At 46.0% G+C, this 288358-nt stretch overlaps 1 protein-coding gene across 2 annotated transcripts; it reads left to right on the top strand.

Moving 5' to 3' along the window:
• Positions 1-75728: 75728 nt before the first annotated feature.
• Positions 75729-284889, top strand: LEMD3 (LEM domain containing 3). Of its 2 annotated transcripts, none has more exons than XM_085653431.1 (13): positions 75729-76156; positions 108963-109000; positions 111527-111590; positions 118346-118410; positions 126323-126402; positions 136373-136518; positions 176386-176487; positions 199492-199594; positions 218870-219048; positions 236388-236469; positions 254276-254381; positions 254455-254533; positions 282866-284889. In XM_085653431.1, the coding sequence occupies exons 1-13, from the start codon at positions 75823-75825 to the stop codon at positions 283027-283029; spliced, it is 1542 nt and encodes a 513-aa protein (XP_085509557.1). In that variant the 5' UTR covers positions 75729-75822; the 3' UTR covers positions 283030-284889. The 2 variants fall into 2 exon arrangements, with proteins under 2 accessions (XP_085509557.1, XP_085509556.1); XM_085653430.1 differs by having other exon boundaries at positions 75730-76156; positions 118343-118410.
• The last annotated feature ends 3469 nt before the right edge of the window (positions 284890-288358 follow it).

The following is a 288358-nucleotide window of genomic DNA, read 5'->3' as shown; positions in this document are numbered from 1 at the left end:
GAGGGTCCGAGCCAAAATGACCGACGACCACAACCAGGCCAACATCACTGGAGGAGGGCCGCCCCGCAGACCCGTACAATACCATCCCTGGGAGGAGAGGGTGATGGCCATACTGCCGGTGGTGTCAGTGGACGGATTAGAAGGACTCCGAGACCCGGGTGAGTACACAAACAACTCCCCTCACATGGGGGGAACGTCATCCACAACCAAACTCACAATCAGGCACGCAACCACCCCAAGCTATCGCATGACTCAACCACACTCCATAAACACGCACATGCCACTAGCGCCACCATGCCCCATGCACCCAGCTGGACAATGCCAAGTCACAGGCCACAGAAAACACCAACACAAGACACGGTAACCCGGATGGCAGGAGTGTGGGCCACCAAAATCACATAGTGCAACTCAGAAGCAGACAACAATGCCCCTTGCCCATATGGCCTAGGTCACAGCCAGACAAACAATGTGTCCCCACACAGGAAAGACTTGCCAGCAAATGGCGGACTCCTTGCATTAACACATGGGGGTGACGGTACGTTTTCGCACATGACAGCAGCTAATGAACAGCCAACACTGTGAAAGAGTGGCAGCACACACCACCACAGCAGCAGTGCAGACACAGACACTACACCCAATGGGTGCCTGGAGATCAGAAACAAACTCACATCAACAAGCCAAGGGCCATTCAAAGATCTGCAAAAAGTGTGTGCCTAGGAAGCTGGGCTGAGGTGACAGAGGGTGACACACAGAGGGAGGGAGAGGGGGAGAGAGAGGGAGGGAGACACAGGGAGACCGGCAGAGGGAGGAGGCTGACACACAGAGGGAGGGAGAGGGGGACAGAGAGGGAGTGAGAAAGGGACACACAGGGAGACCAATTCAGCCTTGGGGGTGTGGGAATGTCTGCTCGTCAGCAGGTGGACTGCGTGCATGTAGACAAGGGTGGCCAGTGCCTGAATCCCCCCTCTTCTCCATGGCAAAACACTGGGCCATGTCTCAACCTGTGCACGAGCACAACGCCAGCTACCTGCATTATCTAAGTGTGTGGAACAACTCCATGTGCCCACGTACTGTGCAAGACGGAAGGCGCCAATGCATGGCTCGCCACACCTGCTCACTCCACTGCTGACTGCAGTCACAATTGACGCAGCAAGTAAGACTGTGCCACACATAGGTAAAGTCGCAAAAGCTGTGGCCAAGGGACATACCCATGCACAAGTGCACTGTGAGTGGAATGCAAGACATATTCAAATTCCCAGAGGAAATGTGCCAACTTAGAAACCAATGAAACATGGATGTTGCATGGAACAAAAATAACATTGTCTCACTCACACACAGGTCAACGTCGTGGATCACCCCCCAACACTGGGGGGGAAGACTCACCGGACCCGGCTCGGCGGGATGACGGAGCCACCGGCAGCGACGACTCTCACCACTCTGTGGACGAACCCGACCCGACCAACCTGGCCCCTCTGGTGTCCAACGACCTGCAGCACCTGCGTCAGGTACAACTGGGCCAACCACCACCCCCACTCCTGCCACATCCCAGGAGACACCCCGGATCCCTGCCCCACCACCACAATGCAGCCAGGCTGGCCAGGAGGGACACGGTGTACCGGGCACCCAGGAGGAGGCAGGCGACAACGCCAATGCCACCCCTCAGGGGTCCCGGAGACCCGATGTGCCCACAAGGGCAGGCCAGGTGCAAGTGGGCAGGGGTGGTGGGATTGGAGGACGGCGGAGGCGCGAGCCTGACCGGTTGGCTGCGGAACCGGTATATTCCCATGTCCGAAACATCCTGGACACATACCGGCAGGACACCACGGGCATGGCCCAGGTTGTGTCCATCCTCGAGGAGATCAAGACCCAGCAGGCCCAGCAACATGCGGAGCAACATGCCTGTCTACTGCGACACCAAGGGCGGATGGAGGACAGACAGGCTGAGCTCGTGACGGTGTTCACGGGAATTCACAGTACACTCCGTCGGATAGCCGACAACATGGGCAACCCTCCCTGTGCTACCAGGCGTAGAACATCACCACCCACAGGGAGGGATCAGGAGGAGGAGGAGTCATCCGACGGAGCATCCCAAACATCGTCACGGCCTGCTTCTGAGGGTCCCCGCAGGAGGGCGGGTCGTCCACGGAAAAGACCGTGAGGGTCAGTGCAACAGCACCATCTCCCAGGACACCTGGCCTGGCACCTGGCCCACTGGACCAACAGCAGCACAGCAGCAAAAGACATTCTCTGCCACATGGACTTGCTGGTCACTGTCTGACCAATGTTGACAAAGACTGTGGCATGGACTCTGAGGATTTTCAATGGCAAGGACACCAACTCCCCTAGTGAACTTTGGATTCCACACATCCGGAAAGCCCCTCATGTCATACCCCCCCCACGTACCCCAACCAAAATAAAAAGTTACACGATAAAGAGATGATGCCTACATTTTGCATTATTACCTTACATGTGTCTTGTAAAGTCTAACCATGCCTGAGTTCTCATTTGACTTCAACCATCCACACCCTGGGGCCTGAGTCTGGCACAGGACACACATGGGTCACAATGTATTAGGCAAGACGGACATGGAGCACCATACACACCCGTGATGGGCTCAACCAGCTGAGGGGGTGGCCGCACAACCGTGCGGACAGACATATTGAGTACAGCGACAGCCATGCGCAGTGGTCAGGGATCATGTGGAGTGTCCTGTGGGGCACCCAGGTATGTGTGGACAGGTGGCAGAACCATGTCCTGCAAGCTTGAGTCAGGTGGATGCAGAGAATGGTGGCCTGGCCAACGTTGGATGCATGGGGATGGCACATATCACAATACCCACACAGTCATGGACATCATGCACAATACACAGCCTAATCCCACACAAACAGCTTGCATCTTGCTACTCGACACATAGACACATAGCCACTATCACGGAAACCATGCCAGACATGCAGTATGCACCGTGGCAACACACCAGCATTGACTGAGACTAGGCACCTTGGAGGCATAGGGACACCTTTATTATTCATGTTTTTGGGAATGCAGAGGCAACTCGGAGTACACATGAACAGGTCATGTGGAGTAACATGTGGGTCCAACACTGGAACCCCCCTTCTGCAGCACAAATGCGTGATAGCCATGGAACTGGCACACAAGTGTCGGCTAACAGCTAAACACCCCCTGCTACTCACGGAGAGGCTGCCATACACCATTGATCCGCAGATGTGGAAGTCCCACACCATGTCAAGCCAATGCAAACCGTATGTGTCCGAGGGCAGTGTAACACACATTGATGCCATCATCACAATCCACAATCCCATCACTGATGACTGTCAACAAGTCTGACCATCTATTCAGGTGTACCCAGCTGCATGTCATGTGTCCCATGGTGATGCGACATGTCTGCAGAGGAACCAAACATCGACAGGGGCAGTGTGCACACATCGTAAACAACTGCCACACCCAATACACCCCTGATGCATCCCTTACCCTAAGGAGACTTCCAAACTTGTCCGTGCGTGTAACGCTGAGTCAGCACACGATGACGTGTCCATGAGGAATAGCAGTGCCACAACAATGCAACCAGCAGACGGCATGCACAAGTACCTGGGGATGAGAGACACACAAGAAGTCAGCCACAAAAAGCACAGCCACTTGCATGTGCATGTACTCGACACATGTAAGGATGACAACATGCTAGGTCACTATTATGACTGTGGAAATACACTCATCACTGGCACCATCACTCCAGTGACACATCCACACACACCTCTGACTCACGTGGCATACATGCAGATGGACACACACATGGCAACACATGCCACACGGGGACCAATGCATGCACACACAGACACTGGTACTCACCACTAAGCGAAGAAGTCGCGTATGAGCCGACTCCGGATGTCCTCTTGCGGAACCACATCCTCCACATCACTAGCCCCATTGCCAAGACCTTGGTCCTCCACGGGTGGATGGTCCTGATCATCTTGATCCAGGATGAGTGGCACAGCTTTCTCAACTGCCATGTTGTGCAGCATGCAGCAGACCATGAAGATTTTGCAGACCTTCGCCGGGGCATATGGGAGGGCGCCGCCGGTCTTGTGGAGGCATCTGAATCGGCTCTTCAGGAGGCCAAATGTCCTCTCTATCACTCGCCTTGTCCGGCCATGGGCAGTGTTGTAGCGGAGCTGGGCAGGCGTGATGGGGTTGCGGAGAGGTGTGATCAGCCATGGCATGTTGGGATAGCCAGCGTCCCCTACATGGAAAGCACATGGACATAAGTAGGACAGGAGAAGCGGTCGTGCTGGAAGTCTACGCAAAATACAGGACAGACAGAGTGTACCCACCAACAACACAAGCTTGTTCGTTGCGCAGCTGCGTCATCATTTCAGGCACCCTGCTACGCCTCATGATGTAGGCATCATGTCCTGATCCTGGAAAACGAGCACAGACATGTGAAATCACCATGTTGGACAGACACACCACAAGGGCATTGATGGAGTGGTAGTGCTTGCGATTCCTGTACGCTACCTCCTGTGCCTGTGGTGGTACCAAAGCCACATGTGTCCCATCTATGGACCCAATGACATGGGGCATCCCTCCCAGGGCATAGAATCCACGCTTGACCCCAGTCAACATTTCAGGGGTTGGGAAATGGATGAACTCATCCAGGTGAAGCAACATGGCCTCTAAGAAATCATGCAGCACACGGCAGAACATGCTCTGGGACATGCCACCAACATGAGCTATGGTATTTTGAAAGGTACCCGTGGCAAGAAAATGTAGGGCTGCCATTACCTTCAGCTTGGGTGTCAGTGCCGTAGGATACCTGTGCAGCGGTTGCAGGTGTGGTGCCAGCCTCGCCGTCAACTCCTCAATCAACGGTTGCGGGAAGCGGTAGCACCGGATACAGTCATTCTCCCGCATGTCAGCCAAGTCCGGAATTGCTCGGGGATGATGCGGCGCTCTGCAGTAATTTGGAAGTGACAAGGAAGAGTGAGTGCACTACAACAACAAATTTTTGGTGCTGAGCACATGTTAATCTGTCAATACACATATGCAACATACGGAGTCAGGTATGTGCCACATGCCCTGGATACATATGGCTGCAACAGCTGATGCTTTTGAGGGAGCTCCAACATCAAGCTAATGGGAACCCCCCACACATACATGACATAGTCACATCGTGCACCGTGGGTAGTCACATGTCTGGTGTGGTAACCCCTGTAGCGGGCATCAGGGGACACTTGCGTGTGTTGTTGACTGTGCCATGCCAGTGACGCTCATCCCAAGTGTGCAGTACGACATGCACACATGTCAAAGGAGTGAAGGGCATGCCTGGCACACATTGCACCGTCACACATAACATCTGTACACATCTCATCATACATCTGGTGCCTTCTCAACTCAGGAGTAATGTGCCACATCACAGCCTTTCACACCTGTGCCCCACACATGTAGTACTGCACAGACAATGCCTTGATGTCCATCCATGGACAAGTATGTCAGCCCTATTCCTTCCTGTGTGCTGCCTGTCACCACTGTGATGTGTGAAAGGCACCGTACTTTCGCTCAGAGGGCCTGTGTACGTTCCCTATCACTATGGGAGTGCTGCCGTATGTGTACCCATAGTGATAGTGAGCGTACAGGCGTGTGTACGGTCCGTACCACTATGAGTACGCATACGCGAGAACACCCACAGTGATAGTGAGCGTACAGGCGGGTGTACGGTCCGTACCACTATGAGTACGCATACGCGAGGACACCCATAGTGATAGTGAGCGTACAGGCGTGTGTACGGTCCGTACCACTATGAGTACGCATACGCGATAACTCCCATAGTGATACGGACCGTACACGCGTGCGTACGCTCACTTTCACTATGGGTGTTCTCGCGTATGCGTACTCATAGTGGTACGGACCGTACACACGCCTGTACGCTCACTATCACTATGGGTGTTCTCGCGTATGTGTACCCATAGTGGTACGGACCGTACACGCGTGCGTACGCTCACTTTCACTATGGGTACGCATACGCAAGCACACCCATAGTGATACGGACCGTACACACGCCTGTACGCTCACTATCACTATGGGTGTTCTCGCGTATGTGTACCCATAGTGGTACGGACCGTACACGCGTGCGTACGCTCACTTTCACTATGGGTACGCATACGCAAGCACACCCATAGTGATACGGACCGTACACACACCTGTACGGGCCGTTGCTATGCATTTGGGGTGCCCTAGGGCCCCGGGACGCACCGTACCTGTGTGTGAAACTCCAAATTACATAGGGGACACATGAGGGACAAGTATAAAGGCCCACATGCATGCTGGTTGTCATGGAGACCAAGTTTAAAGTTTCTATTTTTTTCAGCAGGTGCACAGCAGTAGTCAGTTTGAATGAATCTACTTTGTTGCAATGTGGTTCTGGAGTTGACATCATGCTCAAGAAAAAAACACAATAAGAACCCACTGACTGTGCTAGGTTTGAAGGGATTGGAGGAAACATAGGATGCAAATGTGAGTGACCAATCACTCTGTACTCCTGTGCATGAAACAGGCCAGCAAGGCAGATATAAGGCAGCCAGGTCCCATGAGGGAGCACTTGCCTGCACATCTTTGGATTCGACGACCCAGCTGCTGCTACTGATTCCCTGGAACCATGTCAAGGTCTGTGGAGAGGTCACAGCCTTTCACCCTGGAGGAGAACCTAGCTTTGCTGGATGTGATCCTCCCACAGTACCCCCTGCTGTATGGGCGACCAGGGTATCAGGTGAGTGCAGAGTCTACTAGCACAGACTGTGTCCCTTGTTTGTGACTGTGACTTCTGGCATTGTGTCCAGGTGTGACACACATGCTATGTACTGTAGGGGGGGTGCCAGGGGGGAATGCCTGATGTCTCCCAGCCAGTGCATGCTGTGGTGCATGTCTGCCGTCCTAACTTGCATTGTGTTTACTGTGACAATCACTGCATGGTGCATGCCACATTCTGCCTGTCTTTTCCTCCTGGGAATGTAGCCTCTACAGTCCTCATTTTATTATGCGGTCAGCCCAGTGTGACAGGTGACTGTACCCACAGATGTGTGTTAGTTCTGTGTACCTGTGCTGAGAGTGTCCACATGATGTGTTCGTACCCTGGATATCGGTGTGTGTGTAAGTCCCCTGTCATGTGGGTGGGTGCATATGTGGAGTGTGGCACCCGGGCTGCATGAGGGATGGATATACCCTGCCCATGTGATGTGAGCAGGGAGCAGTGCTGTGTGTCTGACGTGCAGAGCCAGCCCCATACCTGTGAGCCCCCTCCGTCTAGTGGCACATGTGCAGAGTGAGGTTTGTCGCTGCATTTGGCAATGGCAGGTGAATGTCCTGTGCCTGTGTGTGTCTGTGTACTCTGCTGCGGTGGCGTCAGTGGCCTGTGGCATGTGACTGCTTAGAGGTGCTGCACATTATCCTGGTGTACCTTCTGATGCACAGTGTGAGCCTGGATCATTGATTGTGTCGTTGCCCTCATTCCACCTGTGTCCTTTCAATGGCACGTACTGCTTTTGCCCTTCCCCAAAGGATCATGTCCCTATGACAAAGGTGCAATGCGTTGGATGCATACTATGCCTTGTTGTAAACAGCAAATTTGTTCTAATATGTCTCTCTGTGACATGTGCTTGGTGTATTGATGTTCTGTCACTTGTTCATCCTCACAGGTAGGCGCCTCTGCCAAGAAGCAGATATGGATGAACGCCGTCAGTGCCCGTGAGGAGGACGGACGGTCGCAAGCGTCGCCTGGCCCAGGTGAGGAAACGCTGGCAGGATATCCAGTGCTGGACGCAGAGGATCGCACGGGTCCTGCTGGGGGACTCACCTGAGACCCATAAGAACCGCGGGCGCCGCCGTCTGACCCACATCCACAGGCGTGTGCTGGCGGTGGTATTTCCAGACTTGGACAGGCGCTTACAGGAGAAGCAGCAGCAGGAAGGGGGTAGGTACATCTGTGTTTGTTGTGTGTCACCAGCATTTGTAAGTGCAGAGTTGCATGGATACACTGCCAGGGTTTAAAGGTGCTGTGCAGATCCAGTTACCCACAGTATAGCGGTGCTCTCCTGCCTCCCTTCCCCTCCTTGCAATATGTTCCCTGGTCTGTGTGTAGTCACTCCTTCACAAGGTAATGTAGGCTGGCGCTTTCTCCACGTGAACTATGCCTGTAGCATCATGTGTGGGGGTGGTGTGTAACAGGTTTTGGGACCTAGCCTGTGCCCTGTCCAGTTCAGTACATGTGGGTTCCATGTCAGTTGGCACTGATACTGACTCCAGACATGGGAGTTAGTCTCTCAAGTGTCATGCCTTACAGCATGCATGTCCTATGTTGTGGCCTGTGACATGATGTGCATGAGTGTGCGATACGCATAGTGCAGGGATGGTGGCGTGTGTTGCAGTCATTCCCATTCAGGACCATGGAGTTGTGTGGCCACTACTGTCCCCTGGGGCATATTTTCCTAGGTGTCATGTGTGTCATCACAAAACGTGGACACTCTCAGTGTCTACATCATAGGTTGTGCTCTGTGCCATTGTCCCCTGGCACCATGTATATTGACGTAAAATGTAGTGCAAGTGTCCACTGTACAGCCTGACCTGATTTTCCTTGCCCATACTCACGGGGGCCAGTGCCTGTGTGTCTTGTTACAATCATCTGATGATGACCATTTGTACATGATTATTTGGACAGGCGCACCTTGCGTATTTGGCGTCCAATCTTGCATTTATGCAGCCCCTGTGTATTTCACCCAGACTAAGAGATGTAAGTGCTTCCTGTGTCTCAACAAATTGTCTCATGTAGGGGGTGGTTGGTGCGGGCAAAGCCTACATGTCAAAACCTGAAATCTCCTTGCTAGGTCTGGCCAGTGTGTGATGTTTGTCTGGACATACACTCAAGGTGCAGTGAGCCAGTCATGGTGGGCATGTTTTCAGTATTACCTATGCTGCATGTGCCTCAAGTTCATGGATATGGTCCCTGCTCATCCCTATTTTCGGCAACACTGTGTGGTGCAGATGCAGTGCTGGATTGTCCCCAGGGCCTGGCTCCTCTGTCAAACTCCATTTCATGTCATTTGCTATTGTGTCATGCTCTCCATGGTTTTTCAGTGGCATGGTGGGTCAACCAACTGTGTGTTGCATGCCCTACATCTGTACCTTGTTTTGTAGATGTTACTGATCTTTCTTTTCAGGCTATGCACTGTAACCAATGTAGATTGGACTCATGTGACATATGTATACCTTGTTTTGTAGATGTTACTGATCTTTCTTTTCAGGCTATGCACTGTAACCAATGTAGATTGGACTCATGTGACATATGTATACAGGTGTATGATTAATTGCTGTCTCTTCACCTTGCCCACAGCATCGTCGGGGGACACGGAGGGAGACATGAGCACAGACGGAGCGGAGGGACCGAGCACCAGTGCCAGCGTTGACATTGTGGCTGGCACATTGAGTGGAACTGAGGCAGAGGAGAGTGAGGCCGAGGACCTGTCCACTGGCACGACAGAATATGAAGCTGACGGGTCCGAGGATGATCTCTCCGAGTGGGCGGAGGCTGCACCAGCAGCTGACAGCGGCACAACATCTCAGCCCGCCCCCTCCATTGCCATCAGCCGCCTCCCACTTGCTCGTGTCCCTTCCCAGCGTGCCCGGTCACCACATGTCTCCTTCGTGCCAGGCACCGCACCCCCTGCCCCTGTCTCCACTGCTGCCGACAATGCCGAGTCAGTGGACATCCAGCGGCAGTTGCAGGTTGGTCAGGCTGCGATGCTTAATGTCCTAAATGGCCACAGCCAAGTGCTGAACAACATGGAGGCATACTTGGAGGGCATTTTTTCATCGCAGGCTGACCAACGCAACTTGCTGAGGTCCATTGACTCGACACTGACTGCAGCAGTGGGTCTCCTGCAGCGCTACGTCCAACCCCCTACCCCTGACACATCCACACTTCCCACTCCCATGCCTGTCCCACGTACACCCAGACGTCAGCATGCACCCACCACAACAGACACAGGCACCACACCAGCAGGGAAGGTCATACGCACACCTCCTGGCACGCACACACAGGGTGAAGTAGGCACACCCACTGGGTCGGGGGGCAAACGTAAGTCACGCAGCCAGAGTGGGAGTCCGCATTCCACCAAATCCACTCCCTCCAAATCCCCTCCCCTCAGCTCTCCTGGCCACATATCCGGCAAAGACTCCTTCATGGCCGCTCTGTCCCTGAGCCCCACTGTGACACCACCCCGCAAGCGGTCAAGGGAGTCCCCGGTCAGGGTGGTTGAGTCCCCCCCCTGTCCACACCCTCCCCCTGTGGCGCTGCGACCCATCCCACTGCCCCCCCCTCCTTGGGGCCTGTGGTTCCTTCGGGTGCAGGGGAGTCGCTGGAGGACCTTGCAAAGGTGTGCAGCGCCATCCTGGCCTCCGCCTTTGGCCCTGACCCACCCCCTGTGTTGGAGTCCTCCATCCCTGCACCCACGACGCCTACCCTTCGCCCTCATGTCCCTGCGGTGTCTGGTCCTTCCCCCCCACATGATGCCCTCCCCGCTCTGGAAGACGAAGGAGTCTGACTGTGCAGGCAAGCTAGGGGACACGCGTCCCACTGTGTCCCCCACCTGGATTGGAACTTTGGTTTGCCCTATGGGCATTGTACTTTTTGAACTTTCAAGGGACAAACATATTTTTGGATGCTGATTAAAGCAATTTATTTTTCCTTAGTACACTACTGTCTGTCTGGTATTGCTGTTGGTCGACCTGCCCCATTATTTTGGGTGGTGATTATGTGTTGGGTGTGTGGGAATTGTCGTCTTGTGCTGGTCATAGGGTGGATCCTGGTATCTGTGTGCCATCACAAGCTGTTGGCTACATAACTTTGTTCATGTAAGCAGTTACTGCATGGTGACATCGTCCCAAGGTGTGTTCCTTCCTCTGTGTAACCTGACTTCTTCCCTGCAGGGTCTTTCCAATATGTGGGGCTGAGCTGTGTCTACATTGGCTGGGTGTGTGACGGACTCGTTAGACTTGGCCCATGCATGCTGAGCGATGTCTCCACCTGCATCATTCGTGGCATCCTTGGTGGTCACTGTACTTGTGTATGTAGACTGTTGCCATGACTTCATGTGTACATGTATTATTTTAGTCGCTATGCATATGTATACTTCCAGCCTCGCACACATGTGGTACATGTACTGCAGGATCTTTGTGCACCTGACTGACATTTGTGGGCATTGGATCTGTGGGTACTCCACCCTTTTCTTTGCAGGGGCACTGCTGTGAGTGTTAGGCACCCACCCCTCCTGTGTCTGGGCACTGCTGGGAGGACTCTGCACCCACCCCTCCTGTGCCTGGGCACTGCTGGGAGTGATAGGCACACACCCCTCCTGCGTCTGGGCACTGCTGGGAGGACTCTGCACCCACCCCTCCTGTCTCTGGGCACTGCTGGGAGGACTCTGCACCCACACCTCCTGCGTCTGGGCACTGCTGGGAGTCATAGGCACCCACCCCTCCTATGTCTGGGCACTGCTGGGGGGACTCTGCACCCACCCCTCCTGTCTCTGGGCACTGCTGGGAGGACTCTGCACCCACCCCTCCTGTCTCTGGGCACTGCTGGGAGGACTCTGCACCCACCCCTCCTGTGTCTGGGCACTGCTGGGAGTGATAGGCATACACCCCTCCTGCGTCTGGGCACTGCTGGGAGGACTCTGCACCCACCCCTCCTGTCTCTGGGCACTGCTGGGAGGACTCTGCACCCACACCTCCTGCGTCTGGGCACTGCTGGGAGTGATAGACACCCACCCCTCCTATGTCTGGGCACTGCTGGGGGGACTCTGCACCCACCCCTCCTGTGTCTGGGTACTGCTGGGAGTGATAGGCACACACCCCTCCTGCGTCTGGGCACTGCTGGGAGGACTCTGCACCCACCCCTCCTGTCTCTGGGCACTGCTGGGAGGACTCTGCACCCACCCCTCCTGTCTCTGGGCACTGCTGGGAGGACTCTGCACCCACCCCTCCTGTCTCTGGGCACTGCTGTGAGTGTTAGGCACCCACACCTCCGGTCTCTGGGCACTGCTGGGAGGACTCTGCACCCACCCCTCCTGTCTCTGGGCACTGCTGGGAGGACTCTGCACCCACCCCTCCTGTGTCTGGGCACTGCTGGGAGTGATAGGCACACACCCCTCCTGCATCTGGGCACTGCTGGGAGGACTCTGCACCCACCCCTCCTGTCTCTGGGCACTGCTGGGAGGACTCTGCACCCACCCCTCCTGCGTCTGGGCACTGCTGGGAGGACTCTGCACCCACCCCTCCTGTCTCTGGGCACTGCTGGGAGGACTCTGCACCCACCCCTCCTGTGTCTGGGCACTGCTGGGAGTGATAGGCACACACCCCTCCTGCGTCTGGGCACTGCTGGGAGGACTCTGCACCCACCCCTCCTGTCTCTGGGCACTGCTGGGAGGACTCTGCACCCACACCTCCTGCGTCTGGGCACTGCTGGGAGTGATAGGCACCCACCCCTCCTATGTCTGGGCACTGCTGGGGGGACTCTGCACCCACCCCTCCTGTCTCTGGGCACTGCTGGGAGGACTCTGCACCCACCCCTCCTGTCTCTGGGCACTGCTGGGAGGACTCTGCACCCCCCCTCCTGTGTCTGGGCACTGCTGGGAGTGATAGGCACACACCCCTCCTGCGTCTGGGCACTGCTGGGAGGACTCTGCACCCACCCCTCCTGTCTCTGGGCACTGCTGGGAGGACTCTGCACCCACACCCCCTGCGTCTGGGCGCTGCTGGGAGTGATAGGCACCCACCCCTCCTATGTCTGGGCACTGCTAGGGGGACTCTGCACCCACCCCTCCTGTCTCTGGGCACTGCTGGGAGGACTCTGCACCCACCCCTCCTGTCTCTGGGCACTGCTGGGAGGACTCTGCACCCACCCCTCCTGTGTCTGGGCACTGCTGGGAGTGATAGGCACACACCCCTCCTGCGTCTGGGCACTGCTGGGAGGACTCTGCACCCACCCCTCCTGTCTCTGGGCACTGCTGTGAGTGTTAGGCACCCACCCCTCCTGTCTCTGGGCACTGCTGGGAGGACTCTGCACCCACCCCTCCTGTCTCTGGGCACTGCTGGGAGGACTCTGCACCCACCCCTCCTGTGTCTGGGCACTGCTGGGAGTGATAGGCACACACCCCTCCTGCGTCTGGGCACTGCTGGGAGGACTCTGCACTGCTGGGAGGACTCTGCACCCACCCCTCCTGTCTCTGGGCACTGCTGGGAGGACTCTGCACCCACCCCTCCTGTCTCTGGGCACTGCTGGGAGGACTCTACACCCACCCCTCCTGTCTCTGGGCACTGCTGGGAGGACTCTGCACCCACCCCTCCTGTCTCTGGGCACTGCTGTGAGTGTTAGGCACCCACACCTCCTGTCTCTGGGCACTGCTGGGAGGACTCTGCACCCACCCCTCCTGCATCTGGGCACTGCTGGGAGGACTCTGCACCCACCCCTCCTGTGTCTGGGCACTGCTGGGAGTGATAGGCACACACCCCTCCTGCATCTGGGCACTGCTGGGAGGACTCTGCACCCACCCCTCCTGTCTCTGGGCACTGCTGGGAGGACTCTACACCCACCCCTCCTGTCTCTGGGCACTGCTGGGAGGACTCTGCACCCACCCCTCCTGCGTCTGGGCACTGCTGGGAGGACTCTGCACCCACCCCTCCTGTCTCTGGGCACTGCTGGGAGGACTCTGCACCCACCCCTCCTGTGTCTGGGCACTGCTGGAAGTGATAGGCACACACCCCTCCTGCGTCTGGGCACTGCTGGGAGGACTCTGCACCCACCCCTCCTGTCTCTGGGCACTGCTGGGAGGAATCTGCACCCACACCTCCTGCGTCTGGGCACTGCTGGGAGTGATAGGCACCCACCCCTCCTATGTCTGGGCACTGCTGGGGGGACTCTGCACCCACCCCTCCTGTCTCTGGGCGCTGCTGGGAGGACTCTGCACCCACCCCTCCTGTCTCTGGGCACTGCTGGGAGGACTCTGCACCCACCCCTCCTGTCTCTGGGCACTGCTGGGAGGACTCTGCACCCACCCCTCCTGTGTCTGGGCACTGCTGGGAGTGATAGGCACACACCCCTCCTGCGTCTGGGCACTGCTGGGAGGACTCTGCACCCACCCCTCCTGTCTCTGGGCACTGCTGTGAGGACTCTGCACCCACCCCTCCTGCGTCTGGGCACTGCTGGGAGGACTCTGCACCCACCCCTCCTGTGTCTGGGCACTGCTGGGAGTGATAGGCACACACCCCTCCTGTGTCTGGGCACTGCTGGGAGGACTCTGCACCCACCCCTCCTGTCTCTGGGCACTGCTGTGAGTGTTAGGCACCCACCCCTCCTGTCTCTGGGCACTGCTGGGAGGACTCTGCACCCACCCCTCCTGTCTCTGGGCACTGCTGGGAGGACTCTGCACCCACCCCTCCTGTGTCTGGGCACTGCTGGGAGTGATAGGCACACACCCCTCCTGCGTCTGGGCACTGCTGGGAGGGCACTGCACCCACCCCTTCTGTCTCTGGGCACTGCTGGGAGGACTCTGCACCCACCCCTCCTGTCTCTGGGCACTGCTGGGAGGACTCTACACCCACTCCTCCTGTCTCTGGGCACTGCTGGGAGGACTCTGCACCCACCCCTCCTGTCTCTGGGCACTGCTGTGAGTGTTAGGCACCCACCCCTCCTGTCTCTGGGCACTGCTGGGAGGACTCTGCACCCACCCCTCCTGTGTCTGGGCACTGCTGGGAGTGATAGGCACACACCCCTCCTGCGTCTGGGCACTGCTGGGAGGACTCTGCACCCACCCCTCCTGTCTCTGGGCACTGCTGGGAGGACTCTGCACCCACACCTCCTGCGTCTGGGCACTGCTGGGAGTCATAGGCACCCACCCCTCCTATGTCTGGGCACTGCTGGGGGGACTCTGCACCCACCCCTCCTGTCTCTGGGCACTGCTGGGAGGACTCTGCACCCACCCCTCCTGTCTCTGGGCACTGCTGGGAGGACTCTGCACCCACCCCTCCTGTGTCTGGGCACTGCTGGGAGTGATAGGCACACACCCCTCCTGCGTCTGGGCACTGCTGGGAGGACTCTGCACCCACCCCTCCTGTCTCTGGGCACTGCTGGGAGGACTCTGCACCCACACCTCCTGCGTCTGGGCACTGCTGGGAGTGATAGACACCCACCCCTCCTATGTCTGGGCACTGCTGGGGGGACTCTGCACCCACCCCTCCTGTGTCTGGGTACTGCTGGGAGTGATAGGCACACACCCCTCCTGCGTCTGGGCACTGCTGGGAGGACTCTGCACCCACCCCTCCTGTCTCTGGGCACTGCTGGGAGGACTCTGCACCCACCCCTCCTGTCTCTGGGCACTGCTGGGAGGACTCTGCACCCACCCCTCCTGTCTCTGGGCACTGCTGTGAGTGTTAGGCACCCACACCTCCTGTCTCTGGGCACTGCTGGGAGGACTCTGCACCCACCCCTCCTGTCTCTGGGCACTGCTGGGAGGACTCTGCACCCACCCCTCCTGTGTCTGGGCACTGCTGGGAGTGATAGGCACACACCCCTCCTGCATCTGGGCACTGCTGGGAGGACTCTGCACCCACCCCTCCTGTCTCTGGGCACTGCTGGGAGGACTCTGCACCCACCCCTCCTGCGTCTGGGCACTGCTGGGAGGACTCTGCACCCACCCCTCCTGTTTCTGGGCACTGCTGGGAGGACTCTGCACCCACCCCTCCTGTGTCTGGGCACTGCTGGGAGTGATAGGCACACACCCCTCCTGCGTCTGGGCACTGCTGGGAGGACTCTGCACCCACCCCTCCTGTCTCTGGGCACTGCTGGGAGGACTCTGCACCCACACCTCCTGCGTCTGGGCACTGCTGGGAGTGATAGGCACCCACCCCTCCTATGTCTGGGCACTGCTGGGGGGACTCTGCACCCACCCCTCCTGTCTCTGGGCACTGCTGGGAGGACTCTGCACCCACCCCTCCTGTCTCTGGGCACTGCTGGGAGGACTCTGCACCCACCCCTCCTGTCTCTGGGCACTGCTGGGAGGACTCTGCACCCCCCTCCTGTGTCTGGGCACTGCTGGGAGTGATAGGCACACACCCCTCCTGCGTCTGGGCACTGCTGGGAGGACTCTGCACCCACCCCTCCTGTCTCTGGGCACTGCTGGGAGGACTCTGCACCCACACCTCCTGCGTCTGGGCGCTGCTGGGAGTGATAGGCACCCACCCCTCCTATGTCTGGGCACTGCTAGGGGGACTCTGCACCCACCCCTCCTGTCTCTGGGCACTGCTGGGAGGACTCTGCACCCACCCCTCCTGTCTCTGGGCACTGCTGGGAGGACTCTGCACCCACCCCTCCTGTGTCTGGGCACTGCTGGGAGTGATAGGCACACACCCCTCCTGCGTCTGGGCACTGCTGGGAGGACTCTGCACCCACCCCTCCTGTCTCTGGGCACTGCTGTGAGTGTTAGGCACCCACCCCTCCTGTCTCTGGGCACTGCTGGGAGGACTCTGCACCCACCCCTCCTGTCTCTGGGCACTGCTGGGAGGACTCTGCACCCACCCCTCCTGTGTCTGGGCACTGCTGGGAGTGATAGGCACACACCCCTCCTGCGTCTGGGCACTGCTGGGAGGACTCTGCACTGCTGGGAGGACTCTGCACCCACCCCTCCTGTCTCTGGGCACTGCTGGGAGGACTCTGCACCCACCCCTCCTGTCTCTGGGCACTGCTGGGAGGACTCTACACCCACCCCTCCTGTCTCTGGGCACTGCTGGGAGGACTCTGCACCCACCCCTCCTGTCTCTGGGCACTGCTGTGAGTGTTAGGCACCCACACCTCCTGTCTCTGGGCACTGCTGGGAGGACTCTGCACCCACCCCTCCTGTATCTGGGCACTGCTGGGAGGACTCTGCACCCACCCCTCCTGTGTCTGGGCACTGCTGGGAGTGATAGGCACACACCCCTCCTGCATCTGGGCACTGCTGGGAGGACTCTGCACCCACCCCTCCTGTCTCTGGGCACTGCTGGGAGGACTCTACACCCACCCCTCCTGTCTCTGGGCACTGCTGGGAGGACTCTGCACCCACCCCTCCTGCGTCTGGGCACTGCTGGGAGGACTCTGCACCCACCCCTCCTGTCTCTGGGCACTGCTGGGAGGACTCTGCACCCACCCCTCCTGTGTCTGGGCACTGCTGAAAGTGATAGGCACACACCCCTCCTGCGTCTGGGCACTGCTGGGAGGACTCTGCACCCACCCCTCCTGTCTCTGGGCACTGCTGGGAGGAATCTGCACCCACACCTCCTGCGTCTGGGCACTGCTGGGAGTGATAGGCACCCACCCCTCCTATGTCTGGGCACTGCTGGGGGGACTCTGCACCCACCCCTCTTGTCTCTGGGCGCTGCTGGGAGGACTCTGCACCCACCCCTCCTGTCTCTGGGCACTGCTGGGAGGACTCTGCACCCACCCCTCCTGTCTCTGGGCACTGCTGGGAGGACTCTGCACCCACCCCTCCTGTGTCTGGGCACTGCTGGGAGTGATAGGCACACACCCCTCCTGCGTCTGGGCACTGCTGGGAGGACTCTGCACCCACCCCTCCTGTCTCTGGGCACTGCTGTGAGGACTCTGCACCCACCCCTCCTGCGTCTGGGCACTGCTGGGAGGACTCTGCACCCACCCCTCCTGTGTCTGGGCACTGCTGGGAGTGATAGGCACACACCCCTCCTGCGTCTGGGCACTGCTGGGAGGACTCTGCACCCACCCCTCCTGTCTCTGGGCACTGCTGTGAGTGTTAGGCACCCACCCCTCCTGTCTCTGGGCACTGCTGGGAGGACTCTGCACCCACCCCTCCTGTCTCTGGGCACTGCTGGGAGGACTCTGCACCCACCCCTCCTGTGTCTGGGCACTGCTGGGAGTGATAGGCACACACCCCTCCTGCGTCTGGGCACTGCTGGGAGGGCACTGCACCCACCCCTTCTGTCTCTGGGCACTGCTGGGAGGACTCTGCACCCACCCCTCCTGTCTCTGGGCACTGCTGGGAGGACTCTACACCTCCCCCTCCTGTCTCTGGGCACTGCTGTGAGTGTTAGGCACCCACCCCTCCTGTCTCTGGGCACTGCTGGGAGGACTCTGCACCCACCCCTCCTGTGTCTGGGCACTGCTGGGAGTGATAGGCACACACCCCTCCTGCGTCTGGGCACTGCTGGGAAGACTCTGCACCCACCCCTCCTGTCTCTGGGCACTGCTGGGAGGACTCTACACCCACCCCTCCAGTCTCTGGGCACTGCTGGGAGGACTCTGCACCCACCCCTCCTGCGTCTGGGCACTGCTGGGAGGACTCTGCACCCAACCCTCCTGTCTCTGGGCACTGCTGGGAGGACTCTGCACCCAACCCTCCTGTCTCTGGGCACTGCTGGGAGGACTCTACACCCACCCCTCCTGTCTCTGGGCACTGCTGGGAGGACGACTCTGCACCCACCCCTCCTGTCTCTGGGCACTGCTGTGAGTGTTAGGCACCCACCCCTCCTGTCTCTGGGCACTGCTGGGAGGACTCTGCACCCACCCCTACTGTCTCTGGGCACTGCTAGGAGGACTCTGCACCCACCCCTCCTGTGTCTGGGCACTGCTGGAAGTGATAGGCACACACCCCTCCTGCGTCTGGGCACTGCTGGGAGGACTCTGCACCCACCCCTCCTGTCTCTGGGCACTGCTGGGAGGACTCTGCACCCACCCCTCCTGCGTCTGGGCACTGCTGGGAGGACTCTGCACACACCCCTCCTATTTCAGGATATGTACGCTTAGAACATACACGGGTGTGGGTTCGCTACATGCATACGAGGTGGGGGTACGGTCCATACATACACGGTTGGGGTGGGGGTACGCTCCATACGTACGCGGGTGAGGGTACGGGTCGTACTTACACTGTTGGGGTGGGGGTACGCTCCATACGTACGCGGGTGAGGGTACTGGTCGTACTTACACTGTTGGGGTGGGGGTACACTCCATACGTACGCAGGTGAGGGTACGGGTCGTACTTACACTGTTGGGGTGGGGGTACGCTCCATACATACGCGGGTGAGGGTACGGGTCATACTTACACTGTTGGGGTGGGGGTATGCTCCATGCGTACGAGGGTGAGGGTACGGTCCATACATATCCGTCCCCACGCTATGTGATGCATGTGCGGGCCGTACCCAGGCCTTTGCCACGTGGATACAGCCGTCCCGCCATTGTTGGGATGACGTAGGTTTGGGCGTGGTACGACTCGTACCCACGCTCTTAAGGCGTGGGTACGGGACGTACCTGTATTGTTGTGTTGCCGGTTCACGTCGTCAAGCACTTCCGTTGTGGCGGATGCTGGCTTTGCTGGACACGCCCCCACCCCCTCGTAGTGACCAGGGCCTGGAGGTCAGGTATGTCCAGGGCATGTGTGCTGTGTGACTTTGGTGGGGGTTTTGTGGCCTGCCCCTGCCCCCCCCTTTCCCCCCTCCCTTTGTTGTTCTGACCTTCTGCGGCGTCTGCGTCGTAACCTGTAGAGGAGGTCGACTGCTATGAGGGCCGGGATGACACGTAGGTTCGGGTCCATGTCTGTCCGTCGCGTGCAGGTACTCCTTGTTCGCGTCGTCCTGATTTCCCGGCAGTTTTTGGCTGCCGGAAAATATTCACCGTGCGGGATGACGTCGGTGTGAATCGTAATTCTTGGTTCGTGAATGGCAGGCTGCGTGCGTCCCGACGTCACGTCGGCGCTTTCCCGGATCACATTTGTATGTTTATTTTCGTTGGTCGGGGTTTTGTACGATTCGTACGGAAATAGTATTTCCGTGCGAATCGTAATTCCATGTTTGTATATTTTTTCGACCGGGTACGCGTCGGACGGAGAATATACTCCGTCCGACGGTTCGTACCCGGTTTTTACCGGATCGTGATCAGCACCTAAGTCTCACATTTCAAACACATTTAGCTACTAACTTGAAAATAGCAATACTGTTTCTTTCAATCTTTTAAACGCAAAAATAACGCAATGTCATAAGCAATACCAATAGCTCTAACTTTAACAATGCCGAGACCATTGCATTGTAAATGCTTGTTATTACCAGGGTCACATATCCACTGACGTCTGTGGTGAATGCATATGGGGTGAGTGTAAAGCAGCCCTCAGGGAATGGTTGCTGCTAGCATCAACTACAAAAGTAATCATTGGATCACACACAGAGATTCAATAATAAAAGGGTCAATAGTTTGTGCTGCAGTAAGGTAGGGATAGTGGATGTGAAATAATACACACAAGATTCTATCTTAAAAGAACAATAACTTGTGGTATACTGAGATACAGGCAGTAGATCTAAAATAATACACAAAAAGATTGTATCATAAAGGGTCCATCAGTTCTAGTGCACTCAGATAGCCACATCAAAAGCATTCAGCATGTGCACAGCCAGCGATGATCCATGCTGCGGGCGGGCCGTACTAGGAGCAATGTCTGTTGCCTACAGGACTGCATCATCTGCAATAGCAACTCGATCTGAATTGTGAACACTGCTGTCTACAGTGTAGGCCAGAGAGAACGGTTAGCAAGGGCCCACAGCCATGTGGCGTTGACTTGAGCTGTCATGTTTGCAGTACACGAAGCAACAAATTGCGTAAGTGGAGCCTGCGATTATGTGTCTGCGTAGTGCGGACAGAGCGCACTGGAGCAATGTCTTTTGCCTACAGGACTGCGTCATCTACAATAGCAACTCGATCTGACTTGTGAACACTGCTGTCTGCAGTGTAAATTGAAGGCAGTAGTCACCACAGACATCCATAAATACTTTTTTTCACTTCCTCTTCACAAAATACAACAACATAACTTACAAAAAACTCTGCAATAAATAAATCAAAACAATTCGAATTGCGATCTCTGCTGTCCACAGTGTAGACTGTTATTCAGTGTTCTTTACCACTACCAAGAAGAATTTGGTCATTGTACTAAACCTATAACTCATCTAAAAATAAATCTTCAAGCAAGTATACTAAAAGGATATTGTGTATATTTCAATAGACGTGGTAGTTAGTTGCCTACTGGATTCTGTAATTTAACAATCACCACTCGATCTGAATTGTGAGTCCTGCTGACCACAGTGTAGGCCAGAGGCAGTGGTCATTAATGCCTCACAGCCACGTGCCGTTGGATTCGGAAGCACGGAGTAGGTTGCACCTGATCGGAGGGGGTACACAGAAATCATCACAGACTTTAACTTCTGACATCCTCAATCATATAATCAAGACCACGTTTCACTGTTCGGACCTGCTGTACCGCGGTGTATTCCAGCGACTGCAGTCAACCAAGCCCAATAATCATGTGCAACAGTTAGCTACTGAAGCACAGAGTGTGATGCACCTCAACGGAGGGAGTTCTGTGAAAACCAAGCAGCAGGTAATATCGGACATCGTCCATTGTGGGATCAAGACACCGTTCCACTGTTGGGACCTAGAGTTGGTTGCACCTGGTCGAAGGGAGTACCTTCATCTCCACTCTCAGATGCAGTTCTAACATCGTCCATTGTGGGATCAAGACACCGTTCCACTGTTGAGACCTAGAGTTGGTTGCAACTGGTCGAAGGCAGTACCTTCATCTCCACTCTCAGATGCAGTTCTAACATTGTCCATTGTGGGATCAAGACACCGTTCCACTGTTGGGACCTAGAGTTGGTTGCACCTGGTCGAAGGCAGTACCTTCATCTCCACTCTCAGATGCAGTTCTAACATCGTCCATTGTGGGATCAAGACACCGTTCCACTGTTGGTACCTGTTGGACTACTGTGTTAGTAGTATACAGAGCACTCCATGGTGCTGGGCCTCAGGCTTGTTGCTGTGTGCCTGTGTCGCGGTAGCCAGCGTTGATCTCAGAAGCCTTCCCAGCTTGCAGACCTCAGCCCAGGAGCCCAGCACATGGTGGGCCCTCTTTCACATACGAGGGTGTCGAAAGGTGAACTGTGGAGCATATGTGCGTCGCAGCGGCCATGATGGTTTCTGGGTACCAGCAGGCTGAGAGAATCATTCACGCACCCACTTTCGCTCACGGCGTCAGCCTCGTGGCGGAGTAAGCTGCGCAGACCTGGCAGACACGTTCGCCATTTCGGAAGACAACCACACCCAGAGAAACGTGCCTTTTATTCATACCCAGTAGCGGTCCGTGAAGGGAGTTCGGTGGGGCAGTGAGGCGGGGTGGGGAAATGTAAACACCGGAATATGGATAGACGGAGGTAAGTACACATTTAAATAAATAAAACTAATTCCTTTGCGCGCGCTGCATCGCAAAATGCAATGCAGCGCGCGCAACGAAATTCGTTTTATTTAATATGTTTAATATATATAGGGAAAGGCCTATGGAAGAATGAGTGGGTGTCTAAGTGTGTGAATGGATGATTTTGTAGGTGCGTGACTGACTCTATAAGTGGGTCATTAAATGTATCTTACTGCAGATTAGTGACTAAACTGTGTGAATGTCTGTATCTGTCTGTTGGTGTATAAGTGGATGCATGGTTTTGTGAATAGCTATATGAGTGTCTATGTGGGTTATTGATTGGTTGTCTGAGTATCTGTATGGGTGCCTGAGTGTTTGTGTGGGTAGGGTGTGTGTGACTCTGTGCATAGATGTGTGAGTGGGTGATTCTATGGGTGCATGGTTTTAAGAGTGCATCTGTGATGGACTGTATGGTTGGGTGAGTGTATGTATGGGTGTGTTAGTGATTGAATGTATATCTCAGTGGTACATGTGTCAGTAACTACATATGTAAAAGGCAGTATATATGTGTGTAAGGGTATATAACTGGCTATATGTGAGAGTGTGTGATTGTGAGAGTGGATGTATGTATGAGTGTGTGCTTGTATCAGTAATTGTATCAGAGCGTAAGAATGTGGTTATATTTTTATGAGTAAGTGAACTTGTGTGTGTATAACTGTATAGGTGAGTAAATTGGAGTGTGATTAATTATTTGCATGACTGACTAGGTCTATGGATGATTGGCGGTGTCTGAGGGTCTATATAGGTGTATAAATGCATATGATAGTCCTGTACTGAGTGACTGTAAGTATGGGTGACTGTACAGGTGAGTGAGTGTAGGTGTGTGTAGACCTAAGAGTCAATGAGTGGGTATGTAGTTATTGGTATTGGAGTATCTATGGTTTTCAGAATGGCCGTCTGAAATTTTGAGTCGGTGTATCAAAGGTTATATTAGGGTGTGAGAAGATGCACTAATTTATCACATGGATGACGTAATCAGTGATGTCATCAGTGAAGTCATTTGAGATGTCATCAGTGATGTCAGTGACCATATCATGAGTGATGTAATGTGTCACGTCATCAGCAGTGCATTGCGGGGCACGAGTTATAGTTAGCTGAATTAACTATAACGGGGGAATTTCTAGGGTTTTGTACGAGGGAAATGTCCAGCTAACTATAACGCCCCTGAAACCTATGGTTTTTTCAGTGAATTTCTAAGGTTTTTTAAATGCCAATTCCTAACTATAACGTGCATGAAACCTATGGTTTTTTCAGAGAATTTCAAAGGTTTTTTAAGTGCTAATTCCTATCTATAACTTATCTCTAAAAGCTATGATGTTTAATGATTTTCATTGGATTTCTAATTCAGTGTGTCAATTCCTTTAATTATGTTTTTTTTAAATACTTTTTTCTCACCATTTTTTTAACTTATTTTTACAAATAATTCTTTTAAAAATTAAAAAATATTATTTGTTTTTAATGTTTTTTTTTTAACTGTAATTGTTTTGAATTTTTTTTTGTATATTTTGTAAAATATTTTTTAAACTATATTTTCAATACTTTATTAATTTTTTTTTGGATTCGCGCACACTATGGGCACCGTTCACGATCCCTGCGCAAAAGCATCCGCGTACGGTATGCTTTGGGTACGTGTTTGGTGTGCGATTACAATGCGACCGGTACGCGACTCCAAGCCTATACGCGACACGTACGATGCACATTACGCGACGCTTGCGCGCTTCCGCGATACGTCATGTGCGTGTATGACGCGGTGGGTGCGCAAATCCCGTGAAATATTTTACATTTAAAAAAACATATATATATGTATTTCATGTGAATATTAATTGAAGACAAACTCTACACTACTCATAAAAGTAATATACTTTTACTTTTAATCCTATATTTCTTTTAAATTCAATTTCGCGGAGGCGCGCTGGGTGCGTGCTGCATATGCGCTTGGTGCGCGGATTCCATGTGACCTGAAAAAAAGAGATTTGATTGGTTCATTACACTTCCTGTTCTAACTATTGAAAGACCCCACCCATTTCAATCATTCTTCTTTGACCTTCTTTGGAGGAGCATCTCTTTGCAGAGAAGAAGCTTTTTTGGACTAAGTTTACACTTAGCTTAAACTTTTTTTTTACAAACAATGGCTTCAGGGCAGCAGGCATCTCCAGGATCTCCTCATTCATCTGAGGATGATTTTTTGGAAGAGCCACCACGCCCACCACGTTTTTCATCTGTGGTGTGGAAATTTTTAACCTATCCTGAGGTGCAAACGAAAATCAATGCCACCTTAGTGACCTGCAAGATCTGCCAGAGAGTGCTGTCCCATGGGGATCCGAACAAAAAATATTCCTGTGGAACTGCCAGTATGATGAAGCATCTGAGGACCCTTCATCCGGTGAACCTTGCTCGGGAGGAATGCCGCAGAATGAGAGTTGTTCCTGCTCCTTCTGATCCATCGCAGCCAAGCACTTCAAGGGTGGATCCTTCTGTAAAAAATGTGGACATCCGTCCACAGTTTCAATCCCTGAAAGTGCTCTGCATAAAATGCAATGCTGTTTTATGCTATGGAGAGCAGTCAATCGATCTCATCTGCCGAAAGCAAGAAAGTCACCATTGCTAGTTTAAAAAAAAAAAAAAAAATTCCCTGAAGTTCATTGTTTTGTTCCTCCAGTTCTGTTTTTTCCTTTTTTTCAAGAAAAACCAACAAAAAAAAAATTGTTCAAAAAACCAAAAAAAAAAAATATAAAAGAAAAAAGAAGAAAAAAAAAAGTTCTTCTAAGAACTAACTTTCCTGGTTTAAAAGAAGAGCTATATTTGTTTGTTAGTGTGTGAAAGTTTAGATGAATGTATGTGTAGTATGTAATTGACTGAATGAATGCATTAGTAGCGTATGGTGAATGTATAAGTGCAGAACTATGAGGAAGTGCTGCAGCATCACACAGTAACCTCTTTAACTGCAGTGTGCTGTAGTACTTCCGAAGCACAGGGATGCGACATATGTACATAAATATGTTGCAAATCTATGCTTCTCTCTGCACGGCTGCTTAAATTGCAGCCATGTGGTGACACAGGCACCCTTGCACCATGGTGCAAGGATATCTGTGTCATGTGCTGTTTGTTTTTGTGCAGGAAGACACACCTTCTTGCACAAAAACAATCAGAAAACGCATTGTTCTCCTTCAATATATGCTGAACATTTTAGCATGCATTGAAGATTTAAAAATGAGGAGAAATGAAAACAATTCTCCTTGTTGTGCTTTCCTACACCAATTGGAGAATGGTGCAGCATTCACACACATATCGAGATTTATGATTTCTGATAAATCTGGAGATGTGTCTTGTTCTATGAGTAAATATATATCAGAAGGGAACAGTTCCTCTCTTGGGGCCTAAGTAGAGAGTATCAGTGGCTTTCTCCACAATTATAAATGGTATCTGGGGAGATCTGAAATTTAGATCATAATTCCCTCACACACCTGTTAAAGAGAATCAACAAGGTTAGGGCCTATTTTAAATCACTTTCCGCACACATCAGAAGACATTGTTTTTCTAATAGCCCCACACACCTCACTCACAAAACGGCGTTTCTCAGATCAGAAGATCTCCGACAAAGATGCCACCAGGCCCGTTGGACATTGCAGCGCCGGTCCGACGAGGAGCGCCCAATGATGAAGCATGACACCCTAACAGGTGTGTGAGGGCATTATGATCTGAATTTCAGATCTTCCCAGATACCATTTATAATTGTGTAGAAAGCCACTGATACTCTCTACTTAGGCCCCAAGAGAGGAACTGTTCCCTTCTGATATATATTTACACGCCTAGGAGCACAGGAACAGGACCTCGTTAAAGAACCAGCTCTTACGTCCCCCCTTCTGATTATACACTTGTTCTATGAGTATTCAGTGCAATCATGCACAACAACACTTATAGAACACCCTTTCAACGCAAAGTGGTGTGTATGATGAGGTTGTATTTACATGGAGTAGAAAAAGTAGAGTGCCTTTTCCTCTCTTTGTAAATATGAAAGAGTGTCTTGCGCAATAACTATGTTACAAAAAGTGACATATTTCTGTTTTTAAAATTGCTTGCGAATGATAGAAGGTAAGCACAGAGTTTTGTAGGTGGTTAGAGGACTGCATGCGTAGTGAACAAGGGTTTGTAGCAGTGCACGTGTTAAGGCCTGGTTTACTGCATGAGTACTTGGGTACTGACTGAAGGATTTGAGTACTGCAAGGAGAGTGCCTGGGTGAATTTATAAGTGTTTCAGTTTTGGTGCAGTGAATGCATTACTACATGGTGCTGAATAAGTCACTGGAAGAGTGCTAGAAGAGTGACAGGGTGTTTGCTGGAAGAACATGCATACTGACTGGAGAATTCAAGCTGTTAAAGACAAGTGTATAGTAGGTTAGAAGCCTGCATGCATACTGGATAGACCTTTGAAGCAGTCCATGTGGTAATGCACAGTTCACTGCATGAGTACCTACGTACTGACTGAATCATTAAACTACTGCTAGAAGACTGCCAGGATGAAACTTTTAAGTTTTTCGGTTTTGGCGCAGTGAATAGATTAGTACATGGTACTGGATCAGTCTCTGGAGGTGCGCAAGATGAGTTACAGGGTGTTTATTGAAGTATATAGATTCAGACTAGTTAATTAAAGAAGTCAAAGACAAGTGTGTAGGTGACTAGAGGCCTGCATGCAAAGTGGATAGACGTTTAAACAGTCCATGAGCTAAGACCTCAGACACTTCATGACCTGAATCATTACACTACTGCAAGGAGAGTTCCTGGGTCAATCTTTTTAAGTTTTTGTGTTTTGGTGCAGTGACTAGATTATTACATAGTGCCAGATGAGTCAGTAGAGGTGTGGAAGTGGACTGAAAGAGTGTTTACTGGAGTTTCTAGAGCTGACTAGTTAATTGAAAAAGCGAAAGACAAATGTGTAGGTGACTAGAGGCCTGCATGCATACTGGACAGATGTTTGAAGCAGTCCATGGGCTAAGGCATGGGTCACTGCATGAATACCTGGGTACTGACTGAATCATTAAAGTACTGCAAGGAGAGTGCCTGGATAAATCTTTTAAGTTTTTGGGTTTTGGCGCAGTGAGTAGATTAGTACATGCTGCTGAATAAGTGACTGGAGAAGTGTAAGGGGAGTAACAGGGTGTTTGCGGAAACCATATACATACTGACTGGGATATTGAAGGTGTGAAAGACAAGTGTGTAGGTGGTTAGAGACCTGCATGCATACTAGACAGACATTTGAAGCAGTCCACTATCTAAGGCCTGGGTAATTGCATGAGTACCTGAGTACTAACTGAATCATTAGAGTACTGCAAGGAGAGTGCCTGCATGAATCTTTTAAGTTTCTGGATTTTGGTGCAGTGAATAGATTAGTACATGGTGCTGGATGAAACACTGGAGGTATGCAAGGGGAGTGACAGGATGTTTATTAGAGTATATAGATACTGACTGGGCAATTGAAGGTGTGAAAGACAATTGTATAGGTGATTTGATGCAACAATGCATAGTGGAGAGACGTTTCAAGTACTCCATGTGCTAAGTCCGGGTTCACTACATAAGTACCTGGGTACTAACTGAATCATTAGAGTACTACAAGGAGAGTGCCTCGGTGAATTTATAAGTGTTTGGGTTTTGGCACAGTGAATGGATTAGTACATGGTGCTGAATGGGTCACTAGAGGAGTACAAGGGGAGTGACAGGGTGCTTGCTGGAAGTGTATGGATACTGACTGTGGAATTAAAGGTGTGAAAGAGAACTGTGTAGATGGTTAGAGGACTGCATGCATAGTGGATAAGCATTTGAATCAATGCATGTGCTAAGGCCTGCCTCACTCCGTTACTACTTGGATATTAACTGAATGTTTACAGTATTGCAAGGACAGTTCCTGGGTGAATACATAAGCAATGACTGCCTTCTAATTCTACCAAAACTTGAGAACAGGAAAGGTTTTTAAGCAGTTATGCATATGCAAAGATGTCAAGTACTCAAATGCTTCTCTCACAGTGGTTGCCCAAATGCACACAGACTCACAGCGTGATTGTAGACAAGCAACACTATCCCTTGGAGTTTACCAAAACTCATTCACTACTCTGGAAGGGGTAAGGGGACTGCACACAATCTACATATTTCAGTACTGTACTTTACTGTCAATGCCTGACACATTTTATCAATGCATAAGCAAAGACTGGCTTCTAATGCTACTAAAACTTGACAACATGACGGGGTTTAAAACAGTTATCTGCAAACAAATACATGATGTTACCAAATGCTTCTCTCACAATGGTTACCCAAATACACACAGACTCACAGTGTGATTGTAGACAGCCAATTATCCCTTGTACAAAATACATTTACTAGTCTACAAGAACTAAGGTGACTGCACACATTATAGAAAGTTTTCTACTGCACATTAGTACCAAAATGCTTCTCTCAAAATGATTCCTAAATGCACACACACTCACTGTGTGATTCTAGACAAACAACACTATCCCTTGCACTATACCAAAACACATTTCTTAATCTACAAATACTACATTTTAGTGTAGAAACCTGACTCATTTTGCAAATTTATAAACAATGACTGCTTTCTAATTGTACCAAAATATAAAAACAGCACAGTTATCTGTCTGCAAACACATGAAAAACACAAATGCTTATCACAGAATGGTTTCTACATGCACACACACTGACAATAAGATTGTAGACAAAAAAAGTACTTTAGCCGGAGAAACACATTAGTTTGAATGAAATCAAAATAGACCACATACATCCCCTTGCAATTAAATAACTCACTTTTCAAGTTGTTTTGTAGATTAAGAAGTATATCAGTCACACACAAGATTGTCTTATACATAATCTCTGCACTGTGCACCTGTCAGCAAAACCAAAGAATGGCAAAGTTTCCCTCTCATTTTCCACACATATACATGTAAACTTCAAATCACATTCCTTCCCACATAAATTCAAAAGCTAACACACATTTCTATTGGTTAAACATTTCAACCCTTTCAAAATGACATAAATGTGAACCCTACCCCCAATCTGCCTTCTGCCTGTTACCATAGAAACAGGTCATGGAACACTGAACTGAGCACACAGGTCACAAGTTCAGCACAAAATGTTGCTAATCAAAACAGCAAGTGTGCTTGACTTTTCAACATATCAGCTTATCATATATAATGTTCCTTTCAATCAGTTTTTGTTAACCAATAAGAATCATGCGTTTAAAAAACAGAAACATGCACCTTACCTTTCAGTGTAGAAGGTTGTCAAACAACCAATGATTTCTGGTCTTTTTTCAAAACTGCATCTTAGCCACCATTTTAGAAAAATCTTACTTTTCAAACTGCCATTTCATTTACAGAAACCATCTGAGTGCATCCAGACCTCCCTTCAGGATGCTTAGAGTGTGGATTGTGGGACACAGCTATATTTTCTGGAGCCAAAGGTATGCAGAAAACAAAGGCATTCACAAAGACCTAGGTTTGCCAAATGTAGACATTAAATGGATTGGACAGAGAGGGTTAAAGTGGCACCAATTGATGCCATTGGTAAAATCCTTTATGCATATCCAACACCCTGACCTTATAATAGTGCACTATGGTGGCAATGACCTAGGCACTTTGACTGGGGTAGGTCTGGAAATGCCTATGAAGGTCACCTTTGCAGAATTGATTTCACTTTTTCCCAAAACTGCCTTTGTGTATTCTAACATATGCCAAAGGCAGAAATGGAACTGGTCCAATCATTTTTGTCCACAAATTGAGAAAGCTAGGAAACATGTGAATAAATATGTGTCTGCTTTTCTCCGAGACTATAGAATGGGGTCCATTTACAATAACAATCTGCGCTTTCATATGCAAGAGATGTATAGGAGAGATGGAGTACACTTTACTGATGAAGGAAACAGAGTCTTCCTCAACAACTTTAGACTCTGTATAGGTACTTACTTATAAGTACCAAAAACTCTCAATGAACACAACGGCTCTTTTTAGAGCCACTCAAGAACAAAACACTTAAGCTTGATGTCTATCTCCCAAAAATGTCAGTTTTTTTTCCTTGGATCCGCGCACCCAACGCGTTAGGAACCGAGCACCCTACGCGAGAGAAATAGTGCACCCAACGCGTTAGGATGCGCGACTCCTAATTTTACCATAAAAAAAAAAATAGCCCTTATCACTAATTTTTATTATCCCCGGGGACCCCATCCCCCGGGGCTTATAAAAAAATGTTGGGGACCGTGGGGGGAGCCCCAATGCCCCCACGGTCCCTGCCGGGGCTCCCCGCGTCCTTCGGGAGCCGGAATTGCTTTTCCACATGGGCAGCTGCTGACATGCAGCTCCCCGTGTGGAAAAGCAACGAAGTTTGCTATGGGAGGGCGGGAGACTCCCGCCCACTCATAGCAAACAACAGTGTCCTGGGGGTGGGCACCCCGGGACACTGTAGGAGCCAGCCCTGGGGGGTGGCGGTCCCCAGGGCCCTCAAGGGCTCCAGGAGGGGGGTCACGCAGCCCCCCTCCCCCATTAATTTGTAAAGATTTTGTCCCCAGGATTTGGCCCACCCGGGGGCTAATTATTAACGAAGCGCGGAAGCCCACGCTACGGGTTTTTTTTTCCGGCCGGATCCTCGCACCCTGCGCGCATCTCGCCATTTAAATAAAAAACAAAGGGGGCCCCAGGGGGTCCTTCTGGGACCCCCTAAGCAACACTAGAGGGTCAGAGTATTTCTACTCTGCCCCCTTTACATCTTATTTCACTTACTTAATCAGCCTCGCTTCTACCGAGGCACAAAATGGCTGCCAACAGTTCCTGGTTTCGAATGTAGACAGACACTTGACAGCCAATTAGTATTCAGCACGTGACCGTGAGGGTGCGCGCTCGGTTCGCAGAGGGTGCGGGGAGGGCGCGCAGATCCTCCGAGGCCATAGATATATCTATCTTTTTCAGTCTAATTTTCTCAGGAACTACTGAACGGATTTACACCATTTATGAAAAAGGCACGAGTCTGAACTGAGGACTACCTCTTTGCTAAATTTGGTGTAATTCCGTTCAGCAGTTCGGGCTGTAGCTGCGTCAACAGGTCCTATGGGAAATTGCATGGGGAAAACGCGTTTTGGCACCCCCCTTTTTCTCGGCCCCTGCTTGACGAATCACCATGAAACTTTCAGGATAGGAGCGGACCGGAGCTGGCCAAAAGTTTGGAAAATTTCGCAAAGCTTCGTCAACCGGCGCCAGACTTATTGGGAATAGAATGTTGCGGATTTCCTATGGAAAATAAGTCCTAACTATTACTACCTACTGGCGACCGCCAGTAGGTTATATATATATATACACACATATATATATATATACATATATATTCCAAAATGTTCAGATGTATATATATTTTTAAATTTTGCAGTTTGCTATGACATGACGGGAGCACTGGCTATGCCATAGCAAACAGTGTGCCCTTCTTTGAGCAAGTGAGAACATTTTGCTCTCGCTTGCTCAAAGCGGAGCACACTTTACTTTTTACATACTCGGAGCTGTATGTCAGTAGCTCGCTGGGTGTAAAAAGCAATGCCAGCTCCCGCAGGAGGCGGGTGCTGGCCGGAACCGCAGGTGCCTTCATGCTCTCCGTGGCCCCAAAGAGGTGGCCATGCCACGGGGAATGAGGTCCCCGGGGCCCAAAATGGTAAAGGGAAGGGGGGCCACACAGCCACCTTCCTAAAAAAAAAAATGTTTTTTAATGAAACGCCAACTTGACCCTTTCTCCACTACTCTGCAAACGTGACTCCTAGGGGCACTCCTGGTTTGGGGATAAAGTACCCTTGGCTGCTGAGGGCCCATAGAAGCCAAGAGGACCTTCTGTTACCTCCAGTAAGCCCCACAGTAGCATTGCTGAGAGGTGGTTAGAGGCCATGTCCCTTTTCTCCACCACCCTCAAACGCGCCTCTTGGTGCACTGCTGGTGGGGGGACGAGGTCCCCTTGCCTCCTGAAAGTCTCAGGACTAAAGTGGACTTCATCCCCGAAGCAGAAGTGTGCCAGGAGCGTATTTGCAAAATGGTGGAGAAAGAGGGCATGGCCACTGAAAACCTTTCAGCAAACCCACTGTGTGGTACTTACTGGAGGTAACAGGAGGACTTCTTGTCCCCAAATGACCTTCTGGCGCCAAGGGCACTTCATCCCCCAACTAGTAGTGCGCCGAGAGGCATGCCTGCAGAGTGGTGGAGAACGGGGGCATAGCCTCTAGTACCTTCTTAGCAATCCTGTGTGACTGCCTGTATAGATGAGTGAGTGGGTGAGTCAGTGGTTGTATGGGTTAGTGAGTACATGTGTGAGGGGCTCTATAGGTGAGTGAGTGTGTGTATGGCTGTGTCAGTGAGTGAGTGCATGTATCAGTGAGTGAGGACACGTATCAGTGGTATATGGGTGAGAAACTGGGTATATGAAAGGCAGTATAGGTGAGTGATGGGGTATGTGAGTGAATGTATGGGTGAGTGAATGAATGTGAGAGTAGATGTATGGGTGAGTGTGTGCTTGTGTCAGTGACTGTATAGATAAGTATGTGTTAGTATCTGTATGAGTAAGTGAGTGAGTGTGTGTGTAACTGTATGGGTGAGTAAGTGGCTTTGTGATTGACTATATAGGTGAGTGAGGAGGTGTACAAGTACCTCTAAGGGTGACTGACTTAGTGTGTGAGTGGCTATATGGGAGTCTGAGTGGATATGCCAGTGGCAGTATTAGTGAGTGAGTGGGTGGGTGTATGAGTGGCTGTATGGGTGAGTGAGTGGATGTGTGTGTTGAACTATGACTCAATGAGTGGCTATGTAAGTACTGGTATGGGTGTGTGAATGGGTTTGAGAATGGTAGTGTGGAAGTTGGAGTGGGTGTATGAAAGGTTATATGGGGGCATGAGTGGGTGCGTCAGATTTTCTAGATGATGTCATCAGTGATGTCACTGACCATGTCATGAGTGATGTAATATGTGAGGTCATAAGCAGTGCAATGCAGAAGGACAAGTTATAGTTAGCTCACTAACTATAACGGCTGAATTTCACTGGTTTTGCACGAGTGAAACCTGAGCCTAACTATAATGTCTCTGCAACCTTTCTTTTTTTCAATGAGTTTCTAAGGTTTTTTAATTCCATTTCCTAACTATAACATCCCTGTAACCTATGGTTTTTTCAGTGAAGTTCAAAGGTTTTTTAAATGCTAATTCCAAACTATAACGTCCCAGTAATTTTAGTTTTTTTCAGGGAATTTCTATGTTTTTTAAGTAGTATTTTCGAATGCAGAGTGGTGAAGAAAGGGGGTGAGATCTCCGACCAACTCTCAGAAATCCCGCTGTGTAGGACATACAGGAGGTACCAGGAGGTCTTCTTGACAACCAAGGTCCCTCAGGAGCAAAGCTGACTTATCTCCCAACCGGTAGTTCACCAGAACCTGTGTTTGAAAGTGGTGGAGAAAAGGGGCGTGACCTCCAAAGACCTTTTAGCAACCCCGCTGTGGGTACTTACTGGAGGTAACAGGAGTGGTAGTTGCCCCCCAAGGATGTCATTGGGGGCAAACTACCCCTCCTGTTACCTCCAGTAAGTCCCACACAGCAGGATCGCTGAGACGTTGTTGGAAGCCAACGCCCTTTCTCCACCACTCTGCAAATGCACCTCCTGTGATTTTGGCCCTGGGGACCTGGACTTTCTTTCTTTTTTTAAATTATTTTTATTAAAGGGAGGCGTCTGCACGGCCCCACTCCAAGGTGAATTACAGCCCCGGCATCCCATCTCCCAGGACCTGCCCCTCCTTTTTTTTGTTGAAAAAAAAGGGGAGATGGCTGAACAGCCCACCTCCTGGGCCAATTTTGGCCCCGGGGACACCATCCCCCGGGGCCTGGCCTCTATACTGGGTACCCTGGTCCCAACCAGGGCATCCAGTTATTTTTGTTGGGGACCGCGGGGAGCCTGAAGGACCCTGTGGTCCCTACCGACTCCCCGCATCCTGCGGCAGTCCGCATTGCTTTTGAACAAGGAGTTACTGAACATGCAGCTCCATCTGTCCAAAAGCAATTCTGCTTCGCTTGCTGAAAGCAGAGCAGTGTTTGCTAAGGCTTGGCGGGAGCGGTAAGGCTCCCGTCAAGCCATAGCAAACACCAATGTCCAGGGGTTGGGCACCCTGGGACATTGCTAGAGCCGGCCCTGGGGGTGGCAGTCCCCAGAGCCATCTACGGCTCCACGAGGGGGGATGCGTGGCCTACCTCCTTCAAGTATTTAGCCCCAGGGAGGTGGTGGTCCCAGGGGCTGGGGGGGCCGCAACAGACCCCCTAAATATTCCTGTTTGTGCCCCGGGGAGGTGGCAGCCTTCTGGTTACAAGGGGGGCCTCCCTTGCATTCCTTTAAACAAACATGTGTGCCCTGGGGAGGTGGTGGTCCCTGGAGCAGCGGGGGAGCTACGTGGATCCCCTGCCAGTAATTTACATTTACTATCCTGGGGAGGTGGCGGACCCCAGGGCTTAGAATAGCCCTAGGTGGGTGTCCCTTGTGCCGTCCTCCTAAGTTTACACAATGCCCCTGGTACCTGGTCCACCCTGGAGGCTATTTAATGAAGTATCGCGTGAGTCCGCCCTTTGGTTTTTTCAAACGATGGGATTTGCAGATCCAGCGTGGCTCTCGACAAATTTGTTTTTCTATGCTTTTTTGGCCCTACGAGGTCCCTGTGGGACCCCCTCTCCCCAGCCCCCCCAAGAGGCCTATGGGGTCAGGGTGTTACTACCCTGCACTCTTTTCTTTTATTTTAATGTCTTTTCGGTGACTCGGTTCAACCGAGTCACAAGATGGCAGCCAACACTTCCTGCTTTGAAGTGTTGCCAGCTAATCAGATCTCAGCACGAGATCAAGAGGGTTTGTGGATCCTCCGTGTCCCTATATATACAAATTGAAATTCCATTAAATAACTCCACAACTGCTGAACGGATATACACCATTTAACAAAAAGATTGCTTTCTGGACCAACAGCTACTTTTCTGCCTAATTTGGTGTAATTCTGTTCAGCAGTTTGAGATGTAGCCGTATCTAAAATTCTTAGGGACCCTTCCCTTTTTCTCGTCCCCTGCTTGACGGATCCCCCGACATTTTCAAGACAGTAGCTAAAGCTCGTGGCAAACTAGTTTTGAAAATTTCTCAAAGATTCGTCAAACAACGCCAAACGTATTAGTAAATGAAAAAATGCTTCTCCCTATGGAAACTACATCCTAACTATAACTACCTACTGGCGACCGCTAGCAGGTTATATATATATATATATATATATATATATATATATATATATATATATATATATATATATATATATATATATATTCACTGAAAAAACCATAGGTTTCACACACGTTATAGTTAGGAATTAGCATTTAAAAAACCTTGCAAATTCACTTAAAAAACCATAGGTTTCACACATGTTATAGTTAGCTGGGCATTTCCCTCGTAAAAAACCAATGAAATTCCCCGTTATAGTTAGTGCAGGCAACTATAACTCACGCGACCGCAATCCGCTGCTGATGACGTCAGATATTACATCACTGTATTTAGAAACTTATTTACCCATGTCTTCTTCCATTCATCTTTAGCTATACATATATTTCATTTTTTTTTTCAGAAAGACACATATGTCATCAGTGATGTAATATCTAACGTCATCAGCAGCGGATTGCGGTCGCGTGAGTTATAGTTGCCTGCACTAACTATAACGGGGAATTTCATTGGTTTTTTACGAGGGAAATGCCCAGCTAACTATAACATGTGTGAAACCTATGGTTTATTAAGTGAATTTGCAAGGTTTTTTAAATGCTAATTCCTAACTATAACGTGTGTGAAACCTATGGTTTTTTCAGTGAATTTGTACGTTTTTTTAAATGCTAAGTTATGTATTTATTAATATATTTTTTTAAACAAAACTTTTTCTCGGCGCGCGCACGCTGCGCTTCGCGCACCGTGTGCGCGCGGGGGGCACACGGTGCGCTTCGCCCACCGTGCGCCCACTTTACGCAGTTCATGCCGTGCGCACACGGTGCTCTTCGCGCACCGTGCGCACACAGTGGGCTCGCGGTGCGCTTCGCGCACCTCGCGCCCACTTTTTGCAGTTAGTGCCGTGCACGCGCGGTGGGCACGGAGCGCTTCACCCCCAAGGGCCAAATACATTTTTTTTTTTTTTGAAAAATCATGGAGTGCGCGCACGCTGCGCGAACTTCGCAGAATTTTTTCCGTTTGGGTGGTGCGCGCAAGGTGAGCGCACTCGGCGATTTTTCGAAAAAAAAAAAAAATGTTTGCCCTTGGGGGTCCTTCTAGGACCCCCTGACCACGGCTAGGGGGTCAGGAACTGTCCACCCTGCCCCCTTTTCACGTTCTCCACATTTGTTTTTCACCCCCTCAGAGTGCGAGAGACAAAATGGCGGCCGACACTTCCTGGTTTCGACCGATTCGAATGTTTACTAAGATCTAACAACCAATCAGAATTGCGCTCGCGCACGGCAAGGTGCGCGATGCTGCGCGCGTACAGATATATATATTGATTTAAATGCTATTTTCTCTGGAAATACTGAGCAGATTTACACCAAACCTGCAAAAGGCACTTCATGGACCTTATGGCTACCTCTCTGCCAAATTTCACGTAATTCTGTTCAGCCGTTCGGGCTGTAGCTGCGACTAAAGTCCCTATGGAAAAATCCCCCCCTTTTTCTCGGCCCCCGCTTGACGAATCACCCCGAGACTTTCAGGGTAGGAGCGGAGCAGAGCGCCCCATTAGTTTTGAAAAGTTCGCGAGGATTCGTCAATCGCGCCAAAGTTATTCAAAATAGAATTTTGAGATTTCCTATGGAAACTCGGACCTAACTATAACTATCTACTGGCGACCGCCAGTAGATAATATATATATATATATATACATATATAGGGCCTTGATCACATGACGCGTTGCATTGGAAGTGATCGACATTTAAAGTGACAAATGCAGGAAGTAGTTCAGGTGCAAAATGCATAGAGACTGAAGAGTTACTAGACTCATAGCAGCAAGAGGTTCGCTTGAGTGCAAAATTACGCACTGAAATAAATATAACACTAAATATATAAATATATATCAAAATAGTCATAAATGTCACATTAAATGTCACAATAAATACATAAATGTATATAAAAAACATATATGATGTACAATGTGTAAAGAATGTAGGCTAAAATATTAAAACAAGCTCATGTTGGTTTAAGATAACGAGAAAGCGGCATTTAAAATCTATTAAAACATACCACATTTGGTTTTGTGAGAAGCTAAAAATGCCTGCTATACCTCATTAGAAAAATACCAATTACCAGCATGGTATTAGCCCCATTGTGTTTGCTGATATAGATTTAAACGTGTCATGGTGTCACACTCCTTGCTGCTATACACAATCGCAATCAAGCCCAACTGGGCTGAGGTACCGCTTTTCCACATGGTAATCTCATGAATCTAGGTTCAATGAACATACTGCAATGTACACCTGTTGACCAAAAATAAGTGCAAAAATAGTGCAAGATAAAAGTGCTTAAAAAAAGATTTTCTTAAGTTTCATGATTATACGAGGAGACATTCTATTCATTGTTAGTAGTTTAAAAAATTCTATTCTCATATGAAATACAGCTAATTCTGATACCCGAGTAAATTGCATAACAATTCCAAAGATACATCATAGACAGGTGTAAAGATCTTCACTGGCATTCAACCCTGATGGAGTCTTGGTATAAAGTTCCAATACGTATCTTGTTTCCAAGAGGCGCAGTTTGGCCTCTCGGTTTCCTCCCCTTTTTAAAGGTGGGACTGTCTCTATTACAAACTATTGGAGGTGTGCAGGGTTGCTCTCATGTCGTTCCTCAAAATGTCTAGCTACAGGTATATATATTTAAAACACAGTCTCCTCTGTTTCAAGCAGACAAGGGGACACAGTGGGGTTTCAGGAGACAGTTTATTGAGAATTATGGCATGACGCGTTTCGGCCGTGAGCCTTTTTGAAATGCCTTGGGTGCTTGGGGTTTCCGTTTCAATGTCGTTTAATGTGCTCCATCCCTTCATAATGGCGGGAGCACACGTGCACCAAACTAACTCGGAGAGCACTCATGCAGTTCTCTGTGGGAGACTGCAAGTCCCATCATGCAGTTTGTCTGTAGCACGAATACGTGTCTCCTTTAGCCGATTTTCCATAGTATTCGAGGTGAGTCTGGGCTATTTATAGGCTTTCCTGTTTTCAGTTTCTATTTTTGGTAAATTCTGGTGGTATTTTTTCAGTGTTTTCCAGTGATTTCAATATCTCAAAAAAACAGTGCTTTTCAGTGGTTACTCATTTTCGCGCCATAAAAAACAACTGAGACAGTGTTTTACCGGTGTTTATGGATCGCTTTGCTGTTATTATTGCTTGCTTTCTTCGTCAGGCCCCAGCCATGGTAAGGACCACACTGTATGACATTTAAAGTGGATAAGAGGGCGATCATGATGTGTGCTGAAGAGATGAATGCCAGAATGTCACCATCTGACCAGACCAAGCAGTGTATATAGGTACAAACTACAGAGAATCGTTTGTGGCAGCCAGCAACGTCTCACAGTTCGGATCATTTTTCATAATGTACCCTTCAATATCACTGGGAGCTTCGGACGACATGATTTACAAGTGTTCATATGTGCCACCATAGCATAATACAAAGTTACACATTGGATAAGCAGAACAGAAAGTGTATTTAGAAAGTGTATTTTCACCCCGAAGAGCAAGAGCACCACAGTGCTGAATAACTGAAGGTTCCAGTCTTATAAACACAAGATTTTTTTGAGATGCCTTCGGTTCTTTACAAAACCTCTAACCAAACAAATTTGATGAAGAAAAAGCATGAATGTGGCACTTATTTTGTAAACAAGGTCGGCATGAACAGGACTCTACCTGTCCCAGTACTACACAGCCCTCACCTCCAGTTGAGTTGAGAGGAAGTCTAAAACTTGATTTTCAGTATCAAGGAATTTCCTCTATGATAATAGCTGAATTACTATAGGAGGAAAGGGAACAATAGAAGAAAACAAAAAGAAACAAACAGGAATAATATTCTCCCTTGTACTTTACAAGCTAGGTGTAAACTAATCTGTCTACACATGACTTTACTCTAGTGTATCATTAAATGCCCCAAGGATACCATTTGTGCCTCACACATAGTATTCACGTTATCAAAGTACATTAAAAATGGAGGTTCAGTGAATTGAATCAGCTAGTTGGTCTTCTCTAAGTATCAGTACCAGCGTCGCATACATCATGCTATAGTCCAAACAGTCCATACACTACCCAATAAGTGTCCGGCACGTGCCTACTCACCGAGTTACACCCTATTTTGAGTTTGAACTGGCGTGGGCAGAAGAGACCCCCTTTAGTCACACTCTTTATCACGGGAAGAGATATCACAGGGAGAGAGACAATCATGTTATTAATCACCAGATGGCATGATTTAGATACAGTAACACAGTAAGAAGTGGGTATCCAGATGTAAAGCCCCCTCATATATATATCGGCCATAGTTGCCCCCAGCAAGCCCAAAGTGGGCGTAGGGCCAGTATTACAAACATAATCAACCTCTATTTAATGGTAAAAATATGGCTGATCAAGAAAGATTAAAGGTACCGTTGTGTTGCGCAACACGCTTAACTCTCCCCCCCCACACACCACACTGGGAAATAGGCGCCAAGTCAAAGGTTGCTAGCGCCGGCGTGGTCCTGTAATTGGAGGTCGCCTAGCCGGACACTACGATCATGGTGGTCTGCTAATGCCGGCAATGTATAAGTAGGCAGACCGGCGTGGCAAGAAAGTAATATAGCGCTGCCCTCTCGCATAGTGAATCGAGCCTCAAATATAAAGGCTCGTATGTGCCCCCATCGCTCCCCCCACTCCTTACTACTCCAAGGGTGGTGCTCCTCCTTAGGTTGCTCGCCTTCCTCTGCGGTGTAGTATAGTGGCGGTTCATGGCGTGTCCCGTTATATATTATATCCGTTTGTCCAGAGTACAGATAGTTTCGGTCACGTGGGGCACGAGGAACGCGTTGTGACGTGTGAGGGGGCGTGGACCGACACTCTAATGTAGGCATGGAAACCAGCCCTATTTGGAGAAATGGAAATTGACCTTGCGTGCGCATGGTGCTGAGATCGGAGCGAGCTGCGCGTCCGGTTGTCATAGAGACAGCCTTGATTTCGGCTAAAGAAAAAGGAGGAAAGTTAAGATAATAAATGTGGAGGTAAATACCGATACATAGGGGCTACGCTAGATCCCTGCAAGCGCCTTGATGATAAAAGAAACATGTAATATGTAACACTCAAAAAGCGTAGTTCATACCTTCACTGCTCGGATGCTGGATTGTACTGCTTTGGCTCCCTCAAGTGGCCAAAAGGTGCAAATGGCCAAGTGGTGAATCCAATTTGAAAAATTCTGCGATACTCGGTTTAAACCGGGTCAGCTGATTTGCAATCGGTAGGGTATTCTCGGGCAGAGTCGGTTTTAACCGAAATCCGGACAGCCTAGCTATTTACAAACTGGTGGGAACCTTAGCGTTGTTGCTGACTAATAAATAGTCTCAAGTCCCCTACTTCCAGCCCCACTTTTCCATTGGTCGCCTACCTGGAGACGACAGTGCAGTGCCACATCTCTCCATACAGTGATGGACTGTCAAATGACAGCAGTACCTCAGCTTCCTTGGGTCAGGCGGTGGTTCAAGGTGAATTCCGATACCTTGGTTCTCATTCTTGCTAGTTTGCCACTGTATACCAAGAACTCTTGTTGGAAGGGTCACCCTCGTGTGCCAGTGGCTGCATGCTAAATATAGAACACAGTCTCCTCCGTTTCAAGCAGACAAGGGGACAAAGCGGGGTTTCAGGAGACTGTTTATTGAGAATAATGGCATGACGCATTTCGGTGGTGAGCCTTTTTCAAATGCCTCAGGTGCTTGGGGTTTCCGTTTCAATGTCTTTTAATGTGCTCCTCCCTTCATAATGGCGGGAGCACACCTGCACCAAACTAACTCGGAGAGCACTCACGCAGTTTTCTGTGGGAGACTGCAAGTCCCATCATGCAGTTTGTCTGTAGCACAAATATGTGTCTCCTTTAGCCGATTTTCCATAGTACTCGAGGTGAGTCTGGGCTATTTACAAACGTGTTCTGGTGGGAACCTTAGCGTTGTTGCTGGCTATTAAACAGTCTCAAGTCAGCTTCCTTGGGTGGGGCGATGATTCAAGGTAAATTCCAATACCTCGGGTCTCATATGTTATTTTTTCTTTCCATTTGTACTTTCATTTTCAAAGTGTTACTCCACATACAAACTTGGACACAATTGTTTTTATTTTATCATAATTGATCATGGTGCTGCCCAAATTTGGTTGCTTGAGGAAGGTTACTAAATTTAACACTGAGCAATATCACATTTCAGAAAGTACACAACAGCTTATTGAGATTTTATGTTTTTGGGCATTTATCCATTATGTTATTGTAAATCATGCATTGACAACTCATTTGAACAACCCAATGACAACCATAGAACACCTCCATTTTCAGATCCGGACCAACCCCAACACCACCCTCCACGGCACCCTTGTCTACAGAACTCCTGGCTCCCGGCCGACAATCACCGACACCATTGTAGACCTCATCACACCCCAGGCTCTAGCATCCACCGATTATATCCTACTCGGCGACCTCAACTTCCACCTGGACAACCCCAATGACCAGAACACAGTATCACCTCAGGAGAACCTCGTCAACATCGGACTCAAGCAGCTTGTCACGGCCCTGACCCACACAGCCTGAAACACGCTCGACCTTGTCTTCTCCACCAGCGGGAACAGCACCTATAGCCACACCACCGAACTTCTTTGGACCGACCACCACTGCATGCACTTCGCCTTTGCCAACCCAACGTTCACCACCTCACTGCCCACCGTCATAGCTTGAACAAGGCCACCGATGAACATCTCATCGCCTTCCTCAGCACCAACACTCCAACTACATCAACAGATGCCAACACCTCAGCATGCAACCTCCACCAATGGATCTCCAACTGCGCTGACACTGCCCACCTCAAGAAGATGCCAGGCAAGCAACACTCCTAGTAAGCCAGCGGGTTCACTCCCGCCCTCCACGAGTCCAGATGCACCTGCAGATGACTCGAGAAGAGATGGAGGAACAACAAAACCCCGCAAACCCGCGCAACTCTAAAAACTGCCGTCAAAGCACACCACCTCCTCCTCGAAACCACAAAGAAACAGGCCCTCCAAGACAGAACCAACACCAACGCACACCACAAGAAAGAGCTTTTCGACAATGTCAAGGAGTTTGCCAGGCCCAACAATGAGACCACAGACGTCCCACCCTCCCAAGACCTCTGCAACAAATGTGGCACCTTCTTCCACCAGAAGATAAGGCAAATCTACGACAGCTTCAACACCCAAGACCCTGCCACAGCACACGTCATCACTGCACGCAACCTCGCCACACCCCAACATACCCTGCTCAACTGAACTTCGCTTACCAAAGATGACACACTCAAGACCATGAAGAGCATCTACTCTGGAGCCCTGTCAGACCCATGCCCGTATCACATTTTCCACAGAGCAGCCACCCCCATCGCCCCAGAGCTTCGCCACACCATCAACTGTTGCATCAAAAGCTACACCTTTCCTGACGACTGGAAACAGAGCAAGATCAAGCCTCTGCTGAAGAAGCCATCTGCCGACCCAACTGACCTCAAGAACTTCAGAGCCATCTCCCTCCTCCCCAGCTAAGGTCATGGAGAAAGCTATCAATGCCCAACTCTCCGAGTTCATTGAAGAGAACCACGTCCTGGACATCTCTCAATCCGGTTTCTGAAGTAACCACAGCACTGAGTCCTTACTCCACACTGCCACCGACGACATCTGCTCCCTCCTCAACCAGGGAGGAACCGCAGCCCTCATCCTACTGGACCTCTCATCCGCCTTCGATACCATTTCCCATCGCACCCTAATTATGAGACTCCACAACGCCGGCATTTGTGACAAGGCCCTGGACTGGATCCACTCCTTCCTTACCGGCCGAACACAGCGAGCCAGACTACCTCCGTTCCTCTCAAAACCTACAGAGATCAGCTGCGGAGTGCCCCAGGGCTCCTCCCAGAGCCCCGCTCTCTTCAACATCTGCATGGCCCCTCTCGTGGCCATCCTCGGGACCCATGGACTCAACATTGTACCTTGTGCTGACGGCACCCAGCTGATCCTCTCCCACACCAACGAACCCACATCTGCCAGAATCAACTTCTACATCAGGATGATGGCCGTTGCCACCTGAATGAAAGATAGCTGCCTCAACCTCAACTTGGACATGACCGAAGTACTAATCCTGGGACCCACCTCCTCAGCCTGGGGTGACTCCTGGTGGCCCGCCGAACTGGGAACCCCCATCACCCCCGTGGACCATGCTCAAAATGAACCGCCAGATCAACACCGTATCCTCATCCTGCTTCCACGCGTTGCGCCTGTTTCAAAAGACATTCAGATGGATCGCCTCAGAATTCAAAAAGACGGTCACCCACACACTCATCACCAGCAGATTACACTACGGCAACGGACTCTACGGCGCCGTCACCTAGAAACAGCTCAGGAAACTACAGATCGATCAAAGTGCCGCGGCCAGACAGGTCCTCAACATCCCCCCCGCAGCCACATAACTCAACACCTCTGAAAACTCCAGTCTCCCAGCCAACAAGAGAATCACCTTCAAGCTCCTCACCCATGCCTACAAAGCTCTCCACGATGCAGGAACAACATATCTGAACCACCGTCTCTCATTCAATGTATCCGCCAGACAACTCTTCTCCGCCCAACTTGCCCAGGCCACGATCCCACAGATTCACAAGACCAGAATCAGAGGAAGATCCTTCTCCTAACTCACTGCCAAGACCTGGAACACCCTGCCCCTTCACTGCAGGCAAACCCCGCCGCTGACCCAATTCAGGAAGGATCTCAAGACCTGGCTCTCCGACTGAATTTCCGTACCGAGATGGATAAGCAGACTACCCTGAGCGCCTTGGGACCCTCACAGGTGAGTAGCCATGCTTTACAAACTCCTGATTGATTGATTGTGACTGCACCAAACATATTAACTTTCTCACAGGATTCAAATCTGCAGCAATTTATGAAATAATATGTTGGATGTGGGATGTAATGTAAATGTAATATGACTGTTACCCCCTTTTCATTATTATTGTGGGTATTTGAATTTTGTTCGCACAATGTCGATGTTTATTCTTAATTGTTATTAAGCATCATACTGCTGTTGGTTTTTTATTTAAAAAAACATTGATATAACTCCTTCTCATTTATAACGCTCCATTCCAATACGGCAGATTTTGCTGTGCTTTAACTCTGTTACCAAACAAAAAAAAAATGTGATCATAACATTCTTATATCCATGTACATGGTTCGCATATGAAAATAAGCACTGTGTATTGTGGTCGGTGCTACATGAAATGAATAGGTTGCTTATTTATTGTTCTTGACTTAGGACTGGGGGTCTGTGGCCGCATTTCTAGGAGGGCGCAAATGCTGTAATAAGTACTTGTAAATGACTATGGTCTGCAAGGACTGACTTTCTTTATTTGGTGTGTTTCCAGGCAGTCCTCATTTACATACAGCCCTTGAAGTGCTTACCAAAACTATGGAACTGTGATCCTGAGTGCGATGGGGTCAGGGTCAAAAACGTGTATAACAGGAACAAAATATTTTGTAGATGCCTTTTATTTTCACTTTCAATTACCTGCATATGAAATGATAAAAAATCCGTAACCGAAAAATAAATGCAGGTTAAAGTAATCAGTTGGAAAGCCACTATTATATGTTGCAAAATTTCAATTGGTTAATGTGAAGATGTGGGGAATAGTGACTTGTATATTTTTTGTGCTACAAGGTCATAGACTGGAACGTAAAGCACTATGAATATTCAAGTCATTATTTTAAAATTGTATTATACACAACATAAGTTAGGCGGCTACAAACATTTTTAGTGTTTAAGATAAAAACAAGGGCATTCAAAGTCTATATTTTGGTAATAGGTAACTTGTGCAAACATTTCTATAAGTTTCAAATAAAAGTACACTTTCCAGAGCTCAGCCTATAACAGCCTGAAATTACCTATCACCAAGAACACCTCTTTGTCACCTGGAAACTTCAAGTGACTCCATCAATTAAAGCCTAAAGTGACTGGCAAGCAACCTCTACATTAGGAGATTGCACACAATCACATTTCTTTGAGATAACAAGCACCCTGGTGAGGCAACCTGTTTCTTCTATAAGGGTGGTGTGGGTAGGCGTACTTAGATATGCGTTCCTTGGTCTGTCCTGCTTTGGTTATCAGAGAACATCCCAAATGATTCTCCCCACTATGGCACTATCCAAGTGCAACCAGTGTTTATCTGATTCTCTTTGTGACCATTCTGTTATTGCCCTGAGCTGCGCCGCTTTATAATAAAGGGTGAAGTCTGGGAGTGCCACTCCTCCCTCATCTCTGGTCCTTCTAAGAAGTTTGAACGGAAGCCGCGCCCCTCCGTTTTGCAATATATAACGCGTAATCATTGTGCGTAAAATCGCCCAAAAAAAAGTGGTCTAGAGAAATAGGGAGGGCCTGGAATAGAGAGAGTAATTTTGGAAGAATTGTCATCTTAATTGCGTTTATACGGCCCAGCCACAAAATATAAAGCGGTCCCCACTGTTTGAGATCATTTTGTAGTTGTTTCAGGAGAGGTGGAAAATGTGCCCTATATAAACCCCTATGGTAGCAGTAATCCTCACCCCAGGTATGTAATGTTGTGTTTGGCCCATTGAAAAGGGAAATCCCTGTCCAGATAGGTAATCTCTCCCTTGGAGAGTGTAAGGTTTAAAATGTAAATTTAGATAAGTTAACTCGGAATACCGCTATTTGTTCTATCGTTTGAAGTTACTCTTGCAGTGCAGTTAACGTGGTTCATGGATCTGTTAGCGTTAGGAGGACATTGTCTGCGACTAGTGAGATTGTATGATCATCTGTATCAAATTGTATGCCCTTGATCCCCTTTATTGCTCTTATCCTGGCCGCAAAGGGCTCTATACTCAGGGCAAACATTAAGGGCGAGAGGGAACATTCCTGACTTGTCCCTGTACCTAGGCTAAAAGCTGGCGCCATTAACTACTATCTTGGACCATGGTTGCTTATAATTAGCTTTAATCATGTTAACAAACTTCTCGCCAAACCCAAAGTGCTTTAAGTTTGTAAGAGAAAAGGCCATGCCACTCTATCAAATGCTTTTTCAGCATCAAGGCCCAGAAAAATTGCCGGGATTCTACGCTTTGAGGCTTTTCCTATTAAATGGAGGACTTGTCTAATATTGTCGTGGGTTTGATGCCCTTTAAGAAACTCCGATTGGTCGGGGTTTATCAGATCGGGCATCAAGTCCTCCTGTCTGGTCGCTAATACTTTGGAGTATAGTTTGGCATCTAGATTTAGCAGTGCAATCGGCATGTATGAGAAGCACAGCTGTGGGTCTTACCCTACTGTGGGGAAGACCGTTATAAGAACCTCGCTCATTGAGTGTGTTACTGCTGAATTTGCTGCTATATGATTGAATAACGTGGTCAGATGTGGGACCAGCTCTACCGTAAATGTTTTATAGAAGTGAGACTTTGGACCGTCTCGTTCTGGTGACTTGTTTGGTTTTAAAGCTCTAATCGCTAATAACACCTCTTCCTCAGTTATTGGGGTGCTTAAAAGAATTCGTTCTGAGCTGCAGTGATCTGAGGCAGATCAATCGTGTCTATGTTTATCTTTTGGGCCATAGGGTCGGTCTCTTCCGCTGTATATAGAGACTCGTAGTATGCTCTAAAGGTTCGCGCTTTCCCTTTTTCATTGTTTTCTTACGTATCTTGAATATCTCCTATATATTCACGTTCTCTTTTGACTCAAAGTTGTCGCGCCAAAAGGGCCCCAATCTTATTCTCCTGTTTGTTGGAAGTTCTCCGCAAGCACAAGAGAGTCAGTTCTGCTGTACATTGCATTAATTTTGCCCTTCACCGCAATCAATTTACGCTGCAGGGCTTTTGTGGACTCATTTTTATGAGCCTGTTCTAATTCTCAGAGTTCCTCCTCAGGTGTCATCCGCTCTTTGGCCCTATTTGTTCAGCGTGGAGTTAAATTCAATACATTTACCAAGTTGTACTGCTTTAAAAGCATCCCAATTGTTTGATGGGGTGGTTTCTTATGGGAGATTTATCTTGAAGTATTCTTTAATTGCTGTGCGCAACTCATCCTTTAATAATCTGTCTCGTGTGAGAGCTATTGGAAAGAACTATCTCGAGGTGGCAGGGGAATGTGTTGTCCACTCAAGGCATATGGAGATCGGAATGCGATCTGAGATCGTGATGGGGTGAATTTTGGCTGCTCTAAGATCACTCTTTTGCCCTTGGCTCAGAAAGATGTGGTCAAGTCGTGAGTAGGACTGATGTACATGAGAGAAGAACGAGAAATCTTTTACCGTGGGGTGTAGTGTTCTCCACGTGTCTCTCAGCCCTAGATCTGTGATGTTCTGTTTTAGTGTTTTTGAGAACGTATTTGTATGTGCCCGACGTTGGTGGGAGCTGTCTATTTCAGGGTGCCATATGAGATTAAAGTCCCCCATGAGCACAATAGGGCCCTCCCCAATCCCTCCTATTAACATCAAGAGATAAGCTACGAATTTGTGTTGGCCTGTGTTTTGTGTGTACGCTGAGATAAATGTGCATAATCTCCCCTGTAGTCTCCCTGTCACAATCACTATTCTCCCCTCTTCGCCTGTTTTAATTCCCTATTGCTGAAATGTTCTCGTGGAGTGAAACATCAGAGCCACTCCTTTTTGTTTTGTACCCGCAGAGGCTTTATAGCGGGTAGTTTTTGTGCTTCCATCTATAGTGTTCTGATTTCTTAAGGGGTGTTTCCTGAAGTGCTACTACATCATAGTGATGGTCCACCAAATATTTCCCTATATTTTGTCTCTTGAGGGGTAGGTTCAGACCTTGTACATTTCATGAGATTATGTTTATCATCTTGAAGTTATCCCATCGCTTCCTCGTACATTTTTTTTGAGGGCTTATTACCTACCCTCTCCTCCCAGCACCCGGGATACCCTCCCCTTTTTTGACGTGAAGCCTCTCTTTGTACCATTTCTGTGTCACCCTTCCCAGCCACCCATGTAATGTGCAAAGTGTGTCACCAACATTAGGAACAAATCCTCTCAACTGAACTTTATTCGTGTGGTATTAACCATTAACTCGGATGACTTAGACCGTGTCCACCTCTGCAGTTTCACACTTATATTTACATGTCTGGGCTTTATAACCTTTTTGACCCCAGAGGAATCTTTAAGTAATGCCCTAGAGTCTCCCGTTCCTGCCTACAGGCCTTTAGCTATATCCCCTTGACACATTAGTTGGCCAGATCTTCATCTTATTCTGTCCCCCTGGATATACCAGATGCAATGAATAACAAAAGTCCCTTTCCGGTATAAAATGCGGGCTTTGTAATAAGAAATTTATATTTCTTGGGTGTTCGCAGAAAGCTTTGGCTGTGCCACTGATTAGTCTTTCTTTGCTTGTTGGATGAGCCTGGTTGCGAAGCCCCATCTTCTGTATTATCTCGGTGTGGCATCACGAGGAGATCTAGGGCCTCCTCCAAGACCGACATGTGACGTTCTTTATTGTTGTAAGTGAAGGCCAGACCAAAGAGGTATGTCCAACGATATCTAATCTGCTCCTGGCACAGTTTCTCTGTTATCGGCCGCAATTGTTGCTTGTGCCAAGTCTTGGTATACAGTGCATGTGAATTCTTGAAAGGAAATCGCATATTTCCTCTCGGCTGCCTGAAAAATTGCTACCTTCACCTTATATGAATGTAGCTTGACCAAAAACATTGTGTGTTTGTTGTCGCTCTTCCCAGCCTGTGGCATATCTCTACTTTAATGGCCATGGATTCTTTTCCTACAATTTCACAAAACAGGCCCACTACAAAGGCTTCCAAATCTGGACCTTCTGCCCCCTCTTCCATGTCCTGAATACATATATTGTCTCGTCTGGGCCTGTTTTCGAGAGCCTCATTCTTTAATAACGCCGGGTGGGGTTGATTTTGGAGGTCATCTACTGCTTCCGTGGTTTCAGTCGTTTTTTGCTCCAGCTCAAGTGTTTTGGCCTCCAAGTCTAGAGTGCTCGTACCTATAGAGTCCACGTCTTGTTGCAGTGCAGTCATGTGGCCACTCAATTCTGTTTTAGCTGGTCTATGGAGGCTGCCAAGTCCTGCTTGACCTCTGTTCTTAATTCTGTTTTAAACTCTCTGAGAGATGCCAGCAGGTCTTCTTTGGTTAGGGCCATGTCTCTTTGCGTGTCGTCCTGCTTGCGTGTGTCTTTTTTCTCTGAAGGGGTAAAGTATCTTGACACCCTGTTAGCTGTTTTCTTTGGTGGCATATGTGCTGCCCCTGGGCCCCCTGCCATTCCTTGGTGGTGGGGAAACTTGTTTTTGAGCGCTGGGGCAAGTGCTGATGCTTTAGGGACTATTTCCTAGCTCTGTAGCTCATTTACCCATACAGCTTCTGAGTTATGCCTCAGGGTGCCTGGTCCCCCCGTCTTTCTTCAAGGCGTTTCCTATTTATAGCATTTTCCACAGAGATGGCAGTTTTCTTTTCCCTTTTGTATTCTGGTCCCCCTTTTTCCTGTTCTTTTGTTGCGTTTTGTATATTAATCTTTTGTTGGCTTTACTTCAAGCTTTACTTTAACCCCTTGTGTGCCCATGACGAGCTGGACTCGTCATGGGCCGCGGTTGCGCTGTGCCCATGACGAGTCCAGCTCGTCATAAACCCCGCCCGCTAATGTAACGGCCGGCACAGGGCGGGGAAAGGGCGTGGCACACAAGGGGTTAAGCGGACTTACTCCGTGCCCTCCCGCTTTGTCATTGCTATTGTGAACAGGGCCCCGGCCGCCATCCTAAGGTCATGAACCCCTTTGCCTTTACCATTGGGGACCACTGCGCTTTCCTCCGACCGGAGCCCGACTCACCACGCTCGAGTCAGTACCTCGCTAGTGCCTCTCCAGCGCTGTCAGTACCTCACCGCCCCCGGTGCACTTCCTCGTCAGCTCTCTCGCCTGCTCTCTTCTCAGCCGGACATTAACGGTTATATTCTCCATTCTGATGCAGGAATCTCCAGTGGCATGTATTCTTAAAAGATATTGTCTATGGCTTCTGGGCTGGTCGCCTATATGCTGCCTTTAGGAATGGGGCGCTTTGCTGCTTCTTCCTCTGGCGTCAGCCCGGTCCGCCATTTTGCCTGATTGTAGCTCGATCTTCCTTTGCCTCTAATTTTTGTCACAATGCGACCTTCTTGCCATCGACCGGTTCACAGTCGCTCCCTCGGTTCTCCCACGGGCTTTTCGGGTTTTGCCGTGCAGGTCTGCCCCCGATTTCTCAACAATTTAGTCACCGCGGCGGCGGAGCCAGTGTGGATCACATCCACCCGGCCATCTTGCCCAGCCACGCCCCCTTTCCCCCTTTTTCAATGGCCATTTATGCAGCAGGTGCAGCTGCACTGGGGCCAAGGTTCTGAGTTACCCACTAATTTTGGCTGTCTTACTAGCACAATAGGTGTGAAAGCCCTTTTTCCTTGTTAGCATTTGGGCCAAAGCCACCCTTGTGCAGAGGAAACAGAGCCAAGAAACATGAAGTGAGAGTTTAGACTTTCTCCTCTTCTTTTATTTATTTATTTATTTTTTTCTTTCCTTCCTTGTTTGCTTTGCTGTACCTGTGTTGCTTTGGGCCTCAGACCAAAGGCCTATAGCTGGGTATCAGGGAGATGTCAGAAAGGGAAGTGGGGCACGATAGGGGGCCATGTTTTTTGCAAAAAGCAGAGGACACTGCCAGATTTGCAAGGTAGTAGATATCGCTAATGAAGCAGCAGCAGTGGCACTAGATCGCAGGACTGTGAGGGGCCCACAGTACCTCAATTATGGGACCACTGTTTTTGATCAACTTCTGCTTTTATATGGTATTTGCACTTTCATCAGTCTCACCTTTAGTGTGGATTATGAGCTACAAGAAATACCCTTGAAATGATCTTATAAGCTCAGCCTCCTGCGTTCAGCTCTGCCCCTCCTATTCTTGCCATAAATGTTTAGAGAGGGGCTCGAATTCAAAATATTTTGCTTAAGGGGTTTTTCAAAGCAACAACTATTGAAGATCTCTAATTTTTGACGACGGAGTTCTTTCATTACATGGACCATCAAGCATGTAAGGAAGGGCATACTGCTGGGCACGCTAGTCATCTCACCTCCCCTCCTGTGGAACTGCTCATGATCTGGGCACCACCAAAAATGTGGTGAACCAGGTTCCTAAGGAAACGGAGGTACCTGGGTAAAATTTTATAATCAGATAGCCTTGTGGAATACATCAGAAAAATATGAGGGTGATATTACTGTAAGTAATTGTTATTCAAGTGATTATATAAAATGAGCACACAATGTGGTGTAAGTGTGTGAACAAACTTGTACCCCAAAATTTGGACACCACAAAACTTAGACCTCAAAATGCTATCTCATCTGGTTCTCCCGCAGATTAAGTTGGACGCTAAGCATCCCCTGAAGATTAAATCAGAGGAAAAAACACAGGGGGGAAAAAGTGGACTAGTATTCACAATGGAAGACAGCAGAAGGGACCTTGACATGTGCAACAAGTCATGGGAACAATTGAAAAGTTTATCAAAAATATTCTAATGATAATAGTGGAACAAAAACAATACACTTCAGCTTGATAGTGCTCTGCAGAGGAAAACTGAACTATTACTGTTCTCCTCTAAAAGTAACTCTCTACCAATCCAAGAATTGCTGAAGAACCTGAATGCCCTAAATTGCTTTCTCACATTGTCCAATTCTGTAAAGTCTTTCGCATCCACCTGGACAAAAACTTGTCAATGAAGGATCACATCAAAAATGTAGCCTAAGGAGCACTTTACACATTAAAACAACTCTAGAAAATCAAACATTCATTACCCCAGATAATTTTAAGACCGTAGTACAATCTCTAGTCCTCTCTAAACTGGACAAAGGGAACGCCATCTTCACGGGGATGCCAAAAATTCACCTCGCCCCCCCTAAGAACAGTTCTCAAAATGGCAGGTCCTAGCAGGTTTTAAACGGTTTGAGCATATCACATCAGCCTTCAAGATCTTCAACTGCCTTTCCATCAAAGGAAGATGTATTTACAAGACTGCTTGCATCACCCACAAAGCCCTTCGCACACTTAACCCACCTATCTAGACAACAAACTTACAAAAGCAGGAAGAACCAGAACTCTGAGAAGCTCCAACTCTTATACCTCTCAAACTGAAAAGGATATTCACCCAGATTTGCTCTTTTTCTGGAAATGAACCCAGGATATAGAACTAACTTCCGAAAGATCTCCAATGCAGCCCCTCCTTCTCCTGCTTCAAAAGGGACCTGAAACTCCTTCTCCTCAACAAATACTTTAACACACACGCTAACTAAACTGTGTTCCTATAGCTCACTCACTCTATGACCAGATCCTTTGCAAGAGTTGGTTGTATGATTGTTTGAGCTGTCTAATATGTCATTTACGCCTTTAACTCATGCTGTTCTAATTGTCCGCATACTGTAACCACCCTTACTGTGTAACAATTCCCTTTGTCTCTATTTATGCATGTTCTTGAACCTAGGGTCTTGTATAATATGTAAAGCCTTTTCATATAAAGCGCTCTGATACATACGGAACCAGCTAGCGCTATATAAAACCTAAACATAAATAAATACATAAATAAATAACTATCCAGGGAAGGAAGCAGGAGTGAGCAACAGAGATAGCATCCATCTTGTCTAAGATGGTGTCTAACAGCAAAACGTGACATAACTAAAACACATTAAAAAACACACTTCTACACATCAAATGAAATTTATTTAAATTGTAATCATGTTAATTCAGCCTATATACATAGAATCATATGTGAAAAAGCATATTAACTGCCATTATTAATGCATAACATTTAAAACAAAAAACCCCAATTTAACATAAAAAAAGCAAGCTGAAAACGGTGGTACTTATTAACAAGCCCAATTTGCCATTGGAACGTCACTTTTCTTGACATTCCGGCTGTGAACTGGGCTTACCCATATCTATGAATCCATGAAAAGCCACTTTGGATAGGTTTTCATGGCCTCTTATATATGGAGTAAGGCAAAGCAGCACGTCGCTGCCTTGCCTTACTCTGCATCAAAGAGGTGTTCCATGGGTGTTGTGGTGTGTATTGCCCAACAACACCCATGGACTTTGACGCTGCCACAGGTTTACAATATCTTGTACACCTGGGGCAGAGCCAAAACCTTGTGCCTCCCTAGAGCAGGCGTAACGAGTGAGGAGAAATGTTTTAATTTCTCCTCATTTTTAGGTCTCGCCTAGCGTTGCAGCGCATGCGCTGTTCGCTTGGTGAGAAATATTGTTAATGAGGACTTTCAGAAGGGGGTTTGAAGCCCCACCCCTCATTTCCATTGGCTGGCGTCACCGTTTATGCTAAACGGTGGCCTGCCATTGGAAATTAGGGTTTTTTGGTTGACACCCTTTGGCCTCTGATCCGGACTGGGTCACCTGCTTTGCTGCTGTCGCAAAGCACTTTCTTATCTTTATGGGGTCATATGTTTCTAATTAGAAACACATGGCCCCATAAAGCTAAGAGATCGATGCTTGTTTTGAAGACAGCAGTCATGCGTTGCGTTCTGTGAAGCTGCACAGCCGGTGCCTTCGGGTTGGAGTGTGTGTCATGTTTTTGAGAAGTGATGGTTTACGCTTGCACAACAAGGTAAGGGAAGGGTTTTTTATTTTATTTGTATTATATGTGCGTTCCCCTCTTGTCATCCTTCCTCTGTTTCCTTCCTTTCGCCTTTCCTTTCTCTCAGCCTCTTTCTCTCTTTGTGTTCTTTCCTCCGCCGGCCCACATCCCTTCCGCCCTGCCTGCTCTGTCCCTTCTCCAGCTCAGTGTGGTCGGATTGGTGTTTGGGCCTCTCCGTGCTCTATCCGGATCTCCGCTCCGAGCATGCCTCCTCCCCAGAGCCTGGAGAAATGCGGCGCTTAAAGCCCCGTGCAGCAGGCGGAAGCAGTCCGAGCCTTGCCCCCTCCTCGCCCTAGAGAGCTGGGCCCTGGCTGCAGGGGATGCCGGCCGAAAAGGGGCCCTGCCGCCGCCCGCCTTGCAGCCTGTGGATTGGGATTGCCGTTTCCCCCGGAAGGGATTAGGCCTGCTGTGTTTTTTTCGGCCTTTTAACAGAAGTGTTGTTAATGCGTCCGGTGGTACCTTTCTGACACAATGGTAAAGTCGCAACAGATGATGAATCGTATAATGAAACATGCACAGGAGGGCAAGTAATCAGAGACAGAGACATAAAAGTGACTTCATTTAGATTTGCCTTCTTTGCCCTGTATGCATAATACAAACATACATGATTACATGGCAGCGGAGGAGGGGGACCAGGGACTTGGGGGTCCCAAGTTGTGACGCTAAGGTCCCACCTGAGAGGCGGTGGCTGCCGATTTATGAGGTCCATTTAACAGAGCCTTGAGGTATCTGCGGATTTATATGAGTGCTATATAACGGCATCTTGCGATATCTGCTGCTATATTGGAGCGCTATATAATGACGACTTCAGATATCTGCTGATTTATAAGAGCACTATATAACGACGCCTTCAGATATCTGCTGATTTATAAGAGAGCTATATAACAACGCCTTCAGTTGCCTGCTGATTTATAAGAGCGCTATATAACAACGCCTTCAGATATCTGCTGATTTATAAGAGCGCTATATAACGACGCCTTCAGTTAGCTGCTGATTTATAAGAGCGCTATATAACAACGCCTTCAGTCTAGCGGTAAACCATACTGGCAGGTTCCTGGAACGAGGGGGTGGGGGAGCGGAGATTTATTTACTTATTTACTTGTGGCCTTAAGGCCTGAGCTGCCTCCACAATCCTAAAAAAAATCTGACCTTATGTGATGTGATCTGGTGTTCATGTAAAGCTCTCCGATGCCTTTGGCCCAGTTCGTGCTTTATAAAACTGCAAAAAAAATGATCTGGGTGGTGAGGGGTTAGGAGCTGATGAGTGTGCCCTGGGCTCCTGCCAATCAGGTACCCAGGGCCTATGTTCCTTCCCTAAAACTGTGCTGAAACCTAAACCCAATTGACACCTCTGGCCACATGTCAGCCCCTGATAAATGATACACTAGGTACCCAGGGTCTTGTGACCAGGGAAGGCCCCTAAGGGCTGCAGCACTTATTGTGCCACCCTTAGAGGCCCTGTACCCTGACACACACACCCTGCCCTTGCAGGCTGAGTGTCTAGGTACAGAACAAAACAGAGGATCGACATGGCACACATCCCTGTGTGCCATGCCCACAACACACACTGCCCTGGCATACATCAGCCACCCCTCTAGCTGGGTGCCCTATGCCAGTGGTGTGAGTACAGGGGTATGAGCCCTGTGTCCCTACAGTACCCAGGTCCATTCCTGGACACTGTAAGTGCAGTGCTGCCATTTAAGAGTATATGGTTCTGGGAGATTGTCGACACAAACTCCACAGCACCATGATGGCTCCACTGAAGACTGAGAAGTTTGGTATCAAACTTCTCAGCACATTAAATCCGCACTGATGCCAGTGTGGGATTTAAGGTACAATGCACGACAGAGGGCATCTTAGAGATGCCCCCTGAGCCTAACCTGCAATCCACGTCTTGTCTGAGGAGCTGCCTAGGCTGCCACACAGCAGACATGTTGCTGGACCCCTGGGTAGAGAGCCATCCGCTCTCCTGGGCCTGCAACAATGCACAACTTGGGCGAGGTACTAGGTCTCCTCCCCCAGGATGGGTAGGGGAAGCTTCAACGGCATGCCACCTTTGTTAGCTTCTCCAGACCACTTGCTGTACTAAGCAACTGGCCCCTACCGGTTCTGACCCCCTCTCTGACTGGAAACCACAAGAAAGGAAAGGGGGTGTGCCAGCCTCTGCCAACACCACCCCTCAAGTGGGGGAGGCAAGGTGAAGCACATCTCCGGGCTCTTGCATCTTGAAGATGGGAAGCCCTGCCCAATCAGGACTAAGCTACTGCCCCCCTCCCACAGGAGAGTGGCAGGATAGGGGGTGTACCCACCCCAGGGCAGGGACACAGTGGTCCCTACCCTTTACCTACCTGTAACACCCCTTGTTAGACGGACCGGGAGGGTCGGCCGAGGACAAGGGGAGAGGTCTCCGGGGAGAGCCGTCTCCAGCGATCGTACAAATGAATAACTTCCCCCCCACAGATATACACCACACAAGGATAAGATTTAGCGTTCTTTATAGGTGATTTCTTAAGGTACGATGAAATGGTACAAGGAGGTCTGGACTCAGGGGTCCCCTCGATTCGAGTCTCTTGGTTTGGGGAAAGGGGGTAGCGGGACAGTCTGGTTACCAGTCTGGTAGCTGAGATGGTATGGTGGATAGCTCACAATCCTCGAGCTCGGTGTTCTAGCTGGGACGGGCCGCGGCAGCGCCAGCAGGTCCCGGTGAAGATGGTCCTTACACGGTCCGCGGCAGCGCCAGCAGGTCCCGGTGAAGATGGTCGTTACACGGTCCGCGGCAGCGCCAGCAGGTCCCGGTGAAGATGGTCGTTACACGGTCCGCAGCAGCGCCAGCAGGTCCCGATGAAGGTGGCCGTTACAACGGTCCGCGGCAGCGCCAGCAGGTCCCGACGAGGATGGATGTTGCGGAAGGCCGCGGCAGCGCCAGCAGGCAGGACGATAGTTCACAAGGCAGGGCTACGGCAGCGCCAGTAGTCCGTCAAGGATGAGTTCTCTCGGTGTCTCTCGACTCCAGGATACAACTGCCTTCCTGCTCTGGAGCTGCCCTAGTTATAGGTCTGGCGCCCTTTGATGTCCGGACCCTCGCACTTGGAGGTCGGGGGGTCCGGGATGAGGGAGTCCAGACACCCAGCAGGGGGTGGAGCCAGCGCCTGGGGGAGCTGGAGGGTGATCGGCACCTGGCGGGGGAGAGCCCTCGACGCTTCTTTCTCCCATTGACCTGCCAAGTGGTCCGTTCACCTCCTGGGTGGATGGTGGTGCCGGGATGTCGGGGCCGGCCAGGCCCAGGGTTAGGGTCGGGCTGAGGCCGCGCGGCCTCGTGGCGCAGTGTCCAAGATGGCGGCTGATCCGGCCGGGGGAGCCGGTAGTGGTTCGGCCCCATGATACATGGATGTCCGGGGGCAGGAGTTCCGTTGGGAGACGGGGTGCGGGTTGCCCTTGGGGGTAACACCTGGGAGTCCGGGGTTTGGGCCCTGTCGTGCGGGGAGGGAGCAAGCCCTTCATGTGGCCTGTCCAACATGCGTCCCCCCCAGCTGAAGGCGGGGAGAGTCACCCATCCTCTTGGGGACTCTCCTCGTCGAGGCGGAAAAAGCGTGACAGGCCATCTGCGTTGGCGTGGTCTTGGCCCGGTCGATGTTCCACAGTGAAGTCCATTCCCTGCAGGGAGATGGACCAGCGCAATAGTTTTGGGTTTTCCCCCCGCATCTGCATTAGCCACTGCAGGGGTCGATGATCGGTTTGCACCCGGAAGTGGGTACCGAAGAGATAGGGCCGGAGCTTTTTGAGGGCCCACACCACTGCGAAGGCCTCCCTCTCGATTGTGCTCCAGCGCTGTTCTCGGGCCAGGAGGCGTCTGCTGATGAAGGCCACCGGCTGGTCAAGACCCTCGGGGTTCAGCTGGGAAAGAACCGCCCCGATGCCGTGGTCGGAGGCGTCCGTTTGTACAATGAATTCCCGACTGTAATCGGGGGCCTGGAGCACAGGGGCGGTGCACAGGGCGGCCTTCAGCTTCTCGAAGGCCGCTTGACAGTCGGGGGTCCAGTTAATCTTCTTCGGGTGGTTTTTGGACGTGAGACCCGTGAGGGGCCCCACAATGCTGCCATAGTCCCTCACGAACCGCCGGTAGTAGCCGGTGAGTCCCAAGAAGGCTCGGACCTCGGTCTGCGTGACGGGGGGTTGCCAGGACTGGATGGCAGCAATTTTGAGTTGCAGAGGGGCCACCAGACCGCTTCCCACCTGGTGTCCGAGGTAGGTCACGGACCCTTGACCAATTTGGCACTTGCCGGCCTTAATCGTGAGGCCGGCCCGCTGGAGGGCCTGCAGGACCTCTTGGAGGTGGTGGAGGTGGTCGGACCAGTGGCGGCTGTACACAGCGATATCGTCCAGGTAGGCGGCGCTGAACTCTTCGAGCCCCGCCAAGACCTGGTTCACTAGACGTTGAAAAGTAGCTGGGGCATTCTTCATGCCGAAGGGCATGACCTTGAAGTGGTAGTGGCCATCGGGGTTAGAAAAGGCGGACCGTTCCTGGGCCCGGGGTGTGAGACCGATCTGCCAGTAGCCCGCTGTCAGGTCGAAGATGCTGAGGTAGCGGGCGGCCCCCAGGCGGTCGATCAATTCATCCGCTCGGGGGATAGGATGAGCGTCGGTCCGGGTGACAGCGTTCAAGCCCCGATAGTCGACGCAGAATCGGAGTTCAGGAGTGGTGCCGGGGGCAGCGGCTTTGGGGACCAGCACGACCGGGCTGGCCCAGGGGCTGTCCGAGGGTTCGATGACCCCGAGCGTGAGCATCTTGGATACTTCCTCTTGGATGCAGGCCCGCACCCTGTGGAAATATGGATTTTTATGGTCAGTTATGTCCCCTATCTTGGACCCCAACGGTTTCATGTATAAGTCACAAGTACATGTATGTTCCCTCCAGTTCCAGTTATGAAGACGCAAACACATGTGCGTCCACCGTCAACATGTCCTCTTTCAGATCCGCCATGAATGGGCCGGATATTCTATTCCTAAGTATGAAAGGCCACCGGCTTTATATGGTTCATTTATCCCATTTTACAGTCCAGGCGAGTAGGCCCTGATTCTGCCACCAAGCCTTTTCCTGCCTTCTGCCTCTGAAAGCTCCAGTCTGAGCCTGCATCTGTGACCATGAACTTTGTCTTACTCCCTGCGCGGCTAACGGTGCCTGATCCAGCCCGTAGCCTGCCAGAAAACTGTATTTCACCTTCAAGATTATCTCCTTCGCTCCTCATCCGATGCATTCCTGTCTAGCAGTTTAGGTAAACATTCCTCCAGCTACCGTGCAAAGGGGCCAGGCCTCGCTGTCCTCATGCAAGTAATTCATAAACCCTGTTACCATGGAATATTCCTACCCCCTCGCATCTAGTGTAGACACTTAGACGCTTGTACACGCACTAACAGTCAGTATAGTCAGTATAGAATAAGATTCTATCCTAAGAGACCTCTCTTTTGTGATAACACAGTTCTTTAAACATAGGATATTAGATATGATTTGGGATTAGGTTGACATAACCCCAGACTTCTGTCTCCACATGTAGAGCTAAATGTCAAGTCCCATTCTCCCCCTAGTTGCACGTCAAATCACACGTCATGCTGCTGCGCGCGCATCTCTGCCAAGTATTTTTGCTGACATTGCGAAATTCTTTCATGGAACCACCCATTTGTGACATCATACCTAATGACGTTCTTTAGTTACGCCTAGTTACACCCATTTTAGTTACGCATGTATGTCTTTATCTCTGTTATCAACTGTTACGCCTCCTGCATCTGTTTCACTGTAATGCCTCTTCTATAAAAATGATTACCTGTCAATAATGTATGTTCCTTCACTTCCTGAACCTCCGTGGTGATGGAATATGAAGCCCACAATTCGAATTGTTATTGGAATAAAGCCCGTTCCGAATCTCTAATACCACGGATTCTGCCTCTTATTTTACTGAGCTATTCTTATTAATTTTCCGCATCAAATTAAGTACCGGTAATTAAATTATTTACCACATATATGGCGCCCGAACAGGGACACTTTCTCATCTCACGCGCCGGAGGTGCGTTGCAGGCCCGGTCTCCTGCCACAGCTGGACGGACAACAACGCGTACCCACAGGATTTCCTGTATCTCCCTCCTGCCGAGCGGGGGTAACTGAGGCTGCGATCGACACCCAGACGAGGCGGTGAGAAGTGCGAAGTATCCCGACCAGAGCCTAGCTGAGAGAGCAAGATCCGAGGTATACAGAGGCCCACCAGGTTCCGAAGTTCCGAAGTTTCGAGTCGAGTCCAGTCCGGTCCAAGTCCAGTTCAGTTCAGTTCTGAGGCCTTCCGTTCCGAGCTACCCGGTGAGTACCATTGCCGGGGAGGCGTTCAGACGTGCACATAGGTTGTGCCGGTCAAGACGGGTTTGGGTACACAAATCCGGTCTGCACTGTTTCAGCAGTGTATCTGTACTGTTTAGCAGTATATCTAGTATGTCTAGTATATAATTCAGAATTACCTAGTTAGTGCCGAGTATTATGCTTAGTGACTAGTTCCGTAAATGGCCATCATTGTTGTTCATTAAATATTAAATGTTAAATGTTTTAAATACGTTCTGCATATTGTGGTGTGAATGACTGTTCATTATTGTGTTTTGTTGTATTAAACGTGTTCAAAATTAGGTATCAGATCAGTTCTCAATATGCCGCTCTTTTCGAAGTTAAGACAGATCAAAACTAGAAAAGGGGTACTCGAAGAAGCTGTTCCCATTCCTCCTAGGGACACTCCAGGGTACTTCATGTACCATAAACATGGCCTAGACGCCATATTATTTCTTGATTTATGGGTAGACTACACCAAGGAATTACCAGAAAGTCAGAGGTGGCCCGCAGCTGGGACCTGGGATGCAGATTGCATCATGAAAGTAGAGGAAGAATTATGGAAAAAGAAAGCTAGACAATAACAGAAAGATGCCATTGAATTATGGCGTAAAGAATCATATAGACGTACAGAAAAAGCACTCAGACAGGAAGAGAAGAGTAAGGAGAATTCAAATAAAGTCCGAGAGAATCTATTAATTGAAGAAGGTACCCGAGCAAAATCAGAACAAGTAGACAGACAAAGAAATGCCCTTATGAATGGTATGTATCCTCTTCTGGCCGAAGGGTTACCTAAGGCTACTCCGGAGATACCAAAAGACTTGCCACCTCCATTGTTTCCGATAAAAGCACATCCCAAAGGGCATCCCAGAACCGCAGAAGATGTTTTCCTTTCCTCTTATTTAGACGACGCAGCTCCCGAGTATGCTAATACTGCACCACATAGACCGCCTGCCGAGGGGGTTCAACGCCAAGACCCTCCGTCTGTACCTCCGCAACAACAAACTCCGACACAAGTTCCGGCAAGCACATCTGTTTCTACAGCTGTACCCACACCTATGGTTGCTATATCACGTTCAACGAATCCTTTCACATCTAGCACCCCAGGCGGTGCTACAGGAGGTACAACAAACATTTTTTCCACGCCACCCAGAGTAAATAAACTTTCCTTTCAAGAATTAGCCCACCAACGTACGCCCAAACTAGTAACTCCCGACATGCTTAAGGAACTTCTAGTAGATTGTAGATATGACCCTGTGCCCGGCAAAGAGGACGAAATGCTGCTGGCATCATTACGTATCCGACGAGCTGCAATATATTTAGGGAGGCTACCAGGAATGACTACACATTTAGAAAATATATATCACTTTGTCCAGTCAGGGCGAGATTCTGAAAGTATTAATAGAGCCATGGAGTACCAGAAAGTGGAGATACAGGGGGAACTGTTACGTTTCCTCATAAATTGTGTGATCAGAAATCAAGACCGACCAGGGGTAAATCCGGAAGAAATGCGAATTCTTACCACATGGAGTCGGAATATATCAGAGGGGAGACATGATAAACTATTAAGTATAGTAGCTATGTGCCGAAAGATCCGCAAAGAAGTAGAACGAATACACGAAGAAAGATTAGCGGTAGACCAGCCTGAACAAAACGAGGAGGAGGAAGAATTAGAACTGCCCACAGGACAGTTAGAAACCATGGCCTATGTAGGTAGAGGAAGATCTTGTAATAATACTAGATGCTTTACTGATCCGATACGTCCAGATAATAACAGAAATTTCCAAACCCCTATAATAAATATAAGGTCCCCCGAACATTCGTTCCAAGCCGCTGACAAATTACTCCGAGAACGAAGGGGTTATCATATACTCGATTCTATGGACGAACAAGAAGGTCAGCCGTTCACTGGGTTGACAGTCCCGGGAAATATAGTGATGATACACTAGCGCACACGTTTTTGAACCTCACCCCAGATGAACAGCGTTTAGCTGGTATCTACATGATTCAACAACTCCTTATATTATATAAAAGCCAACACTCCGATCCTGGTCCCTTACCTAATATATTGACTGAATTACTCACGAATAAATGGAGAGGTTCAGGTACTGAGTTAATTAGAGAAATACTAGAATCCAGAAAGCAGTACATTCTTTTTGTATGCCCCGAACATGTCTCACTGCCCATCAAGGAAAGAACGACGTATTATATGGATAGACAGAATCCCTTACGCGAAGTGCACCCGATAAAAGGTGATGACAATCAGTTTAAACGTGTGTTTGTATACACACCCATATCTAAAATGGAACTATTAGAAATGAAGAAAGTGGTACCCAGTCATGACAAAGACCCAGCGGGTTTCCACCGTGAAATTAAAGACATGTTGCTCATGGGAGAGAATACCTATCCCGACATTATGAAAATATATTAAAGGTATTAATGCCTGCGGGCATTTACGAAAAACTCAAAGAAAAGGATTGGGAGGTGGGAGACCAAAAGATAGATTGGACAGCATTAGAAAACGAAGAAACAGCTCGAGGTCCAGGTTTAGGGCTTGGGGAAAAGACCAAAATACTACCAGGTTTATTAGTACAGGTACTGCCACGTTTATTAACTACGAAAAAGGAAGACTGGGGTGCAATCTCAGCCTGTAAACAAAAGCAAGATGAAGACACTAGTGATTTCTATGCCCGATTCGAAAAATGTTTTGGTATAAATAGTGGAATAAAAGCAAATAGCGAATCGTATCCACATCTGTTTGTGACAAAATTAGTTGAAAATGCCTTGCCCCAAGTTAAGAATAGAGTATTGAAATTCGAGAGTACCTGGCAACGTAACACTCCGTCACAAATGTTACAAATGCTACAGTACCATCACAATAGAATTAGAGAGGAACAAGAACATGAACAAAGACGCATGAAAGACACGAAAATGAAAATGCTAGTGTCCCAGACAGTTCCAGCTGACGGTCATAAAAAGGGTATGACACAGTCCAGTGTTTCAGCAGGTTCTGTAAAAGGGACATGCAACTATTGTAAACAGCCAGGTCATTATGTACACAATTGTCCAATTTTAAAACATAATATCGCCATAGGTAATACAAAAGAAAGACCACGGCCACTTAGACAGGATCAGAACCAACAAGGAGCCCCGCAGCATGCACAGTCCATGCCAGCTCTGCAACAGTCTATGGCCGCCCCACCACCGCAGCCTATTGCTGCCACACAAACAACGACACGACAGATGTACCAGACCGCACAGTATGACTATCCTGATTATCAACGATACTCATGAAACAGCCTAGAGAGGGAAGTTGGCTTACCCCTTATCGAGGTCCCTGTAGATCAAGAAGGACCTTATGTACACAGTGAACTATTAGGCCAAGATAGAAAATTTTTACTTGATACAGGGGCAAGCCGAACAACCATAAAACGTAGTGAAGTTCCAGGGGCACCCCTCTCAGGCTCACAGAATATTTCCCTTGGTTTTTCAGGAAAACCTATCATTAACGACATATCACAGCCTCTTCCACTTACGATTGGTCCCTTGACACGAACTACAGATTTATTGCTTACTAAATCATGTCCAGAAAACCTGTTAGGTATAAAAACATTGAAAGCTCTAGGAGCTATAATATGTTGTTCTCCGGAAGGAGTAAGATTGTTTTTACGTGATTTCAAAGGGCACTATGTGTCCCGAGACATGGATCACCGACTGCAGACTTTACCCACACATTTATGGGCACAAGGCCCTACAGATGTTGGTTGCATGAACATTACACCATATCGAGTCACACTAAAGACAGGAGTGGTACTACCACGAATGCGACAATACAAGTTACCCCCAGATGCTGTAGTGGCTTTACTACAAATCATTGACGAGCTTATTACCCAAGGAGTGGTTGTGGAAACTGACTCCAATGTATGTAATTCCCCGATAATTCCGATTCTTAAACGAACTGATCCAAAAGCCCCGCCAGTATATCGATTGGTTATTGATCTGCGCGAATTAAATAAATGTATTGTACCACAATACCCCGTAGTCCCAGACATTTCTTCATTACTGACAGCCATTGATTCCGAAGCAACATTCTTTACTGTAATTGATCTCAAAAATGCCTTTTTCTGCGTCCCAATAGATCCGGAAAGCCGATAAGGAACTATACAAACTAAAATTACGGTCTAATAAGTCAGACAATTTGATTGTTTAAGTCCTCTCCAAGGTGAATCGGTCGAATTTGTCTCTGACATGTATCCCCTAGACCTGAATAGAGAAAGAAACCGAAAGATGCAGTTGAAAAAGCATGCGTACTGTAAATCACTGCGTAGTCATTGCACAGTGACGTTATTAATTTTGTTTTTCTTAAGTCTTTCAATAATCGCTGCAAGTATATTGTTGCACATATATTATCCTATTTCTAAACATGTTTACAATGTTACTGCTGAACATTCTTTTAGTGAATTACCCCCGCATGAGTTGTCCTATAGATTTGCGCTGCGCTATAACACTTTCATTAGTATGCTACATCATTCCCATCAAACCAGCAATGCCACAAATTGTTGGATATGTGGCCGACTCCCTCCCTATCAGAACTATAAGGGAGTTTTGCCCCTCTTTCCCTATCCGTTCACACACAATGGCTCCTGTGGAGCATGGTTTAGTTTGATTAATTCCCTAGATTCGAATTCCGCAGTTTTATCAAGACAACTGGGTATGGGGAAACTTGAACTTAGTTTTGCTTAAAGTCTGCTACCCTAACAAGGAGGGACTTCCCAAAAGAACAGGAACTGATCTAGAAAATGAAGTATACGGATTAGGTAATTTTACACTTAACCTCATGATCCTGAACGTTGAATCTGAAGCTACACCAATCTTGCCCGCCATGTCCGTATTCCCAGTAAAAGGGGAACTATGTATAAGAAAGAATGGCTCCATACACATGGGCCATAGTAAATGCACCACTGTGATAAAATTCAGTGATCAAGGCAAGTCTACATTTAGAGCTTCTCGCCATTCCTACTTCGTATGTGGTCAGACTGCATATATACGTTTGCCTCTAGATTGGGATGGTACCTGTTACATCGGATTCCTTTTGCCACCTGTTTTCCTAGCTCCTCCTGATTATCATAGAAATACTCATTTAGTACACAATAGACAGCAGAGAGATCTCCCAATCGTCGATTACACTGAAACAGCATGGGAAAAATACACAGATTTCAATAAAGGTTTCTTCCCCATATAGGTACAGTCACTAATAGTAAGTTGATACGTAGATTAACCAGAACCCTTGAAGCAGTAGTGAACGAAACTATTTCCGCCTTAGGCAATTTAACAGAAGAACAGTCTGCTATGCGGATTGTTGTGCTTCAAAATCGTCTTGTCCTTGACGTCATCCTGGCCGATAGGGGCGGAGCTTGTAGGGTCATCGGATCAAGTTGTTGCATTTTCATACCAGAAAATTCGCCGTCAGTATATAAAGCCATAACCCGCCTTCATAAGATTGTAAGCCAGATACACCAGAGTCCAGGCACCTGGACTTGGTCCGGTTGGTTCTGGGGCGTGTTGTCAGCCTGGGGATGGAGAATGCTCTCCTTCCTAGGTATTGGCTTTCTCATACTATTCAGTTGCTGCTTATGTCTACAATGTGCGCCAGCGATTTGTGGTCTGTGTGCCACCTCGTGTATCCCACATCCAAGTTTTCGTTCGAGATCCCGGAAGAAGAAAGAAGAACAAATGATGTTATATGAACAGATCGATGGATTGATGAAGATTGATATCTCCTAAGGGCCAGTAGGGGACAAGGAGGGAATGTGGAAATATGGATTTTTATGGTCAGTTATGTCCCCTATCTTGGACCCCAACGGTTTCATGTATAAGTCACAAGTACATGTATGTTCCCTCCAGTTCCAGTTATGAAGACGCAAACACATGTGCGTCCACCGTCAACATGTCCTCTTTCAGATCCGCCATGAATGGGCCGGATATTCTATTCCTAAGTATGAAAGGCCACCGGCTTTATATGGTTCATTTATCCCATTTTACAGTCCAGGCGAGTAGGCCCTGATTCTGCCACCAAGCCTTTTCCTGCCTTCTGCCTCTGAAAGCTCCAGTCTGAGCCTGCATCTGTGACCATGAACTTTGTCTTACTCCCTGCGCGGCTAACGGTGCCTGATCCAGCCCGTAGCCTGCCAGAAAACTGTATTTCACCTTCAAGATTATCTCCTTCGCTCCTCATCCGATGCATTCCTGTCTAGCAGTTTAGGTAAACATTCCTCCAGCTACCGTGCAAAGGGGCCAGGCCTCGCTGTCCTCATGCAAGTAATTCATAAACCCTGTTACCATGGAATATTCCTACCCCCTCGCATCTAGTGTAGACACTTAGACGCTTGTACACGCACTAACAGTCAGTATAGTCAGTATAGAATAAGATTCTATCCTAAGAGACCTCTCTTTTGTGATAACACAGTTCTTTAAACATAGGATATTAGATATGATTTGGGATTAGGTTGACATAACCCCAGACTTCTGTCTCCACATGTAGAGCTAAATGTCAAGTCCCATTCTCCCCCTAGTTGCACGTCAAATCACACGTCATGCTGCTGCGCGCGCATCTCTGCCAAGTATTTTTGCTGACATTGCGAAATTCTTTCATGGAACCACCCATTTGTGACATCATACCTAATGACGTTCTTTAGTTACGCCTAGTTACACCCATTTTAGTTACGCATGTATGTCTTTATCTCTGTTATCAACTGTTACGCCTCCTGCATCTGTTTCACTGTAATGCCTCTTCTATAAAAATGATTACCTGTCAATAATGTATGTTCCTTCACTTCCTGAACCTCCGTGGTGATGGAATATGAAGCCCACAATTCGAATTGTTATTGGAATAAAGCCCGTTCCGAATCTCTAATACCACGGATTCTGCCTCTTATTTTACTGAGCTATTCTTATTAATTTTCCGCATCAAATTAAGTACCGGTAATTAAATTATTTACGACAACCCGATCTGGTACGCGGTAGGCCCGGTGCCGGATAGGGGGACTGTCCCCGGTGTCCACGTCGTGCAAGCACCAAGGGGTGATCCCTGGGGTGAGGGAAAACAGTGTAGCAAACTGCAGCAGGAGGTCCCGGCAGCCCTGGCGTTGCTCTGGGGTGAGGGCATCGGAGAGCCGGACCCCGTCCACGGAACCGTCGTTCTCCTGGGTCTTCAGGAGATCAGGGAGGGGCTCGGAGTCTTCTTCCGCCCCACTGTCGGTAGCCATCAGGAGGCTGAGTTCCGAGCGCACAAAGTGGGGTTTGAGTCTGTTGGTGTGGAGGACCCGGAGGGGGTTCCGGGGGGACTCCATGTCGATGAGGTAGGTGACGGGGCTCTTGCGTTCGACCACTTTGAAGGGCCCCGTCCACTTTTCTTGCAAGGCACATGGTTCGGTGGGAGACATCACCCACACTTGTTGACCAGGTTCGAATTCGACGGAGGAGGCATTCTGATCGTACCATTTTTTCATGTCCTCCTGACTGGCCTCGAGGTTCGCTTTTGCCATTTCCCTGAAGCGCCGGGTCTGATTGCGTAGTGCCAGGAGGTACTTGAAGACGTCTGGGGGGGTCTTTAGGGGGGCCATCTCCCAACCTTCTTTGACTAGGCTGAGGGGCCCTCGCACAGGGTGCCCGTACAGGAGTTCGAAAGGGCTAAAGCCGAGGGACTTCTGGGGAACTTCTCGATAGGCGAAGAGGAGGCACGGGAGTAGTACATCCCACTGGCGACGGAGGGGCTCTTCCAATCCCCCAATCATTCCCTTGAGTGTGCGGTTGAATCGCTCAACTAGTCCGTTCCCTTGAGGGTGATAGGGGGTCGTGAATCGGTAGGTGACCCCGCACTGTTGCCTGAGGGACTTCATATATTTCGAGATAAAGTTTGTGCCTCGGTCGCTGACGACTTCTCGGGGGAAGCCCACCCGGGAGAAGATCCCCATTAGGGCCCGGCCGACCACCGGAGCTGTTACAGTTCGCAGGGGCACAGCCTCGGGGTAGCGGGTGGCGTGGTCCACCAGTACCAGGATGAACCGATGTCCTTGTGCTGTGCGGGGGTCCAGGGGCCCCACAATGTCTATTCCTACCCTCTCGAACGGGGTGGTGACCACTGGGAAGGGTTGCAGAGGGGCTTTGAGCTTACGGCCGCTCTTCCCGCTGGCCTGGCACGTGGGGCAGGACCGGCAGTGGTTGAGGACGTCGTTCCGCATGTTCGGCCAGAAAAAGTGGGTCACCAGGCGACTGTAGGTTTTGTCCTGGCCCAGGTGTCCAGCCAGGGGAACATCGTGGGCCAAAGTTAGTAGGAAGTCTCTGAAACGGAGGGGCACCACCAGCACTCGACTGGCCCCTAACTCCGCGATTCTTTGTTCACTGTATAGCAGGTCGTTATCCCAATAGACCCAATGGGTTCCGGTGGAGTCCCCTGCGCTCTGGGCGCTGGCTTGCTGGCGGAGTCCCTCGAGGGAGGGGCAGGTCTTCTGTTCCTGGCGGAACTGTTCCTGGGTGGGCCCCCCTTCTTGACGCCACTGAGCCAGGCCGGGAAGGTCCTGGGGCTGGGCGACCCCTTCGGGCGTTGGCTCTGGGGGGTCGGTATAGCCGTTGTCCTCTACTGGAGCGACCGGGGGAGAAGGTGCTGGCCATTCTGGTTCTTCTGGTCGGGGGACGGCACGGGCGGCCATGGACCGGGTGGTTACGCAGGCCCAGTCCGGGAGGCCCAGCATCCCCAGGTGCTCTCTTCTTTCGACGGCAGCCCACGGGGAACTCTCAAGGTCATTCCCCAGGAGACAGTCCACGGGGGCATCATCCCGGACCGTCACCTTCAACATGCCGGAGACCCCTCCCCATTCGAAGGGGACGCAGGCCATCCGACACAGACTTTCGGAATTGTCGGCTGAGCGGACGGGGCAGAGAATGTTCGGCAGGATCTGCTCTGGTTTCACCAGGTGACAGCGGACGGCCGTCACACTGGCCCCTGTGTCACGTAGGGCTTCGGCCCGGCGCCCATTAATGTTCACCTACTGGCCATATTTCCGGGTGTTGGCGGGTAGGGGAGCCCGCGGGACCATGTCTTTTCCCCCTAGGCACGCTAGAACCATGGCGGCCGGTTCCCACTCTTGTTGTGCCTGCTCATATTCTTCCTGTTCCTCGGAGATTTGTTCTCCCCCCAGGGCGGCGGCAGCTACCTGGCGGGCCTTTGGCGATTGGTTCTGCGGGCAGCTCGGGTCATTGGCGTAGTGGCCGACTCGCTGGCATCGGTGACACGTGACGTTGGCTCGGAAACCCGGGCGCATCGGGGGGTTGCCCCGGCCGGCCGGGGGCGGGGTGCTGGCCGCGGGAGTGGCCGGGATGGTGTCTCTCCCTCGCCCCTGGCCTCCTCCTCCTCCTCGGGGACGGTGCTGACCTTGGTGGTTTCGGTTTTGCTCGTGTGGCCCTCTCCGGCCCACTCGGGTGCTTTCCCACCGGTCAGCTTCGGCGGCGAGTTGCCGTGGGTCAGTCAATTTACTGTCGAGGAGGTGCTGCCTGAGCTCGACGAAGCAGTTGTTAGACAGGTGCTCCCACACCATAAGATTAAAGAGTTGCTCGTAGGTCGTTACGTGGCTTCCCTTGATCCAACCCTCGAAGGCTCGGCTGAAATAGTTGACGTATTCCACCCAAGTTGTACCCGGGATCCGGGTGCAGCCTCGGAACCTCTGGCGGTACATTTCGGGTGTGAGCCCATATCGGGTGAGGAGGGCAGCCTTCATGTGGTCATAGGATGACATCTGATGATCTGGGAGCTGTAGTAGGGCATCGCGGCCTTCGTTGACGAACCTCCCCCATAGGCTGGCTCCCCAGTCACTCCGATCGATCCGGTGGGAGGTCATGGCGATCTCGTAGGCTTTGAACCACTGTTGTATGTCGTCCTCTCGGACATACTCTCGGACAACATCCTTGGGGATGTGGACTTTCTTCTCGGTTGCTCCCGGGGTGTGCGGTCGCTCAGGCACCCCCGGTTCTTTATTCTGTTTCCGAAGTTCTATTTCCGCCAGTTTGCGCTCGTGTTCGAATGTTAGTCTTTTTTCTTCGAGCTCTCTCTGCCTCTGTTTTTCTTCCCGTTCTTCTCGGAGCCGCAGATGTTCTAGATTTAGTTTTTGCTCGGCTAACTTTAGTTCACCGTCCATCTTGAGTCGTGCCATTTCCAACTCATGTAATCTGGTTCTTTCTCTTTCTTGGATCTCTCCCTGCGAGAGGCCCGTTCCTCGCTCCTCGGGAGCTGTGGCGTTCCCCTCTGGTGCTACACCGTTTTGGTCGGGGGATCCGGCGACCCCGGTTTCCGCCCACGACTCAAGGGCGTGCTTCAAATCGTCTTTGGTACTCAGGCCGGTGGTAGCAATGCCTAGTTCCATGCAGAATTGTTTAAGTTCGCGATGGCTATACTCTTCCAATTTATCCATCTGGAATTTCTCGGTGGAACCGCTCTCTTTGGTTGACATCGTGGTTTTGTCGTGGGGTGAGCTACTCTCTGTACGATTACGCGTTGATTCGGATCGCGCCGCTGGCCACCAATGTTAGACGGACCGGGAGGGTCGGCCGAGGACAAGGGGAGAGGTCTCCGGGGAGAGCCGTCTCCAGCGATCGTACAGATGAATAACTTCCCCCCCACAGATATACACCACACAAGGATAAGATTTAGCGTTCTTTATAGGTGATTTCTTAAGGTACGATGAAATGGTACAAGGAGGTCTGGACTCAGGGGTCCCCTCGATTCGAGTCTCTTGGTTTGGGGAAAGGGGGTAGCGGGACAGTCTGGTTACCAGTCTGGTAGCTGAGATGGTATGGTGGATAGCTCACAATCCTCGAGCTCGGTGTTCTAGCTGGGACGGGCCGCGGCAGCGCCAGCAGGTCCCGGTGAAGATGGTCGTTACATGGTCCGCGGCAGCGCCAGCAGGTCCCGGTGAAGATGGTCGTTACACGGTCCGCGGCAGCGCCAGCAGGTCCCGGTGAAGATGGCCGTTACACGGTCCGCGGCAGCGCCAGCAGGTCCCGATGAAGGTGGTCGTTACAACGGTCCGCGGCTGCGCCAGCAGGTCCCGACGAGGATGGATGTTGCGGAAGGCCGCGGCAGCGCCAGCAGGCAGGACGATAGTTCACAAGGCAGGGCTACGGCAGCGCCAGTAGTCCGTCAAGGATGAGTTCTCTCGGTGTCTCTCGACTCCAGGATACAACTGCCTTCCTGCTCTGGAGCTGCCCTAGTTATAGGTCTGGCGCCCTTTGATGTCCGGACCCTCGCACTTGGAGGTCGGGGGGTCCGGGATGAGGGAGTCCAGACACCCAGCAGGGGGTGGAGCCAGCGCCTGGGGGAGCTGGAGGGTGATCGGCACCTGGCGGGGGAGAGCCCTCGACGCTTCTTTCTCCCATTGACCTGCCAAGTGGTCCGTTCACCTCCTGGGTGGATGGTGGTGCCGGGATGTCGGGGCCGGCCAGGCCCAGGGTTAGGGTCGGGCTGAGGCCGCGCGGCCTCGTGGCGCAGTGTCCAAGATGGCGGCTGATCCGGCCGGGGGAGCCGGTAGTGGTTCGGCCCTATGATACATGGATGTCCGGGGGCAGGAGTTCCGTTGGGAGACGGGGTGCGGGTTGCCCTTGGGGGTAACACCTGGGAGTCCGGGGTTTGGGCCCTGTCGTGCGGGGAGGGAGCAAGCCCTTCATGTGGCCTGTCCAACACCCCTACATTTAGTATTTAGGGGCACCCTGAACCTTCCTTCCTCAGATCTCGATCCGAAACCAGCAAGAAGATCAAGAAACAAGAAGACCTGCCATGCAGCTGCTAAGAAGAGGACGACACCAACTGACTTGGCCCCAGCCTTACCGGCCTGTCGACCCTCGAACCTGCTCCTGCTAAACCCCGGCAACTCCAGTGGTCAGCAACCTCAAAAACCCCGGAGGACCTGACTGCCTTGTGACTCTAACTACCTGGGACTCCCACGAGCAGTGGTACTGCTCAAAGCAAGTAACTGACCCCTGGCATCAGCCAGGAACCGCGAACCCTGCACACTCTGCACCCGCCAAGCTTGGCCTGTGCTGGAGTGAACAAAGACCACGAGGACGTCCCCCCGGTGACTGTGACCCCGAATCCAGCACCCAAGGACCCACCTCTACGCTCCTGACGACGCCTGCAGCCTCAGAACCAGGGACCCCCCCCAACCGCGACCAGCAGAGGGTAAGATTTCCCGACACCAAAAGGCACCCCTGCACCCGGCGCCCTGCGGCCACCTGTGCCCAACTCCTGGGTGCCTACCTATGCTCCAACTACCCAACTTACCTCTCGAAGTGGTGGTCGCACCTGAAGGATCTTTGTCCCCGAGCTTGCAGCCTTAGTTCGTTCTTGAGCTTCTCCATTGCAATCCATTTCAGCGCCCGACGGCGCAAAAGCACCCTGCACCCAGCCGCCCGAGTGCCCCTGGCAGTGCAACCTCTACTCTAACCTACTTCCCCATTTGCCCTGAGCACGTGACCAGGATCTCAGCTCCCACAGCCGCGTGGCCTGCTAGCCAGCTGCCACCAACCAAGGGCCCCCTGCCTCCCATAGGATAACATTGGGCCTAACTCACTCTGCACCCAGCTGCCCCTGTGCTGCTGAGGGTGTAACAACTGTACTTACCTGACCCTGGGAGACCCCTGAGTCTATGGCCAGAACCTTAACTCTGCCAGTCGAGTACTTACCCAAAAGCCGATAACTCTCTTTTCTTCCATAGGGTAACATTGACTGGTTTCACTTGGAAATTCTTCTAAGTGTGGAGTTTCTAAACTATAAAATAGTCACCTAAAATCAACCGAGTAACGAAAACGAAAATACTCACCTGCTATCAGGAGAGATCCCAGTGCTTGATCTTGGTGCCCAGCACTGACCCTGAAAAGTAATTACAACCATACTTACTGATAACCCAATTTTCTTCTATAGGAAACCATTGACTATTTTTCTGTGAAATTTCTTCTGTGTTGATTTTTGCAAACTACAAATATTCTTTAAAAATCGCACCAAATGTGAAAACGTAATTGCTTACCTGTTTTATATAGATGTCCCAGTGCTGAACCTAGGAGCCCAACACTGGATTACAAAAGTAACGAGAACATACTTTACCGGTAATTTGAAATTCCTTCCATAGGATAACATAGCCTGTTTTTTGCTGAAAAAGTTTCTAAGTGTCGATTTTGCAAACTTACAAATACTCGTTAAAAATCGTCTATATGACAAAAACTCATTCTTTCAACTGTTTATAGGAGATGCCCCAGTGCTGGATCCAGGATCCAACACTGAGTTAGAAAAAAGTAACAATAACCCCACTTACCTGCTAAGTGAATTTCCTCCCATAGGATAACATTGGTGATTCTATGTGAAAAAGTTTCTAAGTGTCAACTTTTAAAATACAAAAATATTGCTTAAAAATCACAACTATAACCAAAATGCTTTTACTCAATTGTTTACAGGGAATGTCCCAGGACTGAATCCAGGATCCAGTCCTGTGGTTAGAAAAGAAATCCTTAAAGTAACTAATTGCATTTAACTAGAAATTCCCATTGAGCTCAATGTATTATTGTGTTTGAAATTGTGTTTCCTATTGCAACCACTGTAACTGTTATATTCAAAAGTCTAATGCCTATTGAAAAGTATTTATCTAAAGCATCGCATCCTGAGAAAGTATATTTTGATACCCATTGTTGCTTCTAAAATAAAACCATATATTTTTATACAAAAACCATTGGCCTAGAGTTAGTTCAGTTCTTGAGTGTGTGAGACCATTTGCTGACTGAGTGTGTACAACAAATGCTTTACACTGTCCTCTGATACTGCCTTACTGCTCGACCAAGCTACCACTTTAGAGAGTAAGGTTATATCTAACTTTAGCCTCTGCCAAACCTCTGGGGACTGTGGACTCTGTGCACACTGTACCTATTTTGGAACAGTATATACAGAGCCACTTTCTTACAGAAGGGGCGTGAGCCTCCTCTGTGACCCCTACCTCGGGCCCTCCTTCCAAGTCTGGGCCGGGATACTTTGCACAGAGCAGCTGCATGTGCCACTGCTCAGCCTTGGCATCTCCCATCACAAGACTGGCAGGGCGCGCGCCGCCGCGTGCGGATGTGCCATGTATTTATATAGGTGTCAATGCCTGATGTGCAACCGAGCACCCGAGGAAGGGAGCAGCGACGGGGGATGCAGTCGTGGAAGAAGAGCAGTCACCGGTCTGGGAGGGAGGAAAGGGCCAAGTAAAGCCACTGCTTAATTTGCAACAACAAAAACAAGCATTAAAAATGCAATAGGTCTCGCCTTTTATTAAGTTAAAGCCATTTGCTTTGCTATACAATACCATTAGCAAAGCAAATGGCTTTAACTTAATCAAAGGTGAGACCTATTGCATTTTCAATGCTTGTTTCCTCTTTCCACAAGGTGCAGGGATCAGGCCCGGACTGGCCGTAGCGGGCACCCGGTGGGCCGCACGGGTGGGGGACGGTTTTGGGCCCCTGGGGGCCGTTTTTGTTACAGGGCCGTTTTTACAGCATAGGGGGTGGTTGACCGGCCGAGCACTTTGCCAGGGCCGGTTTTGGCTCCCAGTCTGGCACTGGCAGGAATGCCTGCGATGGTGCAGGGCTGCAAATTGTGAGCTGGCTGAAAGGACAGGATTGCACTCTATCTTGTATATACAGTGCATTCCTGCCCAAAATGATTTGCGGCGCTGCCCAATGCTAATTCTTCGTAAATATGCCCCTTAGTCCCGACTCCTTGTTAAGACTTTGCAGACCCAATAAAATGTAATGGTGAAATTAAATGTCCCAAATTGTTTTTCTCTGCAGTTCCACTTTAGCTGTTCTCAAGTTTGCTTGTATAATCCATGTGTACAGCACTGCTCGCAAATTCGTGAAACCCTAGATTGCTGTTTATTTTCGGTGTGCCTTGATCATTGTACCTACTATTTTTTCCCGGCAGTCCATTCGCGCCAAACGACAACCAGTCACATTTCTCAGCATTACTAAAAGGTTGTCGAATAGGAGAGCTAGCTGTTCCGGTGAGGGCGTTGACTAGACGAGGCATACAGTTCAGCCACAATCCAACCAGAAAGCTCTTTCACAGGACGAGAAAGAGCTCGTAGTTCGCGCATGCGGCCAGCGGACGGCTTCGCGCGCACGCGCCGTGTAGCGGCGGGGTACGCGGTTGGACGTCACGCCGGCGCCGCCGCCGCCTGCTCGCTTCCTGTGATGGGACCTAGTCGGTACCGCAACGGCAAGGCCTATGGGCGCCCACCTGACAAGGAAGAAGAGCTGCTACGTCAGTTCGGAAGGGACGGAGCACCTCCCGGCGGGGGCTTTAGCGCGCACCAGCTCTCCATGGTACTGCTCACTGCCGCCTGCCTCTTCTTCCTGCTGCTGGGCCTCACGTACCTGAGAATGCGAGGTAGCGGAGGACCACAGGAGGCTGCAGCGGATCAGGGCGGTGAGTATCCAGGAGGTGACGGTTGTTCGAAGTCTAAGGAGGCTGGGCTTGGGTGGTATTTGGGGGCGGCAGTAGAGTCTGTCGTGCCATACTGCACGTTAAGTATACTTTTAGGAATTATGCCCATGTGATGCTGCTCCTGGTCATTAGCACATAGCAGCGAACGGCACGTTTCTGCCCAGGTGTTTAATCATTTAAGTCAGTTTCTACTTTTTTACTTGAGGTTCTCGTTACGTTTTCAAGGATGTTTTGCTATCGATGTCTTGCCTAGAATTATTAAGTGATGATGATCTTAGCAGACTCTGATAGTTCTGATTGTTTTCAATGGGCAAGCTCGTGATTCCCAGTTTTTTAAACTTGACCCCAAATGTTGTTTTAAGAGGTCTCTTAGCTAGACAATGCTCTTACCTTTTCGGGGTCTCATTATTTTTGAAAGGGTGGTGTTTGAACCGTCTTTGTGTTGTCTATGAATAGCCAGTAAGTTGCTGTCAATATCTCTTTGGGTGCAGCGCATAGCATTGTAATTGGGGGGTGAGGGGGAGTGTGAAAGGTAGACGTGCAAATTATAATGATTAACTGGTGTTTATTATTTACTCCGACGACCCTGTTTCGTGTTTCTGATTTATAGTTTAACTAGGGTCTTCCGCTTTCTGAAGTATTGTGGAAGTGGAGGGAGGAGGAAATGGTAAAGAGGCAGAGAATGATGTTACATGCTCCGTTTCTGTGACTAGGACATGTCTAGCATTGCTTAATGGTGAGAAGGTCCTGCTGGATGAACTATATAGGAGTCCTCAAGTGTGCTAGCTATGTATAGCATCTTTCTTCAGCTATTGACCGCCTGCCTATTTTGGTATTTAGTGGTTGGTGAAGATGAATTAATATCAGATGTACTTATCTTATAGTGTGTTCCTCGTTAAGCCCATGTCTGATATGAGTGCTTGATCAAGCCTTTATGGGTGTATATGTGCCAAGTAGCCTGTACTGAACAAAGTGGGATATGTACCTTCCAGTAATATTGTTTCCATTGTTATTTGCATTACAATTGTCTGACCTACAGAGATTAAAGTCGAACATGAATGGATCATAGTGTTGACTTCCAGTGAAGTATTTCAGATTCTGCAGCTGTCCAAGCTACATTGACTATATCTGTTTTTAGAAAATACTGGTGTCTGTCCAAGCTTTTCACTCATTTGGCAGATCGTGTTGTAACAATTATGACAGATCAGGTTGTAGCGTGCTTTGGATTTTGGTCATTCTGCGTCACAGAATTCTTTGGTGACCAGGGCTTTTATTTGATGTCATTAAATGACCTATTTGTCAAATGTCTTTTTTTTCAGAAGGGACACGTTTTTCAGTTCTACTTGAATTTTAAGTCTTCTTGTCTGTTTCATAGTTTGGCTGGTAGGGAATTCTTCTCTGGCAGAATTTTCAATTTCCCCTTGATTATGTGGTTGGGGTAGTTCCTCAGCTAAAAACGTATTAAAGTTCACCTCACTAGCCTTCCCTGGAGTGTGGCGGTCCCTGTGATAATTGTATTGATTAGCCTGTTCAATTGATGGATAAATGTGCAAAGGAAATGTTTGCAATACTTTTCTTGCTTTGGAGATGACCTCGTTGGAGATAGTGTCACATAACGCTTGTGAGTGTGGAATAATGGAGGTGGAGCTTTTTGGGTTGCAGAATTCTGTGAGCATCATACGTAATTTCTTTGAGGTAACCTCTGCTTTGTGTATGTTCTTTAAGACTGCCTTTTTTGTGCGGTGTTCTGACTTAATACGATTCTTTTGTTATCATCATGAGGTTTCCTCCATTTTCGCTGTCACGTTTTGTTCCCCATTTGTTTGCATTTACATTGATCCAAGGCATCTTTTTAATTATATTTACATCCTGTAGAAGTCTTGTGTGACATCTGTATGAACAACGCATCAACAAATTAGCTATAGAGATTGAGTCACCTCTCTAAGGTGATGGTTGGGTGAGGTGTGAGTGTGGCATTGGGAAGTTTAGTCTTCCATTCCCTATAGCTATTGTTCTGAGTCTTCTCTGTTGGTACTTTCCTTGTCTGGGAGCTTTATATTTAATTTGAAAAGTTTTTTTATATAGTGCGACTGTGACCCTGGTGGGTAAATGAGGCAACAACATACAAATACTTAGGCATAGTAAATGTACATACAGGGTAAGATAACAAAGCTCAAGAAGCAGAGTTCTGATCTATACAAGAAATCTGTTCATAATATTGAAAGAAAGGGTGTAGTGTTTGTTCCATATCATGGGGAAGTTTCTTGAGACCTGATTCATGTTTTGGTCCCTTGACGAGTTGACAGAAGTTGAATGTCTTCAGACTTGTGATGGATCTCAGTGGTTAAATGGTCATGTCTCTTAGGTTTCAAAAGTTGTGATTTGAGGGTGGTCTCTGTTCTAGTGCCTGCAGGAATGAGTGGAGAACAGCTTAACAACAAGGATTCACATTTCGTCATTGGAAAGTCTTCCATACTTGATATCAGTTGCCTTTTTTGTATAACACATTTTAAGTTGACAATTCTAGCCAGCCTTCAAAAGTGTCTCTTTGTTTAAAGAAAATTAGAACCAAAACTGTATATGTGAACCACCCCCTTATTAAGCATCCTAATCCCACCTTTTGGTTGTTTGAGTTTTCTAGGGCCTCCCTCTCTCTTAATCTTCAGTGGAATCGAGCAATTCAAGAGTGCAGAGTCTGGGATGTTTATGCCCTTCTCTGGGCAAGGACAGCGGGTGTTTGATAAATGAAGAACTCTCTTTTTAGGTTTTTCCTGCACAGCACTTGCAAAATCGTTTTTGAAGAAAAATACATCTTAATACATTACACTAGGGCAAGTTCATGTTTGGTTTTTTAGGCACTGGGAGCTCAAGTGATTTGCCCAGAATCACAGGATGGTGAGCCCAGGCTCTAACCCGGTTCCACAATCAGCAGATCTGGCCGTTCCGCTACACTGTCTCACCAGAAAAGGGATTGCTTGCCACCCGAGCCCTCTTGCACTGATTTAAGGCATATTGCACAGCAGCATGGGCTGCTGTGCAACATGTTTTAAAGTGAATAATAACAAAGCACTATGAAGCAGTCAACGCTGGCCTCGACATAGCGCTTTGATTTTGTTTACTTTAAACCATGTTGCACATTAGCATGTGCTGCTGTGCAACATCTTTATAAAAAATTAACAAAGACAAATAGTTCAATGCATGATCCAGTATCTAATCTGTGCATATTGCAACCTATTGTTTGCAGTTGTATTGAAGTCTTTCTTACATCTTGGAGTGATTTTGCCTGCCCTTTGTCAAAATTATTGTTGCACATCAGATACGCCCCTTTTATTCAGTTCACAAATCTTTCTTCCTCCGTTGCCAGGCTGAATACAAAGTTGAGCTGGAGTATAGACATTGTACATTGTGAGTTCTATTGTGTTCGACATCAGCAGTGGTGTCCTAGTTATATCTGACGTATACAATTTGCGGTCTCCTCTCTTTGCAAAGCCAAGTTATAATTCGCAGAGGGTGACCCTTCAAGACTCTTTCCATGAAAAGCCACCTCTTTTCTGTTTCTCAGGATGATCGTTTTTGCTATTACTCAGAGTAGGGTGGCATATGGAGGTTTCAGAAGGTCTTTGGAAGCCACTCACCTTGCTGAAGCAATAAATGGTTTCTAAGTGACTGTCTCTTTCTCCCACCTTCACATACTTAAGCGCCATTTTCTGAAGGGCTTAAATTCGCCGAGATTGCTATCAAACTGTGGGAGTGAAGAGATAGAGTAGGCATGACAAAACCTTCATTTCACTACACTGGTTTTGCTCAGCCACGTCACTTTGAATATTGCGCTGGGCGGTCTTTGCTCTTACCCACTCTGGGAGATGGCGAGGGATAGGGGCAATGGGATTACTCATCCCACAGCATAAAATAGATCTCCAAATGTTCACGCATTCACCGCACTGCTTTCACCTTACTGTATGTTCATGGGCTGAGCTCCTGAGCTGGACCCACGTTTTGCTCGACTCACAGGCATGGCTATGCCATCTCCTAGAACATCGCCTTGTCCCCCCTTCACCCAGGGATTTCTTTTGGGGGGGGGGGGGAGTGGGGGGTGTCGTGAGTACATTTCCCTTTGACTGCTGTAGATTCACTGTCTGGCCGGCACACATTGCTCATTATCTCTCTCCTTGCGTCTGAAAGCTACAGAGAGTCCAACTCTGCCGTCTTGGTGTGTCGAACCTTCCTAAGTGTTTTTTTTTTTAAAACAGCTGAAAGACCACCTCCGCTTTCTCTAATGTGGTTGCAGCAGCTTATATCACATTCGGTGGGTAAGAGTACCTCATGGCATGTTGGAGAAGCAGTGTCACATGGCAAGGTTTCTGTAATGAAGAGGAGATGTGGTAACTTGACTGAGATCAGGTCGATGATGTTTAGTTGGTTCTTAATCATGGAGCAGGTATTGATTAGGAGGCAGCATGGTACTCTAGTATCTGAAGATGGTGTGGCTGACAAATAGGGAGTGGGTGGGAATCTAGGAAGGTGAGATTAGTGTGAGTAGATGATTGATGTAAATGTGGTAAGCTGGTTAGTTGAAGGTGTAGGAAGTGTTGTGCAGCATTTGGTATGTGAAAGGGTGTTGTGGCTCATACAAATCATTATGACTTGTCATCTGTAGTCAGGTGGTTTATCATTTGGAAAATTCAATGTTTACTGGTTTTCTGAATTCTAGACGGCTAATGTTCACTATTTTTAAGAGTATGTTCCACAACTGAGGATTTGTGCCAGTCTGTTTGCGGCATGTCCCATACTGAAGCGTGTTTTAGCTGTGCCGAAATCTCGAGCCGATAGGAAACTACAACCGGGCAGTGGCACACCATATGTAGGAAATATGCTTCTGTAGTTATGCACTCAGGGCAACTCTGATCCCTCGCGGGATATATGGCGTCAAGTTGTTTGAGGAAAGGTAGATCATATGGACAATATTATACTGAATCTGTTTGAACAGAGCAGTCACCGGCACCCTTCGGACAGCCACATGTACCGTAGTCCAATCTTTGGGGAAGATAGGTTTGCGTTAAAGTGCTGCTCTGTGTCCTCTACGCGGAGTGGCATAACCTGAATATCAACATGTAGCGGACAGTAGAGATGGGTTAGAAGCCTGCAACCCCCTGCCATTAATAGCATAGTTGCAAGTGTTTGTGTGGTTTCATGGGGCTCGGGGAGCATCGGCCACAGCTTGCGTGCCATTGCAGCGATTTTAGCATATTGAAGGACTAGACCAGGACCCATGTCAAATGTCTCAAGAGCATTTTGGAGGGTAATGAATCGTCCCTCTGGATATAGATCAGATTGCATATATGCAGCCCCCTTCTTGCCTCTTTACAGTTGACCGTGGTCAGGTTATCTGCTCAAAAGGGCGTATTATCCAGATGTCTAGATCGAGGGCATAGGGTGCCTGTTTTAGGACCTGCTGCACAGCCAATTCCCAAAGCCTACCCATCAGGCAGATGGAACGTGGGAAATCATCGGACAGTCTCCCACCTCGCATCAAGAGAGGTCCAAGCAGATACCCACCATGTCTACCTCCTGGCAGGGACCTCTCCCAGTTGGGTACCCCTTCTAGCCAATGTGCAGCATGTTATAGTTGAGCTGCCAGGTAGTATAGTTCCAGACCACAGACCTCTATTTCCCCCCCCCCCCCCCCACCCCCAATTTCCCATTCCCTCCAAAACCTAGTGTAGTCCTCTTTTACACTGCTTGCCATTCCGGAGTAGCTCTGCCATTAGTGAATCCATACATGAAACACACTCGGGCAATTCATAAAGGGTGTCCTGCATGACATACAAGCACCTTGGTAGTACCACCATTTTAATGAGAGCTGCTTTTACCAACACAGGGAGATGCAACATGTTCCAAAACCCGATTGAGGGGCGCAAGCCATCCAGTTGTCTGCCAGTATTGCGGTCGTATAACTGTTGCCCAAACTGCGTAATGTGGATGCCCCATTAACGGACCCTGTCGACAGTTCCAACTCCGGCAGCCGTTCTATAGGTAATTCTGCAAGTTGACCCAGCGATATGAAGATAGAATGTCATATTAAACCGGAGACCCAAGAATTACCTGAACTCCCTCAAGTACATTCAGCCGTATTAGGACAGATAAGTCTGGTCGCTGTAAATAAACTATGGTATCGTCCACATAGTGATACAATATGGCCAGTGGTCCCCATCCGTACTCCAGCATCTGAGAGTCCGCCGAAGTCTGCAAACCAATGGCTCAATAGCAAAAATCAGTGGGGATAGTGGGTATCCCTGGCGGGTGCACTGCTGTAAGGCTGTCTCCGCCAATGACATATTGTCCTATGCGCACTGTCCTCTGCAGGTTTGCATAGAGCAATTTAGTCTAGGCTATAAATTGGGTCCCCAGTCCCATCCTATATACCACTTGCCATACATGTATCCGACAACACTGTTATGGCTGCGTGCAGCAGACTATGGTATACCAGTATCTCCAGCGCTACTGTTACACCCTGATACCCCCCCATTCCCGTCCTTGAATGCTTACCGACTGTTCTCAAGTCGCAGAGATAGGGCAGGGTTAACCTGTATCCACAGTAAAGAAGAATATGGTGTATCTGACTCCCAACCAGTTTAAGGAAATAAGTTCCCAGTCACAACTGACGCAGCACTTCTCTCAGAAAAAGCCCAATACAGTGCGTCAAATGCCTGTTTAGCGTTCAAAAATATTGCTGCTGCTGGAAGCTTTTGGTCTGCACAACGGCCATTTGCAGGCGGAGATTCAACGCTGTTGATATCTGAAGGATAAACCCCTTGATCGGAAAGAACCAGCCTTTGCATCAGTGGCTGTAGTCTCTGAGTGAGGATTTTAGCAAATATTTTGTCCCTCACATTTAATAAGGACAGTGGCTGAGAGAAGGAACATGGAATAGGATCCTGACCTGCCTCTGGGAGTACTGAAATCACTGCTTCAAGACATTTTTTTATTGTCTGTAGCTTAGTTATAGACATCTTGCAACCGAGGTGGTAGCACATTAGAAAATTCCCTATAAACTTCTATGGGATACCATAATTCCCTAGGGCTTTCTCATTGGGGCTGTATTAACCCCTTATTATAACTGCAATAGTGAGAGGGGAATTAATCAGTCTGAGCTCTTCTACCCATGCTAGTGCAACGTCATCTAAGTATACAGCTATATCCATAGTTGGAGTATTGTGCCCAGAATGAGTGTTGGGCTTCATAATATGCGCGGATGGCAGTTACAATGTTCTCTGTAGATGTCATAACCTTACCGTCCATGTTTTATATATCTACACTCTGCAAATCATCCCTGGCTGCTTCCAGCACCTAGCCTGGAGTTTTGCCTGGATATATCTCCCTCCAAATGCTTGAGGCGAACATGTTTGTCAACGTTTTCTACTTCTTGCTCGCCGTCCTCTCTGAACCCTTTCAACATTTCTTGCAGTCGTGGCAACAGATAGGTTTTTACCAATTTCATAATCCGTTTCTATACATTTATTATCTTGTTCGTCATGCCAGGTTCTTAAGGATTTAAGAATTCACAATTCTTTTGAGATGCAAACGCCATGTATTCAAGCCTTAAATGCTTCCCACGTCATTGCTCCCTCTGCCAGTGATTGCTCATTGAGCTGGAGATTTTCTATGATGCCCGTTTTGAGTTCCATTTTGAACACAGGACCACATAATTCATTCCTCCTCAGCCTTCACCGTTTGATCCTGTTCAGGGACATCAGGATTGTTAGTGTGCTCCACTGGAGAGTGATCGATAGGGTTCTAGGCAGTATCCCCGCATCCTTCCCCATACCTGCCAAGGAATATGGCGTCAACGAGTAATCGATGCTGGAACTACCCGTTATTGTGTCATGTATCACTTTCCACATATGTATTCGCCTATACAAGTCCATATTTTAACTTAATGTCTCACTCGCCACTGTAATTGATCTGTGAGTTGTTGTATGTCTTATTGTGGCAAGAGAGCTCGGTTGAAATCACTTTCCCATAATATTTAAATAATCAGGTAATCTGTACCATTTAGTCATCAGGCCATCAAAACAGTCAGGGGAGTCGACCTTTTCATATACCTGTTGTGTTTTTTTGGTAAACGTTTTACGCTCTTGTTGAAGCAGCTTGCCGCCTTTCTTCAGTGTCAAATGTGTGATGTTTTGAGGGGTTCCACTGTGTAGAAGACCTCTCGTTTATATTAGTTTTGTTTGTATTTATAGAGCGCGTGTACAACATATGTCATGGTGTTAAACCACATGTATGAGTGTTACAAGGTGTTGAGGCAATACAGAAACTTAACAGAGAAAAGCTTGTTGTACAAGCCAGGTTTTGAGCAGTTTTGTAAAGTATGTGATATCAGGTTGTGAGTGGTAATAGGCCGGGACAGAATATCATTCTGATGAGACTATGGCTAAGAAACTCTGACCCTTATACCTGTGTGTGAAATCTAGGTAGTACTAACAAGCTTGCTGAAGGTGAACAAAGTGCCCGTGTTGAAGAGTATTTGGTAATTCGTTTGAATACATATTGAAAGGCCAGACTATGTATGGCTTTGAAAATAGCAGGATTTAAATTGTATTCATTATTTAATTGGCAGGCAATGGAGTTGTTTCAGCGTAGTGTGGTATGAGGGGCTTTAAAGATAAGCTTAACTGCTGAATTTTACACCGTCTGCAGTCTAGTTAATTCACCTTTGGGAAGTCCAAGTTAGGTGGCTTTAGCATAATCTAGCCAGAGCCAATAACCGCTGACCTGTTTTTAAGTGCATCGATGGAGAAGTGGGGGATCATTTCCTGGTGGTTCGCAGAAGAAAGATGCACTTTGATACCACCACTTTAATGTGCAGTCTCTATGATGGCTGATGATGCCAAGGTAGTGAATCGTCTTCATCTAACCACACATGGAATACATGATATCTTTGAAACTTTTGTTGGTAGGTAAAATTATGCTGTAGGTCAAGCAGGATCTGAGTGTCATCCAAACAGTAGTAAAGCCATCATCGTCTCATAGCCAGCTCTTTTATCAAAGTAGGCGTTGAAAAATGTGGTGATGGCACAGAGCCACGTGGTACTTCACATTTCAAGGTGATACTTTATACAAGAAAGGGGGTCACCTTAAGTGCTTGTGATTTGTCCTTTAGGTAGGATTCCACTATAATGCCAGCGCTCTCTGCGATAGTTACTTTAATTGCATTAATTTTATTAATAACGCATTGTTTATCACAGTGTTCTTGTGATGGTATCGGAGGCTGGTTTACCCTGTCAATGGCTCAACGTTAATGCATGATTTTACACATTTCTCTTTGGGGAATTGTGTGCTTTGTAAAACTTAGTATAATAATATCTTTTTGTTTGTGTTACACCTTTTCTATACTTTGTTATGCCTTGTTTAATTTTGGCTTTTCCCAACACATTAATTCCAGAGCAATAAGTCACTCTACACATCTTAAATATAACTTGTCCTCCACTAACCCATTGGTAAACTAGGTGGCAGGTGCCACTCTTTTTCCTATTGGAGCATGCAAGTTGTCAGCTTCATTTAGCCACAGCTTAAACTTTTTTTTGCTTTGTTTGGCGTCTTTCTTAGAAACGGCGTAGTTTCATATAGGGTCAGTAGGAACCTTTACTCTTTAACCTGATGCCTTTTTAGGTCTCGCCTGACCCAGCGCATGCGCTGGTCTGGCGAGACTTATTGAGAGGGCTCCAAAAAGTGCTACCAGGCCAGCCTACAGCGCATGTGCGCGGGTGCGCGCGCTGCGCTATATCGCTTTGATGTTTGATCGCGATCACTTTCGCGGCCGCTTGGCATAGCCAATAGGTCTCGCTTTTGGGACCTTTATAAGTATTTAGTTATGCAACTGTTGCACTGTAAACACTTATAAGGTCCCAAAGGCGAAACCTATTGGCTATGCCAGTGCTTGTTTCAAGTGCCTCTTAGTTCAGAGTAGTTCTTGCTAAATTGGTCATATGCAACTAGGTCAGATTTGATATTGATGTGATAAAACACAAATACACCTTAAGTGATATTAGCAATGTCATAATGAAGGGTCCGTAACAAGTCAAGTATATGACTCTTACAGTGAGTAGCCTTTCTAATGTATTGACTTCGGTGTAAGAAATTCATTACTTCTATGAACTCTCGGCCTTTGGGAGCGGAATGTGGGTCATTAGCCCAATAATTGCCCAGTAACCAACTATCATTGGTTGAATTGCTTTGTAGACCATGCTAGGTTTTACTTCGAAGGAGTTTGGTTTGAAATGTACCCATTATCAATGTACTTGCGTTAGGACATGCTGGTATAATTTAGAGTGAATTGAAATTCATGCTGTGACCAGTTAAGTTTCCTTTTGCCTTTTTGGGATCCAAGCATGATGGTCTTAGCAATATCTAAGATGGCCCTGAAGTACAATTGGATAATTTTGTCTTCATATGGCAATTGACAATCTGCACCTTCTCAGTAAAGACAAGCTAATGATGACACTTAAAACTGCTTCTATCTGTATATGGGTGAGTGAGTGTGTGGAGTTTGCAAGGAAGTTCTCAGGCCTCGTGGGCCTAATTTCCTATAGCTACTGCCATGTTATATGTTCCATTGTATGTCCCTATATTATGCAAATCTGCACATTGATCCCAATCTATACACCTAATACCAAAAGCTGTAAAAACATAACACACTGCTCCAATCGCTCGTCCCATCCTACCACTCAACACACCTTCACATCAACAGTATTGTCACCACCCACACAGCAACCATACCATAAAATGCTATTGCTCTCTGTGCACTGCATTACTCCAAATGCGTACTTGCCACACAACGCTACACCCTCACTGCACCAGACTAGACCACATCGCAACATAACCTCCACATTGTATTATACCTTATTCGTCATATTCTGCATCCAGTGTCATGCACTTCTAAGTTTTCCATGAGCTTTGCTACTCTTTTTGTAACTAGCAGTAGCTCGTCTTCCCCAGCTGCAACATTAGATTGGTTGAGATCAATAGAGGCAGTGGGGGCTTATAGGCTGTTCTTTGTCTAAAATGATATCAGGAGCTTATACATGGCCTTCCCCAGTATGTCAGGCAGATGTTGACCGTTTTTATAATGCATGCCTTTTAATTATGCCAGTTTTCATTCTGTGTTCTGTATTGCTTTGCCATCGACTACTGCTATTTCCCAATCTGAAATGTTGTCATCCAAAATGTTCCTAATTCAGAATCTTTTGTGCCTGTCATTCTACCTGATAACATTGTGGGCAGGTTTTAAAGTTTTAAAAGTGCTACTTGTTTGGAGGTTACACTGCTGGAGACAGATCACTGGAAACTGTAAGTTGGGTCAATACTGCAGGGTTGTCTGTCTGAGACCTTAAACCATTGGGTGTGCAATTTATATGGGAACATAGTTCTCTATCACCTCTCAATATGGGGGCACATCCAGGGGAGGGGAACTAGCATTGTATTCATCTTGGAATACTCTTCAAAATTGATACTGGACACTGTCTTTGCCGGAGGTGGGTTAGATTTGTGACTGTTTGTCAAATTGTAGATCCTCATTCAAAACTGGTGGGTGTCAAACAGAAGGGACATGGAAAAAAGTGCCATGTCTAGCTGTTCTTTGTTACAGACATTGGAATCGGGGAACATGTATTTATTGACAGGAGACACAATTTGATTGGAAAACCAGACTGAAAAAACAGCTGGAAGGGCCCAAACTACTCTGCCTCTTGACATCTCTTTTTTTGTGGGTTTTGCAAAGTACTACATTCTCTTTGGAGCAGTTGTGTTGGGATTTAATTTATTAGCTTTTACCTGCACAGCTTTTGGACTGTGCTTGAGAAATCTCTTGCAAACAAAAAACCTCTTGAAACTGTTTTGTGCCCACCCATTACTTACCATTGGCTGGCCCCTATGTCACACTTGTTTCCTTGCTTCTGATTGGTCAGCGCCTCCTGCTCCTTTTCAGGGCTTTAGCGTGGTCTCTGCCCTGAAGCACGGACCAAGTACAGTTTCTTGTGATCATTGTTCTTCCACTGGACACAGGTACCTGCAGGTACTTTTGAATGTTTCTGAATTGTGTGTCCTGCTGTCTTTCTGCTCCTGTGCTGCTCAACCCACACCATCCAAACTCCTCCCACTGTTGATGCTCTCTCCCAACTACTTCTGGATGAACTGTGGCAGCCATGTATGAAAAAGCATGCTCCTCATGGCAGTCACGTGGCTTTACAGGTCTACTAGAGAAATATCACACCTTGTCTTCCAAAGATGGACGCTCTGTGAATTCCTGTGCTTTTGGTCTGAAGAAGGCTTAGGATGTATAGCTCAGAGAGAGGGTTCATAGCCAAACATGGTTTTATCCTGGAAACAGCCTTTGGTGGGTGTGTGGATAGCTAGAAAGAAGCGACTAGGGTAGCAGTGGGGCCTGCAGGAGCACATGGACTGGTGACTGTTTGCACTTGTCTTTCCTAGGCATCATCCCTTTAAAATGTTGCAGTTGTTCCCCTTAGCTAGAATAGGGCAGTTGTGTAGACCAAAAATTCTGTAAGGATATTGGGTAGACTGAGATTAGTTCTTTATTTTGGCATGTGTTTGGCTCTTTGTCAGCAAGTGAGAGAGTAAGACGCATCTGCAAGTGAACAGTTTGAAAAGGCAGTATTGCCTCTACAATTAAGCATGATCATTTCAGTTATTTTGGATGTTTTTACGTTCTTGTTGAACCAGCCTGAATCCTTTGTTCAGGGTGGCCTGTGACGTGATGTTTTTAGGGGTTCTACTGTGTAGAATACCTCTTGTCGTCATGAGTTAAATTGCTTTGAGGATGTGGACAGTGGTAAAATGGCAGGTCTGCCTCTAGACTTGAGCATATCTAAACCTAAGTGGGGGAGTGAGCGCAATGTGTCTAGAGGGCCAATAGGGGGGAAATAGAATAGGGTGCCACATATATCCGCAGAAGGAGATCATTTTGGTGGATCACTATGCAAGTGGTTCAGTTTCAAATAATGGTAGGACGGAATTTTGCTGAAGTGCTTCACAAGTGACCCTTGCTTAAGTTGAATTGTACTTGCCCATCTCAATTTGTGCCTGAAATATTCAGGGAGGACCTGGCTTGGCAGTTCGGGTGGACTGTTCCATGAGGAACAGGGTCAAGTCTGATTTGCATATGGCCAGGGCTGGCATGGTGATCAAAAGAATGATGGATTTAACCCAGATCTCTTGACTGGGGGTGAATGTTTTGATTTGTTCTGCATTCTGTCCATCAATTGTGTGTCCTTTGCTTTCTCGCCCTATGTGCCCCAGGTATGCCGAGACATGGGTCCTGGGCTCACTGTGCCACTGGAATCAAGCAATCCTGGCTGAAGAGGGGTGAAACCCCCAAACCGGTTCTAGGATGCTTGTTTCCTGTCCGGGGAGGACCTGGCTTGGCAGTTCGGGCTGGACTGTTCCCATGAGGCACAGGGTCAAGTCTGATTTGCATATGGACAGGTCTAAACTGGGGTGGCATGGTGAGCAAAAGAATGATGGATTTAACCCAATCTCTTGACTGGGGGTGAATGTTTTGATTTGTTCTGCATTCCGTCCATCAATTGTGGGTCTTTTGAAATATTAAGTCCGGCTTTATGCAGGTCAGAAATACCTGTTCAGTGTACACCTTGGTGGTGTGTTAACTGTGCCGTATGCTGTCAGCAGGTCTATGAATAGGTGGACTGCATAGTTTTGCTTTGCCCTGTTGATTTTAATAGGCATTCCTTTTGTCTACTTTGGGCCGCAATCTAATTTTATTTAGTGAGTCTCAAGTACGTTGATCACAGACCGCATGTTTTCTGTAGTTCTGTATTGGTACAACACTTTCGCTGAATTAATTTGTTTCTAGCTTGATTATGTTGCCTCTTTCAGTACAGAAATTCTTGTCTAGCTAGCCATGTGTATTAAACTGTAACATCAGTCTTTTCACTAAAGTAATGTTTGCTGTTGCTCCGAGTGACTTGGCAAGTGAAAGGCTGACCAGCCCCATACCCAACAACATCGAAGGTGGTTGCACAACGCTCCTGAGTGCGACTGTTTTGGATTGGCAGTGCAGCCTTCTGTTAGTGTTTATAATATCAGTGCATACGATAGTTAGGAGCTGGAAGAATGTATTTCTGTACCTGGAGGGAAGTGCTACATGAGCAGATGAGTGCCTGGGTCTGAGTAGGCTTTTGGAGGGAAGGTGATAACTGTGTTTTTTTAAAGGCTTTTTTGTGGCTTGTGAATGTTGGCGGCGATGGAAATTGTCAGTAGGTTTGCAGCATATCTGATAGATCCGGATTAGAGAAGCTGCTCTGAGGTCCAGGTTTTACCCTTTAGGGGTGAGTAGATGTAGTGATTTTAAGGTGAGATGGATTGAACTGATGATGTCAAAGAGTCTGTCATAGTGTTAGCTTTGTGGTCTCATGAAAGATAGAACACTTGCATACATAAGTTGCTGGTGTAGGAAATTGAAATGGTGGTGGTAGAGAGATCAGTGATGTTGGTTACTGTGTTTGTTCATGCTAGTAGGACATTGGATGCGATTTGATTGGTTGGGTGTGAAGGCTAGTCTGATAGGTAGTTGTTTGAAAGATAATAGGACGAAGGTGCTAGAAATAGTTGAGTGGCAGTTAGATTCTAGCGATGATGGCTAGAACTTGGTTAATCTTGTTAAATCATTATTGTGTTGCTTTCTGGAATAAGTTCAAAGAAGTCTAGGAGCAAATTCTAGAGTGAGGGATGTCTCAATTGAAAATGTCTAGGTTGTTATGTGATATCCGCGTTGTTTGCTGAATAAGCAGCAATGAATGTATGCAGGCATTGTATGTTGATAGTTCTATGGTGAGGTTCAAAGTTTTAAGTTCATTTGTGTAGATGAAATTGCAAAGGTGCATTTGGAACTTTGGGTAGTCTGTGGTGGAGTGCCTGTGCGGCAGTTGGTTGATGGGATGAGGCATATGGCGGTGGAGCAACATAATACCTTTCCTCAATGTGCACAGTAGGCTCTCAGGTTTCCATTTTCAGACCCGAGATAAATGGAAGGTATCAGTAGGGATGTATGCCTAGACCTGGCAGTCCACATAAATCTCTGCCTGTCTCCAAACCAAGCCGTGTCAGACCACCAATCTTCTGCAAGTAAGAACTCTGACGTGCACCTTGATCTTGGAGGCAGAGGTTTATGCTCTTCTGAGCAATGGAGCCACATGGGAGAGGCCCCACATTTGTACTCTTTTTAGGTCTTACCTACAGACCACTTTATCTCATATTTAGAGAGCTTTGGGTTAGCCCATTGTTTGATAGGTTGCCTTTCTCGTCCTTATTTGCTTCCTCTTCTTGTGTTTGTCCCTCCCCAGGAACATGGAGTTTTTCTTATTCTTTTGATAGTGTGACTTGGATCTTTCCACTTATTATATCCAGGGAACTACTTTTTCTTTTGATTTTAACACTGTGGAAGCATATGTGTTTTCTTGCTGCCCTCCCCATCCTCCAACCATGTGCTGCTTCCCTCCTCACATTCCAACCTCTACGTGTTGCTCTCCCACCATAATTCTACCATCCCCCAACCCCATTACACCCTTTGCTGTTTGCCTGTGTTTGCTTCCTCCCCTAGTCTTGTGCTTCTCCATTGCTCCTTCATCGCTCCCTTTTTTACTTTATAAGAGGTCCCAGCTACTGCAATTTTCACCTGGTCTATTAGTTTCAGTATATGCACTTTCGCATATCTATCTTTTATTTACGTTTAAATATTTAAAAAGTCAAATGAGCTGTTGCTTTATTGTGTGTGCGCACACATCTGTCATCAGGGTAGGGCAATTTGTGTCACTACCTTATTTATTTTCTTTATAGTTAGCTTATTTGCGAATTCTACAGCTTGTGGTTCAGTAAGACGTTTTTGCAAAGGGCTAGGTTTAGTTCTACTTTCATCAGAGCTCCTGCAGCAGCTGAAACGTTCTCCAGTTATGCATCTTTCCTATATTCACATGCCTGAATCATCCCCATAGCCGAGGCGGGAATCTCATGGTATCATTTTATGTAAGCAGTGCAAAGCTGAGTAAGCTCTAATAGCTTAAAGTTACCACTGTATTTTAGTCTATCCACTTTATTAAAAATAAATAAACTTTCAGCTGATCAGGACACTGCAGAACCAACACCACTGCCCTCAGAGTTCACCCCTACCTTACTGCACATCATGTGAAGGGTGTCTCCATTAGTTGCTCAGTGTTTCTCTTTTAAAAGACCTATTTTCATCATTTTGATACCAAATCTGACCTTCATCTGCCACAATAATATTTCTTACCTCTAGGTGACCTTTCCTGGCAGGAATCACGACAGTTGCTCTTATAAAGGTATTTTCAGACCTTGCGGCTCCTGTGGGAAGCTAAGGCTACATTCAGAGGCCCCCACAAGGAGTGCCTTTATTTATTGCTTTTTTTGTCAAAACACTAAAGGACCGAGAAGGTAGGCTGTTTTTATGGCTACAAAAGATTGATGAATCAAACAAAAGTGGGAGAGAGGGGTCCGGTTTTCAGTAGATTCGGCCTCCTTTACATGAACAACTAAAAGGAATCCAACTGTGCTCTTAGTAGCTATCTTCCAAATGACCTTTATAGTATTCATAGAAAACACGTTTTCTTAAAATAACCACCACCCACCAATTCCTAAAGTGGCTTCAGAATTTCATCTTAATGAGCCTGTAGTGCCAAAGTCCTTTTTCAAAAACCCTAAAGATGCAGCAGAAAGACTGCATACACTTGACATATGTTGTTGTCTAAGATTCTACATTGAGCGAGCACAGAATTTCAGAAAATTGAATCTACTTCTAATTGCATACGGACCTCTGAGAAAAAGGTATGCTGTATTCAAACAAACTGGCTTGATGGGTTTCAACAACTATATTCTTTCAGCTGAAGGAAGGCGGCTCCTTGCAAGGAACTATAAGGGCTCATTCTAGAAGTACCATGGTGACTTCTACGTCTTTATTTGCAGGTGTACCTCTGTCACAGATCTGCTATATAGAATAACACGCATACTTTAACTCAACACTACTGTCTTGATTCAACGATTTACGATGGTGCCTGCGGTAGGAGACACAGTTCTTGGCTATCTCTTGACTTTGTGAGGCTATGAAATGCATGTATTTTACCCACTACTCTTGTTTCTCAGACTAAATAGTTTTTATGCCAAGTTTTCACATATTTCAGTATTAAATGTTTATGCAAGTCCTGTTCATTGGTCACTCTTCTGATACAAGCATTTGAGTCTATGAAAGATTAATTACTGGAGGAAATGCAAGTTACATACCTGTGTATTGGGGTCTCCAGTATTGGTATCTTTCATAGATTAACAAGGGAACCACTCTCCTCCCTGATGCACTGCGCCTCTGTCAGGACATTCGCAGTAATACTGAGAAATCTGAGGTATGATGGCTCGTGGTTGTTTGGTTCTTTTTTGATTGATTTAAATTGGCTAATCAAGTGGTCAATACACTATTAATGCTCAGCTCATCTCTGTACTGCTTCCATAAAATTATACTGCGAGACTCCAGCCTGAATGACTGGGATGATTCAAGCATGTGAATCTATGAAATAGACCAATAATGGAGAGCTGCCACATTATAGAGGTCAATAACTTTTCCCCTCATACAGCCATGCAACACATTCCACTAAATTAATCCAGACTTATTGACCTAGCCAATGCTTGTTTTTTTCGCCTCCATGTGCTATCCGCTCCTTTTGTTTGGACCTTATTAAAATAATTCAACATAACCTCCTGATTTAATTTCTCTAAGTTAGCTGAACCCTCTACAGGGAAAAATTAAGTTCATTGGGACACTATATCATCAGTAATGTAAGAAGGGGATCCAGTACCATTTCTTAAAGAGTAATTACGATCACAGTAGTTTTCCACTGCCTTGAAGTAAATGAACCACCTCCTGCCCTGAAGAGACATAATCCATGCCTATGAAGGGCAGGTACTTAAAGGTGAAGACATATGCAACGTAGTAGTGTGCAGACACCGCAGTGTCCAAAGCAAAATTGAGGTTGACAACCAGTTAAAATATAAAGTGCATAACTGGCATACGCTGTGCAGGTGTCCGAACAGGAAACATCACTGGAAAAGGTTGGAAATTTACTCCTGACAAGCAGAGTAAAATGTTTTTCGCTGTAGGAGGAAAAAAGGTGTTGAGGAAATGAATTTGCAATTGCCATACTGATTTTCGCATGAACGGACAAATCCTGTATATGTTCGCTCAAGCAAAAGTGGATTTCACAAAAGTTTGTAGAGAGTATGTTTTCTTGGGCTACTTCTTTAAACTCTTGTTTCTAAAAGCCGTAAATATGCACCTGTGCAAGTATGCATAACTGTGGATGGACTTTTGTGACCTTTATAGAATTGGGCCCCTAATATATTTTCATTTTGCTCATTATTTCACTTTTTTTTTTTAAAGATTTAAAAAAAAAAAAATGTTTTATTATAAATATGGCACGCATGAAACATGTTTTACTAAACAATGCCTCGGAGGTATCTAAAGTTGCAAAATAGTTTAGGAAAACATTTGTTCTCAAATTGCAGTTTTTTTGTTCACTTTTTATAAGGAAATCAAACCACCCCAAATCCCACTTTCAGGCTTCTGTGTTTATTTACAAATCATTGGGCAGAATCCTGGGATCCTTATAAGTAACCTCAAATGTATGCTCAACAATTTTATATTCCTAATTTATACTCCAACCACTGTCAATATTACAAGTTAATTTCATTTCCTTGAAGCCTCACTTGTCACTTATTATACAGGCATTGTATTAGTAAACCGTGAATACAAGTTTAAATATCGAATATATACAGATACAAATATTGCTTTAGTTGCAAATAATACTCTTTCCCAGATCCATAGTGTGTTTTTTTTTTTTAAATTGTTAACCAAAAGCTTAGTGCAGCAGGGGGCTTACTTGTATAGTGGACAGAATGAACAAGACAACATGTTGTCCTTGTTCCAAACAAAATGTCCTTGTTGCTGGATCTAGGAATTTCTCACCCTAAATCTATGAGCTTTGGGTTCTACACAGTCAGAAGTGAAGCCGTACAAATGGTAAAGTGATGTTTGAAACCTTCTTAACACCATAACTGCGTGCCCCCCCCCCCCCCCCCAGTGCTGAGCCCTTTTTAGGTCTTGTGTGGTGTTGCAGCGCAAAGCGCTGCTCGCCTCGGCGAGATTTATTGTTTAACAAGGAGGGCTTGAAGCCCCGCCCCTCATTTCCACTGGCTGGCGTCGCTTTTTGTGCTAAACGGTGGCCTGCCATTGGAAATGAGGGTTTTTGGGTGACGCCCTTTCGCTTCCGAGCCGGACTGAGTCGCCTGCTTTGCTGCTGTCGCAAAGCACTTTCTTATCTTTATGGGGCCATGCATTTCTAATTAGAAACACATGGCAGCATAAAGACAAGAGATCCCCATGCTCAGTCTGCTGCGCGGTCCTCTTTCACTTTCGGGACCGCGCTTCGCGCTCGGTATGTTACGGCGGTCACGTGCCGTAAATTGTGTTCATGAAGTCCACCGTGGAAGAGGAGCAGTTGTCAGCAAAAAGGTTACAGCAGCAGGTTAGGTAAAATGTGGTTATGTCGGCTAATTTCCTCCCGTGGCGTGAGGTGGTGCCCCATGCTATTAACAAAATGGAAGGTTATACGTTTTCATTTTATTAGTTAACTTGTTTTGAACATGCCCTTCACGTGGATTTGTGGGCTGGAGGTACATTAAACTCGTAAACAACGGACTCCTCTGCCGAAGAACATCTTCCCACCTTTAATTCAGGCACAGAGGAACACCTTTCAGTGTCCCGCAGTACTGTATGCATAAGGTAACTGCTTTTGATTTTTTAATTCATTTAAAGCGAAATGAGGGCTGACTGAACGCTGATTTCCTGAAACCAGCCCTCCCCATTTTGTTCTATGCTCTTTTTGCTTAGGATAATCTATATGTCGCACTGTCTCAAGTTACTCATTTACGGTGACCCCGCGCCTGCCTCTGAGTCCGAGATGTTTAATGGCGGTAGCCTCGTGCTGCTTCAGGGAGAGGATGTGGCCTCATGGCCAGAGCTGACGACTTTGGTTCTGGGGAACGAGGTTCGTGCCTCTGCGTGGGTTCAGCATCGTGTGATTCTATGCAAATCGCCTAATCTTCCCCATGTCTAAAAATACTGAAGGTGTCCTTGATTAACGTAACGGGTGGCAATGTAAATCGCTCTAATACCTTCGGGTCGAGTTCGCGCTCTTTAAATCTACAAGAAAACTAAAATCAGATTCTCTCTTCCTTTGCCGTCGGCTATGACAAGCATGTTGTAAAAGTACGACTTTAAGTTTTTTTGCTGCAAGAGAAGAGCAAGCCTTCTGTTTTGAAGTGTCGCCATGGCATTGGTTTCAGGACCTCGTTTAAGAGACGCTGCAGTGTTTTTTATTTTAAGACTCACTCAAATCGATGGAGACGTGTTGTGTCCCTGAGGGGGCAGGAACGCTGTGAAGTAATTAATAGGGGAAAGGCAGCCATCATTCACTTTTAGATGATATCCCACACTAGAACTATTTTATCTGACACCTGAACCTGCCATTGGTAACGCGTGGTTTTCTGTATGTAGAATTCCTGCGCGTTCGGTGGACGGAAACCGCTCGGCTCCTTGTTGGCTACAGAAAGGTCTCAGGTCTCCTCATTGACTCGCATAGGCAGTGGCGACTGGGGACATTTGAAGGTGGTAGGGCGTGAAAGTTGTGGCCAAGTGCTAGTCGCAATACTTTTGAGAAAAAAAAATAAAGGGCAAATGGAGCATTTAAGGCAAAATTGAGAGCAATGTGGTTTATAAAGCAAATGTGAATCTGTAGACTTGAAAGAGTTAAACACATTTCAAAAGACCCCATATCCTTCTGCATTAAATATGTTCCACAGTTAAGTCTTTGTGGTGTGCAAATCATCTTTATTAGCTGTAATGAGCTGTGAGCAAGTGAGTCCTGTGGTTCAGGTGCGGCGGGTAACAGAATGAACATGCACGTTCACGCCATGTCTGCACTAAGCTGGTTTTACGTCTGTCCGTGCATTGACTCAGTGGCTTTTAAGCGCTATAGTTATGCCTCAGTCCAGTGGTAGGGTTCTGATACATTGCTCTAGACTAGAATTGCATTGGCATCTGTAGCAGAGCAACATCCATGGAAAGAGGAGTCCCAACGACTACTACGTTCAGATCTATTCTGACTATAAAAGTGCCAATTTTGAAATGTAGACCGTGTATTGTGAAGAAAACGCATGCACAACCTCGTCCAACTATGATATCTCTTAGTCGTTCGAAAGCTCACTAAATCAGCTTTTTAAACAGTAGTTGAGCATGATGTCGCTACCAAAGACACTCTTCACATGATGTAAGGCCTACCACTACCTACTTAAAACAAGTGTTTACACCCCAGCCTGCCAACAATCCGTAATGCTATGCAGTACATACTTTGAGCCGGTGTCCCTCCTGGATAATAAACGGCCAACAAGAACACGTAGAATACAGCACACCTGCTGCATTCTGATTATCCCCGAAATGAAATCGGAGCTGCATAGACGAACTCTTCCACAGCCCACTCCCCCAGCTTCCAACATCCAATCAGGAGGCTTGAACAGCAGTACAAACATGAAGGGAGTCCTTTAGTTGTTGCCACCCTCTTTACTTCGTGGATGTAGGTCAGTCCTGCCTTGTACCATTTATTTCAATGGTGCTCTGCTGAAAACTCCTGGGCCACAGCATAAGCGCCCCGTTTAAAAGTTAACCATTGCCGCTTCCTCCAGACACTCCCATCATGCTGACATCACTCTACTTGTGTGTGCCTCATGGACGAGCGATAGCCCTCGCCCCGACCAGCACATGCGCATGAGGACTTGTCTTGCTCCTCAAATTGTTCCTTAAAAAACAACAGAATCTGTGTTGCAATTAGCACGAAGCAGTGAGCACTTTATTTAAAGCTGCTCCATGGTGTACATTCTCTCTTTCCTCCCGGATGCTGTTAGGGCAACCCCCCCTTTCGCCCGTTAAAACCAGCCGCCGATGGCATAGTGCCTTGCCTGGGCCTTTAGTTCTAAAATGTCTGGTTGCCCTCCCCACACCAACATTGTTGAAAGTTATGTCCATAGTAATTAGTGCCACTTAGCAAGGTTCTTCCAACTTCTTACATGGCTTAAAAGGGTTAAAACTAGCGTTACCACCGTGCTTGGTTTACTTTAACTATTAATGATGGATCAACAACGCAGCACTAGAACTCTTTAAAGTTTTCCACTAGCATTGGCTGTCTGTCTTAAGTATGTACAGATAAAGGTTAAAAATAATGTTCATGCCATTGGAAAACCAGCTAAGCAGCCATCATAAGGAAAGCTGATTCTTGGATCTTTAAAGGGTGCAGCTGGGGCGGTCTAAGGCTGACTTTAAAGTTGGGTAACCAAGTTCAAGTCTGGCAGGAGCCTCAAACATCCTGCGATTCTGGGCAAATCATTTTGATGCCCTGTGTCTACCACATAAGGTATCCATGTCAAATTTGCGTCCTTTTCTTCCAACATCATGGGGATTCTAAAGGTACCCAGGGTTTGTGGATTCCCCTGGAGGGAACCCAGAAATTAACCAAAATACAGGTAATTTTTGTTTTTTTTGTTGGGATAAATGGGGAAAAAAGGGCTACAGATGACCCCCCCCCCCCCCCCCCTGCAAGTGGTATCAAAATAGGGGTTGTGGTGCTGAAATCGCCAGCTTTCAGGGACAAGCAGACTTTTGTCAGAAAACCAAAACTTTTTTACACAGTTCTGGCATTTTTCTGTGACATAGCCTATTTTTGCTATTTTTTGTGCTTTCAAAGTCTATTCAGTTAATGGTAGAAATGGGTATGAAAGCAATAACGGATCCTGGAAAACTATACATTTGAAAAAAGTAGACACTATTCTGAATTCATCAAGGGGTCATTTGTGTAGATCCTTCAAGGTTTCTTTATAGAAACTAACCTTTAAATATAGGATAAATTGAAATTTAGTTGAAAAAAACAGCCATTTGTGTCAACGTTTTCACCTATAACTTCTACTAATTATGACAGCTGTTTAAAAGCAATATACCGTTACATCCGCTGGACCTTTCTGGTTGTGGGGATATGTAGGACTTGTAGGTTCACCAAGAACCCGACGAACCCAGAGCCAATAACTTAGCAGCGTCTTGCAATGTTTTTTTTAATTATGTACCGGGTATATAGCAATTAATTTGGGAAAATATATAAATGGAAAAATCGGTATGAAAGACACCTATGTATTTCTAAAATTGGAACAAAATATAGAGTTTAGAAACAGTAGATATTTACACATTTCTGAAATTGTAAGTACCCATAACAGCATGAGAATTATAGGTCATTTTTCAAAAGGACTTCTTTTTTAAACAGTCTTTCATTTGGGAGGCAGAATTGCATCGAAAGTTAATAACAGTTGCTCTACAAGTCTGTGTTATCCTAAGTCTCCCGATAAAAATGGTACCTCACTGGGGTAGGCCTAATGCAACGTGGGCACATTTTATTTTAACAGTGAAAACTGACCCTTTTTTTGTAAAGTGCCTAGCTGTAGATTTAGAACCCTAGCTCTGCCAGCACCTAGGGAAACCTATCAAACCTATACATTTTTTAAACTAGACACCCAGGGGAATCCAGGATGGGGTGACTTGGCTTGCTCTCACCAGGTTCGGTTACCCAGTATCTCTTGCAAACCTAAAAAATTGTCCAAAAAACCCACATTTTCCTCACATTTCTGTGGTGGAAAGTTCTGGAACCTGCGTGGATCCACAAAATTCCACCCACCCCGCGTTCCCCAGTCTTCCGAGAAAAATGGCACCTCACTTTTGTGGGTAGGCCTAGTGGCTGTGACAGGAAACATCCCAAAACGCAACGTGGACACACCACATTTTCACAATGACAACACCCGTTTTTTGCAAAGTGCGTAGCTGGAGATATTGAACCCTAGCTCTGCCGGCACCCAGGGAAACCTATCAAACCTATACATTTTTGAAAACTAGACATGATTGAGATCTGTGGGCTCCCAAACATTGAGCATGCACATTCGAGGTTCTGGGGGTACCTCAAATCCACACACTTAGGTGACTGTCGTCATAACCGCCTTCCAGTATTGTGTAATGAGGGGACACTCATATCGTGTGGTAGAAAGTACCTGTGAGCCCGCAACCTCTCGGGCAAAGTGGCGTGTCTGCCCTCTCTATTTTATATAGGGTAGATCGTGTGAAATACGTTCTATGTAGTATTTTAAGTTGCACTAGTTTTAATCTGGAAGGGGTCACCACTTCCCGCGGGGACGCCAGCGCCTCCTGCCACAGTAAAGCCTACCTTGAATTCAAGCATTGACTGCTGGGACATCAATATGGGAAACCGTGAAATGTTGAATGTTTTAGCATTTTTAAATAAGCACCTATGGTATTTCAGTGGCATGGTTAATCAACTGTGGGCACCATGCTGCTTCTTGAGTGCTTGTTCTTATGTGTTGGAGGAGATGGAGCGATGGACTCTTAATACAACTACAAAATTCCTGCTTTGGGTTGAAATAACCTCGCTTGTGTAGTGCTGCCCGCTCTTTGCTGTTCTCTTCAGTGTGTTTAATTAAGAACACATTGATTAACGTTACAGCTGGCTGCCGCTCTGTTTGGTCTTTTGGTGTTGTGCCCCCCTCTTCCAGCCCCCTCGGTACTGCCACCGTTGCAGGGATGAGACGTGGGACCTTTCATCATCTGGGGCGCAAAGTGGCTCGAGGAGTTGATTATTTCATTGCTCCTCTGTCCTTTTCGGTGTCTTAACTCAAGCTCACTTCCATATTACTTCCCTGCTTCTGGCTGCCACAGTTAAAGGCAATGCTTTTGCTGGTGACAACATAGGTTTGCACGATTGGCTGGCTAGATTAACCCTCTACAGAGAGTGCGAAGATTGGATATTTTTAGGCAGCAAGTTTCCGTCATTACTTGTTTTTAATGTATCAAAAGTTGTCTTTTTCACTTTGTTAGCTTTTTTAGATGTTTTTTGTTTTGGGCACAGTTTGTCCGAACTCTTCGTCAGGGCTGGAGTTCTAACAATGTATTTATGTTCATGGATTAGAAACAAAATGCTGAAACCACTTTAAAAAATGTCTCCGGAAACAGCATCAATAAAATGTGAAAAATTTAAGATGGGGCATTTTTTTTCTAAAGACAGCTTCTCAAACGTTTGCACTGTAGCAAAAACCATCGGCAGCTAAACCCTGCAGAGTAATATGTTTGTTAAGATCAGGAGTGCACAGACTTTTATAATACCAGTAACGTTTTGAGTAGTTATTTGGGTACCCATAGTTCGTGGTCCTTTCTACTCTCGCAAATGTGAGACCTATTGCATTGCAAATGCTTGTTTTGTAAAGTGCCTAGCAGAGGATTTTGAAACCCTAGCTCTGCCGGCACCTAGGGAAACCTATCAAACGTATACATCTCTGAACTAGACACCCAGGAGAATCCAGGATGGGGTGACTTGGCTGGTTCTCACCAGGTACTGTTATAGAGAATCCCTTGCAAACCTAAAAAATTGTCCAAAAAAACAAATTTTCCTTGCATTTCTGTGGTGGAAAGTTCTGTAATCTACGTGGATCCACAAAATTCCACCCACCCCGCGTTCCCCAAAGTCTTTCTAGAAACTCACTTGTGTTGGAGGCCCAAGTACCTGCGACAGGCAAGGGCCCAAAACGTATTGAGGAAACATCAAAATTGCCTATCACCAAACGCCCTTGTTTTGCAAGAGGGGGTCACCTGGATTTTTGGCCCGTGCTCGGCGGCCAGCTAGGGAAACCTAACAAACCCACACATTACTGAAAACTAGACACCCTGGGGGATTCCAGGGGGTATTGGTTGCGTGGATCCCCCAACGTTTTCTTACCCAGAATCCCCCTGCAAACCTCAAATTTAGCTGAAAAAATCACTCAGCCGCGACAGGCAAGGGCCCAAAACGTATTGAGGAGACATCAAAATTGCCTATCACAAAACGTTTTGGGCCCTCGCCTGTTGCGGGTACTTGGTCCTCCCACACGAGGCGCCATTTTTATTGGGAGGCCTGGGGGAATGCTGGGTGGTAGGAAATTTGTGTCAGCCCGGTGATCCCACAACGTTACCATAAAAAAATGTGTGGAACAAGTGATTTTTTTTTCCAGCTAAATTTGAGGTTTGTAGGGGATTCTGAAAATGTTGGGGGATCCATGCAACCAATACCTCCCTGGAATACCCCCCCCCCCCCCCCCCCCCGGGTGTCTAGTTTTCAGAAATGTGTGGGATTGGTAGGTTTCCATAACTGGCCGCCGAGCACGGGCCAAAAACCCAGGTGACCCCCCCCTTGCAAAGCCAGGTTGAGTTTTGATGTCCCCTCAATACATTTTGGGCCCTTGCCTGTCGCGGGTACTTGGGCCTCCCACACGAGTGAGGCACCATTTTTATCGGGAGACCTGGGGGAACGCTGGGTTGTAGGAAATTTGTGTCAGCCTGGTGATGCCATAACTTTCCCACACACAAATGTGTTGAAAAAGTTTTTTTCATCGAAATTTGAGCTTTACAGTTAAACACACTCAAGTTCACTTACTCATAAAAATACTAACAAATTCTGTGTCTTCCTGCAGAAAAACAAACGGCACATGACACAGATATCCTTGCACTATGGCGCATACAGCCACTCCCAAAATCACACACCCTCACATATAGATAGTTAAATACTCTTACACACATATACACTGCGTTTCACATATGTAGTTACTGACACATGTACAACTGAGAGATACATTCAATCACTAACACACCCACACATACTCACCCAACCATACAGTCCATCACAGATGCACTCTTAAAACCATGCACCCACTGAATCACCCACTCACACATCTAGTCACAGAGTCACACACACCCTACCCACACAAACACTCAGGCACCCATACAGATACTCAGACAACCAATCAATAACCCATATAGACACTCATATAGCTATTCACAAAACCATGCAGCCACTTATACACCAACACACAGACACATACAGACATTCACACAGTTTAGTCTGCAGTAAGATACATTTAATGACTCACTTATAGACTCAGTTCCGCACCTAAAAATCATCCATTCACACACTTGTACACCCACTTATTTTTCAAAAGGCCTTTCCCTATATATATATTAAACATATTAAAACTGTTCAGAAACACATACTCAATGGATGATGTCATCAGAGATGTCATCAGTGATGTCACTGACCATGTCATGAGTGATGTAATATGTGACGTCATCAGCAGTGCATTGCGGGGGCGCGAGTTATAGTTAGCTGAACTAACTATGACAGGGGAATTTCTAGGGTTTTGTACGAGGGAAATGTCCAGCTAACTATAACACCCCTGAAACCTATGTTTTTTTCAGTAAATATATATATATGTGTGTGTGTGTGTGTGTGTATAGATGTGTGTGTGTGTGTGTGTGTTTGTGTATATACATGTGTTTCTGTATATATACATGTGTTTCTGTATATATGTGTGTGTGTGTGTGTGTGTGTATATATATATATATATGTGTGTGTATAGAGCGAAAGGGGGAGAGAGACATATCATCTATAGAAAGAGAGACTCTCCCTCTTTTTTTTTTTTTTTTGTAATTTCTTTTTTTTATAGCTATGGCTTCCCTGGGGGCAGATTGTGCCCACGGAAAGCACATGGCTATAAAAATTTTGCAGCTTATCCAAGGTGGTTAGGAATTGTGTGTTCTACGTAGTAATAATCTAGCACACAATACAAAATCAATTGTTTCCTGGCTATATGAATATATACTTGATTGGACATCAGTTTTATTTCATTGAGGAAACGGTGCCCTGTGTATTCCACATCAATAAACAAGCATTGGCAAAGTCATTGGGACCTATTAGCTATGCCAATGCTTTTTGCCGGTGATGTGCATTATCTGCAAAGAAAAATCATGAGGATACGATGCATGCATAGTGCATACACCTCATAATGCTGATGCCCCGTGTGCCATTCTGCAGATACACCATGCATTATGACTTACACACGCTCTTGTCACCACGCTTGGCGGGTGCATGTCCCAGCTTCCTTTTTAGAAATGTAACCGCCTATGGCCTATTGGTGTCTGTTACGCGCAGTAGCGGCATCTGGTTTTAATTATAAATGTGTTTATAATTAGCGCGCGTTTGCTTTGCTGCCACGCTCCCTCGCTCCTCTGTCGCGCACCACTGGTTTCTATTCCGTGCTTGTTAATCATAGTAATTCAACCTCATCCCAGCAAAAAAAATCTTCCTCCAAAAATAATGTTCACAAATATCCTGCAAGTAACTTCTAAAACTATTCCTCTTCCGCCTCCGTATCCACGAAAGATAATCTTCTTGTCCTTCCCTAATATCTTGTCAAACTTAGTTGGCCAGCCAATCACGACTCCGGATTAACCCTCCTGAAATGCGTTTCCTCTCTGGTCCTCCCAGTCCAGGACCAAACACAACCCCTCAATTCTTATCTTCAAAAACATCACAATTTGCTATTTTAAAAGCCACTTCGCATAAATAGGGCTTTATATCTCGTCGATCCACCCTATATCTTTCTAATCTACGACTGACACTCCCCGTCTGTTCCCACAGACTAACGCCAACACAATCGAATTCTCATATTCCCCATTACTGAACTTCCGGTTTTATTAGCCAATCCCTAATAGGACGGACCGCTGGGGAAGCTACAATTTTTACATTCTTAAAACATTTCCGCCAATGACATGCAACTTAGCTTCCCAACGCGGACTAGATAACAATGTTCTGTGTGAACTCTGTCTTTCTGTAGAATACGTTATCCTTCTTATCCTCCCGCTATGCCTATCAGAGCTCAGGGGATTAGGAACCCTGTGCTCACTGTTAACGCTCCTCTCTTGACCACGTGCCCGAATTAGCGGCGCAGTTTGAGGATCAGTGTGGTTATCCATATCCAGGTGAAAATCTGATGGATTGGCCACTGCACGTGGAACTATAGGTCCATCTGTTACAGCCCTCCCGCTCTTGGGAGCACTAAGGGTAACATTTTCTCCCCTCATTACCGGGCCTTTACCCAAAGGACAGCTTTCCTTGTACCTACTTAGCTCTGCCAAACTCCCTGAAAACAGCAATAATTGGCGAAGCTGCTCCTCCTATGTGAGCCAGCTGGGACAAAATAGGCTCTAGCGAGTTCAACATTATTTTCCCAAAGCGGGCTGACACCATGTCCACATCAGACAGTCTTTGCAGGCCCACCTCCCCCACGGGGTCTTCCCACAGATCCAGGGGGATTTTGCTTTGTCCTCTTGACCTTTTGGCAACTGTTCCAAAACTCACTGACCAGTCCCAATCGGGTCCATGTGCTTCCTTTTCCCACCGGACGCATTTTGGTCCTCTGTGGAGCCCGCAAGTCAATTTGAAGCGCCTCCAGGCGCTTACCGGTGATGTTGGTGGGTCCGCGTCGGAGGCTGGGGCTGATCCTAATGCCCCTCTATAGATGATAAAGGGACAGGCTATGCAGAGCGCATATTCATGTCTACAGGTGGTGGTAGTGGAGCCAACGAAAGCCTGCGTTCAGCCAGTTCGATTTCTTTATTAATCGGCCCCATGGCCTTCTGTAGGTAGCCATCTAATGTGGCATCTGTGCATTTAGGAGCAGGTGTAGGTTTCTTTTTTCCCCATCTCAGGGAAATGCGTGAATCCTCAATGAGCCAAGTATAACAACAAGGTAGGGGTTATTTCCTTTACATACCATTCCCTCTCCTTACTTGGCTTTTTTCTGGTATCTCCGTTGATGGAACCAAGAGATGTGGCCCGGGCGCAGACTGGCCCGCCCTTGGCTTCGCCTGCGCGCGTACCAGGCACACCCTCGTCGCGCGCTGCGGGAGCCAGTGAGTGAATTTTAAGCGCTTTCCGGTGACGACAGTGGGTCCGGGTCCGACTTTATTTCGGCTGAAGTCTCCGTACACTGTTTATGAGCTGCAAGTTTAAAAGGCGAATACCTGATTGCTTTTCGTTCACATATGATTACGACTGATGAGCAGGTCTGTGCAAATAAGATGTTGACCCAAGTACCGGTTGGGTCAAAATAGTAATTCTACTTGTAATAAAGTGCATTTACAGCAAATGGAGGAGCCCAGCAGCAATTGGAACCTTTTAGTCCCTATACGAAATCTAAGATGTATGCATTGAAAAGACCGCAAGGTTTATTGCTATTAATGTATATGGCCCTAATTCCGCTAACGCGCAAACCTAGGGACTTGCTGGTACACCTGAGACGTTGGGCATCGTTCCCATTAGTTTGGGGAGGAGATTTCAATTGCAACCTCAATCCTCCTCTGGACCGCTCTGGGGGTCCGGCGCGTAGGCAGTCCATGCCTGCTAAAACTGTCGCGGATGCCATAGCAGAGCTGAACATGATAAATGCTTGGCGCTCCAGAAATAGTGGCCCGGGGGGGGGGGGGGGGGGTGGGATTCACGCACTACTCATCCCGCATAACCTGTATACCAGGATCGATTACTGTTTTTTCTCCTGTCTACTGGCCGCTGCTATCTGCGGCTGTGAAGTTCACCCATGCTCAGACTCTGACCATTCCCCGGTTCAATTATGATTTAACACACTATCGAAAAGACCAGCCCCTTTTACCTGGCGGTTTCCACCTTACACCCTGCTTGATAACGTGTTCAAGGCGGAAATGGCAGAAGCCATTGAGGTCGTCTTCGACACTAATATAGGCTTGGTTCCTCTATTCACAACGATATGGAAAGCCTTTTAAGTTTACATAAGAGGGATTGCTAAGTCCAAACACTCAGGAGTACTCCGCTCTATCTGGGATCACCGGACAGTCCTGGAAAGGAAACTTGCTGCCCTTGAACAGGAGGCCCTGGAGGTGGGAGCCGAACAGGTGGTTGCGGAATTAAGATATACACTGGAAGAATATCCCAAGACTGCTGACAAAGAAGTTACTTTTCTTGGCAAGTACGCCGTCGCCAAATCATATGGTGAGGGTGAGCACCCGGGTGCCACACTAGCGGCGATCCTGAAGCATAGATTGGAAATGACTGGAGTTACAGTACTCCGTGCAGCCACCAGCAAGGTCCTACGTGACACTGACGCCATTGCTGACAGGTTTAGGCCGGAAGTTGCCCCCTTCTCCCTCTTACTGTGGGCAGAATCCCCTCGGAAGGTTGTCTCAAACAATTAATCTCTTACCCAAGATTATCGGAAATATCACTTCACTAAAGCCAGGCTCGACTGGCAAATTGATCTAGAAAGGGCATTAGACGATGATACATGGCGCTGTTGCTGCGAGGCTACACTGCACGACTCCCTGAACGAGCGGCACCGTATTGTACGTTTCAAATTTATCAGTAGAGTATATTAAACGCCGTTCCGCCTACACAAATGTGGTCTCTGAGACGCCGCAAGATTTGAAAGGTGTGGTATTGACCCCGCAGGGTTTATCCACATGGCTTGGCTATGCCCTGAAGTAGCCAACTACTGGATGGCCATTTTCCAAAAACGTAGTGATATTACTGGAGAGTCTCTGAACCCTGACCCATTGTTAGCTCTGCTTGGCTTCTCCAAACATATCTGCAAATGCATTAGGCGCTTGGTCGACATGGGACTACTGATAGCTAAGCGTGTGGTTGCAGTACATTGTGACAGAGGTCCCCCTCCCCTCCCACTATAGCGCAATGGTCGCGAGATAAGTTAGATTGTAACACACAAACTGAACTCTATAGCGAATTACTCTGCTCACCCCCCTACCCCTCCCCCACCCCCAAAGAGTCATCCTAAGAATATTTGGAGCCTATATCAAGATTACCTGGCAGATAAGGTGTAAACAAGATAACTGTGGACTCTTTTCCTCACTCCCTGCAGGAGTCTGGCAGGGGCAGTGGTAGGATATTACTGTTTTCCCCCTTGGGAATTGTTCTTGTGTGGCTCTTTGATGTATTCTTGTAGGCCGCTTTTGAGGTTCTTCCTTGGGATCTCTCGCCACACATTGTTCCTCTATAATGTCATTATAGTTTCCCACTGATGTTTGTAATTGTCTACTTGTAGTGCTCGCCATCCCCTACTGTAAAGCCTTGTGAAATCGTGTACTAAGAATGGGAATGTTCCTGGAACTATTATATATACATACTGTGATTGTTTTTTTTTTTTAAATTGTTTCTCCCCTTAGTTATAATTGATATTATTTATCCTGTCTTTCTTGGTTGTAAAATTCAATTAAAATAAATAAAAAAAGACCACGAGGGGTGGGCGATCAATGGAAGTGTTGATGGGGGTGGTTGAAGGAATGGGGAATTAAATAAAAATAAAGGCAGGTGAGGGGAAGAAGGAACACAAGAATCCTTTCAAAATGTTTCTTACCTAAATTTCTGTTCTGTGGTCCTTTTCAAGTTAACACAATTGAAGTGCAATATGTGCTAGATAGTTCATTGTTTCTGGGCTCTATTTTGTTTAAAAAAAAAAAAAAAAAAATCTAAGAAAGGAGCCAGATTTTTTTTCAAAGTTTCCATGTCAACTTTTGTGCTTTTATTATCTGTCAATGAAAGAGGTTTCTTAGGCATCGCTTAACCTTTTATTTGCTAGTTATTTTAAGTGTGTGTGGAAAAGGCCTTTTGGGGCATACAAATAAGTTTTACTGCTGTGCTAAAATAAGTTTTTTGTTTTTTTTCTCCACCCCCATTTTCAGTGAGAAGTGCCATTTCTGAGGAAGTTGGAGCAATACAAGTGAGTCCAACACACATCTTATTGATCTTACTATGTGTGTTGTTTATTGGATATAGGTTTGTTAAACATGTTAGCATTGTGCAAGATTTCTTCTTTACAAATCTGCAGCTATTTTTGAAGCAAGGGTAAGAATAAAACTCTGCCAAAAAAAAAACGTTTTTGGTAGCCTGCCTTTTATGGTTCTATCAACAGAATATCATGAACCATCTTACCTGTCAACCAGTTGATACTGCTACTCAAGAAATATGAACATAGCATTAATCGCGTATGTGTAAATTAAATCTTCACCCATAATGTTTTGGAGCATTATAATCTGCTTAGTGTAGTCTCGTTTTTCATCTGTCGGCCCATGTGTCCTATTTAAGTTAGACATCATATAATCATCTGTAGCTCGCGAATCACCTTCCTCTTAATTGTCAATTGTAAATGGGTGTCAAGCATGACACGTTGCCCCCATGTCATTTGTGGAAAAAATATGGAAGTACATACATTTGTGTAGACTTGGCCAGACCCAGCCCCAACCCAAAGAAATGCATTTTGTTTGTGAAGATTGTATGCACTTCAACCTTTCTCTGACATTCCTATGATTCTCAAAGCTCAAATGGACCTTATGAGCTGGCTTTTGTCTGTGTACCTCTACCCGATATGGTGTTTCACAGGCTAACCGATATTATCAACAGTGATCTTGCTCCCAGGTCGGAACACACCATCTCTTAGCTTCAATTTAATTCTGTCACAACAAATACTAATTTTTGGGGACCCCCAACGCTCGGGTGAAAGGAAAGACACAGGCCTAGTGTTATCTACATTCCTGTTGTAAGTCCCAGGTTTTAAAGGATAAAAGCCCTCACGCACCCTTGGGTGAAATGCTTAATTTTAGGGCCCAATTGTGTTGCTTTCTGCTCCCATTCTCCTTTCCCATGTTGTATTGCTTCCAGCCCTCCCGTCGTTTCTGCCAGTGCTTGTTCATTTTAACTAGGGGAAGCTTACGATGTAGTTGTGGTGAGGGCATCACCAGATGCATGGCTTCTGTATGCGGAGTCTGAGCCAAGACGCAGTGTCACAGCCTAGAGCTAGCCCATGGCATCTCTGTGTAGCCACAAATCTTACAGAGCTTTCTGCCTTGTTACATGAAATTGCTCTTAAAACCTATGATTTGCAGGTCTCATGGGGTGAAGGGGCCAGGGTGGCCCTCTTTTAAGATGGAGAGGAAGGGGGGTGATGCTCAGAATGTGGTGCTCTGTGGCCACCTGCTTTTGCCACTTATGTAAATTGGCCCTCCTCCCTGGATTTACAGTACTGCCTGTGATGTCTTGAGTTGTGTCTGATACTGCTTTGCTTTATTGGTTGTGCCTCAGCTTTCCAGTTGATCTGGTTTTCAGCTGTCAGATTCCTGTGAGTCTTTGAGAATTGCACTCCCTAAATTGTTTATCTGGCAAAAGCCTTATGTTCAACAAGCACTCAAGTTCAAAGGAGTTAGAGTTTACAGGTCTAGAGTGTCTTGCTACTTTTTTATTGCCAACTGTTGGTCATCTTGTAAATAATGCCTGGCGAGATCTGGGTGGCTTTGTGTGACATATTCACAACATCCATGTAAATCTGCGAATGGCTATAATCAAATGCAAAGGAAGTTGAGGAAACGTCAGAGTAATTGCTCTGTAGCTGTTGGTATTTACTGCTGTGACAGGTGCATTATAGCAGGAAGAATATCCTGCACACAGTATCAAATGATGCTAATAGATAAGTGAAGTGGTCACTGTGTTTAGAAATGTGTTCCGATTCACACCCTTTTACTTGAGACTCATGTAATTTAGATCATAGTTAATTTGAAAAAACTGGCAAAATGTGTCTCTGAATTTCCAGTTCTTTGGATATTCTGTTTGGGGGAAGAAAGCACTAGTATTTAGCTGTAGAATCTTCTGGTTTTTGTACAAGAAAATGCACCATGCAATTCTGTCATTAAAGTTTGTTTTAAGTGAAGCTTGCAGTAGAGCCAGATGAGGCAAATTTTAAAGGTGTATTTATGCTGGTCTTATGTGAGCAAATGTTCAAAGTGACTAAAAGGAACCATAGATGTTTTTGATAGGTTAAAGGGTTTGCTCGGTTATTTAGGATCTCTTTCCACATCTCCAGATGGTGTACATGCAAGCTTCCTCTCTGCTGCACACAACACAGTTCGGGGGAAAAGGCTACTATGTCGTTTTCTTCTAAACTCTACTGTGCCAACTATTTTCGGTTATTTCTGTCAGATGAGTCACAAAATGCTCCTGCATATTGTGGGTAGCTTCAGAATCACTGCATGTTATTTTTGTTTTTGTAATGGCTATAGTTCTGTGACCTGTTAATTAGATCAATACTCTTTCAAGCGTTTAAAAGTTACAACAGTTAAAAACAATTTTCAAAGTGACTCTACTTGACAAATTCCTTTTAGTAATCCTTCAGTGTATTATCAACAAGCATTTTTTATTCTATTTAAAACTTTCAGGATTTGTTTTGCAATTAAGTTTTTATTCACTTAATTTTCAGACAAAGAAAAAAAATGTAATGAGCACCCTTCATATATTGCACGACAAGTTGGCCAAAATTGCAGGTAATGTCACTTCTTTCTACATTTACTTCCGAGTTTAAAAAAAAAAAGTAGCAGTTTTGTTACATTCCTGAATGGCTTTTTTTTCCAGTTTGAGTGCTAATGATTGTCAAAATAGGCTACAGGTTGCATGTCCTAGGACCAAGATGTACCTTGTATTCACCGGGAACAGCTGTGGCATTGGTGGAACATCTATTTACTGCACTTGTTGGGGAAATCTCAAAGGAAACCCCCCTGATCAGCTATTGCATTCTAGTATGACATACTTGAAATTGACCGATTCCCTGATTCGCGGGCTCCCTTCACTAGCGATTCAGCTCGTCTTGAACATCATGACTATACGGCTACACTTGTGATCGGCAAGAGCACCTACACCGCCACGGATGCCCAATTGGTATTACTCAACCACCGGCGCCGCAACTTCAGTAATTTTCGGAACCCACCCGCTTAGTGAGCCTCTTGTCTAAAAACGCTCAGCTAGCATAGGTCTCAAACCCCCGGACCGACTCCTTCTCCGTTTTTCCCCCCGCACACTCATAATTCCGGCAGTGTGCTCTCAGGCTTGTCATTACTTTGTCCTGATGATGCTCTATGTATCTTGTTATAGATAGAAACCTCGTCGACTTGTTGAACAGCATGCACGTTAAACTCATGTGTTAAAAGTAGTGCATTACGGTTTACTTTCTAAAAAGCTAGCCCCTATTATCTGGATCGGCGTTAAGCTTGGTTGTTTCGCCTGGAAAATGTCTAAATATATGTGATTGTCTCTTATGTTTTGTTTGTCGAAGGATACAGGACTGTGTCCCACTCTATTACGCTCTTTGTAATTTCGATTAATCACGGTTAATATATTAAATCTATTTGTCCGGCTGGACATTTTCACTTCATATAGCACTGATTCTGGTCTATACTCATTGTTCTTACACTTATGTATGTTTGAAGGACCAATTGTTTTTCATAATAGTAAGTACCCAAGGTCCTTCCTACCTTACGGGTTCCCTTGTTTAGAATAAACATACTTGAAATTGACAGCATGGTTCTCAAATCCAGTATGGGCTTTTGAACGTATCCAAAGATGGCCCATGCATCATTAAAAAGGCTAAGAATTTTTGCACCAGAGAAGCGCATGCCTTTAAATGTGTTCCTTTTTAGATGTCGTGCCTAGCGTTGCAGTGCGAGACCTCTTGTACGGGGTTTAGACAGCTACTCACACGCTCGTGCGTGTGGTTTCGCTTTCCCTGTCTGGCATTGGCTTGCGCGTGCTTTAAAAAACAAACAAAAAAAAACTGCACGCTATTGGGCAAAGGCGGGACAATGTCCCCTCTTTGAAATGCCCATTCCCGACGGTGGCTAGCATGCGCAGCAGCGCGCATTCGCCTCGCTGCCGCGCTCCCTCCCCCCGTTCCTTTGTGGTGTGCGCGCACCACTAGTTATGTGCGCTGCTACTCCTGGGTTCCTGCACCTCGTTTTCATCTGGGGGTGTTAGCTGGCCTGGAACCAAATCTTGTGGAAGCTTTAAAATCGCAGCAAGAAAACTTGCAATTGCAATGTTCAGCACAAGACGCGGCGCATCAGAGATAGAAGCGTAGGATCGTGCTACATGGAGTAGGCGCTCAGTAACAAGCGGGCTCCGCTTTCATACGGGGAAACGCATTACACGATGTGTCCCCAATGCCATCAGCAGACGGCTCGGCCATTCTCGATCAGACCTAAATCTCATTGAAATTAAACAGATTCAACCAGGGCTCCTCAAACGACCATTTAAATTATACAGCTCAGCTTTACAACAAAAAAATGGCCTCTTGGGGCATGCATGTTGTAATCAGGAAGAAAAAAAAAAGCATATATTTAATCGATGGGAGATGACATTGCCTAGGAGGAAGTGCATTGAACAAAGCTGTGACGCCCCAATCAGTCGCCTGTTTGCGTCACACCACTTTAGCTTTGTAAGAACTGGGGCCCCTTCATAAATTTACGCTGGTTTTGATTCGGTCATCTCCTTTTGATAATCATGTGCTTATTCTACGGATTTGTCTTGATGCATATATTACTTTGTTTCTTTATTCTTTTGTCTGAATACACATTTTTAACTTTTGTTATACTATTCACTTTTTGTCAATATTTGAAATGGCGATTATGATATTGAATCTTAATTTTGTGCTTTGGTATCCTCTTCTTTCTTTTCTCTACCTTCTTATTTCATTCTCTTCCTTTTCTTCTTATTCCTATTGCATATTTTTTCTGTATGACAACATGCCTCTCCGTTTTTTGACTGCTCTATGATAGTTATTCACTGTTTTTGTACTTTGGAGGATAACATTTTAAGAAAGAAATGTGAACAAAAACAAAAAGTTGCAGACTTATTGTTACTTTTAACACACGTGGCCAGCACATCTGTTTGATGTGGGTCGTATGCTTCACGTTCCAGGCCTCCAGCTCTCCCTACCGGCAAGCTGCTGCCTTCTGAATCCCTCCCTTGAAGATTGTTCACTGACCCCAAGCTCTGCAACACCGCCGCAACGTGCTCTGCTGCAGTTTCACCTTGACATTGGCAATGACAGCTTCCTCTGGGCTCCAGAAAAAGCACTAAACAAACCGCCGCTAACTCTGAATGCACCCCTAAAGTCTTCTAAGAAAGGCTGTTCACATCTCAGGGCCACAAGGCAGTTCCACCGGTCGCCAGGTGATCTTTAAAGCATTAACAATAATGCAAAGATATTACCCGGTGCTGCACTCCGCTTCCTCGTTGCAAAATTTGGAATATACCCCCCACACTAGCTTTACATTCTGCTCATATGATATTGCTGGTCGTATTCCGATTTAGACGTATACAGTATCAATTGACACCCCAAATTCCGCCCAAAACAGGGTTACAAAGTGGACGCAAATCAGCACATCAGAACGGGAGATTGCCATGCACTGTTGGAACATATGCCCCATTCAAACACCGAATTTGGAATGGGGTGTCGTGTGCGCACCTCCCATTAACTCCAATTAGTGGGGGCGCAATTTTACAGCATCGTCGCCATCAGGGACTTAATACAGTAAACATGCTTTGAAGCCTGGGGATTTGCAGGCAGCTGAAATAATATGACGTAACTGCACTTCCGACGACAGTGCTTCTAGCAACGCGATCAGAGGCTGCCGTGTGTTGGGAGTGCGTTACAACACACACATTTTACATAGAGACAATCACTCATATAAAAGTGAGAGTCAATGTATAGGAAATGTTGCTTAAGATAATGGGGCTTACAATGTGTAATCGTACTTTCATCCATCATTCAGTCTTTCACAATTCATTCTGCCCTTCCATCTGTGTGCCCATCCATGTCCATATTCATCCATTTACAAACCTATCCATCATGTATCCTTCCATCACTTCACTCATCCATCCCTCAATCCTCCCTTTTACTCATCCATCATCCATCCACCCTTTCACCCTATCCATCTGTACACTCATCCATCCCCTCTTCCACCCATCCATCCCCTCTTCCACCCATCCATCCCCTCTTCCACCCATCCATCCCCTCTTCCACCCATCCATCCCCTCTTCCACCCATCCATCCCCTCTTCCACCCATCCATCCCCTCTTCCACCCATCCATCCCCTCTTCCACCCATCCATCCCCTCTTCCACCCATCCATTCACCCGTTCAGTCCTCCATTTACTCATCCCCCCCCTTTCTCTTTCAATTCCCCTTTCACTTAGCCATCCATCCACCCACCCACCCATCTACTCATATACTCATTAATCCATCCATTGAACCTATCATTCATCCATCCTTTCACTGATCCATCCACCTTTTCACTCCTCCACCCATCCTTTTGTCCATCTACCCGCCCTTTCACACATCCAGCCTTACATCCACCCTTTCACTCATCAGTCATTCCATTCACCCTTTCACTTATCAATTCATCAATCCATCCTTTCACTTATCAATTCATCAATCCATCCTTTCACTTATCAATTCATCAATCCATCCATCATTTCACTCATCCATCCACCCATTCACTTGCCCATCCTCCACCCTTTCACTTGCCCATCCTCCACCCTTTCACTTGCCCATCCATCATTTCACTCATCTACCCAGCCATCCATCCCTTCACTTACTTACTCACCTTTTCACATTAAAAACTCCACCCTCGCTGTAGTTCCTAAAGCAAGGGGTGGGGTGGGGCAGGGTTCACTATGCCCCTGCACATAGGCAATCTGGAAAAGTGGAAGGCATGAGTCAAGCATTCTGCACAGTGCCTGGACGTGGGGCGTCTGTGACATGGTGTTGTTTCCAGAGCTTTAAGTGGGATGAAAGAACTAGGGGGGGGGGGTGTCTTCAAAAGGGTGTTTCATGTAATAAAATGCATGGCTTAAAACACATAAGCTAAAAATCTGTGCTTAATATAATGTGCCGCCCGACTGGTATTTTTGTTGCTTCTGTCATTGCATCCAGATATATAATACAACAAGTAACGTTACACTTAGAACAAGTAACATTACACCTACAACAAGCCAGAACTATTGACTAGGTCAATGGTTGTTAGTTGCATAAAATAAACAAGCATTGGCATAGCCAATAGGTCTCGCCTTTGGGACCTTATAAGTATTTAATTATGCAGCACAATATCCTTGGTGCAACATCAACAGTTGCATGGCTAAACACATAAGGTCCCAAAGGTGAGACCTATTGGCTATGCCAATGCTTGTTATCTATGGTGTCCAAAGAAGAGCATTGATCCCGTTGCCTTCCTGCTTCAGCTGACCAAGACTGGATTCAATTTCTCCTCCGTTAAGAGGCAATTGGCTGCTATTACAGCTTAATTGGGTTACATTTAGTTAAGGTAGCAATAAGGGCTCACCTTTCATTCCTCCTGAAAGTGGTGTATGAGTTTCATGTGCATGAATTCTTCTCATTGCCATTGGATTTTAAGAATCCCTCACCACCAGCGGCAGAAAGATCTTTGCACACTTGAGTGATTTTGAAGAGTTCCAGAGTTCTGTCTAGACAAAACAAAAGACAGCATGAAATCGTTCAGTTGTTTAAAACTGTTCCTTTAAGTATGGGATACTACCTGGCCAAACAGTCTATTTCTAGATGGATTGTTCTATGCATCATGCTAGCCAACTGGCTAACTGAACCTTGCAAGTAGGAGCTCTTTCAACAAGCGAAAAAGCATCAGTGGCATGATGACATTGCAGGGCCACAACTTGTAGGTCTGTTCACTTTCAATAAATCCTAATGCTTGGAATCAGATGCCAAAGTAAACAAGCACTTATTCAGACTTTCTTGAGAAATTTATTTGAATAGATTGCATACTGCAAATTTTGTCTCATTCTTACTGTCAGTCCATGGTCTTTCAAGCAGCAGTGAGATTTTGGGATGAGCTTGTTATTCCATTGTAATGTCATCAGTGAAGTTCCTAGGATGCAGAAGTGAACACTGCTTTCTTGTAATCCTAGGTGTGCTTTGTAGTAATCTTCATTGAAGTCAAAACGAACACCCACCTACCCCGGGTTAAATCTCCTTGGTTCTCAGCAGTGAACCTTTCAAAGGTGTCATTCAGTGTACTGTCAAAAGAACCGGTTCTCTGAAGCAAGTTGCATTACAAGGCCAGATGAAATAAGGAAGCTGCTGGCTCCTTTTAAAAGAGTTATGTCCTTGTTTTCAGTTTTCTGTGATTGCTGCCTATCTGGCTGCATTTTTATTCATGATTTACTTGATTAGGGTAGATAAATTAGGGTAATGATACAAGGTTGTTTTTGGTAAGTTACTGTTAATTAGGCATTATATTTTAACCCCTTGTGTGCCACGCCCTTTCCCCGCCCTGTGCCGGCCGTTACATTAGCGGGCGGGGTTTATGACGAGCTGGACTCGTCATGGGCACAGCGCAACCGCGGCCCATGACGAGTCCAGCTCGTCATGGGCACACAAGGGGTTAAAAAAGGCAATCGAAATTTGGTAGCTCTAGCCTTGGTTAGGCAGCATTTAAAATGCTTTTGATTACCCATTTAAGTTTATGGTTACTGTAAATGGTAAAATGCAATACTAAGTGAATTTTTCATTATGCCGGCTTAATCTCTCCCAATCTCCATCATTTCACATTACACTTATTACGCAAAATTCCTGAAATTATTCAATTTCGCTTGGTCACATAATTAAAGACTGTGCAGAGTTCCTATTGTGGGTGCCTGGGACCAGCGCAAATGACCGAAACGTGAGCAACTGATTGCAGTACCTATGTGTTCTTGTGTGCTGGTTTTAGTGAGAAATGCATCTTCTCACCAATGTGGGCGTGAGGCATATTTCACACTAAAGCATTTTAATTTTGCGTTCTCCTGTGAAATTTTTATGAAATCTGGTGTAGTTGTGCAAATATGAAATTATTCAAATTTCACCCACTACTAGGAAAAAGATTTTAAGGTCCTGCACCATGATGCAACAGTTATGTTTGACATCTGTAAAAATTGTTATGATGCGGCAACTTTTTTATTTTAGGTTTTACTTTGTAGCCGTCTGTCAATGTCAGTTTTGTATAAATGTGCAGTCAATGTCAGTCTTATTTAAATGTGCATTTGCGTAAGATTTGACTGAGGTAATGGCCATTTTGCCACTTTATAGATATGTCTCTCTCTCGCCCTCTCTCTCATATATATATACACACACACATCCAATGTGTCCAATGTTTGTTTGAAGTATCAAAGTATTTTGTTTTGCATGTAACTGATGCTGAACTTTATAACTAAGAATGTAATTCTACCAGGAGATCATGATTGTGGTGACTCTGTCAACCGAAGTCTTTCCGTCCAGGAGGCAGCGGCATATTTAATAGTAAGTAATAAAGGGTAGAAACAGATGAGGTGGGAGGTGATTTCTATGATTTTTTTTTTCTGTTAACTGATTTGCATTTTCATAAAAAGGCTTTTCATTTTGTGTGTTTTAACTGTTTCCTCTGATTGTACACCTCAGATTAGTATACATATTGTTTGTTATTGATACACATGGAAGGTAAAAATGTGTCTTTAATACTTTTGGAAACCTAAGGAAGATTGTATGGATTTATAAATGTGTGTTTTTGTTGATGGGTCAGAGGATATACTGAGAAGGTTTTCATGTTGGCTTGCAGCAGAATGTCTTTGCCCAAAACATATGAGTAAGAACATAACACAAAACCTTCAGTGTGTGTCAACAATGTCCCTTACAAATCTCAACTTAGCGTTGTTTGACTCTTTCATATAGTACAGTCACCTGACCAGGAAGACACATTTGTCATAGTCAATTAACATATGTCATACACAACTATTGGTTCTTTCAGCGTGAAAAGCACAAAAGAAATTGCACATGACCAACGTATATTTAAATATGTAGCAATCATGTATTTCTGTACTAGTCAAATGATTGAATTATTTAGGTATAAAGTTATCAGATATGATCAGTGATGACACGTGAAAAAGGTGTTTCGAAGGGACGATACACTGAAGATTAAAAGGAAATAATGCAAGTGAGTTGGTACAATAATTTAATTGCCCTTTGAATGGATAGTTTGTGATTACTGTCTCCTCAGATGAGCGATGATGATTTGTCCTTTATGGTATTTGTGAGTCATCAGGACTGTCTAAGGTTTTGGAGTAACCTAGCAGACCCATCTAGAAAACAAAATATAGTCAATTAAGAAAAACTGCTACCAAATTAACATACTGCGGTTGCTAAATATGTGCTGTAAAAAGCTACTTGCATATTACCAATGTAAAAGCGAAAAGGTGATCTGTTGCGGAGTGAATCATGAGCCACAAAGAGGGGAGAGTGGGGAAAAGGGATCAAATTGGTCCCACTGAATCTTTCCCTGAATTGTGTTGATGGTTCTGTGACATACAAGCATACACCAGGTAGGTGTAGAACTTCAGATTGATAGTGTGGAGGTTTAGTAAGAACTTAGTAGGAAAAAGCTGTGGCAGTGCTGTCACATCCACGAAGAAGGAAATTATGCCCACTTATGAGGATTTTACTTCTCTGAAAGGCGAGGATTAGGCTGAGTAGATCAGTGTGTAAATAAATCACCAAATAAGTTATTAACAGTTAATCTGCACTGTGTAAAAAGACAGTGCAGATTAAGTTAGAAAGGGATGGTGCATAATCACAGGTCAGTCCTGGAAAAAATGCGATGGGTGTCTGCATATGGGAGAACCGTCACTATCCGCTGCATCTTTAATGCAGGTGGCTGCTATCAAATAGTGCAAAGAGGACTGCTGATGAAGTGAATGGGACCCCAAAATTCATTCCAGAAATAACATAAACAATTTCACCAGAGTATAAATAATACACCTCCCCACTTAAAATAAAGATATGCTTGCGAAAAAAACTGTTGCAGGAACATTTGACTTATATATATATATATATATATATATATATATATATATATATATAGTTTTTTTTATCTCCTACTGGCGGTCGCCAGTAGGTAGTTATAGTTAGGACCACGTTTCCATAGGAAATCCGCAACATTCTATTTTGAAGAACTTTGGCGCCGGTCGATGAATCCTCGCGAATTTTTCAAAATAGGTGGGGCGCTACGCTCCGCTCCTACCCTGAAAGTCTCGGGGGGATTCGTCAAGCGGGGGCTGAGATAAAAGGGGGGTCCCAAAACGCGTTTTTCCCATGCATTTTTCCATAGGACCTTTAGACACAGCTACAGCCCGAACGGCTGAACAGAATTACTAGAAATTTGGCAGAGAGGTAGTCCTCAGGTCAAGGAAGTGCCTTTTGTAGGTTTGGTGTGAATCTGTTCAGTAGATTCTGAGAAAATAGCCTTTAAATCAATATATATATCTGAGCCAGCTTACGGTGCGCTTACGGTATGCTTACCGTACGCGAGCGCAATTCTGATTGGCTCTTAGATCTTAGTAAACATTCGAATCGGCCGAAACCACGAAGCGGCGGCCGCCATTTTCTCTCTCGCACTGAGAGTGTGGATTAAAATACAAAGCACAAAAACTGTTTGGACAGCTCCAAAACACCTAGCCATGTTGAGGGAGTCCCCAAAGATCCCCCAAGGCCAAAAACGGAATTTTTATTTTTTCGCTAATTTCGACGATTACGCTTACCGTACGAGTACGGTAAAAAATATTAAAAAAAAATTATCCACACTCTCCCCACCCCGTGTGCAAATGCTGCCCGAAGGGCACCATTTGTGCATGGCTTATCAGAGGTGTGAAAAATTTAAATATTACCTTTCAAAACGAAGTGCATCATATGTCCTCCATGTGCGCACGGTGCGCGAAGCGCATCGTGCGTACATGGCCCATCTAGCGTAACGTGGGCACGCGGTGCGCATAGCGCACCGCGTGCCCACCGTGCGCGCACGAAACGAACTGCGTTAAGTGGGCGCGCACGCCACGAATGGCGTAAAGTAACTTGGCATTTAAAAAAACGTACAAATTCACTGAAAAAACCATAGGTTTCACACACGTTATAGTTAGGAATTAGCATTTAAAAAACCTTGCAAATTCACTGAAAAAACCATAGGTTTCACACATGTTATAGTTAGCGGAAATTTTACTGATAAAAAACCAATGAAATTCCCCCGTTATAGTTAGTGCAGGCAACTATAACTCACGCGACCGCAATCTTCTGCTGATGACATATGTGTCTTTATGAAAAAAAAATATTTGTAATATATGTATAGCTAAAAATTTATGGAAGAAGACATGGCCAAATAAGTGTCTAAATACAGTATTAGCATCAGCAGAAGATTGCGGTCGCGTGAGTTATAGTTGCCTGCACTAACTATAACGGGGGAATTTCATTGGTTTTTTATCAGTAAAATTTCCGCTAACTATAACATGTGTGAAACCTATGGTTTTTTCAGTGAATTTGCAAGGTTTTTTAAATGCTAATTCCTAACTATAACGTGTGTGAAACCTATGGTTTTTTCAGTGAATGTATATATATATATATGTATATGTGTGTATATATATATATATATATATATATATATATATTTATATTGCTTTGCAGTTGAGATGTAGGTACCAAATGCATGAAATGCTGATGCATTATAAATGCACATACACCATATGTAAGGAGTATATACAAAACAGTACGTCATATATACAAAACAGTGCATCAGTGGTATCCGGAACAAACCTTTAGCCATTCAATTAAAATGGAGGTACCAAATGCATAAAGAGCAGAGACCACATAAAAGATTCTCTTCTCTTGTTTATTTTATTTCGCACAATCGAAAATCAATAAAGATAACGGGAGATTTAAATTTTTAAAGATTTAAGTGAAAATAGTACCAAAAAGCACCAATCTTAGTTTATAGACCACGGCTTGGGCGCAATTTGAGGCTGACCGTGATAGAGCGTTGGTTGGATGCACCAAGTGAGGTGATCCTGGTGAAAGTTTGGAAACTAAAAAGTTTCAAACTCCGAATCCAAAAAAGGATGTTGTAATTTTTTTAAAGAAAAATTTGTCTCCCCTTTGGACGAATCTTATATTTTAGCTGCTGCCGTGGAACTGCTAGTCAGATACCTGCCACAGGTTTGTCCATTTGTCCAGCTAAGGCTCTGGAGATTGAGGTTTTTTTCTTGAACGTTTTTACGTCTCAAAACAGAAGGAACCTTTCAAGGGGACAAATCTGAAATTCAATCCGAATCCGTGGAACTACCAGTTGGGTAATTTTTCGCTGTAAGTTTTCTTGTCTCGGGAGCGTTGTAGCAAAAGATTCCAAACTTTTTCGTGGTGCCAAAGCAACCACAGAAGTACACTTCTTTGTGCCACAGGACCTTGAGACTCTCAGGGTGTAGGCCCGGGGCCACTGCCAAAATACATTCCAAGTTCAAGTTGCCTCTGTTCAGTTGGGAATTGTAGGGCAAATGCGATTTGCAGTTTTTTGTGTTGCTCTAGCCACACAGGTGTTTACCAGACTGACCCTTGAGTCAACTTCTTTGTCTCAAGTATAAGGGAAAGGGGATTTCTGTCCTTCAGAGCTCTTTCCAGGTCGCAGACAGCAGATCCTATCCTGTTCTTCTGCAGGTCCAGAAAGTGTTCTGAGAAAGGCGGAGTGAGGCTCCAGCCTTGTAGGGTCCATCTTGTTGTTGGGGGTGACTCCTGGCCACCTCTAACGATTGTGTAAAAGTTCCTGGGGCCAACCTGCTAACTTTTCCTCTGTGGTCACTCAGAAGTGGGTCTGGGGGAGTGGGTGGTTTGGGGTGGGGGTGGATGGGTCTTTGGGGGGGCAGGGATGGGGGGTGGGGAAGGGGATTTGGGGCGGTGGGGGTGCAGGTTTAGACGGTGGGGGGCAGTGTTTGCTGGTCCAGGGGGGTGCTTGGGGAGGGGGGGGCGGAAGGGTGTTTGGGGGGTAGCCTTCCTTCACACTCAACTTGGTACCAATCTGACTAAGGAAACAGCTTAGCCTCTCAAAATGTATCTAACATTTGCTGGTGAGAGGGCAAGCCCTTTCAAGTGAATTCAGTTCCTGGGACCACCCTAATTGGTCTTCTGCCAGGGGAAGAACATACCTCCCCCTCTCCCAGACCACTGTATCTGCTCTGGGAGCAGTTTTCTCACCTTTCACATCTAATTACCTCCAATGACATGGTGGGCAGTTCCTGGCGACCTAATGCAAATGAACTGCCGGAAGCTCTAGGTAGGGTCTGAGTTCAGAGATGTGGGGTGATATGGGTGTGGCGAGGTAGGTTGAGGATAAGTCCTGCAGTGGCATTTTGGATGTTTTGGAGCCTGTTCAGGAGCTTTATAGAAATTCTTTTGTAGAGTGTTTTGCTTTAGTCCTCTGGGCCGATACCAGTGAGACCTTGACAACCGTTCCATATTTCCTCCAGGCATCCTTTACCTGGACCATCCAAGATGGGCAGGATGTATCCGAGCACTTCTTAAAAGCTATGTGGGTCGTGACGCGGGCACCAGTGTAGTGCTCTGTCCGCACGCTTGAATGCATGCAATTGGATTTTCTTGGGCTATCCAAGCGTCCATGATGGACATGCTCTTTCTACTTCCTCCTCCCCAGGTGCAGCTGTCCCCAAGGTGCTTTGATTTGGCTTTTCAGGACCACGCCCATCCAGAAAGTGGGTGGGGCAGATTTTCCTTCCCTGGAATGGAAACCGGTCACCTCAGATTGATGGCTTTTACAGATCGTACAAAAAGGCTATGCGCTTAACTTTCATTTCCTCATCCCCACACATTGACCCTGGACCAGACAAAGTTTTGACAGACCCCGCAGGATCCAAATCTAGTCCAGACCATGGGTGCCATTAAGCAAGTACTGGAGTCGCACGCTATTTCCTCGTACCCAAAAAGGATGGCAGACTATTTCTCCCATCCCCCCCGCCCAAGTCTCTACGTGCCTTCTCATGGAATGACAGGTTTAAAATGCTTACTCTGTCTTTGGTTCTTTGTGATCTGGACCCAGGAGACTGGATGGGGACCTAGGACTTGTTGGATGCCTACTTTCCATTACTCGTCCTGTAGTCCCAACAGAACACTTTGTTTGCCTTCCTACACTTTGACCTTACCTGGGCCCCTCAAGTGTTCACAAAGGTGATGAGGGTGGTTGTAGGCCGTCTTTGCAGGTTAGTGGTGCATGTATTTCTGTACAATGTCAACTGGCTTCTTATGGTGGGCTCGTCCGTTAGTCGCGGACCACCTCCAAATGGCAGTTGCACTTCTGACATTCTTGGGCTTTTCTATGAGTATGCTAAAGTCATCAAACTCACAAAAGGTTGTTAGATGAATACTTGTAATTTGTCTAACCACTGGCAATCTCTTGGGATAGCTCATCAGACAGGTTTAGCTTGGTTCCAGTGGCACTCCGAGCACGAGGAGTAAGGAAATGGCAGTACAATAGCGTAATCCTAGTGCTAATGGTTGAACCTACCCCAGTAAAGCCATCAGTGGGTTGGGAGCAAGGGACTGCTCAAGCATGAGAGACAAAGTAGAATAGATATCCCCCAAATCAGATGCTGTCACCCCGCATGTCCATGATCAATGTGGGAAATCTGCCTGATTCGCCTGGCATTTGGGGTAACAGTGGGGTCTAGAGGGATAACATTTTGCCAGAGCCTTGGGGTAGTATAAGCCCTGTGCAGATACTTTTAATGTAACAGTTTGTCAGTGGCTACCAGAAACTACTTTAGTCTGCGTGCAGCAATAGTACCTAGTGTTATCTGGTATAGAGATACCCAGGTCGCGTTCTCATGCAGCCCTGGCCTTCTCCACACTAGCACACTTCAGTTGGAAGGAAGTGTGATATATTTTGTAAACAATATGGCTGCTATCTGGGAAAGCGATCATCAGCGTGAGGGCTGGGAAGTCATGAGGTTCAGTTGGATAGGTGGGTATTGCCTCGCTCAATGTGCTATGTAAACGATGGAAGGTGAATCCTTCCAGAAGTGTCGAATGACCTCCCTTAGCCATAGTAGAGCTGGGTTTGAGCACACCATTTGTAAACGGGTCACCCAAGGGCCGTAATTCGTTTGAGCGAAGGGAACGCTGCACCAGGCGTTCAAGAGTAAGCAGGAGCCATGGGTTGTTTAGTAGCGGAATATGTGAGAAATTGAGTGTCTCCTCCTGGGTGACGCAGGAGTTTAAACCATGCCCAGCTAGTAGTAGCAAGTGTTTGTATGGTATTGGGGTCACGGGGAAGACCTGTGGTAGTATGGTGGACAATAGAAAATGTGGTAGTTGCACCCCTTTAGGTTTTAGGAACGGCAAACGGGCATCTGATTTATATCAATAGTAAGCATAATGTCCCTGGGCTATATAATAATAAAGTTGGAGGTCTCGGACACCAAAGCCGCTGCGCTCATAAGGAAGTGTGAGGGCCTCCCAACGAATACAAGGTCGAAGGCCAGTCCATATGAGTCGGATGACATGACATGTCTTGATCTTTTAAGACTAGCATAAGATATCCACTGCATTTTGATAGAGGCTTCCCAATCCCTGTGTAACTAGATTTGCCATACCTAGGTGGCTTAGTGAGTGCAAAGATGGTGGCTAAGGAAGTATGTAAGAAGGGTCCTGGAACATACTTAAAAATTGATTGGCCTGTGCTGGACCTGGAGTTTCATTCATGTGCAAAAAAAACACCCAGTGTTTTTCCCTGCTGAGTGGCTTGCAGAGAACCAGAAGAGAAAGTGGTGCCATACTTCTGGATAGGAAAACGTTCCTGTGCTGGTTAGGAAAACATCCCTGTGATGAAGTAAAGTGGCATTGTTGCAGAAGACCGAGAGTGATATTTCACCTTGCTGTTGAGATTGGCTGGTTGTTGCCTTTTTCACGTTTCTGTCCTGGATTCTATGAACTATATTTCAATTGACACAACATAGGGAAAATTATTCATTAGGAAACCGTGCCTAGTCTACTGGGACACTACCTTCGTGTCAGCCAGGTTGTGCTCTTTTCATTTAATTATAACAGCATGTAGGAATTGGCAACCCTAGTGTCACTTGCTTTATTTGTTGTTCAAACTTCTTCCTCTATAAATGTTACCTGGCATTGTGGCAGCATTACGTTTTAGCCACTAGTGGTGAATATTGCTAAAGCTCATCACTCTAAATGGACCCTACAAACGGGTATTTATTCGGTAAGTCTAGCCCATCTTTGAATTGAAATGTTGCTGCAGCTCGGCAAGTTTGAATAATGCGCTTATAATGGGGAAACTTTTGTTATTGCCGGAATCTTAGTAGCATCACTTTTTAATTAATTTTTCTCTTTGTTTTGTTAGACCTTGGATCCAGACTTTGAAGACTCATTCAACTCCTCACTGCAGTGGATTTTAAACTCTAATGATGATACAGGCATAAAGTAAGTTACCATGTTATCACTCACAACTAAATGCAAATCTGTCATGTGTCTCCAAAGTATAATGCACATTTTGTCTTTCAGAGAGCATATGTGGACCCTTTGTGATTCATTTTCACTTTTTTTAGGCTATGGTTGCTTGACATCACAGTCCAGTTTTATGGAGAAATACTTTAACTGCTGTGCATTATGGAGGCAGCCCAATTGGGGACTCCCATTCTCCTCCCATTTTTAAAAAAATATCTGTTAGAAGTGCCCTTTTCCTGTGATTAAATGTTTGAAATCAACATTGAGATTTTTTGCTCATTTACCATGCATAGATTCACAATCTGGAAGTAAAACAGCATCTTGACGTGCAATGTTAACAGCATTTCTCACAATGAAGGTATACTTCTGACCATCTGGCGGCATCTTATTGCCCAATCAGGAATTTGAATATGCGTAGTGGCCTGATAATACTGTGTCTGGTTTGTAATCAATGGTCTGTTTAGTGTAGTGAATAATGTTGGGCGTTGGTACAGCAAGATCACCAAATGTATACGACTAGATTTAAAAAATTGTTTTTTTTACTGTACGTTGTTGGGTGAGTGAGTTCAGTTATTTTACATGCATTAGAAAGGGTGTTCAAGGGCTTCATATCTCAATGATGTAAAAGTGAGCAAAGTGATAGTTGACAATCATACATTCTTCTGCTGTTCACTAAACGGAGACGGAGAAATCTGCACGGACTCTGAGATGCCACAAAATCAAATGTTCCCTTGGAAGCTCCACCCAGTTCTGCGCCTGTCATTGTGGAAACTCTCCATACTCTATGGCTTGTCTCAGCCTATAAATCTCCTGATACCAGGAGTGCTGGAGATCATGGAGAAAAGTTTATTTCACTAGCCATAGTGAAAGCGGTCAAACCATGATTATAATTTAAAAAAAAAAAAAAAAAAATGTTGTTGACTTTACAAATTTCAGTGACAAAGCAGCACAATGAGCGCAGTACCAATGCAGAACATATTACACAACAAGATGGCAGAAAAGTCATCACATTAAATCCCACGACTGAACTACTGACCACCCGACAGTAGGGCCGGAACCAATCCTCCCACCTGTACATTGATATTGCCCTCCCCACACAATCCCATAACTCCAACATCCGCCCTTGGCCTCTGTGTATGGCTCTAGCTGTATCCCTCTATACTCAGCCTAGGCTTTCCAGATCTTAAAGTATTTCTGAGGGTAGCGACGTGATATGTAGATCGGACGTTCCATTCCCATGCAGTGATCCCTTTTCAGCTTTTTGGTGTTTGGGCAGAGACTGCATGCCCAGTCGCTGATGCAGCAGACAGCTCAGCTCTTTCGTGGCAATCCATTACGTCTGACAGATGGTTTTACAAATTGTTCAAAAAGGTTATGCTCTACCTCTTCTCTCCTCCCTATCTATAAGACCGGGATGGTGCCATCTAGTGAGGTGGGTAGCAGAAACCTTTGGTCTTTAGTGATGGGTCTTCTCCACATCGACTTAAAATTGAAGCTACGAGCCATTTGTTTGGTCCTGAAAGCCTTCCTGCGATCCATCAAGTGGCCTCTGGCGCACGTTCTCATGGGCAACACCACTTCCAAGTGTTGTGGCATCTTCCGTAGTGAAGTGAGCTTGGACTAAAAATGTTTGCCACAGTCCGCGCGCAGCGTCAATAATTCTGCACAGAGTTTTCACAAAAGCCCTTTTAGGAGACGACTGGCCCAAAGTTAACATAGTAGCCTGGGAGAGTGGGTGACTACAGTCGTGAGCCTAAGCAATTGTCTGATCAGGCTACCACTTTGAAAGGACCTCTTGTATCAGCAACAGTGCAGCTCCATCTGAATCTCCGCAACTCACACCTCCATACGAGGAGATTGAACAGGCAGCAATTGAATAATTTCGATTTACCTTCTGAAGTTGTGGGTGACATCTTCATCGCATGAAATCCCTTCTTATACCTGGCTCTGGGATACATTTGTAACCTGGCGTGGTGCCTTGGACACTGATCCCCTGCAGGCAAAGCTTTTTGATATCCTTTTATTTGTTTTGTCCTTAGTCCAACAAGGCCTAGTAGTGGGAACTGTAAAAGGTTAGCTATTGGCCCCTCAGCCTTTTTACATTTGCAAGACCAACCCTCCTTGTTTAAATCGCCTGTTGTGATTCATTTCATTAATGGTTTGGCACACGTGTAACCTCCCAAACAGTTTGTGATGCCACAGTGGTACCTTAAGTTGGTCCTGAATTTCCTCATCTCCTGACCTTGAATGCTGTTTTTTAATGACAATTTGGGCTGAAAACTTGGGCAAGTCATGACTCCTTTCCAATTTGGCCTATCAATCACTTTACCAGTGTTCTTTTCTCCTCATTGAAATATGAGTGGTTCCATCGCTTAAACTCCAAAAGAGCTTTGAATTCTTACAATGGGAGGCAAGATGGCGCCTGCGCGAGCTTTCGTGCCGGCTGCTTGAGCTGATCCTCCTCTGTCCTGCAGCTCTACAACATGCTGTGTGCTACCTGTGGTTTTTGAGAGGGGACCATCTTTCTCTGAAAAAGCGTTTCTTTCAAGAAAAGCCACCGCTTTGATTCACCTCCTGAATCCTGACACACGGGTATGCTGAGAGTCTGCAAAACGCCGATATCATTTTAAGTGCCGATGCTGGAGGCGGCAGCCGCTGTGGCCGCGTTGTGGAGGCTGCGAAAAGCGTGGTGGGCGGCGAGTACAGAGTCGGATCGGCTGAAGAAAGCTGTAATGGCCCCAAAACAAGCTCGGAAGGCCCGTGGTCAGGAAGCAAAAACTTCTCTCCTAGCAACTAAAAAAGGTGAGAGAGATACTGGTATACATCCACCGGCAGGGAAAGTTAAACAAACTATAATGACTTTGTTTTCTAATACCGAGCAAAAACGCCAAGGGATGTCGACTAACGAGTTTCAATTAGACAATACCCTCTCTACACCTCGGTCTGATGTTTCTGTTGTAGATGATGTATCAAAGGAGGTAGGAGACGATAATGCATCAAAAACGGCGATTCATAACGAATTAAAAGAAAAAGAGCCCAGGTGTTTATCACCCTCTGAGGCTTTAACTGTGAATGAAAGTCTAATACCCGAAGAGCCTGTTAGGGTCATGCCGTCAGAGATTGAATCCGGGGATTTCTATTCTGTCTCAGAGAACTCTGCCTCCTCGTGTGAGGATTTGGCTGCGCAATATACGAGACAGATGTCTATTGAGGGGGAAGCTGACTCCTTTGAAGACGAGGTGAATGCTAGCGGTGAGCTTGGGGAGGAGGACACCCCCACCACTGTAAGAGGTCGCGATGCATCTTTGGCTGAGGGCGTTGTTGACTCTCAAGATGGTCAAGCGGCGGATATCACTCTTTCCACAATATATCAAACCATCTTGAGTCACATGGATAAAACTGCATTAGACAGTCAGAAGATTCAAAACTCTTGTCGGAAGCTACAGGGGTCGATTAGAAGGCTGGTCAAAGCACAATCAGATTTTGGAGAACGATTTACGGAAGTCGAAACGCGAATATCCAACATCGAGGATGAACTGTCTAAGCAAAAAATGGCTACGGAGATCTTGAGTAGCAATAAAGAAGATGTGCTCTGGCGAATGGCTGACATGGAAAATCGATCTCGGCGCAATAACTTAAGAGTAATGCAGATTTCTGAAGGCGACGAAGGACAAGATCCACGAAAATTTGTAGTGGATCTCTTTCAGAAAGCGTTTCCTACCCTAAGTAAATGGGATTGGGATCGAGAAATTGAAAGGGCTCATAGATTTCCTTTTAATATTCAGTCTCGTTCCGGGCAAAACATAAGATCAAGACCGAGACCGATTCTTGTAGCTTTCAATAGTTTCCGAGCTAGAGAAGATGTTTACCTGCAAACTCGCTCAAACAGCACATCTATGGCGGAAGGCTTTACTTTTTTTACGGAACCCGATTACTCTAAATACACAATGGATATTCGTTGGCAATTGCAACAATTGGTGGATCTATTTAAAAAAAAGGGCGCGCAGGCTTATATCATGAACCCCGCAAAACTCAAAGTGATTTACAAAGAAAAATCGAGATTTTTCACTAATGTCGCCCTTGCTAAAGAGTATTTACACTCTCTGAAGGACCTTTTAAATGGATTCTTTTCTTCTTTTTATTACTGATATGAAGTACTCTTTTATATTAATTTATGGATGTGAAAGTTTATCTATAATACATGTTCAGTTATGCCCTGGGGGTCATCCTCTGATTTGGATTGAGGGTTAAAGATTACTGATTTAGATAAATTCAGATGACACATAGCAGGAAGGGGTTTCCCCCATGGTCTTTTGTTTTCTTTTTTTTTCTTTGCGATAGAGTAGATAGAGCTGCCGGAATTGACAGAGGGGTTGGCGCTCATTTCCATCCATAGGACTGTGTCCTAAAGCCTCGATTATGGGAGGGGGGAAAGGGGATATTGGGGGAGGGGAAGGTGGTGGGTTCGGGGTTGGGTTGGGAATAAAGGAAAAAACTCCTTGGCGGTTCCAAATGACAGTCAGGAAACGGATATTTTCGAACGATGTACGTATGTTAAGAATTTAATCTTGTACAATTTTCAGTTTGACTGGATTAATAATGTATTTTGGATATTGATTTTGAGAATAATGCTCAATGTCTCGAAGTATAAAAATCTGTTCTTTTAATGTATCTGGGCTCAACTCTCGCAATAAAAGACGGAGAATAGCTGCAGAAATCCGCTTTATCCAACCAGATATTCTCTACCTCCAAGAAACACATCTCTCCTGGGATAATAGGTTTCTTATAGCTGATTTAGGCTATATGTTGAATGTAGCTTCCCAACAAATTAATAACACTAGAGGGGTTATGATCCTTTCTAGACCCGGATATTGCACAGTGGGCCGTAAATTAGCTGATAAATGGGGCAGATGGGCTATAGCTGAGCTGACAGTACGTGGTAGGGTTTTCACAATTTGCTCAATATATGGATCTAATATGGACGAGGCTGAAGTTTTGGAATTATTAAATATAGAGATAGCTAATTGGAGAGTTCCGTTAATCCTATGTGGAGATCTGAATATTAATTTAAGTACTACGGAACTAATGAGAGGTTTAGCATACTATCAGGGACGGAAACCACCGGTTTTTAAAGCCTTATACAATTTAGTTAACGATCATGGCTTGGTCGATATATGGAGTAAAAATTACCCTTCCTTTCCAGGATATACTTACTATTCCGCACCACATAAGAAACTTGTCCGACTTGATTATTTTTTTACATCTTCAACTATTCATACTCAGATTAGGATACAGACTTTTCCCAGAGTTACTGCGGATCACTCCCCCCCTCATGATTGATTTTTCAATTTTGGCTGAGATAAACACTTTAAGAAGCTTTTCATTTGATAGGAAGCTCTGTCTTAATGAACAATACAGAAGTTATATGACGGAATGGATGACAGAATTCTTTAGTATCAATTTAGGATCGGCTAATATTGCAACAGTCTGGGACACATTTAAGGCCTGCTTTAGAGGAGAAGCGATAAAATTCGGACTATACCATCAAAATAAATTACGATCACAAATGAGGGTGCTCTATGAGCAACTAGAGGTAGCGGAAGTTGGTCTTGCTAAAGCTTTGATAAAAAAAGATAATTCAACTCGGATATCGCTTATGGAAGAAAAAATTGCACAATGTAAAGCAACTATAACAGGAGTCTGGGCCGAAGAGATTGCTCGTAAATATCTGGCAAATAGACACATTTACGAATATGGCGAATCCATCGGCCGGTCTTTAGCCTTGAGACTAAAAATGAAGTCTACTTCTCGATTGATTCCGAAATTACAGGATCAATTCGGGGTGGTTCGTGAAGCTCCGTCGGAAATTCTAGAAGTATTTCATCAATTTTATTCGGAACTTTACACCCGGCAATCAAACTTTACTACGGCTCAGATTCCTGATGCCGCCGTTGCAAATCAATTAAATGATGTAGAGGCAGATATTTTAGACAGCCCCTTTACTATGGTGGAATTAGAGGAGGCGGTTAGGCAAATACCAAATGGGAAAGCAGCTGGCCCTGACTTTATTCCTGGGGAAGTTTATAAATGCTTCTTTGAGCCACTGAAGAATGTACGGTTAGCAATGTTCAGGATGGCACAAACTGGAATAGCACCAGCTACATGGAACGACGTTTCCATAGTCATTTTCAGTAAAAAAGGGAAACCCCCTGAACTACCTGGATCTTATCGTCCAATATCCTTGCTCAACTGCGATAGTAAGTTATACTCCAAAATGATAGCTAACCGTATATCTAAAGTCATATCTTCATTAGTAACCACAAATCAGCATGGTTTTATACCAAAAAGAGGAACGGTTTCTCATATTAATAAAGTTACTTTATTTGATCTTGCAGATGTTGAAAAGAGGGACTTAGCTTTGATACTGCTTGATGCTGAAAAAGCCTTTGATCGTGTAGAGTGGGTTTATTTATGGGAAGTGATGAGAAGGATGGGTTTTGGGAAAGCTTTTTTAACGGCAATTCAGGTATTATATAAGTCACCAATTGCCAGAATTACAGCTATGGGTCTAAAATCTGAAAAGATTAACATTACTAGAGGAACACGACAAGGGTGTCCCTGTTCTCCCTTACTTTTCGCATTATACATTCATCCTTTTATTATAAGTTTACAGAATTCTCCTCGTATCAAACCTTTTTCAGTTACAGGTATTCTATATACAGTATTTGCATATGCAGATGATATCGCTATAGTGACTACTGACCCTAGGGAGGCAATGGTGGAGATCTAATCATTAGCTAAAAATTTTGGAATAATCTCTGGGTACAAGTTAAATGCCGAAAAAACCCAAATTCTTTGTACAAAGAACATACAATTGAATGATTTTCGGGTTATAAACGAGGTTACTTACTTAGGCATTCAGATCAAAACCCAAATGCAAGAAATTGTTGAAAGTAATTGGGAGGTGACTATAGCTCAAATTAAATATTCATTAGATAGATGGAGCAGACTTCAATTATCAATAATCGGAAGGGGGAATATAATCAAGATGAATATCTTAGCCAAGATCCTGTATTTATTTCGAAGTATACCTTTGGAATTTTCACTTAAGCATATACAGCAATTACAAAATATATGTGGGAAATTCGTGTGGGCTCCTGGTAAACCTCGTAGAGCCATGAAATGGCTCACGCTACCGGAAGAAAGAGGAGGCCGTGGTTTGCCTGATTTTCTTTGCTATTACTATATTTGTTTTTTACAAAAAATGGGCTATGTATTGACAGGGGAACATCCAAAAAACGAGGCGGATGCCCCATCCATCTTTTTTTTACTTTTAGGAGAACAGGCAAAAGGATGCTTTTAAAAGGAATTAGAGGGCAACTATTACAAACACACCCGATTTAAGGTATTTGCTTCAGCATTTAAAGTGTGGAGAAATGTTAAGAAAATGACTAAATTAGGTAAAATCATATATTACACTCCTTTTGATGCTTATAAAATACTTCCCTCTGTGTTCTGGGACGCTAATGCTAAGACATGGATTAGAAAAGGGATTTCAAGAATTGGTGACTTATATGATAAAAATGCAACATTTGTAACATACGCAGAATTAATGGACAAATATCAGCTTCCACAGACGTTTTTTTTAAAATATCTTCAAGTTCGCGACTTTTGTTTAAAAAAAAAAATCAGATTGACGCTCTTCCCAATAACTTAATTGAGGGGATCCGTCTTCAAAAAAGGATCGGTCCACTATATACGATCTTAATGGAATATAGGAACGATGATATTCAAAAATATAACCAGTATTGGATCAACCAACTGGGAGACCCTCAAATTGATATAGTGGAATCTTTATGTCTCGCTAAAAAAATCTGTCTGGCAGCTAATTTAAAAGCTCAAGTTTATAAAACGATTTTTAGGTTATATTACACTCCTAAACGTATGGCAACTTGGGGAGATAAATACAATGGTAAATGTTTTCGGTGTGGAGATCAGGAAGCTGATATGTTGCATATTTTTTATAATTGTACAAAACTGTCGCATTTTCTTGCTAATGTCGAAAGATTTATGTCATTGGTATTAGCTTGTCCTCTGAAGATCTCCTCTTCACTCATGTTATTGGGAAGCTGTCATCAGGTCTTAAAAGAACATGGGTATTTTTTATTTCTTGCAATGACTGTTGCCCGCCTATGTATCGCAACAGAATGGCTATCATCTGAGCCCCCGACTTTTGAATTTTGGAGAACCAAGCTGTATCGTATTTATGAAATTGAAATGAATTTGTATGCGCTAAAAGGAACTAGGAAGAAATGTTTAGGAATGTTAATTTGGGGAGCCCTTACAAGTTTTCTCTCTGATAGTACAAGTACATCGTAGTATCTGTGATCTGGCTTTTGGTTTTCTGTTCGTTTTTTTTTTTTTTTTTTTTTTTTTTTTTTCTTTTCTTTCTTTTTCTCTTTCTTTGTATGGAAGTCATGTATGTTTATAATAATGGAACTGTCATGGAAATAAAAAAATAAAAAATGAATTCTTACAATGATTGTACCAAAGACCATGGAGTAGATCAACTTTTTGTTGATTTTTCTGGTGCAAAGAAAGCAAAGGCTGTGATGACCTTATTGAAGTAGATGGTCCTCTTCATTAAGATCTGTTACGAACTGGCCAAGAAGCAACCTGAGAGCGCATTCCACCAGGGCTAAGTGCACTGCCACTGCGTTTGAGTTAGGTGTGCCTGTCCTTGATAATCTGTCAAGCTTCAACATGGGCATCGGTGCATATCTTCACAAAGCACTATTGCCTTGTCAACCAGGTTCGGCAGGAAAGACACTTGTCTGCTTGGTTTTGCAAGGCTTTTTAGTCTGGATCCACTCCAGACTTTCCACCTTGTGGTACTGTTGTATCTAACCTATGGTGAAGAATCTAGGGTTAGAGGCATCCATTATAAATATTTGGCTGCAATAGTGCTGGTTCTAGTGGACACACTTCTCTAACTGCAGATTCCTCACTACCCTCCCGCCTAATTCTTCTGTTGATATACCCCGTTAACATTTTAAATGTCCCAAGTTAGCACTTCAAACAATGGATTAGGCAATTGTTTATGCTCTGCGCCTGAAGGAGTGCAAAAAGACAGGAAACTGAGGTCTGCGTGCATGGGAGGCAATTGTATGCAGCCTCCCAGCAGCATGCTGGAGCGTTGCTGCAAAACTAGCCAGAATTCTTCGAGATTATCCAATGTTAGAAATCTGTAGTTAAAGTATCCACCAGAGCGCTTTACCGAAGGTAAGTAGCATATTAATTTTGAAATCTCTTCACATATTTACTAGAGGCTACTATCATGATTCTGATATCAAGAGTGACTCCAGTGTAGACCTAGTCAGCTTCAAAAACATTTTCGGGTAATACCCCTCATCATGGACCTGTTAAGTGATATCATAAATACCTTCAGTTCATCATCCAAAGAGTATACTCTCTGTGGCAGTTTTCATTAAAAGGCTTTGGAAGTTTTTGGACTCTTAAAAGAACTGTGTTCTCTTTTAACTTTCATAATTTAAGCCTATCTGACTGCTCTTTTTCTCATTGTTCAGACATCTTTGATAACCAGTTTATTAGCATTACAACGGAAATTTGGGAAAGTATTTGTTTTTTTAAACCATCCAAAATTCAGAAAACTGTGCCTTTGATATACATATATGTAGTGGGGAATTATTGTTTGACTTTCAGTGAAGGCTCTTTTGCTGCAGAATCGGGACTACAAATAACCATTTTGCATGTATAAATATATTTTTTATATTTTCCATGCTACCTAGTCTGTGAATGAGGCCAGAATAAGCAGTACTGGACTCATCCACAAGTGTGTGCATTGGTAGAAGCTCACTTTTCTTCCATGATTATAGCCAAAATCTAATTCACTTCTAATAAACTCAACCCATTTTTATTTGGCTAGGTGTATTGGCAGTGTCCCTGATGAGAAAGTAAGAAATACAACAGCTATCAAATACCTGGAATCTACAAGACCTCAGATGTCATTTGTTTGCAGATTTCGACGGGCATTCATTACTGTAGCGCACAGACTGTCACCACTACTATTGGGTAAGTGTTTGTTTGCATTCCTGAGTGAAAATAAATTAAGTCTGTGTTCTCTCCTTTTGAATGTGATGTTTTGCACAAAGTAATGTTTAGCCGTGCTAAAAAAAATAAGCAAAATTGCCATTCAGCAAATTTGCATTGTATACTTAGAGGGTAAACAAAAGGAGTCTTGCAGTGAGCCGTACACAAATGACTGTGATGAATAAATGCTTTCGTAGCATTCTATGTTTGGAGCACAAATGATTGTAGAGAAAGATTAATTAGAAAATCCGCATTCTCTAAACTAGAAAAAATGCCAGGCGCTTGTACCGTGGTCCCGTTCCTAATGCTGAAGACAGCCACTTATGGCCACCATCTCTACAATACGTATTGCTCCCATCACGTGAGGCCAAAAATTAAACATGTTGAAGAAAAAGTTGAAATACCTTAAAACTCCTGTACTTTAAAATTGCTGTTGACTGTCAATGTAATTTCTGGGAATTGAATGGGCTACTAATAAAGTATTGTATTGTATTGTATTGTATGGCATATTTGTATAGCGCAGACTGTCACCCGAAGGGTATCCTGGCGCTTTAGACAATTATACCGACACCACACATAGCAGACAGGTGAAATTAAGCAGACCTAGGGAAGAGAAACGTTTTTAATTCTTTCTTAAAAGAGAGAAACTCCCTAGAGCTTCTCAACAACAAAGGGAGAGAATTCCAATATTTGGCCGCCACAAAAGTAATTTGACAATTGTGTGCCTCACTGGACAATCTGAACTAATGCTGTATAGTAAAACTAGGGTTAAGCACAAGCCTCCATCAAATGTTTGTCTCGATTGTTGGCCTTTATGTAGTTCTTTTGCTAGACAAGTCGCAAACGTAGCTTCAGTCTTCCTGCTGCATTAGTGTTGTTTCATATTAGAAGAATGGGACTCTGACACCATGAAAGAGCAATAGCGGAAATTGGCGGCGGGAATACTACCACAGGGGCAGTGTTATCTCAGACAGAGTGGTTATATGTGATAAGATATTGGAGCAGTGCTGGTCATTGAAATCCATGAATGTGGAACTTATGATAACTCTGAATAAATGGAGTCTATCACTGAGTATGAGAACAGAAAGTAACCATCAGAAAAAAGAGCACAAATATAATAGACTTGTGGACCGAATTGAAACATTGGTGTACAAAACCTGCAGACAGAGCTCAGGGGCCTGAAGGATAAGTGGACATGCTCATATGGGCAGTTTTGGATAAAGCTGTATAAGGAATGGATCAGCTAATGCAGCTTCTGAAGTGCTATGTCTTCCTAGCTGCATCTCATCCAGGAATATTTAGTCCTGAAACCATGATAAACCTCTAAAATGTGACTCGTATGAGGTTGTCAAAGTAGTTACCACTTTATTCCACTTGGTGTAGACTCACACTTCCATGCTAGAGTTCCTCTCCCTCAAGAGGATTGTGCTAGTAGTTATCAGCCATATATTTGAGTTTAGTTACCGCTGTCTGCAGGAACTTGTTAGCTCACCTGTTTTGAAGGTCTTTGAACCCCTAACCACTACAAACTTCTGCAGTGGTCGGTTATGCCATTTAGCTGTTAGCAAGCATCACAGAGCTGCCTACTGCACCTCCTGATTTCTTTGGGTTTCACCACTCCATGCAGTACAGGATTCTTCTAAAAGACCAACATGCTGCACGGGTCTGTGTCGAATCCAGAGCAACCTTTTGCGTGTTGGAAGCAACATAAGTTGAACCACAAAAGGGTGGTTTCTGGCAGCTGCAATAAGTCTGGCCAATCTGCTTTTTCACCAACTAATAAATAATTTTCTCTTTCTGTTTGGATTCTCAATATCTTGAAATCGTGGGCAGAATGAGACCAGAAACTGTACATACAGCTTTAAACTAGGGCAGCCAAGAGAAGATGCACAGCATTATGTTTCATTATAAAGCAGTCACCCACGACTAGTAGCATCAGAACTTGTCAACCCTAAATTTCAACTGTGTTCTCATATGAACGTTTTTTTATTTTTTTCACCACATTGTTTTTTTTTCTTAATTAGGGGTCATGTGACCCATGTTTCATTTAGTCTTATGTTGGCCCACAAGAATTGACAGGGCATTTAATCTGTTGACCCAACCAGAACTCCTCTTTTGGGGGGACTATTTACTGGATAGGTTGTAGTCTACTACATGCTGTGCAGTCCTCTGCGATCTAGTGTTGGGTTCAAAATACTGCAGGTTGTTTTGCGTCTAAATATTCTTGTCAACATCTAGCCTGCATGGAATCAGTCATGAAGCCTCCTTCATTCCGAAAATGTCCCAGGATACAGACCCCACTTTAAGTTATTTTTGTTGTTGATATTCTCAGGATTGATCTGCTGATGCTCTGCAAAGTTTCCGCAAAGCAAGACCAAACACTCTTCATGTCTTAGTAAGCTCTTGACTGTGCTATGAAAGGAAAAGATGTTACATGTTTATGAGGTCTCAAAAAGGTAATTAACATAATGACATAATTGGATTTGACTTGCAACCTCTGACCTAGGCGCTATAGCAACTTTCACAACAAAGACTATATTAAACCTTTATCGCCAACAAATCCTAGCCCACTCATCTATTGTCTCTATTTTACAAGCAGATAGAATTAGCTAGTAAATACACAGTGACAGAGCTTGGTATGTTCTGTCTTGAATGTACCCAACCATGTTAAGAGTACAGATAAAGTAAACTGCGGCTGGAAACATTGTTCCTGTAGCATGAAGTTATTAGTAATGGTTTTGTCTGTTTCTTCCAATCCTCATGTCCCTACCAAATCCTCTCTTACTAAGATCATCTACCTAACCATAACACACAGCAACCTCATACTGTTGAAGAATGTGCAGACAAGAATGACACTATGGTGCTGCACACAAAATAAAATGAGGAATGTAGGTTTGGCTGATAACAGTACTATGTAAACTGTACTGAGAATGTGAGTCAAAGGCCTAAAACCATGACTAAAAACTGATTGCTTCCATCTTATGTTTTCCTTTACTACTATTTAAAATATGTTTTTGAACTTTGGATTTCTGTAGATTGATTACTGACACCTCAGGGACACTTTTTTTTTTGTTGTTGAAACTTTTTATTACTAGTAAGACTTGCAGAGCATATATTTACAACATAGCATATTCATTGTAGATTGGTTTTGGTCATGTAGTATCGACAACAGAAACACATTGCACAATTCAGTTACAATTTTAAAAAACATAGCGTACCAACAATTGCCTGTTAATTCTCCTCCTCTGAGACTGGGCCTATCACTGAAGGGGTGCAAATGCCACCTCTATTGTTCCATTTACCCCACATACTTTCCCATTTTTTAGGCACCCTCTATGGACGTACGTGGCTTTTTCTGCCGACATGGCTACATCCATGTCTTTACACCAGTCCGTGAGAAGTGGAGCATCTGTTGCCCCCCAGCATCTCACTATATTTTCCTTTGCTATTGTCATACCAAGGGTTGCCCAAGCTTGGGCTCTGTGATCCATGTATGTTGGTTCACATATATTTAGAAGACATCGTTTAGGCTCGGGCGGAGCAGGACAGACGCCAACCTGCCTGATGGTGTTCATTGCTGCCATCCAGTACTGTGTGATTACAGGGCAGTCCCAGATGGTATGATAGAAAGTGCCCACGCTTCCACATTGGCGCAGGCAGTACTGGTCAGCAGTTTTACCTATCCTGTATAACGTCACTCTAGTGAAGTAGGTCCTATGAATCACCTTGAGCCGTATGAGTTGTAACCGAGAGGAAACCGCTACTAACCTAGGGGATTTCAGCGCTTCCTGCCAGTCTGTGTCCTCTAATTCACCCACCTCAGTTTGCTATTTTACCCACAGCTGTTGCATAGGGTCCATCTGATTTTTAATGATCTTACGGTATGTAAGGGAAATCGCCCTCTACTCCATATGGTCCGTCAGGAGTCTGTCCTCCAGTGGGGAGGCCACTGGGAGAATCGTGTCTCTGGGAGGGCCGCCTCTAGTGCAGGTTTAATTTGTATGTAACAAAACTGCTCAGTGGGTGCCATTTCATATTGGTCTTGTAAGTGGGTGAAGGCGACAACTCTTTCCGCTTTCCAGAGGTAGCCTAGGCAAGATATCCCTGTTGCGTCCCATCTCAGTGACACATTAACTATCAAAATAATCTGCTGACCCATCACCATGTTGGGAAGGCTGATCGAGGGGACAACACTTGCATCGAAAGAAATGTCATCTTAAATAGTTAAATTTGTTAAGCAAAGCATTTCAAATTGTTGGAAAATGCTGCGGTTTGCTGTTCAAGGAAAGAGATCAAATGGTAGTTAGTCTTTTAACTAATTGCTGCTTGGAAATGAGGTTTATTTTTCTCTCACTAGTTAGAGGTTTTTGTCAAGTGAGCTGTCTCAAGATGTCAGTTATTTTTCTCTAACACATAACATTTAAATAAATAGCCTATAAATTAATATTACAAATATTTCAAAATATATCAAAGTTACAAAACACTTTTTTTTGTAATCAAGAACTGTGATTCAAACAAAGAGTTAAATAGGAGCAAAACTAACCAGAACACTTTACTTGGTGATGTGCGAATTCCACACATTTGCGGAAACTTAATTTCCAAACATTGTTTGTACACTATATAGTTTTCTCAGTAAAGCTGCATGTCCATGGGAAAGTTTGTGGCCATATCAATGTACAATCTGCTGATTACAAATGACGGTGTGCTACCACTTCATGCTTTAGTTATGTATTTATTAAAAGTAATCGTTTTTAAACATGATTTGGGAAACATTCTTGTCCCCGCCCTGATGAAAATGCTGTTAATGAACTAGGAGGCTAGTCAGGGGTCTTGTGTATCCTATATGTGGCTAGATTTGTATTATATATGGAAAGAATTCACATCATTTGAAATCAGTTTATGGGTCAAGTGCATTACTAATAGGTCAAGCAGATTAAGTCTCTAGACCTGCAGGTCTAGTAAAAAAAATGTGATTTTGCAAAGCCTTTTTTTTTTATTTTTATGATTTTTCAAAGGGAGCGACACTTGACCCTGTTCCAGGCAGGTCGCTCTCCACGCCGCAACAGAACCACCTGTTGTGCCCGTGTCTCCTAGCTCGCTGCCACTGCCGTGAGTTCGAGGCCCTCCTCCACCAGCAGGCTACCACCTGCGTCACATCCCTGGTGGCCAGTGGTAGGCCGTAGGTATCTGTGCGCTCGATCTGCCCCTTTTCCTGTCTGCCTTCCGTTTTGACTCTGCACTCTGTATTCTGTTATATTGTGCTTGTATTCGGTTTTTTATTCCTTGTATTTCCTTGCGTTGTTGTGCCCTTGGTTTCTCCGCCCGTTCTGCTCTCTCGTTTCCTGCCGCTGCGGCCCTGCTCACCCATTCGTCCCGCTCCCACCTCCCCTTCTTATGGCGGCCGCTGTGCTGGCGTGCCTAAGGCAAGCCCATCTGCACCCGGACTGTGCCCAGCGCCAGACCCCCTGGTCCCAGCAAACGCTACGACACCCGACGCCGCTATGACACCCGCACCCTCCACGCACTCAACACCGGCCGATTACACACCTGCATCCGGGCCACCCCGAAGCGGACCCATGGGCCCTTCTCCTGCCGGGACTGCAGCTACACCAGCCTCCAAACCACTACCACGCCCACCAGGGTAGGCCGTAACAGGCTCCGATGCCTTCTACTCAACACCCGCTACACCCGCAAACACATCATCGAACTCTGGGACCTACTCTACTCCACCTCCCCAGGTGTCGCCTTTGTGACGGAGACCTGGATGAACCCCTCCTCGGCACCAGACATCGCCATAGCCATCCCTGATGGCTACATGATCACCCGCAGGGACTTCACCAACGGAACAGGAGGAGAAATCGCCATCGTCCACAGAAACGCCCTCAGAATCTCGACCAGCACGACGACACACCCATCACCGCTGAACACCTGTACTTCCAGATCCACACCGACCCCAGCACCACCCTCTGAGGAACCCACCTCTACAGACCACCCGGCTGCAGTTCGGCGAATCAATCGCCGACCTCGTCCGCACGCACGCCCTCGCGTCCACGGACTACATCCTCCTCGGCGACCTAAACTTCCACCTCGAGAACACCGACATCAACTCCACCTCCCTGCTCGACAACCTTGGACTCAAACAGCTTGTCACGACTCCCACCCACTCCGCCGGACACACGCTCGACCCCATCTTCTCAGTCAGCAACCACGTCACCTTCAACCACACCACCGAACTCCAGTGGACCGACCACCGCTTTGTCCACTTCACCTGCGAGAAGCCTATCAGGCACCACCACACACAACGGGCCCCCAACTGCAGCTAGAGCAAAGTCACCGAAGACCAGCTAGTCACCACCCTCGCCAGAAACCCACCAACGGACACTACCAACACCGACACTGCCACCCTCCACCTCAATCAATGGATCGACGATTGCTCCAACACTCTTGCCCCGATCAAACCCTCGAACAGATGCACCGACAGAAAAGCCATCTGGTTCACCGCCGACTTCCAGGCATCCAAGCAGGCCTGCCGTAGGCTCGAAGAAGTGGCACCATGAACAGACACAACATAGCCTACAAGAGCGCCATCCGCAGACACCACCAAAGGTCCTCCTTCAAAGAGCGCATTGACAACAGCGCGCACACAACAGCAAAGAGCTCTTCAACATCGTGAAGGAACTCTCCAACCGCAGCTCCAACTCCAACATCCGCCATCACAAGATCTCTGCGACTCCCTAGCCACCTTCTTCCACCGCAAGATCGCAGACACCCACAACAGCTTAAGCAATCAGGTCCCCCCCGACAGTCACCTCCGACTCACCGCCCCCCAGCCACATCAACGAAGACCCCATCAAAAGCATGAACACCATCCACTCTGGTTCACCATCCGACCCCTGCCCGCGCCACATCTTCAACAAAGCAAGCTCCACCATCGCACCCCATCTCTGCAAGATCATCAACAGCTCCTTCGAGACCACCACCTTCCCGGAGAGCTGGAAGCACGCCGAGATCAACGCCCTACTCAAGAAATCCAAAGCTGACCCCAAGAATCTCAAGAGCTTCCGGCCCATCTCCATCCTCCCGTTCCCGCCGAAAGGCATAGAGAAGATCGTCAACCAGCAACTGACCGCCTCCCTCAAAGAATAACATCCTAGAACCATCCCAATCCGGATTCCGCAGCAACCACAGCACCGAAACGGAGCTCATCGCTGCCACCGACTACATCAGGGCCATGATGGACAACGGAGAAACCGCAGCCCTCATTCTCCTGGACCTCTCGGCCGCCTTCGACACTGACTGCCACCACACCCTCCGCACACGCCTCCACAATGCAGGGATCTGCGACAAAGCACTGGACTGGACCACCTCCTTCATCACCGACAGAACTCAGAGTGCCCGCCTCCCCTATTCCGATTTAAAGACCACAAGATCCTCTGCGGCGTACCCCAAGGATAATCCCTCAGCCCGACACTCTAAATCATCTACATGGCACCGATCGCCAACATCGCCAGATCGCACCACCTCAACATAGTCTCATACGCCAACGACACCCAGTGATACTCTCCCTCACCAAGGCCCCCGCCAAAACCTACCTACACGAAGAAATGAAGGCCATCACCAAATGGATGACGAACAGCCGCCTGAAACTGAACTCAGACAAGATGGAGCTTCTAATCATCGGATCCACCCCCTCCGCCAGGGACGACTCATGGTGGCCGGCCACACTGGGAGCTGCACCGACGCCCACTAACCTTGGAGTCATCCTGGACTCCGCATTGTCAGTGACCCAGCAAGGGAACTCTGTCTCCTCCTCCTCCTGCTTCAACACTCTCCGCATGCTCTGCAAGATCTACAGATGGATCCCCACCGGTACCAGAAGGACAGTCACCCAGGTCCTCGTCAGCAGCAGACTGGACTACGGCAACGCTCTATATGCAGGAACCTCCGCCAAACTCCCCAAAACGACTAAAACGCATACAGAACGCCTTTGCACGCCTCATCCTCTACATCCACAGCCACATCACAGCCCACCTGAAAGACCTGCACTGGCTCCCCGTCAACAAGAGTATCACCTTCAAGCTCTTCACCCACGCTCACAAAGCTCTCCACAACACGGGACCAGTGTACCTCAACGAAAGACTCACCTTCTACACCCCGAACCGCCATCTTCGCTCCGCTGACCTCACCCTCGCCTCCCGCATTCACCGAGCAACCGCTGGCGGCAGATCGTTCTCTCGCCTCGCCGCAAAAACCTGGAACACCCTCCCCATCTGCCTACGACAGACTCCGGACCTGCTGGCCTTCAGGAGACTCCTCAAGACCTGACTGTTCGAGCTGTAGCAGCACCCCTGCCCCCCTCCAGTGCCATGAGACCCTCACGGGTAAGTAGTGCGCTCTACAAATGGATTGATTGATTGAAAGCCTACAAAAGCACTTTCACCTACAGACCCCCAGGACCACGCACCGGCCTTTGCAAAGCCATCACAGACTTCATCGTCCCACTCGCCATCTAATCCAAGCACTAAATCTTCCCCGGAGACCTTAACCTCCACCTGGACAACCCCACAGACATGAACTCTGCCAACCTCATTGAACAAATGGACATCAGCCTCACCCAGTTGATTACAGCCCCTACACACAGAGCAGGACACACACTGGACCTTTTCTTCACGTCCAGCAACATAGTCAAATACAGCCATGCCACGGAGCTCACCTGGACGACAACTCCATTGTTGACTTCACCATCAGAGGATCATCTCGTACCTTCCCCAACCTTCCCAGCACCTCCTTACACAGCTGGAGCAAAATGACACTGACCTAATGGTAGGACAACCTCAACATCACCAAGCCTGACACTGCAATCAGCTTGAAATAGACTGTCGAACTTCAAAACCTGGATCACTAGCGCTGCGGACAGAGTTGCTCCCATCAAACCAGCCATAACTTAAAGATCCACTAATCAAGTCAGCTGGTACACCCTAGAACCCAGCACAATGAAACACAGTTGAAAACAACTGGAGAGAAGATGGTGCACTAACAGACGATACAGACCGAGCCACCTTAGCCCTCAAAAAACATCACTTATGATGCCCTTGCAGACTGAATAGAGGCTAGCGCCAACCACACCAACGAACTCTTCACCCTTGTCAGAGTTCTTCTGCCCAGCAGCCACCAAGAACACAATACCTCCCCCACAGGAACTCTGCGATGCACTAGCAAATCACTTGCACAACAAGATATCCGTCACCTACAGGAAGTTCGAGCCCCAAACCACTGACCTCCTCACTCCCAACAGAAACCGCCCCCGACCAACATCTCACTGCATGGGAACAGCTCGCCACACCGGACACCACAGCAATCATCTACACCATCCACTCGAGAATCACCTGCCGCCCTTTGTCCCCATCGCGTCTTCAACCTAGGAAGCAACAGGATCTACCACCAACTCACCACCATCCTCCATGCATCAATCGCCACAGCCACCTTTCCCAATGCATGGAAACATGGCAGAGGTCAGACCTCTCCTCAAGAAACCCTCCACAGACCCCCGCGAGCTCAAGAACTAGCGCTTCAGCTCGCTGCTCCCGTTTTCTGCCATAGTCCTGGAGAAGGCCATCAACTGGCAGCTCACTGAACACCTGGAAATAAACCGCCTGCTAGATGCCTCCTAATCTGGTTTCCGAGCCAATAACAGCACTGAGAGCACCCTGATCGCCACCACCAACACCCTACTCGACAGATGAGAATTGGCCACCCTGATCCTTGTCGACCTCTCTGCAGCCTTTGACACAGTTTCCCAACACACACTCGTCAAGAGATTGCAATCAAGGGAGACGCACTCAGATGGATCGTATCATTCATCAGGGGATGCATGCAGATAATCTGCCCCTCCCCCTTTCACCTCTAAACCCATGAGCACCATTTCCAGTGTCCCTCAAGGCTCAGTCCTCTGCCCGACTCTCTATAACACTTACAACCTACGATATCAACATCATATCCTCTGCTAACGACACCCAGCTCATCCTCTCTCTCTCTCTTAGCTGACCCTGCCACCACCAAGATCGACTCCCACAGCTGCATGAAGAACGTTGCAGCCAGGATGGAAGGACAACTGTCTGAAACTCAACACGGACAAGGCCGAAGTACTGATCTTTGGCAACCATACCTCCCTCTGGGGTGACACCTGGTGGCCAGCTGAAATCTGACCCACTCCCACACCAAAAGACCATGTCTGAAATCTCTGCATCATCCTGAACAGCAGACTCCATGAAAGGACAGATCAACGCAGTCTCCTCTACCTGCTTCCACACACTCTGAAGAATCTTCATATGGCTCTCCATAAGCACAAGAAAAACAGCCACGCAGGATTTAATCACCAGCCTTCTGAACTACAGCAAAACACTGTATGCACAAACCACCACCAAACTCATGAGAAAGCACCAGATGATACAGAACTCAGCAGCCAGACTGATCCTCAACCTGCCCAGATAGACCCAGATTACCCATCACCTGAGGAACCGCCACTGGCTCCCCATCCAGAAAAGATGCCAGTTCAGACTTCTGATTCATACATACAAAGCCCTCCATGACCAAGGACCAGCATACATGAACCACCGCTTAAACCTCAATTATCTAGAAACCTTTACTCGGCCTCCCTCGCCCTTGGATATACACTGCACATCTGCCTTAGCCACAGCAGAGGCCGCTCCTTCTCCCAGCTTGCTGCAAAGTCTTGGAATACCCTCGCTCTCCAACTCTGAACATCACCCTCGCTGACTGATTTCAGGAAGAGGCTCGCGACCTAGCTTTTTGAATAAGCCCAGTGCCTGGATACCCTCACTGGTGATAAGCTGTGCTCTACATGTACTGATTGAGTGATTGACTCAGAGCTTTATATGCCCTGCTCGCACCCGAGCTAAGAAGCAAGTGCAGAAGTTTAGCCTCGCCCTTGTGGCCTCTTATGGGGTGGGTAAGCTAACGATTCTCAGGCAGCCTCTGACAGGCTGTGCTGCAGTTTTACATTTATTTCCATGGCATCTGGTAAACATTGCTGCATGATATCCCATCTGGCTTCAAAAGTGATAGGATATCTGGGTTAAATCCATAGAGCCTACTGCCTAAGTCAGTGTGGATGGCAGATATCATCCATTTAATACTGACTAATGCATGTGTAAGTGAAATTCAATTCAGCAGCTAACAAATTATTAAAGTTTGATCAGGCTTTGCTTATACTGTTATGTTATGAGTGTTTGTGGTACTGCATGATTACTAGCATGATTGGGTCTCTGCCATATAGCTTGGTCTTGTGAACCACTACAGAACAAGTTGATGTAAAAAAAATCTGAGTCTCAAAGGTGAACTAATACACCTGGGTGGTGTGACCAAATTGTTCCAAAAACCTTTATCATCCAACATGCAAAAACACACAGAAAATAGAATATGGCAACAATACGGGTTGGATGTATGTTTTTCGCATGTTCATATGTTTTAAATTAATAACGCGCCCTAATCAGCCACTAAGGGTTATCTCGGCTCGAGACAAGGGCGGAGGACAAGCTGAGGTTGACTAGAATAGTTTTAAGTGTCTTCCTAAAAAGAAAATTGTTTTCGGAGAGACTAAGCTGCCTGGGCAGATTATTCCATAGATGAGGGGCACGGAATGAGAAAGATCTGTAGCCAGCCCAGGCCTTCTTAAACCTGGGGACTTTAAGCAGAGCTTTGTCACTGGATCTAAGGAGTCTCACTGTAGTGTAAGGCAGAACCTTGGCAGCTATAAAAGAAGGACCTTGGCCGTGAAAAGCACGGTGGGTTAGATAGCATAATTCGAAAATTATTCATTTTTTCACCGGAAGCCAGTGTAGGAACCGCAGAAGAGGGACTGAGGACAAGTGCGACGGAATGTTGCAGACAAGGCGTGCGGCAGTGTTTTGGACCACCTGGAGTTTGGACAGTAAATTCTCGTTGATGGATGCCGGCAGTGAGTGTCCATAATCAAGGCGGCTAATTACCAAGTCTTGAACCAAGGTTTTGCAGCGTGAATCTTTCTGGATTCACTATGCTGTGCATTATTCCGCGATCTGGTGGTTGGGTACGGATTCGTAGTCTTTCTTTCTTCTTTTTTTTTTGTAGCCCAGGTGGGCGTCGACGTCGCACCATTTGGTGTACCTCTCGTGACGTCGGCGTGCTTCCTGCGGAAGTCTCACCTTTGGGGTGCCATCTTCAGATTCTTTTTTCCGCCGTTGGGTCTGGATCGTCATCGAAGCTCCAGAGTTTTTAACGAAGGAAGAAGATAAATACACGAGTTTCATCGAAGGAGAAATTATAGAAGACTACAGAGAGGAAGAGTATACAGCCGGGACGACGAAGGAGGAGATCCTCGAAATCTTCGACGCCCATCGGAAAATGCGCACTCGGAGACTCTGAGCGCAATGGACAAGACACCCTTTAAATGCTGCCGTAACTGCCACCACAAATACGCGCAGAAGGACCAACATCCGGTCTGCAACCTTTGCCTGCCGATCGACCACGAGAGCAAGGACTGCAACACCTGTTCCGTCTTCACGCCGAAGACACTCCGGGTGAGAGAAAGGCAGAGGAGTGCCAACTTCAACATGGAAGGCAAGGGTAAGGCCCCGTCGCTGTACAAACTGGGCCTCTCCACCGACGATGAAGACAACATCGCCGAGGGACCTGATGTCTTCACGGTCGCAGAGACTGATAAGAAAACGCCTGACAAGGTAGGAGACACGTCCAGTACGAAACCCCCGAAAGGGCCCCGAAAATCTGAGAGTGACTCTCGAAAAACAGAGTCAAAGTCCTCGAAAGGAACACCGGGGCCGAAAATTTCGACGACCGCGAGTGGATCCAAGGACAAAAGGCCCAGCGGATCCTTCGAGAAGGACTCCCAGGTGCCGAAGGCCGCCGAGAAACAGAGTTAGTCGAAGCAGGCCCACGAGGTGGGGCGTTCGGCGACAAAGGACAAGACCGCGTCGACGCAAGCTCCGTCGAAAAGACCAGCGCTCGACGCCGAACATGCCTCCGAAATGGAGAAGAAAAAGAGAAGGCTTGAGGCGGAGATGGAGAGCATACTTCAGAGGAAGGAGGAGTTCGATGAAAAAATTCTAAATTCAAAATCCCAACGAAACCATCGACTGATGTAGAGATCGAAGAACAGGAAGAGTTCGACGCCGAAGAGCAGTCGAGAGATCCTGAAGAGGAGGAAGAAGACCCCTACTATGAGGGAGAAGATGAGGAAGAGGAGCAGCAGTCGATCTACGGCTCTGCCCCGTCGACGACACATGAGCTGGAATGGCAGGACATCGACTCCGAAAATCCAGAAGAGCCCGTGGAGACCTATCCTTCGAGGCCTTCGCCGCCAGACGACATTGGGGCATACAACATGGTCGTCAAGAGCGCTGCAGCATCTTTTGGCGTGAAATTGGACGAGGAGAAGCCGAAAGCAGATTTTCTACTCGAAACACTGCTCCCCATCCAGACTAGGAGCCAGTTCCTCCCCATGCTCCAAAGCATAATGAACCAAGGGAAGGAGGCGTTCAAGGACCCAGGAACTTGCAGATCCATCACTCCCAGAACAGAGAAGAAACACAAGCACTCCTCACAGGACCCACCATATATTAAAAATCAGTCACAGCTGACTCCATCATTGCGTCCACGGCCAGGAAAAGGGCCAATGTACCGGCAACCTCAGGGCCGCCTCCCGACAAGGAGAGCAGAAGGGTGGACCACACCGGGAGAAAGGTTGAGAGAAATGCGGCAATGCACTGGCGCATGGCGAACTCCAATGCCCTATTGAACAGGCACCAGTACCAGCACTGGGACGAGATGGGAGAACTAATCAAACATCTCCCCGAGCAATACCAGCAGAGAGCTTCCCACGTGGTGGAGGAAGGGAAGAATATTGCAAACTCATGCATTAAGACCGCATTAGACGGGGCAGAGACATAGAGCAGACTGATGGCTATAGGAATCGCTGAAAGGAGGCAGGCCTGGCTCAGAATTTCAGGTTTCAAGCAAGAGGTCCAGAACCACATACTGAGCACCCCTTTTAACGGTGAGACGCTGTTCGGTGCTTCGGTGGACGAAAAACTCACCCAACTGAAGAAAGAAAATGAGACTGCAAGGTCCATGGGGGCCCTGCAATTCAGAGGGATGAGAAGAGGCACCCCAGCTCGGAGACCCTACGGAAGGGGAGGAAGCCAGCCGGGAACGTCACACCAGACATTCCAGTAAGGACAGCAGGGTGAAAGTCACGGCCAGCAGCGACAGCAGAAACAAAACTGGCAGTACCAGCCTCGAGGCCAGTCCTTTCGCGGTAGGGGAAACGGACGTGGCCAGAAAAGAAGAGGGGGAGACCAACCCTCATCAAAGTGACTTTGCACGGAAGAAAATGCTCACCCCCAGTATACCCCGAAGGGTGAAGCACAAAGTAAGCACAGTAAGGGGGTACACAAAACAAACGCCTATGAGCATGCAACACCAGTAGGCGGAAGACTAGGACTTTACCTTCAACAATGGCAAAAAATAACCTCAGCCAAATGGATACTCAACGTCATACAGTACGGATACTGCATAGAGTTAGAGAAAAGACCTCCAAACAGGAAACCAAAGAGAAGACCACGCTCCGGTCAAGAGCTTGCTCAACTCAGAGAAGAGGCGCTACAACTACTCCAAAAGGAGGCCATAGAACCAGTGCCATGCAGAGAAAGGAACAAGGGAGTGTACTCAAACTACTTCCTGGTCCCAAAGGTGGACGAAACACTAAGACCCATCCTGGATCTACGATTCCTAAACAAATTCATAAAGACGCAAAAATTAAAAATGACATCGCTACAAGAAGTGCTACCTCAAATACGAGGTGGAGACTTCATGTCCACCGTGGATCTCAAAGATGTCTACCTGCACATCCCGATGAACAGGCGCCACAAAAACCTGTTACGGTTCAACATCAACCAGGATCATTACCAATTCACAACCCTGGCATTCGGTCTAAAGTCCGCACCAAGGGTTTTCACAAAATGCCTTGCAGCAGTAGCAGCGTACCTACGGAGGGAAGGGATTCATGTGTATCCTTACCTAGACGACTGGCTAATCAAAGCAAGTACTCGCGACAAGTGCGAGGAGCACGCAGAACGGGTGACAAGAACACCAACAAACCTGGGGTTCTCGATACACTGGGAGATGTCATCAATGGAACCAGAACAGGTGAAGATCTTCCTGGGAGTGCAGATCAACACCTTAGACAAAACGGTCATGCCCAGCGACAGGAGAACAATAGCCCTGCTGAAGGAGACGCGTCTCTACCAGAAGGGGCGAGCTCTGACAGTGAGAACAGCGTGCAAGATCATGGGTATGATGGCGTCGTGCATTCACCTAGTCCCCAATGTACGGCTTCACATGAGACCGTTCCAGGAATGGCTGCAACAACAATGGTCACAAGCAAACGGAAGTTGGGAGGATCTAGTGGTTGTTACGCACGCAGTGCAAGAGGTGATAGCATGGTGGAACAGGGAGAACATAACTATAGGAAAGCCCTTGACACCACCAAACCCAACTGTGACCATTACCACAGACTCATCCCAGATAGGATGGGGAGCGCACATGAACTTGCTCACAGTGAGGGGTCTGTGGACTCCAGCAGATGTGGTCAGACACATCAACTACCTGGAATTGAAGACCGTACTGCTAGCCCTGAAGGCCTTCCAGAGGTAGCTATACAACCAAAAAGTGTTTATACAGACTGACAATACTACCACAATGTTCTACATCAACAAGCAGGGAGGAACACAATCGTTCCCCCTTTCAACTCTGGCACAAGAGATTTGGAGGTGGGCCATCCCACTCAAAATAGACCTGCTGGCGATACACCTACCAGGGAAGGACAATGTGGAAGCCGATTGGCTCAGCAGGCAGACCTCGGCATCCCACGAGTGGAAGCTCAATGGACAGGAAACGCAAAGGCTATTCAAAAGGTGGGGTACACCGACAATAGACCTGTTTTTGCGACACACCTAAATGCAAAATGCCGAAACTTCGCATCCAGACAACCAGAAAAACAATCCCAGGGGAATGCCCTATGGATGAGTTGGTCAAGGACATTTGCATACGCTTTTCCACCAATACCACTGATACACAGGGTACTCACCACGTGCAAGACCAGCAACATGACAATGATCCTGGTGGCACCACAGTGGGCAAGACAGACATGGTACTCACAAATAGTGGAGATGGCTCAGGGACCTCCACACAAATTCGCAAAAAGAAAGGACTTGCTCTCCATGCAGAACGGAGAGGTTCTACACCCAGAGCCAGAGAGCCTCGGACTGGCAGCTGGCTCCTGAAGAAATAGAGTTCGCACACCTTAAACTACCTCCAAGCACTATGCGAGTGCTGCGGGAGGCAAGGAGACCAACAACACGAAAATGTTATGGGGAAAAGGTTCACAATGTGGTGCAGCAAAAATCAACTGCATAATAAATTGACAAAGGAATCAACGGTGCTTAGATACCTCACTCACCTTCTAAAGGCGAAACTATGCTCCTCGTCGCTGAGGGTCCACCTAGCGGCGATCGTAGCTTACACACGAGGTCAGACAGGAGGAAGCTTCTTTACGTCACGGGTAGTAAAGAGATTCCTGGAAGGGGCAAAAAGAATAGCGCCACCAAAGAGGATGCCGCCTCCGGCATGGAACCTCAACATAGTCCTGACGGAAATTATGAAGGCGCCCTTTGAGCCCATTCACAAGGCCTCCCTTCAAATGCTAACAATGAAGACAGCCTTTCTGGTGGCAATAACCTCACTGCGCAGAGTAAGCGAGCTGCAAGCGCTAACGCTGCAAGAGCCCTACATCCAGATACACAAGGACAGAGTCGTAATGAGAACAGACCCACACTTCATGCCAAAGGTGGTGTCCGCATTCCATATAAATCAAACAATTCAGATACCAAGTTTCTTTCAGAACCCAGCAACAAGCGCAGAGAGGGCACTGCACACTCTAGACGCTAGAAGGGCGGTAATGCACTACATCGAGAGGACAAAAGAACACAGGAAAACCTAGCAGTTTTTTGTGTCCTTCGCAACGAGCTTCCTGGGTAGACCAGTGACAAAAAGCACCATCGCACGATGGATTGCACTAACAATACAATTCTGCCATAAACAGGTGGGGCAAGAACTATCCGAGGGGCCACTGGCCCACTCCACAAGGAAGAAGGGAGCAACAATCGCCTTTCTGGCAAATACACCCATTCAAGACATATGCCTGGCAGCAACATGGGCTTCGATTCACACGTTCACCAAGCACTACTGCGTGGATATGCAGATGAACAAGGAAGCACAAGTAGGACAGAAGGTGCTTCAACATATATTAAACGACCAACGCTCATCTTCCACCCAGCCGCCACAGAGATAACAAACCGCTACAAAATCTATGCACAGCATAGTGAATCCAGAAAGATTCACGCTGCAAAACGAATAGTTTCTTACCTGTCGGTGTAGTTTTGCAGCTTGAAGATCTTTCTGGATTCACTAGCGAACCCACCCACCTCCGCCAGGAAGATGAGGCAGGAGGAAAAAGGGTGGAAGGACAAAAACTGAAATAACAAGATAAAACTGAAAGGATATATATAAGGAAATTACTTCACGCCTAGGGTTAAAAAAAAAAAAAGAGAGGAAAGGGAAAAAAGAACCCGAAGATGGCGCCCCAAAGGTGGGAATTCCGCAGGAAGCACGCCAACGTCACGAGAGGTACACCAAATGGTGGGACATCGACGAGCACCTGGGCTACAAAAAAAAAAAAAAAAGAGACTACGAATCCAGATCGCGGAATAATGCACAGCATAGTGAATCCAGAAAGATCTTCAAGCTACAAAACTACACCGACAGGTAAACTATTTGTTTTTCATGAGGAAACTGGTAAGGGTGGGGGGGTGTGGGGGGGGGACTCTTCTCAACAGGCGTAGCATATGAAAAAAGGACGCTGTGGTGGCAGCGATGTGTTCTTTCATAGACCGATTGAGCTATGCGGACACCCAGATTTTTTACTACCACTATAGGTGAAGGGCCTAATTTCAGTTTTTGTAGGATTGAGTTACAGCCGGTTATCCAACATCCAGGTGGCTATGGCCTTCATCCCGAAGGAGAACAGGGCTTTAGATTTGGACAGATTAGAGCAGAGTAGCTCATTTTATGAGAGAATCTCAAATCCCAAACCTCTGGCTATCTTGAGGGGCCATGTAAATATTAAAAAGCGTGGGGTCCAAACCGGAGCCCTGAGGGACTCCATAGGTCAGTTGCATCGTTCTAGACCTATAGGGGTCGAGCGTGATTGCTTGGGATCTTTGTGACAGGAAATTTGCTAACCATTTGAGGGCCATTCCTTGAATCCCTAGGTCATGGGTGATTCACCGTATCGAATGCCACTGACTGATCTAATAAAACCCATTTTGTCGGAACATTAGCATCAAGTGAACATTTAATATGGTCAGTGACCGCAAGCAAGGTTGTCTCTGTACTGAGAGTCATCTGGTAGTTAGTCTCCAGGTAGGTAATTGATAGTTAATGTTTTTCCAGAAGTTTGGCCAACAAAGGGAGGAGGATAAAAGGGCGGTAATTAGCCAAATCTGTGGGAACAGAGTTGCTTTTTGGGGGGGAATGGGCCAGATCAAGGCCGCCTTCCTGTCTAAGGGTACTTTCCCAGAAGTGATTGATAGATTAATTAGGGAGCAAATTTGCAAGTCTGTTTTTTTTTTTTTTTATCACGACAGATACAATTTAACAGTGCCATGATGCAGTACTGTTTTTAGCACTACTCTTGTAGTACTGAATGAGACTTTTACATAACTACAATGTGACTGAGATTTTCGAACTTGCTAAGCGCCATACCTAGCTTCTGAAGTGCCCATTTTCTAAACCAGATTATATATCTAGTCCTTCTTATAAATTTTGTCCACATTACTTATTGTTTTCTCAATAATGCCCTGCTTCAAATTATGAATGATCTACTACTATTTAGTATGATTTTGCAAATAGTGTTCACTTTATGCATATATGAAAATGTTTGTTTGCTTGCTTATCCCAGAATATGGTTTTAATTGTCTATAATCAAACCTTGAGGCAGGCACTTTATTAGTCCCTGAATGTCTAGTGAAAATTTTCCCTCCTAGAGTCTGCTTTTGGTTTTTCAGGCTGCCTCAATGCCTATGTAAGTTGTTTTATTTAATCTAAATCAGCAGGGGGGGAGAGATAGAAGCAGAAGTTCACTCTGGTTTCCATTGTAACATCACTTTAAATGAGTTACGTTACTTTGTGCACATCATTGGGCACCGAGGAAAAAAAGTGAACTTGGAGAATGTGACACTCGAGTGATTAGACCCGATAATGATCACCATTTCACTCCTAGGTTGACGATATACCCCATTGGTTGTGAAGACAGGGGTTGAAGTTCTTCGAGACAATCCTCTTGGAGATCCCATTTAACAAAATGTGGTACACCCTCCTTTGATAGGGGACGTTGTTTTATAGCTTGCAAGTAGAGAATTGTGGAGCTGGAACTTGTCTTTGATCTGTAAGTGTTGAAATACACTATGGGTATTTGTCCCTTATTCCCAGTGCCTTCAACGTGTTTAAGTACATTTGCCAGCAGTCACCCTATGTGCAGTGACCTTGATGGCAGAGTTGTGCTCAGAAGGTTGGGCGGTGTTCGCCTTACAGGTTACAACACCAAAGTTTATAACCAGAAATATCACTGAAGCCAAAGAGTGTCTGTCTGAGATAGAACTGAATGGACCAGCTAAATCGGCACCAGTAGTGCTATGTCTTCCTAACTGCATTTCATCCAGATCTCAAGAAATGTGCCTTTGGCATTCTCCTTTGGATTATTTTCCTCCCACCTTCTTGAGGTATGTGTAACTACTCATTCTAACCATTTGCCCTATTAACAATTTGTCTTTTACTCATTGTTGATCATTCAAGTTCTATTTGATAGGAATAATCCAGTAAAGGTTTTTCCCTTGTCCAGCACAACAGTAAAACGTGTCTTGGATGGACATGCTTAAGGTACCTTTAGTAGACATGTTCTCTGTCTTGAATCTGAATGGTTTTACTCTAGCTAAACCAACAATCTTTTAGGCCGATGGCTTTTAGTTTTGAAGTCCCTAGCTTGGAAAACTAAATTTCCTTAATAATGTGACAAGTCGGCCTCTGATTCCTGTACAGAGTTTTACATAATTTGATTCTAAATTATGCATCTTTAAGAAGGTTACACCAGATTTGTCAATCTTTTGCTGGTTTTCCATTGAATGAACATAAAAGTTCATACAGTACCTTATATTGACATAACACGCCTTACGAGAAAACCTCCACGGTATTAGTTTGCTGCATTATGATGTAGAAGAGTTTTGCATTGTGAATATTTTCTGGATTCACATGCTGTGCATTGTTCCGCCATCTAGCGGTTGGGTCCGGAATACTTAGTTCTCTATCTTTTTTAAAAACAATTGTTTTGCTGGACGTAGTCTAACATTTACTGCTTTGTCTGTCCCCTTGTGCCGTGACATGTGCATCCATGGAATCCACTGTGCGTGGTCACCCTCTTCAGCTTCTTTTTTACCACACTAGGGCCTAGAAGCGTCAGCTGAAGCTTTGCAGATGCCGAAAAAGAGCAAGACTTCTCTACTAGAATTTAAGAAAGGCGCTCAAGATCTGGCTGTTCAACTGATCCCACCTTAAACAGCAAGTCCCCCAGCGCCTGGAAACCCTCACCAGCGACTACCCTTGCTTTGTAAATCCTGCTTGATGGATTGATTGCGAAGTTCAATGGATCATCGAGGAAAAAAATACAATGAACATCTTTAGAGGCAGAGCGAGAATAAAACAGAAAACACTGAAGATAACTGAGCAGTTGGTGGACCATGTGGGCAAGTGACCACACTTTTGGAGAATGCAGAGGCAAATGGTTAGAACTGTTGAGGGTAGTGGAGAACATGTCCTTTAGGTTCTGCCCTGAGCACCACCATGAATTCGCCCAGAAGGGCAATCGGCTAGTCTGCAACCTCTTCTTGCCAAAACATCACAGCACTGAAGACTGTGAGGTTTGTGCAGAGTTTCTACTCAAGAAGTTGAGGACCCGGATAAAGTAGAGGCAGGCATACTACTAGGGAGACACAGAAGAAGGTAAGCTTGTTGCGGAGTGAACTAGAGGTGTCGAGTGAAGAAAAGGACAGCATGGGGCAAGGGTAATGCAGGAGTAGGGATCCTATGCCGAGGGAGAGCTTTTTGAGATCGTGCCAGAGGCACCACCAAAGATAAAACACGAGGTAGAATAGCTAAAATGCCCTCAGGTGACCTCTAAAAAACAAAGGGAAACCATGCCAAAGACCTCAGAACAATTGTCGGCCAAAAGAAGTCAAAACATAAGGATCCTCATAGGTCCCATCTGAAGGACTCTAGTGGGGTATGTTCCTCAGGGAAAGTCTCAACATCGAAGAATGATCAAGAGCAAGAGAGAACAAATGAATGAGTAGCCAAACCTGAAGTAGAGGATGCCAGCTGTGTTCAATGCCTAAGAGCGCACTCGCAGTCAAGCGAATGAAGAGATGACTCCAAGTTAAAATAACGATGATCCTTCTGAAAAAGTGATTTCGGTGCATCCCTCTAAGACTTAAATGCTGTTGAAACCATCTGGGGAACAGTACCTGAAGGAGGTAGAGCAGGTTAAAATCCATCTACCCACAATGGCAAGAGCCACAAGAAGAGGAACAGGAGGCATTCTTTGAAGAACATGTGGAGGCCCAGGGGATATTTCAGGCCGCCAATTCCATCGACTACCAGTGGCAAGACCTCAACACCGACTCCCCGGAGAGGGGAGTCGACTCCTACCCTTCGAGACCATCACCTCTAGATGACATTGCCCTGTACAGCATGATGGTGGAGGACGTCACAGATATGGGGTCCTGCAGGAAGGAAAGAAAGCGCAATCCTGCAAGGCTGTAACTCTGAAGCCACATTCAGCATTCAAATTCAAACGGGCTCATCAATAATAAGGCACCATTGCAGGATGGATAGCCCAAACAATCCAGATATTCCACCAAAAAGCTAGCGTGCAACTAGAGACAGGATCTAGAGTACATTCCACGAGGAATAAAGGAGCCACTCTAGCCTTTCTAGTACACGTTACTGTAAACATGTATATGGCAGGCACTTGGTCTTCCATTCAGACACTAACAATGCACGCACTCATCCAAATACCTCTTGTACATAACAAGCAATGCAGCATCAGACTTAATTATAGTGGCCACTGCAAGAAAGAGCCAGTGTACCCACGTCCATCAGGCCACCCCAGAGAAAAAGAGCGAGATATTCACTGTAGGAAAGTGCCTCCTTTTTAAAATGGTTACTTCCACTTTTTGCCTGGCATCTGATGCAATTTTGACAGAAGTGCACTGGGTTTCTTCTATCCAGGTCCCCAGTCCTGGGTCTCTTTCCCTATACTGTACCATTGTTCCTCCAGTTGGCAATCTCTTTAGCCCCCCACCCTGTAAGTCCCTAGTAAGTGGTACCCCTGGTCACTAGGGCAAGGACTGCAGCAAGTATTGTGCCACCCTAAGGGACCCCTCAGCACCAACATGCAAGCTGCCATTGCAGGCTGTGTGTTTTGTTGTAGAGAAAACACTGCATGGCACGCATCCCTGTGTGCCATGCCTGCAGACAATGCACGCAATATGGGCAAGCCCTACAGTAACTACCTTAATGCAAGTTCAACAGCCCTTAGGCAGGGTGCTCTATACTACACATGTAGCATATCTGCATTAGGAGATATGTCTCAGTGATGCTTAAGTCAATCCTTAGATATCACAAGCGAACAGGTAACCCATTTTAAGTACATTGCTGTACGCTGGTAAAAAAAACGAGTTCCCCAGCTGCATGATAGCTTCACTGAAATGTATGTTTGGTATCAAGACACCTTGTATTAATAAACCCACACTGATTCCAGTTGTGTGTTTATTAATACATGCACCCAGAGGGCTCCTTAGAGGTGCCCCCTGAAAACCTACCAGCCTCTAGTGTCCTGGCTGACTGGAGTAGACCAGCCTTCCACCACAGACAGATTTCTGGCTCCCTGCAGATGAGAGCCGATAAGCTCCAAGGATAGAAACCTATGCCAGCTCTAGCCAGAGGTGTTGTCCCCTCCTCCAAGCAGGATGCCGAAGTATTCAGCATATCAAGGCAGGAGGCTTCAAAGGCATCTGCTGCCTTTTATATGTGACCACTGCTTCCCCACACAGGGGAAATGCCAACCTACTGCTCTGGGCCCATTTGAGACATAGTGCACTTCCAGGCCCGTCACACCCCTATGGGATCTGCCTGATGTGCCCCCCTTTAGGAAACGTCTGCCATCTTGGTGATGGTAGAATTAGGAACTCTGTGACAGGCATATGCCCACTTCCCATAGGAAGTGGTCATATAGGTCATATAGGGGGTGTGCTGACCCCAAGAGAAACAAGCATTTGGCTTTCACGAAAGCTATTGGCTTTGCCAATGTTTTTAAGCTGTTGAAGAGCAGCATGTTCAAAAGTTATAATGAAAAAGTGTTATAAGCATTTTTTTTTACTCTACATATACCAAAAAGACATTATGTACAACTGATATAAAAAAAGTCTTCTAGTTTTGTTGTCCTTACAATGCTGACAGCTTCTTTCTGCCTGTTGTAATAATTGTTTATTATCGCTTTTTTTATTATGGGGGCAGACCTAAACAATGAGAGGGGGGACGTTAGGTAATAGTACCTGAATTACAACATGAGCAGTGGAAGGACACTAGGGGAGAATGATTAGATGCCAGATTTTGAGGGAAGACTGCACTTATGGTAATGGGGCACATTAGAAACTGTGTAGATAGTCTGAAATCAGTACAATATATATATAGAAGCACTGAGCCCAAAGATACAGAATGAAAAACTGAGCTAAGAGGGTGTGTGTAGGGGGGGGAAATAAATGTGAGAAAGCCTGACTTGAGTTAGTATGAGAGGAAAGCAATCAAATACAAAGAAGGATACCTACAGGAAGGAGAAGGGGTGACCGAGAAAGAAGTAAAAGAGAGAAAGAGTAAGCATTTGCTCGAGATGGAGGAAGCTAGAGAGACAGGACGAGGAAGGCAAGAGAGCTGGAGAGAGCAAGAGAGAAACACCACGAGGGAGGGAGGGAGCAAAGCGAAGACGAGAGGTGGACGAGCGATAAGAAAGAGAGTGTAAGAAGAAGAAGAGAAATTAATTTGTGAGTGCCATTTAAATCATTATTTGTGTAATTAACCATACATAAAGATACAAATGGCATTTTTACAGTCTATGCATATTTTTTGCAAAGAAGGGCTGAACAAAGTCCTGCCTGATCATTTAAATTTATCTTAAGCGCTGGTGAAGTGATAACATGCTGTTATATCTTGGTACAGTGTGTTTCTTCCTATTTACTTCTCCACCAGTGGAACACTGAATGATGATGTCATGTGGAATGTTGATCTGTGAAATACACAGTTGCACATGCCTAACACTGACCAGCCACTATCAGAGGGACACAGAGTACAGGGCTCACCCAATGATTAAGGTGCAGACGTCAGGAACCTGGTGGCACTAGAAAGCCACTTGCTGCATGGCAGAACACAACCTACAGGAATCCTCAGCTAATGCCAAGTCACAGGACTTGTGCCACTTATCTAGCACAACCTGCCTCAACATGAAACACTGTGTGCAGACAGGAGCAGGAAACATTGTATATAGATAGCCATGGTTATAAAGAACTTTAAAACATTTGCTCCGTGACGTACATGTATACACAATGTTTGTATAGCCCTTGGTATTAGAGCTTAACCTGTCTTTTAGATCTTCGAATGCTTGCTGGAAAAGCATTTGGGCATAATGAGGTAAACTAGCTTGCCAATGATTGTCCAGTAGAAGTCATCAAACACCAGGTTAAAAAAGTTGTTGAAGATTATTCAAATGCAAATGTTGCCAACTAAGAAAAACAACTGCTGAATATTTAGAAAATGTCTGCTAGCGGTATTGATTTGGTGCAGTTATGAAATTGATCTGGAAATTAACTCTAAACTGGATCATTTTGACACTATACCAAATGTTAATGTTGCTATTTTTAAACAGAATTAAACTTGATAGTGATGAAAATGTAGTTTTCTCATGTTGCGTGTTTGTACCTCAGTATGCTTGTTTCCTTATTGTGTTCTGAATATGTATCATGTATTCATAGGCGACCCACACCTACATGAACTAGAATGTAAAGGGAAGAAAAAAACTATTTGAGTACAACTGTTCTAACTGCAGCCAAATTCCCTGCATCCCCTCCCATACCCCAAATCACAGTATGTGATTTTCATGAAGTCTTGTGAAAAAACCTAGAAGTGCTGTGCTTTGGGGGCAGTGCTGCTTGGACCTACGTCTAGAGTCAGTGCTTGCACAATGAAATGCGAGATTACCTTCCACGGCAGTTGTAGAAATGGAAGGCAAAACAGAGTTGTTGTGCATCTGTAAATGACCATTTATGTGTCAAATTGAGAGCTAAAAGGAATCGAAGTGAGTTTAGTGCCCGGTGAAGGAGGGTATAGTTGGTTGGTACTAGCGCCTGTTACTTTAATGATCAGAGACCATTTAGTGTGCGTGCATGATCTATATACGGGACACTGGTATTTATAGTGAGATGTAGTGTAGTGCATTGGAAACTGGAGTCTCAACCTGGTTCCTGCCAATGGCCAAATTGTTTGACTTATGGCATGCATGCAGGATCAGTAAAAACCTCCTTAGACAGCTATTGATCAGTTGGCGTACCCTAAAATCGAGCCAAAATACCTTAAATGAAACATGGGCAGGTTAGCTCAACACCTGTTGCTTTTAGGCAAATCCTTTAATCTCCATGTACCTAAAAATATCTGACTTTGTGTAATGTGATGTTTATGTAAAGCGCTGTTTATGGAAAGCGCTCTGTTGCTGCTTAAGGGTTCATGTGACCAATCTGGTGTGCTGTGGATCACTTTTAGGCACAGTCCTACTGTGGTTATAACATCACATGATCTACTTAACTCTAGTATGAATTTCACAGACACAGGATTCCATCTTATAATAAAGACAGCGCCAGCTAAATGTGAATTGTGGCATATTGATTTTTAGGCTGCAAGTGCTAAGTAGAAGGGTAAGAAAACTAAAGGAACTTTACAGTAATAACCAGTTTCTAGAGAAATGAAACTCCCAAACCATTACAGTGGCCCAGATTCCAGATATCAAAATGTGATTTGCAAACACAGAAAATAACGAACTAACATCAAATGTACAAAAGAGAACCACGCCCTGACAGAAATCTTCCAGTTCTTCAACATTGTGTATATCCTTCAGAACATGCAACACATACATCAAAACTGCAGCAATACCTGTGGTCTTTAAAGTGTCCCCTTTAGATTTTGCTCTTCCGGCCTCATTAGGCAGTTTATCCACTTAACGATGACATCTGAGAAAGACATCCTGGCCGAAGAAACAAAGGAAGAACTAAAACAGACTATCATCTGCAGGACTAGAGGCGGAAGAGAAACTTTTTATTTTTACTCTTAGCTTGTTTTCTCAACAGTAAATATTGTACACCAGATAAATAAAAACAGGAAATTTAATGCAGGCCACATTAAATCTAAGTGCATTTCTCTGGAGGTACAGTGTTGTTTCTTATACATGTTTTTGTGCCTTAAACCATTGTTTAAATTATATACGTTTTCAATGCTGATTCCCTTATTGCACCTATTGTGTCGGAGGCAGCAGTAATTTTGCACCGGGAGATGTCAGTCCTCGAGGGGGCGATGCTCTGCACACGGAATGCAAAGGGAGGATTCGCAAAGTATGTAAGAGACCTGCTGGGTGAGTCCCCATTCCAGTGTCTAATTAAAATAAAGGCGAGGCTAAGCAGATGTGTCTGGCTTAACGGGGTAGATTTGTGCCGAAGAGAGGCCTGGTTAAAAAATACAGTGTGCGGGCTGCAGGTAGGAAACAGTCTGTAATATTAACTCAGCCAGGCATGCTACATATAGGGGGGGTAGCACCCACCTCCTTACCAGGGCTCGGATGTACTGAAAGCAAGGGGAAGTAAAAGCGGCTGCCATCTGCTAAAGGTGTGGCGTCACTGGAAGACCACCTATAGAGAACGGCGTTTTAGCTTGTGGAGGGCACAAGGACAAAGCGGTCGGAAAGGAGGTTTAAAATAAAAGTGGAGGTTTCGAGTTTGCATTGTGAAAGTGACAACTCCCTTGGAGCCAGGAGGAGAGGAGTGCCTGGATAATCATTAAGGTGTCTGACTTATGGGGAAATGTTCGAGCGGTTGGCGTGTGTGCTCGATGAAACTGCGAGAAGTAACGACTATGTGGGCAGTACGGAGGCAATCACCTGACAGCTCCGATTTCTTCCGAACCGGGTCAGAGCCCATGGCAGCCGCCGGACAACACAACACTTACTGCAGCATCATGCGAATACTGAAAGGCGGCGGTCAGGAAACAAAAAAAAAAACAAGCACTGAAAGACAAGTGTGGAAATGAAGTGGTGCGAGCGCGCTTGTGCCCGCCGCGGCAAAAGTGAAAGCGCCGCGTTTGCCCATCTGTTTCCAATTAACGTGACCGTGAGACGCGGCGTGATAATTGGAAACATATGGTGCTCATGCTCTCCCGCGGACCCTAGGCCACAGAACAGGGAAGGCGAGACATGCACCCCCTCCTTGGGCCAACTGCGTGCTGTCTTTCTTAAAAAGACTGCAAGCAAAGCCAAATAGCAAGTGAGAAATTCCAAGCACACGCGTGTGTTTGGAATTTAAAAGCCCTTACAAAATTCCTCGCAGAGCAGCGCATGCGCGCTGGCTCAGGTGAGACCTAAAAAGCACATTGGGTACCACCCTCTGATTCTTTTAACGCCCCTAAATCTAGTATTTGCGGGGGCCCCTTACACCAGGAAAGCAGATTCTGTTGACCTAAGGACACTGAAGAGCCGTGACGAGCAAGAACTGAACAGCAGCAACTGACTTGGCGCCAACCCTTCTGGACTGCCTGCTCTCCCTGACAATTGCACCAAAGATGACTCGTCCTGCAGTTATTCTACCTCTAAAAGCCTTAAAGGACTGCCAGCACATCAAGAAGCAACCAGCATCTCCATTGGAGTAGCAAAGCTACTTCCCTGCAGGTACCCAAGAAGAATGAGTAGGACTTTGGACCGCAAAAACCCGACACTGGAAAGCACCACTGCTCCAGTACCTGTGCCAACCCGAGTCGATGTGGGCCAACGGTGCCTATGTGGTCCTGAGACTCTCCAGAGTCGAACCCCACCTTGTGTTCTCCCAGACTGACTTCCAGTCGCTGCCTGCAGCCTCTTTGAGAATGCACCCTCAACCACAAGTGTCTCCTACAACACGGATCAGATGTCTAAAGACACCACCGAGCTCTACAGCCCGAGGAGTAGACAGACTGTGTCCCTACGTGCCCGAGCCTCTCAATGACCAAGCCCCACTGTCTGTTCAACTTGACTGATCCTGCAATCCCAGCTTGTAGTGTCTTTTTTTCCCCCCCAGTACTGTTACCATTTAAAACAATGGGGCACCTGACTCTTTAATGCACCCCTGTACCCGGACGCCCCAGAGCCTACCAAGGTGACATGATGGTGCTGCCTTACCATACCCCATACATAACTTAACTCCAGAAGATTGGTCCTGTAAGTCGCTGCTAAGTACCCTTATGCAGTATATGTTTTCCCCCATAGAATAACATTACTGCATTAGAGACAATGCAAGTGCATCAACCTGTTTTCTTCAAATCTGCTATTTTAAAAAGTACTTACTCAATAACTAAGTTCTTGGTCTCTAAAAATATATAAAAATACGTGAAATTCTGAAATTGTGTGTATCTCCTTATTGAGTGCGTGTATCATTTATTGACTGTGTATGCAACAGGTGTCTAACACTCCTTGATCAACCTAAGGCTTCTCGACCACACCACCCCCCTTAAAGAGCACCTTGGGATTGTTAAAGCAAGACCTGTCCACTCAAAAGGGATTTCCTGAACGCTCTGCACAATATACCTCTTTTGATATATAAAGAGCGAGCTTCCTACAGTCATAAACTATAGAAAGGAGCCGCAACCCAGTGTAAGCTTACTAACTTTCAATGCCCCACTGAACTGGTATGCCCACCAACATTATAAAGAAGTCAAGTAGCTAATAAAACCTCTTCTGGAGCAGAAGCAGAAACTGACCGCCTTGCGCATGGATGAGGGGAAGACCATTACTAACACATGCTTAAAGTCTGCACTAGACGCAGCAGATATGTCGAGCACACAGATGGTCACAGGATAAACTTGAGGAGCTACGCCCGGCTGTGGGTGTCTGGCTTCAAGAACAAGGTGTAGGGGAGCACCATCGCCATGTTCTTCAATGGAGATCAACTGTTCGGCTCTGCAGTAGATAACCTGATGCAGGAGTTTAAAAAAGGGCAACAACCTGACAAGAGCCAGGTGGATTCTCCAATTTCAAGGACACCAACAAATGGGGACAGCCCCCATAAGGAGACAAACTGAAAAAGGACGCTTCTAAGCCGTTCCTTCACTTGCTTGCTTGCAACAGGCCGCATTTCTAGTCATCACAGCACCAGCCTTTGGGATTCAGAGCAAGAGGGAGAGGACACCCTATTAGAGGGACAAGCTCCTCAAACAAAGAACTCTGAACACCTCCCCCCTCCCCCCCACCCACCCACACACAGAACACCAGTTGGGGGGGGAATATGAGCTTTCCTACAGTAATGGAGGTGGGGGGAGGTCAGATCAGACGGATACTTTCTCAACATTATCCAACATGGCTACTGCATACAACTGGTAAAAATGCCTCCAGGCCTCCGGCCAAGGGCAAGACGACACTTAAAAGAAGAAAATCTATGTCTGCGACATGAGTCCCAGCACCTGTTCCAAAGCATGCAGTAGAAATAGTTACCTCCACAGAGTCAACTAGTCAAACCACTGGGTGTATTTTATGGGACCAAAGCCAGACAAATTACTAGGCTCAATTCTGGACGTTCGCTTCCTAAACAAATGTCTAAAACCCCACATATTCAAGATGACCGTGCTACAAGAAGTCATCCTGCGGCTGTGGGAAAAGGACTTTATGGCGACCCTAGACCTAAAGGACCTTTGCCTGCACATTCCCATGATCCACAGACCAGAGATTCCTGTGCTTTGTGGTAAACAAGGTGCACTATCAATTTGTAGTACTTCACTTTGTGTCAAATTTGCACTCAAATTATTCACAAAATGCTTAGCCTCCGTGGCAGCATACTTGAAGGAAGGCGATTCGTGTATAGCACTACCTAAACGGGCTAGTAAAAGCCAGCTTATCCACTCAATGCAAAAGGAGCATCAGGACAGTCATGGGCACACTCCATATGCTGAGGTTCAAAACCAGGTTAGACAAAACCTCCTCGGATCTGGAGAAAGAAAAGATGTGTTCAAAGCGTATGAGCTGCAGATCACACACGAGCATAGTAGATCGCCATCTGGTGTTGGGCTCGGATGCTTGCACGTTGTTGTTGTCTTGGAAGAAGTCTTTGTAGTCACGAGATAGGTGACTCCTCCCTTGGGCGATAGTGCGCATGGGTATCAACTCCATCGTTGGATTGTTTTTTTCCGCCATTGGGTTCGGATGCAACTTTTCCGCTCCGGTTGGAAATCTCAATTCCAAGCTTCTCGAAGCGCAAAATTTACAGAAAAACCATTGAATCACCTTCATGTTCAACATCGATCTCATCGGATCGATTCCGGACGTCGACGCGGGCTGCTGGGCCTATCCACGCCATAAGGCCTCTACGGCTCATGGAAAGGACGCCTTTCAAAAAATGCCCCCAGTGTAGAGCAAAATTTCCACACCGTGACCATCACAAGGTCTGCAACCTGTGCCTATCACCTGAACATGACAAGTCCAGCTGTCCAGCCTGTGCATCCTTTCGATCCAAAAAGACCATCCGAGTTTGAAGGGCTAGAAGACACATCATGGCACAGACCAGCACCGGAACCAGAGGACATCTTTGATGAATGCCCCGATGTCCCAGATGAAGATTCGGAGGATCTCGAAATCCTCTCCGAGGCAGAAGACTCGGACGACCTCCTGGGCAATGTGTGAGTACTACTGCCCCTGCCGCAACCCCTCCAAAACCAAAGGCAGTGATCAAGACTTCGCCTGTTGGCCCCAGTCGAGACCGAAAACATCCTTCAGAAGCCCCGCCTACGGGCTTGGCTTCGAAGAAAAAAGACAAGCCTTCCGGTAGCTCGGGACCGAGCAAACTGCATGTCATTGTCCCGCCTGCACCTTCGGCACAGAAGCCAAAAGAACACTGGGCGCCGAAATCGGCTCCGACGCCTTCCACCTCCAAATCGGCCCCGAAAACGCCAAGGCCCATAGACAAGCCGACTTCGAAGGTTCCGAAAGCCGAAAAATGCCAGCTTCGGCTCCGAAACTAACATCCTCGGCACCGAAACAAACGGCTAAGGACTCTGATACACCTCCTAAAGCCAAAACCTATAAGGATCAACCACAACCTCACTCGGAACCGAAAAAATCGGAACCGAAAACTGTTACCGAGGAACCAGAACTTTTTCACCCAGATCCCATTGATCCAAGGCAGAATTTTTTTATATCAACCCAATAACTGGACATGTCACCGCTGTGCCATTTAAAAGACAAAAACTGGACACACCATCTACTCCAGTTCCTGTACACAAGAAGGACTCTGCAACATCGCCTATGCCCCCTTCTTCTCCTACACTGCCTTCTAACCCACCTCCTCTGCCTGCACCACCCTTACCTGTAACTTTTCCATGACCTAGGGGGTGGAGGGGATCCTAATGACCCGTTCACAGATCCAGATACCTCACCACTTGATGATTGGGCATTCCCTATCCCAACAGACCTACCAGACCCACGGCCATATTCCTCAAAACCATCTCCCACAGATTATCACCTGGGGTTTGGCCAATTATTAAATAGAGCTGCACTTTATCATGGTGTTACAATGCACTCTGACGCACCAGAGGAAGATTTCCTCTTAGATACTTTTGAACAGTCTCAAAAGTCAGTGCAAATATTACCTATGATCAAATGAGTCATTAAGCATGCCCCTGAAGTATTTAAAGACCCCGTCCGTGCCAGGGTTCTTAACCTTAGAATAGAAAAGAAATCTAGGCCTGCCCCTAAAGATCCTACTTACATCCAAGGACAGTTGCCTTTGGATTCTTTCATCGTTTCCAATGCTAGGAAACGCGCCAACTCCCAGACCTCCGGAGATGCACCACCCCCGGATAAAGAATCCAAACTGCTAGAAGCTTCTGGCAAAAGAGTAGCAGCACAAGCAGCTAATCACTGGCGTATTGCCAACACCCAAGCACTACTGGCACGAAATGACAGAGCACACTACAACCAGTTAGAAAATCTCTTACAACATCTGCCTGACCAGTATAAAACCCAGGCAAATGACCTTCTCCAAGAGTGCAAGCTAATTTCAAATGCGTCAATTAAATGTGCACTTGACGCAGCAGACACTGCCTCTAGATCAATTAACACCAGTGTGCTCCTTAGACGATATGCCTGGCTACGCATTTCAGGCTTTAAGCCAGAGGTACAAGCTACCATACTCAGTCAGCCATTCAACCAAGAACAGCTATTTGGGCCGGCTGTAGACACTGCCCTTGAAAAAATGAAAAAGGACACCGAGTCTGCTAAATCCATGGGAGCATTACAGTCTCCACAAACACGTGGCTCCTTTCGGCGCTCCTTCTACAGAGGAGCCTCCAAAAATATGGGTGCAGACACCTCATCTACGTTCAAAGCCACTACACAAACATCCCCCAGTAGAGGATATTTTATAGGCGGGTAAAGAGGGAACAATAACAAGGGACAAGGTCGAGGTAAGAACACTCGCTCCTCCCCTGCCACAAAACAGTGACTTTCCTCTGCTCCCCCAAGACCATTCCACTCCAGTCGGGGGCAGACTAACACAGTTCCTACCTGTCTGGAACTACATCACAACAGGCAAGAGGGTAAGACCGATTATCCAGTATGGTTACAGCCTGGAACTTACAGCTACCCCTCACACATACCACCCAAACAGCGTCCGATGTCCGCAGACCATCTTACGCTCCTCAAACAAGAGGTTCTCTCACTGCTTCAAAAGCACGCAATAGAACCAGTTCCCTTGGTGCATCAAGGAACAGGAGTATACTCACTGTACTTCCTAATCCCCAAAAAGGACTGGACTCTGAGACCAATACTCGACCTCCGACCCCTAAATCTGTATATACACTCAGATCATTTCCATATGATCACTCTTCAACAAGTGCTCCCACTGCTGCAACAAGGCGATTTCCTTATCACACTAGATCTCAAGGACTCCTAATTCCACATTCCCATACATCCTGCTCGCAGGAAGTACCTAAGGTTTGTGGTGGACGGACAACACTACCAGTTCACAGTCCTTCCATTCGGGGTAACAACCGCACCCAGAGTATTCACAAAATATCTTGCGGTAGTAGCAGCACATCTCAGAAGACAAGAATTTCATGTCTTCCCGTATCTAGACGACTGGCTAATAAAAGGCAAGTCATTAGACCAATGTGTTCTACACACTCACCAAACCATCCAACTATTACACAACTTGGGGTTCACGATCAACTATCCCAAGTCGCATCTCCAACCCTCTCATATACACCAATATCTAGGAGCTACCATAAACACCTCCCTAGCATATCCCAGTCCAGCCAGGATAGCCAGTATACAAGCTCTTATCACAAAATTTCAAAACCAACACTCTATTCCAGCCAGAGTGTTCATGTAGCTCATAGGCATGATGGCATCTTGCATCTTCATTGTGCCTTATGCAAGACTTCAAATGCGTCCCTTACAGGAATGTCTAGCGCGTCAGTGGAACCAGGCCCACGGACAACTCACAGATCTGGTGTTGGTTGACAGCCGCACACATCGCTCTCTACAGTGGTGGAACATAACAAACTTGTCCAAAGGGCGGCCGTTCCTAGAGCCTCTTCCACAGATAGTGCTCACAACAGACGCATCACTCACAGGATTGGGAGCCCATCTCCTCGGACACACCACTCAGGGCAAATGGACCACTCAACAGAAAGTGCTCCATATGAATTACCTAGAACTGCTTGCAGTATTCCTAGCACTAAAATCCTTCTAACTACATGTACAGAACAAGGCTGTCCTCATCCGGACGGACAACATGACAGCCATGTATTACATACAAAAACAAGGAGGTACACATTCTCTGCAGCTGTCCCAGCTCGCACAGAACATTTGGAGATGGGCCATTCCTCAGAACATATACCTACTTGCAGAACACCTTCCAGGGGTTCACAATCCGATTGCCGAACTGTTAAGTCGACAGACACAACAGATCCACGAATGGGAACTACATCCCCAAGTTCTATTGCGGTTCTTCCAAAAATATGGCCAACCAGACATAGATCTGTTTGCCACACACAAACGCAAAATGCCCAACCTTCGCCGCCAGGTTTCCCCACCCGGAGTCAAAGGGCAATGCGATATGGATGAACTGGTCAGGCAGATTTGCGTACGCTTTTCCGCCTCTCCCACTTTTTCCACTAGTATGCATGCTCAGACAGCAATCTCTCAAACTGATCCTAGTAGCTCCCACATGGGCACGCCAGCGTTGGTTCACAACACTACTGGAACTCTCTCTAGTTCCACACCAAAAACTGCATCTCTCCCCGTCCTTAATAACCCAGAACCATGGAGAAATCAGACATGCAGATCCAGGTCAACTGAATCTAGCGATCTGGCTCCTGAAGTCCTAGAGTTCGGTTACCTAAACCTGCCACCAGACTGCATGAACATTATAAAAGAAGCCAGAAGACCTACTACTAGAGCTTGCTATGCTTCAAAATGGAAAAGATTTGCCATTTACTGCACTAACAATAATATACACCCACTGGATGCATCCATCCAGAATATCATTTGCTACTTACTACACTTGCAAAGATGTAATTTAGCATACTATTCCATACGTCTCCATCTAGCAGCATTAGCAGCTTACTTACAAAATCGACAGCACTTGTCACTCTTTAGAGTCCCTGCGATCAAAGCCTTCATGGAAGGACTTAAAAGAATTATTCCTCCCGATTACCACCCTCACCAGTGTGGAATCTAAACATTGTTCTTACTAGGCTCATGGGACCCCCATTTGAACCTTTACATAAATGCGAACTACAGTTCCTCATGTGGAAAGTAGCTTACCTTATCGCAATCACATCCCTCAGAAGGGTAAGTGAAATCCAGGCTTTAACCATACAAGAACCATTTTACAATTACATCGTAGCAAAGTGGTTCTTAGGACAAATCCAAAATTCTTTCCAAAAGTCATATCACATTTTCATCTTAACCAATCCCAGTTACCAGTGTTGTTTCCAAACCCAGACTCTGTAGTGGAAGGAGCTCTTCACACCTTAGATGTTAAAAGAGCCCTTCTTTACTACATTGACACAACTGAATCTTTCCGCGAAACAATTGTTGGTAGCTTTCTCTCCACCACATAAGGGCGGCCCCATCTCCAAATCTGGGATTGCTAGGTGGATAGTTAAATGTATCCAAATATGCTACCAGAAAGCTAAACGCACACGAACAGTTCCCCCTAGAGCGCATTCCACATGCAAACTAGGGGCTTCCATGGCTTTCTTAGGGAACATTCCCTTAGAAGACATTTGTAGGCAGCCACATGGTCTACAACACACACCTTCACTAAACACTATTGTGTTGACGTACAAGCAAAGCAACCAGCTTCTGTGGGTCAAGCTGTCCTTAAAACTTTATTTCAAACTGCTGCAACCGATACAGGTGACCACCGCTAAGGGAGACACTGCTATATAGTCTATGCTAGTGTGTGATCTGCAGCTCATATGCCTCGAACGGAATATTCTACTTACCAGTATGCATCTGTTCTTGGCATATAGAGCTGCAGATCCACACACGCCCACCCACCTCCCCGGGACCTGTATCTGTTCCAGCTTTATCTTACTTAGATATCACACATGAACATCTTTCACTTCTACTAACTCCATTATTTCCCATCATGGCGAAAAACAATCTAACGATGGAGTTGATGCCCATGCGCACTATCGTCCAAGGGAGGAGTCCCCTATCTCGTGACTACAAAGACTTCTTCCAAGACAACAACGTGCAAGCATCCGAGCCCAACACCAGATGGCGATGCTAGTGTGTGGATCTGCAGCTCTACATGCCAAGAATAGATGCATACTGGTAAGTAGCATATTCCTTCTAGGACTAGAATGAACTCAGTGGAGGCAAAAGTCTTCCCAACTCTCAAGTTAATGCAAGCAATAAAAGAACAGGCTTGCCACTGCAGTCTGTGATGATGACTGTGGGTAAAAATGGGCATGATGGCCTCCTGCATCCTTCTGATTCCCCATGAAAGACTACATATGAGACAAATTCAGGAATGTCTCCAAAACCCGTGGCTACAGGGAACCGTGAGTGGAGAGGATGTTGCGGTTGTGACACAGAGGATTCGGGACAAGATGACCTGGTGGAATAATGGACTGCATAATAGAGGGCAGATCTTTCATGCAACTGACTTCAGTGATGACCATCTTTATGCATCCCACATGTGCTGGGGAGCATTCATGGAAACACTTAATATCAGGGAACTGATGAAAACGGAGTCCAACAGGCAAATGCCGTGGAACTTAAGACTGGTCTTCCTGGCCTTAAAGGCCTTCCTAACGCAGGTGTGGAGAGAGAGTGCCAGTCCAAACAGCCAACACAACAACGATATTCTATCTCCATAAATAAGGAGGGACAAGGTCATATGCACTATCGGCACTAGTTGAGGAGATTTGGTGAAGGGTCAACCAGAAAAGGATAGTTATACACCTGCCAAGGATAGAAAACGTAGAAGCGGACAAAGAAGGCAAGTATCCGTCTCACATGAATAGGAACTAAACCAACTAGTACTAAGTTGAACGATTAGGGCACTCTAGAGGTGGACTTGGTCACAACACCAGAAGTCGTAAAATGCCAAGACTTTGCTTCCAGGCACCCACACCACCGATCTCTGCGGAATGCCCTGTCGATACTGGTGGAGAAAATGTGCACACAATGTTTCCACACATACCTCTAGTGATAAGCAAGTGCAAACAGTTGCAAATGAAGCTGCTCTTAATTGCTCCACAGTTGTCACAGCAAATATAAATTCTCAGACCTGGTGGAAATAGGACAAGTAAACAAAGACCACCAGATACACACAATCTGCTCTACATGCAGGGAAGCAGAATACACCACCTGGAACCCAGCAGCCTGAGCCAAGCAGCATGTATCCTGAGGACAGTGGCGTAACAATAGCCCCTACAGCCCTTGCATCGGGGCCCTGGGCACCAAGGGGCCCCCTCCCACTCTGTGTACCTGGCCTGAGATCTGACTGGGTCCGGAACGTAGGGGCCCCCCCCTCCATGTCCTTTTCAGGAGGGCCCCCTCATGTTTCGTTATACCACTGCCTGAGGACTGAGTTTGCATGCCCTGATCCCCCAAAGCGATCGATCAGTGGACATTCTAAAGGAAGCTTGAAGGCCAAGTACAAGAAATTGCTGCTCAACAAAGTGGAGGAGATATGTCCTGTGGTGCTGGGAGAGGAAAGTGATCCACAACAGAATGCAAAACACTACAGTGGTCAAGTATCTAACATATTTCCCAGAAAAGAGTTTAAATTGTGCTTCTGTAAAAGTCCTTCGGCAGCAACATAAGCCTACAAGGGGTACATATGGGAGATGTTTCTTTATGGTCCCTGTGATAAAACATCCTCAAAAGACCAAAGAGTAGCTTCACCCAGATCGGCTCAAACATGTGGAACTTCAACCTGGTGCTATTGAACAAATGAACGAAGGAGCCTTTCGAGCCACTCTACAAAACAGCACTCGCAGGAACCAAACAATTCAGCTTTCTTCAACAACTTATAACGCAGACTGAAAAAGCTCTGTGCACACTGGATTTGCGAAGGGCAGTAATGTACTACCTAAAAATGGCAAAGGAAGTCAGGAAAGGAAGCCAGTTATTTGTATCCCTGATGTTGAGCTAGAATTCAAATTCACAAACCACTTCTGAGTGGACTTTCAAGTGAATAGTGTTGCAGGTGTAATAATACACTATTACTTTTGTTTGCAACTTCAAACTCATTTCAACCCAACTTCCTAGGGGACTAAGGATACTGCTACAAAATCAATCCAGAAAAGATTCACTGAGGGAAACCTTACTAGCTTGGATAATTTTCTGGATTCACATGCAACTCCCCCCCCCCCCCCCCCCCGCACCCCTCCCCCACACACACACACACACAAAAGAAAAGAGGCTCTTTAATGTTAAGAGAAACAGCAACTTTAAAACACATTAGCAATTTATAAATGGTAGTAGTGGTTTACTGTTCACACCTCGTAGAAGAGAGAATGATTATAGTGGATATTTAGTAATGATTAGTGATATTTCCACAGACGGTGGTGCTCATGGGTTTAAGGACACCCTCTACCCAAGGTGCTTATTACAGTTTTGGCCCTAATTCCCCAACTGTGTACAATATTAATGAAATTGGCAACCCAGGCGGATTAGAACAGAAGTCCACAAACTAAGGATATGCTTAGCATAGAAACTTGGTTTATTCAGCACATTTAGTATTCTTGTAATCTTCTGTAAAGTCCATTTTTACAGGTGTTTGCTTCAGAAAAACAGCCTACACGTGTTTCGTCACAAGCATGACTTTTTCAAGGCTGTGAAATTATGACAAGAGAGCGTATAATTAAAATATTTATAAAAATTATATTGAATTAGAAAGTGAAAAATTGGAATAAGAAGAGTTAGAAAAAGTGTGAGAGTAAGATGGAGTGATGATTATAAGGGACAAGCAACAGTAACTAAGGTCTAAGAGAAGTGTTCTGGTTCAAACCAATAGATGACAGAATAATGCACAACATGTGAATCCTAAAACTTCTTTCGTAAAATGACTCCTACCGTTAAGTAACCATTTTGTTACTTCTTCCTGAGAAGCCTCAACTGCTTTCTAACTTGTGATCTTTACTCAAAATGTTTTTTGGACAGCTACATAAGCTTTTCCACATGTTCTTTTGGCAGTACTCCTTAAGTGCTTGTTTTAAAGCTCAAATGACTGTTTTATTCTTCACAACATGTTTGTTGATGCTACATTACAGTTCTGTGCTTTGCAGTTAGTTGGTGCATGTGAGCATTGGGAAGGAGCTTGACTGCTTGAAACAAAAACTCACTTCTTGTAGTAATTAAGAGTGTTTGTCAGTGTTCTCCTTCACGTTTTTTTTTACTCATTATCCCTGACTTTAGAACAGTCATATCCATCATCTGGTTAGGTGGAATTAGTAAGCACAGAAGTGTGAAAGGAGGGTCTGGAAAAATGGGTCAGATCCACATATGAAATAGTGCATAGGCCAAAAATACAAGGCTGTGCAACTTGTTCTGGTCCTCTTTCTTCGCTCTATAATTCACTGAAGTTGTAGTCTGAGCCGGTATGTTGATGTGATTACTGCAGTAAGTACATTTTTCTTTTTTCATTTGGATGATGATGTGATGTTACCACTACTGTTCTGCATGCTTTTGATTTGTCACAGATTTGAAAGCTAAAAAAAAAAAAAGATACTTTAAAGATGTAACTGATTAATTCAGGACTTTAAAAAAAAAAAAAAGGCTAAAACTATTTCAACTATAATTTATTTCAGGAATTGTGATAATTTGGGCTATCATTTACTATGTGAAATATCGTTGGACAAAAGAAGAGGAAGAAACCAGGCAAATGTATGACATGGTGGTCAAAATAATTGGTACGAAATTGGAATTTTAAGATCTTGTATTTCAATAAATGTTCATAAAAATATAGAAAGGAAATAACGTTTCACCTCAAATGTGTTGTATTTTTTTTTTCTTTTTTTTTTATGCACTGAATTTGCAATCGCGATTCCAGCTGCCTTATTATCCCCATGTGCTTGCTGCATGGCAGATAACCAATTTTGTGTTCTTGCCCAAATATTTGATATTTTTCCTCCTCCACCTTGCATCAGTAAGATGTATGTCTGCAAAATAATGTCTTGATTTTGCATTAAAAATTTGGTTCATTATGTTAGTGCATATTTTTTTCTTGGTCGGCATGCAAAGCCAAGCTATATAAGACAATGATGAAGTTTAATCTGAATGTACTCCAAATGTCAGCTAAACCTTTTAGAAAACAGCATACGAAACCAAAACAAAGTGAACAAATGTAAAAGCCATAGCTAAGGGTGTAAAAAGCATAGCTAAAGATTGATAGCTCAAGTTATTACCTAGATATTGATTATACATCATGTTGTATTTTATGGACAGAGATGGTGACACCCAACTGTGTGAACAATACTTTAATGTAACCTTTCATTCTTCACCCAGGTATTCTTTTGTCACTGTGCCCAATATGACTTTCAATTTTTCCCTTCTAAAGGTTCATTGCACAATCTATACTCACATCTTCATTCAAAACGGATCAGTCTTCAGTATTTAGGTAGTTTATATCAATGTCTTTACATTCTTTTGTAAAAGTTTATTTTACTACCCCCATAAATCAGCAATCACGTTTTCTAATTTGTAGCTCTAAACTTTGTAATAGTGTATCATGGCCTCCGATGGTGACCTTCTGAAAGGGTTGTAGTGATCTTCTGCAGATTTTTTTTTTTTATCTTTCATCGGCCAACATTTTCAATTAGTATTTCATGCTAAATCATGTTGGTCATGTTCCCCTTTTCTCACTATTAGTACCTTTTTGTGCGGTTCCAGAATAACCTTTGCAGAAGATAGATTTTGTTTCAGTGATGTATACAAACGCGAAGGTTTTTTCAGAATTTAATCAGATCATTTCCCAAAAATTGATGTTGATACGTTAATGTGATAGTGTAATACTTCTCCTTAATTTTACTATCTGGCTTGACTTGCATGAATGAGGAACAGTGTCCAGAAATGGGCCCAATTAGAGCCATGTTTTTAGTGTTTTGTCTTCTTTTTTAATCTGGAGTTTACTATATTTTGTGTTTATTATATTTATATTGCTGTATAGTGTGTTGTCTTGTAACATTGTAACTTCTGCTAATTTTTTGTCCGAAATATGACCTCCTTTATGAAGTCTTTTATTTTTGACACATTTAGCATTAGCCCTTTCTGCCATACTAGGATCTTTCATTGAGTTATGTTTGTGTTGACCCAAATTGCTATCTTGTGTGTTTGTGTTTTTTTTAGTAAATTATTTTGAGATTGGATTTTTGTGCTTTGTTCCAAAACAATATATTTTAAAGTACTATATCTTTGTGAGCTTGGTTTTCTGTGCTTAATGGGAATATTCTGATGGGTTTACAGGCACTTGTTCCTTTGATAGTGAGCTTAGTTCATTACGGTGGTCACCCCATTTTGCTGTAATTAGAATGAATACTTTTGTGGTGCAGTTTAAAGTTGGTAGGGTAATTGTACTTTGATTTTTGGCTCTGGCATCTTTCATAGAACTGTTCTTGATTTGTGCCTCTTGGATTTTCAGTTCTGTTACTTGTGTGTTCATCCCAAGCCTTCCTCTGTATGAAATGCATTCCTGTTTAGTAGCTGGCTGTCCATATGGTGAAAGTGAGATTGTGTAGGATAAGTTCACTAGTAATTGCAATCTTATTATCCTGTTATTTATTTGTTCATTCTTACTAGCTCCTTCAGATTGTTAAAGCTATTGCTGACTATCACAGGGGAAAATTTGAGAGATTGATATCGTAGTAGCTGCTTAAGACTGCCTGGCAAACATGCCATATTCTGTCATTTAGTGCAACAATTACAGAAGTGAAAAGTAACTTGTTACCCTTGAACCGTGACATATTAAATCTTTCCACATGTAGAATAAATTGAGTTAGATTGAGTTTCTCCATTTACTTCCTCATTCTGTTTCTGTACTCCATCATCCCGGTTGGGGGAAACCTCAACATTTATATTTGTGACATAAGATGCCGAAAGACAAATAGGTTCTAGCCTTTGTACAGAAGGGCTACACAGCTGCGTTTCATCATAGCGGGAGTTAGGGTAGTTCTGAGCTGGGTGCTAAATAAACTTCAGAACAAATGGCTCTACATTGATGCTCAAAATAGTTTTTTTGACAGTTCTGCTGTTATACCAAGATTAACATGATGCCTGTTTTCATACTCAATAAAATTAGTGTTTTTACGGTATAAATAGATTGAATGAAAATGTTTATGTACTGTGCAATGCAGTCCAATTCCTGCAGCCTCCAGTCTGCTCTATGTGCATCCTGCATAGAGGTGGTAGACTGATGGAAATAACGTATTAATCTGTCTGCACTTGGGATGATTGGCTGATCAAACACCGCACATAAAAGGTGATACAGGACCCGAAGTCAAAAATAGACCTATTATACGCCCTCTTTCTGAAGATTAGCTTACTAGGCTCTAAGGAACAAAAAACTCCCTACGTACGAGCAGTCTTTGACCTCGATATTGTAAAGGTGCGTGTCTTGATCTGCAAACTGCTGAAGGTAGTGGCTCATCTTTGATTTCCATCCTTCCCATAGACTCACACATACACTTCCACACCCCTCTCCCCCCACCCCAAAAGAACTAGTTCACCAGGTTGTGCGGGTGTGAGAAAGTGCCTCTTTAGACATGGTTAGCCTCCCCACTTTTTGCCTGGAAAATGATGCGGTTTCATTTGAAGGTGCACAGAGCTCCTTCCCTAAGCCTGTACCACGATTGGCACTTAAGACACCCGTAAGTCCCTAGTAAATGGTACCTAGGGCACTGGGACTGAAGAGGGTCCCTTATGGACCTCTCGTCAAGGCCATGCAAACTGCCACTGCAGCCTGCATGCCTTGGTGCAGAGAAAAACAGACCACATGCCTGAACCGTGACCTGCCCTGTAAGACCCTTACCTAGGCAACTGTGGGTTTTCTTCGTCAGGCCTCCTGGCCTGAGCCTTTCTTCAAAACTGATCTTCTCCATTGGTTTGCATTTAGCCCCCGACGCTGTGTTGGCACTCCTCACCCGGCTGCCCCTTTGCAGCTGAGGGTGTAAGTTTGGTGCTGCCTTGTGATCCCCCCTGCCCTCAGGCTCCACCCACCCCATCCGCTGTGCTTACCTTAACCCCCGGAAATTGGGTTACCAAACTGTGTTGCCCACCTGTGAGCAGCATCTCTTTGATTAACCGCTTTCTCCATTGGATAACATTGGTGCCAGATTCCGAATTTGAACCCTGCACCCAGCCGCTCCTGTGCTGCTGTAGGTGCACATTTGCTGCTTACCTCAACCCTGCCTGTTGGAGATTTTTCATCCTGAAAACCAAGACTGTAAGTCGTATACTTGCCTGCAAAGCTGCATTCTTGTTTTCCTCCCATGGGTTAACATTGCTGAACTGAAGAATTGCACTTTTTAAAGCAAAGTATTTCCTGTATAAAACGTACTTGCCTTAGAACGGACATCTTGGTCTTAAAGTAAAACTGAGAAGCTTATTTTTATAAATTTGGTATGGGTCTTCTTATCCGAAAGAGACAATTAGTTATAGATTCCTTACCTTAGAATTACCCCCAGGCGTCCGATTGGATCCGGAACGTTTTTTCCTCAGCAGTACCCCTGCGTGTCGAAAGGTGGTGTCGGCCCGGCTCCACGTTCGGCGTCGTGGTAGCTGGAATGACGTCACGGCAGCTACTTAAACACCACCCTCATGCGCTAGCGTTCGTTCTTTCTTTTGCTGCGCCAGCCAGCGCAGATCCGGAGAGCGGTACCTCCAGTCACTTTTTGACTTACTTTCTCGACTTTTGTCAACATAATTTTTGAGTCCAAAGACTCCTAGTGCACGTCAGGATGCTCGGTTTCAAAGCTTGCGATTCCTTTAGCCGGCTGATGTCGGTGACGGATCTGCACCGCAAGTGCCTGTTTTGCCTGGAGCGCGGCCACGACCCCAAGTCATGCTCTGACTGCAGGACCATGAATCCGAAGGCTTTGTGGGAGCAGTCCTGAAAGGTTCTCGAGGCCTGGCAGTCTGCTCTGCTCTGTTCGAGGTCCCAGTCGCGTGGGAGGTCGAGGGACCGGTCGCTGAGGCACCACCACCAGTCTTCATCTAAATCTTTGCACTCCTCAGGTAAGTCGAAGCACAAGAAGTTGAAGAAGCATCATCGCTTTCAACTTCTCCCCGTCGGTCGGCAGACTCGACGAGGGATGCGGGTGGTGCCGCTCCCCGTGCGGAGCCGAAGGGTCGACTCGGAGTTTCCCTCCCTTCCCGGGACACGGAGCGACCCATGCCCAGCTTTGTCTTCGCACCTTTTACGAAGTGATGCATTTCATCTTTGGGGAAGCCCGACTCAGCCGGCGCGCCTTCCGGCCCCGCAGACTCGGCTGGGACCCCTGCATCACAGGGTCCCCTTGAATCCAGGCCTGGATCCTGATCAGCGCCAGTCGACCTGATTACACCTCCCCCGCCTTCGATTCCACCGGCACCACGTCCACAGCAGACGCCGGCTGGGTGCACAGACAAGCTTCCCCCCCCCGACCCCGGCTTCCACCTCGATGTAGACACGGAGCCAGACCGGCGTCGACAGACGCCAGATCCGACGGGTACTTTTGTGCCCCTGTTATACCCTGGTTCTTTAAGGACAGATTGGCAACCAGAGGAGGGTGAGGAGGACTGGGAGGGGTCTGGAGACCCTTTGACTGGCCAGTTGGTTTATAAACCGGAGTGGAGAAAGGAACTGTGGGAAGCCAGTGGTCTGGATACCTCACCAGACCATGGCATGTTGTCTCCTCCTACCGTGGCTACCGAGGAGGGAGCGTCTTATGCAATGGTGTTATGTAGGGCGGACGAGGCTCCCAACCTTGAGCTACCTACGGTGGCGGTCAGGACTAACCTCCTGACAGAGGTGCTTCGACAGGCACCGTTTAATGAAGCCCTAACAAACTTCCTTTTGGGCACCTGGTCTAGGCCCAACACAGGGGCTCCTGTGGATAGGATGATTGCCCAACGCCACCGCCTGGCCCCAGTCGACGCCACTTTCCTCTCCCAACACCCCACCCCTGAGAGCTTGGTGGTCCAAGCCTCCACATCCAAAGTCGCATTCCCTAACGCACCAGCTGATGGGGAATCCAAAAAGCTAGATCATCTTGGGAAGATGTTTTCTTCCTCCAGCTTAGGACTGCGGTTAGTAAAAACCGCATGTCTGTTGGGCCGTTATAGCCACTCTGTGTGGGATGCGGTGGCGCAGGTGCTGCCCCAGTGCCCGGAGGAGGCCCAGGCTGTACTCTCTCATGCAGTTGCCGAGGGGAGAGACGCATCGAAGTTCACCATACGCTGTGGACTGGACACCGCTGACTCGCTGCGTAGGACGATTTCAACGTCTGTAGTACTTAGACGCTATCAAAAAAATCAATTGTAGAGTGGATCACTGGTCCTGGGAAACCAGGGTATTGCATGGACAGTACATTGTACCGTATAAGAAACCCTCATTCACGTTTAGTTGGGATCGAGATTAGCGGTATATCTTGATTCTCCGCTGAATGTGGTCTTCAACGTGATCGCATAATCATTGGGTCAATCCAATGCTTCCTCCACCCGGAGGCTTTAACCACTGGTTGTCACAGTAGTGATCGTGAATCAAAAAGAAGGGTGAGGTGATCGTGATAAAGGAAAAATGTGTATTAAAAACCCGAACCTTCAAAACTGGGCAAATGCCTTCTACCCAATCCCCCCTGTTCCTATGGGGAACCCAACACCACAAGAGATGGGACAGAGCTATACACATAGGCCGCCTTTTTTAGGGAGAGGCCAACCGAACAACAGAACGAGACGGAAAGGAGTGACCTGGTTCGACCAAGAACGTCAAGTACACACGAGAAGCATGACGAATGCAAAACCAGGGACCAGTGCGACAACCTTGTCTTCAACTTGACCGACATCACACTCACGAAAGAACAGGAAGACGTCCTCAACAAAGGCCTCAGCTATGTCCCTACACCCTCACTTGATTTATTCAAATTACAATGTGAAATGGCAGATTTCTGCAGAACAATTAAACTGAAAGCCTTTTTCAGTAACCAGGAAGAAACACCCAAAGATGCAGACACTACACTTCGTCGCAAATCGAATTTTTGCCCACTGAACCATCAGGTTCCAGTGGAGATCCTCGCCTTTGAACAGGCAGTAATGAAGGAAGTTGAAGATCTCAAAAATGCCGCTAATAAACCTTTCATCAATTTTTCAAAAGCTGAACAAAAAGCATTAGACTCATTACGTCTGAACAGCGAACTGGTGATCAAACCAGCAGATAAAGGTGGGGGTATCGTGCTACTAAGTAAAGAAGGTTATAACCAACAATGCATAGACCTTCTAAACGACACCAAATTCTATCAAGTGATCACTATAGATCCTACCCCACGCCTACAGAACACGATCGCACTAATGGTCGATGAAGCAGAGACCAATAACTGGATTTCAAAATCAGAAGCAGACTTTCTACTGACCAGATCCCCCCGAATGCCGTACTTCTATTCCCTTCCCAAAATCCATAAGGAAAAACGACCACCTCCAGGCCGCCCTATCGTTTCGGGAATAGGGTCTATCCTAGAACCATTATCGCAATTCGCTGATTACTATTTAAAACCATTAGTACAGCAGACCGCTACCTACTTGAAAGATACAAAAAACCTTTTGAACCTTCTCCAGAATCTACAATTTTCTGAAGACAGGATGCTTCTGGTTGGTCTAGACGTTGAAAGCTTATATACAAGCTTGCCCCAACAGAAGACTTTAGAGACCCTAGAGGCACTTCTATTTAACCAACCATGGGAACACAAAACACCACGACACTTTGTACTTGAATGCTGCAGATTAGCACTAACAGAGAACCACTTCCAATACAACAAAACAACTTACAAACAGTGCCACGGAACATCTATGGGGAGCACCTTTGCGCCTAGTGTGGCAGGGCTGTATGTCAGTGACTTTGAGACAAACCATATCTTTGACATTTCGAACCCTTTTCGAAACAGAATAGTTTTTTGGAAACGCTACATCGACGATGTGCTCCTTATATGGGAAGGGGATAGAGATTCCCTAACTGAGTTTCACCATTGGCTGAACGCTAGAGATATGTGGTTAAAATTCACATATACAGCAAGTCCAAACAGTCTGGACTTTCTTGATGTCACTATCTTCATCAAGAATAACACAATACACACAAAGACGTTCTTTAAGTCAACCGCCAAGAACAGTCTCTTGTCCTACAAGAGTTTCCACCCACGCCCATTAAGAGACAATCTGCCTTATGGGCAATTCCTCAGGTTAAGACGTAACTGTAGTGAGATGAGAGACTACAAACGTCAAGCCAAGGACCTCAGTGAAAAACTGCAAGCAAGAGACTACCCAGTTAAGACCATTGAAAAATGCCGTAAGAGGGCCAAAAATCAACAGAGAGAAGCGCTACTAGAAACCATCCCAAAAGAACCGATACCAGACCTGATCACTTGTGTGAGTACCTACAGTACTGCTTCCAATAACATCAAGAAAATCATAAACAAAAACTGGAAGATCCTGACCTCTGGATCTCTTAAATGGCCGAAACCGAGGTTCTCGAATAGAAGAACCAGGAACTTAAAAGATCTACTCGTCCACACGAGACCTCCAGAGATAACCATCAATGAAATTCCACGAGGTCCATGGAACAACTCACCCGTAACGGGACACTTTCCTTGTGGCACCTGCTCAGTATGTCACCTAACAAAAGCAACTAAGACAATGCAACTACTACCCGACCTGAAATGGACAATCAGAACACACACAAACTGCAATACTACGCATGTAATCTATATGATTACCTGCCCTTGCGGTTTAAGATACATTGGCATGACCACAAGAAAAGCCAAAATGAGATTGGGAGAACACAGAAGCAATGTAAGATGCAAGAAAATGACCACAAAGATGAGCTGTCACTTCATAGAGCAAGGACACACAGTAGATGATCTACAATGGGTAATCTTAGAGACTCTAGCCTACAAAAACTCCAATGCAGAAAAGATACTGTTCGAAAAGGAACAAAGATGGGTGTACCGTCTCCAGACACACAGACGAGGACTGAACGACAATATCCCGTGGCTCAGCTTTAGAAATACATGATTGATATCGACACAGAGTATATTGGGAACCCCAGCAACCTTTCTAAACTGACTTTTCTTTCAACAAATCAAGTAAGGAACATGATCGATTGGGCACTGACCTACACAGCCCGACGTTTCAGCTTGTCATAGAAGAGAGATGGCTAAATGTAATTTCCCCTCTCACAAGATCCTTTACAGTTCAGCACCATGACCAATGCTGAAAACCTCGTCCTGGGACAACAGTAGAGAGACCGCAATACTTTGTCACACAGAGACGTTATTCCTACGAACTGGGACTGACCAATTTAAATAGCCAATTGCACATACGACCCACCGAGTCACGATATGCCTGAAAGGAAAGGATCGCATATAATTGAGTAATTCCCCACCACTCACCACTGTCACAAAAATGTCACATGATAAGATGCGGCAACTGTATAGAAGTTTTACGGCTCCTTTCAGTACAGCAGGTACTGAATTTTCGTGACATAAGCTGTATGTGAGTAAACTTACAAATTACACAAGATGATCATAAATTGGCGTTTCGAAAATAGAGTTCGATTTGATATATCAGTAAACGAACGAATTTCTTCTCCTAGTCTAAATTCTACTCTAAGTCTTTTTTCCATATTTATGACCACTCCGCCTATTTAAGAACCAGCAGACCCGGATTCAATGTCTTCACCGGGTCCTAGGAGGCAGAGTCAGCACAGGTCCCAGACCGACGCCAAAGAGGTAATGGCAGGAGATCGAGAGCGCCGAGAGCCCAAATCGAGAACACAGAACAAAAACGTAACGTATTGCCCAAATAACTTTCTTTTCAAGCATCACTCTTTCTTTAAACACCACTAGAGCGTGAAGCGACTCCCCTAGAGTACCCGTTGTGGCCTGAAACAAAGGAGACAAGGTAATTACGGCATTTTTTCACCCTGTCCTTTGTATTTCTATGCTTTTTCGCGACTAGTAGCCGTTTGACAATAACAAATAATTGCACTGCAATAGTCAACCAGTTTATTTTCTCGCTTCCACTGGAGAGCCACTTCCGTTCAGAGTTAACATGAGTATACCACCTAGCCTAATCTGTCTGAACCAAATCCATAGACTGTATACCATTGTATGGGGCCAAACTCTATTTTTGATTAATGATTTGATCCCAAGCGATGACAGAGATCCCAGCCACCCTCATCAAACGTTCGTAGGTGCTACTCTCTCGAACCCCTCAGCCTCAACTGACGCATAGGGGTGTACAGAGCACACACATCGTTTGTGATAATGAGGTGTTGGTCGGAGTATTGTATACCATTGCTTTGGGAATATGACAAAATGGATTGTGTACGAGATCTGCTTCTTACAAGTAAAGGAGGGACGAACTTTGCCATACCAGGGGTTCCCCACTGGGGGTCTCCTATAAACAAAGCTTTGCCATTTTATGATTGCATACAGAATGAATTCGCAATGATTTTATGTTTTTCCTTTTCTTTCTTTCTTTCCTTCCTCCCACAAACATTTTTCAATCCATTGGTTTAAGATTGAATGTGCATTCAAAAGGATAAGTTTCCTGCACATCCACAAGGGAGCCCATAGCACGGGCCTCCGTTCTGCACCAGGTCCTGAAGAAAGCCCGCTAGACCCTTTTGGGCTGACGAGGGCTGAAACATGTCGACCTTTTTTGGACACAGTTTTTAACCAGTGCACTTGACCATAATCAGTCAGATACGTGCACAACGAAAATACTTTTTTATCTTGGTCTCGAACCCAGTACCAATAAAAATATCTACTGGCTTTACGAGAATTTTTAATACACATTTTTCCTTTATCACGATCACCTCACCCTTCTTTTTGATTCACGATCACTACTGTGACAACCAGTGGTTAAAGCCTCCGGGTGGAGGAAGCATTGGATTGACCCAATGATTATGCGATCACGTTGAAGACCACATTTAGCGGAGAATCAAGATATACCGCTAATCTCGATCCCAACTAAACGTGAATGAGGGTTTCTTATACGGTACAATGTACTGTCCATGCAATACCCTGGTTTCCCAGGACCAGTGATCCACTCTACAATTGATTTTTTTGATATTGAGACAAGGAAGCTGAGTGGATCTAAGCCCTTCTTTCTCCCTCCTAATTGATTTTTGAAAGAAAGTACTTAGACGCTAGCCTGGCTGAGATCGACACTGTTTTCTGGGGATGTCCAAGCTACCCGTATGGACATGCCCTTTGATGGCTGTCGCCTGTTCAGCAATAAGGCAGACAGCGCACTAGAACTCTTCAAGGAATCTCCTGCTTTGGCCAAGTCCTTGGGCCTCTCCACGAACCCCCTCACCCACTCCCCCCTGCGCAGTCTGCTTTTCGCCCCTATTTCACTGAAAGGGTGCCCCACCACGTTCCACCCAGGGTCACAGGCCGGCTAAAGCTGTTCAGCCCCTGCGTGGCCGGGGACATGGGAACCCCCTTTGTGGATCTGGGGGCCAGTGAGCGGGCCAGTCCACTACCGCCCCCTCTGCAGCAGCCTCCAAACCCTCCTAGTCCCACCTTTCAGGGCCACCAATCGCCAGTGGTTGGCAGGTTTCGCCATCACCTTCCCTACTGGCTCACAATCATGTCGGACAGGTGGGTTTTGCAGATAGTCCGAAGGGGCTACTCCCTCCCCTTCGAGACTCTCCAATCCCCCCCAGCCATGTCACTTCAGTAGCATCGCTTGTCGGAGGATCAGCTGGCCCTTCTACAACAGGAAGTTATGGCTCTCTTGGCCAAGGGAGCCATCAAACGAGTTCCTACTCCAGAAGTAGGTTGTGGTTGCTACTTCTGGTGCCCAAGATGGATAAAGGTCTGCGTCTTATCTTTGATCTCAGGATCGTCAACCGCTACCTCCGCAAGGAAAAGTTCAAAATGTTGACATTGGCTCAGGTCCTGTCTACCCTGAAGACTGGATGGTAGCGTTGGACTTGCAGGATGCCTATTTTCACATCCTAGTCCAGCCGGCTCACAGGCGTTACCTACGGTAGGCCATGAGCAGTTTCAGTTTACCGTGCTCCCATTCGGCTTTACCAGTGCCCCTCAGGTATTCACGAAAGTGATGGCGGTGGTCTCAGCTCATCTGCGCAGATCAGGGGTTCCAGTCTTCCCCCTATCTCGATGACTGGCTGTTGTAGGCGGGCTAGCCCCAGTCTGTCGTCTCCCGACTAAGGCCGACCTCCCGTATTCGCTGGGGTTCTCCATCAACATGCTGAAGTTGCACCTAACTCCCTCTCAGAAGCTCCTTTTCATCGGAGCGGTTCTGGACACGACGCAGTTTCGGGTCTATCCTCCCGAACAGCGAGCTACGATTCCTATCTTTCAACCTCTATCCCCTCTTTCGGTTAGGATGGCCCTCAGGCTACTGGACCTGATGTCGTCTTGCATCCTGATGGTGGACAATGCCAGATGGCATATGCGCGCTCTGCAGTGGGACCTGAAGTTCCAGTGGGCACAACATCATGGGAACCTGTCCGACTGTGTCCAGATCTCAAAGGGCACTGCACACCAATTGCAGTGGTGGCTCACGAACCAGGATTGGGTCGACGGCAGATCCCCCTCTCTTCCCCAACCGGAGTTTACAGTGGTGACAGATGCATCACTTCTGGGATGGGGTCGCCTCATGGGGTAGGCGGAGACCAGAGGCTTCGGGTGATCCGTCTTGCACTGAAAGCATTCCTTCCCTCTGTCCGGGGAAGAGTAGTGCAGGTGTTCACGGACAACAATACCGCCATGTGGTACTGCAACAAACAGGGCGGGTGGGGTCGTGGACTCTGTCAAGAGTTGAACATCAGGGCATAATCCGGGTGGTTCAACACCTGGCCGGTTCACTGAACGCCAGGACGGACAAACTCAGCCGCAGGTGCATGATGGATCACGAACAGCGTCTTCACTCGGAGGTGGTGCAAGGTCTCTTTTAGCAGTGGGGAGAACCTTGGTTAAATCTATTTGCAACTGAAGAGAACGTGCAATGTCAGCAATTCCGCACGACTCTTTTCGGCACGCGTAGAGTTGCGGTCTTCTATACGCCTTTCCGCCTATACCACTTCTGCCCAGAGTGCTGAAGAAGATCAAGCGTGACCGGGCCCAAGTCATTCTTGTGTCTCCGGATTGGGCACTCAGAGTCTGGTATCTCGAGCTGCAACACATGGCCATCGACCCTCCAGTCAGACTGCCTTTTCGGGAGGATCTTCTGTTGCAGCAGCAGGGGACGGTCCTCCACCCAAACCTGTCCAGTCTCCACCTCCTTGCGTGGAGAATGAGCGGCAGCAGTTGATGGTTTTTGACCTGCCTCCCGAAGTCTGTGATGTTGTCTTGGCAGCCAGGCGTCCCTCCACTAAGACGGTATACGCCTGCGGATGGAACAGATTTGTGGCATGGTGCCCAGCAAAGTCTGTGGATCCCCTTTCTGCCCCTCTGAGGTGCTCTTGTTCCTTCTTTCCTTAGCCCAGCAGGGCTCTGCTCTGGGCACTCTCAAAGGCTACCTCTTGGCTATTTCAGCCTTTCTTAGGCTTCCTGATCAGCCTTCTCTTTTCAAGTCCCCTGTTGTGAATCGCTTCCTTAAGAGCATTACTCATCTTTTTCCTCCTGTTCCCTTCGTAATGCCCCAGTGGGACTTGAACTTGGTTCTTACGTATCTTATGTGCACTCCCTTTGAGCCGCTACATAACTGTCCTCTCAGGCTTCTGACTTTAAAAACTGCCTTTCTGGTGGCCATCATCTCTGCTCCCAGGGTGAATGAGTTCCAAGCTCTTTCTTCTAAACCTCCTTTTCTGGCTGTTCACCCGGACAAGGTTGTCCTCCGAACTCGTCCTTCCTTCCCGAAGTGGTTCCTTCTTTCCACATTGGACAGAAGCCCACCTTCTTTCCGCATCCTTCCAGAGAGGAAGAGAGGCTCCACTGTCTGGATCCAAAACGTGTGCTTTCATTTTATTTGCATCGCACAAAGCAATTCCGGGTGGATGACCAACTCTTTGTTGGCTACGTAGGCGCCTAAAAAGGTTGGGCCGTGCATAAACGGACCATTTCTAGATGGGTTGTTTTGTGCATCCAAACTTGCTATTCTTTGGCAAAGAAGGAGCTTCAGTGGGGTTACGAGCTCATTCCACCAGGGTGACTGCAGCTACCACTGCTTTGGTGCTTGGAGTCTTAATGACCTCTGTCAGGCAGCTACATGGGTATTGCTGCACACATTCACTAAACTCTACTGCCTGGACAGCCAAGTCCGGAGAGACGGCTTCTTTGGCTGTTCTGTTCTCCAGGACTTTCTGGTGTGAACCTGGTTTGCAGACCCACCTCCGGGGTTGGTATTGCTGGGGTATCTGTTCTACGGTAAGGAATCTATAACTAATTGTCTCTTTCAGATGAACAAGTTACCTTCTGTAACGATATATCTGTAAGAGACATAGATTAGTTATAGATTCCTTACCGCCCCACACATCCTCCCTGTTCTGCAAACTGATTTCTAGGGTTAAGGACTTCCTTTCAGTGTCCTAATTTTGTGCACTAGTGGTCAGTGTCTTGCATGGCTCTGTACTTCTTGCGTGGAAAGTCGTGTACAGAACTGACGTCCGCGTGCGAGGGCGGCGGCGTCTAAGTAGCTGCTGCAACGTCATCCCGGCAACCACCACTACAACGGACACCACCTTTCGACGCGCAGAGGTACTGCTGACGAAAAAAACTTTCCGGATCCAGTCTGTCGTCTGGGGGTAATTCTAAGGTAAGGAATCTATAACTAATCTAGGTCTCTTACAGATATATTGTTACCGAAGGTAAGTAACTTGTTTTTTAAGTTGTGTGTCCTTTATTAATTACTGTGTGCACAACAAATGTTTTTTACTCCTCTGTGTTAGGCTGCTCGACTGCGCTACTGCAAAGAGAGCACTTTGGGTTTACATTGAGCCCTGTACACTTCTGGGGGAATCTCTGGACTCTTTACACAATGTAACTACTTAGTGGTATATCGCAAAGTGACAGTTTCCTACAGGAGTGATGGGAGTAAGTAGGCAGCACTAGTCCTTGTTATGGTGGGGGTTCTCTAGCCAGCATGAAATCCAGCCTTTCCCATTTCGTGTGATAACCGCTCTCAGCATAGACACTTGGCAGGAAGCCCTGCAACATGGTTAGCCACTGGAGGAACATGGTTCCACCAGGAATACAGGGAGTATGGACCTTTGAAAACTGCAATGCCTCCTATTGGCTCTAGCAGTCTATCTTTTAGAATAAGAACTGCCCATCTCTGCCAGGGCTGGGTTCATTGCTGCTGACTGGACACGGTGGAGACTTGCACACCTGTGTTCGTATGGAAACAGTTTCTGCTCTTCTCTTTCATTTTGCTATTGCATGCATCCAGTCATGTCAAATGGACTCCAGGAAAAGGGGATAGTTGTTACAGGGAATAGTTATGAAAGATGACCCATTTAAATTTGGCCTATGCTGCAACTGACACTATCCCTGGAAAGTCCCTTCTTTGATCTGAAACCTGTGCTTTCTCATCATCTTCAGCCTGCCCAAGCAAACCTCACCAGCTCAAATCAGGCTCGAATTCGGCATCGATCAACAGCTCCTGGCAAGGCAGGGAGCCTACATGATAGCCTGGGACAAAGTGAGGAAATCTAAACAAGGAACACTAAATGAACATTTGTGGATGGAGTTAGTACAATACCCATCCTCACCAGCAGCAAAGTTACTAGGGAAAAGCCTGACTAACACGGGATTAAAGCAGCTCTGGGATACTCCAGTAAATCATATAACATTCAAAAAATTGGTCAAGAAATCGATTAAACAACTATCATGGGTCCAAGATAAGGCACCCCTCTCTAAAAGAACGCATGGCTGGATGACCCTAAACTCGTATACAACAAAGGCACCACAGAGCTACTTTGGCGAGGGATATTCCAAATCTGTCAAAATGTGCTTCTTAAAGCACAGGCTGGGTCTGTTACCCTGTATTCAAAATCTTCCAAACTGGATTAAAATAAAAGCGGATCCTCTTTGTCGGTTATGTGGTTTGGGGCAAGAGGACATGTTGCACCTGATATGTTCTTGCGAGAAACTACGTGATGAACGGAAACACTTGTTAATACACCATTTTAATCAGCAAGGGATCCGCACACGAAGGAAGGCAGTTCTCGCTTGCTTTTCCCCCCCATGACCCTTGCTTGAACTGCAGCTTCGTAAAATTCATGAAGGCAGTGGGAAAAAAGATGCCAAAAATCAGTTTATAACGATCCCGGTACCATCGATTCAATATTGCTTTGTCGATCGACATTACAGTCCCCATGAGCTCATGAGGAGATCGGGAAAGAAGAAATATCTTACAAACACAAACTTGAACTATCTTTTTAAAAAAACTTTTCTGCTCATGATGTTGTCGCGCGTACATACGAACTAAGGAAGTGTGAATGTGAATGTTTTGTTCTGATTTTATTAGAATTGTATTTTTATTACTCTCTGCTTTTAATCGATTTTGTACAGCAATGGTTTTAAGTAACTATGCTAAATAAATTACTACTACTATTACTGTGCTTTCTCATGGATATAAAACTACAAAGAAGTTTCACATTTTATGCTATGGTATGTGTGTCCAACTTTTGGAGGGTTAGAGCAGGGCTGCCTTTTCCCCCAAATATGACTTTGTATATGGAAGGTGAAAGTATACTAAGATTGATCAATATCATGCAAGAGATGCAATACCCTCCTAGGCTGAGTTCCTCTGGGTTCTCTAGTGGCAATGCAGCTCAAGACATCTGAGGAAGATATTTTTAGGTTAGTAGTAGGTTCTGTTATGGTTGTTTTCTTTTATAAAAAGCAGTATCCTAAAAATCTATACACTTGCTATTTAGTCCTCTACTGTAGAACGTTTTCAGAAAAATTGTAAAGGGTCACTGGCATTCTATTGCAGAAAGATTAACTTTATCAGAGGTGCTATGCTAGAGCAGAAAGTTATTCGTACCAAATTGTTTGTTTTCTTGGGCTCCTCTCTTGTGTCTCCTTGTGTATGTGCTGCTCTCCCCACCCCCAGAAATCAATAATTTGCTAATAAAGATCAAGCTGAATCATTTAGATGACATAGGAGCTGAAATCAAATTAATGTTTTGAGTATCCAGACTTCTCTTCCAGGGGATCCTCATCAATAGTCCTAAGCACTGAATATTCCCGCCCACGCGCAGGGACCCCGGAAATAATAAAAAATATATATGAAAATATATTTTTTTTTTCACACATCAATGCAGCCCCTATAAAGAAGGCTAAACAATGCAACAATAATTAACTGCTTTTGCATTCACATACTATAAAATATAGACAATGAGTAGACTCAAAATAATCTGCCATAGAGCAAGCATTGTTAGCCTACAGGCTGCATTGAAAACCAATAGCATAGAAAATGAAAGCAATTGTAACACAAAAACTGGCATTGTGCCTTTAAGGCAGCCATGACCCCCAGCTTCCCATCATGCCTCAGGGGTGACAGTTAGGTCAGTTGTTCTTTTTGGCTCCTTCAGTCAGGACCCTGGAATTCACAGCCCTGACGTTTTGACTTCTTTGTCAAATAATTCTCTACTTTTTTGTGGTTTTCTACCTTTTACTCGACGTCTTTTAGAGATTAGAGTGAGGAACAACCACTTTTTTTGACAAAGTGATTTATTTTCTGTCATAATGCCATTACTTTTTGACCCTTGCCCCTCCCGTGGCATGAAGGAGGCCAGGTCCGACACACATTCTGTGTCTATTCTCTGGCTTCCTGATTCTCACTACCCAGAGACCTGTCAGCATTGCAAGAAGCTGTCCAGGAGAACTCTCAAGGAGAGAGAAAGGATCCGTCTCTGTGGACTTTCTGATAGAGGAAGGTCTCCTGTGAGATAGAAGAAAAAGAGGGCCAGATCGACACCAAGTAGCAAGCAAAATGCCGATCTGTTCCCCATCGGCGTCCGGATCGGCTTAGAATTTACCAGCGACGAAGAAACGGATGTCGTCGGTGCACCAATCGACACCAAGATTGAAGACGTCCATTTCGATGCCGTCGTCGTCCTCACATAGACGTTCAACGTCGAGACACAAGACTCCGTCGGCGTCACAGAGGCAGTCGATGTCGGGGCACAAGACTCCGTCAGCCCTACCTCACGGACCCTCTACGTCGAGACAGGGGACTTCATTGGCGTCAACTCCATGATGATCGTCAACGACTAACACCTCCGTCATCGTCAACCAAGAGGCAATCTACGGAGAGGCACAGTTCTACTCTGAGATCGGTCGAGGACACATTGTTCGGCGTCAAGGCAACGGGCTCTGCCCTCCTCACGTCCAGCGAGTATTTCTCTGTCGCCATCACCGACGTAGAGGGCAAGATCACCAGCACTGGTTCAGGACACAGTGACTCCACGTTCGTCGTCGAGACACTATCGTCAGTCTGCATCTACCCATCACACTGATTCTAGGCCCACTTCATCATCGTCCTCCAGGTCACCGCAGGTGATTATCTCGACATCTAGAAGTCCGGCATCTTCACCTGTACGCCCCCGTTCTCGCTCTGAGGCTCCTGCACGAGAAATCTCCATCTGTGCACCTCTCTCCTAGGTGGATGTTACCTCTGCATCACTGGCAGAAATCTGGAGCAACACAAGCACGAGATACTCTGGATTACTCCAGCCCTCGACACAGGCCTCCTCTGACTCGGCTGGTACAGAATGTAGATCTCTCTCCTACTGCTCTATTGAGGGATCGAGATCATACACATACTCCTGAACCTTCCTCAAGAAGTAATTCTGCATCTCAAGGTAATAGAAGAAGGCTCAGGTCTCCCAACACGTTTGCCTTCTTCTACACAATTTTCAAAGAGGGACTACTCGCCTACTCTTACAGGGTCGAGGGTCTTTCCGGTGGATGACGTCAGTACTTTTCAGGATGTTCTGGCCAGAGGGGCAACTAAGTTGAACTTTAATGTGCCTACCCAGCAGAGTTCATCCTCGGTGATTTTTGAGACTTTACATCAAAGATCTGCAGCCAAACCAATGCTGACCTTGGTCTCCTCCAACCAGTTATAGAAACTTTTTTACACCGGCGATGCTCAAGACTGCACCAACGAGGATCTTGAAGTAGTACTGGCCTCGGGAAGAGGATCCATTATTTCTTCTATACGACCCACCTCCTGACTGTAATAATTGCAGCTGCAGAAAAGACACACGCAGTAGCCTCATTATCGACAGTTCCTCCCGATAAGGAGAACAGAGCGCAGGATTCGTGTGGGGAGCAGTGTCTGCGGTACGTCTGCCTCCATGTTGAAGGTCTCCAGCGCCTCGGCGCTATTAGGGCGTTATGATAGGTCCCTGTGGGATTCTCTTCAAAGGTTCACAGAAAAGCTGCACAGAGAAGTCCGCAGGGACTTTTGAAGAGGTATTGCAGGAAGGAAGCTTGGTGGCAAATCAAGTCATCGGTGCCGCAGCTGATGGAGCGTCACTGTCTGCACACGCCTATGTGCACGGTATCTGTGACAGACTATCATCCTGGCTCTGACTAATGGCGTAAAACCTGAAACGCAGTCACGGATCCTCAACCTCCCCTTCTCAGGATCCTCCTTGTTTGGCACTCACACAGATGAGATGTTGAGAATGAAGACAGAACTAGATACCCTAAAGGCAGTAGGGCTTGAGAAAAAGGAGTTCAGGCGACGATGCTGGCCATACGATTGGCGGCCCTTTCATCAGAGGGTTCAAACCCTTCAGTGGCAGAGACACCAAAATCAGCAGAGCCAATCAAGAGCTCACTATCGGGACGTCGCACTCCTAGAGAGAGAGGAGCCCATCGTCAATCTGTAGCCATAGCAAAAACTCCTTCGAAGCAATGAATGCTCACTTCCCCCAGCACAGTTTCCCACTCCGGGGGTCGGGGGAGGGGGTGGGGGAGTATAGCCAACCATCTAGAAGAGTGGCACGACATCACAAGAAACCAATGGGTATTGGGTACGCTGCAGAATGGGTATTCTCTACGTTTCCGGCATCGACCTCCCTCTATTCCTCCAATAAAAACTGTGTCATCAGATGTGGATACTGCAGCAGAAAGTATCCACCCTCCTGCAAAAATCAGCCATTAAGGAAGCTCCTTTTTCACAGCGAGGTCTAGGGGTATACTCGAGGTAGTTCCTTGTGAATAAAAAAGGTCGGAAATCGGAGTACAGACCTATCCTGGATCTTCGTGCACTCAACAAATCCATCAGGAAAGAGAATTTTCGCATGTTGGCTCTCCATCAAATATATCCCCGTCTCCAACAAGGGGACTGGATGTGTTCACTGGATCTGCAGGATGCATAGTTTCACGTGCCAGTCAATCCCCATCACAGAAAGTTCCTGCTTTTTCTGATGGGACCGACCCATTATCAGTTCAAGGTACTGCCCTTCGGGTTGAAGTCAGCTACCCGAGTGTTCTCAAAGTGCATGGCAGTAGTAGCAGCTGCTCTATGGCACAAAGATATCTTTGTTTACCCTTATATCGACGACCGGCTTCTGAAAGGTTCTTCTCAGAGCGTGAGAGCCCACTATCAGCAATGTCTAGCCCTTGGCCAAAGATTGGGTCTCCGTGTCAACTTCGAGAAATCGACTCAGCACCCCACTCAGAAAATCCACTATCTGGCTCCAACAATAGACTTCGAATTGGAAAAGTGTTTTCTTTGGAGGAGGGACTGTTCTCTATCGCTCTGAAAGGCAAACCGATTCTGCGAGATAACTTAGTCAGTCAGGTTGCCTCTCTCCTGGGGCCGATGGCATCATGCATTTATTTTGTGCACAACTCCAGGTTAAGGATGCGTCCTTTACAGCAGGATCTGGAGGGCAAGTGGGACCAAGGAACAGCTCAATAGGAAGACAGGATACATCTGAAAAAAGCAGCCAGAGCATCAATTCCTTGGTGGATGAGACAGGGGAATCTGTTGGTGGGGATCCTGTTCCATCGATCTCCTCCGACACAATTGCTAATCACAGATGCTTCCCTCCAGGGTTGGGTAGCACACATGGGGTCCCTCCAGACACGAGGTCAATGGTCGATTAAAGAACGATTGTACCACCTCAACATGCTGGAGCTACGAGCTGTACACTTAACCTTCAGGGCTTTTCTTCCATGCATTCACACCAGCTCTATTCTAGTACAGACAGACAATACGACCGCTATGTGCAATCTGAACAAGCAGGGAGGTACTCGATCACGGTCTGTCTCTCTGGAGTCCTAAGCTCTCTGGCATTGGCTCCTGGCAAGGGATCTGACAAGCGCAGCGATACACCTTCCAGGTGAACAGATCTCACAAGCAGACGCTCTTAGTGATCACTTCAAGGACCAGCAGGACTGGGTTCTAAACGACGAAGTCGTCGAAGAAATCTTCCAAGAATGGGGTCAGCCAAGTATCGATCTTTTTCGCGGATGAAACAAACACAAAATGCCCTTTTGATCAACTGGTCAGGAAGCTTTGCGTACGCTTTTACTCCCCTTCCTCTCTTCCTGAAGATTGTGACCAAGCTTTCCCACGCCGAGGCGATATGATTCTGGTTGCTCCGGACTGGCCACGGCAGTGGTGGTACCCGGAACTTTTCCACCTATCAGAACACCCACACAAGAGATTGCCATGCAGACCGGACCTGCTGTCCAAGATGAATGGAAGCATTCATCACCCCATCCTTCCGTCACTGAACTTGGCAGCATGGCTCCTGAGGTCCTAAAGTATGGTCATTTAGGACTCCCTCAGGACTGCACGACCATCTTGAAAGAAGCAGGAAGGCCTTCCACAAGACAATCTTATGCTTGTAAATGGATGTGTTTTTACATGTCTACCTTACCTACTTCACTTAGCTAAGGCAGGTCTAAAATTCTCTTCTATTAAAGTGCCCCTGGCTGCCATTACGGCGTATAGTCGGTCCCCTTCTCAGCCATGTTTCTTTCAGATGCAGGTAGTGAATGCCTTCTTACAAGGCTTTTAAAGGTCGTCTACCCTCCTATTTGTCCTTCTTCGCCTCACTAGGAGCTGAATCTAGTTCTTTCTAAATTGATGGGTCCCCCATTTGAACCTATCCACAAGGCAACCCTCCAGCACCTTACTTGGAAGGCAACCTTTTTGGTGGCGATTACTTCAGCTCGCAGGGTGAGCGAGATCCAGGCTCTTTGCTCAAAAGAACCATACACTGTGTTTTTATTTCAATAGAGTTGTTTTGAGAACCCACCCTTCCTTCCTTCCAAAGGTGGTGTCTGATTTCCATGTCCATCAATCCATCTTGCTACCTACCTTTTTTCCTAACCCCTCTACACCAGCTGAGAGGTCCCTTCACTCTTTAGACCTGAAAAGGGTTTTGAAATTCTACTTGGACAGGTCTAAGGCGATCAGGAAGTCTGAACAACTGTTCATTAATTATGGGTCAATGAGAACAGGTTTTCCAGCCTCCAAGTGTTCCATCTACAGGTGGATAGTGTCATGTATCAGACTGGCTTATCAGTTATCACAAAATCCTCTTTGGTCCAGGCCCAAGGCTCATTACTCTAGAGGAAAGGCAGCTACAGCGGCTTTCCTTAACAATGTGCCGATCTCTGAGATCTGCAAGGCAGCCACTTCGAGATGAATACATACATTATTGTCTTGATTCAGACACCAGAGCTGACACTCAAGTGGGCCAGGCCGCCTTGAGAATCTTTTTCCAAAGCTGAACGGGATAGGTTTGTTTATTTGGTCATTTCTTCTCATTTGCCCGCAGGCGGAGGATGGGCTTGCTATTCAATTTAGTGCTTATGACTATTGATAAAGCTCCCCTGGAAGAGAAGGATAAGTTACTTACCTGTAGTTCTAGTTCTCTTCCAGGGGTATCCTCATCGAAGTCATAAGCAACCCACCCTCCTCCACAGGCAAATGAGACTTCTGTTCTTTACATCTTTGTACCCTGACCTTCAGGTCTCCGCAAAGAACTGACCGAACTGTCACCCCTGAGGCATGATGGTAAGCTGGGGGTCATGGCTGCCTTAAAGGCACAATGCCAGTTTTTGTGTTACAATTGCTTTCATTTTCTATGCTATTGGTTTTCAATGCAGCCTGTAGGCTAACAATGCTTGCTCTTTGGCAGATTATTTTGAGTCTACTCATTAAAAAGAGTTCAAGTAATGCTTGCCCTCCTGTGGTCTATATTTTATAGTATGTGAATGCAAAAGCAGTTATTTATTGTTGCGTTGTTTAGCCTCCTTTATAGGAGCTGCATTGATGTGTGAAAAAATGATATATGTTTTCATATATATTTTTAATTATTTTCGGGGTCCCCGCGCATGGGCGGGAATATTCAGTGCTTATGAATTTTATGAGGATACCACTGGAAGAGAACTAGGATTACAGGTAAGTAACTTATCTTTAGTTAACGTGTTCTGAGGCTTCTCCTTGGATAGATGATTTACTCATCACCTTGCGATTATCCAAGAAATTCCTGCTAAAGAACTACTCTGATAATTAACTGATGTTCTTGTCTAGATTTCTGTTACTACACTTTTTGTTTTAGTTTGCAAGTGTGCGTCCAAAATGTGCTTTTGAGTCATGTATTTTGTCATGGAAATTGTGTGTGCATTTGTTTAGAGTGTCCTGGTAGAAGGGGAATCCAAGTATTGATGGAATAGGTTTTAGTCTCTAAAATTGAAGACTTTATTTTTCAGATGTGTTGAGGAGCCACAATGATGCTTGTCATGAAAACAAAGACTTGCAGCCTTACATGCCCATTCCTCATGTGCGAGACTCATTAGTACGTCCTCAAGACAGGTATGTCAGCTCAAATATTGCACTTCATCTTAACAAGTACATTTTCAGATACTTTACATGCAAGACATTACCTAAGGGCAACATTTTTAAATGAAAATGAGAAACTAGTTATTTTGAAAGACTGTGCTCTTTAGTGTTCGATTCTGCATCATTTCTATTGCTGCATTTATTTAATCGGGTCTAGCCTACCCCTTTAAAATGTCATTTTTCCTTCCTGCTTTCACATAGGTGTTAATACATATTTTGCTCCTGCACTTTAGCTATGTACCATTGTATTCGCAGCAGAAATCAACATTTTATTAATACTTAGAGTATTCTGAGATTTTGGACCATACTGGCAAAAGAGTACCTGAAAGGAGACTAGTGTTTAATTTTAAAATACTCCTAGGATTAAAAAATAATGAAGCTAGGAATGAATGGAGCCACTATGATTCAGATTACCTTGAAGAGGTGTTTACATATCTTGCTCCTTTTGTTCCACTCCATCACCCCCTGCCTTCTAAGACATTTGGCAGACCTTTATAGAGCTAATATGCAGTGCTTCAGAAAGGTTTTACATTGTGATGGAGAGAAAGGAGAATCATACTTCTTAGGCAAGGTGTATCTAGCTGCAGCATCTAGCCATCAATATCCATACTGGTGAAGATTTTGAAACAGTCGTTTTGCTCATCCTGGTTCTGTGTGATCTATTAACCTGAAATTTGAGGGCCATCCTTGCCAGCACCACAGTAGTCCGTGTTTGGGGATTGTCCTCAACCTATTGTAACTTAATCTGATAAGCGTGCCGCGGGCTAGGAGTAACAGGGCCACCAACACACAAGCAGAAGAATATACTACAGACAGGCGGCAGAATTATCACAGATATTAAGATTACATGGATTATTTATTTAAACACTGTATCAAACTGTATGGGCTTTCACAGATGTACAAGGGCTGCAGACCACTGTCAGTACCACAATTAAATTGTTTCTATATAGGGCAGAAAAACGCATCCTGGCAAATACCTCAGTGTACATTACCAGTCAAACTCTCACAAGTTTAAATTAGCTTGTACAAAAGACTTTGAAAGAGCGAGCAAACTCTATGGAATTTGTTTTTGGCAAGGACTTTATGCAGGAGGGAGCCACATTGCCCCTACTAAAAAGCACTACTTTGGTCTTTTCATGTCCATGTGCAGCCGGACCAGCAGCAGGAATCTAAAAAGGATGGCTTCCATGAAGGGGCAGATCTGTAAGCTGCCAGTCCAACTCAAAACTATGACTACATCGCAACTTTTCCCTAAGGTTCCCTTTCCTTTGAAATCTCTAGGTCTCATCAGAATTTGTTATTCTCCTGTGTGCCACTCCACCATTGTCTTCCGCCATTGGTACCTTTCAGTATCAAACTTTTTGTTCTCAGCATGACACCAAGATCAGGTTCCCTGGTGCTACCCATTTGTGGGTGACAATTCCCTTCTTTCTCAAAAAATCCATCTAGATTGTATTTTGTTTTTTGATTGCTATTTCAAAATACTTGCTGTGACTTGTGCCACTTCTTAAAGAGGAGGGGAGCATCTATGTAAGTTTACTTTAAAAGTTCCAGGCTAATGACTCGTGAACCAAATTGCACCAGATAGCTTTTTGGTACCGGATTCAGTCATTCTTCAGCCTTTCCATGGGATTTTTCCAGCCAGAGCAGATCCCAAAGAGTTACCGGCTGCAGCCCTGTCCATAAACAGCCACTTCATTTTGGCTTCCACTGGCGTGCATTTGTCGATTACTCTTAACTGGGCACACCAGAATGTATATACTGCAGGGCTGACTTTGGCCGTCTTACCTGCTCATATGAAGCTAGTGAAGTCTCTCTGAAGGGACTCAACCTTTCTCTTCATAATAGGAACCAAGAGGAACTAGCATAAATATAGCAAATATACCTACATTTTGATCGCTTGAATTCTGCCTGTACAAAATGCATACAGGGAGATACAATTAAGGAGATTTAATTAGCTTTTTCAGGTTAGGCCAGTTGGTTACATACATAGACTCCACCATCTTAGTGATATTTAGGCCTACATAGCTGGCTGAACGGAGGCCCATTGAAATTGGAAAGCCCTCATCCCCCCCGGTCCTGTCCCTGACTCTGCAAGGTTAGATTTCGGATTTCCTCATTTTCACCTTGAAGTCCAAGCCTTCTTCAAAGTCAGTCAACCAAGATAGTGCACTTTTGACCTGGCCTACACCTTTTACTTAATTTTTCTTTGATGCTGGAGCAGGTCATCAGGTTATGTTAACTATTAAACACATTCCTACAACTAAATGCAGCAATGCGGATAGGATTTAATATGTGTAGGAAAGTGCCCCTTTTTCATCGTTACCCCCTACATTTTGCCTGATGTTGATGCTCTTTGACTAAGTGTGCCCTGGGATTCTGCCAACCAGGTACCCTTGGCCTATGTTCTTTCCCTAAAACTGTACTGTTTACCCCCATATTGGCACCTCTCTGGCTACATGTAAGTCCCTTGTAAAAAGTACCCTAGGCACCAAGGGCCCTGTGACCAGAGAAGGCCTCTAATGGCTGAAGCTCTTACTGTGCCACCCTTAGAGGTCCTGTACCATAACACCCACATATCGCCATTGCAGGCTGAATGTTTTAGTTTTAGTGCAAAGAAAGTGAAGAGTCTACATGGCAATCATCCCTGTGTGCCATGCCCACAACCCACTACCTATTCATAGGTAAGCCACCCCTCTAGGTGGGTGCACTAATGCCACTGGTGAGGGTACAGGTGCATGAGCCCTGCACCCCTACAGTGTCTGTCTATTCTTAGACCTTGTAAGTGCAGTAAAGCCATAAATACTATATATGGTCTGGAAGTTTGTCGTTACAAACTCCACAGCACCATAATGGCTTTACTGACATCTGGGAAGATTGATATCAAACTTCACAGCACATTAAACCCACACTGATGCCAGTGTGGGATTTCATGAAAGATGCACTCAGACATGTTTCTGGATCCCAGGGTCGAGAGCCTCTCTGAGGTGCCAAGTCACCTCCCCCACGATTCACAGTAAATTGGGGAAAACAGCAGAACCTTTGACAGACGTCGAGGGAAACCAGAATAAAACTGAAAAATACTCTGCTTAAGTCTTTCCAGATGAGGATCTGAACCACATGGTTTGAAGAATGTACATATATGGAGCATAGCCCTTTTATCTTCTGCCCAAAGTGCCAACACATGTTTGTCCAGAAAGCGTTATGCGCAGCCTTTGGCTGTCGAAGGATCACATTTTGTACGGGTGCAACGCATGACCCTAACTTCAACCAAAGGTCCTAAAGACCAGTAAAAAGCAGAGATGAGCGCACTATGCCATGGCTTATTCTTCACGCAAGCATGCTTAGCTCAAAGACCATGGGCTGTTGAGTGACGAGAATACCAAAGAAACTGCGGTGGCACAAGGAACTGCTCCGATGCTGAGAAGGTCATTGAGGTTGAGTGGGAGAAAATGCTAAAGAAGGCATCAAATGACAGCAAGACAAACGTCGGGCAACACTGCAGGGGTGCAGTGCTGCTAAAGGCGAAATCCTTAAAGGCTACCCAAACCCCAAAAATGGCATTGCTTGATCGATGGAAAACATAAGCATAAAGAACCTCAGAGGAGGAAGTAGAAAGACACCATTGGCAGTACATTTTTGGAACGAGCCTAGACTTTGAAAGGCAGTCAAGTGATTGGAAGGGATAGTGAGTCTCTTGAGAAGCGACTTTTAAATTGAAAAGGAAGGCTTACGACGGCTAACATAAATGTTAAGAAATGCCTGCTCTGCCGAAATGGAGACTCTCATGAAGACGAAGGAGGTGTTCAACTAGTTTAAAGCTTTTTGAATAGCTCTGTTACCACAAAGGGAGAAAGCCAGAGAGGGATACTGAACACAGCTGGAGCGTTCTGTGGCTACTAGATGTTATACCCGAGGGGATCGGGCTTGTCACCACATGTTCAAGCTACTCTTTTGGACTTGCCGTTTGATGGGTCTCACTTGTTTGGGGCCAAAGCTGACTGCGCTTCAACCACAGCAGGGCAACTGCAAGATCCCTGGGACTTCAAACCCGGCCTAGGAACTGTAGACAATTTTGCAAGTTTCGAGGATTCTTTATGAACCTGTCCTCCAGGTTTACGTCATTGAAAATCACTTGGCCGGAGTCCTGAATGCAGATGTGTACAGTCTCAGTCAACAGTATTCAGCTGACCACGAGTGGCGTCACTATATGGATGTGGTACTTCCACATTGGACATGTTTGCCACTCACTTTCTGCAGTCTGCAGTATCCGTTGCAGGGGACGCGTTTCCTTTAGATTCGGTCTCCAAGCTTCCTTGTGCCCCTCCCCCCCCTTGATTACACTCGTTCTGCGGGCGATTTGCCACGACCAGGCCCAAGTCCTATTAATAGCCCTGGATTGGCTAAGAAGAATGTGGTACACAGATCTTCTTTTCCTCTTTTTATACCCTCCACTCGGTCTCTTTCTCAGGGCATACCTCCTCTCGCAATCGTACGGGCAGGTTCTACACCCCCACCTCCAGAGCCAGCACCTTCATGCCTAGAGATTGAACAGGGCACCCTGAATTCTTTACTCTCCCACCTGATGTGGTGGGCGTTATTTTATCAGCCAGAAGACACTCCACAAAGATGGTCTATGCTGGCAGGTGGGCAAGATTTGTTAATGTCGGGAATGCGGGTGGGTGGAATTTTGTGGATCCATGCAGATTCCAGAACTTTCCATCACAGAAATGTGAGGGAAATGTGTTTTTTTTTGGGACAAAGTTTGAGGTTTGCAAGGAATTCTGGGTAACAGAACCTAGTGAGAGCCAGACAAGTCACCCCATCCTGGATTCCCCTGGGTATCTAGTTTAAAACAAAAAAAACGGTCTGTTTTCACTGTAAAAATGTGGAGTGTCTAACTTGCGTTTTGGGACGTTTCCTGTTGCGGGGACTAGGCTTACCCACACAAGCGAAGTACCATTTTTATCGGGAGACTTAGAGGAATACAGAATTGTAGAGCAACTGTTATTACCTATTGACTTTTGATGCATTTCTGCCTTCCCAAATGTAAGACTATGTGTAAAAAAAAAAAAAAAAGTCACTTTAAATAATGTCCTATAATTCACATGCTAGTATGGGTACCCACAATTTCAGAGATGTGCAAATAGCTACTGTTTCTAAACTCTATATTTTGTACCAATTTCAGAAATACATGATGTCTTTCATACTGGTTTTTCACTGTTAATATTTTCCCAAATGAATTGCTATATACCCGGTACACCATAAAAAAACCATTGCAAGATGCTGCTCAGTTATTGGCTCTGCGTTCATCGGGTTCTTGGTGAACCTACAAGTCCTATATATCCCCACAACCAGAAGGGTCCAGCTGATGTAACGGTATATTGCTTTAAAAAAAATCTGTCATACTTAGAAGTTGTTATAGGTGAAAACTTTGGCACAAATGGCTGGTTTTTTTCAATTCATTTTCAATTTTTCTTATTTTCAGCTGTTAGTTTATATTTGAAAAAACCTTGAAGGATCTACACAAATGACCCCTTGCTAAATTCAGATTTTTGTCAACTTTTCTGAAATGTATAGCTTTCCAGGATCCATTATTGCTTTCATACCCAGTTCTACCAGGCCTAGCAGCGAAGGGGTAAATGGTGTGGAGAGAAGTCAATTGATCTTTTGAAAGCCCATTTGTCAGAGGTTTTAAGTTTTGGGCTATCCTTGGTGCAACAAGGTTGTGCTGTGGCAACTGTTAAAGGTTACCCATCTGCTTTGTCTGCATTTCTTTGTTTGCTGGATCAGCCTTCACTTTTTAAATCCCCCATAGTTATGATATTTATTAAGAGTCTCACTATTGGGTTTACTCCCACTCTGTTTATTTTGCCTCAGTGGGATCCTAATCTTGTTTTTAAGTTTCTAATGGCTTCACCTTTTAAACCCTTACATAGTTGCCCATTAAGGTTTCTTGCTTTCAAGGCTATATTTTTTGTTGTAATTACATCTGCTAGAAGGGTGAGTGAATTACAAGCTCTTATTTCGAAGCCTCCTTTTACTTCTTTCCATGTGGATAAGATGGTTCCTATGGCCAGAGCTGCTTTCCTGCCTAAGGTAGTCACTCCATTCCACTTGGGGTAGTCCATTACCTTGCCTACTTTCTACCCTCCCCCACATCCATCTAAGGAGGAGAGACTTCATTGTTTGGTCCCGCAAGAGGGCAGTGAGCTTCTACTTGGACAACACCAGAGTATTCAGACTGTATGACCAGTTATTCATCGGAAATGTGGGCAAGATGAAGGGCAAGGCTGTCCACAAAAGAACTTTATCAAGGTGGATAATCCTGTGCATCAAGATTTGCTATGTCATGGCTAAGAAGGAGCCAGCTGAAGGTATTCCTGCTCATTCTCTCAGAGCAAAATAATCATCTTCTGCTTTGACTGTAGATGTCCCTGTGATTGACATCTGCAAAGCGGCAACTTGGGCCTCCCTCCACACCATTCCAATGCATTATTGTTAGGATTCGGAGGTGAGGAGGGATGGCCACTTTGCTCATTCTGTGTTACAGGGTTTTTTCTTATAGGCAGGCAGGCACCCTCCTCCGAGTGCGGGACTGCTTGGGGATGCTATTCAAAAGGTGAGGATTCCGCAGACAGATGTATCTATTGGAAGAACAAGTTACTTACCTTCTGTAACGCTTTTTCTGGTGGATACAGTATCTGCCTGTGGAGTCCTCACTGATCCACCCGCCTACCCGTGCCACAGTCTGCTTATACCGAAAATACATTTGTTTAAATCTTTCATATGAATTATTTTCTATGAGGTTTCCTGTTTTAATCATGAGGATTCTTTGATTTGAAAATCCTATTGTGGGCTGTTATTTCCTTATCTTTTGTAATGTGTACTTGTTTGAAATGTTGTTGGTTCACCCGTTCGCCTTGAAGGCATGGAAAAAATGGGTGTAACTGACGTCAGCACACCGACTAGATACTCTTATGGCTCTGATTACGTCACACAGAGTCGCATGCAGAGCTTATACATTGTGATGTGCTCGTCAACGTGGAAGAGCTATGGAGAAAGGTTTCCTTGGAATGCCTGGGGGTTATTCAAAAGGTGACGAATACACAGCCAGATACTGTATCCACCAGAAAGTGTTACAGAAGGTAAGTAACTTGTTCATTTAGTACATAGTGTGTGCAGTGAGTCACACTACAACATTTAATGTGGTTGGAAAATTCTGTCTTATAACATGTTTCCTATTTCCACAGAACTCTGGTAACTGATAATATCCAGGCCTCCTGGTGGCTTGCAAAGCTGAGTAATGACAAAGTAATTAGTGTGAATGTATGATTGAAGTGAGAAAATTGTGCACACCCACAATAGTAATACAAACAAAAAAAGAATAGCAGTCATTATAGAACTAAGGGGATCTGTATGGTCCTGATGAAAGCTAGGAGATTTTCTGGGCTATGATGAACGGACAAACATGTTGACCTGAGTCAATCTAGTCACCTCAATCATCCAGCCCTTTTTAGGTCTTGGCTGGCGTTGGAGCGCGCATGCGCTTCTCGCCTCGAGACTTAGAGTAAACAAGTTAAGGGGACTCAATCACGCCCCTCCTTTCCATTGGGGAGCGTCAGCATTTATGGTAAACGCTGGCTTCCCATTGGAAAGGAGGGTTTTTAGTTGCCTCCCTTTGGCTTTTTCCTGGACGGGCTCGTCTGATTCACGGCTGTATATATATACCTCTACCTCTCTCTACCCGCACACGTGTGTGTATGTATGTATGTATATATATATATATATATATATATATACATGCATGTGCATTTATACGTGTGTGATATATATATATATATATAGATAGATAGATATTCACTGAAAAAAACATAGGTTTCAGGGGCGTTATAGTTAGCTGGACTTTTCAATGGTACAAAACCATTGAAATTCCCCCGTTATAATTAGTTCAGCTAACTATAACTCGCACGCTGATGACGTCACATATTACATCACTCATGACATGGTCAGTGACATCACTGATGACATCACTGATGACATCTCAAATGACATCACTGATGACATCATCCAGTGAATGTGTGTTTTTCTGAAAATTACATATGTTTTATATATGTATATCTCAAGGTCGATGGAAGAATAAATGGGCATTTAAGTGTCTAAATGGAGGATTTGTTTTTGAAAAATGGATTGTATAACTGACTAAGTGTATCTTAGTGAATACATGGCTTAGTGAGTAATGTTTAAATATGTAAATATCTGTATCAGTCTCTCACTTTGTGTATAAGTGGCTGCATGGGTTGGTGAGTAGCTACATGAGTGTCTATATAGGTTATTAGTTTTTTTTGAGTATTAGTATGAGTGTCTGTATGGTTCGGTGGGGGGGTATTGTATAGTGCATAGGTGCATGAATGAGTGACTCACTGTTTGTATGTGTTGAAGACAGCATGTGTGCAGGACTGTATGGGTGGATGAGTGTGTGCATGGGTGTGTTAGTGAGTGAATGACTGTCTCAATAGTGTCTTTGAGTAACTGCATATGTTTCAAACTTGTATATGTGACTTTTGGTGTATATGTGAGAGTGAGAGATTGAAAGAGTTCCTGTATGAATAAGTATGTGTTTCTATAAGTGATTGTTTAAAAGACTAAGTATGTGTAAGTTTCTGTAGAAGTAAGTGTGGTGGTGTGTGTATAACTGTATATGCAAGTAAATGGATGTTTGATTCTTTATTAGCATGAGACTGTGTGAGTAACTCTATGGATGAGTGGCGTTGTGTAACAGGATGTATAGGTGTATGAGTACATATGATTGAGTACATGTATGAGTGACTGTATAGGACTGTTGGTGAATGAGTGGATGTGTATGTGGATCTTAGAATTACTGAATAGGTTGTTGTAACTGATATTGGTATGTCCATTGTTTTGAAAATTTTAGTTTCTGTTTTTGAATGTGTGTATCAAAGGTTATATTAGGGGGAGAGGAGGTCTGCCACTCTATCACAAGGATGATGTCATCAGTGATGTCATGAGTGATGTCACTGACCATGTCATGAGTGATGTAATATGTGACGTCATCAGCAGTGCATTGCGGGCGTGCGAGTTATAGTTAGCTGAACTAACTATAACGGGGGAATTTCAATGGTTTTGTACGAGTGAAAAGTCCAGCTAACTATAACGCCCCTGAAACCTATGGTTTTTTCAGTGAATATCTAATGTTTTTTAAATGCTGATTCCTAACTATAACATGCCTGAAACATATGGTTTTTTCAGTGAATTTCAAAGGTTTTTTAAATGCTAATTTCTAACTATGCCTACAGCGATAGGACATGTGAAAAAAGAAGAAAAAACGCACAGGAAGAAAAAACAGAAATGCAAAAAGAAGCAACAGAAGTCCTCAAAGACGAAGAAAAGTGCAGGAAGAAGGATAACGTGCATAAAGAACAAACAGAAGAGCAGAAAGAAGCCTTGTTGCAAAATCATCCTGTACCCTCAACTTTTTCAGACGGATACTGGTGGTAACTGAGTCTGACTAACCAGTCCTAGAGCCAGTGCTATGTTAACAGACACTCAGAATACAGTGAAAACACCTACATACACTAGGGAACACTATGCGTTGGGGTCCCCCTGTGATCAGCATGACCTCCTCTGTAAGCCCCTAGTATATAATAGGGCAGGGTATTAAAACTACCTCTTAAAACGCGCCACAGGGCGTGTTTGCACACGTCACCTCCGACCCCGTCCCCTCACTTCCCCACTGTGTAAACACGCCCTGTGGCCGTTTTAAGTTGGGAGATTAAGTCCCCTTGATTCCTGAGGGTCCCTAGGGTCCAACTAGACCACTAGGTACCTCCAGTAAGCGCCACAGAGCTGCGTTGCAGAGAGATGTAAAAAGGGGCGTGGCCTCAGAACACTTGTCTGCAACGCAGCTCCGTGGCGCATACTGGAGATACCTGGTGGGCTAGTTCGCCCTCAGGGACCCTCAGTATTGAAGGGGAATTCATTCCCCAACTTACAACTGGCCAAGGGGCGCGTTTGCAGAGTGCTGCAAGGAGGCGGCGATGCCGGTCTTTCATTTTTTTAAGAAGGAGGGCTGTGTGGCGCCCCTTCTTCTAATTTACTGGCCCTGGGGACCCCATCCCCCAGGGCCTGCACCCTAACTTTTTATGTTGAAAAAAATAAATTTGGCCCTCCCAAGGCCTTAATCGGCCCCGGGGACCCCAACCCCCGGGTCATGGCCTTTCTTTTTTTTTTATTATTATTATTCTTTGGGCGGGGGCTGCGTTGCCCCCCTCCTCAGGCCACTTATGGCCCCGGGGACCCCATCCCCCGGGGCCGACCTTTGTTTATTATTTAAAAAATATATATATTTATAGAAACACCTAGGACATGCTGGACAAACCGTACGTACCTATCACCATGACGATTTGCGTGATATTCATTAAAAGGCGACTATGCATAGAATGAATCCACATGGAATGTATTTACACCGCTAGTGAAGCTCTGACGTGTCTGACGCCCTACCGTGCCTAATCCCGGCGCCCCCGCCGGTGGGTACTCTCCAAGTAGACACCCTTGTCGTTTATTTATACAAACATGGGTAGCTATTGACGGGCACATTTAATATACACGCACACCAAGCCATTCAAAGGGGATTCGACAAAAACTCGACCAAACTATGCAAGAAACCCCCCTCACGGTTAATAAAATACACATCCACCGCCGGATGTGTAATACTTTTTATTTTACTCTCTGGAAAGGAGACAAACCTCACTTGAGAGTCACAGCGTGCTCCTGGCTGAACCCAATGCTGTGTTACACCCACCAGTGCCCGCCGAGTGCCTCACACCTCTGTGTTGTATTCCACCAGCTAGTGCGTATGCTATGACACTCTCTAGCCCATGTGCACTGTAACACCACCCCGTGAATATGTCATGCCACACTTGCCTTCGCACGGGTTATATTGCCCCATCTAACGTGCCTTCCTCGATGCCTATGTTATAATGCACAACGCTATGCCATACATATTACAATCTGGGATCCATATCTTTGTCACAGTGCATATGCAACGTTACACTCCCCAGCACATATTTTATATTACAACTTTAGAGACTATGTTCTATATAACACTGCGTCCACCTACCCTTTTCATGGGCATTACATTTTGCGATGGGGGGTGGAGGGTCAGGGGGTGTTTCTGCCAAGTGAGCTCGGAGTCAGTCTCAAACGTCCTCTTCTTCCTGAATAAAAGTGAGATTATGCTGCATACTTGTTCATATTTTAAGTAGTTCGCACACACACATTTTAAAAACAAAGTTCCTAATACCCACCTTCTCTGAGCAGTTAGCTTGCTACCCCATCCACCTCCTCCCTATCCTCTGTTGTCTGAATCCATGGACTAGCCTCCTCCCTCCTGCCATGCATGGTGTGATATGCTGCCACTGCCCTCCATTTAGCATGATGTACCAGTCCACTCCTCCTGCCCTCCATTGCCCAATTCTATGGCCCATCATTGACCTCCTGCTTAGCCTCTGTGCTTAGCTTGCTGCCTCTATTCTCCTTCCCCCTGCCCTCCGATGTCTTTGTGCATGCCCCTGCATCATCCTTTTGGCCCACCATGTTCCATGGACCTGCCACTCCTATCTATTCTGAGTGTTCTGTTGAGCTGCCACTCCCCTCCCACCTGCCTAGCATTGTCAGATGACTGTAACCTGTCCCTGCCACCTCCACTCTGCTTGTCCACATGCCATGCCCCTATCCCCTACCTCCTGTCCTCTATGGTCCATTTTACTGCCACACCCTTCTGCCCTCCCTGGTCTGTTGTGCTGCAACTGCTCCTCCTGCCTGCCCCGCGCGGTCTTTTGTGAGGCCCCTTCCCCTGAACTCTCTTGTCTGTGCCCAGGTCCTGACCGTCCCTTCTATCCTCCATGGTCCTTTGTGCATGCCCCTGCACCCTCCTTCTTGCCCATTGTGCTGCCACTAACCCTCCTGCTTGCCATGCATGGTCTTCTGTGCTGCCGTGGCCCCTCCCACCTTCTTTGTGTGGTCAGCTAGCTGCCCCTGACCCCCTCCCACCTTCCCTCCATGGTCTGTGTGTATGCCATCATAGTCTCTTTGTTGCTGTCCATGGTGTGTCTTGTTTCAAGTGCCCATCCTGCCTGACCTCCATGGTCATCTTGCTGCTCCTGTCCTGCCCCCTTGCCCCCAGCCCTCTGTTTCCATGTGCAGACCCCTATTCCCTCCCTCCTGGCTTGTCTGTTCCATTGTAATGCCCCTTATCCGTCCCTCCTGCCCTTTATGGTCTGTTATGCTGCAGCTTTCTCTCCTGTCTGTCCATTATGGTCAGCTAGCTACCATTGCCTCTTTCCCCTCTGTTCTCTGTTGTCCATGTGCATGGTCCTGTTCCCTCCCTATTGCTTTCTATGGATTGTTGTGCTGCACTCCCGTCCCGCATGCGCTGTGTGGTGTATTGTGCTGCTGCAAACCCTGATGCCTGCCCTGTAGGGTCAGTTTGGTGCACCTCTCCATGTCCCTCCTGTCCTCTGTTATCCGAGTCCATGTCCCTACCCCAATTCCTCCTGCCTACCATGATCCAATGTACCATACTTGCGAACATTTTGAACTTGGTAAGAGGGAGATTTTGAAAAAAAAACTGGGGTATTGATTTTCCCCCCTTGAGTTACATTGAAAAAGAGGAGATTGTAGACAGGAGACAGATCAAATAAAGCCCATTTGAGCTTAAAAACATTGGACGTTTCCTGGCTGAAATGGGTCTGTTGGCATGTATGGTTGTACTACCACTGCCTCTTCCTTCTGCCCACAATGGTCTATTATATTGCCACAGCCTCTCTTGCCAGTACTGTATTGTTGGTTTGTTGCCCCTGCCCCCCTTTCCACTGCCCTCCATAGTCTGTTGTGCTGCCACTGCCCTTCCTGCCTGCCCAGTGTGGTCAAATTGTTGCCTCTGCACTCTCCTACCTGCCTTCAATTTTCAGAGTCCGTGCCCCTGGCCTCTGCCTCTCAACAGTATCCCAATGAACAACTAGATTGCTAACATTCTATATTTATTACAAAAGTGTGGAACGCCTGACGTCATCTTGATGTAATCAAAACTGTAATACCTAGAGTATTTCCTTTAGAAATTACATATATGAGAGGGTCTTATTTGCATCAAAATTATGGTTAGTGCTCTAAAAAACTAAAATGAGGGCATATTTTCTGAGTTATCAAATAGTGACAAAGAACTTTTAAATTATTTGTAATCTTTGTTTTTTTATCCAGTTGACCACTTGCTTAAATGTTGCACCTAGGGGAGAGGATGTGGTGTTACTTCCTGAGCTGCAGACTTTGCAAGTGGGGAACCGGGTTGGAGTTTCTGCTTCAGCTCAACATTCTGGTCAAATCACTTAATCTCCCCATGTCTACAACCAAAATGAATTTGATCTTGTGTGATGTAACCAATGCTCATGTAAAGCACTCCAATACCTGACAAGTCTGCACTATATAAAAACACAAAAAATAAGTGTTTTGCACACTTCTGTCATTGGGCTACATGTGGGCTACATCTGAGTGATATTTGTGCTGCATTTGGGCTCTTTTTTCTCTGGTGGCCATCTTGGGAGATTTATTTGTTATGAAGTTTCCTAATTTCCTCATTTACTGCAGTCTCCTCAGTAGGAAATGCTTTCAGTTTTTTACTTTGATTCCATCAAGAAGGCATTCAGATGTGTCACACATTTGCCATAAATTCTGAATGTTAGCACTCTAGTTGCTCATTAAATCACTGTAGTTAAGCTACTGCTCACCACAGAAGTCTGCTGCTGGTATTAAAAGTGCATGTTTCAGTCTGCATGTCAGAATTTTTTTATGAAATAGAGGATTTGAGAAGTCAAAATGTGCCCTAATTTTTCTTTCAGCAGCACTAATCATAATTTCTATGGCAAAATGAACCCCCTCATTTTGTTCCTTCGTAAATTAAATGTTTTAAGTGTTACCACTTTATTCCAATCAAGATGGCTTCAGGTGTGCCATACTTTTGTCATAAGTAAGACTGTTAGCGCTCTAGTTGTTCGTTAGAACACTCTGGGACATTCTGTCATTGGGCTATACTTGGGCTACATCTGGGTGATATTTGGGCTACATTTGGGCTCTTTTGCCTCTGGTGGCCATTTTGGGAGACTTATTTGTTATGATGTTTCCTAATTTCCTCATTTACTACAGTCTCCTCAGTAGGAAATACTTTCCGTTTTTTACTTTGATTCCATCAAGAAGGCATTCAGATGTGTCACACATTTGCCATAAATTCAGAATGTTAGCACTCTAGTTGCTTATTAGATCACTGTAGTAAAGCTACTGCTCACCAGGGAAGTCTGCTGCTGGTATTGAAAGTGCATGTTTCAGTCTGCATGTCAGAATTTTTTTATGAAATCGAAGAGGATTTGAGAAGTCACTCAAAATGTACCCTAATTTTTCTTTCTGCAGCACTAATCATACTTTCTATGGCAAAATGAACCCCCTCATTTTGTTCCTTTTTAAATTAAATGTTTTAAGTGTTACCACTTTATTCCAACCAAGATGGCTTCAGGTGTGCCATACGTTTGTCATAAGTAGGTCTGTTAGCTCTCTAGTTGTTCTTTAGAACAGTCTGGGAAGCTGCAGTAGAACACAAAGGAATCAACTGACAGTCTCTGCCCTTGTTGGATGTACATGTTGTACTGAGAATGTCAGACTTCATTCTCACATGACTGAGAAAGATAATGTGAATTTACAGAAAATATGCTCTCAGTTTAGCTTATAGAACACCTTCCAAACCTCTGTGGGAAAAGCATGAGGAAAATAGTTTTCTCTCAAACATGATTCATGATATCACAGCAGAAGGCTTTTTCACATGGTAATCGCCTTAGAACACACCACAATTCCTAAAATGAGTATGGTACCATCAACAAATGATTTATAATGTAACTAAAGTCTTAAAACCTTCTATTAACTGCAATGCTTTTTAATGAGGTGCCATCATGTATATTGGTCCCAAGATGGCTGCCAACACTTCTTGGATGAAGTGCTGATAGCCAATCAGATCTCACGATGAGATGTGTGGTTAGGCTCCGCCCAGATATGTGATTTTACTTTTGATTTTCCCAGGAACTACTGAACGGATTTACACCATTTAAGCAAAAGGCACAAGTGTGAACTGAGGACTACCTCTTTGCCAAATTTGGTGTAATTCCGTTCAGCCCTTCGGGCTGTAGCTGCGTCAACAGGTCCTATGGGAAAATGCATGGGGAAAATGCGTTTTGGGACCCAACATTTTTGTCGGCCCCCGCTTGACGAATCACCATGAAATTTTCAGGATAGGAGCTGGCCAAAAGTTTGGAAACTTTCGCGAAGATTCATCAATCGACGCCAACGTTATTCCAAATAGAATGTTGCAGATTTCCTATGGAAAATAGGTCCTAACTATAACTACCTACTGGCGACTGCCAGTAGGTAATATATATATACACACACACCTGCTTATCTATATAAATATAAATGCATGCATACATATGCATGTTATTTACATGAAAGTTTGAAAAACACTAATAAAACCAAAGCTAAAAGGTCACCTAATTACAAACAGAATTGCTTTAACTTAAACGAGGGCGAGACCTATTGCATTTTCAATGCTTGTTTTAAACAGCCATGGGCGCCCGACAAGTAAAAGCATTTTGGGTCTTCAAAATCCAGAATATATGGGTTGAGCTGTCGCCAGTGTTGGAACACTAACATCAGTGTTCAGACCTTTCAAGCAGCCCACTCTGTAGCCATCACAACAAATGCACTCCACACAGTGTGGGGTACCCATGTGGGAACATTGAACTGCAGGGGCCTTCAAGGTCCTGAGGAGGTGGTGAAAAGCATAAATGTTAAAGTTGAATGCATTCTTAACCCTAAAATCATGCCAGATACAGGTCTTTTGGGTATGGAGGCAGTTCAAATTCAAGTAGACAACACAAACATCATGTTATGTTTTGACAGACAGTGAGGTACAATGTCACATGCTGTCCAATCTTGCACAAAACAAACGGAGATGCATAATTTAGAGAAGATAACACTAGTAGCAGTACACCTATCTGGTGTGAAGAATACAGACATTGACTGGCTAATTAGACAGATGAACACCTAGCATAAATGGGAAATAAACGACATCAAACAGCACACCAAACGTAGATCTCTTCGTACATAACGGAAACTACCAAAGCTTTGCATCCAGATACTCCCACCAACTGTCTCTAGGTAATGCCCTATCAATGGAATGGTCAAGGAAATTTGCATACACTTTTACCCCAATAACACTCACGCTAGTGAGATGGTGCCACCCATGATTCTAATCCTGATATCACTCCAGTGGGGCCAGACCAGCTTTGTTCTCTAATCTAGTGGAGATGGCACAGATCGCAGTAGCGAGGCTGCCAGCTCATCATGACTTGTTGACAGTTGAAAAGGGTCTGCTGTACCACTCCGATCTAGCTACCTTCAGCCTAGTAGTAGGGCTCTGAAAGATTGGTTGGGTCACCTTCTGCTACCTATAAGGGAATGGAGATCCTAAATGTGTGCTACAGGTTAATGTGCTAGTGCATTTCCCCAAGTAAGAGACTTGGGGAAAGGGAGTCATAGGAAGTAATTTTTTCAATCCTTAGGCATCAAGAGATTTCCTAGAGGGGGCGAAGGTGATCACGCCACAGAGATAAGTCCCCCCCCCCCCCCCCCCATATCAGTGTGGAACCTAAATCTAGAGCTGAAAAAGCTCATGAATCCACACCTTTAGCTCATGCATAATGCTAGACTTTTGCTAGTATTTAACAGGCAAGATGGCTTTCTTAACTGCAATCACATCTTTAAGAACTGCAGGCACTCACACTGCAATAGTCTTGCCTGTAGAGATACACAAATACCGAGTGTTAATGAGAACTAACCCACAGTTTCTCCTAAAGATGATTTTGCACTTTAATGTCAACCAGGCCATTTAGATACGTGTTTTCCAACAACCAAAACCACAAGCTAAAAGGGCTCTTCATAATTTAATTTCAGAAGGGCACTCATGACTTAACCACAGGGAGAAAAACTATTTAGGAAAGCAAGACAATTGTTCTTTTCAAACAAGGGTTCGCTAGTTAGTTACTAAGTGGACTATCACAAGATGGATAGTAAATAATCCAGACATGCTACAAGGGAGCAGAAGTGGCACTGGGATTAAAACCAAGGACACTTTTTACAAGAAAAAGGGAAGGGATACTTGCATTCATTACTAGTATGTCTATGTAAGAACTTTGCATAGTGGTCACATGGTCTTCTATGCACAACTGCCCGAAGCAGTACTGCTTGGATATCCAAACTAACAAGGATTTGCAGGTGAGACTAAAAGTACTGATGCACCTGTTTGCAAATGCAGACTCCTATTAATCCTTCCTCGCTAGGGAGAATACCACTATACAATCAGTGCACAGAATGTGAATCCAGAAAAGGTTCACACTGCTTAACAAAATAACTTACCTGTATGAGCAATCGTGCAGTTTGAAGAATTTTCTGGATTCACTTGCAACCCTCCTGCCTCCCCCAATTAGGTAAACTGAAAAAGAGAGCAGTAGAAGTATGGTAAGGTCAAGAGGAACCTAGTTCTACAAGAGTATTATAGGGAAGAGAAGGGGAAAAAAGAATCTGAAGATATCAGACCGAGGGGCAACAGTGGCAAACATCTGATGTCATGCAAGGGGGAATATAGCATCAAATGGCCGACTACTCAACTCGCCAAACAAAAAGAGATAGAACAGAGTAAGAAAGACCATTGTAGACCCAACCACTTGATTGAAAAACAAGGCAATGCATGTGAAGCCCTAATATTCTTCAAGCTGCATAACTACTCCTGCAGGTAAGTAAACATATTGATTGTTTGCCGCACACAAACACTTATCACATTAACCTGCTTCAGTTTAGGACTGTCCATCCTGCTTTCACATCTATTCCACGAAGCTTCAAATCAAGATCCCTACTTGTACAAATGGTCAAAACATCCACAGTGTATTTCATCAACAAGCAGGTGGGTACAAGTTTCAGAGCCCTGTCTCTAGAGGTGCAGCCATTGTGGATTGTCAAGAACTTTCAAATCACAATAGACAATTCTCCTGGTGTCCAAAATGCTGATACAGACTCACTAATCACAAGTTTCAAGAGAATAATGAAAGGCTTTTGAACTACAGTGTTACATGATGTCTTCTGTGGATGAGATTATCTGCAAATATATTCTCAAGAGCAGGATATGCACAAGTTACACATCTATGTTCTGCCAGCCAAGCACTCTGGCGAATGCTCTTCTAATATGTTAGCTGAAGCCCTGTGTGTACACATTCTCTCTGATTCAATCAGTTATCGACAAACTAGCAAGAGACCAAGCAAAGGATGACCCTGACTGCTCTGGAGTGGCCCTCTCAGTGATGGTTCCTTTCAAGTTTGGGGGTCAGATCCTGCATCCCCAACATTCAATTGTCGCACTTTGTAGCTGGGCTTCTGAGTTCTTACTTTGTGATCTTGTAAATGTTCACCAAAATTCCATGAACATTTTAGGAGGAGACATTTTAACTTGATCTTTCTTGAAAACAGCCTCTCTTGGTGCTGCTGATCAATTAAAGATTCAAGTCTATACTTCATGTTTTTTGTATTCTGAGTGTTCCTTTCCTTCTAGCTGAATATTGAAACCTTCTTACTCTGCAACAGACATTAGATATTAATTTGCGGTCCGTCTTTAAAAGCTTTAAATCGGAGTTATTTTTACCAAATGACTCCATGTTGTAGTCTGCAATTGTTGGGTCCTGTTTGTGGTTAGTTTTTGTACTAGCTCTTGATGCCCAATTGTAAACTGCATATCTGCCTACTTTCTTCCCTTTTTCAGTTTTGAAAAGAAGCATTGGATAAATGGAAGCTGGCGCTTGCTCGAAGTCCGTTTTAAAGTTTTCTGATTTTTTACAGTAAAAATCAGAAAAGTGCATTCAGATGTTTATTATTTTAAAAAAGAAAATCTTAGTGCTGCTCGTAGATGAAGCTAGTGAGTGTTGATGAATTAAAGATTGTAATACTAGCATTACAAGTAAGGCACGATTTTCGTTTGGTTTTTTTAAAAACATTTTTTAGCAAATTGCAACTTGCACGTGTGATAAATGAGTGTAATTTTGTTTAAAGCCTGTGTGCTACATTTTGTTACCCTTTTATGTTTTCTAGGATTAAAATGAAGAAAGTGTGGGCCCGAGCTGTTAATTTTGTTGGTTCAAATGAATCTAGAGTACGAACAGAATGTCGAAGAATAGGTGGTGCTGATTTTTTAGTGTGGAGGTGGATACAACCGTCTGCATCAAGTGATAATGTTACAGTGCTACCATCAAAAGTATGGCAAGGTCAAGGTATGGCTTTTCTGTATACAACTCTTGTTTACAAAAGATATTTTGCTTAAGTGACAATTTTAAATTTAGTATGACATGCATCAGTAAGATGTATTCGAGGCATGTGGGCTGCTGAATTCATATCTGTGCATAGATCGCCGCCTAGTGTTGGGTCCGGATGTTTGCACGTTGTTGTCCTGGAAGAGTCTTCGAAGTATCCTGGGATAGGTGACTCCTCCCCTGGACTACAGTGCGCATGGGCATCCTCTCCATCCTCAGATTGTTTTTTTCCGCCATTGGGTTTGGATGTGCTTATCTTGACTCAAGTTTGGAAAAACTTTTTCCAGGCCAAAAGGCCTTTAGTTCGCGTCGGTACTGTTCCCAATCGGTATCGATAGTATCTTTGTTAGTTTACTAACTTCCAGAACCAACTTTTTCGCATCTTTCCCTACCATCGACCCGTCATCGACGATGGAATCGAGGACACCATTCAAGCGGTGTCCTGTATGCAATGCGAAATATCCCCATGTCGACGTCCACCCGGTGTGCAACAAATGCCTTTCACCGGATCACGACGAGTCTACATGTATGGCCTGTGCACGATTCCGATCCAAGAAGACTCTCCGGAATCGACGAGCAGCGAGACTCGAAGCGCAGCAAGCGGCACCGGCCCCGGCCAACATCTTCAGCGCCGAGGACGAAGATGTCGAAGACGTGGAGAACCTACCCTCCAGCCCCGCTTCCGAACACGACTCCGGATCGGAAGGCGTCGAAGAACGACTCTTTCACAGAGATGAAGCCGACACCGAGGTAGGAGACTACAATGAGGCCTTAGGGGCCGAAGAGAGTAGCTCCGGTGACGAGCAAGGCCTACCCGTACAGACTGAGGATATCCCAGTGCGCCAGTCTATGGCTCCGGTCGAGGGATCGCCTTCGGGCCTTACCCAAGACCTATCCCGCAGTTCTTCGGCCCCGCCCTCTGGCCCGGCCTCGGACATTCAGCGGCAGCCATTACTACACAAAACGGCTGGTTTCCCTTCTTCCAAACCGAAAGCTGTATTGGTTCCCCAGAAACCGAAACCAAAAGTGACGCTGGTCGGATCGAGGCCCACCACACCTTCGACGCCAGCAAAACCCGTTGGCACCGACCGCACCAAACGAGACTTCGGTGCCGACCTTGCAGCAGCCGACGTCGGCGCCGACACACGGAAAAAGACCTTCGGTGCCACCAAACCTACTCGGCTCCCGGCACCGAAACAATCGGCTCCGACCCCAAAGGTCAAACTGCCTGCTGCGTCTCACACCGCTTCGACAGCACCACCAAAGGCACACTCATCAACAACGTCGACGGCCACTACCGCTCCTCGACTCGATGACCCACTGGCGCCGAAGAAGTCCACGCCTGCCTCTACAGAACCGGTCGGCGCAAAGGAATCGATGGCGCTCCAGGTGCGGCCCGTTGCTGCGCAACGCATCAAACACAAAGCAGTTCTCCAGGACACGCCAGGCTCCGAGCCGATAAAAGCTCCACCAGCCTCTTCGGCACCAGCCAACATCACTTTTGGCCTGCCGCCATCCCCGGCCCCAAAACTGTTCCACATCAGAACACGGGTCACCCACACCACGATCACGCCTGCCGAACGCTCTCCTGCAGAGACGTCTCCATCACACATCATCGACGCCGACACCGGCAGGATGATGCTCCGCAAGAGGAGAATAACTTCCGAGCCAGCTTTGGACTCCTACCGGATCCCGCTTAAGAAAAAGCAGCCAGTGGCTTCGGAACCAGTTCTTTACGAACCACTCCATTCCTCTTACCAAGATCCACAGTCCTTCTCTCCCACACACTCCGAAACAGACGTTTTGGAGGACTACATGGGTGACCACGTCCCCTACCCCGGAGAGATGGACCCTCAAGGCCAACAGGACCCTGACCAAGCTTGGGATGACCCTGTAGACTCGGGTGCACCTATGGATACACAGGACCCGCAACTCTATGGAGCAAAAACGTCTCCCACAGAGGACACTGCCGCATTCAACGCCCTCATTGAACGTGCTGCGGCCAATCATGGTGTGCAACTCCACTCTGACACCGTCGAGGACGACTTTCTCATGGATACTTTCGCATCCTCAGAAAGAAATATAAAAACTCTACCCATGTTGAAGGGTGTCCTCAAACCAGCAAAGGACATCTTCAAGGAACCCACCAGGGCAAGAGTAATAAACCCCAGGATCGACAAGAAATACAGATCGGCGCCTGGGGATCCTACCTACATTAGAGGCCAGTTACCTCTGGATTCCATAGTAGTTGCGAATGCTCGCAAACTGGCACACTCGCAAACAGGTGACGCTCCTCCCCCGGACAAAGAGTCCAAGGTGCTAGAGACCTCCGTCAAACGGGTTGCGGCCCAGGCAGCTAACATATGGCGCATTGCCAATACTCAGGCGCTCCTTGCTCGCTACGATCGAGCACACTACGACACATTAGAACAATTACTCCAACATCTCCCTGACCAATTCAAAGAAGGAGCAGAGATCCTCATCAGGGAGGGACAACTCCTCACAAACGCATCCATTAAGTGTGCACTGGATGCCGCGGATACAGCTGCCAGAGCCATAAACACTAGCGTCATGTTGCGACGACACGCCTGGTTGCGAATCTCCGGATTCAAACCTGAGGTACAAAATAACATCCTCAACCAGCCTGTCAACCCCGACTACTTATTTGGGCCAGAGGTTGACACCACCCTAGAGAAAATAAAAAAGGACACAGACACTGCAAAGTCCATGGGGGCTCTCCAAACGCAGTCCTTTCGGAGCGGCTCCTTTCGTCGCCCCGGAAATAGAGGAACAGGTAGAGGACAGGGGTCACAGCAAACCTACAACAAGGGTAACACACAAAGCTCCTACGATAAGAACACCCGGGGTGGTTATCGTGGCTCAAGCACAAAGGGCAGAGGACGCGGATACGGCAACACCAGGTCCTCCCCCAAGAACAAACAGTGACGCCCTCTCCCTTCCTCCAGACCACATAACACCTGTCGGGGAAGGCTACAAAGGTTCCTGTCCACGTGGAACTCCATCACCACGGACAGGTGGGTCAAAGATATTGTCAAACACGGTTACTGCCTAGAATTAACCTCAACTCCACCCACAATACCTCCAAAACACCGTCCTATGTCCTCAGAGCACTTAACGCTCTTACAGCAGGAAGTGCTAAGTATGCTACTAAAAGGCGCAATAGAGGTCGTACCCGTCCACGAGCAAGGTATGGGGGTGTACTCCCTGTACTTTTTAATACCGAAAAAGGACTGGTCACTCAGACCTATACTAGACCTGAGACCCCTGAACCGCTACATTCTCTCCGAGCATTTTCACATGCTCACTTTACAGCAAGTCCTCCCGCTGCTCAAGCAGGGAGACTTCCTGGCCACACTGGACCTCAAAGATGCGTATTTCCACATACCCATTCACCCCTCACACAAAAAATACCTCAGGTTCACCGTTCAGGGTCAGCACTACCAATTCAAAGTCCTTCCCTTCGGCGTGACAACAGCACCCAGAGTTTTCACAAAGTGCCTAGCTACTGTGGCGGCACATCTACGGAGGCAGCACATACACGTCTACCCTTACCTGGACGACTGGCTTGTTCAAGCAAAGTCAGCTCAACAATGTACCAGCCACATGTCCCGCACCATTCACCTCCTTCACAGTCTGGGGTTCTCACTAAATTACCCAAAATCCCATCTCCAACCCGCACACGTACAACAGTACCTAGGTGCGACTATAGACACTCTGGCGGCCACAGCTCAGCCAAATTTAGTGAGAATCAACAGCATGCAAATGCTGATTTCCAAGTTCAAACCACAACACTCCCTTCCCGCGCGAGTGTTCATGCAGTTGATGGGCATAATGGCCTCCTGCATTTTCATAGTCCCACACGCGAGACTACATATGCGCCCGCTTCAGGAGTGCTTAGCACGTCAGTGGAATCAGGCTCAAGGACAGTTGAAAGACCTAGTGTTGGTGAGCAGTCGGGCATACAACTCTCTGCATTGGTGGAATACACAAAACCTTTGCAAGGGCCGACCGTTCCAAGAGCCTTGTCCACAAATAATACTGACAGCGGACGCGTCTCTCCAGGGATGGGGAGCTCATGTACTCAACTACACAGTGCAGGGACTATGGACAACACAAGAAGATGCACATCAACCTTCTGGAATTGATGGCAATCTTCCTGGCAATGAAAGCATTCAAAGTACACTTGTGCAACAAAGTCGTGTTGATCCGGACGGACATCATGACCGCCATGTACTACATACAGAAGCAGGGAGGAACACACTCTCCACAGTTGTCTCATCTGGCTCAGAGCATGTGGAAGTGGGCCATTCAGAGGAACATGTTCCTCATGGCAGAACACCTCCCCGGCAAGGACAACCAGATGGCGGATCTGCTCAGCAGACACAGCCACCAGATGCACGAGTGGGAGTTACACCCATCAGTACTCCAACCGTACTTCCAGCAATGGGGTCATCCAGAGATAGACCTATTCGCCACAAGCGAAAACGCAAAATGCCAAAGCTTTGCCGCCAGGTTCACACATCCACAATCGCAGGGCAATGCGATATGGATGAACTGGTCCGGCAGATTTGCGTACGCTTTTCCCCCAGCGCCGTTGATACCGCTGGTGGCTCGCAAACTCAGACAACACTCCCTGACACTCGTCCTGGTTGCTCCAACGTGGGCACGCCAGCCATGGTACACCACTTTTCTCGAACTTTCCGTGGTGCCGCATCAAAGGCTACGGATCAAACCCGCGCATTTGATGCAGAACCATGGAGAGATTCAGCACCCAGATCCGCAACAGCTGAACCTGGCGATCTGGCTCCTGAAGTCCTAGAGTTTGGCTACCTAAACCTGCCACCTGACTGTATGGACATCATTAAGGAAGCTAGAAGACCCACTACCAGAGCTTGCTATGCAGCCAAATGGAAAAGGTTCGTCATTTACTGCAATAATAATGACATTAACCCGCTAGACGCATCCATCCAAAACATAATTTGTTACCTCTTACACCTATACCGATGCAATCTGGCGTACACCTCTATACGTGTCCATTTGACCGCAATATCAGCCTATCTCCAGAACAGGCAGCACCTCTCTTTAGTCAAAGTGCCTGCCCTCAAAGCATTCTTGGAAGGACTCAAACGAGTAATTCCTCCAAGCCACCCACCGGCTCCAATGTGGAACCTCAACTTGGTCCTCACACGCCTGATGGGTCCACCCTTTGAACCTCTACACTCATGCGAGATTCAATTCTTTACCTGGAATGTAGCTTTCCTAGTGGCGATCACTTCTTTAAGAAGAGTTAGTGAACTCCAAGCACTAACCGTTCAAGAGCCATTTATACAGGTTCACGCCAACAGGGTCGTACTACGTACCAACCCCAAATTCATGCCCAAGGTCATATCGCAGTTCCACATGAATCAAACTATTGAACTGCCTGTTTTCTTTCAAAACCCACAGACTGTTGCAGAAAGAGCACTCCATACACTAGATGTGAAGAGAGCCCTCATGTACTATATCGACAGGACTAAGATCTTTAGGAAGACAAAACAACTTTTCGTTGCTTTTGCCCCACACCACAAAGGTAACGCTATCTCCAAAGCAGGTATAGCCAGATGGATCGTTAAATGTATTCAAATTTGCTATCAAAAGGCTAAACGCACATTAACGATTCCACCACGAGCCCACTCAACACGTAAGTTAAGGGCCTCCATGGCTTTCCTAGGAAACATCCCTTTGCATGATATATGTAGAGCAGCCACCTGGTCCACTACACACACATTTACCAAACACTATTGTGTGGATGTGCAATCAAAACAGCAGGCAGCTGTAGGACAGGCTGTTCTCAAAACTCTTTTTCAGACCACTGCAGCTGGCACTGGTAGCCGCCGCTAATAGGAGGTACTGCTGTGTATTCTATGCACAGATATGAATTCAGCAGCCCACATGCCTCGAACTGAATATGCTACTTACCAGTATGCATCTGTTCTTGGCATGTAGGGCTGCTGACATTCATATCGCCCTCCCTCCTCCCCGGCGCCTGCAGCTCAGAATTACTGTAAGCATGGTCATCACTTTCTGTATCTACTCCATCACTGCCACAATGGCGAAAAACAATCTGAGGATAGAGAGGATGCCCATGCGCACTGTAGTCCAGGGGAGGAGTCACCTATCCCAGGATACTTCGAAGACTCTTCCAGGACAACAACGTGCAAACATCCGGACCCAACACTAGGGGGCGATCTATGCACAGATATGAATGTCAGCAGCCCTACATGCCAAGAACAGATGCATACTGGTAAGTAGCATATTCAATCCAGTGCATATAGCGTCTCTTACCTCTGATGCTCACCTGACATGATCCAAAACACAGTTGCACAGTCATGATCATGCCCATTGTTGTCTTGAACCTGTAAATCCCACTTACCTTTTGCCAACTGATATGAACCCTGCCTTTATATCTAGGTTTGTTTGCTACTACCCCCTTTGTTTTTGTCAAAGGTCCATCAAGCACTTTTAGCTTGCTATTTGAAGAGTGACCAAAGTAAATGTCCAATAGACTGTGTTCATTTGATTACCCATGTCTGAAGCTCAGTATTGTGTCCGGCTTCAGAGAGCTGGATTATCTGAATACTCTAGTACCAAAATAGTTATTTATTGAGATACAGTATGCATTGTGGTCTGGTCATTGGCCTCTTGGCTCCAAAGTGTACAATTAAATACCAGTCGTACATTCGCTAAATCCCTATGGTCATGTCTTGAGAAGTTGTGATAAGTTCTCTGGGATGGGAATGGCAAAGCAAACCCATAATTAGAATTTTCCTTTTTGAGAAGTCCTGATCTTGTGAACTCTAAATATAATGTGTGGATAGTCTGCCTATCCCAACCCCTTTATCAGCCACCCAAGATGCTCAGAGGTGTTTTTTGGCAAATTCTTTAGGAAGGTTTAGGTTTCCCCCAATCTCCAATGTTCCATGGAGCAACGTAGGTTGATACCAGTTTAGCTCATTTCCTGGTCAAGTCTCTCTAATGAAATTCTCGAAGCTGGATGTGTACAACATCTTTCAATGGTTGATCCCCTCAAAATCTATTCTCAAGCGCAGGAAATGCCCAAGTTGCACACCCATGTTCTGCCAGCCAAACACTCTGGAGAATGCTCTTCTAATAAGTTAGTTGAAGTTTGTGTATGTATCACATTGCTGTTTGGTGCTTCACTAGGGGTTACTTGCTACCTGACTCGTACTGAACAAACGCAAGTCCTACAACAGGCAAATAATTTTGTATTCTCAACCATTCTGCCCCTACCTGTATGGCCTCTAAATATATGATTTGGAATAATCGGCCCCATTAAATCAAATGGTTTTAAAATGATCTATCTAAAAAAAAGTCTATCTGGGAACAAGAATAATTGTGACCACCATCTTGACATAATGGTTCCCCCATCTTGTACTTAAGTAATTTTTAGAGCACAAGACCTTAACACTTACCATCCACTATTAATAGGTACAAGGTCTGTTTTGGGAATGTAGCAGCAAAGGGAAAAACCACTTGTTGACTGTCCAGTTGTTTCGTGATTGCATATTAGAATTGTTTTTTTGATAGGTAATGCATGGGAAGAGAACAAGCTTTGAATCTTTTTTTTCTAGTTTAAAACATAATGTGCTGCCATTTGATAATGTGCACTGCTTAACCGTGCTAGATCAAGAACGCTGTTAAACAGTGCTGACTTGAAATGAGATGTTCATAAAGGCCCAAGTGCACTTGTAAACTGTACTAGGTTGAGAATCAACTATTGTTGAGTATATGAAGCTTAGAAATTGAAGTTTTCTGCAGCATATAGCAAAACCTCTGCCAGTCAGGAGAGTGCAAGTAGCAACATTTGCACAGAATGTTTAGATTACTGGTACAATCTTCTTGTCAAAACAATCTCTGTACCTTCTAAACATCTTTAGTTTTATATCTCAACCCCTATATCTCTGATCCCATGCACCATACAATGTGTGCAGGTCCCAGTTCTCAATCCATCCCATCTCTTGAAGTATTATTATTAAAATAGAAATTGTAAACGGTCAGTCTTTTTGCTTCACATGAAATTCCAGACTGAAAGCACCTTCATGTCGCAGCAGAAACACTTTATTTACTGTATAAACCAGGCTCTCATAGCAGACAACCTGCCTCAATTTTAGAGGAGTGCTTCATGATGGCAAGCACACCCCCTGCTTTATTTTCCTCCAAACGTTAAACTATATCTCACTTCTGTTTAAAGCACACACAAAGAGATGTTGGACTGAGTGCTTAAACTTTTCAGACACTCACCCCCCAGTCACAGATCTGGGTTGAATCCATCATCGTTCTTTTGCTCACATCACCACCCCAGTTTAGACCCAGCCATATGCAAATCAGTCTTGACCCTGATCCTCATGGGAACAGTCCAGCCTGAATTGTCAAGCCAGGACTTCCCTGGACCAGAAACAAGCATCATAGGACAGGTTTTGGGGTAACACTGCTCATCAGCCAGGCCGTCTTGAATACAGTGGCAAAGTGAGCAAGTGACCCATGTCAACTTACGGTGAACAAAGCAAACCCAATGAGATGATGGACGGGGAGCTGAAATGTTTCAGACACTCACCCCCGGTCACAGATCTGGGTTGAATCCATCATCGTTCTTTAAGTCACTTCGCCCCCCGTTCAGACCCAGCCGTATGCAAATCAGTCTTGACCTTGATCCTAGGATGCTTGTTTCTAGTCCAGGGAGGACCTGACCTGGTAGTTCAGGCTGGACGGTTCCCATAGTGAACAGGGTCAAGACTGATTTGCTTATGGCTGGGTCTAAAGTGGACTGGCTTGGCGTGCAAAAAAGAAAACAATGGATTTAACCCAGATCTGTGACTGGGGGTGAATGTTTGATTAAATCAGCATTCCGTCCATCATCTGTTCTTTTTTTTCATTTGTTGCCCTAAGTAGGAAGGGTATGCCTAGATTTGGGTCCTGTGCTTGCTACGTCACCAGATTCAAGCTAGCCTGGCGGATGAGGTGTCTCACCCTAAAGCCGGTCCCAAGATGCTTGTTTTGGTCCAGGGAGGACCTGGCCAGGCAGTTCAGGCTTGACTGTTCCCATGGGGAAGAGGGTCAAGACTGATTTGCATATGGCTGGGTCTAAACTGGAATGGCGTGGCGTGCAAAAAAACTATGGATTTAACCCAGTTCTGTAACTGGGAGTGAATGTTTGAATAATTCAGCATTCTGTCTATCATCTGTTCTTTTTGCTTTTAAAGTAAAAAAATATATATTTCACACATTTCTTATGTAAGAAATTAATTCAGCGGTATCTACTCTGTGTGTGTGTGTGTGTGTGTGTGTGTGTGTAAAAAAGTGATGGGTTCTCACACAATAGGCAGAGATACTACCTTCAAGAGTTGTAGTGGTAGCATCTGTGTAAAAATGCATGGATTGTAGCATTTGATCTGAAAAATGAATAAGTAGCTCAAACCAGTAGTGACACTAAAGAGCAATCATCAGAGGCAAAACCGTGTAAAGGAAAACGACAGATTGAGCACCCAATAGTGTTTATGACCAAATTATTCTGCAAAGACAAATCTGGGCCATCGATTTGGAAATACATTCTGTACTCTTCAGTTGAAATCGATGCTTCAGCTCCAAAACATCAACATGGAAGCATCGGATTTTGGCAACAAAACTACATTTCATTTGGATTTGTTCATAGCTTTAGTAAAAAAAAAAAAGTAAGCCATCAATGAAGCTCACATATTTTATAGTCTATGTTAACAGTAGTCACTTGTAGTGCGCAATCTCCTTTTTTTTTTTTTTTTTTTTTTGATTTTTAAAACCTTTATTGAACCATCAGAGTGTACACTGCTGTTTAGCCAACAACCCGGAGGCAGGCAGCTACTTTACGTGGCGTCACGCCACCAGTACGGATCAAAGACATACACTGTTAGAGGTATGGGAATGAAACAATATGCAATGCAAAGCAACAGAAACAAAAAAAAAACAAAAAAAAAAATAGTGCGCAATCTCCTTAGAATCCAGTTTACAGGTCAAGCTGCTTTGTAGCTATTGGATACTTTGCAGTCACTGTTGTGAGAAGTTACTCTCTTACAGCAAGAATATTCATGAAAGCTAATGGTATGTTTGAGGCATTTGAGCTGCAGATTACACACTTTTGCATAGATCGCCATCTGGTGTTGGGCCCGGATGTTTGCAGTTTGTTTTTCCTCTTGGAAAGTCTTTGGAAGTCACGAGGTCGGTGACTCCTCCTTTGGATTGTATTGCGCATGGGCTTTGGCTCCATCCTCAGATTGTTTTTTTCCGCCATCGAGCTCGGATGTAATCTTCGCGCTCCGGTTCCGAACAGTTCCAGTTCGACGATCGAAGCGGAATCCTCACTCACATCGCGGTATTGTTTCGATCGCGATCTCCTCAATCACCTTCTCATCGAGAAATCTTCGGTTCCAGTCGTCGACGGCGGCCTTCAGGCCTACCCAAGCTCCGGTCCCGGCTGATGGAAAGAACTCCATTCAAGAAGTGCCCTCGATGTGGGTCCAAATTCCCCCACACCGACCTTCATGAGGTGTGCAACCTCTGCCTCTCCCCTGAACACGAGGCTCGATACTGTCCGGCCTGTAAGTCTTTCAGATCGAAAAAGACTATTCGGGACCGAAGAGCCAGACGAAACATGGCACACTCCTCGACCTCCGTTCCAGTCGACATCTTCGGAGACGACGTCGAAGATCCGGGACAGCAGCGCACCGAAGAGGACCTCGTCTGTGCTTCCGAAGCCAACGACTCCGATGTAGAGGACATCACCCCGGCGCAGAAGGTAGTGAGTAATATACCCCCGCCCACACCCGCGCCGACACCCTGGTCTTGCCTAGGCCCTCCGGGCCTACATTTATATCTGTAAGTGCCTCCGGGCCTAGGCAAGACCAGAGACACTGCTTCACACACCCCACCTTCGTGCCCGGTGAAGAAGCCAAATAAGCCTTCCAGCAGCTCGGGCTCGAGCCAGCCTTCCAGCGGTGCCGACACAAACACTTCGGCACCGAAAAAGAAACCGGCCTCTACCTCGACACCGAGCTTCGCACCGAAGTCCTCGGTGTCGAAACCCAGCGCTTCCGTACCGACCAAACCCCATAAGGCCCTCGCACCGACACTTCCCCGCCGAAGCCCACCTCGGCACCGACCAAGAACTCAGAGGTTCCCAAGCCCAGTGCTAAGCACGGCACGGACAAGCCTAAAAAGTAATCGTCCCCGAAGACTTCGGCGCCGACGGAACAAACATTGTCACAGGAACTGTATACACCGGATCCCTTACAAAAAACTCTTACCTAGGATCCAAAAACTGGACATTTGGCACTCTTCCAAAAAGAGACATTTGGACAAACCGGCTCCGCCTCCACCTCCAAAGAGGAAGGACTCTGCTACCTCCCCTTTCAGAATACCTTCCCCACCTCCTCCACCCTCTCCACATCCGCCACCCCCACCTCATCGCTCTCCGACCACGTCTCCAGACGATGATGATCAGGGGGACCCATATCACGATCCAGGGGATGTGCCCCAAGACCCCGCCTCTACAAGATCCCCAGACCCATGGGACAACTACAATAACCCAGATATTCCAGACGTCCCACAAGATGACCTTTACCCTTCCAGGCCATCTCCACCGGAAGACTCATTAGGTTTCCACCACCTACTTCAGAGGGTGGCACATTATCACGGGGTAGAGTTACACACTGACCCAGTGGAGGAGGATTTCCTCCTCGACACATTTGATACCGCACATAGGTCTACCTCCATACTACCTATGCTCAAGGGGGTGGTAAAACATGTGCTAGAGGTTTTTAAGGACCCAGTCAGGGCCAGGGTCATTAACCCACACATAGAGAAAAAGTACAAAGCTGCCCCCACAGATCCTGCCTATATCAAATGGCCAGCGCCACTAGATTCTCTAGTGGTTTCCACTGCACGAAAGAAGTCAAATTCCCAGGCGTCAGGCGAAGCACCACCACCTGACAAAGAGTCAAAGCTACTGGACGCGTCAGGAAAGCGCACTGCGTCACAGGCAGCCAATATATGGCGTATCGCCAACACCCAAGCGCTGTTGGCCAGATACGATAGGGCACATTATGATGAATTAGAAACCATAATGCACCACCTCCCGGAAAGATACAAAAATAGGGCCAATGAATTAATTCAAGAGGGTAAGACAATAACCTCCATACGCTGTGCCTTAGATGCAGCAGACACAGCCTCCAGGGCCATTAATTCTAGCATCCTCCTCTGTCGCCATGCTTGGCTGAGAATTTCAGGTTTCAAACCAGAGGTACAGGCATCCATCCTAAATCATCCCTTTGACCAAGAACACCTATTCGGCCCAAAGGTAGATGAGGCCCTCGAAAAAATGAAGGAGGACACTGATACGGCGAAATCTATGGGAGCCCTGCAGTCACACCCTCCTAGGCGCTCCTTTCGCCGCTCTTCCTTTCGGAGTACATCTAGAGGCTACTCCTCAGATAGCGCGTCCACTTCCTACAAATCCCCCACTCAGTCCACCTTCACAAGGGGTTATCAAAGAGGCGGCTATAGGGGCAATAACAATAAAGGCAGAGGCTAAACAAATACCGCCCGCTCTGCCACACCGCCTACCCAATGACTTGAAAGACGCATACTTTCACATTCCGGTACACCTTGCTCACAAAAAGTACCTCAGATTTGTAGTGGACGGGCAACACTACCAGTTCAAGGTGCTCCCATTCGGAGTCACAACAGCACCAATGGTATTCACCAAGTGCCTAGCGGTAGTGGCGGCACATCTCAGAAGACAGCACATTCACGTCTTCCCATATTTGGACGACACACCGCCACTACAATCCAACTACTTCACCAACTAGGCTTCACGGTGAACCACCAAAAGTCCCAGCTAACCCCATCCCACATAAAGCAATACCTCGGTGCCACCATAGACACCTCAAAAGCCATGGCCTACCCCAATCCGGCCAGGATTGCAAGCATTCAGGCTTTGCGTCAAAGATTCATACTTCAACACTCCCTCCCAGCAAGAGTGTTTATGCAACTGATAGGGATGATGGCCTCTTGCATTTTCATAGTGCCCCACGCAAGACTCCAGATGTGTCCACTCCCAGAGTGCTTAGCGCGCCAATGGAACCAGGCCCAGGGGCAACTGACAGATCTTTCCGAAGGTCGACCGTTCCTGGACCCGGTTCCACAAATAATACTAACAGACGCATCGCTCTCTGGCTGGGGAAACATCTATTACACCTTACAGTGCAGGGCACATGGACGCCGCAACAAAAGTTACTCCATTTCAACCATCTGGAGTTGCTAGCAATCTCTCTAGCCCTAAAATCCTTTCAGAGACCGATTTTAGGCAAGGCAGTCCTCATTCGCACAGAAAACATGACGGCCATGTATTACATTCAAAAACAAGGCGGCACACACTCTCCACAGCTCTCTCAACTAGCACAGAGCATATGGAGATGGGCAATTCCACACAAAAAATTTCTCCTAGACCAACATGTCCCAGGAGTCCAAAACACCATGGCAGATCTGCTCAGCAGACAGACGCAGCAGATCCACGAGTGGGAACTTCACCCGCAGGTTCTTCACCCGTTCTTTCAAATGTGGGGGCATCCGCAGATAGACCTCTTCACCACCCACGAAAACAAAAAATGCCCAAGCTTCGCCGCCAGATATCCACACCCATTGTCTAAAGGCAATGCGATATGGATGAACTAGTCAGACAAATTTGCGTACGCTTTTCCACCTCTCCCACTAATTCCATTAGTGGTGCGAAAGCTACATCAGCATTCCCTCACACTGATCCTAGTAGCTCCAACATGGGCCAGACAACCGTGGTACACCACGCTGCTGGAACTCTCAGTAGTACCACACCAAAAGCTACACCTCTCACCATGCCTCCTAACCCAGAACCATGGAGAGATCAGGCACCCGGACCCAGCTCAGCTCAACCTTGCAATCTGGCTCCTGAAATCCTAGAATTCGGATACCTAAACCTTCCCCCTGACTGTATGAACGTCATCAGAGAAGCTAGACGCCCTACCACTAGAGCCTGCTACGCTGCCAAGTGGAAAATATTTGTTGTTTATTGCCATAACAACACAATCCTTTAGACGTGTCTATACAACACATCATATGCCTCTTACTCCATCTACAAAGGTGTAACCTAGCATATACCTCCATTCGGCTACACCTCGCAGCAATTGCAGCTTACCTACAAAACAGGCAGCACCTATCACTTTTCAGAGTACCTGCCATTAAAGCCTTCATGGAAGGCCTAAAACGAATAATTCCCCCCAGAGTACCACCCTCGCCTGTGTGGAACTTAAATATCGTTCTCACAAGGCTAATGGGGCCGCCCTTCGAACCTTTGCATAAATGCGAACTGCAATTTCTCACATGGAAAACAGCTTTTCTTGTAGCCATCACTTCCCTTAGAAGGATCAGTGAGATACAAGCACTTACCATACAAGAACCTTTTCTTCAAATGCACCAGAACAAGGTTGTTCTCCGTACCAACCCAAAATTCCTACCTAAAGTCATTTCCCCTTTTCACATAAACCAATCTGTAGAATTACCAGTATTTTTCTCGCAACCTCAAACTGTTGCAGAAAGGGCTCTACAAACGCTAGATGTCAAACGAGCCTTACTTTACTATATCCAAAGAACACAACCTTTCAGAAAGACCAAACAACTGTTTGCAAAACGAACGCTATCCGTTCCCCCTAAAGCCCATTCTACACGAAAGATAGGGGCTTCTATGGCTTTTCTAGGGAACATCCCATTAGATGATATCTGCAAAGCAGCTACATGGTCAACACCGCACACTTTCACTAAACACTACTGTGTAGATGTGCAAACCAAGCAACAAGCTAGTGTGGGCCAGGCTGTACTAAAAACACTATTTCAAACCACTGCAACAGATACCGGTGGTCGCCGCTAAGGTTGGGAACTGCTATATAGTCTATGCAAAAGTGTGTAACCTGTAGCTCATATGCCTCGAACGGAATATGCTACTTACCAATGTGCATCTGTTCTTGGCATGTAGAGCTGCAGATCTACCCACCCGCCTCCCCGGCTTCCTGTATCTGTTCCAGTCTATCTTATTTAGATACAACACACATGGGTTTCTTTACTGTTATTACTACGCTCCATCTTTCCCTGTTGGCGAAAAACAATCTGAGGTTGGAGCCGAAGCCCATGCGCAATACGATCCAAAGGAGGAGTCACCGACCTCGTGACTTCCAAAGACTTTCCAAGAGGAAAAACAAACTGCAAACATCCGGGCCCAACACCAGATGGCGATCTATGCAAAAGTGTGTAGATCTGCAGCTCTACATGCCAAGAACAGATGCATACTGGTAAGTAGCATATTCCTTATTTGACTATTTTTTTGGTTTAGATAGTTCACACAAACTAAAAACGGGATTAGAGCGAGACCTGTTTAGATAAATGCTGCAAAAGTCTGTCCTATCCTTCTCCATGCCATTTGACTGCATTAAATGGGCCAAACTCTTTATCGCTTAATGGGATATGGGTGGTGGATTAGGGAAGGCTTATGGAGCTTTAGCACATAAAGATATGTAAAGGGATAACTTAAGCTGTGTGGAAGTAGGACATTTCATACATTTCTATATAAGCAATGCTTTCTTAGTGTTGAGCATCAAACAAAGTTTAAGTGTTCTATAAAGCATTGCTGTATTTAGCTGCAAATTTAGGTTTGGCTTGTTATTTTATAATCTTGAGCTTCCTTTTTAGCCATCCTAAATTACTAGTTGCCTAAACCATCAACTGCAACACATTTATGTCTCCGTGTACATGTGAATAAAAGGGTAAAAATGTTAATATTTTCCAATAATAAATTTGAAAATCTGAACCAATATATAATTGGAAATAAATAGTTAGACCAGCATTGCAGGAGAGCATATCTCTTCCAGGACAGATGTATTTAATTACATCGCATACTAATACCACACGTGCCATCACAACGCGGGTATTACTACGCGATGTCAATGACAACGCAATACCTTTACATCGCAAGCTTTTACCACGAGTATGCTTTTACCACGCATGCCATTACAACGCAAAGCATGCGTGGTAAAGCTATACTCGTAGTTAAAGTTTGCATGGTAAGTGACTCTACACTACCCCTGCACAACCCTCCCCCGACCCCCCCAGTCCTCTCCCTACAATTACACTACACTACCCTGCACAACCCCCCGACACTACCCTAAAACACTACACAAACACTACCCTTAACCCTAAAATACTACACTCCACAAACACTGCACAAACACTACCCTAAAATACTACACTACACAAACACTACAACACTACCCTAAAATACTGCACTACACAAACACCACAACTCTAACCTAAAACACAAACACTACAACACTACCCTAAAATACTACACTACACACACACTACAGCACTACCCTAAAACACTACACAAACACTACAACACTACCCTAAAACACTAAACAAACACTACCCTATATCCTAAAATACTACACATACTACAACACTACCATAAAACCTAAAACACTACACAAACACTACAACACTACCCCTAGCACGACCCTCTACACTACCCAAACACCACTACACTACCCTAAACCCTATGACACTACAACACTACCCTAAACCACTACCCACGCTACTCCCACCCCAAGCACAATCACCCTTACCTCTCTTTCATTGTGGTTCCGCTCAGCGTCGCCGTCTCTGCTCCTGGTTCCTGCTTCACATCCTGGGGCGGTGCACGTCGTTGTGAGGAACCTGAAGAGCCTCGGTTTCCTCACAACGAGGTGGATCGGCATTACATCGCATGCGTTGTAACAGCGCATGCGATGTAAAAAAACGCGTAGTAATGGCTATGATTTGTTACATTGCATGCGTTGTTACGCTTGCGATGTAATGGCATTGAGGGGAAACAGCCGCGTTGTGATGGCTGTTTCCCTCCAGGACATGGGCGTAGTGCAATGAGCAGTTCTCCTCTTTCTTAATCTTATACTCTTGCCATCAGGCTCTATTGCATTCTAGCTATGTTTTATAAAACTTCATTGCATTATTCCGGAGTAGCTTAATACAAGTAAGCATTATCCACAACCATGTTTCATCTAAATGCCTATTATCTGTAACCTATTTGTCATATGCTTGTAATTGATACGGCATGCTATAAACTGAAAGAACGTGCTGTAATATGAGACACTGATCATGATTTTGTCTGTTAGCTTTTCATCTAGATCGAAGGAATTCTCCTCCAAACAGCTTGACGCCATGTTTGAAGATCAGAAATATGTTTGATCCAGTAATGTAAGTACTTAATTTGTTAAAATAAAATTACTTAAAGTGCAATGTCCATTAAACCTCACTCAAAAACCAAGGCTGTTTCAACTCCTTGGGATCTATGGCTATAGTTTTAGCACTCCTTAGGAATAGAAGTACTCTTTTAAATTTGCTTAGATCGAGGCACACAGTGAACTAGGGACCTTGAAGCTCCTGGTTCAAGAGAGGTTATGCAGCAAGAGTGAAATGTGCTTTTGTATGGCTTGATTGTTAGATTGTTTTCTTTCTGTTGTCTTATTTATTTTATTTATTTATTTTGAAAGTTTTATAGAGCGCGAACAAGATCCTTGCGGATATCAGAGCGCTTTACATTACAACCAACTGTTAGTTAATCAAACAAGAATGTGCAGGTAACACTCGTATAAAACATTTTGTGCAAATAGAATGAGCGGCTTAAAGATAGTAAGTATTATTATAACAGGATCTAAAGAACTCGGGGACTGAATAGATTGTGTTCATGTACATTTTGCCATGAGAAACGCTTTAACTTCTTTTTTGAAAGATGCGGTAGAGGCATTCAGTCTGGTTTCAGGGGGAAGTGTGTTCCATATCCCTGCGAAGGATCGTTTATATGTTTTCTTCTTGTTGAACCTTTGCGGTTTCAGTAATAGGTTTTCGGCACTTCTTGAGGATCTTAGACCACCATAGATTGTCAGTTTCTGTGCTAGGTAGCTAGGAGTACTATGATGTAAGGCTTTATGTGTCATGCACGCAACTTTAGGTGGATTCTAGCTTCAAATGGTAGCCAGCTCAATGCTTTTAAGTCAGGGGAAATGTGTGAACTTGTTTTCGAGCCAGTGATGAGTCTTACTACAGCATTGATAGAAACTCTTAGGGGCGCTGTAGCAGCTTTTGGGAGGCCACATAAGGAGACACTTCTGTACTCCACACGAGGGATAACTAGAGCTTGTACTGCCAGCTTGAAGTCATCGACTGGCAGGAAGGGTTTCAGCTTCCTCAATGTGTTGATCTGGAAATTTGCTCCCTTTGTAGCGTTACTAATGTGTTTTTGCATCGTGAGGTTGCTGTCAAGAGTAATGCCCAAAGATTTCGCTGAGTCCACGATGGTTGGTTGAACGTTGAAGGCGGTAAGCTGTTTGATCAAGTCATGCATTAAAGGGACTTTGGCAGGTGGAGCTATGAGGAGGAATTCTGTTTTTACCGCGTTCAATTTGAGATGGTTTTCTGATAGCCAGGACTGGGTGTTCCTGAGTGTGGAGTTAAGCACCTTAATGTCTTCTAGGGAGTTGATCTTGAGATATAGTTGTGTGTCGTCCGCATACATATGAAATTGTACGTTAGATGCCTGAAGAATTTCAGTGAGAGGTTCCATGAACAAGTTAAATAATGTCGGCGAAAGTGAGGACCCTTGCGGAACTCCTAATGTTACAGGTAAGGAATTGGAGAGCGTGCTGTTGACCTTGAATTTTTGTGTACGGTTATGGAGGAAGGAGGTAAACCAGTTTAACACTGTCCCTGATAGACCCATTCTATGCTCCAGGAGATCTATTAGTTTCTGGTGTTTAACCGTATCAAAGGCTGAGGAAAGGTCTGGCAGGATGAGTAAGCACGATCCGTTCTGGTCAAGGATTTGTAACGCATCATCAATAATGTGAGTCTTGGCTGATTCTGTGCTGTGACCTGCTCTGAAACCTGATTGATCACTTTGACCTCCTAAATAAACATCAATCAATTGTCGGTGAACACATTTTTCCAGAAGTTTGGCCAAGGTGGGAATGTTGGATATGGGACGATAGTTGTTAAGGTCCGTAGGGTCAGCTGTAGGTTTCTTTAGGATAGGTGAAACTTGCCCTACTTTGAGGGAGTACGGGATGCAGCCTTGTTGAAGTGAGCTGTTAATGATTTTGGTCCAAAGTAGAAGAAGCCAAGGTGAAAGGTCTTTGACTGCATTGGCAGGGAGAGGGTCAATGAGGTGATTAGCCGGTTTCAGGGCGTTGAGAATCTTGCCTAGAGCGTCTTCAGTGTACGTGTCAAAGGAAGACCATGCTGCCTCGTTTTTGGGCCAGGCTTAGGGGGGAGTTGGCATGGTGCGGTTGGAAATGAGGTGGTGATTTCCGTCTGTGGAGCAGTGTGTAGTAATCGGTCATTGAGGAGATCCTTCATAATGTTGTCGGTCTTCAGATTAAAGAAGGTAGAGAATTCTTCACAGTTGGGTTGTGGGCAAGCTAGGTCTTGTAGCCGTTGGGGTGCATCCTTGGATTGATTTTTGATTAATTCGAAAAAAAGATTTTTAGGACAATTTTTTGCTTGGTCTAGTTGGTGGCTGAAGAAGTCTGCTTTAGTGCGCTTAATCTTTTTGTAGTAGGCATTTCTCTTTTTCCTTAGTACTTTAAGGTGATTAGCAGACGGGACTGATCTCCAGTTGCGTTCCAAGGATCTGAGGGCCCGTCTGTCCTCATTGAGCAGAACGTTGTACCAGGGTTTGGAGTCTTTAGTGGGAGCTCTCTTAAGTTGCAGGGGGGCTACCTCATTAATTATCGTGGTCATAGCGTTGAGATAGTGGTTAGTGAGATCATGGACGTCAGAGGTGCCAACAGGGGGCTGGAGCAGGTTGTAGCTGGAAGAGGGTAGTGTGTTGGGGTTGAGTTTTTTCAAGTCTCTCTTCCAGATCTTTGGTTTTGTGGATTGCGCTGAGTTGAGTTTTTTTAGTTTCCTTGATATAGAAAGCGATAATATGATGGTCCGACCAGTCACAGGGTTGGATCGACTCCAACTGGATGACGTCAATTTTGGAGATTATAAGATCAAGGGTTGAACCTTTATTGTGTGTCAGGCTGTTGCAGGATTGGATGAGGGCTAGATCTTCCAAGAAGTTTTTGAGGCTGTTGACCGCTGCATCATTGTTGTCGTTCCAATTTAGATTGAAGTCGCCAAGGAATATTTGGGTATTTTGTCTCCCATTGTTAGTAGAGATCAAGTCCATGAGGTGTTCGATGAAGAGGAGGTTGTCTCCTGGAGGATGATAGATGATGTGGAGTGAGCAAACCGGTTTGCCATTGCAGCTAATGTCCAGGCATAAGTATTCACACGATGGGAAAATAGGCGATATGGCTCGGTTTATGGTGATGCTGCTACGATGTATACAGGCAATACCTCCCCCTATCTTGTCCGTTCTGTCTAATCTAATGATGTTGTAGTCGGGTGGTACTAGGATGTCGAAGCGAGGGATGGAGGATTCGGTTAACCAGGTTTCAGTTAACAATAACATGTCCAGCTCCTGAGAGATGTCAGCTATGTCGACTGCGTGTCTAGAGGCTGATCTACAGTTTAGCAGTGTCCATTTAAGATGGGTTGAAATGAGGGAAGAGGAGGGGTCCTGAGTGAGAGGGATTCTTCTTAGGTTATTATCACTGACTCCTCTGTTGTGTGTAACGGGTCTGCAGGGGTTGAGGGGGATAGTCTGGATGGTCATCTGATAGGACGTAAAGGTGTTGGAGAGGGAGGGTTCGTAAGAGTGCAGAAGAGAGAGATCGCTCTCCGAGAACGGATTGATGCTGCGCTTTGGGCGTGTTAGTGTGTTGTGGGAAGGAACTGTTTTCCAGCTGGGTGGAGGCATTTTAGGGGTGGATGAAATGAGGTCCGAGCGCTCGTTTAATTTATAGGTCTTTGAGAGAATGAAGCGCAGTGATTGTCTCGACAACATCACCTTGAATGAATGGAGCTCCGCTTTAATTTGGTGCAGTGCGATCATGTCATCTAGTCTAGAGAGGTTGGAGGGTGTGTTATGCATGAGTGGCTGTGTGGGAGAGCGTGTAGTGGGGGTGGCTGGCTGTCGTGTGGGAGTGGGGATAGAGGGAGCAGTAGTATGGAGGGTGGCTTGCTCAGAAGGAAGAGAGGTATCAGAAAGATGGTGAGGTGACATGTTATGAGCCCGCAGTCTACGTGGGGGGGGGGGGGTGACTGAGCTGTGGGGAATGTGTCAGGAGAGGCCGTGTGGGGCAGAGGGGAGGTGACGGAAGAGTTGAAATCAGGGGAGAGGAACGGTGGGCTTCAGAGGGATAAGTTCCCAATCTAAAGGAGGCGAGCATGCCTCCTCAATTGTGCTCGGCAGTAGAGTGCATGGGTAGGGTGCAATGATGGGAGGTGTGTGGATGGTAGGGGTGTACAGGGGGGGGGGGGGGGGGGGGAGTGCCAAAAGGCACCGGTGGCCGGGGCGTATGCAGGGCGGGGGTGTCAGGCGAGCAGGGTGGTGAGGATGAGGTGAAGTGCAGGAGAGAGGGGTAAATTGTGTGGGGGACGGAAGAGGGCAGGGAGGTAGAGGGGTGGTATTGCTTGCCAGGGTGGGAGGAATTATCAGTTCTGTGTTGCCGCAGGGAGCGGGTTGAGTAGCCAGCTGGGGTTTAGACACCAAGGTTTTTAATGATGGGGAAGATGTTGTCCAAGAGATTAAAATTATGGTCTGTGGCTTGAATGAGGAAAGTACCGTTATTGTATATGGTGAGGGTAGCTGTCGCATTAAAGAGTAGGGAGGGGGAGATACCGAAGGCTGTCCCAATGGCGGTTTTCCTCGTGGAGGAGATCGAGAGAGAAGCTGGGAATGCTTTTCTCCATTGGGCTCTTCGTTTCGTGTGGAAAATGAAATCAGTGGTGGTAAACCCGCTAAGAGGTGAGAAATAAGGGTTTGTGTAGAGAGTTTTGGGGTGCAGTTTTATGAAATTATGCTTGAAACGTTTGGCTGATTGTTTTGGGAGGTTCGGGGGATAAATGATGGTGTAGGTGTGTGTACCTGCGCGCTCCATGATGAGAACAGTACAATGTAGGGCGAACCGTGCTGGGGGGAGGGGTATAAGGGGGGAGGAGCGAGTAAGCTGAGGCCAGAGGCTATGTAGAAATGGGCTGAAAGGAAAGTAGGGGGCGGCACACTTGAAGTAGATGTAAGCCCCGGGTGCAGTGTGCTTGTAAGGATGGGAGGTACAAGAGGGGAGGAAAAGGACGAGAGTTTAAAAGTGGAGACGCTAGCGATATGTCGAGTGAGGGATATGAAGAAAATCTGATTTGTGGAGAGAAGATGAAAAGGTCAGTCTAATCCGGGGTAAAGGGTGGGAACAGTCTAAGATGGCCGTCTCATTGGGACTGATCTAATAACGCAATTATGTGGTCCATTGTCAGTTTCCATTGCCTGTGGGAGCAACCTTGTAGTCCTATATCTCTGACTATAGGGGAAGGTGGGGGCTCTGGGCGCTGGGGGACCACCTATGTAGATTAGCTTCAAAGTCGATGGGGGTGAGAGATAGTCCTATGTCAGTGGTAATAGCTCAGTGGTGAGATATTTATGGTCTTGCCCATTTTAGGCAAGCATAACTATGATTGCCGCTGTCCTAAAGATGTATAGAGGGACAAAAACGTGCACACCAACAAAGGGTGGAAGAGTAGTATGCCCAAAGGGAAAAGTTGCCTTAGAGGGAAAAGTTACCTTAGAGGGGAGAGAGCGGTGCCAAAGTGGAGATTGCTTAGATATAACGACGAGTCATACGATGGCTTCATCCAGGACTTCTTAAGTTGGAGGGGGAGTTGTGGCCGCCGTATGTGTGAGTCCTTTGCTCCAGACATATAACCGACAAACAGCGGTGAGGCTACAACGGGGCAAAGAAAGAGCTATCGGCGTTATTATGTGGATTTAGGTCTTTCGGACTCTTCGTCTGTGTCTTCATACGGGGGGCGGGGCAGGGAAGACGGTATCGGTCTGACTCACGAGATTCTCCGCTGCAGCCACCCAGCCCCGCATGCGAACGATGGATCAAGCCGTGACCGGGGTGGGGGGGGGCAGTAACCGTAGCAAGGCAGCACACGCACTCGCGCTGCCTCCGTCTCTTCTCCTGGCTCCTCGCCCAATTGCCGCAGGAACCCCACTAGAGGTCGCGTCTTCGTGGGTCGAGGAACGAGGATTCCTAGGTCTTGGGAGGGAACAGCGGGAATCAAGAGAGCGCGCCCCGCTCCCAGCCCCGGGTGATAGATGGGGGTCGAGCAGCAGGACAACGTCGGCCAGCTCGCCGAGAACAGAGAACATCAACCGGAACCTGAGGGACCTCACTCTCAACGAACGACGAACCACCAGAGTGTCCACGTCGCCCCTCCCGGGCGAACCTAGCCAGAAGCTCGGGAATGGTGTTGGTGGCCCTGGGCGCTCAACAGCACGGCTCCGGCTTTTCCTGCTGCCTGCACAGTCCTTCGGTGGCGTTGACCATGGCGATCGTGCACAGTCGACTGTTTAAGACTCTGCGTTTAAAATATGGGAAAGAAAAATTGATCCATCAAGTCCTGTTACTCTTTCGGGGTCAGTTGTAGCAGGATGTAGCCACGATGGGGATCCCAAGCGCTTGGAGCTCCGTCCTCCAGCTCCTACCAGGCGGCCATCTTGTCACTTTCCTGTCTGGTTCAGACGTGTGCTCCTTCTCTGGTTCAACACCGTCACAGTGCTCTTTTTGGTTCACACGGTACCTCCCTCCATCTGTATTGTACTTCGATCGTGTTCCTCTTCTTTCTGCGGCTTGACGTTTGAAAACTTCCATCAACCGGTGCTCGTAGTGATCGCGGCCCCTCCTCAGCCTTGCCTGTCGGGGCCTTCTCCTGTCTTCATCGCATCTCTCCACCATGACTCGACATGATGGAATGAACGCCTTTTAGCTATTGTCCTCGTTGCGACGTGAAATACCCTCGGACCAATCAACAGTAGGTCTGTAATTTGTGTCTGCCGCTGGAACATGGCAAGGCCGACTGCGACACCTGTAGTTTCTTCTGCTCCAAAGAGGCTCTGCACAACCATCGTGCCCGTCGACTTGATGTCACAGAGGAGCTTTAAAGATACGCCAGACCTTTTCGGTCCTGGCGACGTCAAAGGGGAACAAAGTCTGAGCATGGCACCCCTTCCTTCTTCAACACTATACCGAGCAGCCTTCTGCCAAGAAGCATACAGCCCCTCTGGGACAGAGGCAGGTGTTTGGATCAGCACTGCTTTCGGGCCATGGTTGGCACCGAGCAACTGCTTCAGATGGCCCGCCCAGCTCTGGCTCGGCACTGACAAAACCTACCAAACAGAGTGCTTTGTCTCCAACCACCTCAGCACTGAGTCGATCCTCTGAATCAACGTCACCCGCCTCAGCACCGAGCGAATTATAGGCGCCAAAACAAAAGACCATTTTGGAACCACCTCCTTCTGTAAGGGCTCCCCTTGACATTACACCTCAGGGATCTCCACATTCTGAGACCGGTTGGCATGGTGGGGTGAGAGGTGGACACTTTTGATAATCACCCACAAGGTGACCCATGGGACTTTAACGATATAGACCCACCTGGAGACACAGACCTAGACCTTTAACCTGCCCATCTATCCCCTTCTGATTACTCTACATCCTTCCATCAGTTAGAACTTCACAGGGAGCCCTTAGAAGACATTTTCTTTTCGAAACCCTTTCCTCAACTCCAAGTATCTCCCAGGGCTCAAAGGCTTGCTGCGTCGCACCCCTGCCATTTTTAAGACCCATTCAGTGCTAGGGTTCTACAATTGTAGGAAGCTGACTTCCTATATAGTGCTAAAAAATGAGATACACTTGTCAGAGTCCATGCGACTTTCTGGTTTACAGAGGTTATAATAATAATCCCAAATGCGCACTTTTGTGGTAGTGTTGGCGAGCAGTTTAGGCTTATCAAAGGATAGTTGTGGGAGCCGGCCTCGTGGCGTGGTCCTGTTTCCCCGCGCTAAGCCGCACGAGGTCCCATGCACATCGGGGCTCCTCCATCTTGGATTGCACGTCACTCCACGTGACCACCTGTATGACCCTGCTCTACCCGGCCTCGGTCCCAGCGAGGCCCGACATCGAGACGCCAACCCCTGGCTCGGGGGATACCACGTGAGCCCTTCCCATTCTCGGCGGAGGGCAGTATCGATGGGACCCCCTACCGTCTCTCCACACCTGGGTGTGATCACCCCACAGCTCTCTGGGGCCTGGCGCCTCTCCTGCTGGGCGTCTGGCCGCCCCCTCCGGGCGCACGGGTCCGGACATCAAAGGGCTCTCGTCCTATATCTGGGGCGACCCGACAACAGGGCAGTAGTTGTATCCTGGAGTCGAGAGCCCTGCTGATCGGATCGCGGCTGACCTCACGAAGAAGACTCACCCTGAACCACCCCTTGAGCCCTGCTGACGACGTCGCGGCTCCACCGCGCTTAAAGACCTTCACGAACCCTTGGGGCCCTGCTGACGCTGTCGCGGCCCGACCTTGTTGAACCTTACCACCAGAGCCCAGCTGACCTCGTCGCGGCTCGACTGAAGCGGACCTACCACCAGAGCCCTGCTGACCGTGTCGCGGCTCGACCTCAGCGGAACTACCATCCGAGCCCTGCAGACGACGTCGCGGCTCTCCACGTCCGAGCCGCTCTGAGACCAGCATCCAAGGTCTGGCGCAGAGCCCTCCCGTGCCTGGCTGGCACTAAGACTGTCCCGCTACCCTATCCTCTTGAACGAACACTGAGACTCTGACAGGATCCCTCGATCCCTCTGTAAATATTGCACGTAGTACTGCCGATAAAGAATCTAATCTCGCAACTACTATTGAGTCCTGTGTGGTGGTGTTACTGGGCCTAGTACGATTATAGGAGAAAGACCTCCCCGAGGAGGCTTCTCAGCGGCGCTCTGCTATAACTTTGCGGTAGGAAGGTGCCGGAATAGTCTCCCCGACTACCCGGCGGGCCTCCCTCCAACAATAGTATTAAGCATTTATTGCACACACAGTAAGTGAGAAACTCAATAAAGAAATTACACACCAATTTATGAAAATAACAGATTTTCATATGAAAACCCCAAGATCATCGTAATCCTGTGACGACTTTTTCGAGTTAGTGAGTTTTCAAGACTTAGAAAATGCACTGTATTGTGTCTTCAAAGTGTTAATATTATTCTATGGGGGTAAAACCATTTTTGCAGCGTGAATCTTTTCTGGATTTACATGCTGTGCATTATTTCGCTATCTAGTGGTTGGGTCCGAAATTATAGTTCTCCGCCCCCCCCTGCCTTTTGGTCGCCATCTTCAGATACTTTTTTTCCGCCATTGGATCTGGATCGATACGGAAGGAGCTCCCAAGATTGGAGAGAAGAATTGACGAAAATAAGGTAAAAACTCAAGAAAAACACTGGTAGAACGTTTTGTCTTATAATTTCAATCCAAAACAACCAGAGATCGACGTTTTGCAAGAACTTTCCCCACAAGTACGGTCCGAAGGATCAGCATCCGGTCTGTAACTTTTGCCTACCGCTGGACCATCGAAGCGAGGACTGTAAAGTGTGCTCCGTCCTCACCCCGAAGACGTTGAGGGTGAAAGGCTGCAACGAACCAACTACAACATGCAAGGCCAAGGACCACCGCCATCGCTGCGAGACCTGGGCCTCTTCAGTGAGGAGGAAGATAACCTCGCCGAAGGGCCAGAAGGCGACGAGGACCGATGTTTTGGCCGTGGAGGTCAAGAAGAAGACTTCAAAGGAGGTAAGAGTCGTCGACCTCAAAAACTAGAAGAGTTTTGAAAATCAGACTCCAGACTATCAAAGGGAGCCTTGGCGTAGAAGCACTCGGCGACCGCAGCTGCATCCAAGCAAAAACACACCGTAGGATCCTTGGATAAGGACTCTGTAACGACAAAGAGCGTCGAAAAGATAAAGACAGTCTGGAAAAAGGGCGCCTCAGTGTTGAAAAAAGAGAGGTCCAAGCAAGCATCAATGACCGGATCGGCGTCAACAAGCGCGAAGCGAAGAGCCGAAAATCTTGACGCCGAAACACACGCAAACTCTTACAGTCTATGCAAACCCCATATACAACAGGTGATAGGACACTAGCTCAACAGGGGTTCTCCATACATCGGGAGAAATCATCACCAGAGCTCATAAAGGTATTCTTAGGTGCAGAGATAAATACAGTGTTAGGGATAGCATTCCCAAGTGAGAAAAGGAGATCAGCCTTATTGAAGGAGACTCATCTATACCAGAAGGGCCATCATGTGACAGTGAGGACAGTCAGGAAATTACTAGGAATGATGGCCTCATGCATTCATCTAAATCCCAACATTCGTCTACACATGAGACCATTTCAGGAATGGCTCCAGACACAATGGTCACAGGCGAAAGGGAGTTGGGAGGACCTAGTGGTTGTCGCACAGACAGTTCAGCAGGACATAGCATGGTGGAACAAAATAAACATAGCACAGGGGAGACTTTTCACACCACCAACTCCAACAGTCACCATAACAGATGCGTCCCTAATAGGATGGGGAGCACACATGAACAACTTAAAAGTGAAAGGATTGTGGACACAGCAGGATGCAGTGAAGCACATCAATATCTTGGTCTAAAAACCGTATTCTTAGCCTTAAAAGCCTTTCAGAAAGAGCTATACGGGGAAAGGGTGTTGATACAAACAGACAATACAACAATGTTATACATAAACAAGGAGAGACTCAGTCTGTAACTCTATCAACGCAAGCTCAAGAAATTTGGAGATGGGCAATCCCAAGGGGAATAGACATAATAGCAATACACCTACCAGGAAAAGACAATATAGAAGCAGACCGACTGAGCAGACAAACTGCATCATCCCACGAGTGGGAACTAAATCGGACAGAACTGCAAAAGATTTTCAGGAAATGGGGGACACCACAAATAGACCTATTTGCAACACCCCACAATGCTAAATGCCAAAACTTCGCATCCAGGCGACCTTTCAGACAGTCCCTAGGGAATGCGTTATGGATAGACTAGTCAGGGATATTTGCTTACGCTTTTCCCCCAATATAGTTACTGAACAAGGTGATCAGCAAACGTAGGATCAGCAAAATGACAATGATTCTCATCGCACCACAGTGGGCCAGACAAACTTGGTTCTCAGAAATAATGAAGTCTCAAGGAACAAAGCACAAACCATCAAAAAAGAAGGATTTGCTAACAATGCAAAACGGGAAAGTACTTCACCCAAAACCAGAGAGCTTATGCCTAGCAACATGGTTCCTGAGGACTTAGAATTTGCAAATCTCAAACTACCAGAAAGCACAATGGCTGTTCTAAGAAAATGTTATACAGTTAAATAGAAAAGATATGCACAATGGTGCCTTAAACGTCTTTCAAAGAAGATTACAAAAGAAAGAACTGTACTAAATAATTGACACATTTACTACAAAATAAATTATGCTATACATCACTAAAGGTACACTTGGCAGCAATTGTAGCGGATACAAGAGGCGAAACCGAGAAAAGTTTCTTCACTTCACATGTAGTCAAAAGGTTCCTAGAGGGGGCAAAAAGAATTGCACCTCAAAAAATGGTGCCAGCACCAACATGGAACCTGAGCATAGTTCTAGCACAGATGAAAGCACAGTTCGTACCACTACACAAAGCAACGCCACAAATGCTCACGCTTAAGACTGGCTTTTTAGTGGCAATAACATCCCTACGTAGAGTTAGCCAACTGCAGGCACTAACACTACAGGAACCTTACCTCCAAATACATAGTAACAGGATTGTCATGAGGACAGATCCTCAATTCATACCAAAGGTGGTATCAAAATTCCACATAAATCAGAATATACAAATACCAAGTTTCTTTCAAAATCCAAAGACCGAAGCGAAAATAGTTTTACACACACTTGACGCAAGAAGAGCGGTCATGTACTACATTGAAAGAACTAAGGAATATAGGAAAACAGAACAGTTATTTGTATCCTTTGCAAACAGTCTTCTGGGAAGACCAGTAACCAAAAACACTATTGCAAGATAGCGCAAGCCATACAATTATGCCACAGGCAATCAGGACAAACCTTACAAGGTGCCTAGCGGGCATATTCAACAAGAAAGAAAGGAGCAACTATTGCATGTCTAGCTAACACTCCAATTCAGGACATCTGCATGGCTTCAACATGGTCTATAATGCACACATTCACAAAACAATACTGTGTGGACATTCAAATGAACAAAGAAGCACAGAAGGTCTTACAACATCTATTCACAAACCAAAGTTCATCTTCCACTCAGCCACCACTAGACTAGCAAACCGCTACAAAGTCTCTGCACAGCATGTGAATCCCGAAAAGATTCACTCTGCAAAACGAATAGTTTCTTAACGTTCGGTGTAGTTTTGCTGCATGAAGAAGTTTCTGGATTCACTAGCGAACCCACCCTCCTCCACTAAGGAAGATGACAATAGGAGGAGAGAAAAAGAAGAAAAAAAAAGAATCCGAAGATGGCGACCAAAGGTGGGAGCTTCCGGAGGAAGCTTGTTGGTGTCACAGAAGGACACCAAATGGTGGTACGTCAACACCCACCCAAAAAAAGAAATACTACGATTCCGGACCCAACCACTAGATGGCGTAATAATGCACAGCATGTGAATCCAGAAAATTCTTCAAGCTACAAAACTACACCGACAGGTAAACTATTCAATACAGCATTCAGTCACTTGGCAACAACTTATAGGACTGTTCTTCTGGACTTTAACGTAAGTATGGGGCAAGATCCAAGGCTGCACCAACAGGTCGGCTCTGGGGCATCTGGGTGTGGAGCTGCTTTTCCACATCGGGTGCCCTGTTCAAGTCAATGTGAGTCGGTCCTGTTGAAAAGAGGCTGCAAGCTGGGACTGGGTGGCCAGGCCGGTTGAACACACAGGGGGGCTCAGTTCTTGAGGATCTTGGGCATTCAGGGACACAGTCGGTCCGCTTGAGCTCTGGCTTGGGGGCTTGTAGGCAGTGGGGCTTTGTCCAGCAGGGTGGCGTTGTTGAAGACTCGCGCAATTCTCAGTACCTGCAGAAAGCGGCTGCAGATGGCGGCTAGGGGACCAATCTGCCTAATCCGAAGGGTGGACTTGGCTCCTGAGGTGTCTCAGGGCCACAATGGCACAGTCTCCTCTCTCTGACTGGAGCTGTGGAGCGCGGGTGCAGAGTCGGTTTGAGGTGTCTGGTTACGGTCTGTCAGAGGCTCGCACTTGGTCTTGATGACCCAGTGAAGAGGGAAAACAGGGCAACAGGCCACTCTTGTTGTTGGCCTGGTGGATTCTGACATCCCTCGACGGTATGTCTTGATTTGTGCTGTTGGAGTTCAGACTGGACCACCAACAAGCTTTGTTTGGTGCAACTGCTTCAGTACCCAGGCTGTTGGTTCTGGGCAGGCTTGGCGTCTCCAAACGTGGCAAGGAGATGGATCTGATCTCCTGGAGCATGAAGACCTTTCTTCAGTTGCGCTGCTCCTTCGGTGAGTCCGATAGCTAGCAATACGGAGGACCGGCAGATGCTGTGTGGTGCCTGCAGACGCAGGGGAGCAGCTCTCCTACTCCAAGGGAAATCTTTCCCGTTTGCTGAGGTGCTGGGGAGGGTGTCCAACTCTCGTCAGTTGTTCACAGCGATAGTCAAAGTGTAAACAGCTTGCCAGGGGTTTGCTCCTATTTTGGGTGCAGGTCTTCAGTTCTCGCTCCCTTCTGTCCTCCTTTCTTCCACTCTTACCAGTAGTCAAATCTGTTTTTCTGGTGTCAGGGAGCAGCCTAAATACAACATTTAGGGCATTAAGGGGAGTGAAGGTTCGTAGCCAATAGGCTACTTACACCTTGGGTCACTACACCCCCTATATGACCACTTCCTGTGGGCAGTGGGTATCACCCAGTCTCAGAGGTCCTACTTCCACCACACACAAGATGGTGGAATTCTCTCTTAAAGTTCGCTTCAGGGAGCCCACCCACTAGGCTCACAGCGTAGATGCTTCCAGGGCAATAACCCCTTCTTGCGTCCAGTCACAACAGAACTGCTTTCGTTTTCCCTTGATGGCGCACTCTCTGCCGGTGGGAGGTCGCATCACTTTCCACTTCAGGCTGGCGGAGCATCACCTCCCATCAGTGAATGCTTCAGATCGTGCTGAATGGATACACCATGCCCTTTCTGCACTAATCCCTGAACATGCCACCTGCACCACAACACCTCCCGGAGCATCACTTGTCCATGCTCCGTGGAGAAGTTTGTGCTCCTTTGGCCAAGGGAGCAATAAAGAGTGTGCCGGTATCTTAGACAAGGTCTGGTTGCTACTCCTGTTACTTTCTGGTGCCGAAGAGAATGGGGAAACCATCCTATTCTAAATCTTTGCCCGCTGAACTCCTTCCTCCAGAACAATAAGTTCAAAATGCTTAATTGGAACCAAGTTCGGTCTGCCCTAGATCCAGGAGACTGGATGATAACACTGGACTTGCAGGACAAATATTTTCACATTCTTGTGCTACAGTCCCAGAGATTTAACTTGTGGTTTTAGGTAGGCAAAAAGCATTTTTAGTTCACCATGCTCCCCTTTGGCTTTACCAATGCACTTCGAGTGTCCACAAAGGTGAGGATGGTGGTTGCAGCCTGCCTGCGAAGGTTTGGAGTAGCAGCCTTCCCACTCTCCTCAGACTGTTGGAAGCCACCTCCAGAAGATGGCCAACCTGTTGGCAATGTGATGAAGTCACACCGGATTTCTTCACAAAGGGTTCCCTTCATCAGAGCCATTCTGGACGCAGTTCTTTTCTGAGCCCCTCCCCCGCCTTAACCAGTCCAGGACATTTCGGGCTTTCGTTGTTTCAACACTTGACCTGTATCTCAGTGAGAGCATCGATAAGGCTTCTGGGGCTCTTTACCTCCTACATCCTGTAGGTGAACCACACCAGGTGGCACATGAAGGCTGTGTGATCTGAAGTCTCCGTGGACTCCACATAAAGGAGACCTGTCATAGTCCACCCAGATGTCAAAGAAGACTGTGGAAAATCTGCAGTGGGGGCTGCTCTACTTGAGTGGACCAGAGGCAGACCCCTCTCCCTAACCCACCCAGAGCTAATGGTCTAGACTGATGCATCATTGATGGTTACCCATTAAAGAGGATTTTAAATTACAATTCTTTATAGACCAAATATAAACTTTCTACCTGTTCCCCAACAAAAGTTACTTATTAAATATAATAAGGTATTCAAATGATATCCTATGAGAGAGGTAGGCTTGCAGTAGGGAAAAACGCACTTTTGGACAGCATGGTTACAAAGCATTACTAAAGCAGATAGACCAAGCCGGCATGTCTCGACTATGAGAGCTATGATGTTCACTGTAGGTAGCACCTTGCCTAATTTTGAAATGTGGATAGAGACTCCCCCCACCCCCCCCCCCCCCCCTCCCCGCAGGCAGTGACTCCATGTCCCCTCAGAGGGAAGCCTGGGGTGGGGCGATGGGTTCAGGGGTTCTCCCTTATGGATTATTTATTGTGTATTGATCCCCCCATCTAACTAATAAACCTATAAATCCATTATGGCAACACCACCCAACGCAGTTTCTACAACGTAAATGACAAAATTGAATATATGAAGTGCCAATAGCATCAGACTATAAGGCTTGCTGCTTATAATTAAAGAGATTTATTTTTGAAAACTATTTTGACGAGTTTGGCTTAAAGTCAAATGCATATAGAAATAGTGTTCGGTATACAAAATTAGAAACGAGTAATGACTTTCGTGCATCGAATAGCATTATGGTGCAAGATGATTCAAGCCTTGTTGAAATGTCTCAAGGAATCTACAATGTACATTCAATTTCAATATTACTCCTAGGACCTTCTCTCTCAGTTTAATCATTTGGGTGTTGGGGTTTTCAGTGATAGTTATCTCTTCTTTATCTTGTTTTTTGCAAACTTAAGTCTCTTTAAGGTTTGTGAAGAACCTTACGCTGCCTTTAGGCTACAGGCCTAATTTGACCAGATAGATCATTGGGAACTCCGTGCGGAATGTTGAAGAATCGTAGTTTTAAAAAAAGATTTTTACAGTGACTGCTTGCCTCCCGAACAGCCGCGTGAAGTCTGCGTGCCCTGCTTTGGTTCAGTCCTGAACCATTGTGTCAGCTGGCTCCTTAAGGTGCCTTAGCATGTGCAATCTGCAACACTGCTCCAAATATTGCTGTTTTGGCAGTGGCTCTGATGTGCCGAATTTAAAAAGGTTGCTTCAGGTGTCATTAACCCTTGCAACCCTTTACCGCCACGCAGGTTCTTTCTCGTTTTTCATAGTAACAGCTCAATTCATGGCCCCTCTTGTGCAGTATCTTACCCTCATAAGGAAATTTGCGTTTTTTCATAATGTTAATGGGTGGTGGGACGGTTGTTCACTTTGCATCCAGTTATTTGATAGCCCGAGAAAGATTCAATTATGCTACAGCTCTCCAATGTATGAGCCCACCGGCTCGTCTGTATGCTGAATACCAAGCTCAATGCAAAACAAGCTTGGATGGCGCCCATGTTAGTTGGGAGTTCAGAACGGCCTGTTGCTCATCTCTAAGGGCTGGGTCCCTATTGCAGACGTCCGCACACCTGACATCCTTGCGCTACTCCAGGGCAGAGGTCGGAAAACAAAATTATTCTTCCCACTTCTTTCCTGCAACTCTCCGGTTAATCGAACAGCCAGCTACAGTTGTGTGCTGCCTATTGTAGGCTCACTGTCTTTCTGCATATAGGCCATTGGGGTGGGGACAGGGGGGTTGAATTGGTAGGCAGCCCTCCTGGTGGCTCAATAGCTCCGCAGCTGTCCCTTTTCTCAGCTAGTTTAGCTTCCCTTTGTTGTTACAGCAATAGTATGCCAGTGCCACACGTGGATTGGGAATCAGTAGTCCAATTTGTTGTTTTATGGGGACAGGTGATTTGCTCATGGTTTTCCATGACCAAACTCACCCATCAGGCTGTTCTGACTTCATCCACTACAACTTTTTCTCCTAGGTCTTCTCTTCACTTTCTGCTCCTGCCTCTGGGGTCATTTACAATTTCTTTAATGCTCTGTGCCTGGCTCCTCAGAGTAGTTGTCAGTGTTCCATTCATCTGAGGCAGGTGAATCCTGCTCTTCCTCTGGATTAGTTTTGGGGATCAGATTCCTGTCACATTGGATACTTTTTTTCATTATAGGATATTGTTAGTGTGGGACTACAGTGGTCATTAAATGTTTCCATTTAGAATACAGGGATTGAGTAGGGATCTGTTAGGTCACATTGCTGTGTAGCATCTCGTAGAGGACATGCAGACTTCTAAAAATGTGTGCTGTGCTCTTTGTTAAATGATCTACTGCTGGCTTTTCTGATGACACACAGGTCTGCTGACCAATTTGCTCTTGCAACCCTGTTTCTCCAACACAAACTCTGCCCCTTTGCTCTCTGACTCCTGTAGGAACCGACACATGCACTTAACTCTGCTCATGGTCATGTAATAGCAGAAAGAGCCATTGGGGTGGCTGCAGAATTAAAAGGGGTAAAAAAGCTGTACCTTGTTAGGCTGGCACCACCTACCATTCACTGAGCGAGCTTCCAGTAAGCCTGGACACAGCTCATAACTGTCTGACTGTGACAGCTGAACAGCCTGATACGTGTATAGTTTTCTAAGTAGGGCTGTAAATGACTGTAGCCAGCATCTAGTGATAGATAGTCTTGATCACTCAAACATAGCAAAATAATATGACACGTAGACAAGAAAATAGCGAAGAGAGTAGCAAAGGAAGAGGTCAAGATGGACGCCAGGAAGCATGCTTTATGAAGGTTAATGAGTTGGCTACTCTGGTCTATATAGTTTGCAGTTTTAATTCCTAGCTTTTTGGGTATGAAATGTTAATGTTCGAAGGCTGCTCAATAAGAAAGTTTATTATAATCCTTTCATATGGTCATAACATTAACTTGCCTTGTTTGCTCTTAGAAGAAATAAATTGATATTTTCCCCTGTGCTCCATGCAGCGTGATTTAGTTTAAGTTATTTTTCAGGGAAATAGGAGATCATTGGCATCTTGCAATTCAAGAAGCAATATTGGAGAAATGCAGCGATAATGATGGAATTGTTCACATAGCTGTGGACAAAAACTCACGTGAGGTAGGTTTGAATCTATTACTTTTCTCACTTAATTTATTCTCTGAACTTCTACTAAACACTTGTCATTTTGCAGGGCTGCGTGTACGTCAAGTGCCTATCTCCAGAGTATGCTGGAAAGGCATTTAAAGCACTGCACGGGTCGTGGTTTGATGGTAAGAATGTTTTTATTTTTTAAATGTGCACATGAACAATCAGATGAACAAAACATTATTAAATTTATCTTGAAACAGTATGGGTAAATAACTTTTTAAGATATCTGGAGAAGGTCCTACTACTGAGCTCCCCTGTCTGTCAGATTTCTTGATTGCAAATGACATATCTAAAACTGGGCAAATGTAAAAATTAATGTGTGTTTGAAAGCACATGTTCACCCTGAATGGTATCTTGGAGCTGAAATAATGGATGTTTATTATTGCCGAAGTCTGTGGTACTCATTGTATTTGTTTTTTGAAGGGTGAAAGGCTCTATGGACCCACCGGGTTCAAACCACTGGTAATAAGGTCAACACAAATCAGTGGAGTTGATGCTTTACTTCAGTGAGGCACTGGGCCTGACCATAAGCGTTTTGTAGTCTTGTATCGTTATGGTTTGGTGGAAGTTTTTTAGATAGTTTTGACGCTTATAAGGCAACATTGTTGTTTTTTAGGCTAGTTTTTAGGTCTCGCCTAGCTATTGCGTTTACACAATCGCTATGCAAGACTCTAGTAAGAGGGGCATTTCAAAGTGCTCCCAAAAGTGGATTGCATGGCAAGCACGCGCACAATCGCATGCATCGTGCCGCCATGCAATCCGTTTGGGGAAGCGCTTCAGCCCATTGGCGCCCTCGGCATCATACTTCAAAGGGTTCGCTCCCTCGCCTGGAATGCGCTCCCCCGCCCCCGCCAAGCGTGCACGCCACACTCCGCCGTGTCTCGCCGTGACAAATTTGCTTTCACTTTCATGCGGCGGGCGCTCGCTCGCGTCCGGAGCACTTTAGAAGCCGGGCTTTTCTTGTTTTCTTCGTAATACGCATTTGTTCTCTACCTGGCTCCCCTCCTTTTCCTAGGCCTCTGTCTCTCTTATGACCCCATTCCCTTTCACTTATGTCTGTATTTACTGCTCTCTCTCTCTTCGCTTATGTCTGTATTTACTGCTCTCTCTCTCTTCGCTTATGTCTGTATTTACTGCTCTCTCTCTCTCTTCGCTTATGTCTGAATTTACTGCTCTTTGTCTCTCCCGCTCTCCCCATTCTATCTTGCTCTCTCTCACGGGCCTTCCATCATTTCCTATCTCTAACCTGTGGTCCCCGTCTCCCCTCTTTGTACCCGCTCCCTTTCTCGCGTCGCCACCTCTTCCATCATTGTACCTCGCTGTCCCTGTCTAACCTGCAGTCCCCGTCTAACCTGCAGTCCCCGTCTACCTCGCGCCCTCTCCCCTCTTTGTGCCCGCTCCGTCGCCACCTCTTGCATCATTGTACTTTGCTGTCCCTGTCTTTCTCGCGCCCCCTCCCTTCCAGATCTCTGTGTCGCTGTGTCTCCTTCCCTGTCAGGCCTCTTCTTTCCTCCCGGTGTATGACATTTGAGGGTCGCTAAAGAGCGCCTCCGCAGTCCGGCTCTCACTGATCCCTCGGAGGCTGCCGGGGATATGGGATCCTTTCCCTGCAAATAATTAATTTAGCTACGTGTTGCGTAAGAGCCTGAAAGGATTTCTGCTGCTACCGTGCTGCTCGGCGGCCATTAATATTATATCCGGGCCGGTGCTGTTGCTGTAGTGCAGTTTCATAAAAAATGTGATCTGTAGCTTTAAACATGCAGCTTTCCATGCAGAATTATGCCAAGTAATTCTTGGTCTGCAAACTCGTAATTGCGTACAGAGATTCCCGTCGGTACCGGAAATTCAGAACGCCTGGAACTGCTGCATACAGTTCCTCAATACTTTGTCCATTTCTACTAGTTGTGTTTCATCAGCTTTTAAGAGTAGCGTTCGGGCCACTCCTTCACCCCCCCCCCCCCCCCCCCCCATACAGTTCCTCAATACTTTGTCCATTTCTACTAGTTGTGTTTCATCAGCTTTTAAGAGTAGCGTTCGGGCCACTCCTTCACACCCCCCCCCCCCCTTATCTAGTCTCCTTCGAGGCCACTTTTTCCATTTTGCTTCAAAATTTGATCCTCGTCTTTTGGCTGCCTCTTTCTCTCCTTAATAATTATACTATAATATAATACTTGGATTTGTATAGCGCCGCTAATAACCCGTGAGGGTCTGTAGGCGCTGTCCGTAGGCAGGGGGAAGTGATTTGCCCAGAATCACAGGATGTTGAGCACACAACGAGACTTAAACCTGGATCTCTCAGCGCCCAAGTCGGCTGCACTGGCCGTTAAGCCACACCCTCCCCCTTCTGAACGTAGCATTTGGATCACTTCTTTGTCATTGACTCGACTCTGGAACACATCCAGGGCCGGACTGGTAACTTAAAACAGCCCTGTCAAAAATTATATAACTTAGACCCATGTGCACCAAGTGAGTAACCCCCAGCACATTGCTCAGTAGGATTTTATGTAGGATAATTTTGGAAAAGTGAAACCAAAAGGTGCATGTTAACTGCTCAATTTTTCAATTATATTTGCCACTTTTACTGACTGCTCCGAAAGGGATTCAAATAAAGATTCCAGTACATTAGTGTTTACCACAGTACCGCGAAGCGCTATTTCTACACCGCTTCTAATCATGCATCCCATGTGCCTGGTGAGAAAAAGGACCTATTTGTTGGTACAGTTATGAGAGGTTTTCTTTTAATGCTTCCATTCAAAAGTCTTTGAAGCTCGTCTAACAAGCATTGAAAATGCAACAGGTCTCGCATTTACGCGAGGAAGCTATTGGCATTGTAAATGACAATGCCTTTTATTTTATGTTTTAAAAACCAAAACCTAAATAAAAGGCATTGTCATTTACAATGCCAATAGCTCAAACTTCCGTAAATGCGAGACCTATTGCATTGCATTGTGTTGCGGGTGAATGAAAATGAAGGACATTGGGTGGATCAAATGGGAAATGTTTGTGGGGTTTTGATTAGGGGGAAACACACTTGGTAGAATAAATATTAAATAAGGAATTTCTTAAATGCACATTCTGTTGCTCAGTTTGAAGTGTGGGTTTATACACATCCTGTAGCAATGTTTGCAACCTGACAATCGCACCAGTTTATATCTGGAAATGTCAGCACTACATGACTACAAATGGTTTTAGAGTTGTGTACTAGTGGGGCATTCCGTCTGCCATGCACTTTGTTTTCCAAAGTCTTGGCTTTGCATTTCTTCCCATGTCTTTTTTATTCAGGTTCAATAGGTGGCTGCTGCTCTGTGAAATATTTAACCCAATTAAGTGTTGGCCGTTAATCATACCATACAAAATACATGTTTGCAGCAGTTTGGTACTTTTCTGTATTTTTCTTTACCTTCTACATAGATCTGAGGTCACTTTAAATTCACATTTGGATATTATAGACCCTTACCTTTGTGAAACTGCTTGTTCACCTGTGGAAATGGATGCTTAAGTAGAAAGCTTAATCTTGGACTTCCGGAGATTTTAGCTGGTGATCTTTAAATATTGTTTTTCAGATCACCCTAGAACTTTTTTTGAAGTGGACAAAGTAATGCATGTCATTTTTAACTCCGTTTGAAAAAGATCGTCATCATTGTTATTTTTTTAATACTTCAATGTCTTGGTTGGCCAAGGAGTCCTTGGTATTGGAATCTAAGGTTAGGAGAAAGCCTTCCCCCCATCAGTATTTGACAAGCTAGGCAGGAAGCATTACATGCCACACTATTTGGCCTTTTAATGCACAGTCAGTAGCAGTTAGGGCTGCATTGGTTAATGGCTTTGCTGAAATGAATTGAGAGCTTCTGAGTTGTAGGTGGAATTAATTAAAATGCTAATTTAACTCTAACAGTTGAATGATTCCACTATGAATGACATTCCAAGTAGCTTGAAAAATATTACATCAGTATATAATAAAGTAATTGACTTGCCTTTCGATGACAAGCCTTGTCACCTTAAGGGCATGTCATTTTGTTTTAACAACCATGCAAACCAGTATTGGTAGAGGGATAATCTTCCAGTGCTTTTACTTCTTTCAAACTTCGCAAACCTATCAGATATAGAAAACAAGATGTTCATTTTTGCCATTTTTGTTTTTCATTGTAAACCTATAATCAATTCAGATGATGGTTATTACTCCTCTATTTATTGGTTGGTTCAAACACTAAAATACGTTTTTCTCTTTAGCATTAGTGCAAAGCATAGCTCTGATCCCACACATGATGTTAACTGTGAACCGCGATGACTCCGTACAAGATAATCTTGTTTAGATTTGTTTTCCCACTTGTTGGTCGGAAGTGAAGAAAGAGCTCTTGACTTTTAATTGTTCTTTTTTAAATGAAAATTTGTCGCTGGACTGGCTTTTGCATTGCAGGATGTCAGACTCAATGCTGGTGATAGACACATCATTTGAAGATCACGATGGAGTTTTGCGGTTCACCCATTGTGTTGCACTTGGGTGATGTACTATTAGAGAGAGCATTGTTTTAATGTGTTGCAAATGCACATTTTAACAATATATTTCTAGTGTGTACATATAATTAACAATAAAACATGCCAAATAATTTCCTCTCAAACTGATGTGATGACCACCTCTTCATTAACACAGCTTGACGAAAGTAAAAAATTTGCAGTTCAGGTGATTTTTATGAAGACTCGATTAGTGCTTTTATCCTTTAACTTGTAACCAATAGGAAGAATAAGGATACACTCTATATTTTAAAAAGTATAGAAAGATGTTTGATGAGGTAAAACCACAGAAAGCCAATTCCTCTGATTTGAAGTGAAAAGATACCAGCAATGAAATTAAATGAAATACCGTATTTAATAGAGCGCACAGCTACTCATACTAGAGTGTCCTGGCGCATAGACAGAAGAGGGAGAAGAGTGGAGGAACCAGTTATTGATTAAAGAGCCACGTTTTTAGATTCTTTCTAAATGAAAGTAGGTCAGTGTTTAGCCTCAAGGACTCCGGAAGGCTATTCCAGTTTCGTGCCCAAGAAACCAAAAGATCTACCTCCAGTGCGGACAAGGCGTATTTTGGGTACAATGGCCATGTTCGCATTGGAAGATCGTAGGGATCTAGATGTAGAATAATGGTTCACTCGTTTGATTAAGTAGCCCGCTCCACCCTTATGGGAACGTTTATTTTCTCTTTAATGAGGAGACAGTGAAGTGATTTAAGAATCGGAGTCATGCTAGATCTGGGTTTTGATCCAAGGATGGCTCTGGCTGCCGTATTTTGAACCACTTGTAGGCGCTGGATCAAGAATTTGGGGAGACCGAGGTACAGGCAGTTGACATAGTCAAGTTTTGATGTCACTAAAGCCTGCACCACAATCTTTCTGCTCTCCAGTGGTAGTAGTGGCAGAAATTTCTTTAACATTTGGAGTATACCGAAGCAAGCGCCTGTGAGATTTAGGATCTGAGAGCGCATCGAGAGTGTGTTGTCAATGACAATTCTTAAATTTTGAGCTTTCTCTCTTTATGTGGGTGGGGACGTCACATCCTTGGGCCACCAGGAGCTCTAATCGAGTGTCTCCGGTTTTCCAAAGAAAACAACTTCCATTTTGTCCGGATTACACTTGAGCTGATTGACCTTAAGCCAAATGAAAAACTTCTTGAGGCAGGACCTGATCTTAGGCCCATCAAAGTCAGCGCCTTATCACAAGAGAAGATAAGCTGAGTGTCGTCAGCGTAAGAAACCATTTTGGCGCCCTGATCCTCTACCATGGATGCTAGGGAAGAAAGATAGATATTAAAGAGGGTAGAGCTGAGAATGGAACCCTGAGGGACACCAATATTGATGGCCGGAACCGAAGATTACCGTGAGAGCCAGATGTCTCGGGATCTATTCCCCAAATAGGAAGACATCAGGTGAGGATCGTCCCACCCAGGCCGATGTTTGAGTCTGTTTAAGAGCCTCTCATGTGGGACCGTATCGAAGGCTGCTGACAGATCAAGCAGTATCAGAACGGCCTTTCCTCCCTCGTCTTGACTTGCCCCTAATGAACTGTCACTTCCAGCAGAGCGAATTCCATGTTAAAATTAGCCCTAAAGCCAGACTGAGATTTATGAAGAAGCTTCCCCTCCAATATGTTTTTGCAGGGATTCATTTACATACTTCCTTAAAGCTTTGGAGAGGGCCGGAAGCAGGGAGCTGGTGTACAGTTGGGTTAATCGTGGAGGCTACTAGGGACAGAATGTTAGCTGGACAGGGATCTGTAGGGGAACCCGACTTAATACTTTGGAGAAGGGATAATGAGTCTTCCAATTGAAGCTCCGGAAATGCATGTAAGGGTGGGGGCTCCAAGATAAGAAATTTGCAGTTTACCCTATGATATAGGTTAAGCTCGACCTCTGATATGTTAGAGAAAGTTTGTTGGATCAAAGATTTTTTCATTAAAAAATTAAGCGATTTGCTTAGGCAATGATGAGCCTAAAGGATTTGCCTCTCGACTCCTGCAAATTCTGCTGGAGTTGGAACAAGGGCAGTGGAGCATAGACTCCCAAGATAAAACAAACCTTCAAAGCCTACCAAGGTTCTAACTTTATCAAAGGTGGTTGAAGATGAAAAGGGGGAAAAGGGAGGATTGCATGACAAGATGTGTCTTCTAGGAGGCCTCCTAAATCAAATAGGTTAAAAGAGAACAAGGGACGGAACAGAGCTTTTAGAAAAAATGAGGCCCCATACACTAGTCATGTTGCATAAATCAGCACGATTCACATTCCAGGACATATTCAGAAGACATCACATTTTATCATGCACTAGTGCAGAAAGCTATAAAAACCTATGGCATCTGGTTGGAAGAGGAACAAGAGGAGGATTTTTGCTTCTTAAAGAAAAAAAAATTAATCACCCTCCCTTATGTAATAATCCCACTGTACATACGAACTCATGTTGAACCACGCAAAAATATCTTCAGTGAAGAAAAGGGCTTGAAATCCTTCGACTCGACTTCCACTTCAGGATCAGGTCACCGGGTGTCTAGAGGTCATTGGGAGAACGATGTAACAGGCAGCTACAAGTCTATGCCATTTTGCAAATTAGGACACATTGCTTATTAGAGGTCGCTGCCAACAGTTAGAAAACATGGAAGGCAATCCCTCTTTCTGTATGGCCTCCCCCAAAGTTTTGGATTGATGCTGTTGGTTTTTCGGCTCTGAGAGTGTACTGAGTCCTGCCAACTATACCTCGGAGCCTGTGCCCTGACCTTAAAATGTTATGTTAGGTTGGCTTATTCCCAATTCACATAAGCTAACTTACTTGTAGGTCCCTAGTATTTGGTACCCAGGCCTGCAAGTTAGAAGGTCAACCCAGGGACTGCAGAACTGGTTGTGCCACCCTAAGTGTGACCAAGGTAAAACCTGGCTCCCAGTCTGCCACTGCGGACTGGAAGGGCAGTTTTAAACTGCTAACTCGACTTTTCCATTTAAAACAATGGCAAAACCCAGTCCTGCCTTTTTAGGTCGAGGACTACCGGTCTGCCGAAGGCAGAACCGGAAGTCGAGATTTAATGTTTCCTAGAGTGGCTCCTTAGCCCGCCTCTCTTTTTGCCTCTCCTCCATTGGCTGGCTTCCTAAACGGAGGCCCGCCATTGGAGGAGAGAGCCGTCCCTCCAAATAGGCTCCGTCTTTTTCAGATTCGGGGGCGTGTTCCTTGCTGTTCTTTCCACTTTTTAGCCACGCCCTTTTAGAACAGCAGGAACACGCCCCCGAATCCGAAAAAGTTTCGGAGCTTCCATCCGCCATTGTTTTGCTGTCCTCTGGCCGTGAGGATCTTCGTGCTGTTGTGAGTATAGTTGGCGGCGCTGCCCTTCGTGCCTTGGACGCCTTTCCCCCTTGTTAGACTCTCTCTGTAGGTGGGGCCCCTTACAGCTAGTAATCTCACCCGGCCTTGTTTAGCATTCAGATTTTGTTTCCTCTCATATCCCCTTTTATAGTGCACACTACTGAAGACGTGAACAGCTTACAAAACTGAGCACAGTAACTCCAAACGTTCAGATGGTGAAGAGATCAGAGAGATCTGTAAGCCTTTCAGCCTGCGCAAGCTCGAAACGGAGCTGTAGTATTTACAAATGAAACAATTTCCACACAAAACTTAGCTGCGCCTTTAAAATCATGCATCGCTTAACAGTTGCACTTGTATGACTGCTCGTAGATTGAAGCTTTACAGAGACAGCCTCTGTTTGCACACCTGCATCCTACGCTGCTTCTCTGTAGAAAGGTGTTAGAGGCAGGGCCCATCCCCCAGCAGAGTTAAGAGAACGCGGGTCTCTTGCGATGCTAATTGTCCCTTTGTTATGCGAAGAGATGCATTTTCATCTCCAGTTCGGCGGCATCCTGAGGCCATGCCCTGAGTTTCCTCTCAAAGCAGGGAGTGTTCACAGACGCTGTTGAGAAAGGCCTCACAGATTTTAGAATCATGCCAAACAAGCGCACCTCTCTTTTAAGGCCTGATGACTTAATCAGTTAACCTCCAAGTGCCTAAAATAAACAAAAAATGAATGTGTCCGTGTGTAATGTTACACAGGCTACATACAGTTTTGAAGACACAATTGGGATGTGCAGAATGAAACAGGCGTACCTTTTGTTTTATCAAGTGTATATATGCATTTTTTTTTATTTCTGTTGAGTTTAACATAGTCTTGCGCAAGCTTTTGTGCTGCACCGCAGAGCGAGCACCTGCCTCTGTGGGCCTGCAGTCAATAAAGAAACCCTATTTACCCCATATTTATGTCAGTTACTACATTATTTTCAGACAGTACAGCTCAGAAATAGCAGTCAAAGGTTGCCTAGTTTTGTTTCTGACCTTTGTTGTCTAAAACTAAAGCACCAATTTAGAGAAATATCATGATACTGTTCCAGCAGCTAAATAATTCATAGTTAATATTTAGCTGCTTAACAGAGTACCGGGAAGTTGTATTGGGTACCTATTTCTAAAGCAGGAGGAGCGGTCTCATTGGATACACAATTGTGGCACACCTGCTCCCTGGCATAAGTTTTGTGCTCACACAATAAATAAGAGTACATACAAAATCAACACAACTATAAGGTGCACTGCAATTGCGTCTATAACTATAATTGGGGCTCAGATCAAGACATGTGGGGCTATGTGTATATTACCTGTTGCGACCAGCACACAACACTGCAATATCAGAGTATGCGTCACAACTTGTGGGTTCATGAAACAGGCATGTACATAGTCAAAGAGTGATTGGTTCTAACGTCTCGCTGCAATCTTATGCCAACATTGATTTTTAAAGGGGCAGAGATTATGGAAGAATATAAATGGCAAATAGTCTCTTTATACTCATAAAGAATGTAGTTTTCTTATTCTCCGCCCTCTGTGTTCATAATTTCTAAAATAAGAACAAGAGTTGTAGTTGAAAGCATCAAACAAAGGAAAATAAATTACTTTCAGGGTATCGCCTTTTCCTGCTTCTTTTTTTAATATAGTAGTCAACAAAAAAATGCCAGTACTGCACTTCAATTCAATAGTTTCTGCTAATTGAGTAACAATCCTCAATTCGTAAAGACCAATCTTTTAGTCTGGTTTCTTATGAAATGTTCATAAGAAACCAGACTAAAAGATTGGTCTTTCCGAATTGAGGATTGTTACTCAATTAGCAGAAACTATTGAATTGAAGTGCAGTACTGGCATTTTTTTGTTGACTCTTGTATTGGCGCAGCCTTACTGCGTTGGAGCCAGAACCCCTATTGTTGCCACATCTTTTTTTAATATAGCATGGACAACAGAGAAGCATGTTTAATTTTTGAAGGTGTAAATACAGGCCCTCAAGAGCAACTGGTCACAAAGGGAAGTGCAACTGTCTACCCATCCAGAACTGGTGTGAAGCAAACACAGTACCGAGGTGTCTAGCACGGCCCTTTAATGAACTAACAAAACGTTTTAGAGTCCTAGGGCCTAGTGGTTTGGGAAGTAAGTTATTATGCTGTAGCATTTGTATCAAATTTTGATGCAAAGGTTTTTTTTGCACAAAAGTTGATCAGCACTGCTCATTTGAACACTTTAGATAATGAAGCATTGCATAGAGTTGTGGAAACATTCATGTCAAATGATAATAAACATTGGTCTCACGTGGTAAAGCTGAGGTATAAACAGTAGTATTACACTACCCTATGATGATCAGCAGTTTTACACTTGGAATATCAAGGCACCAAACTCCTAGTACAATAACAGACTACCACACTTTTCTTCCGTGGTTCCACAGAAATCGTATAACAATCTGTGGCCACAGGGTAAGTCAGTCTTATTGCCGGATCTGGTGCTATTTGACAAGCACTCATAAAATATTTTAACCTTCCCAAAAATCTTTGTAGGTTTTCCTGAGGCTCTCACATTGGAAGCTATGTGGTCACAAACTAAACTTTCAAAGACCCCTAGTGCCTGCAAGAGCCAGCTTTTATTGCCACATGCAAGTATTGCCATGAAGATTTTGCATCATATTTAAATAAAAAGCTGTGCTGAAGTTCGGTGTAGAATTTGGTCTTTGGAATTCTTAAGAGTCTGTTCAAGGACCAGCTCACAACTGAGTATTGGCTCATGATATAGCGGCCTCGAATGGGTGCAAAAGACCTGCTGATGTGTTCAAAATTGTTAATTTGTGCATTAGATTGATGAAAAGTATACTATCTTGCACTACTTTGGAAACAAAAGTGTAAAGCTTGCAGTATAGCAATAAGCAGTTATATCTGATTATATACTTCACTATACAGTACATTCCTTCAAATCGCTTTAAGTGCAACAGCATCTCACAAACTAACCTGCTGGTCATTAAATTGAAATGGGCAAATGAAAGGCTTTGTTAATCAGATGTTTGTCGTAACTTTATACTAAAAAAATGCTTTATTTCCATTTTATAAAGAAAATCAAGCCATTGCAACAAGCGAAAGGCAAAATATATTCCCTCATCACATGATAACATAGAACTTGCAGCTGCAATAGAACTATTAGCATACATGGTAACTTTTTCTGCATACACATTCTTGTAACCAATCCCCTCAGCAAGTAGGTTGATCTAACCATGCATCTAGGTTCCCTTTTGCCCGCCTCTAACCCCCATACCCCTGGCAATCAAGCACAGCCCAAAAATCAGTTTCCTCCTCTTCTAGCCAGACAAGCCTTGTGCTGTAGGTGGTGCTGAAGTCATCCTCACCCCCCAAGTCCTAAACGGAGGCCCGCCATTGGAGGAGAGAGCCGTCCCTCCAAATAGGCTCCGTCTTTTTCAGATTCGGGGGCGTGTTCCTTGCTGTTCTTTCCACTTTTTAGCCACGCCTTTTTAGAACAGCAGGAACACGCCCCCGAATCCGAAAAAGTTTCGGAGCTTCCATCCGCCATTGTTTTGCTGTCCTCTGGCCGTGAGGATCTTCGTGCTGTTGTGAGTATAGTTGGCGGCGCTGCCCTTCGATGAGCAGGGATCCGCACCGTGCCTTGGACGCCTTTCCCCCTTGTTAGACTCTCTCTGTAGGTGGGGCCCCTTACAGCTAGTAATCTCACCCGGCCTTGTTTAGCATTCACGCGAAGCTCCGAGGGCGTTGCGTGCGGCGCCGGGCTCGGGAATCCTTAAGTCTTGACCAGCAGTTCATCTCATATGGCACATATTTCCGTGTTACTCCCATCGGTTTCGAGCTTTAAATGATCAGAGGGCGGGCGGCATTATCTGTGTACTCAGCTGGCATTCATCATAGCTTGTGGTGTTGGTGCTTGCAGTATTACATTGTTTACAGATAGCGCTCCATTCTACATCCTGCGTTTCCAAGTGCTGTAAACATCAGCTGTTCTTGCCTTGTTTAGCATTCACGCGAAGCTCCGAGGGCGTTGCGTGCGGCGCCGGGCTCGGGAATCCTTAAGTCTTGACCAGCAGTTCATCTCATATGGCACATATTTCCGTTTTACTCCCATCGGTTTCGAGCTTTAAATGATCAGTGGGCGGGCGGCATTATCTGTGTACTCAGCTGGCATTCATCATAGCTTGTGGTGTTGGTGCTTGCAGTATTACATTGTTTACAGATAGCGCTCCATTCTACATCCTGCGTTTCCAAGTGCTATAAACATCAGCTGTTCTTGTTTTCCGATGTAACTTGCATACCTTGTTAGGATAGAAGGCTGAGTCGGCTTTGGTAGGATTTAAGTCTTGACCAGCAGTTCATCTCATATGGCACTTATTTCCGTTTTACTCCCATCGGTTTAGCACTAGTGTTCTTAACAGAATTAAAAGCTTACACGCTTATCATGGTGCTGGAAAGTGAACGAATCTCTTCCAGACTAGTGCACATGTTAAGTGCCTGTGTTAGTCTAGTGCCATGGAACTCTCAGGGGAGACACGTTTCTGAACGCGTAGCCTCCTTCATCTACGTTACTTTACAGTACTTTGTGCTCCAGTGGAAGAGAGGGTGCTGGACGCTGGTTCAGCATTGTTTCTCGGCGCTTTGGCGGTATGTCAGAACACCGAGGCTAATAATATAGACATGTATTGACCCCCACGAGATCGACGACTATTATATGGTTCGGATCACCATACTTGTGGAGTGAAGAGTCACTATTTTACCTCTCCGGTGAGGGAGTGGCCGCCTGGCCATTGGAAGGATGACGTGCGTCAGCCTCTGCTCCCCAGAGAGTCTCTGTACCCCCAGCCAGCCTCTGTAGATGCAGTACCCAGCCAGTCAGCACGTCCCTGCACCCTCAGCCAATCTCAGCGCTACCAGTCTCTGTACCCAGCCAGTCTCTGTACCCTGCCAATCTTTGTACCCTGCCAATCTTTGTATTCGAACCAGTGACCGCATTCCCGGCCAATTCTCGTAGCCACAGCCCTGCGATTCTTCAGCACAAATATAATGAAGTCCATGTTCTCCACTTTAGAACACAATTAAAGTAAATGTAAGTACTGTAACACTTATTTGTATTCGTGAATGAGCTCAGAGCAAATGCACTTTCAACTACTTCTCTCTCTAAAAAGATCACTACCTCACTCTCACTCCCTCACTCTCTATATCACAACTTCACTCTCTAACTCACTACATCACTCACTCTCTATCTCTCTACCTCACTCTTTCTATCTCACTAACTCACTTTCACTGTCTCTTTCACTACTTCTCTCTATCTCACTACATCACAACACCACTCTGCTTACATCTCACTACCTCACAACATCCCTCTCCCTCACTACATCACTGTTTCACTACCTCACTCTCTCTCACTACATAACTCTCTCTACCTCACTACTCCACTCTATCTCACTACCTCACTATCTCACAACTTCTCTCTCTCAAAACATCACTACCTCACTCTCTAGCTCACACCCTCACAACTTCACTCTCTCACTCACTACCTCAATCACTCTCTATCTCACTACCTCACTCTTTCTATCTCACTAACTCACTTTCACTCTCTCTTTCACTACCTCTCTCTCTATCTCATTACATCACAACATCACTCTATGCTTATATATCACTACCTCACAACATCCCTCTCCCTCACTACCTCACTCTCTCTATCTCACTACCTCACTCTCTATCTACCTCACTCTCTATCTCACTACCTCACTCTCTATCTACCTCACTCTCTCTCACTACCTCACTCTCTATTTCAATACCTCACTCTCTCTCTCTATCTCACTACCTCACTCTCTCTCTGCTAATGCAATAGGTATCACATATGCAAAAAAAGCTAATGCCAATAGAAATGACAATGCCATTTATTTAGGGATACAAAAATGATAAAAAAATAATGAGCAATACCAATAGCTCTACCTATAATATTGCCGAGACCATTGCATTGTAAATGCTTGTTAATATATTTGTCACCCCTAAGGTATACCCAAGGCAGGGTGCTGTATATCATGAAGTGGAACATGTTCTTTTAGATGTTCGAAGAGTAAACAAAATCTGCCATTGTAATTTTTACGGTGGAAAAGTTAGTAGCCCCATTGAAGAGTGCATAGTTTCAACCCTGCTAACCTTTGACTGGGACCACTAAAGTCGGTACTGTAAGGTATCAAACAACTTGTTACATTAAGCCTGGCTTGATTTTGAAGACAAAATTAATGTAACTTGTTGCTGTGTGTGACTTTTAAAAAGGTGCCACTTTATTTCCCAGAGTTTCCTGTCCCATTAATGTATGCACACTGGGTCTGTTCTCGAGACAGCTTTCTGCCATCCTATGGGTAAATGACTCCCATGAAGGGACACAATATAAGCTTGCGTGGGGCGAGAGGTAATGCCTTTCCCTGGCAGGAAGCCACACAGGTGTTGGCCCAAAAGGCGATCTTCAGAGGAGAAGCCGCCTTTGAAGGTCCAATGGCAAACACTCAGAAGAGGGGCTGCTTTATTGTTTAGGGGTGACGGGCTTGCACTATGGACAGAGAGGAGAAGCCAGTTGTTGAACTGGCTTTTCAGGGGCTTTTAGCCACCTTGGTGGCTGTGGGCAGAAGGGGGCCTTCTGAGATAGCTAGAAGCAACAATTCACAGGTAGTCATCAGGAGTGAGGCACCTAGTAGCCCATTGGCTAGTGACTTTCACCTCCCCCAGAGGGCATTTTAAGGGTATAAAAAGGACACCCCTGCGACCCAGAGCTCAGATCTTTTTGAACTGGAGAAAAGGACTGAAGATGGACTGCCTTGCTGTACCAAGTACCCAGCAAAGAGAGTGCACCATTGTAGACTGCACCAGCTGGCTAGCAAAGGAAAGGACTTTGCCTGTTGTGTTCTGCTCATGGAGAAGTAGACTCCTGAGCCCAGCTGAAGCAAGAGGCTCCGAGGGTCAGTTGGATGACTTCCTGTTAACAGCACAAGGCCACAAAAGCTGTAGAAGCCTACTGGGGCGAGTTAGTAGCCTAGATTCCCAGTTAGTCACTATTCACCGCAATTCAACCCCAGTAGCCAGGATCTGATGCTCAAAAGTTGCCCCAGGGAACTTCTGAAACCTCTGTACCCAAGTGACTGGTAGCCCAGTGGCGACTGGACTTCTGTCAAAACTTGAGAAGACTTCAAGGAACGTTGACCCCTATGGCCAGGCTCACCTCACCAAGCATGTGGGTCAAAAGAGTAGCCCTAGGACACTTGTCAACCACACAGCATCTTGAGCATCTTCAGCATCCTGTATCCTTTGCATCAAGACCACTCAGTGGAAGCCAGTCACAAGGAGATGCTGGAACTGGATTGGAGACTGCTTTTTTTGTCTAGGTTACTATTTCTGTGGACTCTGCTGGTGCCCCCCCGACTGACTCCCTTCTTGAGTTGATAAACTAAAGTAACGCTAAGTAACCGCATGGATACTTAACCAAGTAATTCTCGAAAAAGTTTCTGCTTGTCAAATTTTTCGAATTTGCCAATGCTTCCTCATGGTTGTTAAAAGCGGTGATATACTGTACCTTGTAAATTCTGTATCTCCGGAGCCCTCTGGTGGATCTTGTAGAAATCCAATCTATTTTTAAAAAAAGGTGTTGCTGTCTCGTTTCTTTCTTCTGCAATTGTTTTGGTGCTTTTTAAATGCTTTACACTTGTTCCTTTGTGTAAGCCTAACTGCTCAAAGCCACAGCTACCTAGGCTTGAGCCGCTACGTTTTTAACAAACAAAATCTGACTGGTCCTAAAGGGGTTGGTAGTGTATTACACGGTGAGGTCTTTCAACCACACCATAATACATCCCGTTTCCTCACATGCATCTTCCGGAAGAATATCAATGATGCTTATAGGTGCTGGTAGAAGGCAATACTATCCTCAACACGTTTAGAATCTACTGACTCTTAACAGGTACAGTTCTAAGAAGGAATTCCTGGCTGTACATATCTGTGTTGATACCAGAGAACATATTTGATTTGGCTTTTACTTGAAATGTATTCGGCCGAACAGATTTTGCTTCAGAAACTGTGAAGAAGGCAAAAAACACTCTCTAAAACCACTTGTAGCAGTGCAGACATTGGAAATTACAACTTTACAGAATGTAATTCAATTCTTGCCAATAATAGATTTAAAAGATGCTTACTTCTGCATACCAATGTATTCAGGTTACAAAAAAGGCTTAAGATGTACATTACCAACTCAGAATGTGGCTTTTGGCCATATGGTATATACCAGAGGTATTTAGAAAATGATTGGTGGTGGAAAGTACTTGTGCTGTCAAGCATTTTGTGTATCCATATCTGTGCCACTGGCTGATAAAGAAAAGTGTTGCGTGCATGTCAAATTAGTACACAAACAGTAATACACCTGTCACTAGTTGGGCTTCATGGTTCATAATAAAATGTCACCTTACCTCTGTCAAATAGTAAAGTGTTCTTGGGCGCAGAGATCAATGCACAAACATTCAAAACAGGATACATAACAGAGTAATTGAAATAATGACCAGCAACACACATGCTATTTCCTAAGGCCACAACTTTGTCATACCCTCTTTTGTAGTCTATACGGATTTCTGGAAGTGGCCACTAGAAAGGAATATTGTTGTCATAGCTCACCTTCCAGTAAGGCAGAACATAGGTTCAGACAGGCTAAGTAGAGGAGAGAATTGTCAGAATAAGAGTGAAGACCAGATTTAGTCATACTTATTCTGTGAGGAACTGTTCATGGAGATTTCTTTGCTACTAAAGAAAACAAAAAAATGCCCAAACTGTGTTTCCAAACATTGTCATTTAATATCTTTAGAGAAGGCACTGTCGATAAGCTAGTATGTGAGACTTGTTTACAATTTTTCAGTAGTTCCATTGGTAGTAACCAAATTCAAACATTTAACATGATTGTGATACAGATGGTACCATAGATAGCTCATTTGTGATCGTATTCAGACCTACTGCACGTTAGACACAAGGGTTGTCAAACTGCTACTACAATAGCAATTGTTTACAATAAATAAGGGGAAAATGTAATTTGGACCCTCTGTCTTTTCAACTAACTGAATTACTCAAATCTTCAAATTTGAACTACTTTGCTCATCAATTGCATTAAGGTAATAAGGGAAGCCAAGTGACCCTTAAAAGGAAGGTGCAGTCAAGCAAAATGAGACAATTATTTGTTTGTGTTCTCAGAACAAATTGCTTTTCATTACATTTATTTCTGAGTGTCGTGTCAGTGTTATGCCCTTTCTTTCCCTACAAATTGATGCTGCAGACTTGTGCTTTCCTTCTGCCAAAGATGGTGTCATCCTTCTACATGGGGGTGAGTGTCTGAAAAGTTTCGGAACTCCGTCCATCATCTTGTGTTTGCTTTGTTCGCCCTAAGTTGGCAGGGTATGCCCAGACATCGATCCCTTGCTCACTTTGCCACTGGATTCAAGCTAGCCTGGCTGATGAAGGGTGTTACCCAGAAACCGGTCCCCGGATGTTTGTTTCTCTTCCAGGGGATACTCATCAATAGTCATAAGCACTGAATAATCCCCTCCCAAGTGCGGAATCCCGGAGCATATATAAAAATACATATATATGTGTATGTTTAGACAAAACCAGTACAGAGTACTTCCAAAACGTACATATATGCATGTATACATACATAAATATGCAGCCTAATGTACTTCCAATAGGCTAATATGCCAAATTTACATGGGTTTTTTAGAAAGAGAAAATAATCTCAAATATAAACACTGCAACTGAGAACATACACTGTAGTAGTGTTCCAACACGGCCCTTTATTCTCAGAAAAAAGGCAAGTAATAGCCGGCAATTAGCTCATAGGCCGCATAGAAGAAAAAACGTCACCGTATCAAAAGTACTGGCACCCTGCCTTTAAGGATTCCAAGAACCTGGACACTGTGCCTTTAAGACCTCCAGGAGCCCCTTGCTCCCGTCATGCACCACGGGTGACAGTTGGGTCAGTTCTTTTTTCCGGCTCATGTGAGGATCCTGGAGCTTGAGCTCATAATTTCGTGGCTATTTCTAGTCCGAAATTATTTTTTCTCTCTACGTTCAACATTTTTGACTGCTGGTAGCTGTTCTCAGTGATTTTCTGACTAACAACTTTTTTCTGTCAGAAATGCCAGCTTTATTTAATAAATGTCCTTCCTGTGGGAAGAAGATGGCAAAATCGGACCCACACTCTGTGTGCATCGTGTGCTTACCCACTTCACACAATCCTGAGAAATACTATTACTGCCAGCATTTCTCCCAAGAGAACGCTCAGTGACAGAGAAAGGATAAAACTTCATGCCTTGCTGGAGAGAGGAAAGGGTCAGTCCAAAAGAGGCCTTGGGAGCAGTCCTGCTCTCGAAGAGCCCTCCTCTCAAGAAGAACGCAGAACACGGCGTCGATCTACTTCTCCATCGTCAAAAAAGAAGCAGAACCCTGAATGTTTGCCGTCAAGATCGACGTCGAGAAAGCAGACAAGGCACTCGTCACCGTAGAAGGAAAGATCGGCATCGAGACTGCAAGAGCCTCCGTAGCCGAGAAGTAAGTCGACATTGCGGCATGCTACTTCGGGCTCGAAGTATGCTGGTCACGAGAGACCTAGGACTCCGTAGACGGCGAGGCACCCGTCTATGTCGAGGCACCTGTCTTCTAGATCTCCGCCTCCTTCGTGAAGGTTGGCGTCGAGAGGTTCGACGGCTAAGACTCTGCCTGAGCATATAGACCAGAGGTCTTCAATCTGTGGGGTGTGACCCCTGGATGGGGCCTGGAATCCTGGGAAGGAGGTCGCGCATTTCCAGTCCTAACTTTTGCCTGGAATGCAAAACGTGCTCTTTCTTTTGGACAAGCACAACCGCGCTCCTTAAAATGCTTCAGCTGACATGAATTGAGTGACATGGGCAGTAAAACTAAGAGGCCCAGCAGACAGGTAAAACAATCCTTAAACTAAGCCTTCATGCCAGGATTCTTGCTTGCCTGAATGCAGTGCAAATGTACCCTAGGAGTTAATCTGCAAATGTAAAGGATGCTTGGGAGTGGTTCTGGCTTAAATTGCTCAAATCACTTAAAGCATTGTGATGGCAAAGATGTATTTTTTTGTGTGGTGGTTAGCAACTGGACTGTGAAGTGTGTTCTTTCAATGATAACTGTATTTACAAAGCGTTTAGTACCCCTGAAAAGATGCTGAAGGGACAGTTATGCAAAAGAAAAATGCATTACTTACTGTCCGACATTACACTAATCTACATTTTGGAAGCAAGTATAAAATAATGACTTAGACATTAACAGTGCTTTCTGTCACAGGCTGGGACCTCAAAGCACTAAAAATACACACAAGTCACTATTTTCCTCTGCACCAACGAATTTTAATTATGTGGCCTTCTGGTTACACACAGACCTATGTGGTGTATTAAATAATAGAGGTTATATAATGTACTGTATAGTGCATTTCCCACTGAGTAACAACTTTTTAAATGTATTTTTCATTTAAGCTACCCATTATTTTATATATAGCTACCTGATGGGGAAAGACCTAAAAATTAACAAACTATTTTAGGGCTGATTTTATGAGAGGCTTGCGCCACTGAAGTGTCAATTTTTGGAGCTTTGGCAGCACAAGCATCTAAATCATATCTATGTGGGGAGGCAAAGTCAGCCTGAGTGGCTTTGCATGCCTCATAGATATGGAGTAAGACAAAACAGTGCAAGTTGCTGCGTTGCCTTACTCTGTCAAGTAGGCCTTCCATAGGCGTTGTGGTGGGTGTTCCCACACAACGCCCATGGATTTTGACGCTGCCTCAGATTTACGAAACCATGTAAACCTAGGGCAGTGCCAAACCTTACGCCTCCCCACCGCAGGCATAACGAGGGGAAATGTTTTAATTTCTCCTCGTTTTTTCAACTTTCCATGTGTGCTGCATTCTGCAGCACACATGGAAAGAGGAAAACCCTTTTCATGATTGTTTTTGTGCAGGAAGGTGCCCCTTCATGCATAAAAACCATCCCGCCTATGTTGGCACTAGGCAGCCATTTGTGTGCCAACATAGGGGGAAATTTCAAAATTAAGGTGCATTCCTGCCATTTCACAATGGCGTAGGGCAGTGCTGCAAGAAGAGTTGCGGCGCTACCCTACGCCAGTGCCTCATGAATGAGGCCCTTTGTTTTTAGTCACACCTTTGACCACGCCCCCAACCACTGACCTTTGATTTGCTAAACACAGTTTAATTTATTTCCCCAATGTATAAATGATTTGATGTGGGAATTGGAGGCGTTTATGGTTGTCGATAGTTAGCAATAATGAGGCTCAAGTTCTAAACATTTTCGTCAGCTACGGGGTCCTTATGCCTAAAAGTTTTTGACAGGGGGGTCTCGGCATCAGAAAGTTTGAAGACCTCTGATATAGACTGACCGCGTCAAAATCTTCATCGCCGTCAAGGCATTCGCCGTCGAAGAAGTCTGCCTCAAAGAAAGACCATAGACTGTCGACGCCAAAGGGGCACTCCCGGCCCTGAGGACGGTCGACGTCGAAGGGGCCGACGTAGAGGACTTCTTCGCGGAGATCAGAGTCCTCAAGCATCTTGCCGCAAGGGCAGTCGACGTTGAAGGCTGCACAATCTGTCGTCGGCGAGACATCGTTCGACGTTGAGAGACAAAGAACCTGCAGTAGCTTCAGAGGAAGTGCCAGAAAGACCCAGATAGACGTCCAGGATGCATTCGACGTCGAGGGAAGCCTCTTCATCCCCTGGCATTAATATCATCCAGGTTACACCAGAGGGATCTCCGGTTCAAGGTGAAAAGACTCCTCCTGTCAATCTTTCTCCATGATGGCTAGGAAGCATACAACACTGGAAGGTTCCAGGTGCTGCAACTGGTCGCAGAATTCCAGGCTCTGATTTCTCCAGAACATACTCTCCCTCCAGAGTCTCTGGTGGACCTCCTCCTACTGCATCCACGAGAAGTAGGACCTTCGAGAAGGGCTAGGTCGCCATCAGTCCGACGCTCACGATCTCGGGAGCGTTCACGATCTCCTTGTTCTCCTAGCCAGAAAAAGAAGAGATGAAGGTCACCATCTTGGTCCACTTCCACACGGTCTTCTATAAGAGACTATTCTCCGATTCTGTCTGCAACTCCACCACCCAGAGTCTTCCCACTTGCCGACATAGGAACTTTTAACGAGGTCCTATGCAGAGGTGCCACCAAGCTGAACATTGATATGTCTGCTCCGACAGTCTCTACATCTGTTATTTTTTAAACATTGCATCATAGATCCTCGGCTAGACCTTTGTTACCCTTAGTCCCAGGTCTTTTGGAACCAGCAATGCAGACTTTTCTTACTCCTGCAACAGTGGGGTCAGAACCCTCCCGTATTTCCTAGAAATACAAATCACCAGATCAGGATCCGATTTTCCTACGATCAGATCCTCCCCCGGACTCTTGTCATTGTGGCAGCTGCCAGGTAGGCACATTCTGCTACAACTTCTTCTTCAGTTCCCCCAGAGATGGACTCTCAGAACATGGATTCCCTGGGCAAGAGAATGTGCAGTACTTCTGCTGCAGTGATGAAGGTGGCCAGCGCTTCCTCTCTCTTGGGGAGGTATGACGGATCGCTCTGGGACTCCCGGTCACGATTAACTGAGAAGCTGCCAAAGGAAGATCAACCAGACTTCCAGGAAATCCTGTAGGAAGGTGGCTTGGTAGCAAGTCAGGTGATTAGTGCAGCATCAGACTCATCCAATCTGGCTGCACACGGCTATTCTCACAGCATCTGTTTGAGACGCTCAGCCTGGTTGCATCTCACGGGCCTTATACCGGACGCACAACAGAGAATTGTGAATCTTCCATTTAATGGCTCCTCGCTGTTTGGATCTCATGCGGATGATGAGATGTCCAAAATTAAGACTGAACTGGACACGGTTAAGGCCGTTGGGATGGAGAAGCGGAAGGAATTCTATCTGTCTATCCAGCAGAGGGTTCAAACCCCTCAGTGGTCCACCCAACAGCAACATCAGCCCAGGTCACGCTACCACCAGAGAAGACAGGGTAGAGGAAGGGAACCTACAAGACAGCAGGCTTCTACATCAAAACCACCAGCAAAACAATGAGCGTTGGCTTCCTCCATGCCCGTTAGCCACTCCGGTGGGAGGAAGTATCTCGTTTCACCTGGCAGAGTGGAAGACAATCACAAACGACAAATGGGTTCTGAATATTGTGCAGAATGGCTATTTGCTCAGATTCAAATCACCTCCACCAGTTCCTCCATGAGGCAACTTCCTTCAAAATCACCTCTTGTTGTAGGTGGAGGTGAACAGTCTTCTGCAGAAAAATGACATAGAAACTGTTCCGGTTCAACATCAAGGACAAGGTATATAGTGCCGTTATTTTCTGGTACAGAAAAGAGGTCCCACCAGAGAATACCGACCAATACTCGACCTAAGGCTATTGAACAAATTCATCTGCAAAGAGAAATTTCGGATGTTAGCGCTGCACAAAATTTTCCATCATCGACATCAAGGGGACTGGATGTGTGCTATAGACCTGCAGGACGCCTACTTGCATGTTCCAGTGTCCAAGAAACATCGAATGTTTCTGCGATTTTAAGTGGCCCACCAGCATTTCCAATTCAGGCAAACAAAGGATTTTTATGTACCCTTATCTGGTCAACTTGCTCCTGAAGAGCTGGTCACCCTCTCTGCTTTAGAGTCTCCATCACACTGTCTCCAGCTACTGGGCAAATTGGGCCTAAAGGTCAACTTCAAAAGGTCGATCTTCAGTCCGACCCAGAAGATCCTCTACCTGGGTGCTTCATTAGATACCGTAAAAGCAAGCGCGTGTTCTTTGGAGGAGAGGTTATCCTCAATCAGAGAGAAATGTCGCAAACTTCTCATCTCTCAACATCCCACAGCCAGACAGGTTTCATCGCTTCTGGGTTCCATGGCGTTGTGCATCTTCATCGTACCGAACGCCAGATTGAACATGCGTCCTCTGCTGCAATCTCTGGAGGACCAGTGGATGCAGACATCGGGTCTCTGGGAAGACCGTGTTTCTCTCCCTCAATTAGCCAAGGATTCCATCAGATGGTGGATGAAGCGTTCCCACCTCCTGGAAGGAGTTCCATTTCACCAGGACCCTCCGGCTCAGACACTAGTCACAAATGCTTCCCTTCAGGACTGGGGGGCTCATATGGGTCCTTTCCAAGTGCAAGGCCTTTGGTCGGAGGCAGAGCGAGGATATCACCTGTTGGAGTTGAGAGCTGTGCATCTAGCTCTCAAGTCACTGTTCCCTTCTCTCCAGTCCAGCTCTCTGTTCAAACAGACAGCACCACAACAATGTATTATTTGAACAAACACGGGGGCACCAGGTTGAGACCTCTCTGGAAGCGCAGACCATCTGGATGGCTTCTCGCAAGAAATCTAAGCATAGTGGCCATTCACCTTCCAGGAACTCTAAACGTCCAAGCAGATGCCCTAAGCCGGAACTTCGTCAAAGCTCCCGACTGGGTGCTCAACAACGAGGTCACGCAGGACATCTTCTAGCAATGGGGAGTGCCAGACCTCAATCTGTTTGCAGACGTGGCAAAATCCAAATGCCCCGTCTTCGCATCCAGGTTCCACCCACCAGGTTCGCGGGGCAATGCCCTTTTGATAAAATGGTCTGACATTGCTATACGCCTTTCAACCAATTCCGTTGATTCCGGCAGTGATCAACAAATTCTACAGGACCAACACCAGAATGATCCTGATAGCTCGGGAGTGGCCTAGTCAGTGGTGGTACCCGGACCTTCTTCCGTTTTGAGATGTTCCACACGGGAGGTTGCCATACCGCCCAGACTTGTTGACCAAGAACAAGGGGAAGGTGTTTCACCCCAATCTCTCATCCCTGAGATGGACTGTATGGCTCCTGAAGTCCTTCAGTACGGACATTTAGACTTACCTTCGAAATGTATGAACATTCTCAAGGAAGCCAAGAGACCTTCCACCAGGAAATCGTACGCTTTCAAGTGGAAGCGATTTTACTTATGGTGCATGAGCAATGGTCATGATCCAGTTCGGGGGCAAGAGGAGGTGATATTGCCATATTTGCTACATTTGGCCAAATCTGGCCTGCAGTTCTCCTCCATAAAAGTTCATTTAGCAGCTATCACTGCTTACAGAAAGTCTCCTACACTGGTTTCCTTTTTCCAGATCCCTGTAGCTAAAGATTTTCTTGAGGATAAAGAAGGTTTACCCACCGATTAGGTCTCCATCCACCCTGGGAGCTTAACATGGTTCTTGGCTAAATTGATGGGTGCTCCTTTTGAGCCTATTCGCAAGGCTTCTCTACAGCACTTATCATGGAAAGCTGCTTTCCTAGTCGCTATCACCTCTGCACGCAGGGTTAGCGAGATCCAAGCTTTGTGTTATAAACAACCTTATACTGTTTTTCATGCAAACAGATTGGTGTTAAGAACCCATCCGAGTTTTCTGCCTAAGGGGGTTTCAGATTTCCATTTCAATCAAGTCATCACTCTACCCACATATTTTCCCAATCCCTCAACTCCTGAGAGGTCCCTTCATGCTCTAGACCTTAAGAGGGTTCTGAAGTTCTACCTGGACAAAACAAAGGGCTTGAGAAAATCAGACCGACTGTTTATAAACTATGGTTCCATAAATACTGGTTCTGCAGCTTCCAAAAGATCGATCTCTAGGTGGATTGTCTTGTATACTTTTCTGTTATAAACTCGCCATCAAAGCCCTCCCGGGCAAACCTAAGGCTCATTCTACCAGAGGAAAAGCATCTACCACGGCTCTCCTCAGGAATGTGCCTATTGCAGAAATTTGTAAAGCAGACACTTGGCGATCAGTACACACTTTCACTCGTCACTACTGTTTAGACTCTGACACACAGGCGGATGCTCTGGTTGGGCAAGCCGCTTTAAGAACTCTTTGGGTGATTTCATCCTTGAAATGTTATATTTGATGTACTTATACTGCTACTCGTCTGCAGGGAAGTGGGTATGGGCTTGCTGTTCTATTCAGTGCATATGACTATTGATGTGTATCCCCTGGAAGAGAAGGATAAGTTACTTACCTGTAATCCTAGTTCTCTTCCAGGGGTATACTCATTAAAGTCAGAAGCAACCCTCCCTCCTCCCTGGACGAGTATTGACAGTTTAGTATTGGTTCTGTTTTTTCTGCCACGAGTCCTTAATGTTTTTTACACCGTAAAAAAGAACTGACCTAATTGTCACCTGTGGTGCATGATGGCAGAAGGGGGCTCCTGGAGGTTTTAAAGGGACGGTGTCCAGGTTCTTGGAATCCTTAAATGCAGGGTGCCAGTACTTTTGATACTTTGATGTTTTTTCTTCTATGCAGCCTATGAGCTAATTGCCTCCTATTACTTGGATTTTTTCTGAAAATGAAGGGCCGTGTTGGAACACTATTACAGTGTATGTTCTCTGTTGCAGTGTTTATATTGGAGACTTTCTCTTTCTTAAAAACCCATGTAATTTTGGCATATTAGCCTATTGGAAGTACATTAGGCTGCATATGTATGTATACATGTATATATGTACGTTTTGGAAGTACTCTGTACTTGTTTTGTCTAAACATATATATAGATATATAGATATATAGATAGATATAGATCTATATAGATATATATAATGTATGTATATGTATTTTTATGTATGCTCTGGGATCCCGCACCTGGGCGGGGTTTATTTAGTGCTTATAACTTTGATGAGTATACCGCTGGAAGAGAACTAGGATTACAGGTAAGTAACTTAACCTTCCGGTTCAGGTAAGACCTAGCCTGGCAGTTCGGCTGTTCCCATGAGGCACAGGGTCAAGACTGATTTGCATATAGCTGGGTCTGGACTGAGGTGGCGAAGTGAGCTAAACAACGATGATGGATTCAACACAGATCTGTGACTGGGGGTGAGTGTCTGAAAAGGTTCAGCGCTCAGTCCATCTCCTTGCGTTTGCATCCTTCTACATGTGACAGTCCATCACTCTCCCTGCTTTTTTCGCCCCACCTCACCCCTATATAGAAGATGGCTCCACATGCTGGACCCTAGAAGATCTGTTAGCTTCTACATCAAGCACATCGAATGAGTACCGGATAGCTGATCAGCTGTTTATTGGCTTTGCTTGTGCTACAAGAGAGGAAGACTGTCCAAAATGGAGCCAGGCAGATTTGCCTGTTATTAAAACATGCTATTCTGTGGTTAAAAAGGAGCATGCCTATGGCCTTTTGGCTCATTCAACCACAGCTAAGACCACCATGGGTGCATTGGCTAGAGGGGCTCTGATACAGTATATCCGTCGGGCTGCGACATGGGTGTCTGTTCGCACCTTCACAAAACATTGTCTCAACATTCAAGTCCACAGGGAGATCCATTTTGCCTGCTCGATCCTGCAGAACGTCCTAGAGTAAATCCACTCCTGAGACCCTGCCCCTTTTACGGGAATACTGCTTTGATATCTATTCAGAAGGTGAGGAAGCTATTTTTCAGAGGTATCTAAACCACAGAACAAGCTACTTAACTTTATTAGCATTCTTCCTGGTAGATACCATATCTCAACGCTGATTTCTCACCGCCCTCCATGTTCCACTTTTAGTGGAGAATGAAGGGCAGAGAGTGGGCTAGGTTTTGTGCACTCTCAAATTTGCAATCTGTTGATCCTTATCTGAGGGTGTGGCAAAGTTCCAAAGAAAACTGATGACCATGTGCAGGGCTGGTGCCTATGTAGAGTTGTGTGTTGTCAATTCCTGGAGCGGCTCAAGATTGCTGAGGAGCCTATTGTGCACAAGAGTGGTTGATGCCAAACGTTTTGGATCCTGTCCTGTGCCTGGGGAGAAATCTGAGGTGAGGAGTCTGTGGTTCGATATCCAATAGAAAGAGCTTTACCAAAGGTCAGTAACTTATTTATTTGGAAGGGCTGTCCTTAATATCAAACTGTTTTTATGCCTTGGCCAGTAAACATCCCCCAGAAGACCTCCAGGCTCATTCCACCAGCACGTCAATTACTGATTTATCTTGGGGTGTTTGGTTTTGGTTATCTGTCAGTTTGCAACATGGGCATCTGTCCATACTTTCACCAGGCACAGATTAATAATTCCGCAGTGAAGGTCCTTTTAGCTGCACAGCTCTATAGGACTACCTGGTGTAAAGTAGACCCCAGACCCACCTCTGTGGAGATATGATACAGATGCGTCAGGGGAAATCTGATGTATCCATGAGAAGGCTGATACTTAACCTGGTTAACTCAAAGAAGAGATTATCCATTAGTTTCTTGATTGCTACATTGGGCCAGGATACTCTTTTTCCCTATCTATCACGGCTTCCAGACCCAGGATTGAGGAATGAAATTTTAAGGGCCAGGGTGGGATGTAACCCAGTCTACTCTTCCCGCCCACACAGTATCCGGGTTCAGAGTAATAGTGGTCTTTGTCCCTGCCCTCTGAAAGTTAAAAGTACCCTTATGCATATTCTTATGGACTTTGCCTTTTTATTTTGCAAATAGAATAACATTTAAGTCCTCTGTTTTTTAAATATGATGCGCTCCATAGGGATAAAGCAGTGTAGTTATTGTCTGAATGCGTAATCTCGATGTAACAGTTGGAATTGTCCGGTTTCTATGATCTGTAAAACAAAATCTTAATCATGAAATGTAGTGTAAGGGGGGTAGGTTAGCTAGGAGGGGGATCTTTTTAAATGTTAACTGTTTTGATGTTTTAATCGTCTAGTGTGTTTATTCTTTAAGAATGTTTTATGGACAAATGTCTAAAACTTGTTTTTGAACCTGAACCTGGGTAACTCTAATTCTGCTATATACTCGAACTGCAGATTACCCACCACCCAGCCTTCTCCCTGTTCTGTGTAGCGTTCTCTCCCAAATAGCTGTTGCACACTGCCAGTGAAAGATTAATTCCGTTACCTACATTACATATTTATTTGTGCGGGACATTTAATGATTAGGCAAATGTCAGTGCTTTATATGGCTCAGTGTTGTCAGAGGCAGGATGAAGACTCAACGCAAGTCAATGGTGCTACATGTTGGTTCACAGTAGATATCGCAATAGCTTACGGATCCAGTCTGGCAGCTGGTGATTCACAAGGTGAAGAATCTGCCCTTGGATAAAAGAATAGACTAGATATAGTATTACCAAAGGCAAGCAGCTTATTAATTTGTAAAAAGTGTTTATACATTACTTTCAAGTTTACTAATTTGATGGCATTAATAGAAAAGATCACAACATTGTCTAGATAGGCAATCTTCCTTTCTCATTTTCCTACTTCTTCCTTTACCCTCTACTTCAGCACCTTCTAAAAATCACTTCAGAGATTTAGGGGATTAAATGTATGTTAAAATTGTTTTTGTCACAGGAGTTTGTTTTGGAGACAGAAGAACTAGATGTCCTTAACTATTATTCAGTCCTAAGGGAAACATCCCATGTTGAGCCAAACATTTTAAGCTTAACACTCACCAGACAGAAGCAATCCCTTCCTTGTACTTTTGTAGCACTTTTTAATTTATTGTTTTATGATACCTACCTCTAATATGGTTTCTTTATTACAGGGAAACTGGTTACAGTGAAATACCTGCGATTGGATCGGTACCATCACAGATTTCCTCCTGCCATTACGTGCAACACTCCTTTAAAACCGTCAAACAAACATATGAACTCAGTTTCACACCTCCGTCTTCGGACAAGTACACCTAACTCTCGGGGAAACTCCTGAAAGGAACTTTCCACTGCTAGGACACTTATTTGCAGCAGGGGACAATTCTATTGGCTGCCGTCTTCCTTTTTTTTGCAAAAAGAAAGAAAACAGCGCTTTTTGTACGTAACATTTTAATGATGAGAAAGTGATCTTTTGGACTTAGCAGAGATCTTTGAATTCCGAGAGGACTTGGGTGCGACAGAACAGTGAACTTCAAGAACAATTGCTTCATATTGTTTGAAGCTTCCGCCATTACCAGTGCATTTAATGTTTTGCATGAGAAACATTAAATTATTCTTTTTCAGATGTGGAGAATATATTTTTTGCACCAAGAAGTGTTTTGATAAAAATCCAAACTCGTGGAGATGTCTTGTATATCTATGGTTTCATGTAAACTTTTTTTAATTGCCTGACTTCTCAAAGACTTCAATGTGGATTTTACAGTCATCCCCTTTAATTTCTGCTGCTGTAGATATTTTGTTATAGCTGAAATACTGGGACATTTGACTTTAGTGGTAGCATCACAGTGTGAGGAAACGGTAATGCAGACATAACTAAACTCGTTTTGTACATATAAAAGTAAATGCTGTTGGTGGCTAGCTACTTATTTTATTCATAATGTAAAGTTGAGGTATATTTGTGTGTCATGTACTATACATGCGCATACACATGCTTTTGTATGTATGAATGAAATAGTAGTTGTACCATCACATAAAGCTTATACAGCCAAACACCATAAAAAGTATTCAATAGAAGTTTAAATATCTTTTTATAGGTTTTATATAAAATGGCTGATTGCGCGTTATGTCAGATGCCAGTTGTAATGGATTCAACTTTATATAAGCAATAAAACAATTGGCAGATACTGGAACTTTTGTGATAAGGGTGTATTTATTTTAATTACCAGGGCTATGACAAAAGTACCATTGGGATTAAGTCGTACTCCCACTTTATTTATAATTTTATTCTAGCTTAAACTACTCTGTGTGAAGTTCAGAAAGGGTGTGTTTTTCCTCAACAAAACATGCTTAGGTTACTGTTTTGGGTCATGGATGCTGAATATATGATAATTATATAAAAGTAAAAGTTATTTTTGTGCATCAGTATTAAAGTTGTGAAAGACGTTAAAGTGCTTGGTTTTCATAACCGCTCGGTTTGAAGCACTTTTCTGGGATTTGTTTACTGGTTAGAAGACTTGTAGTACCATTTATCTATTGTATGTTTTTTCTGTAATTATCCATCTGAATAAATGTTGAGACTGGATTGGTGCCAGTTCATTTGGTTTACTAGAGAGAAATTCTGTTTTTAGGTTTGCAGCATGAACTTTCACAAAGCATGTTTTCTTTTGATTATGTGAACATGATGCACACTGAATTTTACTGTGCCTTACCACTGTGCTTTTGTGAGCACCATGTTTATTAAAGTCAATTGATGGATGGATTTGTTAAAATCATAAACCGAATACTTTTAAAATCCTCTTGCTGCAGCCAGGATCCAGAAGTGTTGATTTGTTCGATTAAGTAACTGAAGTTGCTGTCTTTTTGTGCACCCTTGTGAATTGTAAAACAGAATTTACTGGCCCTATTTATGATCTATTGCAAGAGTGAATAGTTGTGGCATTTGAAAAGGTCTTTTTGGTGCTGAGGCATCATTGTTTCCCTTACCCCTGCAATATATTTCATGTAAACACTGTAAATTTAATATTGTAATATGTACTATTCAGCTCATTTGCTAAACCTGTTTATTTGACCAATTTCCCTGTCTGCAAGACAGATGGGAATGTGTATAATGCCTATACATTTGAGATTTCAGATGTTTGTGATTTGTCACTCGTCCTGTAAAAACCTCAAATTAAAAGTTTATAAGGGATTTTTACAAGTATGACTTTCAGATAAATTTTTTTATTCTTAGTTATTTTGTTTGATCCATAATATAGTTCAGGTGTCTCCAACGAGTTGACCGTGAGCTACCAGTAGCTTGCAGAAATCTTTAAAGTATCTCCAACTCTTGAGTTAATTTTTAATTCAGAACTGCAATAAATAAGTGTTGGTTTTCCCTTTTAAAGTTAAGGAAAGGCTGTTTATTTTACATTATCAGGCTAGAGATAGCAGAGCCTGATAATGAGCAGTGGCCGATAATGAGCAGTGCTTCACACAGATTTTATGACCCATGTGGGTCCCACAGGTTCAGAGCAGAAGCACTGAGGTATTTAACTCTTAAATCAAAGTTGTTCTCAACTCCATATTGGAACATCGTTTTATTTTTCTCCCCTGTCAAAGTGTAACATTTACAAACCGCAGTCATCTTGCTCCCAGTGGCTGGCAGACACAGCGCCATATTTACAATTTAAAAATAGTCATTTGCTTTTAAATGGGAGAAATTTAAAATGAAGAAAATGTTTCTATTAAACGTAATGTTTTTCTCTACTTTAAATTAAGCGCTAATGTTTTATGAAGCGTGTTTCTTCACTTTAAATTACTCACATTTTAAACAAATGACTGTTTTCCTGTTATAAATATGGTGCTATGTCTACAGGCCACTGGGAGTAATATGTCTGCTGTTTGTAAGGATACTTTGACATGGGAGGAAATTAAAATAATGAGTTTTATATAGTGCGTATAAATGTAAAGTTAACTCTTCAGTTGAATTTTCTCCCATTTCAAAGTGTTGCATTTACACACAGTAGGCATCTTGCTCCCAAAGCTGATACACGCTTCCATATTTGTAGTTAAAAAAAATACAGCCATATTTTTTATATGGCAGAAATTTAAATTGCAGATTATTTTTTACTTATTATGGACATATCTGCAGAACATTTTTCTGCACTTTAAATTTCTCCCATTTAAAAAAAAAAAAAAGATTGTATGTTTGTGTTGTACATGTAATGGTGCCACATATGGCGAAAGGTATGTGCTGTGCCTAGAGTACATTCGACACAGGCCCTTAGTCACCCTATTCACATATATCCTGTTCATTCACATACATGTTCATGCATCCCCACAGACCATGCTCTCACTGATGCACATGGCATCCCTATCATAGTACCACTACCCAGAGTGTTTTGTTTAAACCATAGTTTCGGGCTCCATGGACACTAGGTTTAAAGTCAATGATGCTGGGCGAGGGAGTGTGTAGTAACAATGTGCGAGTTAAATTCCCTTCAGTAGATCACAGCGATATGTACTGATCAAAAGTAACTCTCATTACAGAACTGGTTGGAGACCCCTGATATAGTTGTAGTTTAAATGGCTTTGATTATGTTTGTAATGCTGTATGAATGTATCCAGCAGTATACTTTTGACATGATCCAAACATTCTTCAAAGCAATATTTAAAAGTACTACAATGTTCTGGCTCTCCCCTTTTCGTTTCCAGTTGGTAATCGCCCACCTAGTTGTACTGCTAGAAACCACTTTGCAAAGCCGATTGCTAAACCCATGCATGGTGAGGTGTCATGAATACATGTGCAGGCTGTTTGCAGCCATGCCCCCTTTCTCTTATTCAACACTCTACAGATTTTGCTTATTTGCTAATTCATGTGGACTGACACTGCTTCTCTCACACTTAGGGGCAGATTACGATGCCGTTCGGAAGGTCTCTGAATGGGATTCGGTATTCAACAATCCGATTTGGAACCCTTGTTTCCGAACGAATCGTGCACATTTCCCAGCGACTGATTATGATGCCCGGAAACCGTTCGGGCAATCCAAATTTGTTCCGAAAGGCATTCGGACAGCCGAGTCTTTAGGAGCCGATTCTTACAGCTCTATGGACACGGTTTCCGTACGAGTGATTACAGTGACTGATTCAGACAGCCATTATGATTCGGTCTGCCCACCACGAAACAGCTGTCGGAATCTTTCTTTGGGGGGGGGGGAACGTTACGGCCCTTCACCCAGAGGTATTCCGAATGTAGCCCATGGGGGTACACAAGGGATCCCTCTTTACAATCGTGCACAATGTGTCGGGCACCATGAGGTGCCCGCCACAGGTTGTAAGGTTTGCCCCAGCCACCCCTTGTTGGTTCTTACCTAGTGACTCAGCGCATGCGCTGCTCGCCTTGGCGAGATCTAGTGTTGTCAACTTGGTTTGCGAAGGGGGACAGGACATGTGCACGCTTATGGCTTTAGGTGTTAGGCGTTAGCATAAGACAGCAGGCGTGCCAGGACAGGAGATGTGCACACGCCTATGGCTTCGGTCTCTCCCTCTTTGTCTGCACGCACGCAGGGCCAGAGGTATGCAAGCGTTCCTGGAGATTCTTCCTCCCCGCCAAAGTCAGTCTTCGTGATCATGCAGTCAGCCCTTGTCTCCTGTTCTGGGCTGCCACACGGGCCTCTCCGGCTACCAAATGCCCTCTTCCTGGGCCTCTGCCACGCCCCTCAGACCTCCAGCAGCACAGGCGTGCTAACGGTGCTCCTCGTGGCCTCACTCTTTCGCCTCTGGCCGCTTACCTCCCTCAGTTCTTTCTGGTCCGTTCAGCTGGGCACATAACTGCAGCACTCTGCTCCACCGCACCAAGATGCTGCTCTGCGCCGTGGAAACATTTTTTGGGTAAAGGTAGCTTCCCTTTACTTTTTTTTAAATTAGCGTGTTTGTATTATAAATAAGTATACCTACTTATAGGTCTGTGTTGGCAACATCACATGCATCAACTTGTTCACATGATTCAATTATTGCGTGTGTTTATGTAAAATAGGATACTAAAGTAATTCCGGACAGACCGGATAATGTAGCGCTGTGGGCTGAGCGCCTGCTGAGACGCCCGCAGTTTGCGACATTGGTGCCGATCCTGCCTTTCATCCTTCCGAAGCTGTTATAGAAGTGCCCAGAGCCCGTGAGACTGATGGTGCGCGCTCTACAGGTGGAAGCTGTGATTGGGGTCTGAGTGGCGGCTTGGGCTGGCTGCGGGCTTGTGCCCCGCGATGACATCCACCTACACATACGCGTTGGGACAGTCATGCACACACGTCACAGACGGTGGCATTCACCTACAAACACACACGCAAACACATACATCCAAAGACGTTGGCACAGACACGCACACACATCACAGACACTGGCCCCAATGACACAGAGAGACAGAGATACAGGCAATCGTAAACATTGGCAAACATATTCACCCAAATACACATACTTCACGCACAGACACACTGACTTAAACCCACGTATACATACACACATGGTCACACGCGAACACGCATGAGACTAGCACAAGCACTCTTTTTGAGAGCCACAACGCGCGCGCCCTCTGTGCACACCCACTTGTGTAAGTGAGCGTGCTTCATTTAGGCAATTTGCACCAGTCTGCGTATTCTGTCGCCGGCGAGCGTCTTTGTTGTTATTTTACA

This window comes from Triturus cristatus, chromosome 4_1 (assembly GCF_964204655.1).
Source record: "Triturus cristatus chromosome 4_1, aTriCri1.1, whole genome shotgun sequence".
NCBI classification, from domain to species: Eukaryota; Metazoa; Chordata; class Amphibia; order Caudata; family Salamandridae; genus Triturus; species Triturus cristatus.
This window is presented reverse-complemented; position numbering and strand designations above follow the sequence as displayed.

Coding starts and splice junctions, on each gene's coding strand:
- LEMD3 (XM_085653430.1), top strand. CDS start 75,823: ATGCGGCCAGCGGACGGCTTCGCGCGCACGCGCCGTGTAGCGGCGGGG. Junction 118,411..126,322: donor AGGCAGCGGCATATTTAATA/GTAAGTAATAAA, acceptor TTGTTTTGTTAG/ACCTTGGATCCAGACTTTGA. Junction 254,534..282,865: donor GCACGGGTCGTGGTTTGATG/GTAAGAATGTTT, acceptor TCTTTATTACAG/GGAAACTGGTTACAGTGAAA.